This window comes from Eleginops maclovinus, chromosome 1, assembly GCF_036324505.1.
Source record: "Eleginops maclovinus isolate JMC-PN-2008 ecotype Puerto Natales chromosome 1, JC_Emac_rtc_rv5, whole genome shotgun sequence".
NCBI lineage: Eukaryota > Metazoa > Chordata > Actinopteri > Perciformes > Eleginopidae > Eleginops > Eleginops maclovinus.
Window position 1 is genome coordinate 20,374,420 of NC_086349.1, and position 288,358 is coordinate 20,662,777.

At 40.2% G+C, this 288,358-nt stretch overlaps 14 protein-coding genes across 18 annotated transcripts; 8 read left to right on the plus strand and 6 right to left on the minus strand.

Moving 5' to 3' along the window:
• Positions 1–4,759: 4,759 nt before the first annotated feature.
• On the plus strand, positions 4,760–12,646 carry ddx23 (DEAD (Asp-Glu-Ala-Asp) box polypeptide 23). Its single transcript, XM_063883844.1, has 17 exons — positions 4,760–4,860; positions 5,847–5,977; positions 6,166–6,297; positions 6,407–6,497; positions 6,585–6,650; positions 6,743–6,881; positions 6,967–7,100; positions 7,318–7,430; positions 7,536–7,679; positions 7,817–8,042; positions 8,369–8,514; positions 8,616–8,793; positions 8,950–9,192; positions 9,476–9,627; positions 9,727–9,835; positions 10,812–10,986; positions 11,398–12,646. The coding sequence occupies exons 2-17, from the start codon at positions 5,847–5,849 to the stop codon at positions 11,619–11,621; spliced, it is 2,403 nt and encodes an 800-aa protein (XP_063739914.1). The 5' UTR covers positions 4,760–4,860; the 3' UTR covers positions 11,622–12,646.
• Positions 12,647–13,495: 849 nt separating this feature from the next.
• On the minus strand, positions 13,496–30,441 carry cacnb3a (calcium channel, voltage-dependent, beta 3a). 2 transcript variants are annotated; one of them, XM_063883865.1, is made up of 15 exons: positions 30,146–30,441; positions 29,283–29,375; positions 21,911–22,030; positions 21,123–21,245; positions 20,912–21,027; positions 20,751–20,830; positions 20,621–20,640; positions 20,064–20,141; positions 19,534–19,592; positions 19,316–19,416; positions 19,085–19,236; positions 18,899–18,994; positions 17,397–17,567; positions 17,156–17,201; positions 15,693–15,871 (listed from the first exon to the last, which is right to left on the minus strand). In XM_063883865.1, exons 1-14 carry the CDS (start codon positions 30,224–30,226, stop codon positions 17,172–17,174), a joined length of 1,320 nt encoding a protein of 439 aa, XP_063739935.1. In that variant the 5' UTR covers positions 30,227–30,441; the 3' UTR covers positions 15,693–15,871; positions 17,156–17,171. The 2 variants fall into 2 exon arrangements, with proteins under 2 accessions (XP_063739926.1, XP_063739935.1); XM_063883856.1 differs by lacking the exon at positions 17,156–17,201 and having other exon boundaries at positions 13,496–15,871.
• Positions 30,442–34,678: 4,237 nt separating this feature from the next.
• LOC134864347 (adenylate cyclase type 6-like) lies at positions 34,679–75,511 on the plus strand. Its single transcript, XM_063883256.1, is given in 25 exon segments — positions 34,679–34,867; positions 38,782–39,042; positions 39,732–40,671; positions 63,846–63,995; positions 64,419–64,540; positions 65,484–65,595; positions 65,722–65,849; positions 65,963–66,121; positions 66,365–66,396; positions 66,399–66,505; positions 67,290–67,418; positions 67,507–67,535; positions 67,799–67,946; positions 68,068–68,165; positions 68,518–68,605; positions 68,702–68,818; positions 69,698–69,856; positions 70,003–70,178; positions 70,677–70,703; positions 70,816–70,845; positions 70,938–71,070; positions 71,738–72,001; positions 72,092–72,296; positions 72,386–72,510; positions 72,766–75,511. Coding segments are annotated over 24 exon segments (3,627 nt in total). The 5' UTR covers positions 34,679–34,867; positions 38,782–39,022; the 3' UTR covers positions 72,895–75,511.
• LOC134864355 (E3 SUMO-protein ligase ZBED1-like) lies at positions 43,825–47,186 on the plus strand. The gene is made up of 2 exons (XM_063883267.1): positions 43,825–44,318; positions 45,062–47,186. The coding sequence occupies exons 1-2, from the start codon at positions 43,953–43,955 to the stop codon at positions 46,736–46,738; spliced, it is 2,043 nt and encodes a 680-aa protein (XP_063739337.1). The 5' UTR covers positions 43,825–43,952; the 3' UTR covers positions 46,739–47,186.
• A 3,565-nt stretch (positions 75,512–79,076) lies between the features above and the next one.
• Positions 79,077–84,594, plus strand: LOC134864359 (polypeptide N-acetylgalactosaminyltransferase 6-like). 2 transcript variants are annotated; one of them, XM_063883279.1, is made up of 11 exons: positions 79,077–79,196; positions 79,749–80,177; positions 80,327–80,577; positions 81,295–81,444; positions 81,614–81,839; positions 82,030–82,147; positions 82,244–82,444; positions 82,540–82,671; positions 82,772–82,864; positions 83,215–83,379; positions 83,537–84,594. In XM_063883279.1, the coding sequence occupies exons 1-11, from the start codon at positions 79,129–79,131 to the stop codon at positions 83,651–83,653; spliced, it is 1,950 nt and encodes a 649-aa protein (XP_063739349.1). In that variant the 5' UTR covers positions 79,077–79,128; the 3' UTR covers positions 83,654–84,594. The 2 variants fall into 2 exon arrangements, with proteins under 2 accessions (XP_063739349.1, XP_063739357.1); XM_063883287.1 differs by having other exon boundaries at positions 80,405–80,577.
• Positions 84,595–84,724: 130 nt separating this feature from the next.
• LOC134864373 (glucose-6-phosphate 1-dehydrogenase-like) lies at positions 84,725–96,111 on the plus strand. The gene is made up of 14 exons (XM_063883299.1): positions 84,725–84,785; positions 86,244–86,309; positions 86,760–86,881; positions 88,769–88,806; positions 88,916–89,024; positions 89,523–89,740; positions 90,219–90,377; positions 91,326–91,451; positions 93,141–93,234; positions 93,348–93,534; positions 93,615–93,850; positions 94,007–94,083; positions 94,911–95,003; positions 95,086–96,111. The coding sequence occupies exons 1-14, from the start codon at positions 84,740–84,742 to the stop codon at positions 95,174–95,176; spliced, it is 1,662 nt and encodes a 553-aa protein (XP_063739369.1). The 5' UTR covers positions 84,725–84,739; the 3' UTR covers positions 95,177–96,111.
• Positions 96,112–97,088: 977 nt separating this feature from the next.
• On the minus strand, positions 97,089–102,731 carry LOC134871352 (glycerol-3-phosphate dehydrogenase [NAD(+)], cytoplasmic). The gene is made up of 8 exons (XM_063894101.1): positions 102,501–102,731; positions 101,032–101,209; positions 100,564–100,704; positions 99,852–99,990; positions 99,248–99,360; positions 98,826–99,062; positions 98,235–98,341; positions 97,089–98,135 (listed from the first exon to the last, which is right to left on the minus strand). Exons 1-8 carry the CDS (start codon positions 102,695–102,697, stop codon positions 98,039–98,041), a joined length of 1,209 nt encoding a protein of 402 aa, XP_063750171.1. The 5' UTR covers positions 102,698–102,731; the 3' UTR covers positions 97,089–98,038.
• Positions 102,732–103,881: 1,150 nt separating this feature from the next.
• LOC134871344 (acid-sensing ion channel 1-like) lies at positions 103,882–147,589 on the minus strand. The gene is made up of 10 exons (XM_063894089.1): positions 146,574–147,589; positions 141,957–142,152; positions 110,025–110,175; positions 109,304–109,431; positions 108,856–109,006; positions 108,724–108,780; positions 108,014–108,167; positions 107,842–107,933; positions 107,676–107,755; positions 103,882–106,964 (listed from the first exon to the last, which is right to left on the minus strand). The coding sequence occupies exons 1-10, from the start codon at positions 146,933–146,935 to the stop codon at positions 106,842–106,844; spliced, it is 1,494 nt and encodes a 497-aa protein (XP_063750159.1). The 5' UTR covers positions 146,936–147,589; the 3' UTR covers positions 103,882–106,841.
• Positions 147,590–150,161: 2,572 nt separating this feature from the next.
• spryd4 (SPRY domain containing 4) lies at positions 150,162–152,687 on the plus strand. Its single transcript, XM_063894114.1, has 2 exons — positions 150,162–150,365; positions 151,796–152,687. The coding sequence occupies exons 1-2, from the start codon at positions 150,239–150,241 to the stop codon at positions 152,335–152,337; spliced, it is 669 nt and encodes a 222-aa protein (XP_063750184.1). The 5' UTR covers positions 150,162–150,238; the 3' UTR covers positions 152,338–152,687.
• A 1-nt stretch (position 152,688) lies between these two features.
• Positions 152,689–165,113, minus strand: LOC134871337 (glutaminase liver isoform, mitochondrial-like). Its single transcript, XM_063894076.1, has 18 exons — positions 164,805–165,113; positions 163,142–163,229; positions 161,066–161,187; positions 158,397–158,526; positions 158,241–158,320; positions 157,955–158,118; positions 157,651–157,709; positions 155,948–155,980; positions 155,789–155,847; positions 155,638–155,704; positions 155,475–155,525; positions 155,004–155,180; positions 154,754–154,885; positions 154,367–154,459; positions 154,172–154,233; positions 153,997–154,073; positions 153,845–153,908; positions 152,689–153,719 (listed from the first exon to the last, which is right to left on the minus strand). Exons 1-18 carry the CDS (start codon positions 165,011–165,013, stop codon positions 153,563–153,565), a joined length of 1,824 nt encoding a protein of 607 aa, XP_063750146.1. The 5' UTR covers positions 165,014–165,113; the 3' UTR covers positions 152,689–153,562.
• A 7,699-nt stretch (positions 165,114–172,812) lies between these two features.
• On the plus strand, positions 172,813–195,003 carry col2a1a (collagen, type II, alpha 1a). The gene is made up of 54 exons (XM_063880968.1): positions 172,813–173,031; positions 174,717–174,923; positions 176,075–176,091; positions 176,246–176,278; positions 177,020–177,052; positions 177,177–177,230; positions 177,451–177,543; positions 178,161–178,238; positions 178,563–178,607; positions 178,723–178,776; positions 179,205–179,258; positions 179,649–179,702; positions 179,806–179,859; positions 179,971–180,024; positions 180,628–180,672; positions 180,825–180,878; positions 180,994–181,038; positions 181,155–181,208; positions 181,743–181,841; positions 181,946–181,990; positions 182,177–182,275; positions 182,376–182,429; positions 182,540–182,647; positions 182,742–182,795; positions 182,906–183,004; positions 183,128–183,181; positions 184,015–184,113; positions 184,230–184,283; positions 184,397–184,450; positions 184,542–184,595; positions 185,447–185,500; positions 185,993–186,037; positions 186,293–186,391; positions 186,661–186,768; positions 186,907–186,960; positions 187,047–187,100; positions 187,201–187,254; positions 188,196–188,249; positions 188,340–188,447; positions 188,569–188,622; positions 189,034–189,087; positions 189,213–189,374; positions 189,586–189,693; positions 189,797–189,904; positions 190,070–190,123; positions 190,230–190,337; positions 190,779–190,832; positions 190,950–191,057; positions 191,143–191,196; positions 191,771–191,878; positions 191,979–192,267; positions 192,447–192,634; positions 192,742–192,984; positions 193,189–195,003. The coding sequence occupies exons 1-54, from the start codon at positions 172,938–172,940 to the stop codon at positions 193,333–193,335; spliced, it is 4,464 nt and encodes a 1,487-aa protein (XP_063737038.1). The 5' UTR covers positions 172,813–172,937; the 3' UTR covers positions 193,336–195,003.
• Positions 195,004–196,423: 1,420 nt separating this feature from the next.
• Positions 196,424–202,211, minus strand: aaas (achalasia, adrenocortical insufficiency, alacrimia). 2 transcript variants are annotated; one of them, XM_063906569.1, is made up of 17 exons: positions 202,065–202,211; positions 201,717–201,849; positions 201,248–201,375; positions 200,924–200,979; positions 200,731–200,822; positions 200,577–200,623; positions 200,151–200,249; positions 199,385–199,528; positions 198,734–198,854; positions 198,508–198,632; positions 198,177–198,237; positions 197,780–197,870; positions 197,504–197,597; positions 197,223–197,290; positions 197,057–197,138; positions 196,847–196,931; positions 196,424–196,660 (listed from the first exon to the last, which is right to left on the minus strand). In XM_063906569.1, the coding sequence occupies exons 2-17, from the start codon at positions 201,828–201,830 to the stop codon at positions 196,508–196,510; spliced, it is 1,560 nt and encodes a 519-aa protein (XP_063762639.1). In that variant the 5' UTR covers positions 201,831–201,849; positions 202,065–202,211; the 3' UTR covers positions 196,424–196,507. The 2 variants fall into 2 exon arrangements, with proteins under 2 accessions (XP_063762639.1, XP_063762723.1); XM_063906653.1 differs by having other exon boundaries at positions 197,504–197,600.
• Positions 202,212–205,070: 2,859 nt separating this feature from the next.
• Positions 205,071–212,979, plus strand: map3k12 (mitogen-activated protein kinase kinase kinase 12). The gene is given in 14 exon segments (XM_063897239.1): positions 205,071–205,533; positions 206,918–206,964; positions 206,966–207,102; positions 207,201–207,392; positions 207,563–207,721; positions 208,354–208,512; positions 208,730–208,838; positions 209,032–209,141; positions 209,379–209,495; positions 209,592–209,726; positions 209,834–210,551; positions 210,639–210,706; positions 211,142–211,421; positions 212,177–212,979. Coding segments are annotated over 14 exon segments (2,850 nt in total). The 3' UTR covers positions 212,333–212,979.
• Positions 212,980–214,948: 1,969 nt separating this feature from the next.
• pcbp2 (poly(rC) binding protein 2) lies at positions 214,949–220,757 on the minus strand. Of its 2 annotated transcripts, none has more exons than XM_063884161.1 (13): positions 220,572–220,757; positions 219,652–219,783; positions 219,528–219,551; positions 219,403–219,435; positions 219,169–219,285; positions 218,936–219,067; positions 218,727–218,855; positions 217,870–217,944; positions 217,559–217,600; positions 217,142–217,214; positions 216,990–217,045; positions 216,709–216,878; positions 214,949–216,179 (listed from the first exon to the last, which is right to left on the minus strand). In XM_063884161.1, exons 2-13 carry the CDS (start codon positions 219,718–219,720, stop codon positions 216,143–216,145), a joined length of 957 nt encoding a protein of 318 aa, XP_063740231.1. In that variant the 5' UTR covers positions 219,721–219,783; positions 220,572–220,757; the 3' UTR covers positions 214,949–216,142. The 2 variants fall into 2 exon arrangements, with proteins under 2 accessions (XP_063740231.1, XP_063740222.1); XM_063884152.1 differs by having other exon boundaries at positions 217,541–217,600.
• Between the last annotated feature and the right edge of the window lie 67,601 nt (positions 220,758–288,358).

Below are 288,358 nucleotides of genomic sequence, written 5' to 3' on the forward strand. Positions count from 1 at the left end.
AAGATTAGAAACCAGGAAAGCAAGCAAGGCTCTGTCCAAAGGAGAAACCTACCAGCACTTTTAAACCTCACAAATTAACAATTTATATGGTTTTTTTTATTCGATAGAAGATATGAAATATAAAAGACAAGTTGTGGTTGAACAGGGAATTATGTGCCGGACTATTTCTCAGCTTGGTGAGCTTTAGAGGTGGATTTTATGATGACAGTTTTTGTAAATAATTTGTAATTGTATTCACATATTAATGCATTTGTACAGCTCTCATCTTTAGGCAAGGAGAGCTACCTTTTGTGAGATCTCTCTAAAGTGTATAGGTCAGCTGTAGAAACGTAGCTTTTTCAACTTGCACTGATGCAAACCACAACCCGATATCTAATGCAATGTGTCCATCCTATTTTACATGGAGATATTGTCTGTATAACCTAGATTTTTCTTTTGATGAAATTGATTTTCTAATTGGATTTTTAGACAACATGTGAATCTGCATCTCTTTATGCAAAAAGTAATCCAGGGCACTCCAACTCATGGTTGAGCTCACCGGTGTATTACCCCCTATTTGTTTGAGGAGCTGTTTTGTCCCTAGATACCCTGAGGAATACTGTCATTTTTTTGCTTCCTGGCTACAAATGGGCGACTGTTTTGAGGTGTTTTTCCTTTGTCAAGCATGCTATTGCCCTCCTGCTTCCAATCTGTGTTCAAAGTAAACCAGCTGCTGAAACTTAGAAGAGTGGTATTCATCTTCTCATCTTACTCTTGGTGAAATAATTAAGCACATTTCTCAAAATGTATAACTAACCCTTTAGATGACCTCAGGAAATACAAGCTGTCTTAGTATATTCTATTCTATGTTTTCCTCCCTAAATAATTTCTTACATGTGTCTGAATTTCACAGCAATCCAGAACAGCCATAAAAATACCCAAAATCCCAGCTGGATTTATCTGATTGTCCCGGACTTACTGTAGTTCCTTTCAATCAATCTGTCCCTTTTGGTCTGATTGCTCATATCAAAGCTGCTGTGATGGGGCGAGTTCAGGCAGCAGTCTGTGAGCTGTGGGCGACTCACTGAGGCTCACAGACATCAGCAGACAGCAGAGGCTACAGCCTTTCTGTAGCCCTGAGCCCTGAGGATCGACTTACATTAATATTAACCATGTTAAGCTGTATTAACATTTGCATAGTGTGCATAATGTCCTGAAAATCAAATCAAAAATTAAACAAGTATAGGGTTTAATGTGGTTCTTTAAAATTAAATCTATTTATCACTGCTGTACACACACTCAACCAGGTTTTTACAAATCCAGTCTTATTATCTGTTCATGTGTGTGTGTCTGTGAGTACTGTATTTGCAGCTAAGGGCATCCATGCATGACCATGTACATGTGTATTGGTGTATGAATGTGTGTCAGTGTGTGTTGTGTATACTAAGCAGTTTATCTCGTCTGCTCTGCATATCTTACATACAAGTGCAGGGGCTGAGCCAGGTTCAACACACACTGCAGGAATTATAAGACCCCTTCTGTCCATGCTGAAGGTAAATAGACTCCCTTGGTACATCTAACTCTCCTCCCTTCCCCCTTTCCACCATATTATGACACACCCCAGACACACTTATTTACCCATACAGGTTCACCTTCACCAGATCAACCCCCCCCCCCCACCCCTTCATGCCCACGTGCCCCGTGTGGCACACCCTGAGGGCATGTCAGAAGTCAGCGCTCTGCAAGTGGTTTAATTAGGCAACCCCGCCTGGCATTGGGGGAAATTGGGGGGAAGGGAAGAAAAAGCATGGGCACATGAGGTGCTTGGGATGGGGGTCGACTGTAGGAGTTGGAGGGGAAGAGGGCTATAGTTGGAGATGTGATGTGCACATCTGGATAACAGCTAAACACAGTCATATCTGGGCCATCCAATCATGAGACCCCTGAGGAAGTGCGTTTCTAGGGCTTCAAAACTGTTAAATATTTGCTGTTCAGCACAGACGTTTCCTTGTTTTATCTTAAAATCGAAAGTCTTTTGGTGCAATATTTGCCCTTAAACAATAGGATGTGTCCGTCCTCCATTATTGATCCATAAAGACTTACTTAAACTGTTATCAAGTCAGCTGGTAGTGACCAGAATTAGGTAATCATCATCAATACACAATGCAGCGCAGCTTCCTTAACCAAGAATCGTTAACTGACTGTGACACAAACAAAACATGTAGTCATACAATGTAAGCACATGTTGACGGTTAAACTGCATTAAAACGTTTGCATGTTAAATGAGTTTTGTTAAACAGTTGTTTTTACATTCACTTAAATCACACTTTGTAATCTGCTGTCTTTTTGTCTTGTTTCATTGTCTATGTTCCCATGTTAAACTGTATTTTTGTAGAGCTTGCTTAGCTACATCTGTTGTATAAAAGGCTCAGTACATACAATTATTACTTGGATACTTTAACCATTAAATGTCTTCTCAAGAACATCAAACATGCATAATTAATATGAAGATGAATAACAAAGTAGTTGAATAGACTAAGCCTGCATGAGTTGGACAAAATGATGAGTTATGCTAATAAGTATATTTTTCAGAGTCAATAATTCTCCCTCTATGCATAACTATGGCTAGGGGCAACAGCAGACATATTGTATAAGACAAGCTCCTCATGGCAAACGTGGAGTAGTCATGGCAACGGTGAAGCACATGTTTTTGAAGACAGCATGAAGACTTGTGACTTATGTCTGCCAAATGTCATGGGCGTTAAATAATACATTGATATTTTGCAGTGCAATTTCACTTACACAATCAGTGAACAAGTGTCATGCTTTCATCCTATCATCTACATCTGATTCTTCTTCTTACAATGTTTAAAAACATCTCAAGTGAATCCATAGCTGCCATTCTGGCCCTGAACACATGTTGTCCGCAGAGCGCCGCCATCTACCCATGAAGTGACTTTAGGTTTTTGTGCATTTCAATGGTCTGCAAAGTAATCCCAAAGTTCTCACCCGAGGGAGTTTCTCCTTTTCCTGACTGAATAATGAAATAGCAATAAAAGCACATGTGTAAAAAATATTAATCATGGCTGCATGACATTTAAGTATTCAAGTTTTAAGGGCCATGGTATTCTGCATGCTTTGCTTGTTCACTGACAAGGCTTACTTGGATAACTTATTACAAAATAACTATTGTTAAAGTGATCATTAGTTACACCTCTGCTGAAGAATTTCCCTAAAATATATTCTCTGCATTGAGGAACCTAATAGCTCACACGTTAGTATTTATTGTGTGAGGCACAGGGAATCCATTATTCATTTCATGTGCAGCTTTCATCCTCACTCTTTTATCCAAACTTGGTAATCAGGGAAAACAGGAAAGAACCACGGCTCAGCATACAAACTACAAATCTGACTTTTACAGTCTAACCAGTGTATTGTTTTCTTCCCCTTGTATCTTCTCCCTTTGTGTTTTATTTTTATCTTTCATACCATTAACTTTGATCTATTCTCCTGAAACTGTTTCACCTTCTGAAGGGCTTCATAAATCTCTCTTGATCTCCCTGTGGATGAAAACGGCTGGTCCAGAATATAAATCAGCATTGGGCCAATCCGGACCGCAGTCAAGCATAGCAGCATCTTAAATATGTCTTTTATCTACATATATACACACACAAGGATGGTTTATGTTAAAGGAAAAACATAGTATGATTTCTGCACTCACAACACTTCTTGAATGTAAATATGCTGCAGAGGATAGTGATTTTAAACAATACTAAGGAGCATTTCAGGGAATAATTTAGTAATCCTTTACCTCAGTAAAACAACTAAATGCAAAAATACTCTACTACAAGTAAAAAATCATGCATAGAAACCCTTACTTCAGTTAAAGTGTTAAAGTGTTATCAGAATATCTATTTAAAACGATCAAGTAGACCGTTTGCTGTAAAATGATACCTGACATTGTTATAACATTAAGTGCTTCTGGATTATCATTACTGCTGCATTAATCTGTATGTTGCATTTACCTGCTCTAAATGTTTAATGCTGTGCTAATTTTAAAGTATTTATAGAATGTTGGGTAGTTTAATCAAAAGCAGTTCATCATGTTCTATAGAATTGTTAAGATGGATTTTTTAGTTTTGGAAGTCATTCATATTTAGCTGAAGAAGAATCCATAAAAGAATACGTTATCCTTTATTTCATTGCAAACATTTAAAATCAACACATTTGGTAATATATTGTTCCCACTCTACAGGAAGGGAATTAAACATCTAATCTTAGAAGTAAATACATCCGAAAGAAAATGTGTAGTGCATCCATTTCCTCTAACAGGTAGTGAATTTCATGTATAGTATGAAGGGGCTTTGAAAATGTAGGCTACTCAATTTATTTATTTGAATGCATATTTCCTCTGGCTTTGTAGATGTCTTTTGTCCCCTTACTTTCTGGTTTGAGTTTATAACATTCTGATATGTTGATATCCCTTGAACGTATTCTGTATTTTTAAAACTACATTAACGGTTGTTCTGTTTAAGTTATAGAGCGTACACCTAGTAATATAGTATGAAACTCTCTAATAAAAAAGGAGTATTGTGTTAGTACTTGTAACACGGTTGCCACCTTGTGCCTGAAAAAGGTCTTAAAGTGTTTTATAGTCAGGCACTACATGTGTTGCTTTGCCAAACAATCGGGGACCTGAGAAAATCACATCCACTTTGCTGGGAAATGTAGTTCAAACAGTCGAGCGGCTTCATCCTGTATGGAGCGCTCAGAACTACGACTCCCACAATCCCTTGCTGGCTTTCGCTCGTGTCCAAGCGCGATATGGCGTCTTCTTGAAGCGTACATACATCGCAAGTGTATTGTTGACAAGTGATTAAGGTACGTTTTAAATGTTGTAAACCACCAATTACACTGTGATGTTGTGTACAATATAAACATTTGACTCGAGTGATGTTCAAGCGTTGCATTTGTGTCAGTTTACTGAAGAAAATTAGCATCTTTGCTAAGTTGTTAGCTAGCGTCAGGAGCTAGCCTCTTCACACTATCTACATTTATTTGAAACAAACATGTAACACTGAGTTTCATTGTTTACGTCCTTCATGACACGTTACATTTTGTTACTGTTGCTATTCAAGTTTGATGTGGAACTATAACAGGCCTGAAACTTTTACCGTCCGACTTAAAGTGCATGTTACCTTCAGGTACTTGCTGCAGAAACGTATAATTGAATGCTAAATAATAAAAGCGATCATCCCTGTGTTCCCTGGGTCTTCATTTACGGTTCGAATAGTCTCGTTTAGAAGAAGGAAATGCTTTGTTTTAATAGTCATGTTGTAGTATAGCATTATCGATGCTTTCTGTTCTTTGACACTGTCTTGTCAATGTTAAGATTAATCCCTGATGATAACTTGCTCCGAAGCATCAATTAATCATGATCTACACAAACAGGCAAGTTTGATATAAACAACTTGTTAATAAATAAAGCGATAATATATTTACTGATTGATGTTGGTATGAAATTAAAACGAAACCACATGTTTGGCAAATGCTTTTATAGTAACTGCCCACCTGATCATTTGGAGGCTATAAGTGGTTACCCTAACCCTAACCCAAGATAACTGACACAGAAAACACTGAACATTTGAGGGAAACAATGTCCAGGAAAAATAAGATTGACTTAACCTGTAAAGAAAAACTGTAAAAGCAAAAAAAAGAAGAAGCTAAGTGCCTTAACAGCATGACTGTAGGCTGCTGATTCCTGTATGTCCTGAAACGTAATGGAGCACTTTTCCTTATCAAAAACCTAACCAAGGGAATGTTAAATAACTGCACATTTTTCCGTAACATGCTCTTTGTGTGTGCAGATGGCAGCCGACTCCGACAAGAAGGAGGCTGAAACCTCAGTGTCCAAAGACAGGGAGAGGAAACGCAGCCATTCACGAGAACGTAAACGCAACCGTTCTCGTGATAGGAATCGCTCTAAATCTGCAGAGAGGTAACGCAAATGCAGCAGATATGTCTTTAACACTTGACTAAATGAGTAATGTTTTAAAAAAGAATATCTACATAATGCATAGCATTTGTCCTAGTTTTGTTTAATTTAGTTTTTGCATATCTAAGCCCTTGTTACCTGATGAGGAAATTATACTAAACATTGTATTTGGTTTTGAATTATAATGACAGAGAACGACGAATGAAAGACAAAGAAAGAGACAAGGAGCGTGACAAAGATAAGAACAGAGATAAGGACAGAGAAAGAGGTCGCAAGGACAGAGACGTCCATCGACGTGATAAAGATCGCGGCAGGAGGTCCAGGTATGTGAATGCTGAAATACACTTTATTCGACTCGACATTGAGACACTTTCATTGAGTCACAGCAGAACCATTTGATTACATCTGTTTTAAATTCCTGCTCCTTCGTAGAAGTCTGTCACCCAAGTCAAAGGATGCCAAATTAAAGAGAGACAAGGAAATAAAAACAGAAGAGGAAGATGAAAAAAAGAAGAAGGAAAAGGTACAAAGGGATTTCATGAACATTGTTTCTTTGGTTGTTATTCTGAAGTTGTTATTTGAAATGTTTGACCCATCTCCCTCTCTTCAGGTCCAACCTTTATCTTTGGAAGAGCTCCTCGCCAAGAAGAAGGCCGAAGAGGAAGCAGAGGCAAAGGTGGGAAGTCTCTCGGGGTTCACATTTGTCTTCTTTTGAAATCCTAAGAACATTTTTTCCTCACCTCTTATTTGTTTTTTTGCCCTTTTCAGCCCAAGTTCCTCTCAAAGGCAGAGCGTGAAGCCGAGGCTCTGAAACGAAGGGAGCAACAGACCGAGGAAAGGAGGAAGTTGATGGAAGATGAGAGGAAGAAGAGAAGGATGTTCCAGGACATGGGGAGAAAAATGATGGGTGTGTATCAGCCTCTGGTTCATTCAGTTTTCTGCATTATGTCTATGTCAGCATATTGATAGTAACTGGTAGTGTGGGTTAACAGAGGATCCCCAGGAAAGAGAGAGGCGAGAGCGAAGAGAACGAATGGAGCGAGAAAACAACGGGAATGAAGACGACGATGGACGACAAAAGCTCAGAGAGGAGAAAGACAAAACCAAAGAACTCCACGCCATCAAGGTCGGTCTAGAAACGGCATAGAGCTGATAACATGACTTACCTTTTTAGAGAAATGATCTTCACATCTGCAAGCATTTTAAAACCGTTATTTGTAGTTAACTTCTGTATTCCATCATCACAAACTTTAACAAAACCTGCTGTGGATTCCTAAACAGGATCAGACTAGATGACAATTCCACATGTGTGACTTACTGAATTAAATATCTGATATTTACAGGAGCGTTACCTGGGAGGGCTCAAGAAACGCCGGAGAACTCGTCACCTGAACGACAGGAAGTTTGTGTTTGAGTGGGACGCTTCCGAAGATACCTCAGTCGACTACAACCCGATGTGAGGAAACATGAACACAGTAATCGTGTCTCTCTTATTGAATTCTTTTGTCTTGTTTTGAATGTGTGCCGGTCTGAACGACATGATGTTCCCACTGTCTCCCAGTTATAAAGAGAAGCACAGCGTGCAGCTGTACGGACGAGGCTTCATTGCCGGCATCGACCTGAAGCAGCAGAAAAGAGATCAGTCACATTTCTATGGTGACCTGATGGAGAAGAGACGCACACTGGAAGAGAAGGAGCAGGAAGAGTGAGTAAAAACATCCACATGATCGACTCTGTGGCTTTGAGGAGCGTACTGATGTTTGCCTTCAAGAGCAACTTGAAAGTTTTAAATGTAGTGAAGTGTCATTAGTGTCTCATATCTTTACTCTCTCCTCCTCTCAGGGTGAGGCTGAAGAAGATGCGTAAGAAGGAGGCGAAACAGCGCTGGGATGACAGACACTGGTCTCAGAAGAAGCTGGAGGAGATGACGGACAGAGACTGGCGTATCTTCAGAGAGGACTACAGCATCACCACCAAGGGAGGAAAGATCCCCAACCCCATCAGGAACTGGAAGGAGTACTCGATGCCTGCACACATCATCGAGGTCATCGACAAGTGCGGCTACAAGGTTGGTGCAATGAGACTCCATGTTCAAGTTTTATATAAGGGTTCCCCTTATTTGTTGCATATGTCAAAGGACAGAGGGTGTTGTTGGCTGTACAGATTGTAAATCCCTTGTGGCATATTTTTTACTTGTGGGCTTTCAAAAAAATGGATTGATAAGAGCATTATTAGTCTGAGAAGCAAATAAGATTGCTAATTTAGGTTTACACGAGCACCAAATGAAGTAAATTAATATATTTATTTGACCTTTTTTGTATTTTCACTGATATATCCACTGTTCTTCACTAGTTTAAGTTGATCTAAAAATGACTTTCCTCTCTTAAAATCCAGGATCCGACACCTATCCAGAGGCAGGCCATTCCTATTGGCTTACAGAACCGTGACATCATCGGTGTGGCTGAGACTGGTAGCGGTAAAACGGCCGCTTTCCTGATTCCTCTGCTCGTATGGATCACCACCCTGCCAAAGATCGACAGGTAACGAAGCAGATTCTCCAATAATCTCATGTAAACGCACTAATTCATACCTGCATTTATTGTTTACTCATCCGCCTTCAACACTTCTCTACTTGGTGCAGGATTGAAGACTCGGATCAGGGTCCTTATGCCGTGATCCTGGCTCCGACCCGTGAGTTGGCGCAGCAGATCGAAGAGGAGACCATAAAGTTCGGTAAACCTCTCGGCATCAGAACAGTGGCTGTGATTGGAGGAATCTCCAGAGAGGACCAGGGCTTCCGTCTCAGGATGGGCTGCGAGGTAAAACATCAGGAAACGTACACTTGTGATTCTTTAGGGTAGAAAAGCCACTGGTACACTAACCTGAAAAGTGTCTAAAGATAACATCTGCTAGGTAACGGTGCTTCTTCCACAACACACACTCATTCCTCCGCCGTGTGTTCCCTTCTCTGACAGATTGTGATCGCCACCCCCGGTCGTTTGATCGACGTGCTGGAGAACCGGTACCTGGTGCTCGGCCGCTGCACGTACGTCGTCCTGGATGAGGCCGATCGTATGATTGACATGGGCTTCGAGCCCGACGTCCAGAAGATCCTGGAGTACATCCCGGTGACCAATCAGAAACCAGACACCGACGAAGCAGAAGACCCGGAGAAAATGATGGCCAACTTTGAATCTGGAAAACATAAATACAGACAGGTAGGTTCAGCCCTCACACATCATTTATAATCTGAAGTATTAGATAAGGCACATATATTCAGCACATTTCAATGGCTAGGCAATTCAAAAAACATTGACAGCATTCAGACTTCGTGAAAGATAAACACATTATCGAAAAGGCGCGTGCGTTTTTGTTTTTTGTGATCCAGATTATAGAAGCAAAGTCCCTTTTTTGTAGATGTCCTAATGAACCTGGAAATGAGTTTTGTAAGTGCTGGGTGCCCTCTTTGTGTATTTAAGTTGTATTCTTGTGCTCTTTCAGACGGTCATGTTCACAGCCACTATGCCTCCGGCTGTGGAGAGACTGGCCCGCAGCTACCTGAGGCGTCCCGCTGTGGTTTACATCGGCTCCGCGGGCAAACCTCACGAGAGAGTGGAGCAGAAGGTGCTGCTCATGTCCGAGGGCGAGAAGAGGTGAGTGGACACAAACATGTAACTTTAAACATCATGCATACTGTTCATTTCTCTGCGTTAAAGTGTCTGACTGAGGGGTTTTTGTTTTCCGTGGTGCAGGAAGAAGCTGCTGGAGGTATTGTCGCACGGCTTCGAACCTCCCATCATCATTTTCGTCAACCAGAAGAAGGGTTGTGACGTGCTGGCCAAGTCTCTGGAGAAGATGGGGGTAAGTCACTGTGGACTGGACTTATTCATGTTTTACTATAACATTCTGAAAAACGCCGTTATTTATCTTTGTTATTAGAATTGTATTGCCTTTTTCTAAATCCAAATTCCCATATTAGTTGAGAAATTAAATCCTCCCTTTAAATAAATATTAGAGCTGTAAAAAGAAAGAGAATTCAATGAAGTATTCAAACATCAAACTTTCTTAGATATATTTGTTCATTAGGATTTGATATTTATTTTATTTACCATGACATTTAGTACAAACATGCATGTTGTCTTTACTGCTAATAAGCAAATGATGCTAAACATGTAGTAAAGATGTAAGCCAGGGGTGTCCAAACTGCGGCCCGGGGGCCAAACGCGGCCCGCAGGCCATTTTGAATCGCCCTCAGCAAATTCTAAAAGTATAATGGAATATGGCCCACAAATTAAACTTTTGCTTGTCTTATATTGTGCTTCTCAAATATATATGTTAACATATATGAATGAGCCCAATTTCAAATAAATTCAGTCATTTAGAATTTCAAACATTTTCTAACAAATCTTAGTTGATAAAAAAAAAGCCCAATAATTATTTCTATAACAAGCTTCAAATTGAACCTTCATATTTACTCTTATCAGCAATCTGATGCTTCTGTTTTAAGGAATGAGCTGCCAACAAAATAAATGAAACCCAAAAGACAGACGGGATGTAGGCTGTTTTCTCCTTAAACCATTTGAAAGTATTGCGTATTTATTTGATTTTTTTTGCTAACTTGTAACTTAACCTATGAGGCAATATTCACCTCTATAAGGGGCCCAGCTCTCCGTGTATTTTTCTGTATGTGGCCCTCGGTGAAATAAGTTTGGACACCCCTGATGTAAGTCAATACGAACTGCACCCACAGGACAACTTAGATACCGGTCAGTAAACCGGATTGTCTCTTAAAAATATTAAATGAAACCTAACCTCGGTTTCCTTCTTCTTCACGCAGTACAATGCTTGCACGCTGCACGGCGGCAAAGGCCAGGAACAGCGAGAGTTTGCTCTCTCCAACCTCAAAGCCGGAGCCAAAGACATCCTGGTGGCTACAGACGTGGCTGGTCGAGGTATCGACATCCATGACGTCTCCATGGTGCTCAACTACGACATGGCCAAGAACATTGAAGGTAAGAAGCTAACCCTCACTGTTTATTTCTTATCCTGTGTATAGTTTTGTATCAAAATGTTCTTTAAAATGCTACTAGAGGATTTATTGTCTGGGTTGGTCTAATATTTATGAGGTTATGCATTTTTCCTCAAATAAGTTTGTTATAATTGTTTCTAACTTCAGGAAATATGACTCTGATTAATTTTGAATGCTTCATATTCAACATGTTTCTATATATTTAATATTATACAGTTAGTTTGATGTTCAGTTCCAGATGTATTCATTTATTGAGGTTTCTTTCACTTTGACTTACATGTTCAGCTCAACAGTTTTCCAGTCTGTAATAAAGTCCACGTGTAAATAACATGGGATGCACATGAAGAATAAGAAGTGTTCACTAAACCCTCTTCACTTCTCCCCCCCCCTGCAGATTACATCCATCGTATCGGTCGTACTGGTCGTGCGGGTAAGAGCGGTACGGCGCTGACTTTCCTCACCAAAGAGGACTGTGCCGTGTTCTACGACCTGAAGCAGGCCTTCCTGGAGAGCCCGGTCTCCACCTGCCCGCCGGAGCTGACCAACCACCCCGACGCTCAGCACAAACCTGGAACCATCCTGACCAAGAAGAGGCGCGAGGAGACCATCTTCGCCTGATTCATCACGCCTGTTATAGTTGGACTTAATCAGCTGAACATTCACACACATCAGGGTCTCAATCTGTTTCATCGTGTTGCTTCTGCAAATCATTTCTCTGTTTGGCATTCAGGATGGAGGATTGGTCTCCAGTTCATTTACGCCCATTTATTCTTCCTTCACCTCTCATGTTTTCGGTCTGTTTTTGTCTTTCCTACCGCACTGCTTTTAGTGTGTGTAAACTTGGACTCCTGGTTAGATGTTTTCTGATTTGCTTCTACTAGCAAGAAGTGATGTAATGATTTGCACTGTATAAATGCTTCTCCTTGCTTATCAAACATGATAAGTACCATCCAGGATGTGAGGCTAAGTGCTGTTGAACCTTTGATTCTTTTAAGAGACCATTGCCAGAAGTGACAGCCATTTTCTTTTACTTCAGGAGCCTCCTCTGACTAAACTGTAATTCATCATTTTTAATATAAACATTTGTATGAAGTGAATACAGTACATTTGAGTGACGTCTGTTCTTAATTATATGAGAAAAACATCTTTTGACAAGTTTAAATCTTGCGCAAACTTCAAGCGCTCGAAGTAAGAGGCTCAGGAGTGATGTTGAGTTTTGATAATAAAAACCTATTGGTTACATGGCTCGTTCACGACTCCATTCAAAAAATTAAAAAGGACTTTTTCTGTGGATAAAACGTAATGAATAGTACCTACGACTTATTCTGTTCAAACTTTAACAAAGCTTAGAACCAGGATTTCAGGGGCTTTAAATCAGTAGTAGATAGACAGTGCTGGAAGTCAGGAACGCCGAAGTCATTGTGATTAATCCTAAAGGGAACATGCGTATGTGTTCACAGAATTTTGTGGTTATCTGTCCAATGTTGTTAACTGAGAACCTCACATGTCCACCTCAGAGTCAGTTTATGGAATATGACTTTCTGTGCAGAGGTTCATGGCACTGCTGTGAAGTGGATTTACACCTGAGTGTATTATAGTGAAACAAAAAAAGGACCCAAACCATTAAAAGTACATAAAATCCGTCATGTTTTTATTTTGTTTTAAGTCATATTTTTACTTAGCATTGTAAATCTATTTTCAAATAGAAAGCATTCTATACAGCATCAGGCAGGAAATGTCTCACTTTTTACACATTTGCTGTCTCTTTTGATAAATAGAGGGAAGAGGCGTGTTGGGTCACGCTAGCACGCTGTGGTAGTCTGGTGGATACACGGTTATATTTAGTGCAGTTATTGCATCACAAAGCAACCATCCCAAAAAAAAGTAGTGCAATTTTTTTCTTTAAATCTACTCACACAGAAAGAGGAAGTCCAGATGGTCTAAGGCGTTTAAAGTTGTTCAATGTTAGGCTTAGTATTGCATACAGAATAAGACAGAGGAAACTAAATTATAACCCTTGTAAAAATTGTGCTTCGTAAATTGAAAAACTTCAACTGCTTTTGTCAGTCGCTAAATTGGTCCGCTTTGAAAAACATACTCTGCCAAAATATAATGAAAATAGCTAATTGGTGAAATACGGCATGCAGGGTTTTAATAATAATTCACTCGTTCATTTTTTATCAATAAAGAAATGAAATCCTGGGCCTGATCTGGGACGATTTTTTTTAAGTGAGTGACTTTTAAAAGTGCGTCAACAAGTGTCCACCCAAATACTGTGAGAGAAAAAATGTCCCCACTATTAATGTCTGTGGATAAATAAAGTGATGCATTCTGATTATTATTTTTTAGTAATAGTGTTGTTAGTGGTGTGAGGAGTGAGTAGCCCCAAAGACAAGACTATCACTACAAGACAACGAGGAGAATCAGAATCAATGCATTACTGAAATACTTAACTGTAAAAAGAAACAATCAGATTTCATGCAACACTTGCATAGGTTTTTTTTTTTTTCAATCATGCTGATTTTTTTTTGTCTTCAAAATATACAGAACACTAGATAGAGATACCTGTGAGACATGGAAGCAGTAAACCAGTAACTCCTAAAGCCGGCTGATAACATCGGCTGGTGGACTCAATAATAATAATAATAACGATGCAGGAACAGAATGACATCATGTCACGCGTGCTACGAGTCCCTCACGAGCACGACACATTCGTGGAGTTGAGCGCGATGAGTGTGTAGGACTTACACCTGAGGATCTGCTTTGATGAAAACCCGAATAAAACTGCAGTACGTAACGCAACGAATGGCAAAGACACACAGGAGGGGTGGAGGGGGGGGGGTGGAGTGAGATTAAGTGTAGAAACTGTGGATGCTACAATCAATAACGTGCTACAATCGAATTACAGGGCGATCGGTTGGGTTTTGGAAACACCCGGTGGTGCTGGAGGTGCAAAAAAGGCATGCAAGCTTACATTCTCTGAAGATCTGAAGCTGCAGCGCGTGTGCAGCGTGCGCTTGATAATATGTGAATGATCATGTAAACAAGCAAGTTCGGCAAGTAATTCGCCCTTTAAAAAGATAACATTCCCTTTTTCTTAGTTGTGTTTACATTCTCTGTGCTCGTTTTGAGATTTTTTTTTTGTCTTCTCTAAGAGGTGTGAAGAGTGATTGTACAACAGCAAAAGACGAGTGATGCCCAGAAAGAAGCACTGTAATGTACTGCAGCTTCATACCACTAACTTACATTGAGAACCAGTCTGTGTGTGTGTGTGTGTGTGTGTGTGTGTGTGTGTCTCCATCACCATCTTCAGAGTAAAAACACATGGGTGGCAACATTTCTCCAAAAACAACAAACAAGTCCATATAAACAAAATCTAACAAATATAGTAGCAATGAAACAAAACCAGGTGCCCATTCAGTATATACATTGTAATCAAATGCATTCCTATTTCCCATAAGAAGACATTCCTACATTAGGGTCTATCCGTAAAGATCATTCAGTTCCTGTTCTGACGTCAATGTGCAAATAGTCTTAAAATAATTATACTCAAACATGCAATAGTAAAGATAGTTAAAAGTCTTAGGAATTTTAAGGCCAGTGTATGAGACATCCTACAATAGAGAAACTTTAGGCCGAGCAGCTAAAGTTTGAGTTTGCGTACAGCTGGTAGCCTGAAACCTTTCCATTGCAGAGGGGAGTAGCCCTGTTGACTTTAAAGGGAAAATCGACCAGCTTTTTTGTGGAGGTCCATACAGCTTTGATGGTAAAAGTAGTCGATTGAAGCGATATATTCCTCAGTGTGTGCTATAATGATAGAAGGATGAGGTCTCCTGCTGCGTAATCTGTTCTTCCTGCATCCAGCACTGTCATTTTGAAGTGACTGATGTATTTTAGATGCAAGGAAGAACTACAAGCAAACTTATCTTAGATTTGTATTACCCCCCTCTGGTGGCTAGGGGGCTTGCATGCTCTAAATGCCACTCCAAAAAATATTTAACCAGTCTATAAAACCAGAAGATGGCATGGGCAGAGATACAGCTTACAGAGTTTCATCTCACTCCTATATAATGCAGCAGATAGAGCATAAGCTTACCAACCATCTATAGCTGAAAGTGCACACACAATGCCTCCTGGTAAATGTAGGCAGGAGAAAGCAGCTTCCTTGAACACTAAAGCATGCACAGAGGGATTATTTGCTTCAATTAACCAAAGAAACCGATTGGATATCCATTTAAAAAGGTGGAGAATTGTCCCTTTAATCTAAAAGACTTGACCCTGAAGAGGTCAGTGCGACCCTTAAAGATAAATTCAGTCTGGGAATCTGGAATAGAGTGACTGTCAATTCTTAAAAAAGAGACCTAAAGTTGTCTACCAAATAAACTGGGAATCTGTTTCTGATTTGGGGCCAATTTGGGGACAGTCAGACGGCTGATCTGGAGGCCGGGGGGTTGGGGGGTTCCTCAGTAGGTGTCTCGGGGCCAGGGGCGGCTGCGCTGGCGGTTGTTCCTCTGGTTGTGACCCTGCTGGGCTTCTCGTTGCAGCAGCCTGTCCTCTGACTCGTGCCCGTTGGCACTGTGGACGCTACCGCTGTGCCCACGGTGAGGGGGGTACATGTCCCTGTAAGTGCGAGCATGGCAGGGGGAGGCAAACTCATCCTCCTCCTCCTCCTCCTCTTCTTCTTCCTCCTCTTCGTCCTCAACACCCCCCCTTTGGCACAGGCTCCCCCTCCGGCCGCGAGACAGGGAGTCGCTGGCCTCGTCAGACGGCATAAGACTGTCCTGCTCCAGGGGGGAGTGGACCTCCTCACCCGCCTCCTCCTCACCCTCCAATCCCACCGCCTCACGAGGCTGCGGCTGGTTCTTGTTCTGGAGGATTCATACCGTCAATGAGGGGAAGGAAAGAAGGAAAGACAGTCAACAGGAAGCTCTGAGAACAGGGTGACATTTTTAAGCAAACTCACATTTTTTTATGGTAACAGAAGACAGCAGACTCACAGAGGGTCGACAAAAAAACACTACATCCTGAAGGACTTTGAAGGAAATCTATCTTAAAACAACAGTGCATATTTATATTGAAAAATGTATTGCTTGCTGCATTGTTCCTGTAGTCCTCACTGAGTGCAAACACATGCCATACTTTTTTAATGCAGTCTAAAATCCTTGTTTTTCTCAAATCATTTTGAATGACCAACGGCCTCATGATCCTGTTATTATTTTACTTTTCATTTAATCTTTTTTTTCCCCTTTATCTCCATTATTTTAGTGTTTTAAATTGTGTTGTTTTTCTGTGCAGTACCCTGAACCTACCTCTGTATAAACCATGCTTTGGAAATAAAACTGCCTAACCATAAAGAAGAGTTAACTGATGATGATGGCTCAAATTCAAAATCGATTGATTCCAAAACCTTCAAATGTAAAAGAAAATGACATTCTGAACCTGAATTTGATAAAATATCAAGCAACAGGTAAAACAAAACAGTACTTTTTATAAAAGGGGAAAAGTTCATATTTGGCATGCAGCAGTTTTGGTAAAGTCTCTTCAAAGTCCTTTTTAGTTTACAGTGTCTTGTCTGCTTCAGACAGATTATTACTACCAAAACAAAGATGGCAGTGAAACCATTTGTATGGATGGTCAGGAGGTTAATCCAGAACATAACAGTGCTAATGTTATGGTCTCAGTTTATGTTTATATACATTATGCATTTAGTGCTGTTGAATACATTGTTTAAGCGTAAATCTGTAACTAGCCTTGTCATTCAATATAGCACCATGTGTTCCAGTGAGTGGGGGCACCATTCACAAAGCATGCTGGGAAAAGGATGAGCGGCGAATGAAAAATTGAGAATAAGGGTCAGATTTTGACATTTCATTCAAACGTTTTATCATTTTACAAACGTTTGTTTATTAAATTGACACTGCTTTGTGAATTTTCCTCCCGAAAAGCGTGTGGAGCAGTGATTCACCTGAGACCATCGAGTAAAGGAAAGGATGCAATGAAGAAAAAGGTGGTCATATTTTCTGTGGTGAGATCTGAATGAATAAAATGCTGTTCATTCACTTTCTCAGCCGCTGCGTCGTGTCAAAGGGAATTGCCGGGGTTGAGAGTGCAAATATAAATAAGTATATATACATATAAACCCTACTACTCACCCCATTTTGTAAGCGTTCATTCAATTAATTCCTGTGTTTCAGAAAACTGCAAAAATGTTAAGCATGGATGAGTGAGAGGACAAACAAGACAACTGGAGACAATCAAAACAAAACGAAGGAGTGAGAATCTGAGATGAGAGCTGGTAAAGACAGTGACAACAAACAACGTGTTCAAAACAGGATTTCTAGACTTACATCAGTATTTAAACAGTGCTTTTTACACAGGTAAAGACACACTCACCTGGAGGCTGGAGATGGCAGAAGGCGGGGTCATCAGAGTTTGCTCCAGGAGCGGATTGAGAGGCGTGTTGCCCGGGAGGTGAGTCGCACGCCAGTAAATCTCCAGGTACTCAGCCAAGTGCTCACATGCATCCTCCAGCTGGTTCTCATCCAAAATGACATCAAACATATCCTTCAAGTGAACGGAAAAGAAAATGAGCAAATACATCGTTTGGTCTTCAATGGCTAATAGAATGTGTGGCAAAAATACTTCATTAAGAAGGCTGAAAGGAATGCTGTTTCACTTAAAGATGGTTAAAATACATAATATAACCTGCAAGCAAGTAAGCCAAAAATCCAGGAGCTTTAGGGACTTTTTTATAAATGATTTTGATAACTTAAGAGATGTAAAGGACTTGGGTGACTAAACCTAGAAAATAGGTTACACCTCGGGATAAGTATAGTTCTATTTGTCTGTAATAGGATTATAATTGTAAGTGTATCCCTCTTCTAATAAGGTACAGTTTAATGTGTGTCTATTTGCTAAATTGTTTAAAAAAAACCTTTGTTGGAACCACAAGAGGACGTTAACAAAGGTGTTAAAATCCGGTAGAGATATGATGACTGTAAAAGCCAAAGCATTTGTTTCAATAATCTAAGGATTAAGGGACCTTTTCTCTAGTTATGTTAGTTTTCCTTTATGTGTTACCATGTCACGTGCTCAAAAGTATCATTTAAACTATGGTTACCATCTTAACTAAGGCTGTCATTTGAAAATAAGCCCTTAAAAAAGTACAGCTGATGGTGATTGATGAGTAACATTGAACACATTTACTTTTCCAGCTGTCCATTGTTAATCTCTACCTGTCCACCAGATGCCCTCAGACTTTTCTCCTCTCTTTATTTGACCTGCAGTAACCTCTTTCCCTCCAGTCACCTGAGCTTCCCCGCCCACCTGTGCACCTGTTTCCATTTCCCTAATCAGCCTGTGCTATTTAACTCGCCCGTTTCCTCGCTTTCACTTTTGTTCTGTCAATGACCCCTTGTGTCATTGTATCTAAATTTCTGTTACATGGATTCAATGCTGCTTCTCTTTGGATTATTCTACACATGCCAGTAAGCTCATATACTTTAGTTTTTGCAATAAAACCCTGAACTGTTTTGCTTCCCAGTCTAAATGTAGGCCCTTCCCTTGCTGCTTCCCACTTACCCCCATGTCATTTGTGAACCAAATGTCCATTCAATAGTGATTGATACATTTCAAGAAGTCAAACAATTTGAACCGGTTAAAGACAAAGCCGAGGGAACACCAAAGTCAATAGGTTTTATCCTCTGAGCACCAGTAATGGCTCTTTAGTTGCATCAAATACTTATTGAGATATCTCAGTTTGGACAAAAGTGGTAAACAAATACATATTCTTTTTCTTATCTTGTAAACATGCCGTGTTCATATAATATAGTAAGATTGTAGAGGTATTAGGAATAACTAAACATTAAAGCACTAAAAAGAAAGCCTCCACTCACAGGGGGGCACTGAGAGAGTTTGTCTGCAGCCATCATCTGCACATTCAGGTGCTTGCTCTGAGACTTCCCCCTGGATTTGACAAGTCTCTGGAGCACCTGAGAGACAAAACAGGGGGGGAAAAAAGACCATGTCAAAGGTGGGAAAGTTAAGGCAGTCTGAGTTCCTGAGTGAAGTAACTACTGTACCTTTGGTGAGGAAACTTTGACGTAGACGATGATGGGAGCGAGGGAGGTTTTGGCTAGCTGTGCAGGATGGTTGATGGTGTCAGCGTCCAGAATCACCAGCTGCAGGGTTTTGGCGAGTTCAAATATCCTCTCGATCTCACTCTGAACCTCCGCTGCACGGATACAAGATTCTAGTTACTACTTTTTGCTTCTTTATACTAATAGATTTCATAATGACAATGTCAGGCTCACCTAGACTGGAGCGAGTGTTGGACCTCTCCATGATGGGTCTTTTATTGAGGACAGATCTCTTGGCTAAAGACAGGTCGGCAGTTACGCGTGTGATTGAGATTCTGCCGCAAATATAAAGAGGAAAAGAAAAGATGCGAGACTTTCAAATCTGATTTGATTTAAACGCCTGACCCAACACATCTACGGAGAATATTCAGTTATGTCTTCATTATACTGACCTTCCATCAAATCTGTGTTTCAGGAAGTCAAAGAGAGCTTTCTGCATCATGTCCGTTACCTAGGTGGAAAAATAAAAGGTAAGAAATATATATATATTTCAAAGACAAACTGCCACAAGAAATAATGTTTTTCTGTGGTTTTCCGTCAGTTGTAGAAGTATAATTTTATTCCCCAAAATGTCTCTGTGTGTGTGTGTTTTGGTACATGGAGGCACTGCCTGCACTACTCAACAAACGAGAGGAATCCGCTTTCTTGATCAATACAGAACGCACTGAGGAACACATTGCTTCTTTGGACTACATTCCCTCTCTGCACAGATTTGAACCTCCGCAAAAAAAGGTGACAAATTGCTTCATCTTAAATTAAACATCGAGCAAAATATAATTTGTCTTTTAAATTTCAAATATTGAAATCCCAGCCTTACTATTAATACCTTTATTCTCGTTTGAACAAAAAGTAGCAGTGAACAAACATTTTAACAGAGGACAGAGTGAAGCAGCTGCTGGAGGTGAAATGGGGAGAGACTGACCTCATAGCCCTTCAGCGATGGTCCCACGAGGACCACCGGCCTCATAGAGGGCACCACATCGTAAGGAGGGACGTGTTCCTGCCAGAAATAGGGGACGATGAGGGGAAAGGGGGATGAAGAACAGAGACAGCAGGGGTAAGATAAAGGGGCAGTGGGTTTGTTTTTTGTGAAAAGCAACAAAGATATTATTATCAAGTTTCCTGCAGAGTTCAGGAAAACACATGGAGGACTTTTGACACCACTGAGCTAAATAGAGATGCAGAAAACTGACTATGACTACACATAATGTCACAAAAGACTTCTCTTTCATGAGTAATCCTCTGTATCACTTTTAATTTAAAAAGCAATGTTGTTTGTTAAAGTTATCTAAAGGTATGACTTCTCCTGATAGCTGGTTTATAAAATATATAACAGAAGAAGACTGGAAGAGAGTATATTCAAGACTATTTTTTAGACTCTCAAAGACCTGCAGATAACCTTTAACTCCCCGGAAGATAAACGACAAAAAACACGTATTTTAACAAATGCTGTTTCATCATAGAAAGATCAAAACCTACCTGTTTTTGCTTCTGTTTGGCTTGTGAAAACAAGAAAATAACAATCAATTAAAGTAAAAGAAAGAAAGAAGACAGCAGAGGGAAAAGTCGTTTTTGTTCCAGGGTAAATGAGATGATCTGTGGTACTTACATTCACCTGCAGATGGCGGTGTGGTCCTCCAATTCCCTGTCACCATGTCCCCTAAACTAGAGGAGTTACCCCCTGTTTTCCTGCAACAGCAACACTCAAAAATGATTAAACTAATATTGACGAAAATAGGATCTCTGAGATGTTTGATAGTGTTAACTTACCTCTGTTTCTGCTCCTGCTTGAGTCTCATGGCCTCTAGTCGTAGAGGGCTGGGGATGAAGGTGATGTCCGCTCCCTCTTTCACCAGCCGGCCGATCCACCAGTCATTGTTATACTTCTGTAAAGTTCCGAACAACAACAGCACCGCGTCACATATCTTCTTTTTAGTGTAATAGAGGGGCTCATCATTATTAGCAACAGGTATTTACTCACTTCTTTGATGTGCAAGAAGTCTTTGGCATCGAAATTGACTGCAGCTCCTTGGACAGGACAGTCCTCATCCAGAGCCCCACAGTAACTCACATTCGTCTTTACTGCAAAAGCTACAGGTTTGGACTGTAGAAACAATAAGAATTCACTTGTTAGTGATGTAAACACAATCTTTTAACACTGAGTATTGACCTCTAGTCATGAATCTTGCAACCTTAATTTGACTCAAAGCTACAGTAAGACATAAGCTAAGGTTAGCTAACAACTAATGTCCATCATGTAGCAGAGGGTTTGCATTAAAGATAGCAGTTTGGCTGTTGATGTACTGTGGATTTAAAAGCTTATGAATGCTCAAGTATATCTTATGGTTTTAATTACTGACACAAAGTAATGTTATAGTAGTGGTCAGTTCACAGCAACAGTTTGGTGACATGTTTTAATCAGGCTTTAGTCTGTTTCAGTGACAAACACCCTACTAGATGTAAACATTAAGCAGTAACAGGTTGATGCATAACATGATTCAGAGACGCCGTGCTTTGAATAGACTGAATTTTACTTTCGTGAACATGCAAGTTGAACATAAACATGAAGAAGGAAGATGTGAGTGTACAGTCCAAATCCATCACATTTTATATACATTTGTTTTCTTTGTGTTTTTGGATGATATTTTGTTCATCAGGGAATATATTAAAATTCTTCTGGATCAGTGGAGCTCAAACACGCATCTCCCCTCTTATAAAGCAGTTCAAATACTGATGTTGGAAGCAGTGTAAATCAGTGTATAAAGGTACCTTAGCTCTGTCGAGCTGCAGCTGTGCCTGGCGCTCGGCTTCACGCCGATACGCCTCGCGGTCCTCCTCTGCTGACAGGTCTGAATCCGACGGTCTACTGGTGTACGAATCAGCCGACCCCTGTCAGGAGAGAGTTTACATTTGAAATGAATATACATTTTTAATTTAGACCATCTATGATGCAAATTTTACAGTGGGGTTATTACTATGAGGTTACACAGATGTTCTGTTTCTGTTCATGCTTTCATCTGTCTTTCTGTTCTGCAGTCTTTGTGTGCAGGTGTGCATGCAAATATCTGTCTGCATTCATGAACACATTCATGTATCTACAACACAATGCGTTGCTCTCCCACACCAGCCATCCTCTGGTAGACCAAATATAGCACAAAGGAGGCAACTGCTTCCTCTTCTCTCCTGCTTGGCCCCAATCCACTCCATCATCCCCCACAGTGCAGCACATATATACATCGTCTGTTCCCCATGTTTATTCTCCAAGGACATCTCCTCATTAGCAAAATATATGCTGGTTATCATTTTTATTGCAGGAGGTTTAAGGACAAATCCCAGTGATGGCTCGCTCACTATGCTGAAAGTGACAGATAAAGCGTACTAATAGGCATTTTACACAAGGTACAAATGGCTTGAAAAGTGCAGCTGACTTTGATTCCAAACCTGTAAGGCAGTTTACTGTTCATATTTTCTTAAATCAGTCTCATAATATGTAGAGCTAAAGCGATTATTTATTGAAATTGGTTCAGATAATCATTTAAAATAGACAAAAAAAGATTCAAACTTAAAATGTGAGGTTTATATAATAGTAACTTCAATATGTCTGGGTTTTTCACTGTTGACAGGAAAAAACAAGACTTTTGAAAACAACACCAGGGACTCTGGAAATTTAGAATGGGCATTTTCGTCCATTTTACAGACAGTTTTTCAGCCCCAAAATGGCTCAAACTGAAAATAGACAGTAAACATGCTGTTTATGTCCAAAGATTAAAACATAAGAAGAGGTGTGTGTGTGTGTGTGTGTGTGTGTGTGTGTGTGTGTGTGTGTGTGTGTGTGTGTGTGTGTGTGTGTGTGTGTGTGTGTGTGTGTGTGTGTGTGTGTGTGTGTGTGTGTGTGTGTGTGTGTGTGTGTGTGTGTGTGTGTGTGTGCTCCTATACTCCTATATTTGGCATTTATTTAGATTCTCTGAAGGAACTCAGTCCTGAATCTGTCAGTAAAGAGAACCGCTGCAGCAAAAACACATCCAAGTCGGGCAACAGAGAGAAAAAATGAAGGGGGGGGGGGGAGACTGGAGGCGAACGGAAATAAAAAAAGAATAAAAGAAGTGATGAATGAGGCAGACAAAGTTAAACCTCGCACAAATAACTCCAATATGCATACTAACATTCACATATGAAGAGACTATCCAAGCATAATGGCAAAGATGTAAATAAACTAGAACACAGCCCTTAGCACAGTTTCCTCTCTTTTTCTTCTGCTCCAGAGTGCAGTGACTTAGTCCTGGTCATCAATCTTGCCCAACATATACAAACGAACCCTCTGGAGGACCAATTAGCAGCAGCACAACAAAAGGAAATTCAGGCACAAAATGCAAAATGAAGTGCCAAGACATGAAGAACAACCACCACCTTTCTGCACTTGAGAATACATACATATATATATATATATATATATAATCCAAAATCGTGTTTTACCACCTCTAGCCCCAGAGAAACGGCAAAGCGGACACCTCTCCTCGTTTATTTTTTAGTGTGTGTCTATGTTAGATAACTAGATCTGATTTCTAGCACTCACAAGCTCTGCAAGACAACACTGCACCAGTGCCAGAGCAGCACCGAGAGAGAGAAAACGAAGGGTGAGCAGAAAGAACGGGATAGAAAGAGAGACAGAGATGGGGAGGAGGAGGAGGGGGGGGGGGTTGAATATCGTTGACAAGACATACTGAAAAGAGAAGGATGTTTACGAGGACGGAGAGTGACTGAAGGACGGTTGGAGAAACGAGAGTGTGTATAAACGATTTATACGACAAGATAAAGCGAGGCTATCTCGAGGGGAAGATGAGATTAGAACATAATAAAATGCTATGAAGGAGTGGAGTGAGACCTAGATATCTATCCTCATCACAGATAGAAGAAAAGAGGGGAAACAGCAGGGGGGGGGGGGGCAGAAAAAAGACCATGAGAAGACAGAGACACACAGATAGAGGCGGTCACGGAGAGTTTCATACCTGGCTGATCAGGAGGACGGCGCTAGAGCCTGTTACAGACATGAATCTGAATTGTTCTCACTGTAACAGCGTCCCTGTCTTCACTCGCTCAAACACACACAGACATTAAAGTGGAATAAATATGGTGGTGGGCGCAAGGGAAAGGCGTTATGTCAGAGAGCTGTTTAATGATGTTGGATCACACAGAGCTGCCTGGGCTGTGATTGCTGCTCATTATTAATGTTTGGACATGAGGCTGTGGACCTCTGCTGCACACAGGCTACCTGTCAAATCCTCAAACAAAACAACCATTGTGAGTGAACAGAAACTGTGTGTTTTGCAGGTGAAGCTGAGCTGCAATGCAGAGTGTTATGATGAGTGCATCTTTTATCGCCTGGTCTAGAGGATCTCTTGTTTTTCTGCTGTTTTATTTTTTTTACTGTTAATGTCCCCGTCTGGAGGCTAAATTTAACTCTGTTCCTTCCTATTCTGCTTCTGTGATTATTCTTCACACTGCAACACTGATGGCCTCAGCTCCACAGGGAGGGGCCGACAAGGAAGTGTGTCATCCAGATAGTCGAGTCCCCCAGAGGGCCAAGTCATCCTACAAGCTAGAGACAGAACAGCAGGGGACTTCTACATTAATTTTAAACATTATCACTTGAAACATTGTTCATTGGATTAACAATTTCTTTTTGCATGGTTTGGAGAAATGATTTCAACATTTGCTCTGTTCCTAATTTGTAGTTTAACTAACTATCCACAGTAAAGTATGTCAAGTATATTTGGTCTCCATCAACTCGAAATATCTGGCTTTAAAGTTGCTTAATGCTCCAGTATGTTCACCAAATAGTTGGTAACTTTATCTGTGTACTGTTTGGAGTAGGTAGTGTTCAGTGGGTTTATCTAGGCGTTTTGGATGTTCTCATTAGAGGCTGCCTGTTGTGGTGTGTTTTTCCAGGTTGAGATCCGTGACAGTGAACACTAACAGTCAAATGAGGTAGTGGAGACAAACAGTGAGCAAACATGGGTGGTGATTCTCTGTGGCTTCATCATAAAGTGACTTCCTTTTCATGACACTTAGTTATTTGATCCATTTTTGATGTGATTTTTCTTTTAAATTAGACTCGTAAAGTCACAGTAGCTTTCATAAGTTGTAGGTTTTTTGTTAATAACTCAAACTCATACTGTTACTGTATGTATGCAAGCAACTCCAATTGTTCTAGTCACATTACTATAGTGCTCAAAGGAAGGCTAACTGAACCAAACCAGCTGATACTGACAGGTTTGGGTCGCTGACTTTGGTTTGAGGTCACAGACAGACTCTGCATTTCATGGAGATTCATGTTGTAAGTCTTTTACTTTTGTTCAGCAGTACGTCTTTCATTACTTCGACTTCAAGATAATTCAAAAGCTTCTTTATAAAGTCAAACTCTAAATGAATTGATGCTTACGATGGTAGTGCTAACATTCTGATGTTCATCTTCAAGACATTAAGTACAACTGAGGCAGATGTCAGGTTTTTGGTTATATCATTATAGAACGGTTGACAGACTGATTATGGCACTGAATAAAGAGTTACATTATTACCAAAGTTACTACAATTCAACCTCTAAGAGTCATAAATGTCTGGACAAACTTTAATGGTGATCCATCAAATAGTTGTTGCGATATTTCAGCCTGAACCAAGGGATGGACTTACACACAGATCTATTGTGTCATCACAAGATCCATTATACTAGCATCACCAGAAGGAAAAACACCAACAAATAAACTGCACGCCTTAAAGATGACTGGTTGAAAATATATGATTTTAGATAAATGTACAAAAATGCCAAAAGCAGTATGTTATTTAAATCCCAAAACAATAGCCAGGGAGTGCATGCTATTAATACAATCAAATTCCTCAGGCTGTTTTTGCAGGAACGAAAATCTGCACAACAGCAGAATATAATATTCAGGACGCTGAAACACCACAAAAAACTGCAAGCTCTAGTGATTTGGAAATCCAGTAGCCAAATATCCAATTTCAGAAAGTGTTCGATTAACTGTGCGGTCGTACTTCAATGTCAGCAAGTTACACATGCACGGAGCTCTCTGACACACAACGCAATAAATCACTCAGTGGTTACATCAATATCAAAGTAAACATCAGGCATACTGTGTGTCAAATTGATCAATCACGAGAGTCACAGAGGAACTGTGAAGAGCACAAACACAGGGATGATGGCAATCAAAAAGTAAAGCAGGGGAAGAAATGAGAGAAAGAAAAGCATTGCTGAAGAAGGAGAGGCAAAGAGGGGAAGACAAAGGAAAACAGAAAGAGAGGAGCGGGAACAATGTAAATGCTACAAAGAGATAAAGATGAGAAGAGGAAGAGTGTCGATAATCATTTGTACTTACTCAGTTAATGTGGTGATGCTGCTGCTGCCGGTCCCTCCCTCGCTCTCTACACACTACATGCTGTAAAATGCAGACTGTACTGTGTCCCGTCCCCTAACCAGGGACGACCTGCACTGGAGCCGGCAACACCTTCTTTTCTATTCTTACCCCACCTCATCCCATCCAAACACACACACGCACGACAACGTGAAGAACCAACGCAGCTTTTGCGTCACTTGATCGAACTACGTCTCCAAATTTACATCCCCATACTTGGTTATTAAAGTCCACTTCAACATGCAGGGGTAGAGAGGAAAGAGAGAGGCTGCAGCTCGACATTTCTCCTCCTGTTTCAAACCCCTTCATGTCCTACATGTGTAACACGTATATATCCACACTTATGGCAGCATACTGCTTATTGTATCCTGCTGCAGAAATGAGTCATACTCCACTGCTCCTCCATAGACACCCCACCCCTATCACAGACAAGAAACTATCTGCCTTGTTTGTGAAATCTACTCCCTCTGCATGAAACACTTTATCACATCACCTTTGGTTTGGTGGTGTTGGTAGGGGGAGGGGGGGGGGCTGTTGTGCATGCAGAGGGGAGGTATAATGATTGAAAAGAAACTAAAAGGGGCTCATGTGAACAATGAACCCACACATCACATCGCCTGAGGCCTTCAAAATGAGCATCATGAATATTTTAAGCTGTGCAATATTCTCAGGGAATCTGGAGATTGTCATTAAGCCCCCCGATCAGGATAACTAATGCCCCCGCCTGCAGAAGATGTCTGCTCAGCCCTTTTTTTCCCCTCTTTCTCTCTAACGTCTCTGTTAGACTGCTACACATTCCCTCATGCATACGGTGTAGTGCAGTAATCTTTTTTCATAATGTTTGATATGAATCGTTCTGTTAAGAAAGACGAGTGAATTTCAGAGTGGAACTTTTAATTTGATGAAGTCTTCAAACTTCATCCTACTTTTTAGTTATAGCTGCAAGGAACAGTCTAATACAGAATATTAATTGACATATGATGGATAATAAATTCATTGTTTTGTTCATTTTTTATCATTAAAATTCATCATTAAGCATTTTTAAAATGTATACCATGTTTATAATTTCAAACTGCAATTTTTTCGAAATGTAACGTAATGGAAAGTTGTGATGGCTACTTTATATTCAGTACACAACGCTTCATTGACTACGTTTTTCATTGGAATAATTTTCAGATGAATCAATTAAAATAACAAAGAATTGAAGCTGCAAAATGCAATAACTATAAAGGGTTTAGTTTTCCTCACGAACAGGTTGATGTTGTTTCATTACTTATTTTGTAAAATAATTCAAATACTTCAAAAACAGTCGGTGTGTGTTTGGTGAACAATGCATTTGTTTTGGTTATTTTTCTATTGTACTCTTATCATTCCAGCTCCAGATGAGGACTAAATGTATACTTAAGGCTGAGTTCAAGCCTACAGAATTAGTCCTGTGATTCTTAAAGTGCCGACCATTGGTACATCAGTCTCCTTTTGAGAAAGGATATTTGAATCCTTCCTACTATTATATTTGTATATTAATTATAGCACTGTACTTATACACACATTTGCTTCACTGCATGTTTTTAATTAACTTTAGTTCTGTAAAAGATTCATCTTAGTAATACAAAATATAATCCACAAATAATTGAACACGTATTATCATAGGTTAAGATACAATTTTTGGATCCCATCGGGAAATGCACAGCATTGTAAATACTGTATAGTAAAAAAATCAGTTGGAGATTGAGTACTTTCATTAGTATGTTGTGATACTTTGTTTTACTTTTACTTTTAATTCCTTTTTGATTGCAGGACTTCTACTTGTGAATCTATGCGGTGGTATTGATATTCCTATTTAAGTAAAAGATCTGATTTCTTTGTTCACCACTGCTCTGGCATATAGCTGCAGTTTTGGGATTAGCTCTGAATGCACATGCCCACCTCTTGACTCCTCACAGCCTGATTTGTACAGGAATCTGTGAAAACTACTGTACAGCTCTGACACCCACATAAAATACATACTCAGAAAACATCACTTTGAGTTTAATTAAAACTGTCCTGATCTAATCAGCTGATATACATGAGATGTTATGATTTACAGCAGCCCTGCGGTAACATCAAGTGGCTCAGAAATCAGTTAGAGTTTTGTTTTAAATAACACCAAATCTCTGTCTGAGTGTGCCACATGTGCTTGACCTCAAAACATTAATTAAAAAGACTTGGCTGTGATGGGATTTGGATGTAACTCACAGCCGGAGTGAGATGCTTTCAAGCATTTTGCTGCTCTCTACTGGGCAAAACAACAACTGAACCTGATGAAGCTGCTCTAAGGTCTAAGATGCAGAACATAAACATTTATGTATTTGGTTCAAGGATGGCAAATGTAGATCTACAAATCTCTTTTGTAGTTATTTGAGAGTCAAAAAAGGGAACTTGATTCCCCTTTGATAACTTAAACCTTGGAAATATACTGGGCGGTACAGCAATGCCAACACAATAAAGCAGACACCTGTTCAGTGGAGAAATGTACTTCAACCCCTTATAGGTTTATTTAGACTGCAGAGCACAACATGGCCTACATTTTCCATAGAAGATGCAGCTCTTCCCTCCCACTGACAGTCAGTGTGATAATTGGCCTGTGACTGTGTACCAGAGAATGATGTAGTCTAAAATGCATGCATGAATAAGGAAAAAGGAAGCAAACAACTGGCTCAGAGTTTTTTCTTTTTTACCTGCCGTTTGATGAAGCTGGATGTTGTGTCAGAAGACGTGCTGCCATCTGAGCGTTTGAAGCGGCTCTTGCGTTTAGGCAACTTCCTGGGCAGCTGTGATGAAAAAGACACACACACAGGTGAAGGAATAAATATAGAACTATAGACAGATAGCATGAAACCTTTCAGCTTGCACTATGTTGATTTGTAAGGCTTTTTCATGTTAAGATAAAGGTCTAAATTAAGAGAAAACTGGTGCAAAAATAACTGCTTTGTACCAGAGCAGTGTCTATAATAGGCTGTATCTTTGTCAATATATCACATTTTCAGGGCTAACTTATCCAGCTGCACATACTGTTCTGTCTCATGCAGGAGCATATTTTCCCTAGGCCTCTTGTAACACATAATAAGAAAGCGTGGATGTTGCAGTGAGCATGCTGACAACAGGCCCTGTAGATTCAGGCTACAGGTGAGTCAGAGTGATGCATGGTCTGCCTGTTTCCTTTACGCCAATACATTCCAGCGTGTAATAATATTACTGATAGGTGCTTGATTTCCTTCTGTATAGTAAGGAAATGGAAAATAAAAATCCATTAAGATCAGATTCAAGCATGAACATTTAGGGAGATGTTATTCTTTGTGTGTGTGTGTACCATATGTGAGCCGTCTTAATGATCGCACCCACTGGCTTTTCACAGATCAAGCATCAATCTGCAGATTTAGTAAAGGCGGAGGAGGTGACATTTTTAAATAAATATATAAAAAAGTAGCTCGCTGCCAAATCGCGACGCCTCGATTTCAACAACAAGTAGCAATACATTAGAGCTAACCATTTCCTTTCTCAAACTCGTTCAATACAGGATTAAGAAAGTGTGGTGATTTACCTGAAAATAGTGCGATTGAGAGCCAGTTTCCACAGCAGACAGAGGGTCTACGGGCGATTTGGACATTTTGACTTGCACCATCTATTGAGGGCGCAGGGAGGCGGGATGCACACAGACATGGGTTAACGTTACCGGAGGAAACAAGGGGCACAAAATACATTGAAAATGCGGTAAAGAGAGCGGGGGAAGCGGCATGAAGGAGCGGAAAATTGGGCAGGAAAAAAGGCGTCTAATATCCGAGCAAAGCTGATAGAAAAAGCTAACAAAAATGGGTGTTATTATAAGCTACATCGGGGGCAAATATGTAAAGCGAGCTGCAAAAATGCCGGAGCTAAAATAAACCGTTACTGGAGCGTCATCGAGGCGAGCAACCGTTCAGGTCTGTACTAAGTGTGATGCTCTGCCGGGGGTGTCAATGGTGGCTTTCAGGGCACAAGAAAGCACAAAAAGGATCATACAGGTGTAACATTATAATCTGTTTTTGTTTTTAGAGGTGTGATACTCAATATCAACACTATGATCTCTCTCGTTTGGGCCAAATATGGAGGATTCATACAATAAACAACAGTAGAATAAATGTGGAATCTTCAAAGAATGGATCTCTGAATTCATAATATAGGGGAGATTTTTTTTTGGTAGCAGATGCACAGATAAACACAATGACATGTATTTTTGTGACCAGTGGGGAACATATTCTGGTACTTGTATCAAAGTAAGCTTGTAACACTCAGTGATGGAAAGTAAGTACATTACTTAAGTACTGTAGAACTAAATGTAGAGGTAAAAAATACTTCAACTTTACTTGCGTATTTATATGCTACTTAAGTGTGGGACGAAGTAATTAGATATCTGCACAATGTAGAAATAGGCAAGTCTTGCATTCAAACTGTGACTGAGTAACAATACTAAAGTATAAGCATCAACATACAATCAAAGTACTCATCATGCAGAACTATGCCTATTTCAGATAAAATGTATACTTTTATATCATATTTCTTGATTCTTACAAATGATGCATTATATGTTCATCAACTTAATACTGCTTTTGGTAACGGTGGAGCTAATTTGGCTATCTAGGAGACATTTAGTAAAATGGAAGGAGTTTTGAACTAATAATGATGATAAGTCATTAACAGACAGTGGTATAATGTAACTAAGTACATTTAAGTACTGTACTTAAGTAAAAGATTGAGGTATTTGTACACATTATGCTACTGTATACTTTTACTCCACTACATTTTGTAGGTAATTGTTGTACTTTATACTCCTATACTTTATTTTCTTTCTGAATAGTTATCATATTTAGGTTATAAATACTAAATATCAATCGACATTGTAATATATTATTTTAGGTTAAGCTACCCAGCAATTCAAATGAACCCCACTTTAACTTTAAGTGATGAACAAATTCATAACTTTATTAAATGTAATACAAACATTGAAAACGTATCTAGCAAACAATTGTTAAAATGGTCAAATAACTTTTGTTTTTGGTACTTAAAGCATTTAAAGCTTACACTTTTCTACTTTTACTTAAGTACAGGTTTGAATGCAGGAATTGTATTTGTAACTGAGTATTTGTACACTGTAGTATTGCTACTTTTACTTAAGGTAATAATCTGAGTACTTCCACTTCTGGTAGAAGGTGCAACAAAACTAACTAGAGAGTGATGGAGCTGTCAATCAAGCTGTACACTCCTTCAATGTCAACATACAAACAAAGCTTTTTAGAAACTTGTTTATCCTGCATTTAGTTTTAGTACAGACAGACAGCAACAAAAGAGCTGACATAATATTGTGACCATTGGCCATAACAACATTCATCAGGCGCCCAGAAACAGTGTGGGAATGATGCTACATGGATGTAAGTAACAGTTGTGCTAAAATGTTAGCATAAAAACTTTTAAGGGCTAAGATATGACGGTTAGCTCGTTGCCCTTTGCGACCGAAATGTACTACTACTGATTAATCTTTAGCCCACTCAAACAGTACATTGTAAGCAGGTAGGCTGCATATAAAGTGGTTAAAACAACTTAGAAAAGGTGTTATTTATGTCAGTTTGCTAGGAAACACAACCCCACATTTTATGGTGTAAGCTAACTAACGGCTCTTTTAACTACATCTGGTTTCAATTTCTAAACCTATACAATAAACGTCAACTGGAATGTTGTTGTCTTTTTGTTGTAGTTTTGACAATGTTAGTTTGCTCTCCGTATCTGTTTGCTAGGCTGCATAATCTTAACCTATTGGACAGTATTCATCGTTTCCAGTGGTGGAAAATAATTAAGTACATTTTACTCCAGTAGTACTGTAGCTACTAAAGTACACATTTGCTGTACTTGTAATTTACTCGAGTATTTTCATTTTATATTACTTTATACTTCTACTGTACTACACTTCAGATGTATTTACTTTATAAAGATCCTTTCTTGATGCAGTACTTTTGCTTTAAATTGAGTATTTTTAAAGTGTGATTTTTTCCCAAGTAAAGAATCTGAATATTTTGTCCACCACTGATGGCTACTGAGTTTACCTTCATATCCATTTGCCAGGTTGTTTTTGACACTTTGCTACCTCAGCATGTAAAACATGTGTCCTTCTGTCTTTCTCTTTCAAGCATACCTGTTGCTCACTTTACTTCTGCTAGCAGATTTATGAGTTGTTTGCCTGATCTGGCCTGTCCTGTTGGACAAAGCCTTCAACCTGTGTTGAGTTCTTTAGACTCAGGCATTGTTACTCTACAAGGGACGTCCTTTACAACCCTGTACATTTGGTGTAGAAAATTAGAAAGGTCATCTAGCTACCACAATGTAAATATATCAAAAGTTGTCATTCAGAAAATAAATCTGAAATTTGACAAAATGTCAGATGTTTTAGGAAAAAAGTGATATTTTTGAAGAAATAGTCGGAAATTTGAAAAAAAGTCGAAATTTGAAAAAAAATCTGATGTTTGTAAAGAAAATCCAAAGGGAAAAATAATTGAGAGACCAAAAGTGTGAATTTTTGGAAGAAGATGATTAGGGCCACATGAAGAAGGAGTTAAAATAATGAGAAAATAGAGGGACATTTTTAAAAGTCGAAATTTTGAAAAAAAAGTCAGATTTTTTGGGAAATATTGATAATAAAAAATAAATAATCTGACATTTAATAATTGAGGTTTATATACTTTAATAATACAATTGTATATAATATAATATTATATAGAATCATATTATTATTATTAAACATGTATTTGTAAGCTGAGTTTTGCCTCCTCCACTCCTCCCTTCTGAGTGTCATGTATGTTGGAGATCTCAGCTGTTTGCTCGCACTCGCTGCAGACACGGCTTCACCTCTAGAGGGCGTGCCGAGTTACTGAAAGCGGGAATGAGAGAGGAGTGTGAGCAGCGGCGCGCCTGGGCTGGGGAGAGTTGCGTCAAACCAGCCAAAGTTAAACAGCATGACACCGGGAATGACTGCAATTTCAATTCAAAATAAAAGCTTAAAAGTGAGGGTTGATTTTCGATGAACAGAACATGCATTGCATACTAAACGGGTTATCCAAAGTTTTAATAACATACTGAGAGAAAGGCCTGTTTTAAAAAAATGTTTTTTTAAAGGATGAGGATTATTTTGACTCTCAGGCAAATTCAATTTAGCTGGAAACCATTTATGTGTTAATAGTATGAAGATAAAACCCAGAAAGTTCACTGGACTGTCAATTTATTATCATTCTTGGGAAAATGTCACTTCCATAAAACCATGTCCTCATGGTTTTCGATTTAGGAGGTAAATGTTTGTTTTACTCAACAGTATGATTTAACAGTAATTTCACTTACTTGCCTAGCTTTTGTGTAAAGTTAATATTTGATCATGTTGTGTTTTTAACTTTTTTCTCTTTTATTCATAACAGTTATGTTATGATCTGCTAGCAGCCGATAGAGAGTAGAGTAATGCCTGTCATTTTTTTCAGTTTTACCTTAATGTCACATGTTGTAAATGTTGATATCCACAACAAATAGAGTTGAAAGAATACTTTGAGCTACTATTATTTGGTTTCATTGAATTCAGCCAATTTATTTGATGTATATATTTTAGGTTGGGAATAATGATCTCGATATTCCCTTACAATTGTACGCTAAAGGAAAGCAATGTTTACAAATGTACAAATGTATTTATTTTAGATCAAATATCTATCTTAATGTTTTTCTCCTTTTTTATTTATCTTATTTGAAAGCTTGTGCTTATTTATATATATTTATTTATATATTTACAAAAACATATACAGGATAATTGATGAGAAAGGCTTTTTAAATACACTCAATATTAAAACAGAAGTGGCCTTATGATGATTATATTCAAGTCATTGCCTTTTTTTGTTTTTAATCATATAACAGTTACCATATAAATGTCCTGCTATCAATTTATGGTTGGCTACTTCCGCCAACACTGCTGGTTGTAAGTGCTTTAATGTGGAAAACCATAACCGGAAGTGTGGTGTTTGTATTTCCCCCTTCTTAACAGTGGTGCTTGGAGCGGAGAGGGTCAGGGGGAGGAGAGGAAAGGGAGTGGAGCGAGAAGACGACAGGAGGAGATCCACCACAGGGTGACCAATTTCACCGGACCATCCTTGGACAACTATCCTCTACAAATGGTCCTCCAGCCGGCTGTCTGCTCCGACCCACACCGAAACAGGTTGTTTGCTGCGGTCCTGCCGGGGAACAGAAACAGAAGATGATCACGGTGAGTCCGTCTCTCTCACTCTAACTGCTGCTGCACACTGCAGGCCGACATATATTATATATGTTGTCCTGTCACACACACGTCTCAAACGCAGTTGCACCGCTGCCACTTCTCTGTCAATACACCATGTCGGCCTGAGTGAATGACATAGCTTTCAACAGTTGCTGCAAGGCCCTCCGCTTCAGACTGGTGCTGGTGGCAAAGGATACATGGACAGTACATGTTTTTGCTCTGGCGACAAATAACAACATATCTGTGTGTGGAGGGAAAAGGGATGAGCTGCATCATTCTGTTTCTTATTACAGCTGACAGTCCCGAGGGGCGTTAATAATAGGCTGCATGTAGAGGCTCGCATCCGATCTGATCATAATGATTCAGCTGCAGATCATTTTTCTTAACACAACTTTAAACTTAACCACCTCCATGTCTAACCTACCAATACGAGCACACAGGGTTCGTAAATGAGGGGCTTTTAGAGTATAATTCACCGCTATATTCTTCCATCAACAGACTGATGCTGAGGAATGTGCGGCAGCAATAACATGTTTATATCAGTTTATTTACTCAAGACCAACGTTAGTCAATACCCTTATCTTGCGATATATTGCGTTTCGATGCAGGCTGAAGGACATTGTGCATAAACATTAATCGCTGCAGAGGCGTGTGTGTGTGTCTTAACTTGGACTACCGGACAAAACTGAATGGTTTATTGGTCCCCGCTATGGTTGTCACATAGGCCACGGTGTTATGTAACACGAAGCCTACGCTGTTTGAATGCGGGCCCTCTCACACACGGCCTGGCTGTGCATGGCTTTTCTACACCGGATCGTAAACATAGCCTATAATCTGCACATTTTCACAAATGATTAAACAAGACAAATCAACGCGTTGCACACTTTTAGATTTTCACCAATTGATTGATCAGTTGTCACCCGGATGACAACTGAGCCATTCAGGGATAGATGCATGCACAGCTTTTCTTCCTGAAACAAGCCCACAATGAATGACTTTAAGCTGGCTGATTGTGGCTGTAACGTCAGAGCAGCGGCTGTCCGGTTAAAAATGTCCCCTAGAAATAGTCAGTCACCCCCGCCTTCCCTTCTCCGCTCCTCCTCCCCTATCCTCTCTTAACGCTTGTGGGGGGAAACTGGAGAGAACAGCCAGGCAACGTGCAAACACACACCGTGCAAACACACACACCGATCGGCTGGCCACACCGCGACGTTTGCAAATGGGCACAGGCTGGTCGACCTTGTGGAGGGGGGAGGTGGAGTTGGGAGGGGATGAGAGAAGAGGGGAGGTGTGTGTGTGTGTGTGTGAAAGAGGGGGGGGGGGGGTCTGGTTCTCCTTGAATCTTGTCGATCCGCTGCCAGGGAGGAGGGAAACAGCGTGGACGGATACGTGCCAGAGAAGGCGCATGCAGGCAAGCTATAGCGAGGAAATGCTATTTTTGCTTCAACAACACAGCATGCCTCTCCGGTGAAAATGCCGGTCTGGGAGGCGGCTGCTGCGTTGCGTTTGCGTGTCTCTCTGCACTGTGTGGAGCTCCGAGTGTCTGTAGGCCTGGTAAGACCAGCTGGTAGCAGTTTCTGAGGCATATGTTGACGTTTAATTCAAACACAACGAGAATGACAGCAATACTATACTTTTATATTATGAGTGCTGTAGGCTATTTAAATAATAATATTGTAGATACATATAATAGAGGTGCATACTATATAAATGTAACCAGGTCAGCATTAACCTACAATTAAATTACCCAAAAAAGCCCACTTTCAGTCCCTAGAGACCTATAGCGGAAAGGTAGTATATATGTTCTGCCAGGACTATAATCACAACAACAATGCAGTCTCAAAAAGTGGGATGCACCATTTTAATTCCCCCCGCCCTAGCTTACTGTAATAATTGGAGGCATTACTGATTGGTCCTGCTGCTCATAGGCCCAAGGGCCCAACATGTCATGGGCCCCCCTTTGCCTTTACCCACAATATAACACTTTTCCAGACACATACCACCTAAAAGAAAGTCATGAGAAAGAAACGTAAGAAAGATCAAACATAAAATACAGATGCAAAAAACTACAAAGACACACACCTAGCCTTTTCCGACTTGAAAAAAACAAAAACTTTTTACACTGGGCACTGTCGTACTGCCAGTAGGGATGTGTACATTGATAACAGGGGACTTGAGCACGTAAATACATTATTCTTTCTCTGAAAAAAAAGTCCAGGAGTTTTTTTCCAGTGCTCCCCTGCAGCACTATATGGAAACGCAAGCGCTCCCAGCACAATGTGTCACATGGCCTTCTTAATTTATCTTAACTCATAATATAAACAAAGATATCTGTACTTAGCGAGTACAAACCAAACATTGGAATTAGTGCTGTCGCCTGTCAGTGTGCAACTTAAAAGATAATGTTGAAGTAAAAAGAAAACATCCATGCAACAGTCCACGCCCGCCGTCAGCTTCCCTGGACTACTGGCCGTTCTGTGATTCTCCGGAACTCACAGATGGCCCCAATCCGCCACCCTGCTAACAATCGGCTCACAACCACAACACAAAGAGGTTAACAACTATAAAGATTGGGTTTATTGCTGCAATGTAGAAGCGGCGGCGGGGCCTTGTGCTTGTCTGTCCCCGGTGGCCCATTGTCTCATAATCTGCCCATGTCATTACAGATTCCTAATCTGATACCAGTGCTCTCTTTTCCCCAACTTTGCACACTGTATAACTCGCCGTGGTGTCACTCTCTTGTCAGGTAACATGAAGCTTGGCGTTGCTATGGCTCTAAAAACAAAGTCAGCAGCCTACCATGACTGAATATATGTAGCTAATGATAGTAAGACAGAACAGCTTTTAAATTAAGATCAGGTTGTCTTTTTCAGGGCTGTATCAGCTTAGTCCATCTCTACTCTTACAAAATGAACTTCATACATTTAAGGTCACACATCAAGGCAAGAGGTAACCAGAAACTTCCATAAAGCATAGTATATCTAACGTTCATACATTGATGCATTTTACATAAACTGAAGTTAAACATTGTATATATAAACCAACTATAATATCTGTCGAATCCAAATGACAGTGATGTCCAGAGTCTTTCGTATATATTTTATCCAGCAACAGCATGGATACACGTATCTCGTATGTGATGCATTATATAAACTAAACGGGAAGTCACTTTATTTTCTAATCATTTCTAAACAATTTTTGGTTCAACGCTGCAGGGCCCACAGATCCTGTCATGCTGTGTTTCCTGATACTGTCTTGATATTTGTCTTGACAGTGTTCTGCTGTCCGGTGGCATTTATCTGTATTTATTACTTGCCTTTTATCATTGATTGTTATTGTAAACAGAGCTTGAAAGTGTCACTCTTCCTTTTCAGTCCAACTGACTCTAAAGTAATGTGTATTTTGTGTTTATACCAGAGGGTTTGTTTTTGTACTGGGGTCAAATCAAGCAAGTTGTGGTTCACCTTTAAAAAAAAAACAACGCTCTAGCTATTTTGGGTCCTTTCCTCCCCCATCGTGTCGAAAGAAGCTTGTCTTTCTCCTATGAATCTGTCTGTTTTTATCTCAAGTGCGTCCGGTTATGCAGGAAATGGGAATCATGTGAATTTAGCTGACACTCATGTCTTTTATATCCTGTCACATCTGGACAAAAGTGACCTTAAATGCTACAACTAAAGATTATTTTCCATATTGATTTAACCTGCTTATAATTTTCTGGTTTAATCAATGTTTCAATATTTTCTGACATTTTATAGACCATACAATGGTATGGTCTATAAAATGTCAGAAAATATTGAAACATGTCAAAGTCCAATATATGTTTGAGCCACAACATCATGACGAATTGTTTCATGCATTGGCTTTTATATAATCTTCTGTATGTGTTTTGATTCTTCCTGTAGTCCCAGCAGGAGCCGTGGAGATAGGCCTAGCTGCAGAGGTTGGACTTCTCATTCACCTCGGTCTCTGATCACGGGCCCTGGCACAAACATCTGGAGGTTCGTGAAGCGCCTGGTTGACCTCATCCAGTCAATCCCATTCTGCGGCCCTGCAGTGTGGCCTCTACAAACCCCTCCTCACTACTTCTAAATATTGTCCACGGGGATAAATGAGTGAACCGGAAGCAAAGGAAAGGGCTGGGACATGTACCAGAACCCCAACAGGTAAATGTACTACGCCAACACATGTATAGAGGAGGAAATGCTTCTCCCACATGGTAATCAGTTTGGGTAGGAGTGCTTCCTGGACTGAATATGAGTTTGTTTGAGGGGCTCTTTGGTGAAGGATACATGTGTAGGCAAAATCACATAAAGGACTCAAAGGCAGTCTCCATCCAAAAAGAGTGCCTTGGATTGTTCTTGTGATTTTTAATGGTATAAGTATCCCCATTAGCTGGAGTACTGCAGAAGCTATTCTTCCTCGGGTTCACAAAAAAGACAATACAACCATTACAACTTGAATCATCATCATCATCATCATCATCATCATCATACAGAATAAACAGGACACAAAACAAAACAAGCTCCTGACATTTCAATAATCAGAACATTTGAAGTAGTCCATTTCACTCCAGTACCCAACTCATGACAAATAGCCTGTATTACCCTAGTATTCACATTTGTCAGATTCAGACAGACCCTTCACTTCACAAAAAGTTACTTGTGAAAACATTCTGTTTAATTAACATTTTGAATGAATTTCCGATAAATACAAGCAATGAATAATCTGTAGTTAACCAGTAACCCCTCTGGAAAGTTATGCACTGCAACTACCTTTATTCTGTCTTCACAACTGAGCTCTGCAGTTGTTATCCGTCTTTGACCCGTCCTTGTACTTGTTGCACCTCTCACAGAATGTCCTGGTTCAGTGGTTTCCTAGTCGCAAGAGTGGACGACCGCAAGACTGCGTGGGGGGAGCGCAATGGCAAGAAGTCAAAACGGAAGGGAGGCTCATCTCTCTGCAACCCGCGTTACATGAGCTGTCTGCGGGACCCAGATGCTATGGAGCCCCCCTCTGGAGCCCCCCTCCATCAGCACCACCGTGGAGGGGTGGCGGGGGCCGTGGGAGGCGGGGGCAACTTCGGCGTCCGTTGTGGATGGCAGGAGGACCACTACGGCAAAAGGGGAGGGGCTCCCGGGGAAGGGGTGGGGCTGAAATCGGTCGCCTTGGGCTTTGAGGACGGCGAGCTGAAAGGGAGGAAAGGGGGGTGTAACGGAGGGAGCGGGGACATGGGGGACGACGGTCCTAACGGCGCAGCAGGAGTGGTGACGGCCGCGGACTGCTGGCTCAGGGTGGTGCAGGTGTTCCAGTCGAAAAAATTCCAGTCCCGCAAACTGGAGCGCCTCTACCAGCGGTACTTCTTCAGGCTGAACCAGAGCTCCTTGACAATGCTCATGGGAGTGCTCGTGATCGTGTGCGGCATTATGCTGACCTTCCACTGTGTCCACGCCGCCCCTCACGTGGCCTACTCCTCAGCACTATCGGTGGCGATGGCGCTCTTCATGGCTCTAATGGTGGTGTGCAATCGCAACGGCTTCCACCAGGATTATATGTGGATGGTCAGTTACCTGGTGATCGGAGTCTTACTGTCCGTACAGGTTTTCGGGGTCCTCATGGTGGCCCCTAGGAGCGCCTCTGAAGGGATCTGGTGGTCCGTGTTCTTCATCTACATCATCTACACTCTGCTGCCTGTGAGGATGAGAGCAGCGGTGCTGAGTGGAGCAGTGCTGTCCATCATTCACGTGGTCACCACCTGGCAGATCAATCAGGAAGACCACTTCCTCTGGAAACAGGTAGGACTGTTGACCTCATCTGACAAATGGCTGGTTTGAATGAACAGTGAACTGTCTATTTTGACAGTTATAGATCACTTTCTGCCCTCTATCTCTCAGACAGTTTGCTGGCATTTTATCAGACAGTTTTTCTGATAAACGAATTTCAGTTTTCTCTGATAAAATTATAAATTTCACATTAACTCAAAGACCCTTTGGTTGGCCCACCCCAGTCCAAAGGCACAATGTAATAGCTGAACTTTTTTTGATGGCCTTAGCGCTGAATATCAATTACTTGCTCGGATCCATTTGATTTTTTTATCTGGCACTTCACTTTTTTTTTTTCCAAATGTGACTAATATCAGAATTCTGTGTGATCTGCACTGGACTGAGCCGCATTTGCAAAATATGGAAGCCAAATGTTAACAGTCATGCTTTCTTCAGATAAAGATAGGTTAGGGGAGACGTGTGAACAGCCTGCGTCAGATGTAAAGATTTGTTACTCTGTCGGACGAAACATTTGTCATTTGAAGACTTAAGAAGTTAAATAATGAGATAAGGGGGGAAGGCCTAACATTTTTGTCAACATTTGGAAACATGGAAACATTGAGGTTAAAGTAATTAAATATATCGAAGTAAAAATTGTGGTTCATATGGATGAATTATGACTGATTGAACTGGACACATTGTAACGCCTCTGTATCTCCGGGGGCATTTAAAATGTCTCCTCTGTCACACTGTTTATGACAGCTGGTGTTTTACCGTGTGAACTTGCAACCCAGCGATACGTTTATATATTGCTCTCCTGTGTTTAGTCACCACGTTGTATCTGCATATTTAAATGTATTCTGGAGCTTATGGGTCTTTCTGTATAGTTTGTTGTTTGTGCGTCATGCCAAGGACTTCGGCGCTCGCTGAAGGTCAGCAGGCTGAAACGTCTGTACGCGTGTGAGTGTGTGACAGTGGGAGAATACCATGATATAAAGCAGTATCACTCAGGTCTCTGTGCTCTCACACAAGGGACGCTTTGTACTTTCCTCCAAGGGTGGGGTGACGAGGGTGAGGCCGACGGTTGCGGGGGGCGGACGCAGTGTTCGCTTTCTGTAGCTGTTTCACCACTGTCGTCTCCTTGGGGAAAAGTTAGGAGAACATAATGGGAAGACCATCACATGAAAACAATAGGGGGATACAGGACTTAATTATGAATCGGTAATCGTCACTGTAATGCCATTACTGTAAGGTATGTGCTCACTATCCTCTCAGCTGGACAACAACAACCCAACCAAGTCACTTATACAATTTCTGCTGCTAGGGGATTCTCAATCAAATAAGAACAAAAGACGGACTTTAATGAAGTCGTAAAGTGTGCTCATGGGAGTTTTTGTCAACCATTGCAGAAGAAAATACATGCCATGACTCACACTGAAAATGTTTTTTATAGTTCATAATAAGTTCTGCAGCCTACGGATGCTCCATAGTATACACCAAGATGGCAATGTAGCATTGTTGTCAGCAGCAGCAGCAGCAGCAGCAGCAGCAGCAGCAGCAGCAGCAGCAGCAGCAGCAGCAGCAGCAGCAGCAGCAGCGGAGCAACAGCTTCAATCTTTCAATTCTTACCTTTCACAATAAAAAAAAATGTATACACTGCTAAAAAAGTTACTTCAATTCACTTGAAGCATTTCACTTAAACTGAATTCAACTAAATGATTGTCGTTTTGTGTATTCATGTCATTTAGTTCTGATGAAAAAGCTGCCAGAAATGATAGTTAATATTACGTTAACGTGCTAACATTGGATGAGCTGACTACCCATACAGCCACCTGTTTGTCAGAAATGAATGCTTTATTACTCTTACTGAGATTAAGTCTTTGACATTGAAGGACTTGCTCCTACTTTAGGGCATTTTATTAGTCATTTTATTGCAGAAATATTTAATATAATACCCTTTTAAAGACATTTCAAACATTTCTGATGAAAGTAATGTCATAAGTTCTAGGTTCGTGGGAACTCGGTAACCACTGTGTGCTCTGTAACATCATGCATGATATACGGTTGTACAATCCATCACCGGCTGCAGCACTGTTTGCCGTCATTAAGTGAATGGATGTCATGAGATAGCTGCGGTGCTGCTTACTCCTCAGGTCGCCTGTGTACATATGTGACCGAGTAAAACGGTACCATCCATCACTGCTTCACCCTGTGTGCAAGTATTTCCTCTTTCTCCAATAACTCATTAACCTCACTGAGTTTCTGCTGCTGTCCATATGTACAGATAATGATGAAGTTGTGTATGAAGAATGATGGGAATGCAGACCCTCGGACATGTTCGGACTTTTCGTTGTGCTGGCGCTGCAGATTGAAACAGGAAACCGAGAAGGAATATGTGGAGTTGTGTTGAGCAGTAACTTTTGATGTGCAAACTGGAAAGTGAATACATTTTGGATGCCTGATTTCCCTCCATCATGAGTGAAAGTATTGGCATTCAAATCTTAAATCAATACTTTTTATGGACCAATGTTTATTCTTTCTGTATTAAGCCAGTATTTCTGTACAGTAGCAGATTTTTTAGCATTTTTTAAGCATTTTCTAGAATTGGATTCCAGCAGCATTCTTATGTTTTCTGACATGTTTTATACAGAGACATTTCAAACAACTCCAGAACGTTGTGAAGCTCAGAACTCAAAATCTATTTTTAACGATTGTTTTGTCTGAAAAAAGTCAGAATTGAGTTGACTATGAATTTGAGCAAAGAAGAAAATGCCAACTCAATTCAAGACATCCACAGCGAATATAAGAAGAAAACAAAACATTAAAAACAAGTTTAACTTACAACTATCATTTTTTCTTGGCCAAAATCACCAGAGTATAATCACTGAAATCCCTCACACCTTCTACGTTTACACACATGTTCGTCTCTTGAAATGTCTGGCCCTTAATCCCTTCAAACCTTTAAAACATTCACATTGATCTGGTAGTTTTCTAAGCTGGATTGCGCTTAGTGTTGCTCTGTGGTTTTTACAGTAGAATCTGGTGTCTGTTCAAAACTTCACTTTGAGTGTCTTATTGTTCATGCACACCATACACCACGGTTTATATTGGAATTTGAACCATATTGAACTGCTTTCAAAACAAAACCCAATCCATCAAAACTTTAAAGGTATAGTTCAGATTAGTGTTGCACGATGTACCGATACTTCAAAAGCACCGCGATTCTTGGAAATTAAAAATGTCACGATTCCTAAATTTATTAGTATCGATACTTCTAGAATGTCCGTGTTCCATATTTGTAAGAGACATATTTCATGTTGGTGTGTGCAACGCACGCTCGAGTGCCTCCCTATGGACGTCCGTGTTTTTTCTCCTCACGCACGCAGCAAGAGGCTGCACTGCTGCTGTCATTTAACAAACACTACAGAGAGATGGCTGCATGTGCGAGTGATACTGTGGCCGCCGGTCCACGGCTGGTTGATAAAGATGACGCGAGGAGTGAGATATGGAGGTACTTTGCCTACCTTGCTGACAGTGAGGGCAAAGCTACCGATATGTCGAGACCTGTTTGTCGTAAGTGCTACAAACAATTGCAAACTAAGGGAGCCAACACCTCGAACCTGGCGAAACACTTGGCCGACAAGCACGCCGAGTTGCACAAGGAGTTTAAAGACCGACAGGTTAGTATGTGAAATATAACATGTATCATCACGTTCATGAACTTCATGCCCTTAAAACAAGTCAAATGAGAAGGCTATAGTTTATTTTGTGACAAGTCACTGTTTTGCACCACCGTAGTTTGACCAGGCTATCTACAGAAATAGCAGGCTAACTATGGGCATTATCCTCATGGCTAACCACAATAGCCTGCCTAACGCTAGTTCAGCATCTTTCTTTGAAAACGCAACTTTCATAGATGACGTAAATAATTCGCAAGCTGCTAAAATAAAGCATACAAAACATCAGCTAAAATGATCTATAGCCTTTATTAGCCTATATGATAAAAATCACAGCATGTGCATGTTTGTCAGTGATTTATTTAGCCTGTATTGGGTTACAGCATTTAAAGAGCATGAACCTGCTGTACGCAAAGGAGGTGTAGGCCTATATGAAACCTTTGCCTTGTAAGAAATTATGGACTCAAATATAAAGTTAACCATCAAAGAAATCAGACATTGAAGTACAGGAAACGCCTATATTAATCCATGTCACAGTTTAAACAACATTAGGTTAACTCATTATATCCTATGAATAATGGTAATGTTATGGTTAAGTGAATGTTAGCAATTATCACTACCACTGCATAGAGATGTTAAGTTAGTCACAAGTTATTGTTACTATCACACATAAACTATTTAGGTCCTCCGTTATGACACATTTATCACCATCATATTTTAAATATTTCCATTTTCTTCTGCTACAGCGGTCTGCAGCTATGGGCTCTGGAAGAGCAACTCCTCAAAGGCAGCAGCCAACCCAGCAGCCAACCCTCCAAGCTATGTTTGAGCAGCACAACAAGTACCCCAGGGAGTCCAAGGAGGTAAAACGGCTTAACAGGGCAGTAGCAGAATTCATCTGTCTGGATCAAGTGCCAGTTTATATAGTGGAAAAAGCTGGGTTTAGAAACCTTATGCAAAATCTCGACAAAAGGTATGACGTCCCATCCAGGAATTTTTTCATGTACAATGAAATTCCCAAGATGTACAATGAAACAAGAGCGATAATCAGTGCCCAACTTAGTCACACACCGAATACATTTTTCTCCTGCACCACTGATCTCTGGACCAGCAGAACTGTGGACACTTACATGGCAGTAACACTCCAGTTCATTACACAGTCCTGGGAGATGCAGTCCTGGTGTTTAGGGTGCTCTGCATTGTATTCTGATCACACAGCCGACACTCTAAAGGAAACCCTGGAGGAAATTATCACAGATTCCTGGGGGCTAGACATGGCCAATATGGCTGGAATGACAACAGATAATGCGTCAAACAACCGCAAAGCTTTCAGTGAATACACCTGGATACCCTGTTTCGGGCACAATCTGCATTTGGCAGTGAACAAAGCCATAGATATTGATCGTGTGGCAAGCTGTCTGTCCAGGCTCCGTAAGACTGTGTCAGGCTTCTCCAGATCAAACAAGATGTCTAGACTGTTCAAAGACAAACAAAAGTCTTTAAAACTGCCACAACATACATTAATCCATGATGAGCCCACCCGATGGGGTTCCACCTATGACATGGTGGAACGATTTTGTGAGCAGCAGCAAGCTGTCTCTGCGGTTCTGGCTGAGGACCGGAAGAAGTGGCACCTGATGCCCAGAGACACAGACATGACCACTATAGAAATAGTGAGGGATGTCTTGGCTCCACTCAGTGACTTCACTGATGCCCTGAGTGGAGAGAAAGAAACCACCATATCATCAGTCCTGCCACTGATGTGGAAAATCAAAGCCTGCCTAATAGAAGAGGAAGGCGACCGCCCCTTGGCCATAGAAATGAAGAACAAAATTAGAGGAGATTTTGAGAAAAGGTACGATGACCACAACCTGCAGATGACCCTAAACACCTCTACGTTCCTTGATCCGAGATTTAAAGATACTTTTGTAACAATGGAGGAGGATATCAAGAGGGAGCTGCTCCTTAAATCTGAGGCCGTTCAGCTTCCACCCCACAGTCCAGTGGACCCTAGAGGAACAGGTGCTGCACCAAAGAGGAATAAGAGAGACTTAAAAAGTTTGCTCTGCACCATAACCACAGAGAAGAAAGGGGCAGATAATTCTGAAACGAGGCACCATTCTCCCACACCTGCAACACCCACAGATAGACGACTAAATGTTGAGTTTCTTGAATACAAACAATTGAGAGAAATCAGCCCTGCAGAGGATCCCCTGGCCTGGTGGAGTCAACATGAGGCACAACTGCCCATCCTGGCACACTTTGCAAAGAACTATCTTTGCATTGCAGCATCAAGTTGTGCTTCAGAGCGAGTCTTCAGCACATCTGGAAATATCTGTAGCCCAAGACGTTCCAGGCTGACTGAAGAACATTTAGACATGCTAGTGTTCTTGGCCAAGAACTTAAATAAGTGTAAGAAATGAATATCTGCTGGCCATTCTAGGGCTAATGCTCTTAAGAGACTCAGTTTTGAGTATAAGAGATGCTGCAGCTAAATTGTATTTGTTTTTTTAAACTCAGTTGTGAGTATAAGAGATGATGCAGCTAAATTTTATTTGTTTTTTTAAACTCAGTTGTGAGTATAAGAGATAATGCAGCTACATTTTATTTGTTTTTTTAAATTGAATGCCATTGCTTTAATTTGTTATTTATGTTTATTACTGGTAACGCTTGTGTTTCTTATGACTGAGATAATGCTGCTAAATTTATTTATTTTTTTACCTTGAGTGTCATTGCTCTAATTTATTTTTTATATTTTGATATTTCATATTTTGTTCAAATGTTTAATATATCTGCTGTTCATATGTTCATTTATTAGTGTGTTATGATAAGAATGTTGCCCCAGTTTTAAAATAAAGCACATCAATGATATTTGAGAGTGTTTCTCCCTTTTCAGGAAAAGTATCGAAAAAGTATCGGAATCGCAATTCTTGACTTGGTATCGGTATCGAAACAATAATTTTGGTATCGTGACAACACTAGTTCAGATGTTTTGAAGTGGGCTTGTTTGACGATGGCAGTGGGTATGCCTCAGTTTGGAAAACAAAAACCAAGAGGAAGCTAAGCGATGTTCTGCTGTAGACAGGTGCAGAACATATTAAAGCTAAAAGCTTCAGGACTTCCTGCCTAAAAGGGTTTTTATTTAACCCAACCCATAGATCTTTCCCGAACATACCAAGCACTTTTGTTGCCTTTAACCAAAGCTCTGAATGCTGACTTCCATGTGCAGTTTGTGTCGTGATGTTTATGATCCTCAGACTCCTCAGCTGAAATCAATTATCCATAGCAGTACAGTACACACACATGTGGATGTCCCACGCATTAGTACACACACGCACCCGTCCCATGCTTTGTTCTGGTTGTCACCTTCCCTTCAAGTCTGAATGTTGAATGGTTTCTGTTTGTTTTTCTTTGGGAAAGCAACATCACAAAACTATTGTCCTGCCTGTGTGTGTGTGGGTGTGTGTTTGAGTGTGAATGCTGACATGTACAGAGCGTGCTTCTATCTCAGGATTCAATCAAAAGAAAATGCAGCAGTAAAACTCCAGCATCACTGTACTGCTGCTTCTCACATTCACAGATCACGGCTGATGTGTTTGTCGATTTCATTTCAGATGTCACTGAATCGCCTCCAAGTTAAGTTTCCCCCCCCTGCCTGATTTGCTTTGTGGTCCCCGACAAAGGCTAGCATTGTTGATTGGATGTTGTTGACACAAGTACTGTGAGAGGTCAAAGACTAGCTCCTAAAAATACTCAGCCCTTGGAGTTTCTGCTCACTGTTGCGTCATATGGTCCAGTCTTATCAGAGCCTGCGTCAGTACAGCAGGCATGTCCCTCTCACCCCCTTCTTCTGCAAACACGTACCCTCAAGGCTCATACTGTACATTCACAGATACTACAACCATTCTTTCAATAATGAAGCAAAAGCTAAATCATTCTGGGATAGATCTTTGATTTTCAGCCACTTAAGAGCCCCCAAAAGCCTCATTAAACAGCACAGAGGGCTAATGCTTCACAGGTCGCCGTGTCGCGGTCCTAAGTGTTTGAAGTGTGTGTTTTTAATTCAGTAAATAAGATAAGACTTTTAATAATAATGTGCTGCTTCTGTGGTTATGCGCTTAGTACACTCATCTCACGTCAAACTTTCCAAATGGCTGTTGACTCAATTTTCTAATTTCAAGGATGTAAAAAAAAAGCGTTTTAATCAGAGCAGATCTCACACCATATCAGCTGTTCACAGTTTCACAGCAGCTCCCGTTGATGCTGGGATCACCTAGTGTGCTTACAGATGGGAGCACTTGGATGCCAGTGGAGGAAGTGTCAGCCAGTGTGTGACGATCACCTGTAGAAAAGCTGCAGCTATAGAATAAGACACCCAGTACAAGTGGAGGAGGAGGAGGAGGTGTGATTGGAGGCAAATCCGATATTCTCCCCACGCAGCCCTTTTCCACAGCCTCCCTGATAAATAATTTGTGTTTAACGCGGCAGCAGCATTTTAACGAGGATACCTGTCACATGAACACTTTGCTCACTAGATGGATGAAGGATGGCTGCTGCTGAATGATGGGCACACACACACACACACACACACACACACACACACACACACACACACACACACACACACACACACACACACGCACACACAGGGGGGTTGTTAGCTTGGCCGCTACAATTGATACTTAATGATGTTCACCAATGTGGTAGGATTTCAGTACAATTCAGTAGTCTGTGAATTCCTGTATTTCAGAGAACTCCAAATAAGAATTGATTTTCTAATAAATATTAGATGAATCGACAATTTCTTCAGTGGATTAATCCAGATTGAGTAATTTCTATAGAAAACAAAAGTATAAACTCTCAGATTTTTAGCTTATTTGTCAACATTTTCTTCTTTTCTGTTTCTGTTTCTGTTCTCCTCTATGAAAGTAAACTGGGTATCTTTTGAGTTGACTAAAAGAAGAAACGTCATCAATCTTTTGGGAACATTGATGGACATTTTTCACCATGTTACGACACCTTAAGACTCAAACAGCTAATCAATTAATGGAGTAAACAAACAACAGATTAATCCACAATCTAATTAGTTACACCGCCTATTATTTAAATGAGGATTTCATATAAACAGATTTAAACACACTCAGAGACCAAAGTCATCCATACCACCAACAGCAACTCTGTGGACCAATCAGAGCGCTGGGAAACGAGTTATCGGTTTAGCATCACTTCTGAGAATGAAGGGGAATAAACAGCATCGCTAAGTGTCTCCCTCAGTGCTTGTGTTCAGCTGGTCCAGTGGTTGCCATGGAAACAACTACGACTCAAGCAGCCAGCAGACCCAGAATCAGGCTGCTGGTGTACAGCTTTGCTTCAAGTAAGAAAAAGCCCCCTCAAAAATCTGGTCAAAATTGATTTCTGCCGTTCTCTTTCTCCTTCTGAGAATCTCACAGCTCCAGCGTCTTCATGTTGGAGGGCTCCAAGGCTTTCGAGGTACACAGACTGTTTGGTTTCTCGTCAAAGATTTGTGCTTTCTCGCCCTCCACCTCCCCCACCCCCCCCTCCTGCTGTTGAAGTGAGACGGTCCATAATTAAACATGACGATGACCGAGGAGAGGTCATATGAGTGGAGGCAGGGATGCACAGGATGTTGTTTGGCAGTTGTGAAGTTCAGGGAAGCTTATCTCTATCAGCGTGCTATGACTTTGCATGTCTGTACCCACAATGCCGCAGGTTTGTAGACCTCAAAGCATTAAGAGAAAGCACTCGGTCTTGAATATTTGTATAACCTTGTATGGTTTGGCTTTCTTTCTCTGAGACAGATAAGTATTTTTATTGCTAAATAAAACTATTTACATTCTTCTAATGTTGACATATTCCCTCCAAGAGGCTTTTTGTTCAAACCATTAAAAGGAACTTAGATTTTGTTTTGCTTTAAGCATTTGTGTTTCCATGAGCACCGCCGCCTCTTAGGTCTTGATCTAGCAATTGTGTGCATTTATTTTGAAAGCGAGCTAAATATTTAATTCAAACACATTTTTCCTACTAAATTTTCATAGCAATGATGTAATGAATCCGTTTGTGATTATGAAAGATTACTTATGTCATACAATGTATTTCCTAAATACAATTGGTATATAATATAAGAGTTTAGGAGGAAGAAGGCAACATCAGGATCTGTTTTAATCCTTTAAAATCACTACATTTTCTCCACCTGTTGAATCACTCTCGCTCCATCACTGTCCCTTAATAGCTTTTTTTGTTCTTCAATTAGCTATTTTTTTTAATCTTTCTTTGTCTAAACTGCCCCTGTCTAAGCCATAACCACAATATTTAACGTGACATGAAACTCTCCAAAGAAAAATCTCGCCATGCTTCCTTTTACGTAATACTTGCCCCTTCAATGTAAAATGTCTGCATACATTCCTTCGTTCTGCGGGATGTAAAATACAAATAAACTCCGGGACAGACAATAACAATAACGATTTCGAATGACCAATGTTATCACTGATTGTCTTTTAAGCTACTTCATGAAGAGGCATCAGCATTAAATGCAGACTGTTAAGCAGATAAAAACCTCCTGAGAAGCTTTAATCACAGCCGTTATCCCTGAACCTGTTGTCCATCCACAGCATGTATGGGCCAGTGTCCCTGCAGGGGTCCCGTGCGCGCCACAAAAACTTGATGATAATGTGAAAAAAAGGTTTGAATTATTCCCGAGCTTTCTTCTTTTTCATGCAGATTTTTGTAATTGCAAGACCAAAATACTTTCATAGCCACTCTCTCTCTCCACAGAAATCACACCACCTGCTTGCCAGTAAAAGTGTTAGGTGTATTTTTTTTCAGGTTTAGGGCCCCTAGCATGCCTTTATTTACAGAAAAGGAGCTTGGATGAGGATAACTGGCTTTACATTACAAGAATTTGTTTCCAGAAAAGGCTTTACATTAATAAAGTGGTCTCGTGTGTCGGTGCACAGCCATCAAAATGTCTTAAACGGGAATCGCAGAAAAGCCCACCAACAGAACTATTGAGGGAAATTCTTCTGTTTTTTTGTTGATAGAAGATTAGCATAAAAGCTTGATAAAATATATTGTGACTGGCTCCTAAAACAACACACAGGGAGCAGAAACAATCGCCTTATATTTGCACCATTTTCAGTTATAAAAGAACATAGATATAATATCAGCTCTCCACTTCCTGCTTTTGTGGAATTCATATTTTGACTCACACATTTGTTTAGGCAAAGATTGAATAAACAAAACAAAAAAATACACTACTTCCTCCAGAGATTGCAAGAGAAGTACATTTTAACCAGGTACTATTTTTGCAGTTGCAGATAAAAAATTATGCTATGCAACTATGATCAACTATTTGTAGTAGTATATCGTAGTAGTGGCTGTTTAGGTTTGTTCCAGACTTGTCTGATCAGCACATTTTCATTTACTACAAAACATCACAAAATCCAAACATAAACACTTACGACTAAAGTTGCATGCTTTTGTGTCGTGATTTATTCTGCTTCAATCCATAATTCTTTTCTGTTTAGCCATTAAAAAACAATCTTAATTTACTTAAAAAATGGTTTGCTCTTCCCCGATATTAAAACATAGGCAGCCAATGCATTAAAAAGTGGTAATAATAATAAATAATTATCAATATTATTTACAAGTGCACTTTTCATTTGAATGAACAACATAGTATTACTATTTACAATGTATCTACTTTTCTGCGTTTTCTTGTGTTTCTGTGTTTTTAAATGTATTTTAATTACTTATTTTTCATCTGTAAAGTGTCTTTGAGGGATTGAAAAGCGCTTACAAATAAAATGTATTATTATATTATTATTATTATTAAAAAGGTGGACCTTGTTAAACAAAGACAAACTAATTTAATTTAATTACATTTCATTCAAATTTAGAAGTTTTATTTGAGGATTTTGTTTCCTTTTTTAGGGGGAAGCTCTCAATTTAGAAAAGGTGACTTTTTTGCAGCCAAAGTAAATAGGATTTACAAAAAAAGACTTTCTTATCAAAGGAAACATACAAATAATGAAAATGAAGAGCTAATGTTTCTAAAAGTAATTACATCTCATGCCCTGACATCAGAATGCTCCAGATCTGTTTTGTTTAAATAACACTGCTTCATGTCCGTCCCAATAACGGTCGATTTTAGGAACAAAAGAAACCCAATAAACAGTGTGATTGATGTCGTCCTGGGAAATGATTTCCTGAGAAAGGAAAAAACTGTTCCCTGCTGTTCATCACAAGTTGCAGAAATGACAGGACAGGAAATCGTCATTCATCAGCTGCTTAGAATAGTTTTTATGTGAAGTTTTATTCCACTGTACAGATACAAGTGTTTTATTGTTTTGTGTCTTGGCTAGCAGCAGCCGCTCGACGCTCACCTCCAGACCGCCCTGCAGAGGGAGCGGGCGTGGCTTCACCCTTTATCTGTCAATGTGGTTCTGGTCATTTCAGATAAGGGCAGTGCGAGCTGTGTGTAGACATGAGGCTCAGGCTGAGTACACAAACCCAGCAGCTGCCTGGCACACACACACACACACACACACACACACACACACACACACAGACACACACACACAGACACACACACACACACACACACACACACACACACACACACACACACACACACACACACACACACACACACACACACACACACACACACACAGACTCTTTCACAAAGGCTCAAAGTGGCTATAAGCACATGTCAGAGTGGGAACAGGCAGGAAAAAATTAATGGAAGGAAAGAAAATGGAACTAAATAACCAGTGCTCTAAAGGAGACATAAGAGGGAACCTACGTGGGAGACTCTTGTGTTTTGTCACGAGTTAAGCAGTTACTCTGTGTTTTACAGAGCCTGATCCAACACAGATGTTCTAAGAAGTTCCAGATGCTCCTCAAAGGCCGATGAGCTCTGACTCGCACTCTCGTTGGCAACGTTTCAACAACAATATCCCATCAGTCATTGCTCCCACTGGGAATAGGTCTTATAAATTCAGTGTCTTGATCCCCAGTTTTCTGAGCAATGATTTTTTTTCATGTAAGCATGAAATATTGTATACTCCAGGACGACTTCGGAGCTTTTGAAGTTTGACAGTGCTTAAAGGACGAGTGGATTCATTGACAGAACAAAGATAGTCCAATCACAGCTTAGCAGCCCTGTCCAGACAGCACGACTGTCAAGCTTTTCATTTCTCCTCATGTTGAAGCCTTTTGCATTGGGCCTAAATATTTGTGATATTGGACATATTGGGTCTCTTTCACACCCATGAGAAGATGTGCCCTTTGTTTTTGGTTAAGTTGTTTGTAGTGTGAACATTTTTCGTTTTAGATGGTTTGGACCTCGGCATGTAAGTGTGAAGTTATAAGAGTAGCGTAGCTGCTTTAAAGAGTAGCTTAAAGCAGTGGTTCTCAACTGGTGGGTCGTGGCGGGTAATAGTAGATGTATTTCTTTTCTTTTCAGAGTTACCAGAATGCGTAGTTTACATGCTAGCATTTCAAAAAATCTCAGGGGTTGGATTTTTAACGTGTCACATTTTTCACTTGTGGTGAGTTTCCAGGATTGGTGCCGAGTCTGTCTTATTATTTAACACAAAAAAAGATGTGCCTTTTTTTTCATAAAGTTCAATTATGATCTAGAAAATGTAATGACCATCACCAGTTGAAACTTGTTTAAAAAGAATACTTTTGTTCTGTTAAGGGATATAATCTGCCTTGCATGGCACTAACAATATTGAGGATGTGGGTAGGTCCCCCGCGACCCTGACGGAAAAGCGGGAGAAGATGGATGGATGGAGGGATGGGTAGGTCCCCATGGACTCCATATACTGAAAATGTATGCACTATACTTCACTTGCTGAGACGCATATATATATATATATTACTGCAGTGGTTCAAAACTTTGGGTGGTGATTTATTGGCGAAGGAAAAAGTGGGTCCTGAGGCTTAACCAGTTGAGAACCACTGGCTTAAAGCATAGTGGTTTGAAGCTGGTTTCTTCTCTCTCCTCATTCCAAAAGCGGAAACACATTAAGAACTACTTGGTTACTTAAAGTTACTTGAAATTGCGAGACAAATATTTAATAAAAAATATAATAAAAACACATTAGTTGGTAATCTTACATTTTTCCGTGTCCTACCTCAATTAAACCAGGACTAGCCTGCATTTTTAAGACTTGTTATTCTATGTTACTGTCTTAAAATGATTTGAGCTGGATACTGAAAAAAGTCAGCCAGAGATTATATTTTCAAATGTGTCTTGGGAGATCATTTTAGTTTGATTGGGTAACTAGCTGCAGCTGATCAAATCTGCAGGTGACAGTGGTTAGAAATGAAAGAAAATCCGCATTTGTCTGAAATCTGTGGGGTCAGATCAGTATCATAATACACAAATGCACACAGAAGGGCTAACACTTGTATTTCAGGATCCACACAAATGTTTTTCAATGCACACACAAATGTGTTCCGTTTAATAAACATGTAAATAAAATCCAAATACTGAAAAAAGTTTTACATATGTATATTTGATCCACACACGTTTTCCACTCCAGCTGCTGAACCTGCAAACACACACCACTTTCTGTGCATGGATCGTTGTGCATTTGTGTGTGGGTTTTTGAGACTCCCTAGCCTAGAAATCTAGACGCCCCTAGCGACCGCAAATTGAATTTGCTGCTGGGGCCCGTACAGCTTTTTGCTGTAGGGGTTTAGCTTGCTAGGCTAGAGACTCCCCTGACGGTCACCCGATTCCTAATGTTTTCTATTCATAGCCAATCAGATGTCTCCTCCATTCTAAGCCAATCACATGAGCGCACCCCGACGTAGCGCTTCATGTACGCATTTTGCGCTGTCCGGAGCTGACAGGGCAACTTCAACATGGCGTCTAGCACAAGTGTGAGTGATAAGTGTCTCTGCGTGAATGATTCAATATGCTTTAGGTATGAATTCTTGTGACGTTAGTGAAGTGTTACTGTTAGCATGGAATGAATATCGGTGGCAAGTTAGCTATATAATGCTAATAGACTACCTAGGATCTTAACCGGTTAATCCTATTTAACGTCAGCTCTAAATGTTCAATTCCACTCCATCATTAAACACAATAGAAGGAAACTTCTTGCTAAGCTGTCCGTAAAAAAGAAAACAAGAGAATGAAAGAAGTTAAAGACATTTATGGCTAATATTAGCTATTTAAGGTAATAATCCATGTAGTCTATTAGCATTATAGCTAACTTGCCTGCAAACTCTAGCATTACATGCCACCCATAGTACTTCCATGCTAACAGTAACACATCACTAACATCACAAGAATTCATACCTAAAGCATATTGAATAATTCACGCAGAGACACTTATCACTACACTTGTGCTAGACGCCATGTTGAAGTTGCCCTGTCAGCTCCGGACAGCGCAAAATGCGTATATGAAGCGCTTCGTCGGGGCGCGCTCATGTGATTGGCTTAGAATGGAGGAGACATCTGATTGGCTATAGATAGAAAACGTTACGAATCGGGTGAGCGTCAGGGGAGTCTCAAAAAACCCACACACAAATGCACAACGATCCATGCACAGAAAGCGGTTTGTGTTTGCAGGTTCAGCAGTTCGAAGTGGAAAACAAATGTGTGGATCAAAAATACATATGTAAAACTTTTTTCAGTATTTGGATTTTACTTACATGTATATTAAACGGAACACATTTGTGTGTGCATTGAAAAACATTTGTGTGGATCCTGAAATACAAGTGTGAATCCTTCTGTGTGCATTTGTGTATTATGAGACTGATCTGACCCCATAGAAATCAACCACAGATTGATTTTAAAATAAAAGTCTTCTAAATCTTCCCTCAGTATCATTGTATTTTCAGAAACCGAATACTTTATTTATTTAACATTTATATCACAAAAACTACATTATTTAAAAAAATGTTAGTGTAAATTAAACATTTATTTATTATTAGTGAACAAAATGTGTGAGTAGGGATTAACCTGCTTCAGAACATTCTGATAATACTCCACGTTCTGACTGTGGTATTATCAGTATTACCTGCAACCACTACTCCCCCCCCCACCCCCCCCTATAGCTGGTGCACACACTGCACCCTCCCTGAACCTAGGTGGTGGGGGGGGGCTGCAGGTCTTTGGAGGGAGCTGAGGAATGTGGGTGATGGTTGCTAAATGAAAGCTGCGCTGCCATCTCTGATAATTCACAGTCTCCGTGGGTGTGAGTCTCGGGCCAACACTAAGCAGAACCTTTTACAAGACTGAGAAAAAAGCACAAAGTGAGAGAGGGAGGGAAGAGAGCGAGAGAGACTCTTCAACAACATAGAGTTACACACAAAATCAACTCCATCATCACATCTCCATCTTCCGCGCTTGTGAAGACCGTAATGACAGCTGGCTTTGAAATGAGCAATATTAACTCCGAAAGTGAACATTACACCTAAAGCTGAGCTTGTCAAGTATCTTTGAGACTATATCTGTGGATAATACTTCCAGAAACTGCACAGCTGTTCCATTGTTAAGATGTAATAGAAAGATGATTTTTAGCGTACCTTATTTACAGTAATACGTTTTTATATGAACGTTTGTTTTTTTGCTTGCTTTTGTTTAACACTGTGTTACCTGCTACACTACACCTAGTCAAATGCCTTGTATTTGAAAAAATACTTTTAAACCAGATTATTTTTCACATCAACAACTGATTTATATTCTGATTGAATAGACAAGTTATGTATCTGTGTAAAGAAATAGCTGATTAAAGGGATTCAAAAGCTTGAATTGCATGTCCTAAAAGAGCTTTTGAGCTTTAAATTCATTTAAGGTTTGGCCTCTGAACCTTCTTCTGATTGACTTGTAAGTTATACCGGGTGTCTGGTGAACATTTGTTGAGTCCCTTTCTCACCTGCTTATATTGTGCTTTTGCATGTATGAATGTCACACATGTACACACCCCTTCCTGTGATCAGTGCTGGGTGTTGGCTGGGTATTGTTAAGTCGCATAGAGAGCAGGATGGGGGGATTAAAGGAGGGGGCAGGTCACCTACTGCTGCGTGAACATGCTGAGAGAGGAGAAAAAAGAAACTCTGCTGACATTCTGCAAGGAGCCCTGTGCACTGTCCGGAAAGCTCCGGCAGTCTGATTTACATTGTTTGGTTTGAAATTGGATTGGCTTTTGAGTGCTGACTATTAATCACATCTTACTGTCTGTTTGGGAGAGGCTTTGGTTAATTACTCCATCGCGCAGACAGACTATATTTGTTTTTCCTGTTGATCAGTCAAGTTGTTCATTAATCTTGCAACAGATTTATTCAGGGTCACTTCAGGACAGCAGGAGCATGTGATCAATTTCAGTTAAATCACAAGAGACAAGTGAGTATAGTAAAGATAACTGTATATTATGCATGATTTTATGTAGGTATAAAGTATTGACGGAACATTTGTGCTGTTGGGACTCTATAGGGAGATTTGTTATGATGACATGGCTGATAAAATGAAGAATCTGCAGGACTGGGAGGAAGGGCTGTGCAAAATCTGATACGTGTGATGATACAGGGGTTATAATTCAATATATAGCAAGATGATAGGCTGACAATGTAGGTGCTGCTGACTATTGGATAAAATGACAAGAGCAAGGATTGACAGCTCCAGAAAGGACATCATAAATGGGCCTGTGTGAGAGGAGTAAATGCAGGATGTATGAGGAACAAACCATATGCATGAGCATGCAAAGTAATAATCCCCCATGCTGACATTACAGTTACGAAGAAACATTAGACTGCTGTTTGTTTTTCTGTCCAGTCTTAAATTTGTTCTCTTTTAGCTCTGTTTGTGGTCTCCATTAACTACAGAGAAAAAACCTCTGGCTCTTTGACATTTTAAATGCTTCAGTGTGTTCATCCAGTACAGTGGAAAAAAGAGTTTGAGGTGTATATTCTATTAAACATCGCGTCCGTGTTCTCTCGCTTTGCTCTTTCCGTAAAAGACCACTCTATCAAACTCTGAAAAGGGGCCTGATGGCCTTAAAAGTCAATGTTTATAGACCCACTGTTGGGACCAGAGACTTCCTGCTAAAGTAAATGCCTGCCATGCTAAATCCATCGTAAAGGGGGAGGAGAGAAATTATAAATAAAAGTTTCTGAATGTTCCATTAGTGCTCCTCTCATGCTTGCATGCTTGTCTAACTCTGGACCAGGACATTTCAGATAGTGATGAGTTTGGATGTGGAGGGAAGGGGCAATGATGCTGCGGGGGTTTAAAGGGTGGGTGGATATGTTGTGTTTTATTTTTTTTTAGATATCTTTATTAACTTGTTATACCATCACTAGGCTCTAAGGATCCAACGTTAGTCGGTCAATCTGTCCACCACTTTGGTTATTAGGACTGAAAATAAATCAGCTAATGGGTAAATTACCTTGAAGATGTTGTACAGACATCATGGTCCCCAGAGGATGAACTGTACCGATACTTCCTCCTGAATATTTCTCTAATACCACCATGTTGCTGTACTCTGTTCAAGGATGAATTGCAATAACTTTCCGACTTTCCTCCAGCAGCATCAAATCTGACCCTCATAATTTATGACCAAATAACTACAGTAGCAAGTGTTAGCATGCTAACTAACATTATGAACCGGATCAACCGGATTTAGCTCAAATCACTATTAATATATTAAACTTAGAGGTCCCCTATTATGCAAAATGCACATCTTGATGTCTTTTATACATAAAGACGTGTCCCCGGTGTGTAAGGAGACTCTCAAAGTGTCAGAAAATACAACCCTCTCTCTTTTCCTTCTTACCCACATCTCTAAAAACAGGGGTACAAACGAGCTGTTCCAGATTTGCTGCGGATTTGACGTCATATCGTAAATGTGGGCTGACTTTACATTCAACTCCTGGCAACGTCCCAACCTATCATCCGCAATATACAGTCGCGAGCTGAATCCCCTCCCGCAGCTCTGTCTGTGTATTCAGCAGGATGTCTGAAGGAGGGAGTAACAGTGAAGTTGTTATATATATATATAATACAGGTAATGTCTCTGTTCTAGTGGTAAACTCTGAGAAGTGTTTCAGAAATAATGCTTGATGTGGTTTGGAACATAATATGGCGTTTACTCACGGCAGCGTTTATGCTGAGTATCTCCGTTAGAAACTTCTCTCTTCAGACAGAGAGCTGCATGCGCTCCAAAGGGGCGTGGCCAGTTTCAGCTCAAATTTAAAGCGACAACTGTTTTATTGAAATTATAACCTCACACGACAAGATTGAATAATACAAACATTTTTAACATACCCCTCCCTCCCCCCTCCCCTTTCGGTCTAGTGTCTTACAATTCTTCTGGGTGCCTTTATTCTGAACTGAGCAGGCTCGCTATAGCCGAAGCGGCTCTCCTCCATGAGTCCAGTGTAGAACTTTTGGCTTTGTTCACCCGTGCTGTAGACACTTCTAGCATGACCACATCCGGAAAGTATTCCAGCCATTTTCTAGCATACAGTTTGTGAGGGGGTAACCAGCGTTGTACTATCAGTTTTTTGGCAGCCGTCAAGCCAGCCAACCAAACCTTGCGTTGTTTCTCATTCAGCCCCGAATGTGAATCGTCATTGAGCAGGAGGAGAGTTGGCTCCAGAGGTACAGGTTTGTCAATCATATTAGATAAAGTCACTGTTACCTTCCTCCAAAAGCCATAAACCTCTGGGCAGTCCCATACCATATGCTTAAATGTTCCCGGTGTGTTCAAGGAACACAAGTCACAGTTCATCTGTTTGGTATTTTGAGCAAAACACTTCACATATGTATGCATTGTATAGATATTGCCCTACAATATATTGTTCAAATATAGCATAATAGGAGACCTTTAACTTCAGTAAGTTGTTAACAGCTCCTCAACTTCTAATATATTGTTGAGCTTCTTTTAAAAACATTTTCCAAACAGGTATTTGCTGGCAGGTATAAATGTCTCGGATTATGTCTGACAGTGTGACAGTAAAATAAAGAGCTCAGTAAGTGTTATATAAATGATCAATACTAAGAACATAGTTTTGCTGTTTTCGTCAGTCTGGAGGTATTTCAGGTACTCTCCATTATTCAGTCATGCTGATCATTTATTGATTAAGCCTGCGTATCCACCCTAAACTGGTGGGGGCTTTTTGTTCAAATACATTTTAATCTATGTTTTTTGTACCAGTGTTTTGCCCGTCCTGTCTACATCAGAGCGGCTCTTACATAATGCCATTTTGATATCCCGGGATTAGTCTGAGTTCCTCTCCTGCCCCCGTTGATGACGTCTGCTTTTACGGCAAAAAAAAAAGAAGAAGAAACTGTGTGATGTTCCAACGACGTGATGTTCAATCCCTGGTTTATTTTAGTTGCCACAAACCTTTTAGTCGGCAGTAATCATATTGGTCCTGAACTCTAGGGAGAGAGCAAAGAACATCACAATGCATGCGGGGGGTGGGGGGGATTGATTATGGTGAACTAGAACAGGAGAGGAATAAGTGACGGTGGGGTGGGGGGGGGGGGGGGGGGGCAAACTATTTGATTGTCGGCCATAACCAAACATTTCAGGAGCCAAATACTAAGTTTAATAATAGTTAAGACAGTTTTCAACTAGTTAAGTGCCCATTACATTCTCACGGGTAAATCTGTAAATAAGTGAGTTAAGTCTTTGCCCACTTACAGGATTACAAATGGGGATGTTAATCCTTAAATGTTATATTAACATGTGAAAAATATTTGAAAGAAAATGGAAATATCTCTTGATTTTCTCAGTTTTCTTTTTTTTTACAAAAGCAAGTGATACAGAGCATGTCCATTCAGTTCCAATTCATGTAACGATATATACACACATGTTAACCAATCAAAATCTCCATTTCAATCCCACCACTCTCCCACCCACCAACCCACCTACCACCCATTAGCCCCCTGAGTTACAGGATACACAGTACTTTAACAGTAAATACAGTATTTTTCATTGTTAAATTAGTGCAAGGGGCTAAGAAAACAAAAGGGAAAAACATACGTATATAAAAAAAAGAGAATACTAAAAAATATACCAATATATATATATTAAATGCGCACTGCTGTAACAACATACCCAGGACTCCAATCTTAGTCTTTATCAAGTGGATCACGTAAGGAGTCATAGTAGTCCAGAAAGGGTTTCCATGTAAAGGTTTGAGAGGAGCCTTTGAGTGTGAACTTAAATTTCTCTAATTGTAAGAAGTACATAACATCTTTGAACCATTGAGAAAAGGGTGGAGGGGAATGTGGCTTCCATTTTAAAATAATCAAACGTCTCCCAAGAAGCGTAGAAAAGGCTATAACCACATGGGCGCTGTTTGGTAGGGATGCACTCGTTACCTTTGGTGTTAAACCCAAAAGGGCACAGACCGGGTCAGGCTCAACACGAGTTTTAAACATTTCACTAAAAGATTTAAAAATGTAAAAAGCTAGTAAAACAGTTTTACCTTACTTAATCTAGGATGTGCAATGTAAAGTGCAAGTTATAAGAAATGTTTTCAAGCTATGTATCTTGAAGAAGTCGACTCAGGCCTCTTAAAGATGTGCCATGGGCCGTCTGGCTGTAGTTTGGCTATAACAGTTTAGATAAATGAGTGTGTTGTTGAACAGAGAGGAGCAGGTGCAGTAACGGCGTGCGCAGGTAGAAGGTAAACGCTGCCACGCAGAGCTCCTGGAGAGGCGGAGTGCTGCTGCGTAAACACAGGACCTCACTGTGTACTCTGCAAACCCACTCGCCCTTGCCCTCTTGAGGAAAGCAAGCAATTAGTTTGAGCCCGTGAGCGCAGACACATGGAGGTGAATCTCAACAGATAAATACTTAAAGTAGCTGCATTGCATTTTAAATACACATCTGACTGCACACACACATGCACAGTAGACTGATGGAAGGCATTCACCTGCACACACACACATCCGGCTGCACGTTTCACTTTTGTCTCATGGCTGTTTTTGCTTGATCAGTGAGAGTAATGTAAACAGAGCTGAGCGCTGTGAGCCATCTGCCTAATGTCACTGTGGCCCATATCTGTCCTGCTCTCTGTCTGCACACACACACACACACACACACACACACACACACACACACACACACACACACACACACACACACACACACACACACACACACACACACACACTTCTCACATTGTCTCTTTTTTGTCCTCATCCTGCTCCTTTCCACTTATTTCCTTCCTACCCTCAACATCTGTCAGTCTTCTCCTCTGTCTTTGTTGTCTGTTATGCTGCTGGTTTATTTCCTCCCCTGTGCCTTGTTTACTTTCTTCTTGAGCTCATCTTTCCATTACACATCAGTTTCTATTCTTGTGTCTGCGATACTTTGTAGACTGTCACCGCCAGTCACCTTTATCCCCATTGCTGTTCTCCTTCTTTTTATAGTCTCCCTATCTATATTTCAGTTAGTTTATGCTCTTGTGTTTACATGCAAGTTCCCCTGGAACACGTTTCTTATGATATACTATCAGGGGAAAGAAACGCTCTCTTCATGGGCATTTATTAGTTTGCACCCTGTTTTATAGTTAGTATTTTAAAGGTATTATCTTGAATTTTTTAATGGGACATTTAAACTAAGATTAATTGAAGTTTAACTAATTGAAACTGCCTTGTCTACAGCACATTTTGAAAATGTAGAGAAATATGGGGATCAAAAGACTTAAAAACCTGAAAACATTTGTGAGAAACAATAAACAATAAAATGTAGTTAAATAATCTAAAGTGATCTGGATGGCGTTTTTAATTTGGTGTTAAATGCGTGTTTTTTAAATAAAGTTAAGGTATTGAATTTAAATAAAACCACAAAACCCTTGACCTTTTGTGTATTTCCATTTTTACCCAGAAGATGTCAGTGTGTAAAAGATTCAGATCATTAATACTTCAGAGATTCAAAAGTGGAGTTTCTTTGCAAACACATATTATGGGCTGTATTGGTGTGAAGAATACCTATTTCACACATATCTTGAGGGTTTTTTTGAGAGTGAAAAGGCACATAAATGTTAGATAAAATGTAAACCGGGTAATGAAATGTATTGCTACCACTATCTTAAAGTAACCATGACAGAGGGAGCAATAACAGTCAGTCAGCGGTTCCTTTTCCACCTGTTTTTCCGGGAAAGTGAAGTATTCGGGATGTACTGCACATCTCTATCTATTGTTGAAACTCTCAGCATCTCTGTTACAATTTACTATGATTTAATATTAAATCTAAATATGAAGGAATATGTTTTCATCACATTTGAAAAGTGTAGATCCTGTTTACTTTTCTCTGTCAGTAATGACTACGGGTTTGATTCATGAAACTATTCTGTCCCTGAAGCAAGAACAACATCTCTGGAGAAATGGATAGTTTGTCTATGATGAGAAGTGACTTTATTTTACACCTGATTCCTTCTGTTACCTCACAGGATGAGCAGGATCCTCCTTTCCTTCCTTGTATCTTAAACTTGACGACCTCTCCCCCCCCTTCTCCCTCTTCTCCCCAGGTGAGCGCTAATGTCCTGATCTTCCTGTGCACAAACATCATTGGTATCTGCACCCACTACCCCGCTGAGGTTTCCCAGAGACAAGCCTTCCAGGAGACCAGAGGATACATCCAGGCCAGACTGCACCTGCAGAGGGAGAACCAGCAGCAGGTGCGGGCCCACACACACACATACACAATGTATATGGTGGTGCATTCAAGTGCTCCTCGGATTTTCCCAATTCCAAAGTTGGGACATTTTTCATGAAACTTTGGTGCGTTTACAAGCCTTAAGTAAGATGTGGAAAAACAAACATGTTGTAAAGATGTTTTTTATAAACATTTCTGCTTACCACGTTTTTTAAAAATCTTTAGGATATTTTTTGATATTATTGTATGTTGCTTTGTTATTATAACTGTTCCGGTCTGTCGTTCTTAATATGGCTCTAAATAAATAAAATAATGTTTTAATTCATTTTACTCAAACCCCTACTTGTTGCCTTGATTAAAATAAAAACCCTTGCCATGTTGCTCACAGTCAATAATATTGTGAATGACATAATCTACATTTTGTTTCTTTTTTTTGTTTTTCCAGGAACGTCTGTTGCTTTCAGTGTTGCCAAGGCACGTTGCCATGGAGATGAAGGCTGACATCAATGCCAAGAAGGAAGACATGATGTTTCATAAAATCTACATCCAGAAACACGACAACGTCAGGTCAGCCGGGACACTCACCGCTTTAGTGGTTCACCCGTGAACTTACATCAGACTCACTTCATCCACTTCTCTGTTTGAGTGGAAGATGAGAACATGTTTACATGCTTTATTGTTTACAACACTTTTCTCATACTGTCCGCCTCAATGTACCTACATGTTTTATTTCAATTTGTGGACTGGTAGCCACTCAAAATGCCAAAATGTGTTCAAAATCAATGAAAAGGATTTGTTTCATGTCTCCTTAAAATACAATTTATACGCTTTAAAATCAAACACAAACCCTTTCACTTAATCTTTCTGTGACAGACTCACAGCACAGTTTTTCCACTGAAACACAAACATGCACATATAGGCGTTTGCATGCAGTCATCAGAGGGTAGAGTGGTTTGGCAGAGTGGAGGCTAATTAACACTAGTGAGGGAATACTTAATCACCAGCAGCCAAGATAAGATAATCCCCAAAGATGGAGAGCTTCGGCACACATTCAATTACAGCATTGAGCAAACACTCCACATATTCTATCTGTCCCTCACACACACACACACACACACACACACACACACACACACACACACACACACACACACACACACACACACACACACACACACACACACACACACACACACACACACACACACACACACACACTGTCACAGATCTCCTTCAGAAGATTTTAAGGTCAAACTTCTCTCTCAAGGTCAGCAGCCCTGTCAGTAACAAACTGTAATATAGTTCTGTTTTTTGCTGCGTAGGGATGGAAATATAATCAGGTTCCCTAGAAACTGCATGATTGCTAAACTAGGGAAGCACTGATGATATCAAATAAGACACATTTCTGCATTTTATTATGCAAACAGTACACAGAGTATTTACTCTTCTAGTCTGTTGAAATATTTATTGTGTTTTTTTTCTCTTTCCATCTCCTTCATGTTGCCCTCAGTATTCTGTTTGCAGACATCGAGGGTTTCACCAGCCTCGCCTCCCAGTGCACGGCTCAGGAGCTGGTCATGACACTCAATGAACTCTTTGCACGTTTTGACAAGCTGGCATCGGTGAGTTCTGGGGTGTACTGGCCCTTTGAAAGACAGATATGACAGTTAACAAAAAAGTCCAACTTTAGCTTTTTTTTGGGTCCTCAGTTACGTTTTTTGACACCTTTCTTTTGCTCTGTTTCTCAGGAGAATCACTGTCTACGTATTAAAATTTTGGGAGATTGTTACTACTGTGTGTCGGGGCTGCCTGAGCCCCGGGCGGATCACGCCCACTGCTGTGTGGAGATGGGTGTCGACATGATTGAGGCGATCTCGTGAGTAAAAACAGTGTTTGCATAAGTGTGTGTGTGTTTTGGAGTCAGTTTGTTTGATGTCTTTTGCAAAGTTTTCCTCCTGGAGGAGATGCTGATCAGCTGTGTGTCTGCAGGCTGGTGCGGGAGGTGACGGGAGTAAACGTCAACATGCGTGTGGGGATTCACAGTGGGCGTGTGCACTGCGGTGTGCTGGGACTCAGGAAGTGGCAGTTTGACGTGTGGTCGAATGACGTCACGCTGGCCAATCACATGGAGGCGGGAGGCAAAGCAGGGTGAGGGAAGCAAACACAAAGTTTTTATATTAAAAGGAAACTGCCAACACGTTTAATTCATGATGTTTAGTTATTTAATGACATGTTTGTGCTCTTTTAAAAAAACAAACGTGTAGGTTTTCTACTTTTTACAGGTTTAATTTATTTTACTGAAAGAGAAATACATTCTAAAACCATTTGCACACTCAAACAAAGATGCACAGCACATGCACATTTAACCTAAAACTCCTTGTCTTCATGCAGGCGTATCCACATCACTAAAGCCACGCTGCAGTATCTAACGGAGACTATGAGGTGGAGCCAGGTTTTGGAGGCGAGAGGAACGCGTATCTGAAGGAGAACAGCATCGAGACCTTCCTGGTCCTCGGCTGCAGCCAGAAACGGGTCAGTGCACAAACACAGCTCAGTGAAACTGTAACAACACAGACAGTGACAACATCTCCGACATGTGCTTTCTCCTACTGAATGGTCAGAAAATGACTGCTGGTGGTTATTATCAATTCATTGGGTGTCACAACTTTGAACCCTTAACTCTTGTCTTTTGTCGGTTTAAATCTTATTGAAAAGCTCCATTTTAAAACCATTTTTTATTAGTTATAGTGGTTTAAGGGCAAATCAGCTCATACATAACTATTCATGACATTAGCACGATCAGGATAGAAAAACAAAACCGTAAATACACATTTTTGAAATTTGATATCTTTGCAAAATTGTTTTATTCTATATCTGTCGAATTTGATTCAGTATTTTAAAGTTACCTGATATATTATAAGAATTTTGTTCAATTATTTTGTGTTATCCATTCAGTTTTCTCAAGAAGAAATGATTGTGCATCATGTTTGAGTTTAAAATTGTTGTTGCTATGAAACTTTGATCAAATTGTCTGACCACTGAGTAACTAAGCAACTTTAAGGAGCTTCAACCTGGTGCTGTTGAGGTGCAGGTCAACGTTGACTTATGAAATAATAATAATTAGCATTATCTTAAAAGACGAGTGGACAGATTTTTGAATGAAGTAATCTTTCTAGATCCTGAACACAGCGTCTGCTTCCCCGTGTGGGCGTTATAAAATAATGAACGATCTCTCCACGTGGATTTAGCCACTTATTGTCACTGACTGTTGAATGGGAACAGTTGGTCGAGCCTTCATGTTGTTCCCTCTGAGCAGAAGGAGGAGAAGGCGGTGATGGCGAAGATGCAGCGGACGAGAGCCAACTCTAACGAGGGTCTGATGCCCCGCTGGGTCCCCGACAGAACCTTCTCCAGGACCAAAGACTCTAAAGTCTTCAGACAAATGGTGAGAATTAAAAGCAACACACACTCCTCCATGGAGCCGGCTGCCGCTTCTCTCCGAGTCAAACGTTGTTTCTGTTTTTCTTTCTCAGGGGATTGACGAGAGCTCCAGTAAAGACAAGTGAGTACTGATGATTACACACAGGGCTGGGAAGGTTACAATGTTTAGAAAGCTATTCCAATACAATTACTCGTAATTACCTGCTGTAATTTAATGTTTCACAATCAAGTATGCCGTTATTTAAGTATTGTAACTGTCATTTAATTACTTTTAGATAATTGAAAACTGAATAAGGTCTTTTTTCTGTAACTGAACAGCTTACACATATGAATACCGTTGCAGAGCTCCGCTGGATTTTGTTAACAACATTTCTCTCTTTGCAGCCGTGGTGTTCAGGAGGCCATGAACCCGGAGGACGAGGTGGATGAGTTTCTGGGTCGAGCCATTGACGCTCGCAGCATCGATCAGCTGAGAAAAGATCACGTTAAGAAGTTCCTGCTCACCTTCCAGACATCCAGCCTGGAGAAAAAGGTTCAAACTAATCTCCTTGTTAATAATGATCATCTGTTCTTCTTCAACTTTAGTATAATTCATATATCGAGGAGGCTGCTGCTTATGTCTGTCTGTGTTCTTCTGCTGTTTCCTGTCGCAGTATTCCAAGAAGGTGGACGATCGTTTTGGAGGTTATGTTGCGTGTTCTCTACTAGTATTCTGCTTCATATCCTTCATACAGATCGTCATCTTTCCACAGTGAGTATTTTAAACGTTTCCATACTGTATATCTTTCAGTACTTACTGTACTGGGGTTGCTTTAACACCTGTAGTTAGGTCCGTTCTATCTGGATTTGTATGTTTTCTCATTTTTTGGAAAATGACAGTTCAATCCTTATGTAGAAAACTCCCGATATGAAAACATGTTCCAATAGGTAGATGAATAAATATAATTGTAGCTTTTAAATTCATGCTAAAAAAAAATAGATATGGTCTCCAACACAGTCATGTCGCATGCAGATGAGTTTGATTGACATCTTACACTGAACAGGTTTGATTTGGAAGTGTCCTGTACATTTATATATAACAGTTTATGTTATCTGTCTTGCAGCACCCCGGTCATGCTGGGAATCTACATCAGTATCTTCGTCATACTCGCCAACATCCTGTTCATCTGTGCCATATATTCGTGCATCAAGGTAGCCGAGCTTCCAAAACACACAGATATTTTCATATGAATCATTCCCTGGTTAATGTGTACCTAATTTTATTTCTCCTTTGCCCTTGTCCTTTAGCTCTTTCCAGCTGCAATGCAGACCGTTTCCAAGAAGATTGTTCAGTCTCGCACCAACAGCACCCTGGTTGGAGTATTCACCATTATCCTTGTGTTCATCTCTGCCTTTGTTAATATGGTAAGACCAAACAGACGGCATGTGAGGGCTGTACAGAATAGCACAAAGATTCTTTCATAGTATAGATATTTGAATCCGAAATCAACTGTCAAATTACGCGTCTGTTTAAACCTGGTATTTCTTGTATAAATATTATATTATACTTATAATATTATTATTTAATTGATAGAATTATATTCCAGGCGTGGCTACGTAGGATTGTCTCTGACTTGTGTGATCCAAAATGTCCAATAACTCCGTAGTATTGTAAGACCAAAACTAAAAGTTTATTTAAAAATGATGGAAGCAGTTCCCAACTTTACAACATACCTGACGAAATAATGTGCTTTAATCCAGAACTTTAGTGTAAAGCCTTTCAGAAATAACACTTTGCTCTCCTGTTTGCTGCACTAAAGGGGAGGCACACACCTGAATTAACAGGGCGATCAAGCAAAAAATAAGTTTCATGTATATGACCCCAATTAAAAAATATATATATATTCTGAATTGCCTAGAGTAATTACGTCATAAACTATGACTACCGACAGTCAAAGTTTAATTTCAAATCCTCAACAGAAGCTACGAATGTGAGAATAACAGACTTTATGTACAGTCCTACAGCAGACTGTGTCCAAACGCCTCTGGTACTTCCAGTATGGCAATCTTTTTCCGGTGCTCAACTGCAAAAAGAGGTCTTTTCAAGGTGCTTTTCAAATCACCATAAAGATAACTTATTACCTCTGTTTCTTATTCATTTCGTAATGTCATTATATGGTAAGATACACGTCCCCAAACCTTAGTAACAGGCAGCGAAGGCCCCGACGGATCCAGCAAAGTCGGACCTGATAAATTCATGCTTAATACGTGTGTGTGTGTGTGTGTGTGTTTGGCTTCCCGCAGTTTGCCTGTGACACCAGGAGCTTGGCACAATGCGTCGCCGAGAAGCTGAACACCTCAGCGGCGCTGGTGACGCCCTGTTTGATCCGCAGCTTGAATGTGTCCATTGAAGGGGGTCTGGAGATCTGTCCGAGCGAAGGCCCCTCCTGCCCCTTTCCTGAGGTGAGCTCATTGTTGTTTCTCCTCTTCACTGTTTGGGTTCACTATGCTACTGTTTGAAACCTTTTCACAAAAGAGAAGGTCACATTTGCATTTGTGTTTTTCTGAGATCTGCTGTTGATAACGGCTCTTTGTGACACTGCTCTCAGTATTTCAGCTACAGTGTGCTGCTGACGCTGCTGGCCTGCTCGGTGTTCCTGCAGATCAGCAGCATAGGGAAGCTCGCCCTCATGCTGCTCATCCAGCTCACCTTCCTGCTGCTGGTGGAGTGGCCACAAGTAGCACTGTTCGACAACGCAGACCTCTTCGTCACCTCCAATGCCATGTAAGTGCAGCAGGATGGAAATGTCAATGCAGAGAGCGTCACCGGATGATGTTGTTTGAAACCTGGACAGCTTATATCATCTCTTAAAGTGAAGCTGGTTATTAAACCAGACTTGATGAAAGTTGCCTTTAAACACCTGGTCAGTGTTCTTCATCTCTTGATCTGAATCAGTAAACGTTTAATAAAATAATTAAAGGCTGACCCCCAATGTTTTGAAATGTACCTTGATACAAAAGGGATTAATATTAAGGGATTTGGTTAAACATTAAAAGAAAAAACTAGGGTCTAGAGAATATAGATTTTAAATCAGAATTGAAAACTGAGGTATCTGATTGGCACCAACATAAAATGTTTTGAAACCATATGAATATTTTGTTTCCCGTTTTTTGCCACGAGTTAAAGCAAGTATGACTTTGAATCACATTTTCATTTTTACTTGAGTTAAATGTAAGTGTAATGTTTTATTATTTGTTCTAATGTATTTGTTTTCCTTTTCAGTGATTTAAATGAAACTAGTGCTCAATGGTAAGATTTTTTCTTTGTATTAAGACTCTAAATAAAATGTTTTTAATAAAATAATATCAAAAGGATTATATTTAATCACCAGCATATTGTGTTTTTGTATTTGCACGTTTAGGTCCAGTTTCAATGAAACTACAAACCAGTGGTAAGAATACACTGTGTCACCTTTCAAGGTTTTAATCTCTAATTTCAAAGATGTTTCTCCGTTAATGTAACGCTGTGTCCGTCACTTTGCAGCCCATTTGTTGTGACCAAAGTTTCCCTGAGAGTCATGACTCCAGTGATCCTCACAGTCTTTGTCCTGGCGCTGTACCTGCACGCCCAGCAGGTCGAATCCACCGCACGCCTCGACTTCCTGTGGAAACTACAGGTATGTGCGCCGTCCACTAGAGGGCGCCATCTCACCATGTGAACTGCAAACCCATTAGCTTCACGTTTCTGCAGATAAAAGTGATCAAGCTCTTTCAGTTCATGAATTTCTTATTATAGGATATCTGCAGGGTTGTGTAGACCTTCACCCTACCTGACCTTTAATAATTCATTAATTCAACTTTTATGCTACAGAAAAAAGCTATACGAATTGTAAACAGACAACAAGAGTATATGTATTTTCTAAATTCACATACTCTCAAATACTTTGTGGACTTTAAGGGTAAGGCTGAAGAGGAATTTGCATGTTTTAAAGAACAAAAATGAGAGCAGATGCATGACAGTTAAAGAAAGTAAATGTGTCATAGAAACACTTAAATTAAAAATAATAATAAATAAAAATGAGTGTGCATATACATTTTTGGGGAGGATTTTTTAGGTATTTATAAAATACATACTTATATATATATATATATATATATATATATTTAGTTATTAGTTATTTAATGAGAATTGTTTAAAATAATGAACAATCTAAGGGTTCAGTATAAACTAACATTGGTTTGGCAGTACTTCAAAATGAAGGAATCACTTTTTAAATGTTTGTTATATTAAAACAACTGAATAAACTTTAGATATAATTAATAAAACTGTTCCCCCAACTCCAGGCCACAGAGGAGAAGGAGGAGATGGAGGAACTGCAAGCTTACAATCGTCGCCTCCTCCATAATATTCTGCCCAAGGACGTAGCCGCTCACTTTTTGGCGCGCGAGCGGCGTAACGACGAGCTCTACTACCAGTCCTGTGAGTGTGTGGCCGTCATGTTCGCCTCCATCAGCAATTTCTCTGAGTTCTACGTGGAGCTGGAGGCCAACAACGAGGGGGTGGAGTGTCTCCGGCTGCTCAACGAGATCATCGCTGACTTTGATGAGGTACGCACATAAGGTAAGTTTGTTGAGGCATGTTTTAAAGGTCAGTGTTAACATTCACCCCTAAATACAAATTACACTCTCTGTTCTCAGATCATCAGTGAAGACAAGTACAGGCAGCTAGAGAAAATCAAGACCATCGGCTCCACCTACATGGCGGCCTCCGGTCTCAACGACTCCACCTATGACAAGGAGGGCCGATCACACATCATTGCACTGGCCGACTACGCCATGAGACTGAGGGAGCAGATGAAGTACATCAACGAGCATTCCTTCAACAACTTCCAGATGAAGATAGGTCCGCGAGATTCAAATGTTTTGAAATCACATACATTTATAGTTTCTAATGTGATGAACAGGTAACAGTTAGCTGCTTTGTTTTTCCAGGTCTGAACATCGGGCCGGTGGTGGCGGGGGTTATTGGAGCGCGGAAACCTCAATATGATATCTGGGGAAACACAGTCAATGTGGCCAGTCGTATGGACAGCACAGGTGTACCTGACTGCATACAGGTAGGTGTATTTTACAACTATTAAAACGTAGTCCACACATATTAACAGTTTCTAGCAATCAGTGTTAAAAACCTTCAGTCAGACCCTGGATTCTAGATATTTTGTGAAATTAAAGTTAACCTCAAATGACTCCCTGGCTTGAAGGTTCACCTAATAAGATGCAATGTAACGTCTGTCGTCATGGTATGATCATGCACTGTGTCCCTTCATTTCAAACAGACTCTCATTAATCTATGTTTTCCGTTGCGCTCTCAGGTGACTACAGACCTCTACCAGGTGCTTGCAAACAAAGGGTACGTGCTGGAGTATCGCGGGGTGGTAAAGGTCAAAGGTAAAGGCGAAATGACGACCTACTTCCTGAACGAAGGGCCGCCCAACAGTTAGCAGCCGTGGCAGCAGCAGGTGTCGGGATGATCCCCACTGCAAGGACACAGCACCACTGAGCGAGGACTCTAAAAAACTAGAGACGCCATCACTTGAATCGCAAGTAAAGAGGAAAACAAACTCTAAAGACATCAAATGGAAAGGGTTCTTGATGAGAGGAAAATGTTCTCGTTTAGCAGCCATTTTGGCTCGAGAAATGATGAAGGACGCGTGTTTTTCTCATGTCTAGCCTCTCTCTCAGGCTTCTTGAAAGATGCAAAGTCTGTTTATTTGAAACAACGCCTTTTAGCCTGTGTCAAAAGAATATTACCGCTGTACATAAGGCTACTTTTTATTTTACTTTGAGTTTTGTTTTTCAGATTTGTTTTTATTTCACATGACCTTTGAAGAACAGGTACTCATTTTCTGTTTCTGGATTAATTATTTATTTTAATCTTGATGTTCTGTGCAAAAGGTCCTTTATGAAAAAGTGTGAATACATACGTGCACAAATATCCAGTTTATTACACGTTTATAAGTGTGTATGTACATGCATATTTGTGTGTGTATGAATATGTGTATAAACCGAGGAGAAATATATTGACCAAAGACTAAAGTATTTACTAAAAGCAAGGCAACACATGTTTGATATGTTCTCGCAAAAGTCAGCAATGATCACCGCCTCTGTTTTTTGGGCAGGAGGCCTGAACCCTGTCTTTTTGGCAGCGACGGCTGCTACATTGTTTTCATAAAGTATATCAAATTTATTTATTTTGTCATTCAGGCAGCAGATCAATTTAACTCTAAATTATAATGTTGCCCTCACAACCTCTCAACAAAATGACTAAAGACGACTAAGGATGTGAGTAGAAGGTGATATCTGAAATCTATATTTTTATCTCTGAGGAGTAAAAGTAGGATCCTCTTCATCCTCATTTCATGTCGGATTGGTTTCTTAGAGCTTGAGCAGCCAGTGTGCCGCTGGTTTCAGCCGTTACAGTATATATCGTCATCGACTGCTCCTTCCCTTTCAGAGAAGTATTTTTTTGGTGCAAATGGAAATGAAGGAATTTAGATCCAGAGCCATCAGAGGGGGAAGCCTCAGGTTTCAATGCAGTGGTACCACACAGACTGATTCTTCCATGAAGAAGAAATAAATGAAGGAAAGAAATATATATTGATTTTGACTGAATACTGTGCTTTGTAATCCTGAAGGGGCATAACTATTTTCACTGTGAGGTTTTTATGATACGACAAAAACTGCTTTCTTGCCAAACATAACCGCTTTGAAGCATGTCTGATTGTGGTATCTTGTTTTCATTTTGGTTTGTTTTAAATGTAGGGTATTTTGTATCACTTCTGTATCCATCATTTGTATATTCTTCTTATTATTCTTCTTCTTATGATGATTATGATTATGATTAGTATGCTTATAATGATGATTCCATTCCAATGAAAAGGATCAAAGACCAGCACGCTTTCTTGTAAAATGCCAGTTGTTAAAGCTCAAGCTCACTGGTACCAACTGATCAACTGCAGCCAATGAATTCTGCTTTTCAACCCTAAATGTACAATACAGTATTTCATGTATAGTAAGTAATAACCATTAGCTGCCTTTGCAGCAGAACCCGAGGGGTGTATGCTCACATAAGCATAGCAGTAAACACACATATACAGATGATTCACTGTGCTTTTTTAATTTATTTATGCCACTACTGCAGTATTGTAAATCTCAGTCAGGCTTTAGGTGACCTCTCCCTCCCACACATTCACTTCTCAGTAACATATGATATCCCTGGTGTTAGACTGTGTGAAGAGGACAGCAGCATTAATAAACCTAAACATATATTTCTGTATCCTGCCCACAATCTGTAGAAGTACTAATAGCTGAGTTTGATTGCCTTAAGTTAATGTAAAACAAATCATAGAATAACTCTGAAAGGGAACAGTGCCTGCCTGGACTGCTGATGATTGGACGGAGAGATGGATAAAGGGCTTGTTGAGAATAATTTCCGGTAAACTTTCTCATCAATAAAAACGATCTTGGTTTCTCCAACTTCAGCTTTTTGTAATTGGGAGAATCGGACCTGATTTAGCTCTTCCGCCACACTCAACACTGGCAACCAACAGTTGATCATGTTTGTACCAAAGCCAGCTCACGCAGCCTTGTGCTATCAGTCCCCTCCTGTGCAATGATATTTGGCCTCGGTGCCGTGGTGGGAGCACCAGAGGACGAAATGTAATGGCGATCACCAACGATCAAGTGAACTGTGACCAATGAAGAGTGATTCATACAAGCAGAGATTATAGAACGGACATGAGTTTTCAAAATGTGCATTGTATGTATTCTATTTCTATTGGCTGTCCATAGACTTGTGTTGATTGTTAACTCTTGGGATGTTTTTGGGGGGGGACAGGGGAGGAAGGTTGTCCCCCATACTACTGAAACAGTGTTTTTGCTCAGGCCTGATGAATCCTTCCGTATGTTTTTGTTTTTATTTGTATTTTCCCTGAGTTGGAGGAGTTGAAAGGGGAGTGTTTTTGCAAAACTGAAGGACAAGAGGAGTTGAGGACTATGACAAAGAGAAAAATTAACATTTCCCCTTGAAGAAAAAACAATTAAAAAAAATCAATGGCTGTTTTGCGTCTTCGTATATTTACTAATGTTGTTAAATGTGCTTCAGAGCAAATATCTACTAACTGTGACCCTTAAGAAACATGTATTTTTACAGCACTAATAAGGGGTTAACCACAGCCAGATCCTTCTAAATTTGGAAAGCCGTGCTGACTTCTAAACTTTAACAGCACCATTATAACTAATACTATACAGCAATCCTGCAACAAGGCTGTGGTTGTTGAAAGTTAATGAAAGAAGTATAAACAAAATGTGGTTACCTTCATGTGAAATGAACAGACTGCTTAAGAATACTTGAGGGTTTTTTGCAGAAGGACCACGCATGGAGGATCAGACCACCAAATTAAGGAAAGTGTCACTGATGGAGAGCACCGGTTAACAAACTTATCCATCTGCAGGATCAACCCATACCACTTTGCACCATCAACAGGCGAGTCATGGTAAGTAACAGCTTTTAATTCTGACACGCCAACTTTGTAGAACTGAAAAGAGTCCAATAGGTACTTGGACATTATTGTTGGTAAGTAATGAGCTTTACATGGCCCGGGAACTAAACTCTGCTTTACAATTTAATACTATTATCTTCCAAAATTAAGAATAGTTATTTTCATTTCCTATAGAGGGAGGTACAGTCTCTCTGTATGAATCACTCCAGTAGTGCATTTGAATCTGGGCTCCTAGGTCAGTGGCAAGATGACTTATAGAATATGAATGTTGTGATTCATTTTTTATTTAATTGGGAAAAAAATTCAAACATGACTTGCTTATCATTTGCTTTTTTCTCCCAATAAGCTGCCTTTAAAAGAAAAGTGTGAACGCTTTAGTAGCATCCAGCGATGAGGTTGCAAATTGCAACTCACCTCTCAGTTAAAACATGACAGTTTTGAGTTGTTCTGTTTTGAGCTGCAGTAGAAACATGGTGGTCTAACATGGCAGAGTCTGTGGGAGAGGATTTGCTCTTGAATTCTAAGGTAAATAAAACTCAACTGTATTTAGTTCCAGGCGTACTAATGAAAACCTAATTATGAAATAATATCCCACTATTGCCGAAAGAGTATCTTTAACCTCACACACCACTCATTTACCAGAATATATTTGTGTATATTTATTTACGTCTTCTTTAGTAAAGGTTGTGAGCTACACAAAAAGAGTCATGATTAAAATACATTAACAAAAACAAAATGTTTGAAGCATGAACAATCTGAAAATAGATGCTTTGTTCTCAATTTAATCTCAGAAATTCACATCAAAGCCACGTGTGTGTATGTATTAATAACTGAAGATAAAGGCTGTCAGAACATGAGGAACTCCCGGTCTTTTGCTGACATTTCTTTAACAAACCTGTGAAAGCAATAAGTGGATTATACTCACAGAGATCTAGCTTATGTTCTAAAAATGTAATTCATTAGATCTTGAAATTAAACGTACTTTGTCATCTCACTGTTCTTTCGGGGAAAGCGTTGGACTTTGGTCCATGGTGCAGGAGTCTTTGACACCAACCATCCATACTGCTGGCTGTCCGTCAGGGGCCTTATGTACAGCTGGTTAGGGGCTGGGGTAGAGAGGACAAAAAGACGGACACATTTTTCACATGGAATATAGCTGTGATTCAGACTCCTAATGTGCAAGCTTTCTATCTCTACTCACATCTGGGTGTTTTAACCTTTTTGACCATCTCTCTGTATCGCTCATAGCTCCCATGGTGTATGTCAGTGCTGTAGGGGGAGGCTGGTGGGAAACGTTGCATGTTTCTGTACATTGGAGGGTTCTCGGTTGTTCTTGAAGAGATGGAGGTAGTCCATCTGTAAGGAGATGTCAGTACAGTATTAAATATATTTATGATAATAAACCTGCAGCTGCTTTTCAAAAGAAACAAGGATCTAATTTGTACTTGTGTATTGTTTGATATAACATTGCTCTAATAAAGCATGTATTATACAGCATCAAGGGCCCTAAATCAGATGCATTCAAGCAACAAGTATTTGTATATGACTTGGTAATACCACACAAAAAACACTCTGTTAAAGTCCTGAAATTGAAAATATGACTTAACTATGAAAGTTAAAAATGTATGTGTAGTATTAAACATACAACATTCTAAATGGAAAAACAGAATATAAACATTTATATTTAATTTTCCACAAAAAAATATCCTAAACAATGAGAAACACAGTTGTTTCTTGTGTGCAATAACCTTCATTTGTAAAGTAAATACAGCTGTCAAATAATTGTAGGGAAGTAAAACATTAAATATTTCCATTGAATGTTGTGTATTAGATGTAGAAAGTTGCATGGAAAGAGGCATAACTCAAATTATTAAAAGAAGGCTACTGAGTAAACGTAAATGTAGGCTACTAAACGCATACATCCCACCAATTAGCTAGTATCTAACGTTAGCTCTACATTTAGCATGCTATTTAAGCCTGAGGACTTTAAAGGTGTTATTGTTAGATATCAGCATGTTTCCCCTGTAAGTGTAGCTTCAGTTAACGTTGTGTTAGCTAGAATAAATAACTTTAAAACCTAGAATCGACTAGCAGCTAAGGTGAAGTGCAGCTCCTCTTACCCCGAAAATGAGACGCTCCTCTGGGATTCACTATCATGTTATCGCCTATGGGGTTTTGATCACCCAGGAGCGTTAAACCGAAGAAGGCCATGGTGTGACAAAGGTAACCCTGAACCGATAAACAAGCCTCTAACCGATCCACAGAGCCACAGAGACACGATGAAGGAAACACAGCTTGTAAATAAATCACTACTTTTGGTTTAGGCGTAACCATGGTGATTATACCCGTTTCTAGGGAAACATCGAAAACTCAACTAAGCTAGGAATAATAAATGAAAAAACAAACAAATAAAGGGAATTTAAAAAACAACAATACAAATAAACTGAAGAATAAACCTTAAAAAAAAATCAGTGACCTTTCAAAACGGCTGTGTCCAAAAAAGAATCAATAAAATCAAACAATAATAATGATCAAATCAATTATAGTAGCTACAAAACGCATACACGATTAAATAAATAAATATCTCGTATAAATGACCTTCAATAAGTTGATTTAAAAGTGGTCTTAAACCCATTCAGGGATTTGTAAATAATACTATGGTTGAATACTAAAAGGCATTGAAAAAGAGTGAGTTTTTAACAAATCTTGCTCTGCGTTACCTTTGTAATATTTTGCCTTTTTTTTTAAATTGTGTTCTATCTTCAGGGTAAGTTTCTCTCTCTTAAGCAGACCATACATTATATTTAGGTTCATTTGACTTCAGTTTGACAATACATTATGTTGTGTGAAATCTTTCTAATATAGTTTGACAGGAAAATAAAATATGCTCTGTGGATTTAATATCTGTAGTATGGCAAAAGGGACGGACAGTCATTTTCTTTTCCTTTTTTGATGAATTTGTTTCCCTGTTCTCCTTTCGTGTGGTCAAATGCATTTCATGAGGGGAAAAAGGCTTTTCCTGCCACTTTAAAATCTTACCATCATTGGGAATAACTAATGTGTTAAGTGATCATGGTATTTGAGACCGGTTTGGGCAGTTATGGCTCATGATTGTTGACTGTTCACACTTTAGGAATTACATGTGTAAATATAAACAGGAACACATTTATCCTCATGACTGAATCTGTACGACACACAAGAAAGGAAAGCACACACGGAGGATTTCTCACAGTCACACTAAAGTAAGTACTGGTTCCAAAATCATTTAAAGTGTTGCTATCTAGCACGGAACTTGGTTGGTCTACAAAGGTTTGATAGGACAATGTGTAATTGATCTTGTCTACTGGCCATTTTGCCTCAAAATATTGTTAAAGTGTATATTTGTGTTAAATTAAAAAGACCCTAACTTACTAATGATTTTTTAGCCACTGTCATTCAGATTTCATTTAAATGATACACACACTAAGATTTAGCCTACGCATAGCATGGTAAAAAATGTGTCATGGCTCTTCAAAAGGGCCAGTAAAAAAACAATTTATAGACAATTGAACTCGGTATCAAAGTACACAATAACATAAAGCAATCCAATCATCATAGGTCTTTTATACCTTATTCAACAACTGTCTTTAAAAGGAACAGTCTATTATGATGAAATGACAGATGTGATTTACCAGATAACCTTAGAATCGAGTAGTCAAAAAAGCTGTCTTATAAAAAAGTCTTCAGAATGCAGGTCAGTTGCTTTATAAAGATATTAATGCTTTGTAAATAATGTATTCAATATGTCTTTTCAGCTTTTCTCTCACCTTCCAACCGCACATAATGCCTTTATTCTTCCATCGACTCACCATTCAAGAAATGGTTTCAGTTTCCTGCTTGCTGGTTCTTTTAGTTGTATGGATGAACAACGATGGCACTGCATTCCCAAAACAACAGAAGCACATACCTGTGGCAGATGCAGCGAGACACCCTGTTGTCCTGACGCCAGCTCCTCACTGTCTACCAGGATATTACACCAAAGATGAGCTCAAGCCTCACCTTCAGAGACCTCTCCAAGATCCCAGAGCACCAGGCGTAAATGGCAAACCCTTTGTGTCTCATCAAATGACTCGTGACGAACTCAAAGAGAAAGCAAGAGGGTTTGAGAAGAACCAATTCAACCAGTTTGCCAGTGATCATATTTCCCTTCACCGTGACCTGGGTGAAGACACACGGCACCCAGAGTAAGCTCCCAATTGTTCATTGTTATGACAGTACATGCATGTAGAGTATATATAGGCCTACTGTCATTTCAGATGTTGGCATTCTCCTTCCTACAATAATGTATATTCTCTTAGCCATTTGACTGTTGCTAATCAACCTTTTTTGGCAGGTATTCCAGACTTTTAACCTGTATTGTACGTCTTGGTTTAAATCTGATCCCTGGTAACTCTCAGTTTGGCTCTGACAGTTGTTTGGAGCAGAAGTTTCTGCGTTGTCCTGGCCTGCCCTCTACCAGCGTGATAATCGTGTTTCACAACGAGGCGTGGTCCACTCTGCTGAGGACGGTCTACAGCGTGCTTCACACGGCCCCTGCTGCACTGCTCACAGAGATCCTGCTGGTGGATGATGCCAGCACAGATGGTGAGTGTCTCATGGTGCTGTCAAGATGGATCCAAATGATTAATTTATGTTCATTTTGTACATTTTTGATCTCTAAAACCACCTTCAAATATTTCCGTTATGTATATACACACACGTCCATACCTATAACAGATAACAATATCACACATCTGTAATTTTTATTATAGTTACATCTAACAACTTAAGTTGATCAAGATGTTGCTTTTTTAATATATTAATTTCCTCTTTTTTGCTTTTATTAGACATTGCCTATTCATTATTCAAAGAATATTTCCTAATCTCTTCCATTTTTGAAGATGCTTCCTCATTTTAAGGTAGTTTATGTGTACCTCCTTTTGTCATATTTGGTAAAATGATCACATTTGGTGATACAAAAATTATGTTTTCTAAAATCCTAACACATTACTACTTTAAGTAAAGTAAAGACGTTTTCAAGGAGCAACAAGTACAACATTTTCCTCTGAAAGGAAGCGGATTAGGAGTAGAAAATGTAAAGTGTAGTACATGTTTTTGTACTTTGTTAATATTTAAATATTAGCATGGATCGCACAAACACTTGAATGTAAAATGTGTAAATTAGCAATGAACAAACATAAAGTTATTCCCTGACGCTGCAGGAGCTTTAAAGGGTATTTCAGCAAAATAAAAACCCACTTTACACTACCTGATTGACCTGTGTTTCTCTTCCTCTAATGTACTTTTGATTCCTCTCTTTAGATCACCTTAAGTCTCGTCTGGATAACTATGTGCAACAGCTACGTATCGTACGTGTTTTACGTCAGAAGGAGTGGAAAGGCTTGATCACGGCCAGACTATTGGGAGCGCAAGCTGCACAAGCAGAGGTCCTCACCTTCCTCGATTCTCACTGTATGTGTCCCATAAAGCAATGCTTGCCATCATTTTCATGCATGATTCAGTTGGTTGTTTTGAACAGGTGCCTGGTGATCAAAATGATGGCTGTATTTATTGAAATTAGTATCTGGGGGTGTGTTTTTCTGAATGTGTAGCACCTATGCTATCTTCTGTATTCCTGCAGGTGAATGCTTCCCTGGATGGCTTGAGCCTCTTCTAGCTCGTATAGCAGAGCAGCCTACTGCTGTGGTCAGCCCCAAAATCTCCAAGATTGATTTATACAACTTTAAATTCAGTAAGCCAATCCCTCAGCAACATTACCACTTCAGAGGGAGATTTAAATGGGGGCTCAATTTTGGAATGGAGGAAACACCCACAGTGCAAAGGACGAATGAGACACATCCAATCAGGTAAATATAATACATGCACGATGTTTAACGTGCATCTGTATCAGATCTGCATCAAATAGCCAACACTTGGTGTATTAACCCTCATGCTGACTGAATTGGATACCATAATCACAACTAGGAATATTTTGGGTTTATGCAGTATTTTCGTGAACTAATATTGATAGAGACAGATGTCTGTCTGATTTTTTAGAACTCCTGCTTTTGCGGGTGGCCTGTTTTCTGTCTCTAAATCATACTTTGAGCATATCGGGACATATGATGAACAGATGGAGTTCTGGGGAGGGGAGAATTTGGAAATGTCCTTCAGGGTAAGAGGTTTCCAATGTTTTTTTTTCCTGTTAAATAATAATAATTTAAAACGTTAACAGTTTAAGTCTTAACTTATTCTGTCCTCTCTTCTGCAGGTCTGGCAATGTGGAGGTCAGGTGGAGATTATTCCTTGTTCTGTTGTGGGGCACGTTTCCCGCACAAAAAGCCCCCACGCTTTCCCTAACGCCAGCTCTGTGATCACACGCAACCTGGTCCGCCTGGCTGAGGTCTGGATGGATGACTACAAATGGGTGTTCTATCGTATAAACAAGAATGCTGCCTCCATTTTTAATAAGGTTTGTACAAATGTATAGTACGAATGGGGAAATCAGTCACATTGTATTTATGCTGATGCAAGTCCTGCCTCACCAACTTTATTTCCCCTCTCTAGAATTTATACGGAGATGTTTCTGAACGTCGTAAACTCAGAGAGAAATTAAATTGTAGGAACTTCTCGTGGTACCTAAATAATGTTTATCCCGAGGCCTATGTGCCTGACATCTGGCCAGTCATGAATGGGCAGGTAAACCCTTTTTGTTTTCATATATCAACATTTGAACATCTTCAATGGTTTTTTACAAGTTGTACATCTAAAACGGTATTATTTGTGTTTGTGTTTTCAGTTAAAAAACATTGGTTGGCAGTGCTTCCTGGTTGGGAACAGGCAACGGAATCCTGTTCAAAATGTCAAATGTAGCAAAAACAGTGGAGCCACGGTACTTTTTTATTTTATTTTATGTTGTATTGGTTTCTAACTTAAAGGGACTGATATCCTATTGTGTTACACATGTTTATCTCTCAGTTTTGCACCTGTATTATTAAAATAGAGAATGCTTCAGCTATTCAGGCCCCCTCAAATTGGTCAAGTGCAACAATGTAAAAAATAATAATTCTGGTTTAAATTGTCCCACACGGTAATGGCTGTTGACAAGTGTAATTTATTTTAAAATCACTGTTGATGATTACAGTCAACTCCAATACAGTTTCAAATGTATTAATAGTAATGTGATAAGGGATTATTTTCACCCATCTTAAAAAATACCATTTATTCTTTGTGCATTTGTAGTATTTTGATTTTGAATACACATCCAAGCAAGAGGTCCGGCTCAGCTCCACCATGAGATCGTGTTTGCATGTAACCCCCGGAAGAACTCGTGTGTCTCTTGGGCTTTGTCAAAGGAAAGGAAAACTAACAATAGCAGCGCCTGAGCAAGTGTGGATCTACACAAAGGTATGTACATGTATTTCTACTTCAACTCAAACTCTGAAGCAACTCCTGTTACAACACTGTCTCAGGCTGCAAAGGGAAATATTGCATTTCCTCATTCTTGTCACCATACCCTTCTTTTACATAATATACCCTACAGTTTACATTGCCATGTTTTCAGAAAAAACAGCTGCAAAACCTGTCATCTGGGAAGTGTTTGACAGTATTCGAAGAAAAGGTGATTTTGTCTGCATGCAGTGAGTCACCACATCGCAGCCAAACATGGTTGTTCATCTGACTTTATGGATTTCTATATGTGGATATGTAGCTTTTCTAAGTACAATTCCCAAATGCCCTTATGTGTATTCAAAGCGTTGTTGGAATCTTTATAAGTTCAACCAATCAGTACAATCAAATGTAAAAGGGAATAAATCCTCAGTTTTCTTTCTGTACAAAAATGCCTGTTAAAGTTCAGCCAAAGCTAATAAGATCCTTCCGCTGTCAGATCAGGTGATTACAACACTCTTATAAGCACAGAGTTCTCTCTTTGTGTTTATATCTCTCTGCTGCAACAAAAGGAAACTCTGTCTATCTAAACCCTTAAGCCATCTAGCATAGCCTAAATACAAGGAGGGAATTTTTGTATCTCCATTTTATGCTGCTTTATACTTCTATGCCATCTAAAGAAGAAAGTTTGACCTTTCAATACATTTGTCGGACAGCTTCAATTACTTTCTTACAGTTTGCTGATGATAATTGAATTATTTAACTTGATTCAAGTTTTAATAGTAGTACTTTAAATTGTAGTGGATTATTTACATTTTGTTGAGCTTTTAATGCAGTAAATTATTTGAATATTTCATCCAACTCTGGATATAAGTCGGACTACAAAATTGTATTAAACGTTATTTATATGTTTATTTGTTGTATTTCTTCCTCTTAGAAATTCTGTTGTTCTTATAATACATTCTTAACCTTTTTTGTTATTCATGTGATTGCTAGGTGTTATTGTGTTTGGACCTGTTTTAATAGACCTATTTGAATGTATTCTGGAAATGTTATAATTATTATGTTTGCTGAATTATAATGTGTATTGCTATTATTAATGTGATAATTATTATTATTGTTGTTATTTTAAATTATTATGATTATTGTTATTGTTATTATTATGATCATTATTTGTATTATTGTTATCATTGGTAATACTGTAAATGAACACAATAAAACAACTTAAATGTTTGACTTTCTTCCTCATTTCTGACGTCGTGTCGTCATATTCATCCATAAAATAGAACTGTATTTCCTCCTGACTTGATCTCATAATGGGGCTATGTGAGCGTGAGGAAGGCGTGTCCTGTTAAAGCCGCGCCCACCGGCAGTGTCGATGACGTCACTGGACAGGACAGTGATGGGAACTCGAGCGAGCGCTGGTGAGTTTCACACAAACCAATAAAAATCTTCAGTTTCGTCTTTGTCACTCTAACAGGGAAGTAGGCAGGACAAGAGCGCTGCACTAAACACAGCCTCGACTGTTGTCCGCCCTGATTGTGCGAGCGTATAAAACCCTCCCTATCGTAGGGTTTGGTCCATGGTCTTAACGGCCAGGTTATCATCTCGTTAACGGACTTGTGAGTAGCAGCGTTTTAAATTCTGTTAAGCTAACTTAGCTTAACCGTTGCATGTGTTGTAAGCTAGGCGCTGTTTGCTAGCTGCAGTTCTGGATCACTTGTGAAGGCATGTTGGCAGCATGTGAAGCTAAGGGCTGATGACAGGGCTGTTTTAAGAGTATTGGTTAGCCCGGCAGCATGCAGACGGCGATATAAAGCTATTACTTTAAAAAGCAGAATATTCTGAGCTCTTTTAGTTGCTAACTGCCTGCAATGTCAGCCCCTGTTATCTTGATGTGTTAGCCGAAAATATCCAGCTTTATCACGGTGTGTTGCTGCATCATTTAGTCCTCTACATACGGGATTTGGTGGAGGATTTGACTAATATCATTATAGTTTGTTGTGTGTCAGGTCAAAGCTAAGAGCTAGTGACCATCTGACAGAAATACACGTGCTGTCCTTCTGATGTTGTTGTTTTATGTACGATCATATGCATCTTTTATTACATACGTTCAAGACTGATGTTAATTTAACTTCTTTGAAATGCGTTGCAGAGTTGTATGGAAGCCTATTTCTGCTAGTAGGAGAAATACTTAATTGAAATTTGATCTTTGCAATGAAAAGACATATAATGTAGTCATTACAATAACAACATTTTGAAATACTGGCACATGATTTTGTATCGTAAAATAATGAAAAACTCCGTAATGAACTATCTTTTTAAATAATGAACTCGTATCTTGACATAATGATTGAGTAAAACAAAAACAAAAAACCTTGATATATGACATAGCATATAAAATAACGAGAAGCTTATTCAGAGGTGCAGAGTCATTCTTTTGATATTCTCATAATGACTTGCACTTTTTTTTCATTGGCTGAAATTGGATTCCATATTTTTGTAATCATCGCTGCAGCCTGCAGGTGTAGATAAGGGTGAGTGGGGAAATTACTGAAAAAAATACTGTCTAATTTGACTCATTAATAACTTAAAATCAGTCAAAAGTTCTTCAACATTTGTTATCTCTATATAGTTAAGAAAGTAAAGGCAGTTTCTCTATTTGAATACATCCAATGAATTTGACATCACAGCTGACCATTTTCAAAACATACATCATTTGTTTTCTGCGGTTTTTAGGAGCTTAATCTTTTTATTATTCCTGCGTCGGTTTGGGGGTTGGTTTTCACAGTTTTATTTGGTTTGGTTCCTGACTTTTTTAAGGCCAATTTTATTTGTTGAATGTGTGTTTAACAACCTTTTTTTTTTTTTATTATCCACAGAAGCTGCAGGAAATCAAGACTGCCTGACAAGCCAAACAATGAGCAAGACAACAAGTCAACAAAACGGTGAGTAAAGCAAATGACTTGAACGATAAAGCATTGGAAATGTCTGTATGCAAGGTATTCAAATAGGTTAATACAGCAGAAAGAGAAATAAGCTGTGACAGTAGGGCCAATTATTGTTCTATTGATTAGTCCGCCAATTTATTTCTTCAAATATTGCTTGCTTATTCTATAAAATGTTGGAAAATATAAAAAACATGTCATTTCTCCTGAGCCAACGAATATGTATTCAGTTGTTTTCCTACCAAACCCAAATTGTTGGAGTTTAAAGGAAAGGAATTGTTCCAGCACGATTTTGATTGCAACACAGTCCAAATGGTTGGTCGTTTTTTGATGAATAAAAAAGAGGCTCTGTACAAACTCTATTTTTTGCATGCCTTGATGCACTGGTAGATAAGTAGAAGTCATTGGTACATTTTTATTTATCGGATTTTATCTTTGTCTACTTTCTAGAGAAAATGACAAACCTCCCCCTCTCTCGCTCCGAGGTGTTTGGGGAGCTGAGGAAGGAGCTGCATGAAGATGAAGAGTTCCACCAGTCTGATGCTCACATCTTCATCATCATGGGAGCATCGGTGAGAGAGCGCGCCGGGCGGCGGGGGGGGGTTCATAATCAAGTCAGTGGTTGTATAAATAGCGTGCCAGATGGGGAATGATGATGCTAAGTACACTCGGGAATGATATGGAATGAATAGTCAGGATCACACAAAACTCAGGCTACTGCGTGATTCAGAAAAAAATAATTCAAAGTGTTGGCAAGAATTTCCGACCATGATTACAACAAAGTGTGTTGAAATTTAAAATACTGCAATAATTGCATATGTGTGATTATGGAAATGTTGAAAGTGATTTCCCCAAGCTTATGCAAACATGACCACTGGCTTTTAACAGCCTGACATTGAGACACTTGAACTCAAGGTTCCTCTTATCATTTAAAACACACTTTAAAAGCTTACTTTGCTAAGCATAAACCTAGATCTTTTTGTTTCATTCAATTAGTTCATTTAATACCTTATCAAAATAAGCAAAGTTACTTTTACTACTTAAAAAAACGCAATAAGTCGGTTTCAGGGTTTTCATTCTTCCTCATACTGGTCAGTTCTGAAACCTGTTTCCTCATTTCTTCACTGTTAAAACAATATTTTTTGTTGGATATCTTTTATTAACAGTCATTTCTTTGTTGCAGAATCACTGTTTGTTCAGTTTCCTTTAAAACATAGTCAGGTTACAGTGGTTCATTGTCTGGAGGGTGGCGCTGTTGCAGATTTTTGCATTGTCACCGACTGTCAGCGGTTTTCTTTCAATGTGAATCACAGGCAGGTCAGGGGAGGGGCTGTGTGCACTCTCACTCTGGTTGTTCCTGTTTAACTGATGTGTTTGTTGTGTTTCTGCAACTGTTCAAGTAGCTTTACTGCAGGCAACCTTTTCATGTTTGTCACTGTAAGTGATAACATACAGTCACACCACATTTGTAAATGTGATACCCATTCGGTATTTGAGGACATGGAAGATTTTTTAAACAGGTTTGTCCATTCCTTGTCTTAAAACAAACGATATGTATTAGTTCAGAAAATTCTTAGCCTGTGTGTGACATTAAAGACACATTTCATCTTATCTACAGTATTTCTAAACAAAGTAGCAGTGTTGCAAGATAAGTTGATTTTCCGGATGAGGATTTGAGTGTCTTCAAAAGAAGAAGTCAGATTGTAATCCAAGCCAGCAGTAGACTGTTATGCGAATAACTTACAATAATTAAGTTGACTCATAATGTCCTGTCCAGTCTTGTCCTTGTGTTGTTGTTCACTTTAGGACATCTCTGATTTATAATCTCCTCTCGTCAGTGTTTGCACATTGGCATACACGTTCTCTATTTAGTAAAGAGTACCGGGCTAAGCGTTCAAAATCCGTTAGCTTTTATAGTTAAGCCGGTAAGCAACAGGTTTTTCAGCATGATTTCAATCAGAAGCAGGACATTCGTTACCTTTTTTTTATTATATATTTTTTGCTAAACATAAGCAAAACCATATTGATAAGAAACATGTCATCAGAGAGGTGGAGTTAACAGGCTTGTACATTGGCCCTTCCTTTAACTAATGGACAAAAAACAAAGAAATGCATAAAACAACACTTGGTAAAAAGGTATAATATAATCATGTCACATTATACCGTGCATTAAAGCCGCCTCCACACTGTCTGCTGGCAGTTGGAACTTGCTCTCTATGGGATTACTAAAGTTGCGCAATTCCTAAATAATCCAAAGCAGCCTACTTACCTGTCGCCAGATGGAGTAAGCTGTTGTGCTGCAGCATCTTGAGACTTTTGTGTCATGGAAAATAATTACAGCTCTGGCAAAGTGCACTGCTTCAATAAGCTGCATGCCAACTCCGGAGCACAGCATTACCACTTAATGATTGTGTTAGTGACCTACAGTCCTATTCCTGACAGTTTGTTTGCACCTGCAGGGGGATCTGGCTAAGAAGAAAATCTACCCAACTCTATGGTGAGTGAACCTCTGACCCCAGGGAACAGCAGCAACGTCTAAGGAAAGATGCTCTTATTATCTGGACTGGAGCTTCTGACGCTGTAAGCATATGTCTGCTCTCTCCCAGGTGGTTGTTCAGAGACGGCCTCCTCCCTGAGCAGACGTATTTCGTGGGCTTTGCTCGCTCGGACTTGACCGTTGATGCCATTCGTGCTTCATGCCTGCAATACCTGAAGGTAAACGACCTGAGATGCCACTCTTTAAAGTCTCTTAATAGTTAACTGCAGACCGTAACACAAACACTAGGTATCTAAAAACCTTTTTCAAGGAAAGCAAATATTGTGTCAGTCTTCTATCCCTGTCTCCCCTCTGTTCCTCTGTCTTCCTCATTTGGCTTAGTCGTTAAAGCGATAATGAACCTGCAGAGAATTATCAACTTAATCAGCAGCTCCACTCGGCTTTACAGAGATTTATAGGGAGTTTCAGCTCATTGTTTAGCTGCCCGGATCAACACTTCACTGATTTGGTCTGCTTCCAGTTGTGCAATATGAACAGTCCAGATAAAAAGCGTTTTTATTGTATGTTTTGTTTGCTTTTTTTAGTTAAAACCATTCTCCATAAACAGGTTTGAAGAATTCAGTGTTACACAGGATGAGTTACAGATATACATGTGGTCATTCTGTGAGTATTTCTTTGTATCCACTCATGAGTAAATGTTCCCGCTCTCCTCCCAGGTGACTGATAAAGACGCAGAGCGGTTGTCCACCTTCTTCAGCAGGAACACATACATCAGTGGGAAATATACTGATGAGGGCTCCTTCTCCAAACTCGACACACACATCCAGTCTCTGCCCGGAGGAGCCGAGGCGAACCGGCTGTTCTACCTGGCGCTGCCTCCCACCGTCTACCACGACGTGACCAAGAACATCAGGCACTGCTGTATGAGCAAGAAGTCAGTATGCTCCCACTGCTCACTGCTTTCACATACGGATGTACAACGGGCCAAACCGTTGTCATGTCTTGTAAAGTGGTTTTACTGCATTTAAGATTTCCCTCCAATAAAATGGGATTATAGATTTGACATCACATGAGCAGCACAAGAAACATAGTCCAAAGATCTGTCTGCAAGATTAACAACATCTTTTGAATTGCTGGGTGTTACATGTGTCCAGTTAAATGGCCCCATCCTCCAGAAAATGTGTATCTAAGTGTATGTGAAGCCTGAGGAAATGATGTTTCTGGTTCCTTCAGTAGCTGCTCTGATAGAGGAGAAGTGATTCTAAACAGCTCCTATCATTAATTCTTTTTGCCTCACTTACTTTAGTTTAGATGTTAAGTGGAGACCCAGTTTGAACCTAATTGTGCCTGACTAATCTATCACTTTGTATTAATTAAAGTGTTTGTTTTCTCTGTGTGTGTTTGTGGTGTAGAGGCTGGAACAGGGTGATCGTGGAGAAGCCGTTTGGACACGACCTTCAGAGCTCTGAGGAGCTGTCCACCCACCTCTCCTCCCTCTTCACTGAAGATCAGATCTACCGCATCGATCACTACCTGGGCAAGGAGATGGTGCAGAACCTCATGGTGCTCAGGTGACAATCTTTAGACTGAGTAGCTTTGAGGTGCATCTATTTGTTTAATGGGACATTGTCAAATCTTGTGAAATGGAATAAGGTTTACTGGTGTACACTATATTTAAAATAATTCACCATGCAGTCAGACCACGCTTTCCAACAAGGAATGACTGTTTATGTCAATGGAGTCTGGTCTCTTTAAAGAGAGCAAAGATACAGCTTCAGTTATTAAGGAAGATATACCGAAGCCAATATCCACCTGTTAGTAATGTTTAATTATTAATAATAATAATAATAATAATAATAATAATAATACAATTCATTTTTTACCCTAAAGTGTTTGGATGGATTTAGTTTTTGTGATTTTTAAAAATGTCTTGGGAAATAGTACTACATTAACCTTTATATAAACAAATATATCCCTGGGGGCCTATTGCTTTCAATCATTTCAAACTCAAAATCTACATTTCTACCAGTGTGTCTTTCTTCTTGAGTTGTAGAAATGTGTCGCTGAGCTTTGTGCTTCTTTGTGTGGAGAAAGAGTGTTTTCTTTTTTGATTGTAAGGGAACTCGAATTATCCAACACTTCATTTTCAGCTGGCTTGTAGTTATGAAAAGCCTCTGTGATAATCAAAGAAAACATCAATTTGGCACCAGACAAGAACAACACTCAAGAAAATTGTTTATCCATACTGTCACAAACAGTCGCCTCCCGCTGTGTGTGTGTGTGTGTGTGTGTGTGTGTGTGTGTGTGTGTGTGTGTGTGTGTGTGTGTGTGTGTGTGTGTGTGTGTGTGTGTGTGTGTGTGTGTGTGTGTGTGTGTGTGTGTGTGTGTGTGTGTGTGTGTGTGTGTGTGTGTGTGTGTGTGTGTGTGTGTGTGTGTGTGTGTGTGTGTGTGTGTGTGTGTGTGTGTGTGTGTGTGTGTGTGTGGCTGAGCAGAGGATGATAATGTGATGCTCGTTGCAGGTTTGGAAACCGAATCTTCGGGCCGATCTGGAACAGAGACAGCGTGGCCTGTGTGGTTCTCTCCTTTAAAGAACCGTTTGGCACTCAGGGACGCGGAGGGTACTTTGATGATTTTGGCATTATCCGGTGAGTAGAGTGGCACAAGTTATAAATCCTTAAAGTTTGTCTTTGCTTTATAATGTTAAGGTGAGACGTTTTGTTCAAAGGCTAAAGCAGCTCCTATAGACGAACACATGAACTAGGGCTTTGACCTCGAACTTCGTTGTTCGAATATAATTCGATTGTTTAAAAAAATAAAGAAATTCGAACGAATTTTAGGGAGCCCTTAATATTCGAACCTATATGGGAATTATTTTTTATTAGTGTTGTTTTCAATTCAGATTCCAAGGTTTTTTTCACGCCTGGTGAAGTAAAACCGCGAGCTCATTATCAAGGCTATTATTGGTCATCTGGGCTCCTGTAGACCTATGACGTTGGCATCCTCCTGGTTCGCGCAATCGCGCTTATTTTAAAACAATATTCTAAAACAATGGCCGCGCCAACGACAACTACGCCTGATGAGGAGTAAGCCTTAACCTACTTAGCCTGACTGGCTTATTTTTTTATTTATTTTTGATGAGAACAGTGGATAAAACTGTTTGTGTTTAATCCAGAGTCTGATAATAATACAATTAAAAAAACCAAAACAAGTGACTGTGTTTTTCTTCCGAAAGCATCATTGACTGACTAGGTGCACGTCACGAAAGGTTCCTGTAAGCTCGCGTATTTCCGATGGAGCGTTAACTGTGGGACCCACACTAATGTTGTACATATTACGGACACCCGCCATTGACTGATACACTGCCCTCTGGTGGACAGAACATCGAACTGAAGTGTGATACTAATATTGGTCTTACTGAAGACATTTAATGGTCAAAATATTATTAATAAATATTCGAATACATTCGAACTTTAATATTAATAAACAAACGAACTTCGAATATGATTTTTGGGCAAAAGTCAAAGCCCTAACATGAACACACACACGTGCATGTTTAGTACTTTCTTAGCGAACACTTTAGCATAATGCTTTTACTCTGAATGGGGAAGATATTACAGAAAGCTGTATTGAAGAAGATTCGATTAAGATCGTAGATTCATTCGGAAAATCTTTGCTGAGTTAATGGATTTTCTTCAGGTTTCTGGTGTTTGTTTCAGCCCCTGCTGGATAATAGAGGGAACTCCAGTTTAAGGCACATCCACACTGGTTCCACTTCACTGACAAAAAGTGAGAGGAACGTCCGTTGTCCAGATAATCCTTTGCAGTGTATCTAGTTTTCAATTCCAGCAAGCATCGACGTTTCTTTCATAACCAGCATGTAGAGAATGCTCAGCTCCTGGTTTGCCGAAAACAGGAAACAGGAAATCCAATGTGAAATATCCTGCAGTTTGTCACTGTTAAGTTAATGACACTGCTAGAACAGACTGTTGCATCAGCAGACCAACTTCTCAGTCAATGTGCCAAGCAGTGAGGGATGTATTGCTTCAATCAACACATTTACCATCACCAATAATTGGACATCCACCTAAAAGAGAACTTCTTCCCTTTTTAAGAACCACTTAAAAATGTCCTAGCAGTGTACCACTACAAAAGAGTGTTTCTAAAACCGTTTTTAATAGTTCATCAATGCTATGTTAGGGGTTTTAAAGTACGCCTTATGCCTGTTGCGTCAGTAGATAGGCTCACTGTGAGGCAGATGACCCTTTCGATGAACGATCACTCCTCTCACTCTCCTTCCTCTCTTTGTGACCTCCTGTTTCCTGTGGGCTGATCAGCGATGTGATGCAGAACCATTTGCTCCAGATGCTCTGCCTGGTGGCCATGGAGAAACCAGCCTCCACCAGCTCTGATGATGTCAGGGATGAAAAGGTAACGAGCTGTCTCCCAGGGACCCGGCTCTCAGCAACTCCTCCTCAAACACTTCAGATATGGGATACTGTATGGTGGTGTGTTGCTAACGGAGGCTCTGTGTTGTCTTGCAGGTGAAGGTGCTGAAGTGCATCACTCCAGTGACCCTGTCGGATGTGGTGCTGGGTCAGTATGTGGGGGATCCAGAGGGGGAGGGAGACAGCAAACTGGGTTACCTTGACGATCCAACTGTCCCCAAAGGATCAACTCAGGCCACCTTCACCACCGCCGTGCTGTACGTGCACAACGAACGCTGGGATGGTAAACGCACCGAGCGCTTTACAGAACCAGTCCCGCTGATAGCACATCCTCCCTCTCATAAAGCATTTTTCCCTCGTCAGGTGTTCCTTTCATCTTGCGCTGCGGAAAAGCTCTGAATGAGAGGAAAGCTGAGGTGCGGCTGCAGTTCACAGATGTCCCGGGGGATATTTTTGGAAATCAGTGCCGCAGGAATGAGCTTGTGGTGCGAGTGCAGCCCAACGAGGCCATCTACGCCAAGATGATGAGCAAGAAACCCGGCGTCTACTTCAGCCCTGAGGAAACTGAGCTGGACCTCACCTACAAGAGTAGATTCAAGGCAGGTTGTACACAGAGAAACATGGAAACACAGGAAGAGAAATAGATTCTAACTAGAGCCAGACATGTTAAAGTTAACAGAGCAATCAGATCTTTCATTTCTTAGGCCCATCGGCCTCATTTCAAAAAGTAACCGTCAGTTTTGTCTTGTTTTCAGGATGTGAAGCTTCCAGACGCTTACGAGCGGCTCATCCTGGACGTCTTCTGTGGGAGTCAGATGCACTTCGTACGCAGGTCAGTCCCCGTTTTTCACTGCTGTTGTCTTGTGTTACATTATGTAACCCTAACTCATCAGTAAACCTACCACTTCTTCACACTAGATGTCGACAAAGTGCATCACTTCCTTGCCCAGCATGAAGGAAACATCGTTAAACTTTATATACAGCTGTTCCCTTGCCCCTGATTAGGCTCGCTTATACGTCTGATTATTTCAAATCCACGGCTATGGATTTTGGTATCAGATTTGTTTGGTATATGACTTTTGACCATCATGTTACTAGGCTCGTGCCGTCCTTAGGATTGTGTCTATACTCAGAGTATTGTAATTTCTTCTAAAAATAACTGTCAAGCGCCTCTCAATTGTTAACAGTTGGTTTGAAATGCTGCCAGGTTATTTACTAGAGCTACCTGTCGTTCCCACATTACACGTTCTTGCTTCCCTCCGTTGTCCTCCTGTAAAATTCAGATTAAACTGATTACTTAACATGCACTGAACAACCTTGACCCCAGTTAGTCCTGATCTACCTCATTTTATTTCCCAACCGCTGCTCCAATCTCTGCCTTAATCTCTGCCTTTTATCAGTTCCCTGCTCCTAGAACATACGCTTAATGTGCCTTAGCTGTTTTAGCCCAAGCCCTCTTCAATCATCTTCCCTAATCTCTCAGATTTGATGAATCTTTGGACTGTTTTAAAACATCTGTTAAAAAGCCATCCTCACAGGTCAGCCTTGTTTAGATTGCCATCCCTGTCGTGGTTGCTTATGTTGTTTATATTTTTAATTTGTGTGTGAACCCTTCAGAAAATGTGCTATAAATAAAGGTTGAATTGTTTGTCTCTCCAGTGATGAACTAAGGGAAGCATGGAGGATCTTCACACCTCTTCTTCATCAGATAGACAACGAGAAGCCCAAACCTATTCCTTACAAATACGGAAGGTAAGGAAATGTCCTCACTCTGCCCTCTGGGAGAAGAGGAGTTGAATACAGAGTGATGATTGTTTCTCTCTTCTCTCTTCAGCCGGGGCCCGACGGAAGCAGACGACCTCGCAAAGAAAGTTGGATTTCGTTATGAAGGCACCTACAAATGGGTCAACCCCCACAGACTGTGAGCTGAGCTGAGGGTGAGAGTAGAAGTAGGGTAGTGGGAGGGGTGCAGCAGGGGTAGGGGAGTTGGTCGAGTGCTGGAGTCTGTTGAGGAGAGAGGCGTGATGTGATCCTTCACAGCAGCAGGAAGGAGCTTTTATTTCTCAGGTATGGCAACTGTTCCTTGGAGTGAGATGTATGAATGTAAGCTGTATACCACATTTGGTGGTAGAGTTCTTATTTTTGTCATACACAACTTTCCATATTTTATTTAAGATGTGGGACCATGTGAGCTGGAGAGAGAGCAAATAAACTGTTAAATTGGTGAAGAAAATAACAGTCTGATGAACTAGCTCCATGTCCCCGTCTCCATTAATCAGGTCTTATTTGTCAGGATGGTAATTGGAATAACTGAGCCGAACAACAACAGAACAATCAGAGTCATGCTCCCTCAGATTAAAGCCCTGTACCAAAGAAGGTAACTGAGCAGCGCAGAGACGCACCAACGATTGTTCACCAGCTGCCGCTCCTAATCATCGTGATTGTAATACCGTTATGCTTCCACTGCAGTTAATAATCACTCTTACTGGAATTTCTTTTCACCACCTGCATACTCTCTCTCTTTGCCTCCTCTTTGAGATGAATAGAGTGTGGTTTACTAAAGCTAATGTAGGCCGTTTCTGTTCAAAGCACTCATTTTGGAATAGTCTTAAATGTCCGTATGGACAAACAAAAAATGCTCTGTCTGGGCTTCATTCCCTTTTGTTTACATTTTGTTCAGTTTTATTTAAGTCGCTGATGATCATTCCATTTTTCAAAAAGTTCTGACAGCAGCGGTGTCCACCACAGATCAACAGTGAATGTCTTTGTAATGACGTACTGAATACTGCTGTCACACCGGCACACAAGCATAATGCTAGCTACATTTTCACTATTTGTAATAAACTTGCTTCTTTGTTCACCTCTGTCTCGTGATATGACTTCATTATGTTATGATTGGTGTATCTGAAAAAAAAGGATCAATTTAAGAACCATTAAAGACATGCAATTTGTGGAATGTATGCATGTTGAAAAAAACCCTTGTATTGTATTATTTGAAAAAAAAAATCATGACGTTTTTGAAAGGTCGTACAGTATGTGGGGAAAAAATCTCATAAAAAAGGCATAGTCCTGTAGGTGGAAATAAGTCATGTTTTAGAATGTAGAGAATTGTGGTGGTAATGCACCATTAATCTGGATGCCGACCACCACCAGAAAAATAAGAAGTATGTTGATAAAATCCAAGGTATGTATTATTCAACAAAACAACATTTTGAAAATGGGCCGTAGTATAAGATTGAAAAAGTCCTGTGAAATGAATCCTAAAAAAGGTATAGTATTGTATGTCAAGTCATGTTTTAGTATGTCAAGTATGCTGAAATCATAAAATGTCAAACGTTTTAAAAACACGGAGTAAGTTGAAAAAAGTCATGCCGTGTTGAAATGTACAAAAACGTATAGTATTTGGGAAAAAGTTATGGTGTATGTGGGAAAAAAGGTCCATGTTTAAACATTTGAAAAAGGTCTCAGTACAGCATTCTGAAAAAATGTCATGCAAAAGAATACGAACCACCTTCACCCTGGACCTTTCAAGGCGAGGGCCGGCCAGCCTTGGGGAGGGGCCCCTGAAGGAAACATCCCACAGCAAGCCGCCGTCCTCGACCTGCGGAGTTGAATTTATTTCGCTGAACAGCCTCCCACATATTTTCTTTTCAAGAAAATGAACTTTTCTGGGTCTCTGGTGTCAAACATCTCGTCAATTCCACTTTCACGTTTTTTTAAATGTTCGGCTTCTCAGTGGGATCCGTCTGTCAGTGCACTCTAGTTGTTTTAACTGAATTGAAATAACTAGGTCAATGATTGCCTTCCTAATGAGAGCATGAAAAATGATTGCAGCGATGATTTGACAACACAATTAGTTTATTCACAGACAAATGTTGCCATTTTGCAACACACAGTAGCTGTAACTGATCGAAAACCGGGTTACAGGCAGGTTACAATAACAAACGGAATCCTGGATGGACGTTAAGTAGTTAAGTCTTTGGTTTGACAAAAAAAAAAGACAACAATGGCCTAGACTTAGCAACCTTGCATTCTAAGGCACTTTTATGTTAAAAACAGTTGCTGTGCGATCGACAGTATGTACAGTACAAGACAGGAGACATCATAGTGATTTACGTAAGACACGTTAGAGCAAACAAAGACGTAACAGCGAGGAATTCCATCTAGAATTAGATAACTTGAGATGATTGACAGGCATTCACAGATCAGCAAAATCACATAAACATATCCCTCTGCAGAAGGCGGTCAGTAGCTCTTTTCCCCGAGTGTCAGCCTTGCCAAAATCTGAATGCATGATGTCGTGCCTTATAAACATTGTACCAAAATGTTTATAACTGTATGGCAGTGGATGGTTCCCTAAACAGGAGTCATTGAATTATGATCATTTTGATATCCAGTAATGTCTGCATGTTCTTAATTACTGTTTTAAATTCGGCTGCTGTCTAGGAGAGTGACTCCATGCATTCTGATTTCTGGCTCGGCGGAAGAAAGATAAACAACCTCAGGAAAAAAGAGCTATCTGACGTCAACGTGAGGGAATAAAACAATGATCCTTCAAGTTTCACATAAAAGTCAGGGAAGGAAAGAAAGCACTTCATGAAAACTGAGTGTTAAGGACAGAATGGTTAAACTAAAGTACACAAATGTTACGCAACCTCTGAAAACACAGTGGTTTGCACTCACTGGCCGGAGCCGATTGGTTGCATGACAGCTGTGGAGTGACGGGTCACCAGATAACAAATGGTAATGTTCTCCGTTTAGAAGGCACTTGGTCAGTTTGTTGCTTTCTACATGTGCTCGGGGTGGTTCTGCAAACAGCTTATGAACTCTGTGACGGGGTGGCCCTGATAGCAGATCTGATACACGGCATTGAACAGGGGGAACCTGGGAGGAAGGAGGAGTAACGATGAATTCAAACATAGTGCTGGACTGAGTGTTTTCTACCCAGCGGTGAGATTGTGCGTGTGCCGCAGCTTCACTTACTTGTCAATGAGGTCTTTGTGCTTGAGGATGAGGTAAACCTCGGCTGCCGTCGCCGGTCCCTGCAGCTTCTGACCGTTCAGCATCTCTTTCTCCAGCTCCTCGACGGACTGACGGAAACATGGAGAGCATGCGGTGTGAAGTTTTTCAAATGGAATACTGTAAAGTGTTTTCAACTTCACCACCATTTGTTTATAGCACAAACATCTGTTTATAATCCACATATTATTATAATAAGTATTGTGTCACTTGCACAGTTTTCTTTCCTTTTTATCTCTTATGTCTTAAGTATATGGCGTGCTACACTGGTGGAGTGCCTGGGACTTAAGATTCTCTAAATCCAGCTGTAAATATTGTGCATATGACCTTTTAATCTTTACATTTTGAATGCAATTATTTATATACACATTTTCTGTAAGTGGCAGACTGTCAATCACCTTCATATTGTACAAATAACAACGTATTTACATAGTTTTACTGAGCTTACTATTCTGCATTGTTTGTCTAAGCTCATATTTCGAACTGCCAAAATAAGTTATACATAATTCCCTTCCTCAATAAATGTAGCAGTATTTTTGAAATCAGAGCTCCTACCTTCCCAGTCCTCACAAAAGCCTCAGCCACTTTGCGGTTGCGTCCTCCGTAGCAGGTCGTGATGAGGTCGGCCACGCCGCAGCTCTCCAGGAAGGTGGCGGAGGATACGGGGCCGGCGGTGCAGAAGATACGGGCGAAGGCGATCATCTCCATCAGACCCAACCGGATCACTGCTGCCTTCGTGTTGTCTCCAAAGCCCAGACCGTCACAGAACCCGGCTCCGACCGCAACGATGTTCTGAGGACGGAGGAGAGAAAGTGTTAGCAAGAGCAGGGGACACACCAGGATCTAGACTACCTGGAGGACTGTAAAAGCGTTCACTATTGTTTAAATCAATTTAACTTTCATATGGTCTCCTGAGCATTAACCATCATTCCCTATAAGCGTCTTAGAAATGGTTTTGTTTCGTAATAAAAGCTCACCTTCAGGGCTCCGCATATCTCCACCACGTCAGACTCCTCCACCACAGTGACTCTGAAGTTGCTGGTCTGCATGAGCTCCTTCAGGAGGGCCCCGTGGTTTTTATTCTTACATCCTGCAAGCAGGAAAAAAAAGAACATGCTTATCTTTTGGCATTTCTCCAAGACGACTTGTCACACCCATTAAAATTAAGGGCTTTTATTAGCCGTCATCATTTAAACAGTGAGTCTGCATCGTTCAGAGTACAGGTGTAATGCTCCGAGGGCTCAAACAAGTTACATTACACTGATCCAATATTAATCCTTTCACACACACACTTAAAGGAAATCCCATTAAGCATGGTCTCATGCGGGGCCTTCAAAGGCTTGTGGGAAAGAAATGTGAATCTGAACCAGCCCTCTGTCATTCACACAGCAACTACACAGCAGATTAAACCCTCACCCTCATGCTGAGGGCGCAGAAACACAGAGCACTTCCAGCCTCATTATTAAAATCTAAATCTTGATCAAAGTGCAACTTTGTCCCAATGAAACAATAATACTTTCTTTCAAACAACAACAACAAATAGGTCAGAGTAAGAAATGAAGGCCATGTGATTACACTCACCGATGGTGGTCTCACAGAACTTCTCATCAGCCACCTCATTAGCAATGTTGGCACCCATCAGCACGCTCATGTTGATACCCAGCTTCTCCTGGATCACATCAGAGATGAGTTTAAGTCCATCAGGCCCCTCGTCTACACCCTGGAGGGACAAAACACACAAGCAGCGTATTTACATTGAGCCATAGCACACTTATCCGGGTCAAAGGTCGCGCTGCACAACAGGTTAAGGGCAGTCTTACAGAAAGTTGGTTGCAAAAGTTTGGTACGTTTAACTTTTGAAAGGGCAATACATCCACACATTAAACAGCAATACTAGATCCGGTGGCATGTCCTGCTCTAAAGTACGCACATTTAATTGAAACCATACACTTTACTCCTTCAACACATTACTGTAGCCAGCGCTCCATTGAATTTGCGTATTGAGGCGTTTAAATGACTCTTTTCCCAATCATTTCTTAGAAATCATTTTCCCTTTAAACTGTACATTTGCATACAGTCCACATTGTCGACTATCATTTTCAAAAGTGACCTTTCCCCATTAGTTATCACAGTTAATCATTTATGCTTATTATTATTATTATTATTATCATCATCATCATTATCATATGCTAAAAGGTTAGGTCCTACCTGCAACCCTAATCACACAATATGAAGAACCATTACATCAACATTCAGAGACAAAAGGATAGGAATTCAAAGAGCAAAGTCAAACCTTGATAAGCGACATGCCCAGAGCATCGGTTTTTATCTTGCCCTTTATGGAGTCACACACTTTCGCGACAAACTGGTGCGGGATCACAAACACCAAAATGTCTGCATCAGTGGACGCCTCTACCAGGTCCGGGACGGCCAGCTGAGGAGGAAGAGGAACTTGAGGATGATGTGGCAAGAGATGTTCAAATGAGGTGCACCCTACATTAGAGCTGGTGCAACAAAGCACTTAAGGAGCACATTCAGATATGTAACCTACAATTACAATCCATTATGCAGGCTGCGATGGGGAAGGCCTTTTTAAAACAACCACAACAAACGCAGATACAAAGCACGTGTACACAGTATGCCTCAAGGACCTCAGATAAGAAACATTTCACTGAAGTACATGCATGTAACAAACAGATGGCAAAGCAACAGGCTGGAGGAAGAATATATGTTGTAATGGTGATAAACAAACTGTCCTTACCACATTTGCTGGCAGCTTGTGACCAGGAAGGTACTTCACATTTTCATGGTCAGTGTTGATTATTTCAGTCAGTTTGCGCCCATTCACCGTCTCCTCAAACACCCACATTTTCACTGTGGCGTCGAAATTTGAATTCTGAGCAGCATTGGCACCCACTATCTTGGCAATGGCAGAACCCCTGTATTGTTAGGAGGGACAGGTTAGTAGTTCCTCTACATAGGAATTAAGTCACATTACATTTAAAAATCATTGTTAATGAACATAACAAGGAAACAGCCAGTGTGGTATCCAACATCCAGTGACTTAGCATTTGAAGGCTTAATGTCAAAGAGTTCAAAGACTTGTTAATATCATGGGATTGCTGGTGTGAGCATTAGGTCAATGATAATCATGGATTCTGTGTATTTCCTACTGATTTACATAAGAGTTGGTGCCCTTTGATCCCCAGCAGAATGACCTGGCAGGCTGAAGATAAGCTGAAATAGGTGACCATCTACCCTGGGTTCATGTGTGGACAAAACCGAGCGCCTAACTTATTTTGAGAAATCTGTTGATGTTATATTAGTTTAAATCAACACTTATTTGTTAAGGTATGCTTCTATTAATGTTGGACCAACATTTAAATTCAGCAAGACAACAACAGCACATAAAGCAACATGATCGTTGAAGTCAGATTGCTTTCCAACAATAGCTTTAATTGTGCTGCTGAATTATTTCTTAATGCTCTTTGTGACTTTTATTTTTGTACAGCACTTTGAATTGCTTTGTGTTGAAAGGTGTTATATAAATAAACTGAGCACTGAGTATAAATGAGCAATCTCAGCCTATTAAAAATTAATGTTGTATTGATAATGTAAAGCTATATGACAGATTTAGTAAAAGACTAATAGAAATGGTATTTTTCGAAGATGTTTTACTAGTCTGGTTTTTTAAAGTCTACATGTTAATGTTAAGTTAACACTAATAAATAGGGTTGGGTGTTACCCAGAGAACATCATCTATTGTAGTAGTTTGGCACATGTAGACAGCTGATTATATAATGACTGTAAAATAACATTAACATGTCTGCTGTAGGTAGTAAGAGCAGTGAGCTAAAATAAAAAAGGTGACGTGTATGTTGCTGCAACGGTAACGTAATTGCTAACATGACCGCATAAACCAATAATCGTGACTCACATGTGGTCAGTTTTATGAACACTCAGCGGCTTTCACAGCAACCGAACCAAAGCTACAGTCAGCGTTTGTTAAAGCGAACTGTCACATAGCCGTTAATGGTATACATTCAAACTCCCGTACCATAGTAAATGTTGCTAACGGCTAGTTAACGTTAGCTGGGTGGTTGCCCAATGATGCTAAGTTGGCTAGCAACGGTTCAAAGGGTTATCAATCAATGTGTGATATGCAAAGATGGCAACGCACTCTCATGTTAGCATTACAACACATTATCCGATATTAACACAGCAACTTACCAGTTTCCAGAGCCAATGATGCAGACTTTCTTCGGAGCTGCCATTGTGAAGAGGTAAAGCGATGAATGGGGGTTGAGTCGACACAGACTGTGGACCTGCAGTGTGGTTATGCAACACGCCGAGCAGCATCTTATTGGCCTGCTGGGGGGGAGACTCTGCACCGCCCTTTTAAACCAGGGCCAAGTCCGGTCGATCATCCACAGTCCTGCAGGTTAGTGGGCTCAAAGTAAAGCGGGCAAAAGTGAAGTACAAAAATATTACACGTTTTATGACCCCAAGACCTGTGGTTAATGAAGTGATAAGAGTGTGTGCAAACAGTCTTTACAACACAGTGGTGGACTGTAAGTATTTCCATTCTGTCCTACTTGATATATCTAGTACACATCAATTCAGATACAAATATTTTATTGCATTATATGATAGCTATAGTTTTGCAACATAATAATAAATAATATATCAATTTGAAGTACTTTTACTTTAGATACTTACTAGTGTTTTTATTTGTTAAAGTTAAACTGTGATTGCATCGCTTTTACTTAAACTTTTAAGTATTTTCTACACTGTGGTATTACTACTTTTACTTGAGTAAAAGGTCCAAGCATTTTTTCAACCACTGTTTGGCAGACACATAAAGGTACATCCTGTGATGGACAGTACTCTGGGCTACATGGTACTATTTTGTTGGACTTTTCGCCTTCATTTTACAGCTATACTTCAGCTACATTTATTGTCATTTTGTAACTCGACATATTTAATGACACCTGTAGAAACTTAAATAAAAAACTCTAGTGGTAAAGTAGGTTGGTGAAACAGCTGAAATAATCAAATATATAACAGACCATTCTGTATTTTGAATACTTATTTTACTTACTAAATTGTTATACATACTTTTTGATCGTTCATTTTAAGCTTGATATTACTTAAGTAGATTTTGAGTATTTTACATGGAAGTATTGATACTTTATTTGGAATAACATAAAACTATTGCAAAACATTTGTCATGATCAAACAATGATTAACTGCCAAGTGATTGTATGAAACAGGACACATTGCTCTACATTATATCACATGTCTTTTCTCTGCTTCCTCCAGTACACTCACAGGATGTAGCTTCTGTCAAATGTTTCCTTTGCAAAATATAGCCGACACATTAAAAGTCATGAGAGCGATCACAGAAAGTGCACTGTGTGAGAAATTATTTGGTCTACGGGACTCAAACAAAAGGGGAACTTGTTGCATAAGAGTTGGAAGAAACAGACAACCAAGGAGAAGCAAAACCCCACATTCAGCGGTCTGGTTTCCACAAGCAACATCCAGCAGTTTTTAATCAGGGTTTACAGCCAGAGTGTTAATGATGATGTCTCCTACAATGCAATTATACTATCATAAACTCAAATATTTGAGTTCATGAAGTAATTCACAATAAGGCTACAGTCACTGTGCCATCTAGCCATATCTTAACATTTTAAGTATCTTGAGGTGATATTGCAATCCTTAAAAATGTTGTTGAGACATTTTACTCAAATCCACAAACGTCAACCTCTTTGTGGCACTAGAGGAAAAGGACCACCATAGCAATTCAGGGATATTTTCTAGAAAACATGAATTTGTTTGAATAAATTATTGGAAATTTGGAAGTTTTTAAGATGTCTCAGTTGGGACATTGGATTTCCCAGAACCACAACGCTAGCAATGCCGAAAATGATATACGTGGAAATCTGAAATCAAGTCCATTATTTATTTTTACAACACCAGACTGAAATAATCAATTCATATCTCAAGATAAAAAATAAAAATTGGAGGCAAAATATAAAACACAACCTGAAAGAAGGACACCCTGTGGACTTGACCTACTGAGATGCATGACCTCATGCAGCAGACGCTAGAAAAACAACCATCCAACACAGAAGAAGCCGCTCTTACTGTAGCAACACACACAAAAAAAGAGTCATACTTATATATTTGATATACTTTGATAAATGAACCTACAATCATATGTAAAGAAAAAGAGACACAGAGCTAGTTCATATTAAATAAATTCAACAAGTACAATATTTCCTACATCAGACTAATACAATGATAATATTATCCAGTATTTATAATATAGTTAATGGCATGGTTGTGCTTAATAATGACATTATATCGCTATACAATTCCAATTTCCTGTTAAGAATAACATTGAGCTCAATGGGAATGAGTGTATCTCGATAAACGGCGACAAAATGTTGTCTGATCTTTGTAAACAGAGTCAGAATAAAGACAGATTTAAACATGCAATGACATGTTTACAGCCCAACTGATTACATATACAGTGGTTTGAATACAAGGGTAGCAATTCCTATTTTTCCACTTCTGAATCAGGCAACTTTGTTAACAAACACATACACACACACACACACACATACACACAGACAGATGAAAACCATTAATTTGTCAGTTTAAGACCCATACTGTACAATGCTTCGTGCAATGTAGGGCCCTAAACGATAGCAAAACACATTCAACATATTTATACTAAGTACTTTTATCTTACCATGTTAACGAACACTGAAGGTTAATTGTGATAAACAGCATCTATGTGTAAAAATCATAGACTGTATATAGAAAGACGTCCGACACTCCCTAAAATTAATGTCCCTTTTGCACTTTAGCCAGGAAATATTCTTACAGTGATTGTCATTTAATGGAAATTTGAAGGCAAATCTTTCCGTTTGTAGCACCACATGGAGAAGAACTCTTTAGACATTTGTTCATAATATGGTTTGTTTACTTTTATTTTTGTTTCTGTGTAAACACCCATCTCTTTTTCATGTTCAATAACTTGTTTTAGCTCAATTGTTGTCACATTTTGGGAATTATGCACCTGTTGGATGAAAAGATTGATTCCACTCTCACAGTCAGTTGCCAGTTAGCTTAGCTTAGCAAAAACACTGACCATAGAGGGAAACAGCAAGCTTGGCTCTACATTTTTATTAAAGGGTAAAAAGAAACAAAACTTTGTGGTTGTTGTTTTACTAAATTTGTAAAAAAATGAGTTAAAACCTATTAATTTGTGAGCTTTAGCTTTTTGTTGCTTAAAGTGGTTTTCTCTCTTTGTGCTAAGCTAGCCAGGTAGTGGTACACAAGTCGTATCAATCTTCTTATCAAACTCTAAGCAAGAAAGAAATTAAGTGTATTTCCCAAATATCCCTTATCTAGTTTAGAACACTATGACATGGGTTTTGTTGCTTTACTTTACTTGGCCAGGTATAACCATTAACCACTTATGGTGGCTAAGTTAGCAAACGAAGAAACCGCTGCATCACACTACATTCAAGCATTTTCTTTTATCTTGTAATGGTCCCTTCATTTTGTCACAACAGACATTTTGACTTGTCATTGCAGGAACAACAGAGGTGTTATTATTATAAAAATATTACTAATGGCTCTGTTCTGTTCAAATGTCACATTTAGCTATGACAGTTTGCTAGCGAGCCGACATGCACATAACAGGACGCTGAAACTGAAGCAGCTTAACGGAAATCACCCATCATCAATTTCATTAATTAGACCTTTTATTTTCTTACTGTGACATGTCAAAATGTCTTTTGATAAAAAGACCTATGAGTGCTGCTCAGCTATTGTTACGTGGGCTCACTTTAAGGCCAGATTTATAGTTTTTTCAACCAGTTGTGCTCATTTCTAAAGATGAAACAACCTTTTTTTATTATTAATTTGCTCGGCTTGTAAATTCTTAAGGGCGCTGTCACAACCCTGCAAGATGAGGTAGTATAGTATACTGGCAAAATGCTAACGAGGGAAGACGTCTGACAATAAGAGGAGGTTGGGTGAAATCAATATAAGAATGGAAAGTTGGTGGAAAAGTCTGGAACAAAAGCGATAAATGCTCATTTGAAGGTAAAAAGTGAAAAGAATGTGAAGCACTGTCATGCAAATACCTTAAAATCTAACTTAAACATCTTTTGTGTGAGAAAACAAACCTGTCACATCAATTATTTCACAACAACTCCTTCAAATCCACAAACAGCGCAACACAGCTTCAAATGATTCACTGAACACATATGAGCTCAGTTCATGCCCCCATGTACTGTATCTGTTACTATGTCTTGAGAAGCTGTTTACAGATGACCATGCAACATGTTCGATCTCTGCTTTATGCTGCCCTGATGTCTCTGTGGCTTCTCCTATCTTCAACCAGATTAAGCCTTTATTCCCCTCATCACAAACCTCAGCCAGGCACAGATAAGACACTTCCCTCTGTTTGATCCTGCAGTCTGGAAAAACTGCAACAAACAAAGTCCAACAAAACCAATCCGAGACGAGAGAGTGCAGCAGCTCCGCCTAATGAAAGTTACTGACGTGACACTTGACGTCGTCTAAGCTCAGCACCGTCCCCTGGTCGTTGTTGTTGTTGTTGTGCTTGTGCTTTTTATCAGAGCAGCGACACAGCTTGTACTTTATCACCTGAAAGGGTCAAAAACAGAGCAGGTCACCTAATTATGGGCTTAACGAAGGTTGTAGGAAAAGAGAGATAGCATGCATTGTTTCTCATCAGAAATGCTGAGGTAATTTATCAACAATGCCATTTAAAAGGATCTTTTTATGTTTTGTTAACCTTTCAATCATATATTTTAAATAACGTTTTGAATTCTAGTTTCAAAACTAAATTATGAACAAGCCATTTTCCACTTTTATTGAGTATTTCATGTTATATTTGTTCATTTTCAGAATTGAAACACTTTAAACGTGAATTTCTTTCATATTATCACTGTTGTTTTTATGAAAGATAACACACACAAATATTACGTATAGGCCAACAAGTTTAATATAGCCTTATTATCGAAGCAGAGGTTAAACTTCAACATTCATTAACCCCCCAAAACTGACATCTTTGCCAAAACTTATGCCATATGGTTAAACACAGTCAAAATTATGAAAACATTTTAATAACAAAGCCTTAAAAACATAAGGCACCTGATTTTAAGCTTTCATTTCTAGTAGAATCTGCTCATAAAATACAACCATGCATACATGTATGAGCTCCCTGAAAGATGCTATAACACAGATCAAATTCTACATGACCTTTGTGTCCAGTAGCTACAGCCCTGCATATAGTAAATACTTACATGCAGCAGGATATTCTTATATTTAATCAATCTCTACATAAAGCCTCACCTCATAAAGGTAGTCAAATATCTCCAGAATAGTGAGTATGCTTGCTCCGATGAAAAGTCCCATCTGACCGCCAATATCACCTGGAATTACAGGATGCAAGCAGATGAAAAACGTCCTCTACATCATAAAGATCCTCTGTATTCAGTACATAATGAAACAAAAGTACCTAAAAGTCCGGCCACTTCATAAGCTTTTTTCTGTTCAATAGTTTCATAGTTGAGGGCTTCAAAAAAGATGTCCAAAACCATAATATTCTCTCTGTGAAGAAATACGAAAAAAGGGTTATACTTAAGAGCATTGTTTAGATTTCAAACAAAATGCTGGGGGTTGATGCTCACTTAATGTACTGCTCAGATTTGTTGTATTTCTTTGCCAGATATTTAGCGGAGGCCTTGCTGGGAATCTTGACGAAGGACAGCTCTTTGCTGTATCTGGTCATGTTGCACGGCGTCTCACACACACAGAAGTCGTTGTCTCTCTCCACCAGGAAGTCTGCAGAGAAAAAAAAAACCAGAGTTCAGTTTGACCTTTTGAACTGACTTCCCTATTTAATAAGCACTTAGTTTATCAGATGTACTTTTGGTTAGAATGACATCACCAGTAAAATATGTCTAACCAGGGATAGGGGTTAGAAATTAGCCCTGGCTAGAAACCTTACACATTATGTTGAGTTTGTTATTGTAAAATGCAAGATGTCATGGGATGCGTAGAGTGGACTAGCAAAGTAAGATTTTCCTTGTACGGTGTAAGTGTCTGTTTTACTGTGCATATGACAATTGAATCTGAATCTTGAATCTTGATCAGTGTTACTCAAAGAGAAATACATTGGAGGAAGTGAGGATAAAGCCAGAGGTCCAGTGGAGCCTTTGTGTGTGTGTGTGTGTGTGTGTGTGTGTGTGTGTGTGTGTGTGTGTGTGTGTGTGTGTGTGTGTGTGTGTGTGTGTGTGTGTGTGTGTGTGTGTGTGTGCGTGTGTGCGTGTGCGAGTGTGGTTTTTGTATTGGCCCCTAAAAAGAATCACACTAAACGTAGACAAAGCCTTTTTGTTACCGAGAGCTGGGTCAGCACATTCTTTGTACAGCTCGGGGGTGCAGTAAGGAGCGTCGCCTGCGGCCAAAGATAAAAACACATCAGTGAAATTTCCCTTCAGTATTTTTTTATTATTATAAGGAAGGTTCCTACCAGGCATGTGCACCATGCGGCAGTTGCAGTTGTCCACCAGGTATCGAGTTTCACAGTCGATGCGACAGGCTGTGATGCTGTAACTGTCGAAGAAGTCTGAATCCATCGCAGACACTTTACAGTCTCCCCAGGGAGGGGGGAGATATATCAGCTGCAACACACACACATCATACATATTACCACCCTAATTATACACATACAGCATTTTCTTCACTCAATATTTAAATAAATAATGTTAATGATACTTTTTTATGTATATCTGTTGTTTTAAAAAATAGTTTAAAGGATAATTCTGGTTCATCACATGTCTTTTTTATGATAACATTCTATGCACCTGAGATCAACAAATAAAGCTATACTGGAAGATCATACTGGTTTTCACACAAACCTTGGGTTGGGCAAGATATTAAACAAATCCCACATTTATAAAGAAGATTACAGTTTGTACCCTTTGTTCCTGGCAGGAAACAAACGTCTGAAACCCGGGCGCGACCCCAAACCCCAGCTGGTCGATGAAGGACGGCTCGTCCTGACTGTGGATCTGAACTTTGATCCCAGCTTCAAATGAAGTCTCATCTGCAGGAAATCAAACAACGTTTGGGCAGACTTAGTCACTGATGAATCCAGACACTTAGCAGAGTTTTGACTCCAAGTTGCTGTGGAGAAATGTAATTACATGTATTAACTTACTGTACATCAAGTGTAATATTCTTATCCTCTGCTACATTTACATTAACAGCGTAAGTTTCTTTTCATGTTACCACTGTTTATAGTCTTTCTTCTCTGGTGATAAACACTTATCTCTAAATTTGATGTTTGAATTTAAAATGTCCTCAGTCTGTTCAAGGATAAGCAACTGTTTCATTATGTGTAAGAAAAATGCTCCTTGTTCCTAGCATTATACCATTTATATGAGTAACTTTACGGAGATGATGGATCGCTGTAGATTTAACAACCCAATATATTACAAAAGTAGTTCATATTTGCTCAACAGTAAACAAATAAAATAAAAACTGTTGTTTTTTACTTTTACTTTAATAAGGGATCTGAATACTTCATCCACCACTGCTAAGTTTCTCACTCAGTGCTATAAACTAAAGCGAAAACACTTTGGGACAGATCTACCAGCCACTAAAGAAGTCAATGATCCCCCCCTCCCTCCTCCTCACCTGTTTCTGCCCAGATAGGCAGGTATTCATCCTGCTGGATGTCCAGCATGAGCTCGAGTCCATTACCCATACCCCCCTTGGTGGTGAAGAGGGGAGTGCGTCCATCACCGCCGGCATTAAAGGTGTAACACTTCCCGTAACGAGTGAAAACCTGAGAGACAAGAGAGAGATTATTTTCATTAGCTCGGCCAAATGTTTCTTAGCCAGGCTTTTCCACTGGGTGTCAGTATTTGACTCTATTTCTGATATGTGTGTGAACATGCGTGTGTAGGAGAGAGATAGTGTAAGAGGAATAGAGGATGTGTGACAGGAGTGAGAGAAGGAGAGTGTGACCAAAAAAAAGAAGAGGGAAAGAGGAGGTCTTCCTGTGAGGTTTGTGAGTTACACAATGTACCCTGTGAGGTGATGGAGACTGTCAGCCCGGTGATTTAACAATCCCTCGCATGCTCTTTATGGCACTTTAAAATGGACCTTGATGTTACCATGGAGACTTCGCATCCCAATCGGGAAGAATGTAGCCTTAATTTTTAAGGAAAGCCAGGACGTGAATGTTATATTGAAAGCTGTGTGAGGTATCAGCAAAAGCAGGACATGTTTGAACAGCATTTAAAACATGATGCTGAGTGACTGTAAATAGACCGATGCATGCACTGCTTTCTTTAGTGATGAGTAAATCTTGCATTAAAAGCGTTTACTGTCGTGTGAGTCACATAACCAATGCAGGGAGAATAAGGGAGAGAGTGGGAGAGCAGGGAGCTCCAGAGAGCAGGGACGTAAAGCGAGAGAGACAGAAAGAGAGAGAGAGAGAGGGAGAGAAAAATGGAGAGTTTAGTTGCCATCGCTTGAAGCAGGCTATTGTTCAGCGTCATGGCACAGAATGACATATCTATGATTAGAAAAAACAAACCAACCAAGTAATTGTTGAGAAAGAGTTTGGTCCTGCCAGGGGAAATTTCAACATTTCGGCCATTTATCATGTAAAGTCAGCGAGAGACTGCTAGTTGTAAAAGCAACACATCAATCGTAAGAGGAGGGGAGAAAAAACATTCAGTGCCATCAAGAAGGGCAAACAAAATGCACGGCAAGCTGGAAGCAATATGTGTTCACACATTTAGACTCATTCCGACAGACCTGTAGGTGTTTGTCAGTCTTTCGTTGAGAGGAAATGCTTGTCTCATGTGAACAAGAGTTGTAAGGCTGTACCCTGAGGAACCAGTATACTAAACCCCCTTCTCCTTTGTAACAGAGTCAGGGAGCAGGGGGGTTGTGTCTGACCATTTCTCTAGCTTTCCCATCAACAATCACACTTTCACACCCACTTCACACTGTGATTAGCCAGCTGTGTGGCTGTGACAAAGCCTTGGCACTGCTCTCTCAAGATCTCCTTTTTTCATTTGTAAAGGAAACCATTTCTGTTATTTTCCTGTGAACAAGGGAGCACAACACTATGAATTCCCTCCAGGAGAGATTGTCTGAAAATGTTAATGTCACCAACTTTTTTACAGAAAATCACATCTTCTATCTCTTATGATGTTCGGCTCATCACCCTGTCTGAGAGATTTGTTGAACAGAAAGGAACTACATGGAAAACAGCTTGTGGTGCTCAAAGGACACAAATAAAAATATCTCAATATTTGTCAAGATACATTATGGTTGAGTTTTTCAAATGTATGTTTTTGGGTACTTTGAGCAACTCAGTCCACGTCCCATCTATTTTTATTATATCTTAAGGCAGACATTTCCACATTCAATATCTCCAACTCGCATCACAACTAATTTAGATAAATCCATTGGAGTAAAATCTGGTGTTTGAGTGTTGGACAAATTCAGATGATGGCCTGATTCCGCTACAACATGCCAGCCAGGAGTCATTAGGAGTTATCCTCTGAGGACAACAGATGTCGGCGCAAAATGCCACGGCAATCCATTTCAGTCATTGAGATGTTTCAGTCTTGGCCAAAGCAGTGCCTCTGCTGTCATAGAAGCAGACCAGTATTTTTTCTTATCTTCTCTCTTCCACCAGCTGCAGATGGCCCGCACGGCTCATTCATTCACTTATTGATCTGCGAACCCGTTAAACATCTGTAAGAACTAACCAGCAGAGAGGCTCCGTCTTCACCCACAAATGAAAGCATAAATGTGTCAGATCATACGGTGGCTGCACTCACTTTACTTCATAAATAAATCCATCATGACATACATGTAAAACCCATGTGTGTGACGGGAGCATGATGTTCACCGGCATCTTGATCGATACACAGAAGTGAGGCCATGTCAGGTGGCACTTGTTCTCTGCCTCTGGTTCAAGAGTGGATGTGACAGAGGTGGTAAGAATGAAAACACAAGACAAACTTCACTTAGCATACTGGGGCTGCTTGTTCTGCGTGTTATGAGGAATTAATAAATGATTGTCCATGTATGAAGAAGCTTTTGTGCGGCAGGCATTATATGGAACATGAGAAAAAAACACGAGTTACAACAAAGAGAAAATCTGACTTCTGTTATTTACTTGTTAATGGTGACATTTGTACGCTTTAAAAATCTCTTACTAATAATAAATGTGTTTTAAAAAATCTATCCTTTATTTCAACAGGATTTAGTAGTTTACACACAGGCTTTAATCTTCAAAAGGTCTGCAATCAATAAAGTTGTCACTCATACACAATTTCCCATGTATTGAAAAGCACTCACCAAAGCTCTGCAGAATTTAATCATATGCACATAATTATACATATGTGTTTTAAGAGCCAAATCAGATTTTAAAAGAACCTCTTAATCAAAAAATCCATGCACTTCCCCATCCATTTGGTGACGTCTGCAATCTCTGAGGTGGTAAAGGATGCCTCAGCAGGTTAAATCCAATCCATTAGAGCTCTGTTGTTTTATGGGAATGTTTTTCAAGACTTTAAAGCTGTCTCCGTTAAGTGCCAACACTTTCACTGTTATTATGCTGTACGCTTAAACAGCTATCACCGGGAAAATGTGATTTAAATGCAACAGCTAGCAGACAGCAGCCCAAGGTGAGCGGCACTAAAAACGTCCCCTTTTATTGCACCCCGCTGTGCAGTTTGTCTAATTTAAGACCCGTAATCTGACAAGGATTTCAGGTGACCCGGAAAAACTGTACTGTGGGCCTTCAGACATTAATTAACTTTATGAAAATAAATAGAGATATTCATTTTAGTAACGCAAATAGTCTAGGGCAATGTCAGGAGACATGTGGGACTGTACTAAGAAAAGAGAAACATCACCAGGCTAACAAAAGATATTTTTGAATATCGTTAACAAGTTTTAAGACAATCCAGAAGTATTTCACTTTTTGCTTTAAAATGTCAGTCTAATGATGCTACTACAAGTCAAGGGGGATCACCAAAGTAAGGGTGACATATGGCATAGTGACACAGCACCTGGGAACCACTAACATTTGTACAAATTCATAGCAATCCAGCCGACACAATACCAAAGTGTAGGGCGGATTATCGACAGGACAGAGACTTCTCGGCCAGAGGCCGCATTTATTGTGGCCGGGGATTTTAACAGAGCCAACATGAAGAAAGTCCTGCCGAAATACTATCAGCACGTCAGCTGCCCCACGCGCGGTGGAAATACACTGGACCATGTTTACACTCCTTTCCGGCATGGATATAAAGCCCTCCCCCGCCCCCCCTTCGGCAAGTCAGACCACATATCTCTTCTTCTGCTCCCCGTTTACCGGCAGAGACTGAAGAGGGACCGACCTGTGACAAGGACAGTGCAGCGTTGGTCCGAGCAGTCTGACTCTGCTCTCCGCCACTGCTTTGGCATCACGGAGTGGAGTGTGTTTGAGGAGGACGATATAAACACACACACTGACGCGGTCATTTGCTACATCGGCAAATGCATCGATGACGTCGTGCCGCGGATTACTGTACGGACATTCCCAAATGAGAAGCCCTGGATAAACGGCGAGGTCCGAGCTAAACTTAAAGCACGGGCCATCGCGCACAGCGGCGGTGATTTGGATGAGTACAGGAATTCCAGGTATGCACTCCGGAGAGCTATTAGCAGTGCGAAAAGACAATACAGGGACAAGGTGGAGTCGAACTACAAGGGCTCCAACGCCAGAAATATGTGGTCTGGACTAAAAACAATAACAGACTACAAAAGGACAACGAGTGGTGCTGAGGAAGTGTCTGCATCTCTCCCAGATGAACTGAACACATTTTATGCACGCTTTGAGAAGCCCCCGGCTGTGGAGGCACCAAAGGCCCAGGATCCCTGCTCACTGGTTTTAACCAGTGCAGATGTGTGTAGATCTCTGAAAAGGATCAACGCACACAGGGCTCCGGGACCTGATGGCATCCCTGGCCGTGCTCTCAAGGTGTGTGCAGTTCAGCTGGCAGATGTGTTCACAGACATTTTCAATAGGTCACTGCTCCAGTCTGTAGTCCCCACATGCTTTAAAGAGTCCATCATTGTCCCTGTCCCCAAAAAGACAAAACCCATCTGCCTCAATGACTACCGCCCAGTTGCACTCACCTCCATCATCATGAAGTGCTTTGAGCGGTTAGTCAAAACTTTTATCACCTCCTCCCTCCCTGACTCACTGGACCCCCTGCAGTTTGCCTACAGAGCAAACAGGTCCACGGATGATGCCATCTCCCTCACCCTCCACACTGCCCTCTCCCACCTGGACCAGAGGAACACTTATGTGAGAATGCTGTTCATTGACTACAGTTCAGCATTCAACACCATTGTGCCCTCCAAGCTCATCATTAAGCTCAGGGACCTTGGGCTCAACAGCGCCCTCTGTGACTGGATCATGAGCTTCCTGACGGGCAGATCCCAGGCAGTGCGGATGGGGAACATCACATCCTCCACCTTGACCCTCAACACCGGAGCCCCTCAGGGTTGTGTGCTCAGCCCTCTCCTCTACTCCCTGTTCACGCACGACTGCGTGGCCACACACAGCTCCAACACCATCATCAAGTTTGCTGACGACACGACCGTCATCGGCCTGATCACAGACGGCGACGAGACGGCGTACAGAGAGGAGGTCAGAGCCCTGACATCTTGGTGCCAGGACAACAACCTCCATCTCAACGTCAGCAAAACAAAGGAGCTGATTGTGGACTACAGGAAGAGGCAGAGAGAGGCACACACACCCATCACCATCGACGGGAATCCTGTGGAGAGAGTCAGCAGCTTCAGGTTCCTCGGGGTAAACATCAGTGAGGACCTGACATGGACACATCACACCAGGGTCATATCCAAGACGGCTCGACAGCGGCTCTTCTTCCTCCGCAGGCTGCGGAAGTTCAACATGGACTCCAGGATACTCTGCAACTTCTACAGGTGCACCATCGAGAGTATCCTGACTGGCTGCATCACCGCCTGGTATGGCAGTTGCACCGCCCTCAACCGTAAGACTCTACAGAGGGTGGTGAAAACTGCTCAGCACATCACCAGGACGGAGCTGCCATCCATGGAGGACCTCTACACCCAGCGGTGTAGGAAGAAGGCCGGTAGGATATTAAAGGACCCCCATCACCCCAGCAACAATCTGTTCTGTCTGCTGCCGTCTGGCAGACGGTACCGCAGCATCCGGACCAAGACCACCAGACTCAGAGACAGTTTTATACCACAGGCTATAAGACTACTGAACTCCTGAGCTGTGTGAATGTCTACTCACATCTTTTTATAGTACACACATACATATATATATATATATTATACACATCTGCCATACATATCTGTTTATAGTACACATATCTATATATTATACATATCTGCCATATATATCTGCTATACATAATATATGCATCTGTCCATACCTCCTCATTCAACAGTGTAAAGTGTTTAAATACTTTCAATGTATTCCACATATGTATATATTTCACATCCTCAAATCTTTATTGCTGTTACTGTAAATATTCTTCTCTCTTTTTGCACTATTTTATTTATGTTATTTGCACCATGTATGTTGAGTTGTTGGAGGAGCACGCGACATAAGATTTTCATTGCCAACATATACGCTGTATCTGCTGTGCATATGACAAATAAAGCCTTGAACTTGAACTTGGATGATTATTCAGACAGGCTGCTGTGTGTGTTTACAGCCCAATGAAAGCTACAATTCAACAAAGCTATGGTGGACTCAGCGGGACTGAGTTATTTAAGATTACAGTTTTTGTAATGGATGATCTTGGAGTCAAATCACCAACGTTCGCAACCAAAGGATAAAAAGATTCAAGGAATAAAAGCATCAGAGCCAAACCAACCCCTCCTCTGTTTATTTCTGATTGAATTGCTGACTCACCACGCTAATGATCAGTGTTACTCAAAGAGAAACACATTGGAGGAAGTGAGGATAAAGCCAGAAGTCCAGTGGAGCCTTTGTGTGTGTGTGTGTGTGTGTGTGTGTGTGTGTGTGTGTGTGTGTGTGTGTGTGTGTGTGTGTGTGTGTGTGTGTGTGTGTGTGTGTGTGTGTATAATAATGATGCCCTGAGTCACTGGTTGTCAAAATAAAGGATTCAAGACGAAAGGGAAACAAGAATAGGTAGAGGCAAACCACCCGGCTCGGTGGGAGAACGGATAACTAGAATCTTTAATACAGAAACTTTCTCTTAATGAGCGAAGGAAGAGCAAAGGTCTACTGCAGGGACAAAACACAACAGGGATAAAAAGCTGCCAGATATATCTGCCATCATGCCTTCAAAATGGACAGAAAATGGAAAACAAGCGACTACTTTGCATTTATGTTTACATGTTTTTGCATTTTTGGCTTTCTTGTGGTCAGTCCATCGCTTTCTAAACAGATATTCTTGGTTCCCAGAGGATAAAGCTCAGTGGCGTCTGTGACCTCCATCCTTTCTCTGGGCAGAGTTTTACATTTTAGCTTTATATTGAAATTTCTCAACAACTATTAGATGGATTGCTCTGACCTTTGGAACATACATTCACGCTCCCCTCAGGATGGATATAATGACACTGTGTATTCTTTTATTTTAACGTCTATTTATTGAGACATCTAAGCAAAATCCTCCAAGTCAACCTCATTGTAGATACAGGAAATTATGGTGGTTAGGTACCTCCTCTGGCGAACATGAATCTCTGTAAAAAAAAACATGGCACGTCCCTCTGAATAACTGAAGTCAACTTTAACCGCTTGGACTACACTGTTGGTTATTAGTTTCAGGAGCGAGCTGTATCTTGGCTTTGTCTACAAAAACTATTTGTCCCTTGATTATGTAACCAGTATTCTGCAGAACTGTAAAGAGGCTGAACCATTGTTTCTTTTGGAGGTCAAAGCTAGAATAACGATTGGGAATTGATCATGCAAATCGAGGCCGTCTTGTCCAGAGCATTGACTGCTGGACGACACCTCGGAGTGGGTCAGGCTGCAGGGCAGGGCCGTCTTATGATCACCTAATCGCTTCGGACGGTCGCTCCTCCTGAAGTTATTGACAACAGAGGAGAAAACAGGGACATGAGCTGTTTGCTAAACCTTTCCAGTGCTTCAGGGGTCAGAAATCTTTCGGAATTCAATATTTCCAGAAAAACTATCATCAGTCTGTATCTGATTTAACCTGCTGCTTTAAGATGAAATGTTATTAAAACCTCCTCTTTTGTTTGAGGGGATATTTTACCTGTCATATTTTGGATTTTAACCACCAGCGCCCACACATTGGAAATACTTCTTTCCCTCCTACATCTCCTCCCTCCTTTCCTCCCGGGCCTGCATCGCTCTTCCCTCCCTTGTGTCTCCTGGACTATGATGTTCTTTCCCCCTGTGGACTCCTCTCCATCTCCTGCCGCACTTCCCCACCCGCCCCTGCTTCATTTGATGAATATTTCACAGGCCAGTGGAGACAGTCCTCCTCCTCGCTCATCCTATTCTCAGACACTGTCCGGGCTCTCAGTACCTATCACCTTCAGAGACGATAGCATCATAACGCCAGGTTAGGGGCACCTCAGGAGACCGCAGGAGAGCGGGGAGCATATCATATGAGGAAGATTAGAAGTGTGTATCCACTTCAGTCTTATATACCTCTATAAAAAAAAATGACTGTACTGACCTGCACTATCCCCACAAGATAGCAACAGCGGATCTGGGTTAAATCAGGCAGGTGTTAAAATAAAAGACTGTAAAATACCTTTTCCTCCAAGAGTTTTTAAACAATTTACCAACAAAGTTAATAGTTACAACTTAAGCCTAGTTAAACCAGTCAGTAATTATTCTCTTCAATCCATTTTTAGGTAATTTTTACAAGCAAACCCTCCAGTTCCAGCCACTAAAATGTTCTATGATAGACAATTCACCATACACGTATTTACTATTTAGACTGATTGGGAATTTCAAACCCCAAATGATTAATTAATAAATCCATTAAAAGTTATAGCAGATTAATCAGCGAACTATAATTAGCTCCTTGGTTTAATATCATCAAGATGGATGTGGTGCACTTGGATCCAAATCAGCAGGGAATTATAAAAGACCTTTCCTGAGGAAAACAGAGAAAATTGACAACATAAAAGCAGACGAAGAGGAGGCAGCGGAGCCTGAAGGGCAACAATCTGTCCCTGAGGAAAACTAATTGTTGTTTTAATGCAATTCCTGGTCTCTACAGCGGATGGACTTGCAGTGACATCACACACTGTGAGGAAATAACACCCTGAGGGGAGTTTCTATGTCACTCCTCCTGCTATTTACCAAAATGAAAAAAGAGAACACTCTAAAAAATAACTACTGAAAAATGACACTTTCATATTCCTGTAGTGCAGGAGCCTCTTGGTGAATAATGGAAATGGTCTTGTGAATTTGGATGGGGGATATAAATGTCTTAGAATTGTCAGTTCACATTCATTCAGAGCTGTTCAATTTTCTATAGAGGCTCTTGAAAGTTAGAAGCCCCCCCCCCAAGTGACAGTAGTAGAGGAGCGTGAGATGGTAAATGGCTGCATTGGAGGGGCAGAGACATTCATTATCAGCCCGTTATGTGATGTGGTTTTACAGTACAAATTTAATGATGTAATTATATAAAATTAAATAGCTTAGTTTAAAAGAGCTTGCAAATTGTGACATGTAATATTAATGTCAGCATCCTCGCCCCCTCCTCTTCCTCTCTCTGTCCCTTGTGCTAAACCTTGATGTGCCGCAGATCCATATGGGATGTTAAAACCTCCTCTGCATGTCTCAATCACCACCGTCGCCAAGAAATCTGCCTGCTTGTGGCATGAAAAAAACCCACACTCTGCAGGCAGGCAGATAGAGAGGCCATCAGAGCAGCGGCTACGGTAGCTGCCCTGTAACTCCAGCGTTCACCGCCTTCATGCCCGGCACGGCTGAGTAAACATCGAGGGATCAACTGCCTGGGGGACCATCAGAGGGACAGAGGCTCTACTACAGCTGAGGGCACTTTAAGTAGCAGACAGCAGGGTTAACTCGGATTAAACCTCATGTGTCTACTAATGTGTCAGTAGTGGTGTACAATACAAACTAAATAAACAGATTGATATACAGTAGGAAAATAGGGGCTTGGATTGCAGAAGCACAAATGAAGAATGAATATGGGAAATGATAAACAAGGATCTGAACCTGATAAGGATGGACCTTTAAATTGTGATATTGTGAGCATACAGTCTCTAAGAAAGTCCCATTTTAAGGTGGCTGATATTCTGCCTTCAGGTCCTGCCGGGTGCTGCTCCCAACCTAATGTCAGGATGTTCTCACTGGCAGTGCTGATGAAAATATGATGACAAATCTTGGTTGATTTATTTTTCATGATGAGACGGGGAATACTGTACATTCAGACAAAAAGTCATAAAAATAGGTTTGGCTGAAGAAATGATCGATAAAGTCTTATTTATAACCTGAATGCATCTGCAATCACACACCTTAAATGGACTGTATTTATAGTGCTTTAGCCAGTGTTTATGACTCCTAAAAGTGCTTTTTTTGCCCCCATTCACACGTCATTCATACAGAGCAAGGTGCCACCTGCTCATCGAAGCTGACACTCACACACACTCACGCCGTTAGCCATGCCATCGGAAGCAATTAGGGGTTAAGCATTTTGCCCAGGGATATATCGACATGTTGACTGCAGGGGCTGGGATCCAACCCACAACCTTCAGATTGGAAGCACCACCAGCACTACCTCACAGTCACAGTAGTATATTTTCATATCATATATATATTCTTAATAAGTAAAACAATAGCTGCTAGAAGCGAGCTATGGGCCAACCATCAAGTTGCCTAGGACATGGCCTATTTTCAGGTAAAAAGCCAAAAATTCCAATTATTATCAGTGTTTGTGAAGAATGCAAATGATGTTAAAAACCTGCTCCCACTGATAGGTCAGTGTCAGTGCTCTTAACATGTTTCACCATAGTGTAAACTGGAATTCACCAAGTGCTGTAAGCTAGTTTAAGCAGAATAGTCTTTCACCATTTATCATTTTTTTGTCAGGTCATAAGACCTCAAATATGTTGACGTTTGTTTCCAACTATGATTAATGCAGGAAGTGTGAACGGATCAGGGGCAAGACTTTTGGATTGCATTTACAGTATTAGCTGGATTTTCAGAGACAAAACCGACGAAAAAAATGTCAATTAAACAACAAAATCTGTTACCATTGTAAAATATAATAACAACAAATATCAAACAGTGTATATTGCATCTTGTCATTAGGCATCTGTTGTTTAGTCTAAGCAAACTAAGTGTGCTCCACAATCCAGATGGATCTCTATGAGTCTGATAACGACGGGTTATCTCAGGTGGGTTTAAATTAATCTCCAGTCCCGGATGATTGCGTGTCTGTCTGTCTGCCGAGACTGAGAAGAAAGGTTATAAATATTGTCAGCTGTTTTTGGTGGTTGATGATATGTTTCTGATGGGTTATGTTTGTATGTGTGTTCATTTGTCAGTCAGTCAGTCCGTCTCTGTATTTGTGATCATTTCAGTATTTAAATTTGTCTTGGGTGTCTCCTCGTGCATGTCTAATAATATGCCTTATGTATAATAATGAGCCGAAATCGCCTTCCAGCAGGATGGAGGGAAATTCATTTTAGGTAAGCTAAAAGGCTGCCACCGAGCATTTCACCTGACACTGACACGAACCCTCTAATGGCACCTGAAGGCTCATGAAATTGCATGTTTCACTTTGCACATTCATCCTGACTTTTCTCATAATATACACTGACTTAAATCGATACCATCTTCACCTGCTTAATTAAATTGTGTACCATGCTTAAAGTTTCTTTTAAATGACTTTTTTCTAGGTCGACTGAAGCAGACAAAATCATTTAAGCCAAAACCTGCTTTACACCTGGTCCACAAGCGCTCTCCAGATGCCATTGTGCTCCCAATGCAGGCTGTGAGAGCCTGACAAAATGGATACCTCCCTTTAGAGAAATGCTATACAAGTCAGACGGTTTCCCAGGAAAAAGCCACATGAATTAGTAAAACCCAGTATGTTCCATTCTGAGATATAGACTGTAGATGAAAATATGGACATATGGTTACGTGTCAGAGGGTAACAGTACACATACATGCAGAAATGTACAACAGGGATACGCTGATGGATGATGCATGACATCTTCATTCCCTCTGTACACTGCTTGTTTAAAAACACATAACTTAAGTTGCACAATGGGGTACTCATGGATTTATTTTAGGAACAGCTCCGTGATTCAACATCTGAGTGGTTATAATAAAATAGTTGAGCTCCTCAGAGGGACGAGCTGGGACCGGCTCGTACAGTAGGTCTGCCACGAGGTGAAACTGAACAACAGGAGTCACTGCAGCCCCGAGCTTTTATATAACGGACAATATTATCACCAGGGACTGCCTCCCACCAGACGAGAAGTAGGAAGCCATCACCCTCATTAGTTAGAAAAACATCAAAAGACAGATAGAGGTGCTGCTGGAGAGGAGCACCTTTCTGCTTCTCTGCAGCTAACAACCCCCTCCTTCATCACCTGTCTTTCATTTAGTTATTCTCAAAGTACCACCCAGCAAAGGTGGGTTGAACCTCAATTAATAAATGCATTCATTACGGGATTCCTGTCAGTTTTTAATGCAGTTTAGAGGGTTTGATACTGTCAGGAGGGAAAAAAGGCCCCAAGGCTCTTTCCCCTGGAGTGAACCTCCTCCATGTGACAAATTTCACACTCTGCTGAGAGAAATCCGCTGAGGCTTTAGATTCCTCAGCTTGTCACATGCCGTTGCTGTATACCAAGAGATTAATTCATTTCGCAGATGGTGCATGTAAGCAAATCAGACTGCCAAACAAGCAGCGTTCACGCCATCACTACCTGCATCTCAAACACAAACAAGGAAAGATTCAAGCTGGGAGGCCAGATAACAAATAGCCCACACAAAGGTCAGCCTGCCGAACAGAATCCAATAAGTGCTGTATGATTTACAGGAGACCACATCGCCATAATGTGCTCGTCAAACAACATTAACAACTTCAGGGTTATAGATAAATGAATTAAAATGCTTTGAAGCGGCTACAATCAATAATATTATAATTATGTATCAATGATGACGTGAAATAATGTGACAATGGGAAAGGGGTCGCCTACAGACATGACCTTATAGAGTTGTATCATCACACTCTGCAGCTCCCTCTGGCTTTAGAGGCTTATAGCAGGAAGGACACAGAGATGGTGAACATAGAGGAGCATTTAGCAGCTAAAGAGACGGATATTTCCCTCAGGATGTGACGGAGACCAAAAACAGAACTATAAAGAAAATGAATATTTAGGGAAGGATTTAAGAATTAAGTATATGCCACTTAATTAAACAGTTAAATTGAAACATAACTCCATAGTATTCACAAGGTTGCTCCCTAATTGCTGGATTTTTAAATAAGTAGCAGTTTGCTAACAAGTTTGCCATAACCACTTAAGAGGTCACGACTTATTCCAGCTGCCTTCAAGTGGAAATCAAACCATTTTTAATATTTATTGCAGTTACAGTGCCAATTAAGCAGAATAAAACTGTTTAACGTTGAGTCTTCTATTGAATAGCAGAGCCTTGGAGAGTTTAATTAAAAGACATCATTAGGCTTTTCACAGAAGCAGAGAGGGTATTATTAGAAGACTTTGATCCACATTTTTTAAAGAATAACATCTAGTCTTAGTGTCCAAGCCCTCTGGCTAGATAACTTACTATTTCAGAGGTACTGAAACAAAAACATGTTTCACTTTCAGGAGGAATGAGCACCACTTCTGCCTCTCCATTCTTTCTGTTGTGCACAGAGTTTCATATAATCAATCTTTTTTTATTTGTGACACGCTGTTTTTTCTTTGGCTGGTTAGATGGATGTGCGTCTGTTTGCTTACAAACAAACACTTGGAGAGGTGGAACAGGACACCCTACTGTGTCGGCTCGGACAGTAAAGGACAGCAGGCAATGGCACAGCGGTAAACATACACACTTTCAGTCCAACTAAAAGCCCATCCATACACACCTTTTAAAATTGAAATACAATGCGGCCATGTTGTTTTATGGTATGGTAAATAGCTGTTTATTATTTAAAATCAGTTTAAAAAAAAGATTCTCAGTTGAATATGTGCAAAATTCCTTTTTTCTCCATTGTTTTGAGGGGCGTGTCTGTGTTTGATTGACAGCAGCTGGCAGGGGAGAAACAGAAACAGAAAAGAAACTTTTGATTTAAGAATAAGAATGACAACAGGATCTACGTGGACCAAAGTGATCCTTTGCGATCATGTGATTGTCTGTTTAACTGACAGTTGAATTAATGCAAATTTATTAATGAATTGAGCCATCATAAAACCAAATCTTTCTCAAGGTAAAACACAGGACAAGTGATTTACAGAGCAGTTATGAATGCTAAATGAAAATCATGCTTTTTAATGTGGCTTAAAAAAGCACATCCAGTTCTTGTAAGATGCAATCAGTCCCGCAATCATAAAGTTACTGTCTAATGGATTAAAGCTGCAAATGAACCAGGGTGAAAGCCCATGTCAGGACAGGGAGCTATAAAAGAAATGGAAATACTGCTGATTTGATTGCGGGTGTATAAGATGAAGTGCAAACCTTGATGACAGAACTATTTGAGGCCATTTGCAATGAAAGTTGAAAGTAAAAAATGAGGAAAACAACTTCAAACTATATTTCACTCAACCAGTAAATGATGAGGAACGTTATAAACAGAGACACACCAAACTGAGACAAATGGATGCGAGATTGATTTGCATCTGCACATGATTGTCTCTTATAAATAATTTGTTCCTGGATTGGCCATTATGGATTTCAATTATTTTTCTTATCAGTTAAATGGTGGATGGAGAAATGCTTTCAGCTGCACTGACTTTATTTTTCATTTCAGCTGGGAACTGGATCATTTTAGAGATCCAACTGAGTTTACATGGAGTGAGTATAGTGTCGGGGAAAGTTAAGGGTCAGGTCTCTTAACAGGCTGAGGTTGCCATGGTGACCTTAAAAATTGGAGGCTTAGCACTCGTTTAGACCGAGCTCGACTGTATTCACAAACACCGATCCTACAACAACAGGTGATTATTGTAAGAGTGTGTGTTCATTTCATGTGAGTAAAAGGTATTTTCAAGGTATTCTGCGGGGGAAAACAATAAAGTTATTACTGCAGTCATCTTCCTCGTCTGGAGGAGCAGCACAGGTCTGAGGCGCAGCTAATGAGAGGCATCATTCAAGGCGATGGCATGTTTTTTTTTAATGGAAATACACGATGCAATCAAATGATGACTTGATGAGCGCCTCGCTGCCGCACAAATGAAAGAGGACGCAGGAACACACAGCTCTCTCTCTGGAGCCACATCTACATATTGACAATTTGTGACTGCGTGTAAAACTGAGGCATGTTTGAACTAGAGGGGAAGTTTGAATTCAACTCTTACTGACAACATCATGCCAGCAGCCTGATTACTAGCTGAGGATTGGAGAAAACTTGTGGGGAAAAAAGGAGAAAGAAACGACAAACGTGGCAACGTATTAGTGGTTTTCCATTAGGGATTTTATAGGCCCGGCTGCATATCAAATACAAACTTCAGCTAAAGCCACATCTGGCACCATCGGATGGTTAACTGTTTTTCCTTTCCCACACTGAAATGTTAGGAGCTTTCTAAAACAAGAGGAAAAGTCCTGCTTTTTACATGCTAAGATGTTTCTTTGAAGCCCCACTGTATGTTTTTGTGCAGTATGGTGGCCCACAGCAAGAAGGTCCTGAGGGTTTTTCCAATGCATGCTGGGATAAAAGTGCTGTCCCTTTTGTAACCATGAACGAGATATTATTCAGGGATTAAAAAAGGCACATACAGGATTTTACAGGTGTTGTTAATCTTCAATTTAATCCTCTTTTCTATTTTAATTTAGACAACCTGAACACCTACACCCCGACTGTGATAAGAGCAACAGAGTCCATGTTGGTGTTGCTAAGCAGGATATTTTTGGTGCCTCCGGTTCTGCAAGTCCCCTTCAATTCCTTTATAAACAGCGATTGGTGAGTCACAGATAGGGAATCATAAATACAGAAGATGAACCAGAACAGTACATATTTATCCGTACCAAAAAATGTAAGGTTACGACTGCCAAGGTGCTTTTTGATAAGAAACATACGATGACTGGGCAATGTGTGACAAACCTCTTTAGGTTCCCCTGTGTGGAAACCAAAGATAAATACTGGAGCTATGGCGCAATTCATAAAGAACATATAACTGCAAGAGAAAAATCAGACTGAGAATAGAGTTAAAGGGGCTCTACTGTATATTGCTCATTTTCAGGTTCATATTTGCAATTTGTGCCTCTACTAATACATGTTGGGAGTCTAGCCTTTTGCAGACCATTTACAAGCATAAAAAACAATACAACACACTACAGGAAGGTAAAACCCCCAAAAGCTTTATAGGGCTGAGTAACGTCAAGCACTTCTGCAACCACACTCAATAATGGTGCAATCAGTTCTGATATTCCCTTTTCATTAACTGATATGTGGGAAGTGGAGAGATGAATCCACATCCTGTCACTCATTTACTTCTCTTCTTTCGCTTCATGCACAGCTTTATTTGATTCTTCCATGACCTGTGAAATCATAGGGCTCACAGATGTCCAGTTTGGTAGAAAGGGTGTGGATTTAGTGTGATGAACAGCTGTGTGGTGATACAATATAAAATCAGCAGAAAGGAAACATGCTGCTTTGTTGCAAAGTCTCGGAAGTTTTGATAAGAAGCAGTTAAATGTCATGTTGTGAATTGTATGCCTGCTAGCCATGTGAGCCCTTGCATTTCATGTCAAAAGCTCTAAATGTACCAGTGTGTTCTTTAAAATGTCCTATTGTTTAAATCATCATAAAGGAAAAACTGCATTTTACAGAAAAGGACCACTGGACCTTTTCCCTCCTTTCACTTTTCTCTTCTTTCCTACTCTTCCAAAGTCATCCTCTGCTATTTATATGCAATACTTCCTCCCTCCTGCTATCTGAACCTGCGCGTTCACAGAGTGGAACTCATTTGTCTTCAAATGCTAATAGAACACATAATGAACGCCACTCAAAATTATCTCCACTCGCTGATATCAGTGTATAATTAAAACAACAGTGTCCTTAATAAGGTGTCAGAGGTGATAACGTAGGGCACTGATGACTCTTAGAAGACACAGTCAGAGACACACACGCACGCATCCAATCACTCCCCAGTTTGCGAGCAACAATAGAGTTTTAATGAGAGAGACCATCAGCCCAAAATTAATTTCCAAGTGTCAGGACTAATGCTCTGATTGCTCAGTGGCCTTCCGTAAGTAGGTTATTATTGTCTTTAGTTATTTACTGTTTTAATTAACCTTTACCCCCCCCCCCACACACACACACTCATCTTCTCTTAAGCATACTTTACACTTTGCAATGGTTAAATTAAAATAATGATAATCTTTAAGCTATTTCCTAAGCTTTGCATAAAGCCCTATAATCAATATTCTTATATTAATTGAAGGATCTTTTGATAACTTGTGTGTGAGAGGTTGCTCACAGACACATTATCACCGACCCTGCAACTTCTAGTGACTTTCAGCTAATTTTTCTTGGCCAACAACTTTTTTGTGTTTTGGTTTGCTCCTAATACACTCGTAACATTGCAGCTTTTTTCAGCAAAAAGCCTAAAAACCAACTGTAGCCCTTCTGCTCAGCACCATGCAGCTTGTGATGACTTACTAAATGATCTCCATGTGAACAGAAACATTAATTAAAATACATGCTGATTAACCGCTTGATATGTAAACGGACACGTGTATACTATTTACTGAATGTTGTATCTTTTTCCAGAAGTAGGAAAACTTTATATTACCTTATAATCAAAATCCTAGTGAAATTTGTGATAACATTCATACCTACAAATGCAGGCTTAGAGCAGGACAAATGTCAGTGTGTTATTATTGATTCCTTTCTCTTTAGCTAAAGTTTTCTATTCTATCTAATTGTGTCTTTTATGCAATGAATTCAGTTTTTTTTGTGGCCTTTATTGAGCAGCATTTCCCATAAACCCTAGATCTAAACATAACAGCTCAAGAGAATAGACAAATAAGCAAGAGGAAAGAAAGGTCTGAATGCTGTAGAAGAACAGAGATTACAGTAAAAAATCTGGAGGAATTGGCTTTAGAAGTAAGGGTGGGTACATTTCATGGATATAGGCACAACACAGTTACAATGGCCGAAGTACTCGCACTGCAAACCAGTGAAACAGTATTTAACAAAGGTGTTATTTTTCATAGCAACTGCTTTGATGGACAACAATTTCTCTTAGAATATTGAACGCTTATGAACTATCTTGAAACCCTTCGCTGACAAACAATGACGGTGCTTTGAAGGCTTCTCACAAGATTTAAAAAGGCAGAAGCTCTGTCAGCGGTTAAAGACAAAATTACAACCTCAGGCTGTCTAAGAAGTGAAACGCTCCGCTCCATCAACTTGTTTTCTGCTGCTCTGACTCAAAACATTTTGCCTGATCCCTTAATTATGTCCTGAAGTGTCATTGAGGTGTAAAGGACTTAGGATCTGGACCGGAGGGGTCCTGCAGGGCGGACGGCAGCATCTGCCCCCAGCGAGGACTGAGGACTGCAGGAGCATAACAAGTTTCAGCTTCTAATTTAAACAGGTGTGTCCCTGTCAGGCAGAGGACAAAGAGAAGGAAAGAGAAGGACAGACAGCACGCCTGACAACACCAACCTCCACTTCAACTTAAGCTCCGCTTCACTTATCAGAGCAGCAGAGAAATAATGACCAGCAGAGAATAAACAACAAACCCGAAGCCAATTTGCCTTTTTTGCAGATATACCTGTCATTCCTGCAGAGCGCAGCGGAGTGACTGATGTCGTCTATTCTGAGTGGTTTATCTGAACATCACTCCCCAATGGGTAATGCCTGTTTTGTCTACTGACAATGCAGTGAGACATGATAAATGTGTCCAATTTAATTGTATTGTACAAAGAGAACAGATGTATCATATTTACTGTGAGTGTGTGGGAGGTACACGGGAAAAAAATATCCTTTGGTCTGAATGAATTGTTTGGTGTTCAGAGATAAATGGAGCAAATTATTTCTTCACTGTGTTTGTGTTTCACCTTGATGGAAGAAGCTCTCTGATGAGGACTTGCAATGATCAGTAATCAATAATAAACCAATAGGAGCTTTTTTTGCAGAAGTACTCACAGCATCGTCACAAGTTCTCTTTTTGGGGGCTTTACAATCACCATATGGCATTTATTTTTTCGTTATATATACCTGAAATGAATAATACACAAGCTATAAAAAAGAAACCGACATTTCAACACGAAGAAAAAGTGTTTTTTCGCCTACAGTCTTTACACATCCAGACACATAGCAACATTAGCATTCATTTGCAATCCTTTATGTGTCCAATATTCACTCTTTTTGTATCCTGAGGGAAATATCTGGCTCTTTAGCTGCTAAATGCTCCATTACGCTCACAAGCTCTCTAACTCTGTCTGTGTGCTGTGGATGCTGGACATGTAGTCTACAGTCAGGGGGGAAAAAATCACAAAGAGTACTGCAAACACCTATAGCTCCATGCATTGCAAATCATTTCATACATCAAATTGAGTATTATGGCTAATCATAATCACAATCAATTCACAATGAAAGGCACAATTAAAAAAATGCAATAGCTGCATTAAGAATGCAAACATGTGTTATTTTGCCTATTCTCAAAAGGGTATTTTTAGATATCACTGCCTATGTCCCTAAACATTCTTGAAATTGCTTTATTTGGGTATGACTGGAAATGAGACTCTTGTGAGCACGATTGCTTTTTATGTGTGACGAGGCGAGTCCCCAAAAGCCATTTCATCATAGTGAAACCATTTTTGAAACCTGACCTTATACTGTATAAGATGATCCGTTGTCACTTATCAAATTAAGATAAAATACTGCAGTCATCTTCCTCGTCTGGAGGCGCATCCCAGGTCTGAGGCACAGCTAATGAGAGGCATCATTGAAGACGATGGCATCTTTTTTTATCGAAATAAAACGATGCAATCAAATGATGACTTGATGAGCGCCTCGCTGTTGCACAAATCAAGAGCAGAACGCGAAACTCTTTCTCGAGAAATAATTACATATTGACAATTTGTGTGTAACACTGAGGCATGTTTGAAATAGATGGAAAGTTAAAATTCAGGTCATGCCAAACTAGCTCAGAACTGCTGAGGATTGGATGAGTTCTCTTGAGGGGAAAGGTTGAAGGAAGAAGAGGAACATGGAAAGCGTATTAGTTATCCAGCAGTGATTTTATAGGACTGGCTGCATAGAAACTACTCACTTCAGCTGAAGTCCCATCTGGCACAACTGGCTTGTTCGCATCCTTATTTTAATTTTACCAAACTGACATTCTGAGCATCAGAGAGCAGCCGTACACAGTAAGTGTACATCACAAACTTTCTGTCAAGTTTGTAATTTCCTAGTCTTTTTTCATACTACTGTAAGGCGTCTGGAAGCTATACATTAACACATTTGTAATACATTAATGTGCTGTGCAGTATGGTCGCTCACAGCACGAAGGTCCTGAGGCTGCTCCAATGCATGCTGGGATATAAGTCGTATTCTATTTGGGACCCTGTCAAGTGGGTAATAACATACAGTGCACAGACATGCCTACTTTATGATCATATCATGCAGATTTTGCATGCAGTATAAATGTGTTTTTCCGCCTATTGTTACAAATGGTGTATTTAAATATGTATGCATAGGTATCTGAACAGACTAGGAGTTGCACAAATTGGGCTTGACTGTAAAACGGAAACTGTTGTGGATCCAATTGTATTCATGTGTGTGATGATATAAGTCCCAAAGTAGCAGCTTTAGTGTAGAGAGACCATTTTATATTTAGACCTGACTATAAATTAAGAGTTTGTGACTTCCTCGTGAAACTTCATAACCACAAACAATAGACTGAGGGATTTGAGGACTGTGTGGCTCTCCTTGTTGTTTTTGTGGGGGTTTCCAGATTTATTTGAAGTGAAGAACAGTATTTACTGTTAGTTTAATGACTATCTTAAGCTGTCCATCATGCTGAAAAGGTTGCTTGTTTTTCTGCTCGGATACCCCCTTGTTGTCAATATAACTACAACATTGATGCGAGCAGGTGAGAGTGAATAATAGGCCATACAATCAAATAAATGAGCTGAAAGATGTTAAAGCGCTCCTGAAGCTGAAGGGAAATGCTGAATTTAATGCCAACACACTGTGGTTAATCAGTAGCTGCCCCTTTTACATAATACATAGTTATTTGGTCCAAAATGGAAGTAGAAATCCTGCAGCTTCAAGCTAAATAAAGTTTCATTAAATTACAAATAAGATACGGCCAAGAGCGCAGCACTAGAACAACAATAAATCCAATATACACCGAGACAAATGTTACACACAACAAAATAAAATCCCTTCTCAAATGGCCTCCGTTAATATAATATGTCAGGGACTTTGAGTTAGAAATGCAGCACTTTATGAAAAAGCAAAGTAATTTTTCTTGGGAGATACATTTTAATTAAGCCAATATGTGAACTTCAGACATTATTAATAGTTATTGAGCAGTCTTCCTGGCCATTTTGTCCTTTCTCTTTACATTTCCTGCTCCCGGTCAGACTGTAAAAGCCTTTCTATCAGTCTCTCAACCCTCCTAACACTTTGCATTTATTCTGTGCGACAATCACAAATGTCAAAATGATACTCTTTCAGGGAGGTGCAGTATCCTGAGCAGCCAAGGTCTCAATCAATCAACTACATTCACGTTCAGAAACACACAAACAAACACACACCTGCCCTACAACTCTGGCTTTTACCCAAGTGCCGTTATTTTCCGCGGACACATTTAAAAAGGAGGAACAACGGAAGAAGTGTTGCCCAAACTCAGGCTGCAGGCAGGCGCTGGTTAACTGATTAGCTCAGTAATAGCGGTGGAAATGCCAGTCTGAGGTTGATATAAAGGTGCAAAAGCACATCCAGGAAATACTAATCAGTCTCCCGGCTGTTCTCCCTGGAGAGTGCTGTTGTTGTAAATGCCACTGCCTCCTGCAACAGACCTTTATCTGTGTGTGTGTGTGTGTGTGTGTGTGTGTGTGTGTGTGTGTGTGTGTGTGTGTGTGTGTGTGTGTGTGTGTGTGTGTGTTTGTTTGTTTGTTAGTTGCATGTTTAACCTTGTGTCTGATTTTACTAGCAAAGAAATGAATATCTCCTCTTTTCCCTCAAACAATAATAAAAACTTTTAATATGAGCAGTGTAAATTTGGGCAGGATATTTGCTGCACCTTAAAATAAATGACTCATTATAGCAGTGTCAGGGTAAGACACGCAGAGAGAGAAGCCCTGCTGTACTTGTCCCCATCTCCCGTTGCTTTCTCCTTCCATTCAAAAACCTCCTCATTATAACACTCGTTTTTTTGTTCCGTAATCACAAGCCTCTAGCCCACTTTCCTTTCCCCCCCTCCCCTTTCTTTCGTTCATGTGTCCTTGGATCGTTCAGTTAATTTAGTTTCTGCCTGTGTTTCACAACTACAGTGACTACAGTCTACTTCCTCACCTGTCACTACAACTGCTCCCATCTGTCTTTTCTCATTCGTTCTGCCCTGCGTCCGTTTCCGCGACCTCCTCACACACTGAGCTCCCGTCTGTCTACACACATTTTCTGGTGCCGTTAACACACACACGTAAAAAGGACATAAAAGCAGGTTTATTCTGCAGCTGCCTCTCATCGTCTGTGTGTATGTCTCTGTCAGAGCTGTTTGTACTGTAGCAGGATTATTGAATTGTTTACACGTTTACTGCTGTCTGCTATCATTCTGCTGTTTACAGTGCAAGCACCCCGAAATAACAAACTTATTGGAAACGGCTGTGTGTGGTGCATTCCTGTGCTTCCGACCGGATAATAGATATATCATTAGATCTGCATCTGCATGTTAATGCTCTTCATTAATGCAGTATCCCATTCATACTGTAGGAAATACCAAAATCCACGATATCATATGTTCATCGCAGCGTCGTTAAATCAAATTGAAAGTCTTGATGGAGATTTAGTCTGACAGTCTTAAATTTAATATAAAACTCAGTGTGTTTAAACAATAAATTCCTGTACATCATGACGCATCATGTCAGAAATGTTACCTTACTGATCCACCTACATGTAAACACAGTGTACAATGACCCAATACATTAAAAGTGCTGCATTCAGATTCTATAATAAGTCCTGTATAGTAATTAAGTAGCAAAAGTAAAAAGAAAATGTTTTAACTAGAACATTATAATACGGTATTACACTATTAAATCAGGTGCATCAATTCAAAAGAGGTAGGTTTCTGATGTGGATCACTTTTCAACCTTTTTACCGTTACCTAGTTTAACCTCTTTGCGACTTCAAAAACTATTCAAATGAAATCCTCTGAGAATTGTAGGTAGTTTGTCTTTGGTTGAACTGACCCTTTGAAATCTGTTCAGGAGTCAAAAATAAACCTTTTATGGAGAGCAAAAACGATGAGAAAGCAAAGGTTTGATCTTTAGCAAGGACTTTTATTTTATAAGCTTATGTCTATTTGAATGTAATGTAAAAACTAGTCACAAAATATGTCAAATAAATTGAGTGGATTTGAAAAGATGATAATTTCCATCTGAAATGAAGCTGAATAGATACCATAGGGGAATGTATTTAGTTTCTTTCCAGATCTGACCATCCCTCCTCTCTGTCACATCTATCAGAGGTCTTTGTGTCTGGCAGCTAGCCTCTGGAAACACAGTAATGGCCTGATTTAGGGTCAGGCGAGTACAGAGGAGCTCAGCGTCTGAATTGTGTCATCCTTCCTCCCCTGTCTCCTCCTCCTTCATGCAGGTCCAGGAGTCTGACTCACAGCTAGCCCTTTGCAGGCCTGTCTTCAGAGCCCAGCCCTCAAGTCCCCTGCACTAATCCTCAGGATAAATAAACCATGCGCAGAGCAGTGCAGTCCACCCGGTCTATTTTCAGACCTGCTGTGCTTTTTTCCCTTATCTCCTTCCTCCTTGGTCCGAAATGTCTCCACAAAAAATTGTTTCCCCCTCTCTGGCTTGGGCAAATAGAGCGTGCTTGAGCAGCATAAGTAATCCGTCTAGAAACCAGCTGGAGTCATGGAGACTCTGGGCGGTTATCCACCCTTTGAAAACACAGGATGAGATATCTTAGGGGTTTAAGATGAGCACATTTATAAGGGGTTATTTAAGTGGGAGGTACAGTTAAGGATGTTTGGGCTATGCTAAAACAACTGGTGTTGATTATGAAGTTCAGTGAATGCAGATTAATCTGGCATCCCTCTCCAAGTGAAAGCTGATTTTGCCTTTTGGGACAAAGCTGCACACCTCCTGTGTTTAAGCATCCTTTCTCCATCTTTTACCGGCACTAAATGGTACTCTAAGTTCCCCTTACTAGTCCTTAAATCCTCAGTTTCTCTAAGAGGCTAGCATTCCCTAATGACATAAAACAAAACTGTTTTTTGTAATACAGGGAAACAAAGTAACTGAATAACAGCAGATAGACGGAGAAAAAAAAGTCTAAAGATACAATATATCTGAAAAAAGAAGCAGTAATACTTCTGATTTTACACATGGCTGAGGTGAAAAGTTAGTTTATAATATAAATTGAGACATATCTAAAGCATATGACGTAATCGTATATCATCAGATATCCAAAAACATCTGCGAGGGCCAGTGAGACTGTAACTGAATATGCAAATCAAACTGAAAATGCTGTGGTAATCCACCGTTGAAAGTAGGCTCTCTTTTGATAACGCATTTCTTTACATACTCTTTGTTATGTCTTCTTCTTCAGCAATTGTTTAATTGAAACCCAAACATCTAACTCCTACTATTGGCTATAACGATGGTGAAAGAAAATCGAATAAATGGAATATTTTGGGGGAAACGAGTATAAAATTTCAGCTGCCTTTGGATGGAAATTGAATACTGAGTTTGGGTTTTCACATAATAACTGAAGTGACACGAGAGAATCAGGCGGATCGTTTTTGGACATGCCTTTAAAAGGTTTATGGATGATTGGTTTTATCAGCGGGGACGTAGGGGAGGTGAATGTTTATTAAAGTTGCTGTTTTGAAATACGCTCGATAAAGTTGCACCTGAGCTCTCCTGCTGCTTTTGGCAGTCTTACTGCTGACAGTCAGCTTTGGTGAATAGGATTACACTCCGTTATGAGCACTGAGTATTCGCCTGCTGATGTGGATAATGTGGTTACTCTGCCCCTAAATCAGTCTTTGGAGGTGGTCAGCACTTAATACCCCTCGTTCAGCACTGTTGGGTGAATATTCATTTAATCCTCTAAGTGTGTTCATATTATCACAATGGGAATACACTTAAGAGGCTTGTTAAGGGATTCCTGTGCACTTAGTATCTCCACATAGCCTCTCTTCATCAAGATTCCTTGTTTTTCAAAGCTCAGAGCAAGTTGAAGAGTGAAAGGGGGATGCCATGGGAGCATGGAGAACAAAGCAAAGGGCATAAGAGTGAGGGAGTGGGTTAGAGAGAGAGGAAAGAGCACGACATGAAAACATAATGAGGATTTTCATGCCCATGGGAGCTGATGTGAGGGATGTACTGCACAGTGTTTGAGACAAAGGAAGAATGCAGAAAAAAGGAAGGAGGGAGAGTGATGAAATGATGATAAACACTGTGACCGAGAGATGCCATAACTTTGCTGGCTCAGCGCATGAGGCTGCGACAGGTTCAGGATGTGGAGCACAGCTGTGCTGACCCACACGCCGCTGGGCAGTGTGGGTGGCGGCTGGGCTTCACATCTGTCGCTTCAGGCTACAAAACCCAGAGGAAATGCAAGCCTGAGTTTATTCCTGCCAAAGGAATTAAAGGCTGTTCCTCCCCCTCAGGAGGGTGGTTATTTTCCAGCTTCCAACACGGTAAGAGATGTAAGAGGAAAATGAGCTCATCATTTCAGAGACTTCAGGTTGAGCATAAAGACCATCAAGCTGTACAGAAAAAACACTACACTGTGCAGTCATGCAGCTCCAATCACAACATCACTGTGCAGAAATTAAACTGTACTTGGAAGCAAAGTGTTTTTTTTTTAATGTTTTGGTTCCATCCCTATAGGACAATATTTTACATTACTGCTGACTGTTTTTCCCAAGCAAACCATACATTTCACTAATTTGATCTTATTACAGTTTGAAAAACGACTCAATGATACTACAGGAAAGTCTTCCGCATGTTTACTCAACTTAATCTTTGTATTGCTTTATTTATTGTTCAATTAAGAACCTCTGAGAGGAAATTCTTAGGGAAATTGATCTTAGTAATGTAATTATGCACTGGATTTATAGGAATCTAGACGATGCAGAATTATTTTAAGAATTATAAATCTATTTCCTAAAGAACATTTACAGCTGCACAGCTTGCAAATAACAAAAAGTATACATGCAGTGATTCTCAAACCACTGCAATGTCTTGTCTCTGCTCCCAGGTACAGCAGGCCTCCCATTTTGACAACAAAATCTACAAATGCATGTTGCCTTTTTGAGACATGACAGCAGCGAAAGTGTGTCCCGACAACAGTCTGCTGGGAGCTCCAAACACACATGATCTATTCCCGGGGTGAAGCTGTCAAAGCCTGAGTTTGATAAACAAAAAAGGGGCAGGCATCAGACCAAGGGAAGCGCTCCTCATCTTCTACTTTAGTGCAGTTCACTGGTGAGTGGGTTTTTAAAGAAGCACAGTGAGCCGTGTACTTCGGAAATACCTCAGAGTCCAATTAGCAGCGATGATTCTCTGCAACAGTTGAGGAGCAGAAGGGGAGCGCCGGGCGACTTCCATAACTTCGTAATGACTGCCGGAGCCATTTAACCGTTCCTCAAAGTGCCTCTCTGAGTGAAGGAACACAATAACTATTCACATTAGTCTGTTTTTCGTTTCACTGTCTTATGAAATTAAATCAATCAAAAGAGTTTTATCATGGGACCAAATGGAAAAAAAACATCAACAAGTAGGGCAAAACCACTCTGCCTTTCTTGCTTTGAAGCTGAAACGGGTCTTTAACATTTTAGGGATTTTATTTCTGAGTAAGAGGACATAGCACCCTCATATCTTAGAAAGAAAATGTTCTTCATCTAACTCTCCGACCCATAGACAGCTCTGGAAAAAAGTTAAGAGACCACTTGGAATGGCTGCCATACATGTAGAGATTGAGAGTTAAGAAAAAATTTGGATAAGTCTCTTAATTTCTTCGGGTTTGTATATTCAGTATATAGCGGGGGAACCAGAGCTCCTGGTGTAAAGCCCATATAAGTAGGTCACAGGAAGCAGTTTCAGGCCTCGTTCAGCTCCTTGTGCAGGTGTTACTTCTCCACAGTCTCTAAGTTGTTCACCCTCTCCTTGACAGACATGCTTTCTTCAAATCTGTGGAGATCTTTTCCAACCTTTTGAAGCTTCATGTTTTCGTAGTGTGAATCCATACGTTTGAGTGAATCCTCTTCATGTTATTGTATTTTCTTCACCTGCTCTTTGACAGACACGTTTTCAAACCTTTTGCTGTTGTTTAGCAAACAGTGGCTACATTTAATTTGGACTTTACATTTCTGCACAGTGAATATATGCCAGAAAAATCCTAAAGGCGTGCAAGTATCTCTATCCCTAGTATCCTCAAACAAACATTATGTGAATATCAAACATTACTGCAAAAACTCCCTTTTTGGGGCCACTGCTGATCACGCTGGTATATTATTAAATACTACCTCAGCAGAGAAGGAAATATTAGCTGTGAAGATGCAAAAACTGGCACATTTGTCGTACTGTGACAGGAGATGAGAAGCTGTTGTCAACTTTCCTTTGTCGTCATTTTGAAAAGTCTCCCCTGGAGGCCTCTTACAGGTGCACAATCACTTTTTTGTTTCTTCCAAATTATATTAAACTATTCTGATCAAGCTGAATCTGTATTCCTATCACAAGTGCCTGGAAACAGTTACTTATCTTCTTTTCCCCTTTTGATCTTTTCACAAAGAACAGTCAATTGGGACATACCTCTTTCCTTATTCATCAAGCACTTTGCAATGAAACAATGAAAAGATTAACAATGCAATGCATCAAAGACGGTCTTCAAAGGAAGTGCATTTTATCTGCAGCTGTGCGGTGATGTAGATAACAAAGGGAAGTTGAGAGGAGTGAAATAAAGGCCTTAAAACTCTCCAGGGGGAACACCTCTCTGCTGCCACTGTGCCCTGGCCAGATGCAATTTCCTGAACACTCTTCAAAGAGGAGAGAAATTGCTCCATCACTGTGGAGAGATGCGGGGGAGGAGTGAGAAGGGGAGGGGGGGGCGGTTTCACAAACAGTTTTGGACTCGAGCTACATAAATTAATGACCACATAAATTATCCATCCCAGTCTAAGTAGACAAAAACACTGAAAGGTCAATAAGATGCTTGAGTGAGTGTAAGGTCACACACTCTCTAACACGCACACACACACACACACACACAACACACAACTATTTACATGCTTAATATGTGTGCATTTCATACTCCACTGCTGAAATGAATTATTGAGGCAGCACTAACCGGATGTTTGGGAGCATGTGCTCAGGACCAGAAGGCTGTTCCAATCCTATCAGGGAAAAGTCATGATGTAATGTTTGGGCTTAGGAGAAGACCACAACCAACAGCTACTGCATCATTAAAGGGACAGTTCAGGTTTTTTTTAAAGTGGGGTTGTATGAGGCACATAACCATTGTCAGTGGGGAACTGAGGGTGTTATACCCATCTACGCGCTCTTCAAAGACACTAGAATCTGGATCTGCCAAAATGAGCCGAAACGGTGTTTGATTAATCCTTTTTAAATAAACATATTACTATTCAAATGTCCTTTTTTGGTGATTATGTCCATACAGTAAGATCTAAACCAATACACAGATATGTTTTGTTGCATAGGATGCTCCTTTCAGATGTCAGTAGTGACAGACAGTTAAAGGACTCAGATGCTGTGCTGGAAGCCTTCAGATCACACACAGCTTGTACATGTCAGCTATTTCAGAAAGAGAGTCACCTTTGATCCCTTTTGCAGGTTTTTACAATTCTCAACAGGGACCTGTGGCTGAGACGTTTCAGTGCAGGCTGTTTGTGAAGAAGCTCTTGAGGATGCCTCTGTAATTGTGAGTGAACGCATCGCAGCTCATACCGCCTTCTCGTGCAGTGCTACACATACAGATGCATTCAGTTCAGCACCAAGACTAGAGGCATATATCTGAAATAACCACAATGTGAGGTGTGTCACCACGAGGCTTTTTGATCATTTTTAAAAGGGAGGGGAGATATTTTGGTTCTTTATTCTCTTATTGCACCACCGAATACCCCCAACCTTCAAGACAAACATGGGGGTGGCTATGACTCAGGGTGTTGGCTCATGGGCTCAGTTGATGGACAACATTTTGGCGGTTTCTCCTTTGGAAAGACACCTTATCCCAGAATTGCTAATCCGTATAGCCCATGTACTGTGGCTTAGTCCGCAAACGGAGGGACCAGTGTTTGAAACCGGCCTGGGACTACTTGACTCGCGTCGTCCTCTCTGTTTCCCCCTTCAAACACCCTCACTTCAACAAAGGCACTGGTTGCCCAACAAATCTTTAAATGTAAATAATAAATAACTGCTTCTGTAAGTTGTTTTGGATACAAGCAAAAGCTGAATAAGATAGAATGCAATTTAAAGTATAAAACTAACAGCAGGACGGGCCCCAAAGAAAAAGACACAAATACAAATCTGTCTACTTCAGAACACGCATTGGATATATCAATGCACACCACAGGAAGCTATACTGATATTTCAGAGCCATGTTTGGGGTCATAGATTCTAACAAACACAAACCTCCGTCAGATTATGGATCAGTAAGTGGAGTCAACCTTTCTGCCCATTCACTTTTTCTACTGTTAGAGAATGGAGGGGAAGGGTGGGCAGGTTAATAAGCAGCATGCATTTTGGGGATCTTGCTAACAGTTTTCAACAAACTTCACAATTAACTTTCCTGGTCTTTCAAAAAGCTTTAAATGAGGAAGTAGCCCACTGTAAATCACAGCTGAGCTGACAACTGCTAAAAGCTGCTGATTCTTCAGTGACAACAATGATTCAGTGTAGTAATCTCACTTTGAAGTTCACACTGTACACCTCACATGCACTAAGCAGCTCAACTTTGCAGAGCATTTTGAGGTGGAACTGTGACTCATTAAGAGCCAAACTGAAGTTGGACTTATACAAGTTAACACTAAACTGTGCCTACACATACATATGTGTTAAACCTGCATTCAAATAATTAAGAAAGTAACGTTTATTTATTTAGTATTCTAGCAGTAAGCTCTAAAAGGATTTTGAAAGAATCTCTGCACACCTGACTTTGTGACAGATGTGTTTCAGGAAGCTAAACTCATAAAAACAATGAGATTTGAGTGTATGCTCTTGAATCCACTTTTAGTTTTTGACCTTTGGAGAGATTTGAGGTTATTTGAATACAACCTAAGCTTCAATGGTATCCTTTGATTGTCATAATCTTGTTCCTGCTATTTCCCGACTCATAGAGCCATATTCTTTTTTAATATAGCCATGTGTCTGACCATGCAAAGCTCTTCAAGAGGTGTTGACAATAAATCAAAAAGACATCAGTTGTGTCTTGCAACCAGATAAATTGAAGTTTATCCACACTAACAACATTACTTCAAACTACATACAGAGACATAAAAAAAAGGCTTCCAGTATTTTTCCCTTTCACTGTGTTACTGAGAAAAATAGTGCAATTGCCCATGAGCAGAAAATATCACTTCAAAGCTACTTCACTGCAGCTGATACCGCAAGTGGAAGCGGGAAGAGCTCCTCTTTGGTGTCATTGTGTATGAATTAATGTTCGCCAGACAAAAATAAATCTCTGAGGCCAGCCTTCTCTAAGTCTGCTCTGCTGGTTGAATAAAGGTAACAACCATTTGGTGCTATAATATATTTGGGAGGATCTAAAACCAAAGGAGTCTACTGCATATAAACGTGAATCTTCTTGGGGGAACGATAAACTACCATTTAACGTAATCCAATCTATTCAGTGGGCCTGCTGTGAGGAATGATCGATGAACAGCTCCAAATTAAAAACCACGTCTGATGCCAGTGTCCATTGGCAACAGAGTCGGGGTGCGCCAGCAGCAGAAGGCTTTTATGGCCAGACATTACAGCCCCTACTTTTTGCTGCAGGGAAAACTTATGAGCATCAGTCACTCTCACATATATAATGTCAGTGATTCTTTGATCAGCTCCACTGCATGAATCCACATCTCTTTCCCACACGGGTTTAATTTCAAAGGGCATTACTGTGCGGTGCTAAACCTTGCCTTGTTTTGAAAAAGAAAATGATGAGTAAAAGATGAAAAGGTAGACTTAAACCTTGACTCAGAGCAGTGGGGATACAAATAAATAATTAAAAAGCTGAACAAATGTTTGATCATAAATTTTAACAAGGACTTGTCGGCACAGATTCAAAACATATTTTCTTACGCAGACTGATATGAACACACCCCAACGTAATCATGCTAGTACAAGAAAAAAGAAGCCTAAATCCTCAAAGTGCATTTCTGCTATTGTATTATAAATGGTCTGGGAATAAGAGACATACATGTTCAAAGACAACATGAACAGTGACCGCAGGAGTCCGGTCAGAAAAACAACATGTCTGGTGTTTGCTGTTTCTTTTGCTGTGGGGGGTTTATCATTCTTTAACCCACATAGATAATCCTATATGTAGTACATATTGTGTTTGTAGTTGCAGTCTACTAAACAAAAAGAATATTCGAACAAGGCTGGTGATAATTTATATTTTTCTGCACAATGAAAAGATCAACAATGTGTTAGTCCACCTCACAATACTTTTGGACGTGCCGTTCTGTAGCGCTCTACTCTAAGCTAATTTGTTCCTACTGAGGACATACATCTTTTACCCTAACCCTAACCCTAACCAAGCCTCAATATGCTTTCTTTTTAGAGTCAAATGGGATTTAAACCCTGCAAAATGCTAAATGTTCCATCTCCAATAGAATTTGAATATCCAAAACTTTCATACAAAGGATATTTTTATGTTAATTTGCTGTATGAATTTCGAGTGCTGCGCTAAAATACTAAAAATGAAGATTTTTCGGTCTGAAAAATGTACACAACGTCTCCACTGTCATTAAAGTTTATATTTCTTTCACAAAACTTTGTAGTAAGAACATATTCATTTGACTTTAATTGGAATAAGAGAAACAAGCTTCATCAGGCTTTGGCTACACAGTTAATAATTGTTAGCATTATGAACTCATTGTTGGTTTTTAACAGGATTTGCAGATAATCACCAGACTCATCCCTTTTAATTATGATTGGATAAAAATCTGTTTGGGATAAAAACTCACCACTTTGAAGTCCGCCGCTCTGCACACAGTGCCATGAAAGTGGCAGGCGAGCAGCATGTCGTTGATATCATGGCCGGTGCGGTCGTAGAATTCACGCATGTTGAAGGGTCGTGGCTTAAAATTATGGAAATTGGCTTTGACCTTCAGGCTCTCAAGGACACTCTCCTCCACGAGATTCACGTCCCTGATCTCATACCTGGAAAAATAGATAGAAAGAGAGGTCAAAGAAGTATTTCATACATTTCAAGTGCACATTTTATGCCCCGTAGGTTGGTATAGATTAATGAATTTCCTTGAACGGGACGTCTTCACTATGAATAATCACTGCCTGGTGATAAAGTAGACTTAATATAAAGTCCATTTCAGCCTTGAAACATTTGCCGACTTCCAGAAGGTTTATGAGTCTTTATCTGTGAACTTTTGTTCCTCTCAACCAAAGCTAAAAGTAATAGAACCCAGAATGAATCACAGGAGACAGAAAACTGACAGTTCAATTCTATAAGTGGGTTTTTCTCTGGCCTTTTTCAGGCTCTGAACTAATGGCACTAGCAGAGTGTAACACTTTATTGTACAGTACATAAAAATGTTAAGACAAGAGCTATAAGGGCCCATAAAGCTAGTCGTCCATTCACCGTCGATGCAGCAGCAGCAGTAGCGGTGGTGGTGGCGGCGGCAGCACCAGCAGCAGCAGCTTTAGGCTACACTTCAACTCCAATTTCAACTCCAGCCTCACGCAATGGACTTCGAGAAAAATGTGTTTGTTGGATTTAAAAGCAAGTCTGAATACACTATTCAAAAGGTACGGCAAGAAGAAAGATAATCTTATGTCTTTTTTAAGGGAATCGTGTTACTTTTGACTTTAAGTAAATTCCCTCACAAGAATCTCTTCTCATTATTTCTGTCACTCTTTTCAAAAACAAGTTATTCACATTTAGTTTGATCAAAATGTCAAGTACTAAATAAGTACAAGCAGCTGTAGATGTTTTAAATGCTGATTTTTGTGCATCAGCAGAAATCATTTGCATTGGCTGGCAAATATATACAGGCAACTACCTGGTGGATAGACAATGAGGATGAACCCTAGAGACTGGAGCTCTCCCAGCTTTTCTTCCATTGCCACTAGCAGGTCAAAGTCTTTTAACTTATCCAGTGGTAAACCAATAATGTATTACAACAAACTTTTGTAAAGAAATTAATGTTTCCCAGACGATGTTTTTTTATTAGTTTCATGGTGCTTTGACTTTACCTCCAGTGCCGCCATTATTGGATCGTTTGTCCTGAACTTTGGTTCAGATGCTCGTGCCCCCCTCAGGATAGGTTGTAATCACTTTGGTGATCCCGAATGTTTTCCTCTAGTGCAATAACGTCCAATTCTTTGGTTCAACCTCTGCTGTATTCTGTTTCAAAACTGCAATAATCATTACTTTGTTTGACAAAGGAAGAACTCCTCAGTTGTTTAGGTTAATAAGGTGAATTTGTTAGCAACCAGGTTCCTTTCGATTAAAAGTTAAGAGCAACAATTTCATGAATTTGGAATCATGTTTCTGATCGGCTGGTAAATGAAGTATATTGACTTTCTTCTAGCTTTAATTTTCTGGAGATTTTCCGATTCTACCAACACCGGAGGGAAATATATATCTCTTTAGCTGCTAAATGATCCACTAAGGTTACCAGCTAGTCTCTTAATGCATCTGCAGTTTGGTGCAGAACAGGTAGTGTCCAGTGAAGCAATGTCAAAAGGTTTGTTTTTGAAAATATACTTTTAATGAACATCTATTGTAATATTGAAAACACTTGGTGAGTTGATTCTGGATTACAGGGAACTGATTGTTTTGAATATAGTATATTATTAAATAAATGGAAAAGGACCGTCTCCTCGCTTCATCATATATTCATCCCTAATAATAAGCTCTCAATGGTTTTCTGTAACAGCTAAGTCTCAAATATCATTACATTATTGATATCATGGTATTCAGTTCCACTGCTGTGATTCTTCATTATGTCCAGACGTGGCCTTTTCTTTTCTTTTTACTACATTAAGGATAAAAGGCCTGTGAGCATGTGAGCGGGGAGCCAGGCAACCCACATATCACCCAGCATTATCAGTGGCACTGGAAAATTTTCTTTTCAGTTAATGGAGCTCACAAAAATCTGACCACGCTGCCTCGTATCAAAAGAGAACAGAATAGCCGTAAATGTACCCAGCCTCTACCCTCGCTGTGATCTCCCTCTGTGCTATTATTAAAAATGTCACCATTTTAATGGACTTACCAAAGAACAAATTGGGGGAGGTTTTTTCACAGAACACAGCCTCAAATGAAAATGTCTCATATGAATGAGGCCACTCTTGTGGGAATATAGTCTTTTATTGATCTGTTGTGAAACACACTATTCCTGCAACCTGTGTGTCTATGTGCAATAAAGCCATAAGAATGACATTAACTTGTATGTAAACAATAGTGTGTTGTATAAAGTTGTAGTTATACTATTACATCTGTTGCAAAACATATAAGTAACCCTTATGTTTTTCATTTTCACAAGGGCAAAGGGACATTTAACACTAAATGAAATATTTTAAGCATTAAATCAACGCTGCTAGCCTCATTTAAGTTTAGAAATTAGTCCATAGATTATTTGTGTGACATTAACATTAAGCTTACCCTCCTTTTTGCAGAGGCAGAGAAGGTTTTGGTTTGATTGAAAGAGAAATTAATTGAGGAAAGGGACTTCTCCCCTTTGTTTGTGTAATGGACCAAACCTGCCAAGAAAGCAAATCCCATAAGAACGAACCGACGGGATCGGCAAAGGCTGACACTTTGGGATGTGTATGGCTTAATTATCATGCCACAAGACATTTCCCAGACCACTGACTTTAAACATGGGAAGTGGGTGGAGAACAGTCTTAAATGGATTTCATGCCACAAGCACTTTCATTTGTAGCTGGGGGTATAACAGCTAAGTGTGCCGTTGCATTGCCTCTCCACCTTGCCAAGGGAGGCAGGATAATGAGCACTAAACCTATTTCGGCGTGTGAGAGTTGAGATGAGTACACGGAGAAGGAAACTCAGCCCTATCTATTGCTTTGGTCTCCAACTTTGAAAAGTCTTCCTTGTGAACCGCTGCCTGGAAATGGGAGTTTAGGAGATGTATTCATAAAAGAAATGAAAGAATCCAGATGGCAAATGTTGATTATAAGTCACACCAACACCACAGTAAAAAAGGCTAATTTTAGTGTTCAGTCTGGGATCTTCATTAAAGATTTAGGATAGAAGTTGGCTCATAAAAGGGCCACCAGAGAACTTGGTCAGTGTGTGCTGAGCGCTGTCCTTCATCTCTTTAACTGGCAGCTTGTCAGAGGTTTACATCATTTTAGAAGATTTGTTGAACTCTCAGATGACAGGCACTGGTCTGAATGCAACAAGAAACTGCAGCTTGATGATTGGTTTGATTGTAGCTGCCTCTGTTGACATTTAGAGCGATTCTTCAACCAACACCGGGGGAGCAACAGGTTAATTAAACAACTTTTTTAAAACCAGGTTTAGTAATAACCTCTTTCTATATCCTTCAGTTCTTTCTCCCGTCTCCTTTGCCTCTTTGACAGCCATCTGTATTATTTCAACTTTAACCAGGGAGGTCAAATCTTTGACAGCTCAGAGGATTCTACATGCATTTGGCGAGTTTTTCTGCAGCTCTGTTAAAGTTACAGACAACAGACAAAACCCTAACTGACAAAGATACCCAGAGCACCTGCCATTTCAGTTACAGTCAAAAGGAAGCATACTCTCTGCATCTTTTTCCTCCTGAGCATACAGTACATGCCAGCTCTGGCATCCAGAGCCCTCAGCTGCACCCACGATGGCTGCCATTCTCCGATTATAATGCCTCAGTTAGTTCATGACAAGTCTGCTCTCCTAGCCCTGAATGACTCAATGAGGTAAAACCTATTGGAGCTTGTTGAAAAAGTGAGACACAGCTGCCAGTGGATTAAGTATTCAGATCAGAGATGAAAGTAGAAATACAACACTGTGAAAACACTCCATTAAAGTAAATTCCCCGCATTGAAAATATTATTCAAAAGTATGTATTATGGGTAAGATGTTCTATGATCAAAATGCATACAATTGGCCACTGTGAGCTATATAATATTATTATAATATCAATGATACAGTAATCTGTAAGGAGCATTTTTATGGTTATATCTGGTCGACGTGTTGCTTATTTCAACATTTACATTTTGGTTCAACAGTTCATTCTTTACCATAATACACATTTACAGATTTTGGGTCAACTCTTAATATTATCTGTAAGTAGTTGTCAAATAAATATAAAACCTATAAATATTTCCCTGTTAAGTATTATGAATTGGAAGTATAAAGTGGCATAAAATGGAAATGCTAAACAATAGTACATGTAACTGAAGTTTGTACTACAGCACAGTATTGATTACACTTATTTACAATAAACCACTGATCTTGGCAATATTAAACTTTTTCATTTGGCCCATCTGTGGAAGCAGAAAGGTTGGCGAGTTTAGGAGGACTAAGGGAGAATGCATGATTTTAAAAAAGGCTTTGCAAATCAATTACGGTGTTAATTTTTGCAAGTGTTTTGTGTTACCTCTGATCGAGCAGGGCCAGCAGCTCCCCCGCGTGGTACAGGTCATTTCGCGTCACGCGGCTGAAGCGGAACGCGTTCAGGTTGCAGAAGGTGACCGCCGGGAACGTCATGATCGGGGTCGTGACTTCATCCAGTTTGGTGACATGTGGGTACTCTAGGTAAAAGTGGATCCGGTCCACGCACACGAACAGCAGGAAGGTCAGGGACCCCAAGAAACACACGACCCACAGGCATCGTTTGATGCAGAACCGCTCATATGTGAAAATGTGAGATATTCCATGCAGGGTCGAGCTGTTCGCAAAAACTTCTATGGGTGGAGGTTGATTTGTGTCCATTTCTTCGGTTTCTACTTTGAGATCCATTATCACTGAGCAACAAGCTCGTTCTGAGTCAGAAAGCAGCTTCAAAATGCTCGCTGTCAGGAGAAACTGTGCCGATATTCATTCACCTGTAGCATAAACTGTCATTATCCATCCGAACAGGTGTGAACGTGTAGATACACACTCTTGGACTTGGCGCAGTTTGGTCGCCATGCCTCATTCAGACAGATGGGGAAACATTGTGAGCATCCACCGCTCTTTATAAAGTCAGGAGTGAAGCATTCACAGAAGCAGGCATGCAAAAGCTTGCATAACCCAAATGTCGAAGGTCCATCACCACTGCACTATACTGAGATGTTCTGCAGGTTTCACACTGGGTTGCAGTAAAGCAAATAAAAAGGAGTGACAAAATGTTTCATCAGCCTGCGAATATGCTGTTCGAGTCCAGTGAAGCACGCGACATTACTGCACGTCAACAAGAAGAAACCCGGAGACCGAAAAGAGAAAGAAATCCTTTTGACACTTCAGCTCATTTATTAAGAGTTCCTCTGTAGCTGGGCAAGTCCTTTTTAAATCCGCTGATGTTCAGGTCAAGAATTTTTTTGTCTGCTCATGAATCAGAAAACGTCTTTGGGATCAGACGGTTGGTTATTCTGGTCGGTGGTGAGGAGTCGTGAGCCTTTTTCTCTGCTCGCGTTTGTGTCTGCCTGGCAGCGTCGGCAGTGGACAGGAGGGTATAGGAGCGGAGAGGAGGGTGGACTGACGCCCTGCTGTGACTTACTGTAGTTTCACAGCTTCACTATACACAAAACCGCAGCCCGAGTGAAAACACAGAGTGGGAGAGAAAGACAGAGAAACAGAAACAGACAGAGTATGCCATGTGGTGGACAGTACTATCATTTGTGTCCGATTTTTAGGAACGCACCACACAATATTTTTTCATGAAAGGGAGAACAATTGATTGAAGAAATTGCCACATTATAGCCAGAAGGAGGAAAAAAACACCACTAGAAAAAACACAAATAGGCTACCATATGGATCTTACCAGACAATATCAAGAGAAATAAATTGAGCAATACATTCAAAAGGATAAAACAGCAATTTAGAATTGCACTTCCATAAAGCTGGGGTCTCATGAGAGATGAATTTAAGAAGGAAGGTCAAAACTCATTAGCGGAGGCCAAGATATCTTGGTTTTAGTCCTCCTAACGGCACTCGCATCTGCTCCATTAGCCTCTTAAACTCAATGCATTTCTCCTCTAGCAATTATTTTATCCTTGCTACTCAGAAAAGTAAGCTTGCACCTGAATTTCTTTTGTTTGTTGAAAAAAATTCTACAACTGGTTCAAAGGTCATAGTGATCCTGTAGACGAGTAATACTGACTTCAAGTGCAAAAATGAGTGGAGAATTTATCCCTTTACCAAAATACACACAGAGTCACTGCTGAGACCGGTGGACTGCAGACAGATCTGGCAACTCAGAGTAAACAGACTGTGTCAACATATGCCAACAATAAGGCAGAGAGCAGCACTTCCTGCAGACAAAATAATACTCCACCAAGAATTCAACTGACTGGCAGACCATTTAAAACAATCAGTATTTACTTTGGAAAAAAATGCCATTTGAATATTTCAGAGAATGTCACAGCCCGAGTGAGAAACAACTCATGAACCTATACGGAGCACATTCCGAATTTGCCTATTCAATTTTATTGTATCAGTCTTCTGAACGGTTCTCATCATTAGCATTTAGTTATTAAACCATATCTCTTATTTGAATGTTTCATCACAATTCATCTGAATATCTTTCCAGTTCATGGTTTAATTTCCCGTCTATAAAATGGCTTAATAAAACCTATGAAATGTGTTCCATGAAATGTCTATAAAGTTAATAGAGTGGAAGCCAAGAGCCAAAGTTAACAAATGTAAATGGTTTGCATTGGTTTCGTGCAACCAACAGTCAAAAACTCAAAGATGACCCGTCACAAATTTTAAAACAAACAAGACAGATGTTCCTATTTGAGAAGTTGAATGTTTGGGTAAAAAAACAACATGTAATTGAATTGTTTTTCTTTACTCGTAGTATATCACACAAAATAGTAAAGGATAGGATTTTACCTTTTACAGAAGTGTGTAAAGGTGAGTGTCTGAACAGCTACTCTCCAAAACAAAGTCATCATCAGGCACAGCAAAGAAAAATAACATGTGCCACAGTTAGATTGGACCATGAATAAACAATGAAATTCATTCCCCAGCTGGATACTGGCAAGAAAATGGATCTGGCTGTGCAACAAGGCTGAATCAAGCGTTGTTAATAAAACAAAATGTATTTACTTCATGTCATGAAAGATGCAACAACAATCTTTATTGCATCAGCATGAAACAAAATGTATTACCTAAGAAATGAACACAATTTGAGCTGTGTTCCAATACAGCATTAACACCTGTAGATGTAACTGTAACCAAATCATTTACTCAAGTTAAGTTTATTTACTTGAAAACGTGGGGTACACTGCTGAAGAACGACAAACTGCTTTAATTATATTGCAGAGACTAAAAAATACTTGTTCAGTGCTTGCAATTCTAAACCATCTAAATAGATATCAGAGTAGCAGACAAAAAAAAAAAGTGGTTGGAGGAAGTGTTCAGTGACAGGATAAGGAATAAACTTAATATCAAACCCCGTCATAATCGATTAAAAAAGGAAACATATTTTGCACATCCCTATGAACGTCTCAGGCCCCCCAGTCTAGAAGAGATCATTACATACTCCCGGCCGTTTGCATGTCATCCTACATTTGGCAGCTCCTCTGGAATTTAGAATTAAGTTGTATGGGTATGTGCAAGGTTTAGCCTGATTCAATGGGGTTTAAGAAGATGACTAAATAAGGTGGCAATTTTGCAGATTCTGTATGCTGTCCTTGGTGCTGATGTGTCTCATTGGTCTGGGTCTGGATGTCAGAAAAATAAATAAGTAAAAATGCTCATTGACATGATAAGGAATATACTTAATTTAAATCCCTGTCATAATCTACTAAAAACATATTTTGAACATCCCTGTGAATGTTAATCTATGAGATAACATACATACTCCCAATCATGTTGCATACAGTTGTATGGGTTGGAGCAGAGTTTAGCTTTAATTCAATAGGGGTTAAGGTTGCAATTTTTCTGTTTTGACAGGCTATCTGCTGTCCTTGGTGCTGATGTGTCTCATTAGCCTGGGTCTGGATGTTCCTCTCCAGGCCTGCAGGAGGCGGAAGAGCGCCATGCTGACACATATTGATAACCACAAAGAACCAAAACATGTGAGCAGCAGCAGCAGCAGCAGCAGCAGAGAAAAACATGGCGATGCCCCTTAAAGCAGCCCGTCTCTGTCGCTTGGCAGGACGTTCTGTCACCGCTCTCTCAGCATCACACAATGTCAGCTTGCCAGAGAGGAGATGCTACGTCTCCACCTCGACGGGGAATAGTGAGTGAATGTTTTGTAAAAAATAAGCAAAATGGAGCTTCTCAGATGCAGCTCAGAGGTCAATGTCCTATCGGGTGCTGCTAATGACAGCTAATGACTCAGGTTTGTTATTGGCTTGAACCAATTTGTTAAAACCTTCTCTTGTTGCCACGACAATAAACTCGTTAAATGTGCAGTATCTATGGGAACGTAGTACACGTTAACACATCGTCCTGGCAAAACAAACAATACAACAAAAGTTGAGAAGAGTCGAAAAAAGGTTCAGAAAGTTTCATAGGATGGACCTACTTCTGTCATATACTTATACAGTGACCCTTAGCAGGCTTGTACTTTTGAATGTCAATGTTTCTTCGCTGAAACTTGAAACGAGGAAGTTGCATGTGGAAACATGGTGGTGCTACAACAGTTTTGGATACAAACATTACACTATTTGACTTAAAAACATTTGAAGGCATAAACACATTCCCCCCCAAAGTTGAACAAAGGTCACAATCCTCCAATGCGCACATACCTGTTAGCTTTTCATATGGAGCACCTTCTTGCTGTGTTTGATCAATTTCAGTGTTTTCCTGCTGCTTTCATGTTTAATACTCCTCAGAAAATATGCATTCAGTCTGAAAGTCTATTGACCAGGCAGGTACCATCTCAAGGGACACAAATAACACTGATTCTCCAAAAAGCTAACTTAGCCAATTTGTTCCTAGATAGCATGTTAGATAGTAGATAGTATGTAAACTATGAATGTATCCAGGCGCTCGGTTTTTCCAAGTTTCTCTCAAAAGGACAGCTGTTGGTTAAAGTTAATCCACGTTGTTCACGGTGAGAGCAGTTAAACGTTACTGATACGAACTTCTACGAAACTACGAGCCAAAGATGACAGCCAATCAAATTACAGAGGGGCAACAGGTAAATCACCTTGGCGCATGCGCATTGTTGTCTTCGCTCAGTCGTAGCGCGTGACATTGCTAGAGCCTCGCCAAACACCATGTTATATAATATAATAATTAAATACAACACAAGTGATGTTATTTTAAATGCCGTGCATTAATCCAAAATGATATTAATTTCCGAACTACTTAATACCACTAAAACCACACTTCTTTTGGCCACCAGCAGGTGGCTCTTTACCTCATGTTTACACACTGTGATGAGTGTTTGGTCTTCTTTTACATTTTTATCTAATATGCTGAGATTATTATTTAGCTTGCCAAAAAGTGTTGGTTTACATCATTTTATGACGGGTTTCATCTATTATAAGTACAGTACAACGATCATATCTATGTCATTAAGTGCCTTCAAGAGCCAAATTGTTAAAGCACATGCCTCATCATCTTATAGAAATTGGTACTAATGGAAACCTCAATTACTTTTCCATTGTCAACTATTGAACAAAGTCCACATGTAAAAATGTTTCCTTTTTTTCTCTCTAGATATACAGTTCAGGCTTAATGAGCTAACGGCTCACAGCAGTCTGGACCTCTTCAAGAAAGACACTGGCATCATCTATCGCATGCTGGGTCTGGACCCCAGCCGCGTGCCAGACAACCCAGAGCGTTTCCAAGACTGGGCCGTCGTGTTTGGTGATGAGAAGGTCAGCAGTGGACGACACTACTTTGAGGTGACGGTCAAAAAGTCTCAAGAGTTTCGTGTGGGTGTTGCTGAGGCACAGATGTCCAGAGAAGATTGTGTGGGAACGAACAGCTCCTCCTGGGTGTTCGGCTATGCCCAGCGCAAGTGGTTTGCTATGACCAACAATAAGGTAGTTCCTGTGACGCTAGTGGGCAAGCCAGACCGAATTGGCATCCTGCTAGACTACGAAGCTGGCGTTCTGGGGCTGGTAGACGTTAAACAACCCACAGTCATTCACACTATCAGAGCCCAGTTCAAGGCTCCACTCTGCCCTGCGTTTGGACTCTGGGACGGGGAGCTGCTCACACACTCTGGTCTGGAGGAGCCTGAAGGCCTGAAGTGAAGCACTTTGAACTGTTATGGCTGTGGGAAATCCTCAGATCATTTCATGCTTAAATGCAGATGCTGGTTAATTTTCGACGGTCAAGTTGGTCTATTACAATGACTCTTTTCAAAGCAGGTTCATACTTTGTGTATGCCATCCAGCCTCAGGCAACCATATCACAGAAGCTATTTTGTATGTACCTCATGTATTACCTCACATACTATTTGATGTGAACATAGTGTGTTTTTGAGAAAGGCAATTCTTTTTGTTGTTGTTTTTTTTACTCTGTATTACTGTCACAGTTACAAAGCTGAAGTCACCCCGAAACCCTTTTCAGTCTCATGTTCAATAAAAAAACTTAACTGAAACTGCTTTTACATTTCTTTTATTTACAGCAGGATGATACATATTTACAGCGACGCACTGAAGCTTTAAGGGCCAGTGTGTAGTATTAAAGGGGATCTATTGCTCTAAACGGAATATCATTTTCATTAGCATATAATCACCTCTATTTATACTTTCAATCACATGTCTAGTTTGAAAGTCATTTGCATTTAATTATAAACGTTCTGTTAGAATAACGCAAATGTGCACAGCTCAAGGCATCAGCAGTGAAAAAACTGACTATGATCCTTGATAAACTGGCATAAACAATAAATAAAACAGTCTTTCCAGCGTTTCAGGCATAAATGCAACTTAATAACCTGTTGAGTTAGAATAATTAATGAAGCAGATTTAGTTAGTTAGTATTTATACAGTTCACCACATGGAGCATAAAACCCCCTGATTAATGACATGCTAAAAAAGCAAAAATAAATTTCAATATTTGAACAATAAATAGGCATAATATATTAGATATTTACATCACAGTGGCATTTTCCATTAGAAGCAGAGCACAAAAACGGTTCATTAATATTGCAGCACAAGCCAAATCATGGCTTGAATGAGTGAATTTTCCCAAAAAGCCTGAATACTGTATGTAGTGCTTTGTTCATTCCTTACACTGTTGAACAATTGCTCCAGTCTGCAGAAATACATTACAGACTTTATTCTGTTATCATATATAGGATAAACTCCTTCATTCATCACATCTCTCAATGATATCCTTTCAGTCCTCTCATAATACAATTCATTAATTTCCATAACTAAACCCTTGAGATCCATTGTGGATTAGAGCAGCGGCTCCTTTATAAATTGAAGCCTCCCCCCCCTTAATATCGGTGTGCAATTCTGTTTGGCTTCACTAGACGATGCCCTTCAACGTATCCGGTGTGATCTTCTGCTCCTCTGTGTCACAGGGTGCGTTGCCGTCGCTGTACCCGCGCTGGTACTCTTGCAGGACTGAAACAACGACGTCATGGCTAAACTGCATGGCGTCATCTATAGGCGTGTTTCCCCATCTAAAAGATAGATAACAGAGTGTCATATGGAGATGGGTGAATTGTTACGATGGAGATGGAAAACTTATTGTAAGGTTTTAAATTGAATATGAAGATGAATACCCTATATATATTAAAATCCTTACCTGTCTTTCATGTGGGGATTCACTTTACATACTTCAATTAGGAAGACAACTGCTTCCACATGACCTGAAAGACAAGTGACCAAGCCCCATGTTTCATCTACTCTCTTTTGAATATCAAAGGGATTATTAAATATGTGCTAATAGAGCGTCACCTTCTGCAGCAGCAATGTGGAGCGCTGTGCGAGAGTCGTAGTCTCTCTGCTCCATGTTCACAGCTGAAAGGGCAAACCTGGAGGATCACATGCAGAAAGGATGACACGTGTGGCAAAACGTCAGAAACTGAGTAGTTAGGGTAGTATGAAAGGCAATGCTTCTGATTTTACGTACCTCCTGAGAGCCGTGAGGTCTCCACTGTAGGCTGCGAACATGAGGTTTACCACTGACTTGTTCTAATGGATCAAAAGGATAACATTACTGTATGATAACAGACTTTTTCTTAAACATTTCATATAAAAACTATATCTATGGTTTTTATTAGCCTCATAGAAAATTGCAGAACTACACTTGTTAGCCTGAACTTACTGGATCTTCATCTGATCTTCTCCGGGGGTCGTGTTTCTTGGTGAAGTGTCTCAGGTTGTCGTAATTGTGGAAGTTGAAATGAGACAACAGCTCCTAGTGAATCAAGAGTTGATTAATATTTCACAGCCCAATATGAGAAGGGATGACAAGGCCAGCCCCTCCCAACTGGTCTGAGAGCGTATAAATATTAGTATAAACACTAATAATGTACCTGTCATCAGTTAATAAAAATATACATGGAGGGTCATCACTTTCTTCACTTGTTTCCCTCTAATTTATTGATTATTTTCTACAAGTTTCAACTGTATTTTATGTCGTTGTGTATGCTCTGTAACAATAATATATTTTCATAATGACAAAACAAAAAATAGGGACATGGCTCCATACCTGACAGAAGTGGATGCCACGAACACTGTTCCCGAGCCGATCCAAAGGTGGGGACCAACACATCATACCCATGACGTTGGGGACAACCAGCAGAACAGCACCTGAAACCCCAGATTTAGCAGGCAAGCCCACCTGAAAATGAGAAGAAAACAAAAACTGTGTCAACCTGGATTCAACATCTCGTGTTAACATTTTCAGCAAAAAAAGTAGCAATGTTTTTTAACAGATGCTTAATTTCCAGGTGACTCACATGGAAGGCAAACTGTCCGGAAAAGTCGTACATGCCACAGGAATGCATGAGGCTCAGGGTGTTGCGAACGGCTTCAGCGCTCAGCACACGCTCGCCTGTGATTGGACAAATACCCCCGTTGGCCAGTGTGGCCGCCATAACACTTCCTGAGTCACAGTTCACCTCAATAGAGCACAACTGGAAAAACAGTCAGAGGAATGATTTGAAAACTTTGGAAATACACTTTATTGCTGAGGGTATAGGCCGATGCTAAAAGCAGTAGCTTCATTGTTATCCAGTGGTGGAATGTTAGCAAATGCATTCACTACTTAAGTACGGTACTTTATATATTTTATGCTAGTTATTACTTTTACTGCACTACATTTATTTATCATATAGAGAGTGGGATCAAACTTCTTATTTAAATCACAACAAAAAAGACTATACACTTATTCTCAAAATAAATCCACAGTGTACTTCAACATTGCTGACCTGAAAGTAGAAGTCAAGTGCAGCCATCATATCTGCATTTTCAGGAAAGCACTGCAACGGTTAAAATCAGAGTCAGTACGTACTGAACACATTCAATGTTTTAAGCACTATTCAAGCATTGAGGTGATTGCAAGTTCAATAATGAAAAACCACCAAAACTCACTCTTTTCTCCTTGAGGTAGTAACCAATTGCATAATTCCTATCACCGGTCTCCCTCTCCGACTGGAAACTTTAGAAGATAACAGCTATTTAGAAAGTTGCTTTGTCTGGATACAGGCCAAGGAGGTTGCATTTCCTGAAGCACAGTACTCACGTTGCATTGCTGAAGCCCACATACTCTGTACCAGCCAAGCTTTTCAAGAAGTCCATCACCTGCATGGAAATCGGGTTACACATGGTTCAGTAGGAAGACCAAATATATACACATGTGGGATCAAGAAAAGGTTTTTAAAAGTGACGAGCATTTACTCACATAGTCGAACCTCTCTGCCTTATTTGAATGAGGCTGTCAACAGAGGGAGAAACAAGTCACTTTCTGATGCCAACAGTCAGTGAATCCCTATAGATGGCAGTGTTTGAGTACTTTAACACCCAAGCATATATTTGTTTCCAGTTCTGGGTGGGCGTCGAGCTGTGACGTGGACATGATGTCTCTGAGCCTCTCCGTCCATGTGGCAATGAGCACACGGTGACCTGGTGGCTTTTACGGCTGTGCTTAAATTTCACGGACCGGTAAGGGAGCATTACCAAGTTGTAAAATTAACAAATACGGACCGTAAGCACATTCATATTTAATTACTCTACCTATAAAGGTTAAGGATGGTATCAAATATAACTGTGAGTTGGAGGGCAGACTGGAGAATTAACCTCATGGCCAATAAAGGAGTTTATTTTATCTCTTTCCAGGTGACTTCTCTCCGGTGCTCTGACAAGTTTAATATATATTTCAGGCATTTAAACTTTTTGTGACCAACCTTTTATACATTTTTCAAGCCATCTTCACAAGATGGCACTAACATACAGATACAAATCAAACAAATGTAAAACCAGAAAAAAATTGTCCAATTAAAATGTTGAAGGCATAATTGTTCCCATTGGTGTATATAAAGAAAGCTATTTTTTCTCGCCTGAGTGTAAACTACTTTTAAGTGTATGACCTCCTCAGTATGTATATCCGAACAATGTCCACTCAACACACACAGAAGCGAGGTTTGCTAACACACCTTCTGTTCTGGGGGCTGTTATTGGTCAGAAGTCCACACACTCCCCTGCTGTCAGGCCCACACACACACACTACCTCTCTCGTTGCTGAACCTGACCTACATATGATCAAAAAGTCCAGAGTATGTCCTCATTCACCTACAAAACGTCAGGGGAAAAATACACAACCATATAGGGCTAAACACCACCTCTACATGTGTTACAATAAGGCCAAGGCTCACAGATAAGTGTGATGGTCAGTCGGATGGTGATGACCAGAGTCCAGCTGCTGCAGGACCCAAGTGACCAAACATTACATTAGTGAGTGCAACATCACTAATAGCTTCAGCGTAAAACACAGCATTTTTTGGCTTTTCATCGTTGGACCCAATCACTCAGGCCTTCAAAATCCAGTAAATGTACTATATAATTTTCAGAACCAGACCGATAATGTTTCATAGCACATTAGCGACATTTGCAAACACTTCTTTGACACAGATTGTAAAAATCCTCACACTGCACACTGATTTCTGTATGCATATTTCTAATATACTTGTGAGTGGCTCAGGAATCACATGGGCCCATGCATGGACTAAAAGAACAGCATATGTTCCTAAGTGAAAGTGTGTAAAGGTTAAAACAAGAGGACAAGATTTCATGTTGCATACTACACCCTTCATTTTGCAGATTGTTCTGTCCCTGCTGAGGATGTAGCTGAGAGGAGAGTTAAAAAAAAACCTGACTAGTTTGTGAACCCCTTTTATTGGTGAAACATAGAAAAATGTCTAATTATCCAGTTTAGTTTCTTGTTTTCCTCATTACTTTTGAAGTCCTGAGGTCTGGGCCTATTTTTGGGCATGAATGGATTCAGGCCATCCAACTGTGGGATGTGTTTGTGGGTATATTCTACATTAAAAAGCTTCTGCATCTACTTACAAACAATTCATTCATTGCAGACAATCCTTTTGATTTTACCTTAATTAAAGAACTGATGACGATAGCTCCGGCGTTTACCATTGGGTTGTGTGGTTTATCTGCACAAGAAACAAGAGTGTGTTTTTACTTATTAGCCCCTAACCATGAGAGCAATACACTGCTGACATTAGAGGAGATATTTCATCTGGGGAACGGAGAGTAACATCAGCTAAGAAACTCAAAACATAATATACAATTCTCTTTTCTACAGAGGGGAGTCGAACATGAAAAATTGCTTCAAAACCTCTGTTTTTTTTGTAAAGAGGTAAACCGGAGCAACATTTTGATGTCGCTTATCACTAACCTTCGTCATTTAGTGACAGTTTGTTGAACTTGAATCCACTTGGCTCTTTTCCCACAAAGCGGTGAACATGCTCGGTGCCGAACTCGTGCACAGCGATGGCGTACTCCAGAGGCTTCACGCACGACTGTAGACAAAAGGGAACCTTGGTGTCACCCACAGAGTGTCTGCATGACATGAGGATGTGATGGAGAAGAATGGAAATAAAATGGAGGAGTGTTAGTGAGGGTATACACACGGTGGAGGTTTTCAGAATGGAGCACACATTAAAGTGAAGAGGTTATTGTACCTCTGTCCATCGATTGTGCACAGAGATACGCCCCAGAGATCGGGACTGAACTTAGCCAGCTGAGGAATGTAATCAGCTACCTACATGAAGACACACATGAGTGTTACTGTAGTGATTGAGCTGATAATGAATCAATATTGAGAGTTAGTAACTTACTTGTCCTGCCTCCTGCTGTTGTGCACTGTCATACATCCTGTCAATCTGCTGGGTCAACTCATCAAAGTTCGGTATGATGAATTTCTTTCTGAAAGCCTTGGTCAGCAGCATGATGTTGTTTCCCACACACCTACAGGACCACTCATCATTAAACAGATATCAAGGGAAAATGCGAATACATTTCTAAAACCCAATCTTGCAAAAAGACAACAAACAAAGCTAAAATAAACACCTTGTGGCTTTAGACCTCCGCCAACAACAAACAAAGTTGCAGTTTATATCAATTTCTGTCCAAACAGCTTAAAGGCCTTTCAGAGGAACAGGATAGAAGAACATTTGTAGCCATGACAGTGGACAAGACTTCCTATATACATGTTTGTGCAAAGGTTAAAACATGGATGCTTTAGATATGTCTTTAACCTAGCAGCACCAAAAGATTATCAATAAGATGGACACCAAAGTGTAATGTCCCTACTTTAAACTAAATGTGAATATAGACACTCAAACACAATCTCTGAGTTATGATGTTGAAGAAAAATGTGGTATGACGTCATAGTACATTTCACTTTTGCCCTTTTGATGGCAATTTATACCTTTTAGACATTTTTGATGAAATGTTGTCATTATTGGTGCAGTGATTCTTGAGTTGGGGCAACACTTCACTTTCTTTTCTTTGGGTTATTATCCAAACATTTGTCAAAACAAGTAGAGTTTATTGGACTGAAACACTGAAGCCTTAATCACTGAGATTGGCTCTGGCTGAGAAATGATTGTATAACTGAAACTCCAATCAATTTGTATCTAATTGAAATGCTCCACTCCTTGCTGCGCTTCCATTATTTTCTTTTTCATCACAATGGATCCAAAGTGACCTGCTTTAGACCCACAGATACCCAGTTAAGAGTCAACAACCACTCCTGCGTATATAAGCAGAGCCTTATAGTTATTATAGATTTTCATACCTATACATTGTCAGCAATTTTGTGCGCTTTCAAGGAAAGGCATGTACATTCTGTCACAACTGGTTTGAGCCAAAATATCTGACCTGCTGGACTCACTAATCAAGGGTGATGTTTGCGTGAGGCCACCGGGAGAGGAGACTAGAGAGAGCTTGCATTATTCACATTGGTCAATTCCCCCCAAAAAAGAACATAGCTCCCTCTCTATCTCTATCTAGTAGCATATTTTTATACTGAGATTTTGAGAAGAGGATAACCTTACAAATCAAAGAAAACAAGCAGAGAAAGAAAGACACGGCCATTTAAGTTTGACAAAGACTACCAGGCTGTGTTTCCCTTTGCTTTTCCTAGCCAGAGGATGAGATAGTGTGTATTACACTTACAAATGATACCACTTGGCAACAGACTGCACGGAGCTTACAGATCTGTTAAGTGTACTAATGAAATAGCCACAGTATGGGGCTCAACCAGAATGATGCCCTATCACTAACTGCCCCAGAGACTCCTCTGTCTTCTTTCTGCTCCCTTTACTTCTTTGGCTGCCCAGTGTGTGCAAGAATTTGGTTAGTAGCAGCTGTCAGCCGTAAAACGCCTGTCTCTGTCAGTCTCTTGGACTCAAATAGCGCTGACCACTGAATACTCCTCCTATTACTCTTGTACTTTAAGGACCAGGGTGTAGGATTTAGGGGGATTTATAGGTATAAATAAAATATACTATGCAAAACTATGTTTTCATTAATGCATTATCACCTCAAAATAAAATTTGCTGTGTTTTTGTTAACTTAGTATACGATGATTCCTTCATTTCTACATGAGCGGCTTCACTTCCATGGAGCCAAACTGACATAGTGGCATAACCGTGAATTTACAACTTCCATGTCTGTCACATAATGCCATTAGGCCCAAAAAAACCTGTTCCCATGGACCTGCAGGACATTGGCGAAGAGATGTCTGTTAATAGGCAATTTTTTTGAGTAAATGAACTTCCCAGCGTGAACACTTGCATTATTATTTCCTTAAAGTCATTAAATGCACTAATAACCAAATATATAATTAAACTGTTATTTTCCTTCCTCTGCTCATGTGAATGAGCCTGAGGCCAAGCAGCTGAAAGACGGTTTTTAATAACACTAGTTTGATCTCTTTTTAGGTATTTGACAAATATCACCTGGCAATCTAGGGAATTTCATACTTGGGTTTCATGTGCCACTGTGCCATTTTCCTATTTATGAATCTCGCACTCTGTATGCAGTTCTCTTTATACTTCCATGAAGCCTTTTCTGCACTTAGTTGTTTCTACAGAGCTGAACCACACATTGGCTCTAGAAACGGTCTTTCACATTTTGTGGGTTACCTGAAGGAGAGGTAATCAGTTTCATATTCAATTCCTAGCTAGATGCACAATGCTCCTTTAATCACAAAAAAGTACCCTTTATCTTACCCAAATTTGCACGGTGTCTTCATTTTTTTGTGCACATTCTCAGATTCATTTGCAGGTTTGATAAACCAATTTAAAATCTCTGACAAACAGCATTAGAATATAATACATTGACTTGGTTATGCAGCAGTGATAGAAACCAAGTTTTTAAAAAAAAAGCATATATAGAGACTGCTCTGTGTACTTTTGAATGGAGGTTAAAGTTCTTCACTCCCCCTGCGAATAACCGTGTGCATAACTGCGTTTCCATAAATAAACAAAACTTTTCTCACCTTCTGAAGAGCTTCTTGTCCATCATGACCGGCCCGACAGAGTCACGTGAGGATTGCCGCAGCTGACTGACACAGTCACGTAGGCGAGGGTCAGAGGTCAACAAACCTGTTTTTCTTAAAGCCTGGAGAAGAGGGACAAGAGATGGTTTTGAGCAACTAGGGATTAAAACATGGGAATCATAGACACATTCCTCGAACACTTTGGATCAAGCACAATAGTGATAATTGACTGTCTATTAGCAGGGTGTTGAACATGAGTACATCGACATAGTGAAGGGATTTCAAATGATTGTCGGTGCCCACCTGGGAATAAGAAGTAAATACAGACGTAAACTGAATCACTTGAAACCCGCTCGTAGGTCACACGTCAGGCTGACTGGCACAGTCTGAACCATGTGGATCTATTTTGGGGACGCCATGTGCACGACCCTCGGCTGATTCAGTGAGCTAACGGCCGACAAACACATGGCTGCAAGCTCGTTTGCTGTTATTGAATGTCTGTGTGTTATTTTTAGCAAAAGGACAGGAAATTCTAAAGTAAGTGCTGTCCTCATAGTTATTTATGCATACATTCATCCTTCGCCTGAGCGTGTAAGAACATTTTCTGTAAGGACATGCATTCAGTTTTAATTTAACCACAAGTAACAGACAGACAGACCTTTCCAAGGACAGCTTGAATGGCATGATGAAATAACTAAGTACCTCATATGCCTGAATCTGTACAATAATAACTCTTCATACACAGTCAATAAATAAATGAGTCACTAGACAGAAGTTTCATCAGATACAAGGTATTAATCAATTAATTATAAAATAATAATAATACCAATTTAAGAAATATGTTAAAGTTGTTGGTCCTGGATTGTTGAATTTTCTTCAATATAGGCAGGATTGGAAAATAAATGTTGTCTTGCTGTCTAAGTTTGAAAAGATATTAATTGAGGATAAACAATTGAGCTATTTCATTATAAATCAGCTTGTTTGCTAAATGTTCTGATATTCTGAATCCTTCTCTTGTTACCACACCGATGATTTCCAGTACTATATTTCCATGTCTACATCACTGGAAAGAAGAACAAGTATTGGATATTGAATATTAAGTGATAGTATAATATATAGTATCTGTTTTAAAAAGACACATATAAACGTTCAAGGCAGACTATGAGTCAGAGTGACTTGTAAGTGGTTTTGCAGTTATCTTCCACCATTTATGTTGACTCACACTTTCACCAGTAAGTCCTCTCCCAGTCACCTCTACAAACACATCAGGTCATCCGTTGCACGAAAACACGCCACTTGTGTTGACACACCTCTCTTCTCCTACATGCATGCTCCATTTTAAAATTCCTGAGTTGTCATAACACCCAGGTCAGCAGATGTCCATGTGTGCCTTTTTTAATGTGACGATCTTAAAGGTCATGCCACATGAAACTAAATGAGGTATTCATTAGCACGTTATCAGAGCTCACAAAAACCCCTTCAGTCTATGTCTGAGTTATCTTCCGAAATATGTTTGTATATGAGACATAGGAAAGAATGAACTGTGAAATGGGTTCACAAAGCATTAAATCACTTCAATACATTGTGTGTACAGGAAATACTGGCACCAAAAGCAGGGTTAATGAACAGTGAAAATGTTATGGTGGTGTTTCATTTTCTAATGTTAGTGGGTAATTTTGTTTATCTGTTCAGTTGGAAAGCCTTTACTAGGCTCTTTGGTTCTGTTGTTTAAGGAAAATGCCATTAATGCAATGAGCTTTCAAGATATTGTTGTAATGACCCCTCATTATAAAAAGATAAAAAATGCATGTTGTTCTCTAATGGACGCCACCTATAATTAGTCCTATTACATGAAAAAAGTCCCTGAACACCTTCTTAACTTGAACATGCATTCATATGGAGATGCTCTGGATTCCTGTTTCCGGCTTCTATATCACTCCCCAAGGTCGATTTAACCAAAGTCATAGGTGCTTTTTTGGAAATACAATACTGTGGCAGCACAGAGTGTGTATGGCCACATATGTCATGGAAAGTCCATGCCGTGATTGAGAAAGTGTGAGTGTGTTGTTGACTCACAGAGATGAAATGCGGCAGGGGGATTGTCTCCTTTCCTTCAGTGATGGCGTAGAAAAGCAGGTCCTCCATACTGGACATGAACCTAATTCTGCCAACACAAACAACGCTTGTAACATGTATGCACGTTGCTCCAATGTTTAAAGACAAAACCCTCTGAAGCGTGTCAACGTTTATGCCAATAACATGGCCAGTAATGAAGATATTGGCAAACATCCACACTAAGTATTGTTTGACAGTGGCTGTGGCCTCTATGACATTTCTAAAATATGTATACAAAATACAATCATAGGCAAAACAAGTCATTAGTGCAGTATATAATATGCAGGCTTCCTTATTGCTTGGGTCTAATATACTATAAACATGTAGCCTACTTTGAAATAGTATTCACAGTTTGTATGTTAATAATTGTTATTATTATAACAAAAGCTGGAGGAAAAAAACAAGAATAACACAGTAACAAAAGTAAAATGGTAGCATGCGCACCTAAATGCTCACTTAATAACTGCAAATAGCATAACAATCCTATGTGTGTACTTTATTTAATTACCATAGTGATAATCACATCTATGAATATCATTTTTAATGGTTGAAGGTTTAAAGATTATAGAGAGAAATGGTTGTTTGTTTTCTTACAAAGAATAGATAATACATTTGATGACACACTCTTGTGTCTGAGTAATGTAACTTTAGCTAGAGACAACATGTTGTTAGCTTAGCATAAAGCCTGGAAGCCTTTGGGAATAGTTACCCTTCCTCTGGCTAAATATGTATTAAATTTAGCCAGCTATATCAAACTCAATAAACCAAACACAGCATTGTTTTTACCCATGTTTTTTTAAACTTTAGTTTCTGAATAAATTATCAAAACTATAGAAGGCTAATTTGAGAGCTTCAAAAGTGCAGTGCGCGTTTTTTTTTTCATACCATTGGATAGAACCATGCTATCGGTTTTGGCCTTGTTGCTAAGCTAAGCTAAGCTAAGCTAAATGTCGTCTGACTGTATCTTCATGTTCAGAAACGAGTGGAATCGATCTTCTACAATCCTAGCAAGAAAGTGAATATTGGTAAGAGATTTCACACAATATATCTTAAACTAAACGTGTGTCTTATAATTAATGCTGCACAATTTATAATGATTAATAATAATAATAATTTTGCAATATTTCAGTCTACAAATTCGTTATAAGTGTGATGCTTTGGTAGAAGTTACTATGAGTTTGAATTAAGTCAGTAGGGCTTCACAGTTCAATCATGAATATTTGATCGTTCACGGATTTATTGTTTGATTGTTTGGATGCACATTGCTACAGTTTCTTCAATACTAGGTCATATTCATGGTAATATTACACTCCCAATAACAATCATACTTACAATATGACTTAATACATAACATAACCACTAAGTAACGTAACAACCAACACTTATTCAGAGCATGTATCATACATACAATAACATAAATGAGAATAGAAATCACTTAACTCTGAAAAATAATTCATCCACATCACATCACAACAGAACAAACACAGAACAGGAAGTCATATGTAATGATCTTAGCTAAAACAAGTTTTATTTCAATATGTAAATGTTGTGTGGAATTATTAATTATATTATTTGGCTAATTATTGGTGATTTATTCATTTAGACACAGCATTATGTGACCTACTTGGGGTGTCCTGGGTCAGCATCAGGGCCCTTCTGGTGGAAGGCTCTGTGGGTGTGGTGTGATGCTGCAGCCCAGGAGGGGAGAGGAACTGGTTGCTGGGTCCAGGACAAAACATTGTTGTCAGCTCCACCTCTGCTGGAGATCCCTGCATTTTTAAATAGCTGCAAGATTCCCGGGTTAGCTGTCCTCAGACTTTTCAGGCAGTGCATTGTGTGATAAGTAGGGCTTAGTCTTTAATAATTCAGAGGATGTGTTTTTTTCTCGTCCCAGTAGCTTATCCAGAGAGATATTTGTGACCAATGGTCCTCGGTGTTTTGCTTTAATAGCAGCTGCTGTCCTACACACTGGTTCAAGTACAGGCTGTGACTCGGGGGCGTGGCTTTGACACATGTGCAGCATGGTGGGGTCAATAACCTGCAGCTTCTGAAGCCAAACCGGTGTTTGATTATAATAAGAGACAGTTTAGAAAGTTATGGAGCATATTTGACTTAGGAAAGACTCATTACTTTAGCTTAAGAAGGGAAAACATAAGTATTTACACGATTTATATTTCTACTTGGATTTAGTCGGGTCTTTGGTTTAGGCCTAGGGGTACACAGCTTTCTTTCACTTTAAAAAACTTGCTGTGTATTATGTTCCAAATTCAAAGCGAAAGGACAGATGAATAATGTCACTCCTAGCAGTTTCAACAAAAACATTTTTGGTAATTGTGGCCAACATTCAAATGTACACTGAGTTTAAATGAGGTAAAAGAGGAGGGGAAGAGTTCAAATGTCCACATCAAGGTTTATTTTCCAAGCATTGCAGCATTCAACATAAACTGGCCTTGAGAAAGTGGACGTATGCCAGCAAACACGTTTATGTAACTCCTATCAAACGAAAAAGGTCTTTCAAAGCCTGGACTTGTGTTGATGTGTACTGTTATTTATTTTTCTCATATTTCATTGAATATTTTTCCTGCTGCAACTTTTTGTGCTTCTGATTATGTAGCTTTGCAGCATATATCACCAAAAACCAAAAATAATTTATGTGACATGAATTATATTTGCCAATATGACATTCACTCTGTGAGTCAGTGGTTGGTGTCACGTCTTTTTCTTTTATTGTGAAATCCTTATGATAAAGTGTCAGTTTAATCTGCCATTAACTAAATGCAATGTTATTTATACTTCAACAATGACTGGGAAAATATGCATTGTTGTCTTGTAAATAATGTAAATAGGTAAAAGCCATGTTTATACTAGGTAGTCATTTCTACTGCTGTTATGTGGCGACACCCCATGGTGAGTATCCCAAACTGACACACTGAAACTTTTCTATTTTGTCCTCAAGGTGGCGTACTCACTCCAGCAGGACCCAATGCTCAGGTCTTCTCTATTGCCTGACTGCTGTTTTATCGAGAGGACACATTACAGTCCTGTCTGAGATCCTTCTTCTCCACAGAGGTTTTTGGCAGGTTTCCTGGTTCTTCAAACACAATTGTTTGTATCATATGATATCTCTTGAGACTGAGGCCTCACTTCCTGTCTTTGATGTCAGTCCACTGCTGTGTGACAAGTAAGGCAGTGACTGACTGGGATGGAGCATTTTTAACACAAGATAAACAGGTTGTAGGATATCACATCCCAAAACAGTGGATCAAAAAATGTAAACTAAAGGCAAGAATCCGACAAAAGATCAGCACTCTATATTAAAGCTCCTAGCCATTTGAATTGTGCCTTGTTCCGATCTAAAAGAGATATTTGTCAGGCATTGCCAAATACTGTTTTGCACTTAAGAATAGTGGATCTCAACCTCAGGGTCAACCAGGTGAATGGCTTCAATTTAGGGCTTACTGTAATCATATATTGAAGCACTAACAATCTATCCATGTATGTGCACAGAAATTGTTTTCACAAACATCAGCCAGATTATTCTTCAGGGTCTCGACTCTAAAAGATAGAGAGCCACTACTTTACATCCTAAATACTTTTTCCCCCTATTTCTACTTTGAAACTATTTTAATTTCCCCCCTACTGTTTTCAAGGCAGTTCTAATGAAGGCAATTTAAATCTATCCCCAGATGAAGGATCCTGGTGATAGCCAGAATGCTTGTGTTTAGTTTTAAAGCACACCTGCTAAACATTCACATTCTACCTTTAAAATTCCTGCTGACTGTGCAGGATTAGTTTCCAATCAGCCTTTAGAGGCCGATGGTGTTATCTCCATTACCAAATAAACGAGGCCTCGTAGGCTTTGGTGGTCCCTCTGCATTTCTAGGCGTGTGACTCCTCCAAAGGGGTGCATGCTAACCCATGGCCTCTCTGCACTACCTCTGCCGGTTGTAGCTTCTCTGTTTTCAGACGAAAATGTTTTCCATTCCTGGGCCAATGAATGCCACCTTTGTCCCTTCATCCTCCATCTTGTGTGAGAAAGCCCCCCTCGCTGCACTCACCAAGCCTGCACAAACTTAACCTCTTCCCCCCTCCACCTCACACAGGAAAAGAAACATACCGGGTCTAGCGCTTTGATTCAGGCTCAGTAATCTGGAGGTCTGGATAAAGCGCTGGCTTAGAGATCACTTTGGACAGTCAGTGTTGGGGAAAGAATAGCTGTTGAAATGTGAGTGAAACAGCATTTGTTTTACTCGGATAACAATCTGCTGAATTCATGTCAAAAAATTAAAAACACAGACTGGTAAACAGCCTTCAAAAGAGATGGCGAACGATGCAGGCTGTCGCTCGTTATTCTAAGTTCATTGTGGAAATAAACATTGTAAGAGATATTTATTAGTTCTAAAGCAACCCAAACCACTTGGACCTTTTTCATATCCACATTGCACCAATTACGCTGCCATTTTCATAGGATTGTTGCTTATTTCTTCAACTTCCCAAAGCCCCTCTGGGCCTTGAAACCCCACTCGGGCTACCACACACATCTCATGTTGGACTGAATGGTTTGAACCCACATAGGCAGTAGACAGTTAGTGCATAAAACACCAAATCCATTTCCATTTCCAGTCCAACCTAGTTTCTGCCCCACTGTCCTGTGTAAGACTTCCTGCCTGAAAATAATTTAATACCAATTAGAGTACATGGTGAAACTAAGCTCCTTATGAGAAACAGTTAAATGCTTGTAGAGATTAAATGCACCGTTTAATATATCTTTCAAATGAAAGAGTAAGGGCCATTATCCCTGCGCCACCCAGAGAGAAAGGAATTCCAATCTCTTCTCTACAGTGAACCTCACCCCCCCCCCCCCCCCACACACACACACACACAGGAGAGGAGAGCAAGGGACATAGCAAGCGTAGCTATCTATGCATTAATCTATGATGCCATTATGTCCGATACAGGGGTCTTCTTATATTTAGTTATTTTAGCCACACTAACGCTCAGTCACTCCAGAGTGTTGGCTAGGCACTTTGCACTTTGGCACATTTCCTTATCTGAGGAATACTATAACCCTAAGATGATTAAATCTTCTTTTATAGTTAATGAATAAGTTCCACAATCACCAAAAAGGAGTTACACCACTATTTTTGTATAGCTTCTCATTTATAGCTTCTCACTTGCTTTGGTTCATTTCTCGAATCATCCGTACAGACAGGAACTCACATCTAATGTATCATGACAGTGTGAACTTTTTTCATCTCTGAAGCTAGCTGCAGATTCTTAGGATTTTGGAGTTTTAAAGTAAGTTTAATCTCAAGCTGCAAACGGACAGCAAAACTACTGTTTGGGTTCACTGTCACCGCTCTCATAGAAGCAGACAGCTGTTCCCTGTGAAAAGCTCTAAAACCCCACTATACTCTACCTGCTCAGCAAATAGCAGGCAGACAAGCTGCTGAACATAGTGGAGCATTTAGCAGCTGAATGGACAGATATTTCCTTCAGGAGTTGAGCTGAGATGTCCTAAAATGGCAGAAACTCTTTTTATATACAGTTGGAAATAACCATCGACGTATTGCAATGCCCACAGGCCACCCTTTACATTTTGTGCCCCAGTAATAAGACAAGAATAGAGAATTTGCTAATATATTTAAACATCATTGCATTGATTTACTATGGATTTTAGGGTTGAATCACTGAATGGTGTGGCACAACCGTATCTCTCAGACTGGCGTTTAAGATGTACCTAGCAGGACCCTCTGCTGCTGGCCCCTAGTATCCTCAAGGAGCTTAACAAAAAGGTGGAGAGATTTCAACCACTCTGGCCCTTATCCCTGAAACAGTCTGCCTTCTGATTTAAGGTACTCCACCTCCAACTCTGTGGACATTTCTAAAATAAAACTTGTTTCTGTCTGTGTGTGGACCGGTAGCATTGCAACCGTGCAAGATTCAAACATGAAACTTAGGTGTGTAGTTGAAACAAAATCCAAGTTCTTAGATGGGTGTGGTCCAGAAAAGGAAAGGGGCCACTGACCAGCCCCACTTTATATCCCTGACCGGATTTGTGTCACCAAATCTTACAGGTGTCAAGTTAAGATCAAAAAGGAGGCTGTATTCAATATGGTTATGATCCTAATGCAAAACGATCTTTGGTTTGCTTTTCTTCTTCAAGTGTGGCTTATTGGCTCTAGCCATTGAAGGACGTGTGCTAAATAAAGATTCATTCAATGATTTGCATTTTATTTATACAAGAAGCAGTTTCCTTTCAGCTGTGTAATGAGCACTAGAGCCTCATGGGGGTGCTGACTCAACTAATTAGCCTTGTTGCATTGGTAATGAAATCACAGTATTTAAATGTTGTTTATTTTCCTGTTTGTTCTCATTTTCATCAAAAGTTGGTTTAATAATTTTACAGAAGCTTTTGTCCTCCAGTCATAACAGCAATGATGTTAATACAGCATCAAGGCTCTTATGGCCTCCTGTTGGCATCTTATCTCTCTGATGATTAATTACAGCCTGAATATTTAGACACAGACAGTTTTAACAAGAGTTAGACTACAATGAGAGTTGCTGTCAGTCCTCAAGGCCCTTCTGTCCTCTCCTCTCCCCCAGGTGGGGCTGACCCCCCTCCCTTCACCAGTTTGTGTGTCCACCAGCCACCCCTCTGCTGCGGTCACTGTGCTGAAACCTAGACACCCTCTAGACCCCTGGAGCCTCTGTGCACCCGTACAGTGGAGAAAGGTCAGTCTCTCCCCGCCCCCCATCACCACCCTTCTTCCGTCACCACCATCTCTTCCCCTTCCCCTACCCTCAAACCCACCCCTCCTCCTTCATCCTCTGGGCTTCCACACCCTTCCTCACCCACCAACCCCCATCCTCACCATGCAGCTATCCCACTGCCCTGCCATCTCGCAGCATTCCGCGGCCCGTGCACACAGAGGCCTATTGTGTGAGCCGGGAGACGGCAGAAGGCAGCAGCGGAGAAAAGGGATGTGTAGAGCTGAAATGAACTCAGTATTCCTGCTGTACCTTGATACAGATCTGTAGTCCCACTAGTTGACACAGTTTTAGAGAAAGCAGCGGCAGATGAATGTTCTATGATTGCTGCACAGCTCTGAACTGAGCGCTTGTTACCACATCATTAAATCTCTCTCTACTTGTAGGAAGTTGGCATATTTAAAAACATCCAGGTGGAGAACAGGTTGTGTGAATTATGCGATTAGGAAAGTTGAGAATGATTCCCTTTTGTTTCTCCAGTATTTCCTTCGTTTGATGAGCTAAGAATATCAATATTGGATCCCCAAATATTTTGGTCCACTGACAATAATTGGACTTTCTTTAATTCAGAAGCTTAAAAAACGTCAGAATGGTTTATTTGTTTACTATTATTTGAAATTCATGTTGCTTCTCTGGTTTATGGTCTATTTTCCAAATATTGGTGTAATCTGGTTTGGGCTGGCCATATTATTTAGACATAATGCAATAATTAGGATGTGTGTATAAATGGTGGCAGTATTTTCTTAGCATCTCTAGGTTTACTTTACTTTTTTCCTTCAGAGGATTTATTAACAGACATAATCAACTGATTTATAGTCGGCTTTTACATTATTGCATATTTAGGCTTTGTTTTCTTAGCTATTTTTACTATTTCTAAAGTCTTGCCTTTTTTCCCAAGAGGAACAGTTAAAGCTTACCAATGTCAACATCTGTATTATAACAGTCTCTCAGTCTATCCCAAGTTAGAACCACTTACAGCAGAACTTCTACTTCACTTTTATTTTTGTGACACAGCAACAGTGACCTGACCTGAGACAGCAGACTAGACTCAGTGTGGCACTGTATACTCCCGCTATTGTCTAAAGAGTGCCCATTATTTATTCAGCTGGGTAACTGGCTGTTTAAATTCCTGAAATGTTTTCGTTGCTGGACCCATCAGGATAATCACTATTTGTCTAACTTTATAGTCCTAAACCCAGAAAATCCTGACCTGAGCTTTAATGACTCTTAATAGTCAAAGATAAAAAGGAAAGCAAGAAAATCCAAGAAGAGGAGATGTCAGTGGGTCTTACATTGAATTAGAGCTTATTTTAGATCAGTTTTCCATCTTCTTCCAAATATAAATCACAAATACCAAACAGTTCTGGCAAACAAGAGCTAAGATCGTGGTTCAAATCTTTCTTTCCTGTATGTGGAATGAGGGGGGCTCTCCCGAAGGTCATGACCCTGGAATTACTGTGCCTCTCCTCATCACAAAGACCCCCTTTCAAGCACTCTCACCTGCGCTATCTGGAGAGAGGTACATGATAAAGATCACACGCACGTTTCATCACCCTTCTGGCTCAGCTTCACAATAGATAACTCTTGCATATATGTGCTATTTTGCCAGGAATGTTTCTATGAAGGTGAATAGCGAATTAGACTTTCTGGTTGTTTAAAAGTTATATGAAGGCATGAATATTATATTTAAATGCTGAATTCAGAGGATGTTGCTTTTATCTTCAGGGGAATTTCCTTCAATTTGAGCCACAGTTGGATTGTTCTTTTAAGTGGATCTCACATCCTCCTGTAAATGGTCCAAACAGACAAGGCTCTCAGAAAGTTTGACTGCCATGTGAATATGACATAACTGCACTGTTGATTGGTCAGCTCAACACTTTAAGGTTGTTTAAAGTCTTTGGATTAATCTGTAATCCAAGAGACTAGACCGAAACAAACAACCCCGCTGACCCATTGTGGAGTTCGCATAACCTAACTGAGAGTTTAACCCAACACGGCACCTCATTATAAAAAAAAAAACATGGCTTTGTTAAGTATTCAAGAACGTTTGTTTCGATGTGATTTGGGAGAGAAGATTTCTAACTGAAACTTGAAAGCCATAATGTTCAGTTTATGAACAGTTTTATTACTCAGCAGTTTGAAGAAAACTCTCTTTAATCACACAATACCAGGTCTGACAGTGGAAGAAAGACCAGGTTTAAACTTCTAGGTTTAAAGAAGTCGATTTTTCTTTAAAGTATTATGGATTTCAATATATCTAAACTGAAGAAAAATGTGTCTCTAATCAGATGGTCAAGCAGAATAACATATTTTCTCTAAAAATCAAGTGTTTTCATGAATGTGTACACCATAATACATAGGATTTTCCGATAGATATAATGCTGTGTACTTTAGTTTTTAACAAGAAAGCAAACTCTTTTATCATTATAGGGTGATTGTAACACATCAGATTTGCTCTAAAACTCACAATTTATTCACTCAGCTTTAGGTTTTTTAATTCTCTGTCACCGTGGCATGCAGTAGGGCTTGACCTGTGCTGCCTGTCGCTCCCTGTCTGCTGAGAAAGTGAAGGTGCATCTGTCGGCTATACACCAGGCCAAGCAGGTCAGCAGAGGAAGGCTTGAGTTAAAAAAAACAAAAAGAAGGACTACCCTGGGAGTGTAGATGCTGCTGGATTGAGGGGAGGGAGATGAGGTTCAGGTTTCAGCCTTACAGGGGGTCTGGGGGAAGGACTGATATTTTGGAATATACGAAGATCCATACAAGGCACAGTGGACATAAAACCGCGTTGCTTGCACTGACGCGCCGGGTGCAGAGTGCCAGCTGGGGCCCCGCGTTGGATTCCACTTAGTTTTTTGGAAGGTTTGACTGCATTTTGCCATAAGTCTTTGGGAGCACACACTTTACACACCACTGACTGAAAACCCCGGGTCGTCGACCATCCCTTCACTTCTTACCCTAGCTACTGCATGTCTGATATTTAGACATGTTTGGCTTTGTGGATTCAAGGACTGTTCTGCTACTTGTAGCATCCCAAGTTGTTTTACTAGCCGTCGTCAGATGTCAGGAGGAAGCTGACCGTAAGTTGCACTGCTTTTCTTTCTGTTCATCTTTTCGTTTTATTTGCAAATTGTATCTCTGATGACTTTTCTGACTTGTTGTTGCCTTCCTGATCTTCCCTACCTGATGTCTCAGAAGAATAGTGCAAAGTAAATCCAATGTCAGTAGTGTGATGTCTAATGAAGAGCAAAACGAGCACAAGTGTTTTGTTTTCATTGCTGAGGCCATCATTACATGCTCTTCACAGTTACTTAGTTATAATTGTGTCTGATGATGTGAAGGCAAACAGGCCATCACTCGTCTTTCTAAGTAAGTAAGTCTCTCTCTGTAGGAAAGGTGAGGCTGTCAAGGCACATCAGTGTGTGATGGAGGACCAGGAGAACAAGTGTCTGTTTGTCCACACCTGAGTCCTGCTGTTCAGCCTCTCCTGCTGTGTTTGCTCATTAAGTAGTCAAAGTTTTGAGCAGCACATACTGCAAAGTTAAACTTATTGATGCCTCAAAGCCTTTGGATCACTATTTTCTACCATTATGATTATGAAGCAGAAACACTTGTCTGTAAATTCAATTTAGGATTTTCCTTGAAATTTGTTGTAAGTTCAACTGTTTTTAAGACATGTAGAAATGAGTAAACCTCACCCACAGGGGCTGGCTGGAGCAGATTCAAGGGGATTTCTTGATGTGAAGTGACAGGGTCAGACAGCCTGACCCCAGGCTAGCAGGCTCAAAGGGGAGCAGGATGGGAGGACAGGGTTCACAGCAGGGAGTCAACAGATGATGGACATTTAGTTGTATTTATAGCAACATGGTCCTGCTCCTAATTACATCTTTTACAGCATTAATCAGCATTACCTTCACCTACACCTAAAAGTGGTGGTAAGGTAAAAAGCGAATTATTATAGTTACAAGTAGCCAAACTCATTTCTGACCTCCAAGCAACATGAGTGAGAGCAGTAAGCAGGCCCAGCCCTAAGCTGTGCACACCAAACAAATCACCCATTCTTAATTCCCCAAAGTGTTTGCACTGGTGCTTGGCACAGCTATGTGATCCAGATGGAGAAACTTAGAAGGACCCAGTGTTTACTTAAGGCAGAAGCTTGTGAATTGGGCACAGTATCCCTGTAAGAGAGGTTCATTCATAGCAGCAGGCCTGCAGGTTAAATATACTCAGCCAGTGACGCGATATACCTCAACTAGGGCTTCAGGCACAACTGTTAACTGTAGCTCTTGTTGACATTACTGTGTATGCTGCTATGAAAAGTTCTCAAGTGACAACTTGGAAGTGTTTTCTTGCACTTTTTTTTGGAAATTATAGCACACAGCTACTGATTGGTGTATTTAAACCAGCACCTGTTCATCAGCATCCCAAGAAACAAAGCCAATTACTTCCTGTTCATTAACACCATGCAATCACATTCAGATGTTTTGAATGTCTCTTTTTGTGTAATAGTTTATGAAGAGCTTTTGTTTGATACAGGATATACATTTTCTTCCTCCGCTGACCACCATCCTCCAGGCTGCCTTTACTCCTCCTACTTCCTTTCCGTGCCCCTTGACCCCCTTTCAATTACTTCTCCACCTTTTTTTAATAACATCTTTACCAACACAGTATCTCCCAAAACATTTCCCTTTCTTATTCTCTTTTTAACCTTCCTCTCTGTTCCCCGTGTGTTTACCTGCCATGCTGCCCCCTGCTGGCCACACAGAGGAGGCAGGTGGCTGCATCCAGGACGGCCAGCAGTATAATGATAAGGATGTGTGGAAGCCCGAGCCGTGTCGTATCTGTGTGTGCGACAGCGGAGCGGTTCTGTGTGATGAGATAATCTGCGAGGAGATCAAAGAATGTGCCAACCCTCTCATCCCATCTGGAGAGTGCTGTCCCATCTGCCCTGCTGATGCCAGTGCCCCCATTGGTTGTAATTTATTTATTCACATACCCATAAATAAATTACTCTTTAAGCTTGCATTTATCTCACACTTGCCTGGCCAAAGCTTTTCAATGGGGAACAGCCACAGAGTCCAAATACTCTGAGCAATGCTAAGCATCCAAATATCATTTTACTAGTGTGGGCTGCTCTAAAGCAATTCACTTTTATAATTTGGCATTAGCAGTAACGATGTTCCCTTTTCAAAAGCTGCCCTCTACATGCTCGGTTTGGATGGAGACCAGATGAGCAACATTATCAGGATCCTCTCGTTCCTGATGAAAGTCTTTTTCATGTGGAACAGGGTGAATCCTGAGATGTGCTGTCTGCTTCTCACCTGAACCAGTAGAGATGCTTCTGCTCATTTTAACTCATGACTAAGATGAAGTCTTTATTCACATTTAGCTTGATTATTTTTTTGAATCTCTTCTACAATAGGATGATGTCTTCAGAGAGGAACCAATGTTTGTATTACCTTTTATGTTTGATGCCTCATGTCCTGACTTTCCAGGTGAACCTGTCGAAGGTTCAAGGCCTCTGCATCCCTCTGGTGGCCTGAGAGCAGACATGACTGACATATTTAACCAGATATACACTTAGCAGCTAAAGAGACATATACATGTGCAGGTCTTCTGTAGACATCTGAGTTCTTGCTGAGTAATTGATTGAACCTTGAACCTTGAAACCTTGAAACAGGCCATTAGAAGTAGAATTGAACTTAAGATCACTTAGGCATACATTCATCTCAAATTTGGTATCAGTAAACATGATATACACCTTTGGAGAATAAGCTTACTGGCAGCGGCTGCCATGCTTTGTCCGATAAGCTAAGCTTTGCTTGCTTATGATTTGCTTTAATGATACAAATACTAAATACTCTCCTAGTCCATGCTTGCTTTTGCTTCATTCCTTTCCAAATTTTATTTTGCCAATCATATAATCCGGATGGGTTCTTTGCCTTTGGGTTTGGTGAATTGACTTTGATCCCTTAGCATCACTAGATTTCCTTTCAGGTCCCCTTTACTAAGATTCACAACCTAGGTCTTTAATCGGTGACATGTCTGAATCTTTACTTACTTGTACATTTTTAATGTTTTGTTCTTCCTTCCTCTCCTTCAAACATTCATCTGCAACATCAGAGACACTCGGTGCAAAGGTGAGGCAATGGGTGATGGGAAAATACAGATATTAATTAATTCACAGGGAACATTATAAAAGCATCCAAATAATATCATTGTATTAACTTTCAGTAAAGTTTCTTTGTAAAGTGTGTCAGTCCACTGATGTTACTCCTTTCTGTTATCTTTCAGGGCCAAAAAGGAGAACCAGGAGATATTGCAGATGTAAGTATGAATCCTCTGCAGTTCATTATTCTATCGTTATATTTCTTTACACATAACGTCCACTCTAAACTGCTTTATACCGAAAACTATATTAGGGTTAATTTACTAAGAGAAACGATGATCTAACTAAGTCTTCTTTGCAATAATTCCATACACTTGTTTTCCTTATTTGGCCCTTTAAATGTTCCCACTGGGCCAAATCATGTCCTCAATAATCACCTAAACAAAGCACATAGTTCTTAAGAATTGGACATTTTTCTCCTGACTAACAGAGTTATTATCAGTGCATTTAAAAGTGAAGTAATTCTTTGGATTATCCCACTTTTTTCTGGAGTTTCAAACATTTTTGATCATTAGCGGGGCAATTAATTGCTGATAAGAGGCTAACTGAAATGTCCAACAATCCCTCATTGAACTTTGTATTACACGAGGAAAAACCCTGCATTCCTTGGACTCAATGAACCCAATCAAATCCTCTTAAGATCCTCTCAGCAACTTCGCTGCCAGTGCACATGTCAGGTGGACAAAGTTGTCCAAATTAGAGGTTAAAAGGAGGTGATGTCTTTTTTCTTTTGTCCTGTCAAACGAAATCCTCGTCAGATTAAGTCTTAATGTCCACCTCCTACAAAGCTGGAATGTTCTTTTCTAATTTTAGCTGTTCACAAACACCAAATACACAACATAAAAGAAAGGTCTTGTAATAAAGTGTCACTGACAAAAGCTTTTCATCTTTGTCTGCAGGTTGTAGGACCAAAAGGACCACCAGGCCCAATGGTAAATATCACTTCATTAATTGCATAATCTAAGGAGACTTTCCTGTTTATTATATTCTTTTGTGTCTTGCTGTGGATTCATCCATCCTGGGAATCTTACTAAGACAAATATCTTTGATTTGCAGGGCCCCTCAGGTGAGCAGGGATCACGCGGAGAAGCTGGCGCTAAGGGTGATAAGGTAAGAGACAACACACTCACTGCTTAACATTGGTACAAGCAGCAATAATGGACCCGTCAGAGTTCTGTGTAGATTGACATTGAAGTGTTATTACTACTCATTTTCTCAGAACATCCTAATCTGACCCTCATGCAACAGTCAAAGGGATTTTCTCACCTGGAATCCCCTTTAGTTCTCCTGATGAACTTGAGAGAAAATGACCCTCTCTCTTTTTCCCTAGGGAAATGCAGGACCTCGTGGAAGAGATGGCGAGCCCGGCATCCCCGGAAACCCCGGACCCGCCGGTGCACCTGGACAACCAGGACTTGGAGGGGTGAGTCAACTTCTGTAACATATGGCATTAAACAAAAAGTTAGCAAAACCCCAAAACCACCCCCATATCCTGCTTCAAAATAACTGGAATGATTGGCTAAACATTTCAAACAGTGGAACCATAAAAAATAAGAGATGACCTAAATCCAAATTTGAGATATAAATGACATTATCAGTGTCCATCTTAACCATTACTACACCCATTGTTTTCTTTATTTACAAAGCACCAGGTGGATTGAACTGACTGTCTATACTTTGACACTCTCTCTTTAAATTGATAAAGACATGGATACAGGCCCAAATTAGTCCATCAATTATTTATCCTTTCTCTCAGTAACAGAAAGAGTCAGGAATGTGAAGGCACACTACATTCATAATGTCCTAAATGGACTGCAGTATTCCTGTACAGTGTGCAGAAATATAAAGGCTGAAATGGTGCTTTTCTTAACAGGAACTGACCAATGAATTCTATGTTCATGGCTACTGAACCCCCCATATAAGTGATTAATTCAGATAATATCTTTAAGTTGCTGCAGTGTGTAATGGCCCACTTTGTTGAGGCAGCTCAGGCAGGATAAACAACATTAACTGACTCTATCTGTTTGTGTTGTTCTACAGAACTTTGCTGCTCAGATGGCTGGAGGTTTTGATGAGAAGGCTGGAGGCGCTCAGATGGGTGTGATGCAGGGACCAATGGTAAGCAGACTGTGTGCAGTTAATATATGTCTAACAGAGGAGTGTAAGTATGTGTTTTTGTATGAGAATAACTAATACACTCAGACTGACATCCAAAGGCTGGAATAATACAAGCCTAATGCGTTGCACTGGTTCATACACTAATTTCTTAAAATGAGTATAGATTACACTTAGTCTTGTCTAGCAGAAGCAGTAAATGATTGCAATGCTGCCACCTTGTGGTTCAGTCGGTTCTAGCAAGAGATGTTAAACTACCTTTTTGGTTGATTTGTTCCTCTTAGTGGTGAATAACCTTTCTCTGTATGTCTTGTGTTTGTCCCTCAGGGTCCTATGGGTCCCCGTGGTCCCCCCGGACCAAGTGGAGCTCCTGTAAGTAGATTGATTACAGCAGTACATCATTATGTGATCGATCGTTAGCATCAAACAGATACTGTTGTTGAATGAATAAATCCCTAATGCTTTGCTTTGTCATTTGCACATATAGGGCCCACAAGGTTTCCAAGGTTCCCCTGGAGAGGCTGGAGAGCCCGGCCCAGCTGTAAGTATCCACACATATCCCAGAATGCATCTGCCCAACAGACTGATTTCGTACTGAATGGCCTACATTTGCTGTAATTAAAACGTATCATTCTTTATTGTATTATCAGTAGATATGATGTTGTTATCTAAAGAATACCAGAGCCCCAATCACGTGTGAATACTCTTTACAGTTTACTGATTTCACTATCTATTTACCATTACTTTTACCGACTTCAAATGGTGATTGTGCAATGGAAACAGATGTCAAATGTCATACCAATAAAGCAAATATATTCTATTGAAAATCACCTAAATTTGTTCTGTAATTCCACTTTAGTTTGGACAGTATGAAGACAGTTTTTGCATTTTGCAGCACAAAAATCTGTCTAGTATTCTTTGTAAGAATTCAACAAGCGTCACTAATGATTCATATTTACTGTTCAACAGGGAGCATTGGGACCACGTGGACCACCTGGACCTTCTGGAAAACCTGGAAGCGATGTAAGGTTTCATTTTAAACCAAATGTGTAATTTAAAATGAATCGCAAAACCTACACTATGCCTAGGTCAAAGGTCAAAGCCAAAAAGTGTTGAGTGAAACCTTTCTTAAGAGAAAGTTAAATCATATTTTCTAATCCCATAAAAAACAATGCAAGTATTTCACTATATTGCCTTAGTTTAGTTTCCCAAAGATGTTTGAGTCAATCACAACTACACTTTTAACCAAGCACACCACAAGGGGGCACTCTCTCCCTCCTCATAATACTGGGGAGAACGATGACTTCACAAAACACAGACTGCATATCTCTCCTCCACAGTAAAGTGCAGAGCAGCTATACTTTATAAGCAGCTTCTTTACAAATCATAATTCCACTTCCTGTTTGTTTCTAGGGTGATGCTGGCAAACCTGGCAAAGCTGGTGAGCGTGGACCTGCAGGGCCTCAGGTGACTAACTCCACGATTACACCACACGTCCAAGTCAAGAGAAGAAAATAGAGATGCGGTTAAGTTTTCCTCAAGTTAATATTTTGTGTTTTTAATCTTTCAGGGAGCTCGTGGATTCCCTGGAACTCCTGGACTTCCCGGAATCAAAGGACACAGAGTGAGTGTTTCCACCTTACTGATGCATTGAGAAACACCTTTCTAATTATAACACCAGAGGACTGAGAGATGTAGTGCGAGTCCTGATGAGTCCTTTTGTGTTCCTCTGCAGGGTCATCCTGGTCTGGATGGAGCTAAGGGAGAAACTGGTGCCGCAGGAGCCAAGGTAAGACAACACATGTGTCTTTTAGTCAAAATACAACTAGTGATGGAATCTAACCAGGTGCATCTACTCACTTACTTAGGTACAAACACAAGGTACTTCACTACATTTCAGAATCAAATTGTACTTCTTACTTCACATTAATTGGTAAAACCGAGAGACTACTTACTTTTGCAGATAAATATTACAACATATAAATCTACCAATATATTATGATGTGTTATTATAGTTTAAGCTACCAATCAGTTTATAAAGTAATTGAAAGTAAGTTGACTTTTAGCATCTGCAACATTAAAGTGCTGCATCACTAATAGCCAGTAATATTATGTAAAGCATATGATTCTAAATTTGGACACTTAGCCTTATAACTATTTTTAGTTTTGGTATTATACATTTATTTTGATGCTTATACTTACTTTTACTGTTTTGATCCTATAAAAGCCAGACTTGTACTTTGTTCTTTACACTGTTTCACTACTTTTACTTAAGCAAAAGATCTGAGGGCTTCTAACTCTAAAGCATATAATGCAAATCAAATTGGTTAGCAGTTCCTATCATTGTTGTCCCATCACTTGTTCTAATTTTCTTATCTCTTTTCCCCATCAGGGAGAGTCTGGTTCTGCTGGAGAGAACGGCGCCCCCGGACCCATGGTGAGTCTCCACTGCTTTATCTGCCCTGTCATATTATTTTAGACATTAAAGAAGAACAGAATAGGATGCTAGGGAAGTAATAGGTTTATAAATTGAAGCTATATGTTCCATGATCATAAAGATGAACTGACCGACCTTATCTTCCTCTGCAGGGACCACGAGGTCTGCCTGGTGAGAGAGGTCGCTCCGGAGCTGCTGGGTCTGCTGTGAGTCACAAACTGCCTGAATTCACTGAGAATCAATATGTTTATATACAACAATTGCTTCAAGGTTTCTTCATGTGAAGTACTCATCTGATTATGCTGTCTCTTCACTCTACAGGGTGCCCGTGGTAATGATGGTCTGCCTGGTCCTGCTGGTCCACCTGTGAGTATCAGAGTTCCTGCTTTGCATCCATTTGATTAATATTCTAGCCTTCAATTACACAGCAATACAGTGGTGAGACTTGAATCCTAACCTGCATATTTTTGCTTTGTCTACAGGGGCCTCTTGGTCCTGCTGGAGCTCCCGGTTTCCCAGGATCCCCAGGATCTAAGGTTGGTGCAGATCCCATTAAAATAAATAATTATTTTCCGATAGCAGACCGTGTGAAGTAAAAGAAATCAGCACAGCCTGGTGAGGGTCGCTTGTTCACATCTCTATTCAGTCTGGTTACATGAATTAATACAAATCCATGACCCCTGTTGCATGGTTCTGTTTTCATCCACAAATGATCAACTTCTTCACTATCAAGAAAGAAAAAGATGGTTTCATACACATATCATTATTACTACTATTCAGTCTTTATTAAACAAGGACCATACATAGAAGATACATTAATCTCACAAAGACAACATTTCATAAATTGTAGATTGAGTTCTTATCTAATTTCCCTGGTCAAGTACACATAATACTCAACAGGGAGCAAAAACATTACAGTTGTATTCAGTTGACTTGAATGGAGACACAGGTGCAAACACTCCTTTATCTGCTGCTATGCCTAAATGAGCTACACGATTCATATCTAAATAAAATGTATAACAAATAGCTTTTTTCTACCTGTTATTGATTAACTTATTGTGTCCTGTCAGGGAGAAGCTGGTCCTACTGGAGTCCGTGGATCTGAAGGAGCACAGGGACCTCGCGGAGAGGCCGGTACCCCCGGATCTCCAGGACCCTCCGGAGCATCTGTAAGTTTGATTTTTATTCACTCAGTTCAGCAGTATCATTCATACACAGTGTTTTTCATTAATGATTTTAGTGTTGACACATTGCTTCTTCTCTGTCTCTGTAGGGTAACCCTGGTACTGATGGTATTCCTGGAGCTAAAGGATCTTTTGTAAGTCCACTCTCATACTTAATCAGGGAAGCTCCGTCATAAAAGAAAGGTTGTGATACAATCTCCCTTCTTAAGGATCATATAAGGATCTGATAGAGATTTTCTTTGCAGCGATAAATATCCTAATTTATACATCTCCCTGCTCTTGATGAATTGGAATTTATTTTATTTATTTCTACTTTGAAGGGTGCTGCTGGTATTGCTGGTGCTCCTGGTTTCCCTGGACCCCGTGGCCCACCCGGACCTCAGGGAGCTACAGGATCTCTTGGACCAAAGGGACAGTCTGTAAGTCACTCAGAAATCAAGCTGAAGATCTTTAATACCTCAAAACATCTTTGCGTTGTGGTTATTTACAGTTCTTTGTTTTCTTTCTTGCCATGTTTAGGGAGACCCTGGTCTTCCTGGATTCAAAGGAGAAGCTGGACCCAAAGGAGAGCTTGTGAGTTGCTCTACTTCATTTCAGTGATTTATTTTGACCATAACCCCAGTGAAGCATCTTTAAGGATTGGAATACAGAGAAGATTTACTTACATATCTTAATTTTCCCAGGGCCCTGTTGGTCCCCAAGGTGGCCCCGGACCCTCTGGTGAAGAAGGAAAGAGAGGAGCCAGAGGAGAGCCTGGAACAGCCGGACCCCTCGGACCTCCAGGAGAGAGAGTAAGTCATCAGGATGAATAACAACATTGGTAAAAGATGACGTTCTGATTATTTTATTCCCAATCTAATCAAATGTATCTCTGATTGTTTCCAGGGAGCTCCCGGTAACCGTGGTTTCCCAGGTCAGGATGGTCTTGCTGGTGCTAAGGTGGGTCCTGAGTCTGAGAGCTGCAGCACCAGAAGGATGCTATCAAGGTCATACAACTAGCTGATATACTTCCACCTGACTGTTACTGACTTGACTATTTCCTTCTTCAGGGCGCCCTTGGTGAGCGTGGTGTTCCTGGTGCTGCTGGGCCCAAAGGTAGCGGTGGAGACCCCGGACGCACAGGAGAGTCCGGTCTGCCCGGAGCTAGAGTGAGTCAGAACAGTCAGAGAGTGTTGATTGCATGCTATATTATTCACAGTAGGTTTGATATGACTTAGCTGAGATTTGTCCCTCCTGCTGCATGATGCTAAAGATCTCTGTACCTTTCACAGGGTCTTACTGGTCGCCCCGGAGATGCTGGTCCTCAAGGCAAAGTTGGAGCCCCTGTGAGTACATCATTCACCCCACATTGATCCGGTCATGTCTATTGAAGGTGTTTCATTTAACAGGATCACAGAAAAAACAGTAACACATGCTTGCATTATGATTTATACATATTTGGGAAATGAACTTTAAAGTGAGAAGGTTGTTTACTTCCATGACTACAGACTATTAAGAATGAGATATTATTAGATGTATTAAATATATATCATCTGACACTTAAAAGGGCTTTTCCAGAAAAATGTAACAAGACAGCCATTTTAAATATGAAAACACCCCAATATTAGCAGACTCTGTATGATGCAACCTTTCTTGATGAGAAGGGTACAAAATGTTAGCTCCCTTGGATACACAGCTGTCTTTTTATTGAATGAAGAACGGAAACATTTAAGAACATTTAACATAGAACTGCTGAATGATTGAAGTAGAAGCTCATATAGGTGTGTAACCTGTATAGTGGGTATAAAGGGAATAAAGATGAATAAATGTTACACTTGTGTGAGAAGAACAATATAAAAGTGTATATTCTTCTGGATTTAAAGATGGAGGACTAAAAGGTTTCCTAAAAATGTAGTTTGGCCCAAAAACTGTGGCTTTTAAAGGCCTATGTCTGTGCATATGACTTTAAACGTAACAACATTGAAAAGCTTTTGTACTGTTTGGCATTGCCAACACATGTGCTTGTAAACAAAGGAAAGTAAACCCCAACCCCCACATGTTCTGAAAGTAAAGTCTAGTATTGAGCCCTTTATTGTGCACCCTACCATAACAATTATCATTATTAATATCTGCTATGTCTGGGTTTCAGTACTGATTTCTTACCTTGTTTCTCTCACAGGGAGCTAATGGTGAGGATGGTCGCCCCGGACCCCCCGGCCCTCTGGGAGCCCGTGGACAGCCAGGAGTGATGGGATTCCCCGGACCAAAGGGAGCCAATGTGAGTTTTTTAAGAGCAGAACAGGAGTAATAATAAAAATGAAAAGTACTCCTACCCATGCTGTTGACCTCGTAGCATAAACTTACAGCTGATTAACATTGATTTCTCTTCATCAGGGTGAAGCTGGAAAGACAGGAGAGAAGGGTCTTGTTGGTCGTCCTGGACTAAGAGTGAGTACATATTCACCGTCAAAACTTTACCTTCTTTCAAATCCTCCCAAATGGATTCATCATTTTCTATCTCCGGATCGCTTTTCATAAATGAAATACCTCTCTCTGAACAGGGTCTTTCTGGAAAAGATGGTGAGACTGGTGCTGCTGGACCTTCCGGCCCTGCTGTGAGTATTTCAGTGTTATCATGTGATGTGACTGACATAAGTTATAACTGTCCCTTCTTTGACTGATCACCTGGGTTTGGGTTTATTATAGGGACCTGCTGGAGAGAGAGGAGAGCAAGGACAGCCTGGACCCAACGGCTTCCAGGTGAGCAAATTATCCAATTGCACCTCCAGTCTGGAAAACAAACAAAAACAATATAATATTCTTGTGATTTATTTTCAATATGACTTCTAACTTTGGACATTATAAAGTGCTGTACAGACAGTGGTTCAGGAAGAACAGCAGTTTCATACTTATACTGCACTACATCTCAGAGGCAGAGATTATACTTTGGCTCCATTTGTCCGACAGCTTTTAGTTGCTTTCACATATTTGTATACACTTCCTTTCCAGTGAAAGCCATGTGTCTCCAGATTTGGTCACTTTAAATCCATTTGTTTCTCATAGATAACTATAATAATAATAATAATAATAATAATAATTCTTTATAAGTTGAGGAACATTTCAGAAAAAAGCCTCTTGGATCGGCTGAAAAAATGCATTGTTACAAAGCTGAAAACAAGAAATACAAAGCTGAATTAATGGAAAATTTACACCTTAGAGATAAATGATTCTCCCAGGATAGCAATGCTACAAATATATGATGATTTTCTCAAATATGAGGCAGTTTAAATGAGCACAGCCATAAACAATTACAGCAGCAAAAGTAATTATATTAATATTAAAACTGGAATATCATATATAATGGTGAAACACTGTTTGGTATAATGACTACTTGTACTTTTCATACTTTGGGTTAATTCTCCTGATAATAAATACATATATTTACTTAAATCAGGTTTCAGGTGCAGAACTTTAAATTGTATTATTTTGACAGTGTCCCTGTTCTGCTTTTGAGGAAGTGAAGTATCTGATTACTTTTTCCAGCACTGGATCGTGACCCAGTCTATATGTACAGATATCATATAATTAATGTCTTTGCTGTTGTTCTGCAGGGTCTGCCCGGACCCACTGGAGCCCCAGGAGAGGGTGGAAAGCCCGGAGACATGGTGAGTGACATTTAAGAAAGAAAAAGGTTACTTGAGATTAGTTTCATCTGAAGGTCTAACAAACTCATCGATCTCATCAACCCTGCAACACTTCCTTTGTGAATCTTCTTCTAGTGGTTTAACGTTACAGCTTAGTTCAACTTTTTTAGACTTTTAATGTTATTTCTTTGAACCTGTCTCATTTACTTTAGTGGTTCTTGTGAAGGGGATGCTGTAAAAATGCATTTCCCCCTTAAAATATTCTGTCTATGCTGAAAAAAGTTTCCCACATCTTCATAACCTTAAATCTAATCCAACCGTATTAATACTCAAAACTGAATTTCCACACAGGTGTTCCAGTTAATCAATAACTAAGATACTCTGTTGGTATAAGATTATGGTCTCGGCTATTCATACCAACAATAACAATGAAAGTTCAGCATCATTTCATGATAAAGTAGTGTAAATGTTTCGATTATTTCTGAAATTAAAGCTGTTTCTTTCTGTTTGCAGGGAGTTCCTGGAGAGGCTGGAGCTAATGGTGCTGTTGGACCCAGAGTGAGTTTCCATGTTAAAGCTTCATTCACATACATTTTAAAGTAAAGAGTAACACACACATCGCCAATAACCACCTTTACTTTCACAAACACTTTATACATGAGCACATTTATATTCCTGGTTTCATAATTTGATTTGATTTGATCATCATTATCTTGGTACAACTGATACTCCAACAAGCACTCCTCATACCTGGGCAACTGCTGCCATTTATTGATTCTCCTGTTGATTGAGTTTCTTTTTGTCTCCTGACAGGGTGAGCGTGGTTTCCCAGGAGAGAGAGGAGGTGCTGGAGCTCAGGGTCTGCAGGGACCTCGTGGACTTCCTGGTACACCTGGAAGTGATGGACCCAAGGTCAGTAGAGACTTTGATACAGTTATTTAGATTCAAATAGTTTTACCAGCTGTGTTTCTTTCAGGTAGAGCAACATCTTACCAGTTTAAACTAGAGCAGCTCTTCCATGGCTATTTGAATGATTCACTATGGTCAATGGGACTGTTTTTCTGAATTCAATTTTCGCCAGGACAAGGAGGGACAGTTATGTCCACACTTTATTAGCTTATAGGCAAGTTTTAAACATGAAGTTATTTGACTGACACTGTATCTCCTATTTTCTTCTTCAGGGAGCCATTGGACCGTCTGGTTCTGCTGGATCTCAGGGACCCCCCGGCCTGCAGGGTATGCCCGGAGAGAGAGGAACTGGTGGCATCAGTGGAGCCAAGGGAGACAGAGTGAGTAGCAGATCATTGTCACAATGGTCTCATCTTATAACGACGTATTATTTATTATGACTTAATTAAATGGTGCATTTAATGGAGCACATGTTAACCGAGTCAGATTCAAACACAGCTTTCTTCTTTGTCCAACAGGGTGACAACGGACAGAAGGGACCTGAAGGAGCTCCTGGAAAGGACGGTGGTAGAGTGAGTACAAAGTCAATCTTGATCTCAAAGTGAAGCTTCTTTTAAACCCTCTATTCTCTTTTATTAATGCTCTTATCTTCCCTCAGGGTTTGACCGGTCCCATTGGTCCTCCTGGCCCATCCGGACCCAATGGCGCCAAGGTAAGAATAACAGTTTTACCTTTGGATATTTAAAGGGAAATAATATCAATTGATTTGACCTATTTTGTTTGGGTTGACTGACTGGTTCTCTTCTCTCCAGGGTGAGACTGGAGCTTCAGGACCTACTGGTGCTGGCGGTGCTCGTGGTGCTCCTGTAAGTACCTCTTTCTGCGTCTGAAACTGAGCTTTTACTTGAAATATTTAAGAATCTTCTACAAATCTACTTTGCTCCATAGTGTTGGAGAAACACTGGTGAAAAGAACATACATTTAAAGCGGTCCTTAACATATGTAATACGATATTGGCAGATTAAGACTAAAAGCGAAGATCAAAAATACATAAATAATTAGACAATACCTCAGTGATTAACAAAAACACTCACACACAAAACCAAATCATACTCCAAGCAGAGCAAACAGTAGATAAATAATTTAAGTATTACAGAAAATGATGAATGTCAGAGATAGAATTGAGTAATAAAGTTAGAAAACATAATAACAGGTGTCATTATGAACATACACAACTGATCCCAGAAGAAGAAGATAGGAAATGTTTCGAAAAAGAAGATTTGTGGGTTATTTTTCCAATCTGAAGGACCTTTAAACAAAAAGGCTTTCTTAGCTATTACTTTAGAGACTACATGAACAAAATAAAGAGCTGTTAAAAGTCTCTCAATTGAACAGAAACATGACATAATCTCTTTTTATCGTGAGGGGAATTAAAATGATTACATTTAGTAATAAACTGCAGCTGATTTGTTTGGTCTTTTCTAATCAAGTCTCAAATTGAATAGCATCTGAGCATCATGCTGCTGCTCTTGAGGGGGATGCAAAGGACTGAGGCTTTGCTTTCAATCTAAAAAGACACTACCATACATAGTTTACAACAATAAAAGAGATGAAGTTGAGGACATTTAATGTGAAGGGAACATAAGACCAAGAGTAAAAAAGATCAAAAGATCCATTTTTATCATATTTATCTAGCTTAGTTTGCCATTTCATTTTTCCATCTATATCTTCTCGTATTAAATACAATAGTATAGCATTAAAATATTACCCCATGCTGGCCCTGACCGTCTCTTCTGTCCTCCTGCAGGGTGACCGTGGTGAGGGCGGTCCTCCTGGCCCTGCTGGTTTTGCTGGACCTCCTGTAAGTAAAGTCACCACAGCTTTGATTGTTCCAAAAGATAATTGAATTACTGACATTTTTTAATACAACTGTTCTATTTAAAATATCCAGGGTTCAGATGGTCAGCCTGGTGCCAAGGGAGAGCTCGGAGAGTCTGGACAGAAAGGAGATGGTGGAGCTCCCGGACCTCAGGGACCATCTGGAGCTCCTGGACCTGTGGTGCGTACTTCTAGTCTTAATAAATAAGTCCTGGAAGATCTAAATGTCTTTACCTCACATTTCTGGATCTGGGTCTTCACTGTAGTGAAACATCAATATTAATGTTGTTCCTCTGTTTCAGGGACCTACTGGTGTATCTGGACCCAAAGGAGCGCGTGGTGCTCAGGGAGCTGCTGTGAGTAACTGAAACTGAAACTGAAACAATTAGGATATTAATTGAAAAGCCAATATTCCAAAATGAATGAATTCTAATAATTAATAATCTATCCAGTTTATTTACATCAACTACAAGTATCATTGTCTGTGACACGTTTGAATGCCTTTTGTGGTATTATTTTAAATTGTAAAGCTTAAATCTTTCACAAAATCATAACGGTTAATAGTTTTTACTCGAATACGGTGACATAAGGCCTTAAACTAGACCACAGTGGATTTAAACGTATGATTTATGTTTGTAGAATCCTTCCTGGTTATCCGATACATCCAACAAACCTTAAGAATTGATGATGATGGTGACAGGTGTATTTCACAGGTGTACAGGTTGGCTGTGTTTACTGAACTCTTTTCCTCTTTTCCTCTTTTCCAGGGTGCTACTGGTTTCCCCGGTGCTGCTGGTAGAGTTGGAACTCCTGGCCCTAATGTGAGTGTTCATCAATAACAAACTTGAGGAAAAAGACGTTTTACTGATCAATCTAAAAGGACTTGTTTTGAATCTTGGAGTGTATTTCCGATCTCACCCACTGAAATTCTCTCTGTCCATCTTAGGGTAACCCTGGTGCTGCTGGTCCTTCTGGCCCTGCTGGTAAAGACGGACCTAAGGGTGCTCGTGGTGATGCCGGACTCCCAGGAAGACAGGGAGACGCTGGACTTCGTGGAGCTCCAGGCTCACAGGGAGAGAAGGGAGAAGCAGGAGAGGATGGACCTCTTGTGAGTTTGAATTAAACCCAAAAATATCTGTGACTAGAGTTTGAGAGAACATGCTATTCATGATATATATGTTGTTATTTTACATGACCTATATTGTGATCAAGGATTTCAGCCATATTGCCTAGCCATACATCACAGCTGATAAGCAGACCCTGAGTACAGTTAAATAAAGGCATTTAATGACTCACATCTTCTCTTTCCTGACTGTTAGGGTCCCGATGGGCCTTCAGGACCTCAGGGTCTGGGTGGATCTCGTGGTATTGTTGGTTTGCCTGGTCAACGTGGAGAGAGAGGTTTCGCTGGTCTCCCTGGACCTTCAGTAAGTGCTTTAAGCAACATGTGATTCCTTATCGAATCTATTCGACATGTTGTTGCTCCTTCATATTTTGAAAGTACTTCTAATAATCTTACTCTGTGTTTAGGGAGAGCCTGGTAAACAAGGATCTACTGGTTCTGGTGGCGACCGCGGACCCCCTGGACCTGTGGGACCCCCAGGACTGACTGGACCTTCTGGAGAGACTGGACGAGAGGTGAGCACTACACAATAACAACAGAGAAGTGTTACACACTGTCAGGATATCGGTTATGCATCCCATGGCTGTAGAAACAGTGTTTACAATTTACTCGGAAAATAATGCCGTATTTATTGAATCACATTCCTGCCATGTCATTAAAAACATGTTTCTGTATCTCAGGGTACTCCTGGATCCGATGGACCCCCTGGTAGAGATGGATCTACTGGAGTCAAGGTGAGAGCCTCACATACACATCTGAAAACAAACACACAGTCTGACAATTTTTTTTTTAGATCTGCTGGTTTGCAGAAACAAGTCCTAACCTTGTGTCCTCCTGTAGGGAGAGAGAGGAAACACCGGACCCGCTGGTGCACCTGGAGCTCCTGGAGCCCCCGGATCCACTGGACCCGTCGGACCCCTCGGAAAGCAGGGAGACAGAGGAGAGGGTGTAAGTAACACAACATACTACACAGGCACTGATTCATTTTCACTTTTTGGAGAATTTGTCCCATGAATATCATTGAATATGAGGTGTCACAGGATCCCAACTCGTAATATTTAGCAAAAACGATATACAAATGCAATTGTTTAAATTCTGAAGACTTAATAATAGGTTATAATACAAAATATGCATTTGAAACCATTTTGGACGGTTATTATAACCATATATTTTGTACAAAAGTTGGAAAAACTAGAGCAATACAACCATTAGATTTGGTCAGATAAATATGCTATTTGTGTCACGTATTTAGCTTAGGTGGTCACCATTGACTTGCAACAATACCTTGAAACAAAGATAATAAAGTACACAGATTCAAGAGACTACACTATGTGTGTGTACAGTAGGTCCTCTTACCTGATTTAACCACACTGTTGTCTCTTTCTTAAGGGTGCTCAAGGACCTGCAGGACCATCTGGACCCGCTGGAGCCAGAGGAATGGCTGTAAGTATCTTCACCTCTAACTGCAATACCATTATGTGACTTTATATTGGATTCAGGTCATTCAAAGTGCTACACGTGCAGCCATGCATTTAAATACTTGTTCAACCTTTACTCCAGGGACCCCAAGGACCCCGTGGAGACAAGGGAGAGGCTGGTGAGACTGGAGAGAGAGGACAGAAGGGTCACCGTGGATTCACTGGTCTGCAGGGTCTTCCTGGACCTCCTGTAAGTATAATCCAAATCTCTTTTCATCTCACTTCCCTTCCTCTGTCTGTTCTCCCATCTCATCTCATTGTTCCCGTCCTAACAGGGCTCCGCTGGAGACGCTGGATCTGCTGGACCTGCCGGACCAAACGGAGCTAAGGTAAGAAAACTGAGTAAAGCACAGAGCAATAGAGGAGGGAAACTATTTTTCCATTTCTATCCTGCAGCTTTAACACCCAAGATATGTGATGGTAATGAAGGGCACAGGTTAGTCTTCTTGTAATTCTCAAATCACCTAAAGAAGATGGGGACAGGAAAGGCCACTTGCTTTAATTATCCAGCGCTATGATAAGATGGGCCGCCGAGGCATTTTGTAATTACTCTCGGCAAGGAGAGAGGCGGACGGGCAGAAGGGACGATGATTTGTGAAAGCACTACTGCTGAGATCTGAAATGGACTTCAATATCTATCCTCGATTAGCTAAGCACTGCGCCTGATAAGGAAAAGGAAGAGAAATGTCACCATACAAATTATCTTCCTGCATAATAAGGCAAAGGGTCTGGGGGTGATTGGGGTAATAGAGAGGAACTGCTGGCACATTTGAATTGCTTGATCAGATCCTCTTATTCAGACCGCAAATGAATCTGAAATATACTGCAGTTTAGAAAATAGAGTAATATTTCAGACATGCTAGCCTCTACTGGCTTTGACTTAAACACCTCCTGTTTCTATAGGGACCTGGTGGACCATCTGGACCTGCTGGCAAAGATGGATCAAATGGAACACCCGGCCCAATCGGACCCCCTGGACCTCGTGGACGTTCTGGAGAAAGTGGCCCAGCTGTATGTCCACAAAATAATATAAAATCCATTATCACAACAAGCCCTGCTACACCTGTCTATAACTGAGTCCTTGATCCATTTCCTGCTTTCCATCTTTCAGGGTCCTCCCGGAAACGCTGGACCCCCAGGCCCTCCCGGTCCTCCTGGCCCCGGCATCGACATGTCTGCCTTCGCCGGTCTGGGTCAGACTGAGAAGTCCCCTGATCCTCTGAGGTACATGAGGGCCGATGAGGCCTCCAGCTCCCTGAGGCAGCACGACGTTGAGGTCGATTCCTCTCTGAAGTCCCTCAACAACCAGATCGAGAACCTGCGCAGCCCTGACGGCTCCCAGAAGAACCCCGCCCGCACCTGCAGAGACCTGAAGCTGTGCCACCCTGAGTGGAAGAGCGGTAAGTAGGCGGGGGAGTGAAAATCATAAAGAAATAAAAGATAGTCTGCTGCTGTGGTACATGAATTACTTGGTACCAAGGACAGGCATTCCTTCTGGATGCACATGTGATTTTGTCCAAGGGTATAAACCATTCAAAAAGCTTCAGCTCCTTATGAACCCTTGTTTTCCTCTTTTCAGGCACCTACTGGGTTGACCCCAACATTGGCTGCACTGCTGATGCCATCAAGGTGTTCTGTAACATGGAGACTGGAGAGACCTGTGTGACCCCAAGCATTGCCGAGGTGCCAAAGAAGAACTGGTGGACTACCAAGAGCAAGGACCGCAAACACGTCTGGTTCGGAGAGACCATGAATGGAGGATTCCACGTGAGTACACTTTTACTGTGCAACTCCTTAGAAAAGCTCTATAAAAGGTAAAAAACAAGCCTAAACATAAAAGCTGCTAATGATTTCCCTAAACCTTCATCTTACAGTTCAGCTATGCTGATGATGGCCCTATTGCCAACACTGGCAATGTTCAGCTGACCTTCCTGAGGCTCCTGTCCAATGAGGCATCCCAGAACGTTACTTACCACTGCAAGAACAGCGTGGCCTACATGGACCAGGCCACTGGCAACCTGAAGAAGGCTCTGAAGCTGCAGGGATCCAACGATGTGGAGATCCGCGCTGAGGGCACCAGTCGCTTCACATACACCGTGATGGAGGATGGCTGCAAGGTGAGCCCAGACTACTTTAACATAGAGCCAGATATACATTTAACTTAAAGCTGGGGTAGGCAGTTTGGGGAAAGTCCATAATAAAGTTTTGTTATGTTGTCGATGAAGTGGTCTGAGGACCTTACTAGCTAGCTTTTACATTTAAATGATTTTTGTTGTACCATAAGACTTTTCTTAACACATTTTTCTATTTTCCCCCAACAGAAACACACAGACCGATGGGGCAAGACCGTCTTTGAGTACAAAACACAGAAAACCTCCCGTCTGCCATTCGTGGACATTGCTCCCATGGACATCGGAGGAGCGGATCAGGAGTTCGGAGTGGAAGTAGGCGCAGTCTGCTTCTTGTAAAGTGGAATATCACAATGGCCCCCCAAAAAGAACACAGGAAATAAATAAACTCAAACCATGAACATTAACACACACACTTCCACAATAAAGAAGACTGGAAATTTATAAAAGAAAATTGATACTTTTTCTCTCACAACGAACAAAGTGCTCTCCAAGTTGTACTCCCTGGATGTTAGCACTGAAGGGCACCGGCAATATCCGTACACCACACCAGCATTCTCCATCAACCCGCTTCCTGAGATCCAGTCATGTTTCCCATGGCCCACTGTTGACGGGAACGAGTCAGAGCCAGGAGGAAGAGGGACCAAGCGAACAAGTTATGGAGAACAAAAACATGACTTGATGTCACTTATTTATTGTCTAACCTGAATGGGCAGAGTTGAGGTAGGACTGGACGGGTTTACTTTGTAAGTAAGAGAAGCCCCCTTTCCACTACAGAACAGCCGCACAGCCTCTGTCCCAGTCCTACTCCACCTCCCTCCCTGTTTCCCTCCTGACACACAAATACGGCATTTTGAATCAGTGTAGACCAAAAATAAAATCAGTAAAATCAAATCCAGGTGCTCCACGCCTCTCCATCGTGAGCAGGAGTAAAACCTTTACTGTGTATTATAAATCCTTGGTTCTATTGTTGTAAAAGTCTGTGTTTATAAACAACCAGATGGTTTTATATATATTTCCACATTATGTGTGTACATGTGTCTATATGCACACCAACACTTTTTGGAAAGTGAGGTCACATTTGGGATGTATGTCTCCATGATACCCCTTGACTGCCCATCAGAGGAAGGCCCAGTTATCATCCCCCCCAAAAAATTTGAAAGACGTTGAGGGAAATTAGTTTTGCTTTTTTTTTTTTTTTTTTTATTGTAGCCATCCGGATTGTTTAAAGCTACCTCACTCTGAAAAACCAAGTGAAAATGTTTAAATCTGAGCTGACAAATAAATAGCTTTCAGGTGGATCTGGGGCTAACAGGCCATTTTTGCTTTGGGTTGCTCTCTCTTCAGAAGGTGCTATGAGTTCTTTAATTCAGTCTCCGCCCAACGTCCCCCCTCACAAACCCTTATTCCCACTAGCCTCACACCACACACTCACACTCCACCCTGCAGGAGGGGTGCAGTCGGGCAAAGAAGGGGAGACAGGGGCTACTTTGGAAAGCCTCCTCTGGTAAGCCTCAACGCGGGGGCTCCGAGGTGGGTTGCTCTAAAACAAACAGGGTGGGTTGTCTCTGTGTGTGTGTGAGGGCGTGTACATTTTTTAAATTAATTTTATTATGATCATTTTTGTTTTTGTTTTGTTACACTTCTAATTGATGTAAATTGGAAAATAAAAGGAAAACCGAATTAAGAATGCAGTTGATTTTTAATTGTGTTTTGAATAAAAACAGAAATAGCGTGGGGACGTATTTCTTCTTTCAACAGAACCCTTCATGTGTGCTTAGATGTTTTTTTCTGTTATACTTCATGAGGTCAGTTACTCTTGACTGTGAGTGCAGAGTGTGTGTGTGAGTGTGTGAAAGTTTAAGACTGTGTGTTTTTCTTATGAGAGAGTCTAATAACAACAGGAACAGAAGTACTGTATTTGTTCTGCGGTGTCAGGGTGGGGATGGGCGCAGATGGCTCCTGTTTGTCTGAACTAATAGGCATAAATAAAGATAATTTTGTTGACTGGAATCAAGTATTTTGTAGAGTAATGATGCATCTGAATAACTACGTCTTATACTGTGGCCAGCTTCTTCTCTGGTCTGTTTTGAATAATAAAAGCTTGACTTAAATCTTAACAGCGACATATACTTATTCAAAAATATAATCAGCAATTATCTATTCAAACGTACAATTTAATACATATGCCGATAAAAATCATGCCTGTCAAAAAAGATGCTAGATGGTGATGACACCAAAATCATAAACAATGTTTAGGACAGGGAAAAAACAAGAATAAAGGACAACTCAACGGATGAGATAGAAGTTGGCCTCCCAGACGTCAATAGCTCCTCACCTCTGCTGGAGGCACATTAGCTGCTGCTACACCAAGCTGTTGGTAGTAGAATTGCATTGTGGGTAATCGTGTAGGCGCCAGGTGATGACTGGTAAGAAGAATGCCTGAAGTAAAAAAGGTGTACCAAATCCATATCATAATTCTAAACGGTATGAACTTCCTATTTAATGGTCAAAGTATATCGTCTTAGCAATTAGTATACAACATTAAAAACACTTCAGCATTCCCAAGAAAAAAAGAATACATGTCTTAAATTAATTCAAACTACTCTTATCTGTCCTTGAAGTTGCTCCTACATACACTATATAGACAAAAGTATTGGGACACCGACACATTACACCTACAAGAGCTTATATGACACCCCATTCCAAGTTCTTAGGCATTAATATGAAGTTCGTCCCCTTTTTGCAGTTATAACAGCTTCCACTCTTCTGGGAAGGCTTTCTACAAGATTTTGGAGTGGGTCTGTGGGACTTTTTGCTCATTCATCCAGAAGAGCATTTGTGAGGTCAGACACTGATGTTGGACGAGAGGGCCTGGCTCGCAATCTCAGTTCTAGTTCAACCCAAAGGTGTTCGATGGGGTCGAGGTCAGGGCTCTGTGTGGGCCAGTCAAGTTCTTCCACACCAAACTCATCCAACCATGCCTTTATGGTCCTTGCTTTGTGCACTGGGGCACAGTCATGCTGGAACAGGTCTTGTTTTCACAAAGTCGGAAGCATAGAATTGTCCAGAATGAGTCGGTAAGATGAAGCATTAAGAATCCCCTTCACTGGAACTAAAGGGCCTAGGGCCCTAGGCCAACCACAGAAAAAACAACCCCCTTTCTACGATTAAGAAGAGTGTCCCAATGCTTTTGTTGTATCTTATCTGCATTGCAATGAGGGAGAGATGACCAGATTAGTTTATTTTCCATCTGCTCTGAGAATACTTTGTCACGTGTCTTGCGTACACACACTAGAGACAAAACAAAAAAACTACAATCAATTTAGACTTGGACACTGTGGATACGTTAGGCTTTATGCTCTTCCCAACTGTTAAAAATGCTGGTTCAAATGTTTTGAGAAAAAAAGGAAGCAAAAATAGTCAGTTCAGCAAGAAATGTACATGTTTATTAACAATCCATGATAACAAAAATGACTTGAGTGAGTGTGTGACTGACAGTGAGGGTCAGTTAAGAGGCGAGCTCAGTGAAGAGCGACTGGTTGAAATCTGCAGGCCTTTCCTGAGGCCGGGGCAGAGACGGGCTGCCACCCAGGCCAAAATGTGGGACACTAGTGCTCAGGAAGTAGAAAGGAACATGGGTAATTCTTCCACTGGACCAACACTGAGAACAGACAGACAAAGTGTTACTTTGGAGAAGCTAATATCACTCATTTACCTGTGTTTCTGCAAGGTTAACCAAGTCACATTTTAGACCTTTTAATAGGATGCTATTTAATACCCTATAGGACCAAAATCACCACGTTATTAAACTTTATCAAATGTATGAAAAGGTAATGTTAAGACCTACCACAGTGAGCAGAGCTCCGTGCTGGAAGTTTGGATGGAACTGAATCAGTCTGGCCTCAGCGCCAGCCTCCCCTTGAACAAAACCACTAAAATAGAGAAACGTTGGAAGCTTCAGTACAGCTCTTGTAGTTGGGCATGCAGGAGTACTAGTCATATGTAGTACTTTAGTGCTCCATAAATATGAAATGCAACCACACATGAAGGTACAAACCAAGGCAGAAGCTCAAAGACGGGGGTGGTTCTCGTCTTGAACATGGCTATGACTGCAGGCCGGTCTGCTGCTTGTGAATCGCCTGAGAGAAAAAATAAAATGTGTAAAATACAACACTCATATTATACTGATAGAGTTCATCAAGATGAATCAAAGTGAGACAGACCCTTGAGAAGCACCGCCAGCCTCTCTCCTGTTGGGTCCCACGCTAAGGACTGGATCTCTCCTCCAACCCTGGCAGATAAATGAGACAGAGGTGAGCGACTCTTCACTGTTAGTGAGTGTTGTGTAACATGCAGATAGGAAGTCAAGATGTTCTGAATAACGCCTGCTGATTTCTGCTCATCAAACGCTTTGTTCAATTCATTTCTCGTACTTATGGTCTTGCTGTTTTCCCTCTTTGATTTTACAAGCCCTGCTCATCCATTTTTAATGAAAAGCTCTTACATGATGTCTCCGTCTGGTGTGTTAAAGGTCGTCTCTGATAGGTCAGCCACCACTGCTGCTGCCTGCGGACCTTTGGTCGTGCACGTCGGAACGCCTGCTGAATAACAATGACATCATACCGGTCAACTTCAGTCAACTTATCACATTTCTTTGGGGTTTCTTAGATCACTTTTCATCCAACTTGAGTCGCAAACTATTTGAGCTGCTCATAATTTATTGACCAGGGTGTTTATTCTACAAAACATCTGTATATTCAGTAGCAGACAGACAGTTGACCTGGAGAATCAGTGAAGGTCAGAGCGTAGATGACCATCTCTCCCTGAACGGTGAAGAGAAGTCGACTTCCATCGGGACTCCAACAGCCGGACTAACCCAACAAACAGACAAACAACAAACAAACAGACTCATGATCATCAAATAAATATATTCTATATAAAAAAAGATGATCTAATATTATTCTCAGTCTTTTTAAGACATCGTAAACAATCATTTTTGTAAGTTAAAATACATTTAAAAAATAAAATAATAATAAATACATAAAATCCAAAAAATACATCAAGTTACACAACCTTTGTTTTAAAGGATGTTCCTTAATGTTTTATTTTGAACTTTCTTTGCTCTTTTTTTTACATTACATAATCCATCGAGACAATGTTTAAAAACAGTATTTTACCTGGCAGCGTCCTTTCACACACGGCCAACGCTCACAGGTCCACATCCTGGTTTCCCAAACCCTAAAGAAAGAAACTATAATTATCTATGTGTAAAAACTCTAATTCTGTCCACTTATTATCTTATAACAACCTGTTAAACTCAGACTATTCCCCTAATCCCTTCAAAATATTCATGAGAGTCGGCCTCTATTATAATACACAAGGAATTTCACATATTCATTGGCAGCTTTACATATCTTCCAAATTAAATGTGCTTTTAAAGCTCTATAAATGAAGGTGAGATTAGAAAATATTATGAAACGTTTGAATCTCTGGAGGGCTGTCTCTGACCTGAACAGGGCTGAGGGGGTGGAGGCCAGAACATGGCTGCCATCAGGGGACCAGGACAGGAAGGTGACCCCGCCTCCTCCGACACGCTGAAGAGGCACACAGCTTTCTGCGGCCACGTCCCAAACCTGAAAGATACACAACAGCACACACACACACACACACACTTTTTAAGCCAATATCTTTCAAAATGAATTAAGAGTTAAGAATAATAGGGATCGCCTCGTACCATCATGGCGGTGTCCATAGGGGAGGCGGACACGAGCAGAGAACCGCTTGGAGACCAGGCGATGGACGTGACGGGAGAGTGACCGGGCTGAGACAGAACCTGAGCGCAGCCAGAGGAAGGCCTGGAGAGGAAGAGGAGCACACAGAGAGGTTCAACAGTTAAATTGAAGAAAATTCTGTATAATATCTTCTTTTTTTGTCTGTACTGGTGTTCAATAACCAGCATACACAATAAAAACAATTCATTATTCATTAGATATTTCCCCCATAATCATAATTTGTCTATCAATTATTCACTCCATGTTAACTTGAATTAGCTTTTTTTCAAAAAGAGTCAATTCTTGATGAAGGAAACATTATTCACATTATCGTTAGAAAGACATTAAAAAAAGACAGTGTTGTAGGAGGATCAGTACCTGCACTGTTCATAGGCTGGAACTTCTCTGAAGCTCCACAATAATTCACTCTGGAGGATATCTTCACATATTTTGCCTTTACCAACGAATCCAAATTGCAATTCTGATAACATTTTATTTAATTGTGCTGCCCTTAATTTCATAAATCTATTTAAAGACTCTCATAAAACTTGTGCAGTATAATCCAAGTGTCCTTTAACCAGTCAACCTATACGTAACATCTTTAATTCACGTACCTGGTTGACAGTGAGCAGGGGTCTACGTGCCACACCAGTAAGCAGTTCTGACAGGCGACAGCGAGGGCAGACGCACACAGAGGCTTCCACTGAACCGCTGCCACACTCTTCTGCAGACGGTGCTTCAGTGTGGGGGTGGTGGCACTGAGAGACATGAGCACAAAAGAGTGTAAGGAAAATAGTGTCACACAATGACAGAGCAACATAAGAACGATGCTGTTCGAGGAGGCCGAAGATCAGATTTTGTGTTTGTAGATGTCCTGAAGACACAGCTTTATTAACCATGCCAAGGAGGTTATGATTCTGGCTGTTTGTTTGCAGAATTACAATAAAACTGCTGGCCTGATTTTCATAAAACTTGCTGACAGAGTGTAGCATCGGTCAAGGAAGAACCCATTCATTTATAGAGAGGATCTGAATCATGGGGGGAGATAACTTTCTAATCTTCCTACTGGGACATGACGAAATGGCTTCGCTTTAAGGCCAGATATATTTTTTCAACCTTTTCTTCTCATTTCGAGATATGGAAATGACCTTCATTATTATTTATCTGCTTGGCTAGTAAACTCTTAAGGGCGCTACCTGTTGCCCTGCATGTTTATAGAGTATACTAATGCTCTACCATTTTTGGACTATTAAAGCTGGATTCTTGTGTCATGTTTATTGTTGCTTTTTAAAGCTTTGATCAGCAAATAAGTCTACACCACATATATCTATAATCACAGATATGCAGCGTAGACTTATTCCCATTAGCTGTAGACACTACCTTTTGGGGTTGTAGATCTTAATGGAGTCGTCCAGGAGGGCTAGAGCAAACTTATCTGCATGAGGGTGCCAGGCGAAGGCTCGCACCACACAGTCCGACCTGGTGAAGCAAGAAGGCAACTTGTTTTAGTCAAGCAACAGTTAAAAATCAAAGATCTCTAGTTAACTTTCATGTTGCTCAAGCAGATTTTCACATGTATAAACCTAAGACCATCACTTAAAACCAAGAATGGATTGTAGCAGTTGTGGTAGATAAACATTATTATGATTGAAAACAATATGAAACAACTCATTTCCAGTGACAGTTATGGTAAGAATAAAACATGTCCCCAGTTCGTCTGCTCACTACCTGTTCATAATAAATAGAATCCTTCATCTGACCTTTGAGAGCCAAACTAAGCTATAGATAATAAAAATGAGCACTTACCAGTTGAGCACTTGTGAAAACTCAGCCAGCATGTCCTCACTGCTCATCTACACACCAAACAACAGGTAAAAACACATTTAATAAAAGCATCACAATAACTATCTGGTAATTATGTGTACTGTTGTTAGGAACACATATATCCACTTAATCTTACTGTGAGATGAGGAAACAGGGAGCCATGGAAGGAAGAGAACCATCGGATCAACGCCAGAGTGAAGCCAGAACTCACTGACAGCCATTTAGGCACTGCAAGAACCCAAGATACAGGAGAGGGGATGCATAGCAATCATTTGGATAAAGGATCAGTTCATTTTATGTTAAAAAAAAAGAAGAACATGTTGGCGTACCTTCTGTATTTGAGTTGGTAATTTCATCCAGTAGCCCTGTTAAACCACCATCCCGCCTGAAATGGACAGATAACATGAATTAAAAATCTAAGTCTGTAAAAGATGTGACAAAATGTTACTATAACAGCATACAGTGTAATATGATTGCATGCAAAATGTTGTTGTAATACTGTTTCAGATATTTTTGTAAGTGTTAAGAAAGCAGTTTGATTGAATTTGACTTCTGTGAGTAGTTGTTGTTTATTCAAATTTGCTGTACTTTCTTGGCACACATATTATTGTAGGGTTTGTAGTGTGTTTGAGCTTGTGTGTGTGTGTGTATACCATGCTGCTGCACTCCTCATCCACAGTGTTTCAGAGTGGTCCAGGAAAGCTGCCTTGCTGCTGCTTTCTGTGCGACAGTGAAGCTTCAGAGACTCTCGGGGGAAATACAAACTCAGAGGACTCGACTCCTGCAGAAGACACACAACGATTCAACGTTCACTATACAAGGGCATAAACACAAGCAGTGATAGGTGTGAGAATATCATCACATGCATGCAGCTCTTCAATGTGTTTCTATAGCTATTATAAATGTGCCCAATGTTGTAAGGAAAAGGCAATGTAATGATGGTCCCTCAGTGAAAGCGTTTGGTTAGGAGAAAGGGCTCAGATGAACGAACCTTCCTACACCACATTTAGTGAATGTCCTGATGCATTTAAAAGGTATGTGAAGTAACCACAACAGCTTTGAATCAGACCACATAATGTCTTTTAATATTGTTAATAAGTATTCATAGGCTCTGAATCGGACCTGTTTGAGTCGGTCTTCAGTGGAGCCTCCTCCTGACAGCAGCTCGTTGTTGGACTCGCACAGAGTGGTCTGTCCGGCAGGCAGGGGAGCGGGGAACAACGCCAGAGAGCACATCTTCAACACGGGGAAACCACTGGAAACACACAATGGGTCAGTCAGGTATACAGATAAGTGGAAACAATGTTAAATCCTCTACAGCAAACTGTGGTGAACAGATGGCTAGTTAGCTTACACTAACGGTGAGAGTTAGCTAGCTGGCTCAAGCTAACCTAACTCCAGTAGTTTAGTATCAGCATGGTTATGACAACAGAACCCGTCGCTCTTCATTTTATACGTGCTAGAAGTTACCTTGTATTGTGTCCTGCGTAGTGTGGTCAATTATAGGCAGTTGTGTTTCCAAACAACAGCAACATAAAAGTGCATGCTGAGTTGTTGTGTTTTTTTCAGTTAATCGCGCCGTGTGGACGACAGCAAGCGAGAGGGACAAACAGCACGGAGTTCGGCGACAGAGCGATGCTATGCTGCCCTCTTCAGGACACAGAGCGACATGACATCCGCACTATCCCGAAACACACAACAAATGTTTTTGTTAAAGAGTTGAGATCTAAAATACACACTCATTTTGAAATCACACACATTACCAACACTTAAGTAAAATGTTAAATGTCTGTTCTGTAAGTTGTTAAGTATACAAATAGTGCAAAGAAAATCTGCAAGGATATACCTGGACGTAGAGAAGCTAGCCTTATTACATGTATGTATGTCTTAGCAAGTAGGGTTTATATTGACTGTGAAGGGTGATCAATATGAATATGTGTGCATTTATAAACTGTAAAAATATAACCAGGATTTGAGCAAGGGATGTTTCTGTGTTACAGCGTTATTAATGGGCATTTCCCTACTCATCACCAGAGAAGGGCAAAGCAAATGGGCAGTTACACCCCAGCCTCCCTGGAGTGATCCGGCAGGGATCCAGTGTGTCTTGCTCAAGGACACATCAACAGCAACAGCAGGGTAGATGCTGGCTGACACATGGTAAGATAAGAGATAAGATCAGATAAGTGACTGTATTATCATCCATCTGTACAAAGTGCAGTACAGTAAATAGAGGGAAACAATTGTGTTTCCCTGGTCTTGTTGCAAAAAAAGAACAAATCAGCTGCAAACTACAACATCCTAAAACAGGTACAGAATAAGATACAACACAAGGTTCAATAACTATTGTAGAACAATAGCCTATAGGTCAATATGAATAAAGGTAGTGTTATTAAGTGTAAACCAATATCATAATCCTGGTTAACGCTCGAACTAAAATAAAGGATGTGATGATGGAAAACTGAAGCCGCGTGCGTGTGTGTTAATGTTTGTGTTTGTGCGCGCACGTGTGTTTGCAGAAGGTGGTGGGAGCGCCCCCTCGCGGTGCAACTCGCATTTCCGTGACGTCAATTCAGCACTGGGAAGGAGAAAGCTCCCTCCCCCCAAAACCCAGCGCGCCTCACGTTGCATGGGTCCCCGGTTATTGATAACACAATTTGCCTGGTGGGATCCATCCCGGTAGCGTGAAACTCGTGGATACAGGGACTGGAGATACAACAGTCAGCCCGCGCCGAAGGAAAACAACGATCTGCTCATTCACACCGACAAATAGAAAGCCGAGCCCACCCCTTCACTTGACAACGCGACATCAAGCAGGCAGAAAGGTATGGGAATGTCATACTATACGGTTAAATGCTGGTGGGATAAGAAATCGGGGATCACAGGACGTTAAGGTATGATGCTTGGTGCGGTAGCGTTCACGCCGCTCACACTGCACCACTGAACCGATACTGCCAAGAAAGGGAACATCGTCGATGGTTGCTAGAAAATCGTATTTGTGCAGCGAGAAAGCCCACATTGCAAATATTTGTGTTGGTGCCAACGTTGAGTAAACGCTGTAGACGCTGCGGCAGTTTCACTTGGCATGGACTATAGTAAGCATCGGGCTTGCAATTCATGCACGTCGGTTATGATGCTGCTGAGTGTCATCATCACATCCTCGGTTATTTAAAGATTGATCTTCTTGCATTTGTGTGTGTGTGTGTGTGTGTGTGTGTGTGTGTGTGTGTGTGTGTGTGTGTGTGTGTGTGTGTGTGTGTGTGTGTGTGTGTGTGTGTGTGTGTGTGTGTGTGTGTGTGAAAGCATTGCTCCTTCGCACAGGCCTGTTGGTTGTTTATTGCCCATTTTTTCCACGCTTTCATTTCACAGTCGTCATGGCTCTTCTCATGCAGTGGTGCATTACCAGAAATGGAGCTGGTGTGAATTTGGTACATGTGCTCTGTCTCTCTCTCTCTCCTTGTCGCTATCTCACACACTTGCAGGCACTCACGCGCGGACGTACGTACACACTGAGGTGGTTATGCAATTCGTCATATTCTTCAGATGCACACAATGTACTTGATGCACGACATATGGAGCTGCAGAGCAGCTTTGCTCAGACGTTGTCTGACACTGGTGCCCCTCAGAGGGACAGTTAAAGCACAGGTGATGGACTGTGAACTGCACAACCCTCCTCTGGTAGATTCATTCATAAACCTCCATGCACCTCCACTCTGGGTAATGTGCTCCACTGGGCATGATGGATTTTCCATTCACAGACACAGAGATGAGGTTTTACTGCAGGATTCAGGCAGAATCTGGATGTGGTTAAACTGGGGGACTGGCTGGATGCCTAACTCACAGCACGACTCCACTGTTTGGTTGCTGTGCATGGTTTGAATAAGAGAAAAGTTAGTGCAAACGCCAGTCATTTCTTAAAAGATCAAAGGAGACATTAGAAGGGAAGGCAGCAGCAGCACTGGACAGCTCCAGTTGCAGTGTGGAGCTGTCCAGTGCTGAAGATAAACACTGTTTTAAACCTGAACAAATGAAGGTCAATTTAAATATTACATATTGTTGAGTAAAAGTAAAACGCCCTTTAATACTAATAGCAAAAATCATACTCTGGCCTATTTCAGAATAATATATACTTCATTTCATTGTTTTTTTACAAATAAATCTGGGTAGCTTGAGAATGTCACCAAGGGATCAAAAAGTTTTATCTTGACCTAAAATAATGCATTAAAGTTTATTTGTTGCCAACATTTTGTATTGTTGATCTGAATCTTCAAGTAACTTATAATGTCAAATGAAGTGGTGGAGTATAAAGTACAATGTTTGCCTCTGAGATGTAATGGAGTAGAAGTATAAAGTTGCATGGAAAAGTAAAATATACTTTATACTACAAGTCATTCTAATGTTATCATATATCTTCTCCTCCAGGCGAGTGTCTCATCCTTCCATCATCCACCCTAACCTGCCGTGTTGGGGAAACCCCTAATGAGTGGGACCTGTATCCATGAGCCCCGTGCCCCTTCCCCCTCCCTGTCAGGCTTCAGCACCCCCATCTCAGAGCCCCCCTATCGAAGATTCGATGGAGACACCCCTGCCTGCACCCCCGAAACGGACCTGACGCCCACACAGTGTGTCATCCGCAACGTGCTGTCCATCGACACCGGTGGACCAGGGGCGCCGGGCGGCAGCAGCCCCACTCCAAGCGATGGACCCTCAGCCCACTTTGACAACAGCGTGCTAAAACTACATGAACATGAGGCCTGCCAGTGTGGCGGGGGGGCAGAGGCCGGCCACAGTCCAGAGGCTGGTGCTGTACGGAGCCAGTCGGATAACATTCGACTACAATCAGGAAGTGGAGGTTTTTTGGAGGGACTGTTTGGCTGCCTTAAGCCGGTCTGGACCATGATTGGAAAGGCCTACTCCACTGAACACAAACATAGCCATGAAGGTATGTGACAGCAAGTGATACACGTCTTTGCTCTCTGACCCTTATGCCATGCAGCAAAGATAATTTACATTTACATTTTATTTGGTAGGGATGATGCAAATTAACATAGTTCCAATACAGAGCATGAAACTGATGTGCTGCTGAGTTTGTAGCTGTCATTGTGCTGTTTCCATACCCATAGAGATACACCCTAGAAAATGATGATCTCATTTCTACATGAAGTTTGGACTCCACAGTCGTGGGGAAACTATTAAGTTATGCTATTTAAGAAAAAGTACCAAAATATCAATAAAAAAATATTACAGTACTTGTGAAAATTCTTCATTTGTAATCCTGCCAGACAGATGTAATGCTAGTCAAATCTACTTAAAGTATTGAAAGTAAAAGGACTCCGGGATAGGTGTATTATTATATTATAAGATTGGAGTTGGTGCATCCATGCATTAGTAGCTGGTACAGGTGGACATCATTTAGCTACTTTATTAACATTTAGTTTCATCTAGTGTGTTCCAACGTAAGGAGTTGGGGGAAAAAAGGTCCAGGGGTTGTGAGAAAATGAATGGGAGCCTTCTCTGATATTTCCTTTTCTGTTTTGTTTAATATTGCATGGTCTGACATTGGATTGTGTGTGGTAGAACAACCTGTGGACACAAGCTTAAGAGTTTAGGAGTCATTTGTTTAATCTTAAACAATATTGTGTAAGCTCATCAGATGTTTTTAAAATATAAATCTCAAAGAAACCATCAATCAATATATTTTATTTTCACTGGAAGAGTGGGGGTCATTCACAGTAACAGCTACAGTGAGTTTTCACAGCTGGCTGGGAGGGGGGGAGGGTGCTTCCTGTGCATCTGCCCCCGCTGTAGCTGCTCTCCAGAGATCTGGACACTTCAGTGGACTTCATGAAGAATTGATCTGCTTGTCATCTTTATTCTGCCCATCTCGTCTCTCTTCAGCGACTGTACTCTCACAGTCGTTTAAGTCACGTCAGTATGACAGAGGACAGAAAGATTAAACTATAAGTTGATTGTTTTTCCCTTAAATCTTCCCTGTTCTCTGGACAGAAATGCAATATTCTACTGGAGAAGTTATCAGTGTATCATTTGTTTGAACATGGCAGGCATTTCATATGACGTTATTGTGTCCTGCCAGCCCATTCTTATGTGTAGCATGGAGCTAACATTTGCTCAGCAAGCCCCCTCTCTGCCAGGAGTGCATATTGACATTTACACAGCTTTGTAATGTCTGCTGGATATAAATTAGGTAATTTCCTCAAAGGATGCTGCTAAAAAATGATCTCTTGCAATGCCTGTGATAATACTGTATAACATGCTTTCTTCATGTATTCATTGCATTTTTTGTGGACTTATTGGTCTGAGTTTAGAGTCCTGGGAAGTTCCCTTTGAGGAAATCTCTGACCTGCAGTGGGTAGGGCAGTGGTGCACAGGGGGCCGTCTTCCTCGGCAAGTTCCATGGAGATGACGTGGCTGTAAAAAAAGTGCGGGACATCAAAGAGACCGAGATCAAACACCTCCGCAAACTCAAGCACCCTAACATCATCACTTTCAAGTGAGGAAGAAGCACATGATATCGTACAGTTTAAACTGCATACATATCTTTTTCTGTTCAACTGTGTCATGTTATCTGACTGCCATATTTTTCTCCAGGGGCGTGTGCACCCAGGCTCCTTGTTACTGTATCTTGATGGAGTACTGTGCCCAAGGCCAACTATACGAGGTGCTGAGGGCGGGCCGTAAAATCACCCCCTCTCTCCTGGTGGACTGGTCCATGGGCATTGCAGGGGGCATGAATTACCTGCACCTCCACAAAATCATCCACCGAGACCTCAAGTCCCCCAAGTAAGTGGACTCAACCTGAAAAATCAGCCAACACACGACCATAGTTCCTATATCGACTGTTTGTCACCGTAAGACCAACCGCATATAGATTTACAAGAGGCGCAGCAAAAGGGGATCGCACCGGCCTGCCTATTTCCATGTAAATTAACATGTATTCCCCCCCTTTGCAGCATGCTGATCACACATGATGACCTGGTGAAGATCTCTGACTTCGGCACTTCGAAGGAGCTCAGTGACAAAAGCACCAAGATGTCGTTCGCCGGCACCGTAGCTTGGATGGCGCCTGAAGTCATTCGGAATGAGCCGGTGTCGGAGAAGGTGGACATCTGGTAAGGCTGATTAACAGTGACTTTGTTTCTGTCTTACAAAGACATCAGCACTTTTCTCTTCAACGGATGCAGCAATTTAGCAATTACCTATACTATACTGCACTACAGCACGAGAGCAGTTCCTGTGTCAATATCGGGTTCAGGTTTTTTAGTGCTGTTTTGAATTTGTATCTACGTATTTGTGATTACTGTCAATGACACCTATGTCTATGCATTATAAACATACCTCATCTCTTTAACACTTAGAGTAATGTATTATCACATAATAATGCATTGGAAAGAAGATAAAAATGTATTACACCAGGTGTGAATAGTAATGATACTGGATCTTATAAGTAATTATAAAATGCTGTAGGTTTGTTATGATCAGTGTTGAAAGCATTATTAATATTTGATTGCTTGGACTATGATTAGACATTGCTATGAGTACATTATAATGCATTATTTAGGTTGTTTGAGACTTTCCGAATGAAGCTTTAACAGACTTTTAAAAGGGAACACATTATGCCTTTTCCTATAGTGAGTTATATAAGATTGTGTGCATGTAAATTGTTTGGAAAGGCTAAAACACAAGTACACTCCCCCCCTGTCTGAAATGAACCTGAAAATGAGCACAACATGTCCTCTTAAAGGTCCTTTGGAGTGGTACTGTGGGAGATGCTGACTGGAGAGGTACCTTACAGAGATGTGGACTCATCTGCCATCATCTGGGGAGTGGGGAACAACAGCCTGCAGCTGCCCGTACCTGAGAGCTGCCCCGACGGCTTCAAGATCCTCCTCAGACAGTGCTGGTGAGTAACGCCTAGAAGTGGAGGACGAGGAAAGAAAAATAATGAGCACAGCAGAGAAGAGAGGACAAGAGAGGCTGAATTTGGGGATATTAGAGAGGTAAAAGCAAAGGTTGAGAGTAGCAGCACAGGGAAGTGTTAGTCTGTGGTTTAAGGACTTTATTGATTTTGCAGAGCATTGTAGATGTACACAGCTGTCTTTCCTGTCTGGGATTTGCAGGAACTGTAAGCCAAGGAACAGGCCCTCTTTCCGTCAGATCCTTCTTCATCTTGATATAGCATCAGCGGATGTGCTGTCCACTCCACAAGAGACGTACTTCAAGTCTCAGGTACGGTTGCTTCTTTCAAGCCTCAACACAAAAAACACAGCTATAATTTTAATGAACAGATGTACCCAAATATACACATGGCCCCAGACAGGCTTAAGCATTAATCAGACTTTGACAACGTGCAGAAGAGAAGAGGTTTTAATGCCCGTTATGATGAAACGAGGCAAGGTTAACAGAAATGTGTTCCCATCAGGCTGAATGGCGAGAAGAGGTGAAACAGCACTTTGAGAAGATTAAATCTGAGGGGACTTGTATACACCGACTCGATGAGGAACTGATCAACCGACGCAGAGAGGAGCTCAGGTCTGCTTTTATTCCTCTCAAATCTTACATAAATGTAGTTGCAACCAGTGGATGATGGTACATTTTGCTATGTGAGCTCACATGCATAAGGCCACCTTAACTGTCCCATTTCTCAGTGTCATTCCTTTTGTCTGCCCACGTGGATGAAATAATTGCCTTGAGTGCATGCCTATTGTGGAGCATTTGGAGTCTCTCATGCGGATGCACAATGACAGCAGCAGCGTCTTGTCTTCTCAGGCATGCTCTGGACATTCGTGAGCACTATGAGAGAAAACTGGAGAGGGCTAACAACCTTTACATGGAGCTGAGCGCCGTCATGCTGCAGCTGGAGCTGAAAGAGAAGGAGCTGCAGAGGTACAAATAAACCCATGAACACAGAGTATGCATTAGTTAGAAATTAATGAGCTACGGTGAGTAAAGAGTTTGTTGTCTTTTGGTATTTATTTCCAGGAGAGAGCAGTCTTTGGATAAAAAGTACCCAGGTTTGTTTAAGCATCACAGCTCCAGGCAGAGCAGCTCCTCCAACACCATGGACAAACTCATCAAGAAGCGAAACGTCCCGCAGAAACTGCCCTCGGGAAAGAGGTGTGTGATCTTGTTCCAGTCCGTATTTAATAAAACATTAAAGCTGACATGAATATTCATCAGGCTTGTGGATTGTAGCTGTTGACTAATCCCTCGTACTCTTTCAGGCCAGACATTCTCAAGTCTGAGGTAATCATTCCCAAAATGGACTCCTCTGTGATGCAAGTCACCATCCCGGCCTGCCCCAACAGAAGCTCCACTTCTCCCAGCCGTTCTCGGAGGGTAAAGACCCGCCATCGCAAGCCCGGGAAGGGCAGCAGCGGGGACCTGGCTGGACTCAAGGCAAATCAGTCCTCGTCTAATAGGGACACAACTACCCAGGTTAACAGTAGTAGCACCAACACCTCCAAGCAGCTGCTGGAGCCGTCTGCAGCGCTGCGGAGCCTCAGCCACGAGCAGCAGCAGAGGCAGCTCTCATCCTCCAGCCCCGACCTCATCTGCACCACGCTCGAGGCAGAGGGGCAGGGGAAAGGGGAACCTTCTGTGGGTGGGCTGGAGAGAGGGGGGAGCCTCAGTGCCTCTGCAGGGTTAGGGGGGTCTGAGGCGGGGGCAGCCGGTCTGGATGATCTCACAGAAACGCCACCACGCAGCGACACGCCGAGCGAAGACGCAGCATCTTTCCCGTTCTCCAGCAGCCCAGACTCACCGTGTGGGAGGGGGGCGACGGCAGGGAGGGGGTCGCTGGGATCTCCACGTCATGATGGGGAGGATAAGGAGGAGGGGGCTGGGGCTGTGAGGCTGCCCCGTGGAGCATCAGGAGGAATAGGGAGTCAGCACCTCACTCCTTCAGCCATTCTGTACAGGGCAGCTATCTCACGCAAACAGGTACAGCGCCACTCAGCTGATCCTACTCCTCAGTGTTCCTTTGGTTATACTTTGGTCATTTTCACTTGTGCATCTTTCCCTCTATAGAGGCGTGGAGTTTCATCAGAGGAGGAGGAGGGTGAAGTTGACAGTGAAGTTGAGTTACCACGGAGACGGTGAGTAACTTGCTTTCCTTCGTCACTGGAAAATGTCCTCAAGCAATCTTTCTTCTCTGAAAGAGTTTCTGATTTATTCCAAGGACAAGAGTACTTCTTTTTGTTTGCGTCATTCTTACACATCATCATTTTTCTTTTTAAAGATAGTTGAATTAATTTTCTTGTCCAACACAAAATTTCCACAGATGGGCAGACACAATATTACAAGTTGTTGTGCTAACATCTAGCAAAAAGTAAAGACATTGTATAGAAAATAAAAACATCACCAGCAGCAAAGTCTTGTCAACGAAATCGGTCATTTTGAAATCAGTTTTTTGTTAACAAAATTCTGATAACAACCAATAAACACCACAAAGGAAATGTATAAACCTGACAAGGATTAGCTCGCAGCTGGCGATGTGAATAACCGCCATCTGTTTTCCTTTGTATCTCCAGACGTCCGACTAGCATCACCAAGTGCCAGTCGGTGTCCACCTTCAGCTCAGAGAACCTGTCGGTGTCGGACGGCGAGGAAGGCCACACTACCGACCACTCTCACAGTGGCACCCCCGACGTGGTTAGCACCAACACGGACGACAGGTTGGACGACCGCAGCGACGACCTCCTCTCCCAGGGGTCGGAGATCCCGGCGGACAACACCGACGGCCTGTCGGAGAGAGACGGAGCGCTGGGACCGGCCAAAGCTCCGCTGGACGCCGGGGGGAATCCTAATGAGGTAAAGAAGCTCCACCATAGAGAGTTGCATGTTTCTGTTTGTGCCATCTTCTGAGACCGGTGTAAAAGAACATATCGTACTCCAAAAGCCAGTGGTCGGAAGTAATTAAGTGTTCAGAAACTCTGCTAAATTTGAACATAAGGGCCAATGTGTTCTTCGTAGTGTTTAAATACAAGACTAAAACAGTGCTGTTCAACCTTTTTGGCCTTTGACACCTTACAAAAAATGTACTGGTTTCTGGTTGGGACGCTTTCCCCGATTTCAGATTACTAGAAATTCTCTGAAAGTTACATTCAAATTAAAGTTTGAGACATAAAGATATACCTTATTAAGGCTGCCCATTCTTTGTAGATCAGTCGACTAAAAGGTTGTTTTGGTCTTAATCAAATAAGATTTCTTTAATCAATTAGTCTTTCTTTTTAAAGGATTGATTCATGCTAAATTACTTTTTCAAATACAATAATCGCACTTCGCTTTGTAAACACAAGTTTTCTTTTTTTGTTTTATAAACCATTCATTATTTTACAACCCAAGATTTATCGTGCGACCCTTTAGTTGGGAACCTCATGACCAAACTACCTGACTGTCTTTAGTGGATAAATAAGATAACCCTCAACTAGCTCAACAGAAAAAAGCTTCTAAATGTATGACCTGTTCTTTTAATTTAGCATTGTTAAGTTGATGCTTCTACACAAGTAGATGGTTTAAATTCTGCTTTATACATCTACTGCATGACATGCCCTCTCTCTCTTCAGAGCCGGGCCCTGTGTGATGACTCTGACTGCGACAGTGCAGAGCTGGATCAGTCGGGTAGCGGAGAGCCCAGTTGTCCTCCCAGTGCTGGAGCGTGGGTGCAGCCCTCTCTACCCTACCAGGGGTCTCCACAGGCGCCACACACAGCACCTCCATAGAAAGCTGGATGCTAGCAAAGACCTACAGCTCCTAATGCAGTACATTACTGTTGTCATGAGGAATCACACCTACTTCACCACTCAGACTATGACAAGTTGACTTATGGTGTCTCATAAGTTAGTTGGATGGCATAGGACATTTGTCATAACCTGACATCTGATATTTTGGCAGCTTGTGACATCTGGTAAATGTCATTTAAGTTCAGTAGGGTTTTTGTTTTAGGCAAAATAACCTAAGCCACAGCTCCGGTTCAGCAAAAACCCTACTACTGACGCACACGCACGCACAAGAAACCACACTCGTTGTCCTTTAAACACTCTAATCCTCACTCTGGGAGCATCCTCCATGATACTCCACACACTAATGCATCAAATATTAAAGAATAATAATGTAAATATCCATTACATACCACATGAGAAATATCTAACTTTATTTTATTTGTAAGATACAAATGTAAGACTAAATGGTATGCAGCCCTGTGAACAAATGCATGACTACATGTTTATCATTTATGGTTTGAATGTGTCAGTTTTATATTTTGTGAAAGTTTACACTTTTTTAATCCTGAAAGTATTACTTCAGTTATTTTCTTTTGTTAATAAATGTCAGCACTCGAGAAAAAAAAAAAAAAAAAAGGGAATGAAAATCTCACCAAGATGTCCATCACGATGATTAGGATGCTCAGTAGGTAATATATTATTTTTTTTAACCCTTCTACTACTGAATTATAAGTACGTAAAACACATCATTGAGGTTTTTTTATTAAGCTTATCTTAGTGATGGGATGGAGAACATTTGTGTCACAAAAAAATGCACTTTTGCCATTACCGGTGTTGCTTCACCGGTTTCTCAAATTGTCGGCTATTTGATTGTGTTTCTTAGTAGGACGTAGTGTGTTCATGTAATGACATACACTAGCATTGGTAACGAAGGTACTATCTAAGCAACAAACACTGGTGCTAGTGCTTCAGTAAAGGACTTCTCCAGTTTAGTATTGCACTCCTGTAACATTGTCAGCCTAACGAAGAACAGTTCAAGAGAAAAAGCGATCAAGAGGTCAAAATCGGTGTGGTACAACCAGAGATATTGTCTGCTTTAATCCTCCCATTATTATTTCTTGTCAAAAACCTGGAGTCTACATTACCCACGATGCATCTCGGCCAAGAGCAGTTGTTTCGGGACTCCCTAATAAATTGGTATAAACCTTCTTTGCCTGTTCTGAGTTGGCATTAATGAATTTTCGGCAAAACACGTGAATAATGCCCACATACACTCTGAGAGCAGGTCCTATTTAGTTACTATAGTTGTTATATTTGGTCTCCCACCTATGTATATGGAAATTGACAGTCACTTTAAATCCCATTAGGGCCTCTAATGATTCAAGATACTACATTTATCTCACTACAGACGCCCCTCTTAAAAGATGCATCTTGTTGGACATAAATTAAAGCCATTGCTGATATATATTAAAGCACTATGTAGTAGTGCATACTTTCCAATATAACTCAATGTTGTTCAATTTGAGAAATTTACATCAAAAACGTTTAGCCATTGAAAAATCTGCAGGAAAGTTTAGCCTTGCCAGCTGTACAAGGAAGAAAAAAAATCAGTGTATCTTCGTAAATCGATGATAAAAATAATGAAGAATATCATCCATGTTGGACGTTACGATTAGGCAAGAGATCTAAAGGTTTTGTAGGTTTAATCCTGTTCAGGCAAATATCAGACTCATTAAAAACTCTTAAGGTACTGTTTTGCTAGCTTATCCAAAAAGATGTTTTTTTTTTTAAACAATGCAAGCCTAAGAAAATGGAATCAGGAACAAGGAGTCCCATTGTGCCACAGTCTTGATTTGTGTTTGGCAAGTAGCAGCTAAGGTCGCCTCCCGTAGAGATGAAGCGCTGGCTACAGAGCTCTAATAAAGTCCCTCATTTCTGACTCCACAGCTCCAGAATACTTTTCATTTTCGAAATGGTAGTCTCCAGAGTTGTATAAAAGAAAAAGCTTTATACAACTTTAAATGTGTAACATCTGTGGAGTTCCCCTTTAAGTAAAGAACCAAAAGGACTCCTGTAGTTCATGATATTCATACGCTTCATAAGAACCTCAAATGTTCCTGTTACCCTTTAAGATAACTGCGGAGGTAGCCAGATAAGGAATAGAGCACTTCTCTGTGGTGGTTACTAGTAGAACAGTAAGTATCCTTTGGGTTTAAATAGAAATGTTTTGTTTTTATACAGCATTGCACATTGTACCTGTAAAAAAGGAATTATATCAAAGGCAAAATATAATGAGCAACAATAAATAATGTATTGGTTAAACAAAAAAAAAAGTTGTGTGATGTTTATCTACAGTATATACTACAGTCTGTGCTGTTGCATCACATGAGACAGCTGAATGAGAAATAAAACGATATTTTCAATGATTTTAAGCATGTCCAAAAGGTTCCTGTGTCTTTTCTTAACCTGTCTTTAACACTGGTTTGTTTATAGAAAGTAAAATCCCCGTACTGGAAGAAGCCATGTTGGATTATTAATAAATCTTGAGCTCGATAATCAAGTGGTCAGTCTTCTTTATAAGTAAGTAAACATCCCAACATAAGAATAAAAAACTGATTAAGCATTTCACATCTTTTTTTATTTCTGTATTTCATTTCTTCAACAATTTAATTGCACCCAGATCTACAATAGTTTGAAAACGTGCACAAAAACGTGAGTTTCTTCATCCTGCAAAGAATAATAAAAAATAAAATCTGACCCAGGCAAAAAAGGATAGCAGGAAACTAGTGTTAATTCTATAATTCTCCTTCTAGTTAATCATAATTTAATACCTCAGCATAATATACGTATAAAGACAAATATGTCTTGTAGTTTTGCCCCTTGCAGCATTCCCCAGCCCTGCAGTTAAAAAAAATATTTTCTCTATTTAAAACAAACATTTCAATGTTATTATCATCATCATCATCACCATCATCATTACTATGGTCTTAGTAATTTCAGAGAAAAGAAAATATTTTCCTCTCATTCAGGCCCACACCTGGTGACCAAGGCCCACCCACCCTTATCAGAATCCAATACACAACAATGCTCAAAAGTCCTGATCGAGAAATAAAACGGATGGAAACACAGGAATGACACAAAACAATTACTCAGCAAATTAGAGGAGAGACAAAACGTAGCTTATTATTCTCGTTTGAACCCGCACTCAACGAGGGATAAATTACTTCTACGTTTTTCCTGCATACATCTTCACCTGGAGATCATTCACACCCACTGAAACCCGTTAAACCCACAATGCCTCATCAGGAAGTACAGCTTCAAATAGAAGATGGCAAATATCAATGAATTCTACTCTTACACGGAGCTGTGTATTAAATAAAAATAAATAGATATTTAAAAAGGGAGAGAACAGTCCATCTATAATGTTATTGTGTCTTTTTTTCTTCATTTTTTGTACATTTTCTAAGAAAAATCTGACATAAGAAAAACATTATTTATGCCTTTTCAGATTTTTCCAAAACGTTTTACCTATATCAAGAAGTTCATACAGATAAACAGTAAAATAAGAGGGAAAAAAAATACAACAGAAGTCTTTAAAAACTATATGCAAAGGGAATTTAAAAACATAATAAATAAATAAAATACCAATATCATGATGATGCTGTAATTACAACTGAGTAGGTGTCTAACCAAAAAAGAGGAGAAAACAGTGAGTTTATAGTACTTGGTTTTTGCATTAAGTTCAATAAGGGACCTCTTGGTAAAAAGTAGGGGGAGGGGTTACGTTAGGTGCTGATGAAGATCCTCAGGTCAGTTGGCTGCGAGTCCAGTAGCTTCAGAAGAGAGCCTGAGGAGCACAACAAAAACAAGGAAGTGTTAAATACCTTCATATTTGATTCTAAATACTCATTTATCTGAATTTCCTGCAGAATATCAGAAGCTACACGTTGCAATTTGGCAATAACATAAATGGCGCCCCAAAATGATGAAGTGAGAGAAATTACGAGCATGGAAAATATTTGATTATTCACTTCCTCCAGACATTTTTATCCTGTCCAAATGGGACTTTCCGTCTGTGCTCGGCATTGCTCTGGCAATAGCATACACATTACATATTTCCACACTAATCCCGTGATTAGGCGATAACACTTCATTTTTAAAGCCCCATTCATACAGATTAGTGCATTTTGGAGAGCTGGGAAAAAAAACAAGTAAAACAAAACAGTGTGTAAACAAAAGTAAATCTCAGTTTCGTGTTTTTTATTTTACTTTCCAGTAGAAATGAGTGATGATTAGAGTTTTAAAGTTTCTGTTACAAAGTAAGCAGTCGGCCCTGCTCTGTAGTGGAGGTGTTGCAGTAGCATAAAGCTTCTTACCTGGCATTGATCAGGTACTCAGCCAGGCTGATGCTGGCATGGGAGCCAGTGATGGTGACCTGCCTGTCAGTGGAGCCCTCCACAGGGTTGGCAATCTTGATCTGAGCCCCTGACATCTGACGGATCTCATTGATCTTTGCGCCCTGACGGCCAATAATGCAGCCAATGAGCTGAGGGAGAAGAAGAAGAACATAGGAACCATAAGCACTTTAAACAAAAGACGAAAGATAAAAAAACAAGCTACTTAAAAAACAGTACATGATGAGATAAATGCGACTTACATCGTTTGGAATGGTCAGCTCATGAGAGCCAGTTTGTGCAGAGGCGTCCATCCCAGCTGAAGAAATGCAAAGAAAGCCCATGAAAGTGTTGACTGGGTGGATTGTTACCAATTTACATTAAGCCGATTTCCTCTTTCAATATGTCTACCTACCCTGGAAGCCCTGGTTGCTATGTGCAATGGGGAAGGGGCTCTGCTGCATGGCCAGCTGGTGAAGTTTGGTGAGCTGAGGCAACAAAGGAGGAGAGGACACGGAGAGCAAACAGAAACATGAGCGAACATCTAGAAGAGATTACAAAGTAGAAATCTTGAAATTAAGTGGTTATAGTGAGGATGAGAAGAAATATGAAATGGAACATGAAACTCATGATTTAGCCTTAAAAAGGGTAAAAAAAAGAGGAATCATTTTTAAAATGTTAAATAAGTATAATGTTTGAAATTGTTAAATGGATATCAGGCAGTGGGGGTTGGAAAATTAATAGTCAGTGGGATGAAGTAAGAAGGTGGCATGGCTCCTGAGGACCGAAGATTCAAATATATTGGATCACTTACAGAGGGCCCTTCACTTACATCAGGCTGAGGAATGGCGTGCTGCCCTTGGACAGCGTATGCCTGCAAGGAGAGAACAACACTTAGGAGGGTGTGGCAGTGTGACAGTGGACTCCAATATCCATCAGTCCCCTGTCCTTGGTGTGCTACAATAACAAAGCCGAGCACGAGTGCATAAAAAACTTTGGTGATAGCCCAAGGACAATCAAATTCCTCTGACCAGAAGTGCTTCAGTAAAAAGTGAGAACATTTTCCCCAAAACAGCGGACACTACAGGGAAAAATCGCACACACACAGCAGATGTAGAGCACAAACAAAGAAGTGTTGTTTACCTGACCACCTGCAAAGATGACAGGAGAGCCTGAGGGTTTGGGTCTGTACGGGATGGTCACTCCCTTTGGGGGAGACTAAGAACACAGAAATAGCACCATTAACTATTGAAGTGACATCAAAGGTATCACAGAATATAATAAACCATCAGAAGGATCAGTACCAGGATTCACACCGCTTTGTACGAAACTCAAGCACTTTCAAGGTACCTAAAAAACAAAACAACAAAGACCTAAGAAGCTCAAATCTAAATTGTAGCTACATATGCAACGGGGACAATCTGGCTTACAGTATTTCTTCACCAACATCAGTCACTGTACATTTTCAGTTATTCATAACAACTGATTGAAGGGTTCGATAATGATTATTTAAGGATTAGCTAGCTCTGTGTCAAGTGTGAGACGTGAGGAGATTTGAACTATTAAAGAGTCACTAATATAAGTGGTTGCGTATACGAAACACAAGATTATGTGGAAACTCAAGCGTTGGTTCCAAGTGGGACATTTGATTAGCAGGGAAATTCATTTTACTCTCATGTTAGGGAGGAATTAAGTTTTCTTGCATTTTGGCTGCTTTCTTTAAACAGATATATTGAAATGTGGTTGGCATGCAGCAAAAGGACCACAGGTTGGATTCGAACTGAGATCAATGCAGTAAGAACTCATCGTGGTTCTATAAAAAGCTGAGCTGCCATGATGCCCAGGTTTCAATAAAGTTCATATTTTACGTAATTCCTTATTTCAAATTAAATGAAATGAAATTAAGCATTTCCAAACGTTGTATGTACCCTGAATAAATGTATATCAAATAACAACATTCAAACAGATCGATAGCAGCTTTATATAAATAGTGTCTGTACCTCAAGCATGACAACGCAGATCTGCTTGACACACTCGATAATGGACTGTGGGGTCCCTGCAACTGTGATGGCACGCTCTGTTGAGTTGGGCAACATGTCCCCTGCTACTTGTACCTGAGCTCCTGCAGACTGCAAAGACACACACAACAGTTAGAACAAATCAGGGATTAGACACAGACTTTAAAAAACAATGAAATGTCATGACAAACCTCTCTGATTTCCTTGATCTTGCAGCCACCCTTGCCAATGAGAGAGCCACACTGGCTTGCAGGCACGACGAGGCGCATGGTGACCGGTGGTTTGCTGGTGGCCGTACTGTTAGTCATTGAGGTGCTGATGTCCTGGAATAAACAGTGACACAACAACAAGAGTAAGAAAACCTGAAAGTGTCAATCCAGTTGCTTTAACGTGTCTGAAATCAGAACCAGCGGGTGATTCTTACCTCCTCCAGTTTCTCAATGATCATGGAGAAGGCTTTAAAAATGGAGGTGGTGGGACCCGCAAGAGTTATGATCCTCTCTGGACAGTTCCCCTCTGAGATGTTGATGCGAGCACCACTCTGCGTGGAAAGGGGAACAAAACGGGAATATCTTATGATGCATGAGTCAAAGTCACTTAAAGTATGGACATGCTTGTTCTCGTTCACCAACATAGTACAATACAAAAAATATCTTACCTCCTCCCTCATCTTCTTAACAGACTCTCCTTTCTGTGAAGAAAGCACAAATACACAATATTTACAAAACACAGAGGGCCAAGATCTACTAGATAGTAATCATTCTGGCAGTAAAAACAACTTACCTTGCCAATGATGCTACCAACCTCCTACAAAAGAGAACACAAATGTGTGTTAAAGCCGCTGTCCCTGGCAGATGGAAAGCAATGTTTGTGCTCATTTTCAAACACTGCATGTAGTCACACTCACCTTCCCATGCATGAGTAGCCTGATGGTTAAGGTGACATTAAGTCCTCCTTCAACCAGGCTTGAGTCCATTTCTGCTGCTGAATCCACGATTAAACTGGCCACGAAGCGGGTCTTAGGTCACTGGTTGAATGTCTGCAATAGAGCGGAAAATGTGACTATCAGGGACAAATGTAGTGACAGGAAACTATGAGGACATCAGACCAGAAAAGCCTTGTTTACTAAAAAAGCTGCTGTCAGTGCAGATCAATGTACAGATGAATGCAGATAACATCGTGTTGATTTGATCTAGTGCTGTATTTTAATAACGTTTTCTATTCATGTTAAAAGAATGAGGCTTTTCAGTCCAGTAATTCACATTAGACTGGCCCGGGTCCACTCATTCACATTAGCACAATGACCCACTGTCTCCATGAGGCAGTGACTACTTCCTGGCGTAAAAACAGCGTTAGCGACATAGCTTATAGGTAGATTTTAAGAGAGAAATGCAAGACCATAACATCCTCTTTATGTTATGGCAACTTTGTGTCGAGTGCGCAATGTCAACAAAAAGAAAGCTCATAGCATGGCATAAGCTATTTTAGAAAGAGCATCACAGCTAGTCGCGCAAGCATTGAATGCTACGTTAGCATTTCTACCGCAACTACCAAAATACACAAGAAATAGCTGTGGGGATATCTGGCCACCACATCTATAATAATACACTACAAAATACAGTGCTTAGCAATTAACTCATTGTCGTCTATACAGCGGAACACAAATCTGTTATTTTCCATTAAGGTAGCTATCGTTAGCGACGCTTGATCCAGGAACTAGTCTGATCCCGCGGCCTACGGAGCGCACCAAGGCAACACGCCGAGTTATCCCCGTCCTTCACTCCGAGAGCAAACCGCCACAAAGCCGTGTATTTCTGCAGGACTTACCCGAGCCGTCCCTTGAAGAGTGTTCAGGGGGTGGGTAGGGTGGCAAGGGTGGAAGGGGAGAGGTTCGGGAGGGAGTTTTAAAAGGATCCGGGGAAGAGGGAAGAGACGCCGCTGTTCGATCAGACTCCACTCTTCTGCTTGGCACAAAAGACAAAATTAATTCAACTTTGACCTCTCAACTGCCCCGCCCCTCTACCCGGGTCAACCCCGCCCCCCGGAGCACTGTCCCCATGGAGGTAAATTGAACCTCCACTACACCGTGACTGCGTAAATGTTTGAAAATATAAAATAGGTACGTTTTCAAAATAATTTTGTCCTGCTGTTTATACTATAGACCAGAGGTCTTCAACAGGGGGGTCGCGACCCCCAGGGGGTCCGCGGAGGTACTGCAGGGGGGTCGCGAAATCTTTGGTTGATTAGACAATTTTTTATATATATTTTTTTTTTACAAACCGTTTTTTCCCACAAATTGCAATGTCTTTAAATGCCCGACACAAATCCAAAATATTATAGCGAACGGAAAAATGGAGGCAGATGTGCCAATCACGAGGCCGTGTGACACACGCTGGCTCATAGACATAATATTATGTCTATGCGCTGGCTCTGTCAGGTTCCCCGTGATTGGACGAGATTCTATTCAGGCCCCAGTTTACTGAAGACCCAGACACAGGGATGCACGCAGCGACATTATTGAGAAGACCATACATATAAAATGGATCGTTTTGTAACTCGAGCGAAAAAATCAACAAGCACAAGCGAGATACCATCCACCACGTAACATGCAAGTGACGAGGCAGAACCTGCTGCGCCTGCAGATGTGCAGATGTTGCAGCTAATAAGGGTAAGCGCAAAAGGGAGAAGACACGAAAATATTCAGATCATTATCTGAAGTTCGGGTTTACCTTTAAGGAGACAGATGGCATTGAGTTTCTAATGTGTGTCATTTGCTCTACTGTTCTTTCAAATGAATCTATGAAGCCATCAAAGCTGCAGCGTCACTTGGAGACAACACACAGCCACTTAAAAGACAAACCTGTTGAATACTTCCAAGCTAGCCTCAAATCCCTCCAAGGTCAACAGACATTGATCAGAAAATCAGCCAAAGTTGGGGAGCTAGCTTTGAAATGCTCTTATCAAATTGCTCTTCGGATTGCCCAGAAGAAACAGCCATACACACTTGCAGAGGATTTAATATTGCCTTCAGCAACCGATATGTGTAAAACCATGTATGGAAATGATATTGACATTAATAAACTGAAAACCATTCCAGTGTCGGACACAACCATAGCTCGCCGTATAGACGAGATGGCATCTGATGTGAGGATGCAACTGATAGAGAAGCTGAGGTTGGCAGATGCATTTGTGTTACAATTAGACGAGTCAACAGATGTGTCGAAGGACGCCCAGCTTCTGGCGTTTGTGCGCTTTGTCGATGATAAGGAAATGCAGGAGGAATTTTTGTTTTGTAAGTGCCTCCCTCAACGCACAACTAGTTCTGAAATCTTCAAAGTGATCGATGTTTTTTTCAGAGAGAATGACATTCCGTGGACAAAATGTATTGCGCTGTGCACTGACGGTGCAAGAGCCATGGCTGGTTTAAAAAGTGGACTAATCGCGCTTGTAAGGGATGTGTCTCCGCAAGTGATTTGGACGCACTGCATGCTACACAGGGAGTCACTTGTTGCCAAAGATATGAGCGCTGAATTGGCAGATGTCATGGACTCGGTAGTGAAAGTAGTCAACCTAGTCAAGAAGAGCGCATTGCAAACACGTCTCTTCTCGAATCTCTGTGCTGCTGAGGGAGAAGAACACACTGCGCTACTCTACCATTCCGAGGTTCGGTGGCTTTCACGTGGAACAGTGTTGTCACGTGTGCTGGAATTGCGCAAGTCTATTCGGGAGTTTTTACTTCTCCAAAAGCGCACAGAGCTGGCTGCACTTTTCAGTGACAATGTTTGGGTCACCAAACTTGCCTATCTTGCTGATGTTTTCGCTGAGCTGAACAAACTGAACAGTTCAATGCAAGGCCGCAATACCCATGCCATTCAACTGTATGACAAAATGGAAGGCTTTCTAAAAAAAATCAAAAGGTGGAGGGAGCGCATCGGAGAGGAAATATTTTCCATGTTTCCATCAGTGGATGAGCTGGGAGATTCTGCTGTGCTCTCGCCCCCCATTACACGCGCAATTCTTGCGCATTTGGAGGCGCTCGAGGGACAATTTGGGCACTACTTTTCTGAGGCTGACTCCTGGCGCAGGGACAAGACATGGATACTGTTTCCATTCACAGACAACGCAGCAGACGGCACACACCTGACAGTGACGGAGGAGGATCAGCTAATCGAACTATCCACTGACAGTACGTTCAGACACATATATGACACAAAACCACTCACCCAGTTCTGGATCTCTTGCCAGAAAGACTTTCCGCAATTGGCAGGAAAAGCCATGATGAGCCTTTTGCCCTTTGCCACAACCTATCTTTGCGAAAGTGGATTTTCCTCACTGACTTACTTGAAAAACAAATACAGGTCAAGGCTGCAGCCTGAGGCTGATATGACCCTCTGCCTGACAACCTCCATCCGTCCAAGGCTGGATCAGCTGTGTGCTGCTCATCAGGGTCAGACATCTCACTGATGTGAGAGTACGTGTGCCATCCACAGATGGTTTGAGGATTCATTGTCCCATCTACATGCATGTTTAGTGTTAAAATCTCATAGCTCAGTGTTTGTTTATAAATGACAGTGGCACAGCCACTCTGCACCTTGCACTTGTTTAAAGTTCAAACTTTTATTGTGATTTATTTTAATAGCCCTGTGTTGTGTGCAAGATATATGTTCATAAATGGCAGTGGTACGGCCACACTGTACCTTGCACTTGTTTAAAATAAAAACATGAATATATTAACCTGTGTATTATTTGAATAGCTTAGTATTGAATGTACAATAACAGTATCTATGTTTACACACTGCACTAGGCCCCGTTTAATATAAAACACAATTGTATGCCATATTAATAGTAGGGGGTCCCTGCTCCAACTCTCCATCAGTTTGGGGGTCCCTGGCCTGAAAAACGTTGAAGACCCCTGCTATAGACCAATACCATATAACAGTATATGCTATACTGCTGAACTATACGACAATACCGTACACAATTTCACATATTAATGACAGTTATTATTAGTATAATAATGCTACTTCATTCATATTAAACCCAAAAGGTCTTATACCTCTTATACTGCACTTGAGTAGTCTGTATTAGTATTGTTAGTCTTACCACATCATTAAGCTTTCTGTATTACATTATTTTTGCTGTATTAAAACAGCAATATAGAATAACTTTAGACAGTTTTTTAAAAATCTCATACGATTAGTGCAATTCCTTTTCATGCTTCAATATTCTTTAACGAGGGTAAATAAAGACATTTTCTTAGGTTGTGTCCTATGTGAAGCCCTCTCCCCACTAATAACACACTGCTGCAGTTATTTGTAAATCCAACAGATGGCACAATAACTCTGTGAGTGCCAGGAATCCAAAAGCCGGTTGCAGTCCCCTTTTAATCCTCCATCCTTTCTGGTGTTTGTTAAACAAGTAGCACTATCCATAAACCTGTCTTACAATAAAAAGTATTGTTTGACTCAGAAAAAAGATCTTAATGAAATAGCTATTGTGAAAAGTCCTCCCTACTCCCAGTGATGTTTCAGATGAGTCAGAACTCTGCATTTACATTTTACAAAGCAGTGCAACTATAATAATAGTATTAATCATCCTTTTGTAGTTAATCTCTCGGACTGAGTCAGGCCACGGAAGCTTATTATATGTAGGCTTCAGCATTTCTACAAAGGTCTGACGATAAAAGTAGACTGCCTTTGCTGTAAATGGTATGTTGAATTCAATCAAATCCAGAGAGTATTTTGTATAAAAATTGGTCCACTGTTTTCACCTTCAGGCTTGTACACCCTGATGGTACTTGGAAACTGCTGATACAGTATCAATGTAGCCGAAAGGATGACTTCAGGAAATCACCTCTTGACCTGAAAATAATGAGCTTCAGCTTAGTTTGTTTTTTTTTTCCAAACGAAGGAAATGATTGATGACTTTCTGCTTCATGATGGATTGCCCTGTTTTCTGTGTACGCTGTTGTTGTTTTGCCACATGATTTATGGGATAAATGAGGATTTAAATTGTCGGCTGTTGTTTATTTTAAATTAGAAGAATAGAATCCAAGCACAGTTAAAACCTCAAAAACCTGGTGTTACCATAATTAGACTAGGCTACTTAACAAAAGCAGAAGAGATAGATTTAGTGGAACAGTATAGCCCTACAACCATGTGTTCATGGTCTGGTTGACAGCGTATTCTGCCTGAGCTAACTCAGCACATGTTCATTAATCTGGTGCACATCAGAGCACCCACAATACAATTACTCAATGGTCAGAATAGCTCGTTATTGTCTGTAACTAATATTATATTCTCCTGAATCGTTAATCCTTTTTAAATCCAATTCTCTAGCAGAACTGATGTCCCACACATGGTTTACACACTGCTGTTTACGCGTGTGACTCATGAATCACGTCAGGGTCTTTTTCATGGGTTTAAATTCACTCTGCGTTGGTTAGATTGCCACCACGAAGGGAGAAATTGGGCTCAGCTACTCGCAATTTGTCTTAGTATTTCCTGTTTTTTTTTTTTTTTAAATCTCGAACATGAATCCAGGCAGTAGATGTTGGAGCTTGATTCACAAAGCCATCTGCAGTGCTGCCCGAATGGTGCCAGGCCTACAAGGCTTTTGGTGGGGGTTTTTTTTCCTCACCAGATTTGCCCCAATAAGCCAGCATGCTCTAGTAATAGGTAAAAAAATCACTCATGCGTACATCATGAACAGTGTTGGTTTTTAGTTTTTCATAAAAGAACATTGACATGTTAATAAATAAATAAAAAAACACATCATGTAAAAGACAAGAACATCTTTTTTGTCATAACAAAAGATATTTAATTAGGGTAGGAAATGCCTGTTACTTTGATCATCTGAAGAGCGATCACAGAGAGATGGATTATACAGCCGAGAGGAGGTGCAAGCTCTTCAGCTTTTTCAATCAGCACATCTCCCTGGCCTTTTATGTGTGTCTCCCCCTGTCAAGTAATTGCTTACATAATCACCTGCTTACTTTAATCTCAAAATCTTTCCCACAGTTTGTAGTTTTTCAGACGTCCCCACTTTTCTCCATTGTACCCCCAGCTAGATTCAATGCAACCTACTCCGGTTCCCTGTTTTTCTCCTTCAGGGCTTTTATCTGACATGCCCACTGGCACTCTCATTCTCTCTCCTGGCCCTCTTCCCTTCACCGGTGAGTGGTCATTGATTACTGTACATGAATTGTATGATGAAATGCCACTCGCCCACCTAACATCCTCTTGTCAGCTGCCCCTGACATCCCACTGCCTCTGTGCATCGCAGACTGTCTTTGGTAGCCTCTGCACACAGTGTTACATTACCTATGTGTGAAGTGGATTCACTTTTTTATATTGAGAGTGTTGTAACAGTAAGCCTCTAACTATAGCACATAGCACAAATTTGCTGCACATGTATATTATGCACTGTATATTATACTATTTAGCTGTATATTGTCTGCTCATATTAAAGTAAATAATCTGTATTGCAGTGTGAAAGCTGATGACACACAAAGCCACAGAGAGGGTTGTCCAATTTGTCACCTATTAGCAAGTTAATATTGTTAAAAGAAATGTAAGAGATTGAAAACAAAAGGATATCCCAGAGACAATGCAGTACAGACATTTTATTCCCATGATCTTTACAATATAACTAGTTCATCTTATTCAATTTACAGAGATAATGAAAGTCTCGAGATTACAAAGATTGAAATCAAGATCACCAAAACGCTCAGTGCTTCATAAGTTGGAAGTAATTGCCCTTATAGACAATATCCTGTATTCTTTGGGAAAAAACGTTTTTGTAATTCAGGCTAATGGCATTAAAAACATTGTGATCTTGGGTAAACAACTAAAATGAACTTGTCAAAATGTGTAAATGGAGGAAATAAATGTTTGAATCATTGCTCTTATCGCATTATCTGTGGAAAACAATATTTGTAATTTAAAAGAAATGACAAGAATGAAAGTCATTATCTAGTTATCAGGGGAAAACAGGTGATAAAATGTTCAAACTATGGCTGTGTAGGGCTTCCGTATAAAATTCAGAGCGTATTATAATCATGGTTTAATGATACAATGAGAATAGAATAGTTGTGATTTGTGGCATGCATACAGTAACAGAAAATTACAATTGTGTGTGAGTGTGTGTGTGCGTGTGTGTGTGTGTGTGTGTGTGTGTGTGTGTGTGTGTGTGTGTGTGTGTGTGTGTGTGTGTGTGTGTGTGTGTGTGTGTGTGTGTGTCGGTGTGTGTGTGTTTGTGTGTGTGTGTCGGTGTATTCGTGACAGAAGAAATGTCGGGATGCATGTGAGACAGAGCCGTGGGCAGTTTGTAAAGATCTGTTAACTCTGTAAAATGAAGATGCAGAGCTGCACAGTGGGACTGAATTCTCTCTGCAGGGGTGTGAACAAAACCAAAAGCCTGTTCTTGTACAGTTGCTGCCACGTCACTACCTTTCCACAGCCATAGTTAGATGGGCCTGCGGGGTCACAGTGAGAGGTGACATGTGCCCACATAAACTGTCCAGTCAGGAAACAGAAAGGATGCAGAGCGGCTGTGACTCCCCAATCTTATTTTAAGAAGGTCTTCCACAAATAGTTTGCTCCCACAGAGACAAATAATTGGCGTGATATCTTGGGGGCATGAGCATGAGGAGCAGTCTGCATTTGAATGCCAGTCCTCCACAGGAAGAATCCAGTTATTCATGCCAGTGGGCAAGCTCCCTGGACTCGATGTGTTTAGGGAAACACATGCTATGGAAACAAAGCTTAAGACTGGGTTTGGAGTTTAACAATACACCACCTACATTGGGTTTAATACTAATGTATTTACATTGATCTCTGTGGAGCGAAATTAATGTGGTACTTCTCTAAAAAATCAGGGCATACTGATTATATTTACTGACTACATTTTACATGAAATTCATTGTGTTAAATCTGCTGTTCACTTAGATCAATCAGTTGTTTTTAGATATTTTTTGTGATCTACTGAGTTTTTCATTGTATCGTTTTATTACCAAGTAAAGACAGACTCAGAAGAATGTGGAAGTAAAGATCTCATCCTCAGACGAAATTAGAACTATCTCAACAATTATTGAATATATTGCAGGTCACTTTGGTCTAATGTATCTTCTGCTTATTAGCAAATTGAAGCATACTAGCATACACAAATAGAGATGTTAACATGTTAGTGTTGTCACTGTTAGCAAGTAAGAAGGATGGCATCACCATTTAGATCTGGATTAATTGTCATACCATTTCTCAACCTCCATTCTTTGTCCGTGTAAAACATATCATATCATATTATAGATATACAATTATCAAAGATCGGAAATGGTTATCTTAACCCTCTGTAATGATCAGAAATATGGAAGGTGAATGCAACACATGCTCAAACACCTGGCAATAATGCTTTCTGATTAATCTTAGAAACAGTTTGAGAGTCCAGGAACACTGAAATGTGAATTGTTACATGAAACAGATTGTCCATGATGGAAGGGACTGATCTGATAAAGCTTGGCAGTGGATGGTGGAACAGCTTTCTCCCTCCTCCGAAACACTCACTACTGTATTTTATACACTACTCACAGGGAGGCCAGAGACAAAGCAACAACTATCTCACTATTTTCCCTCTCTCTGCCAACAATGTGTCACGATTTTGTAAGGGCTACAATGCTGAAAAGAAGCAGTTATAAACCTCATTTTGTTACATATTTATTTCAAAGCAGAATAAAGCTACTCACTTTGCTTTCATTTGAAATTCCTGCCTGCAGACCAAATTAACTAAAGCCCACTTACAATGATAAATTGTGAAAGCAATTCCTATCCTTTTCCTCCTCTGTAAGATAAAATACAGAAGAGGAAAAATACATTTAATGGCAGTTTGCGGAAGGGCTGTATTAAATATTTAAACACAATGTTGTATTGATACTGTTTACACTTGTTTGTTTTGCATATACCTGACTACATTCATATTGATTTACAGTATACAGGCTGTTGGTGCTAAGCTGATGACATGGTCTCATCTCATACGCATTTAAGGAAAGCCTTATTGAAAGGAATTTCTGTAACACATTGAAACTAATAAATAATATTCAACTTGTTATTCTTATTCTTATTCTTTATTAGGATCCCCAGTAGCACTAGCATAAGCGTTGGCTATTCTTCCTGGGGTCCTCACACACACACACAAAACAAACATTAAACAAAACTAAAAGCAAAATAGAACAACTCATTTCATCATATGAACAATGGTATATGAAGTGAAACAAAAATGGTCATCACATTTTAGCCATCATCACAAGGCCAAACCTACAGGCACATTTACATTTTACTCTGTAATGCTCATATAATGTTTTAGCAACCTTTTAAAATGTACTTGAGAATTTTCCTGAATTATGTGGACTGGTAAAGAGTTCCAGCTGACCATGGCTCTGTACATGACTGTTTTCTGTCTGATATTTGATTTAGATGTGGGTAATACGAACCTTCTTTCTATTGCATGTCTTGTTTGATAGTTATGTTGAGTGTACTGCGATATAAACCTTTGTGATAATATATGTGGTAAGTGTGTCACTGTAATATTCCTAACAAAATTTAACAAAGTATAAGTGGACCTCTGTCTGACACTCAACCATTTAAGGGTCTCCAACATTTCAGTCACTCTGGTTCTGTAGGAGCACTGCAGTGCACATCGTGCTGCCTTATTTTGAGCGACTTGTAGTTTGTCTAGATCTTTTTCTGCAGCACTAGACCAAATAACAAAACAGTAATCAAGCTGTGACAGAACCAAAGCATCTAGAACTTGTCTACTGACATCTTTTGGCAAATATTTTACAATTCTTTTAACAAGTGACACACCCCTTCCCATTTTACATACAACATTATCAATTTGTTTAGACCAAGATCATTTTTGATCCAGAGTTATACCTAACAATTTTGTTTCCTTGACCTGTTCAATTTCAATATGGTTTAAATGTAATAGCAATTTAGGTTCACCTTTTAACTGATGATTTGATCCTATTATTAAAGATTTAGTTTTTCCAGCATTAAGTACTAACTTATTATTTATGACCCACTCTGAGATCTGTTCTAGATCGTTGTTCATACAGTGACTCAGCTCACTTGTAGATGAAGCTGCTCCATATATTGTCGAGTCATCTGCATACATTACAATTTTGGATTCTTGTAGCACTAATGGTAGATCATTTGTAAAAATAGAAAATAAAAATGGCCCCAAACAACTACCCTGAGGAACTCCACAAGTGACTGACTTAATCTTTGACAAACTTCCATTAAAAAAAACAGTTTGACATCGATTGGTCAAGTAACTTTCTACCCACCTCAGCGCATTCAGATTAAAACCATATTGTTTTAGCTTGTGCAACAACAATGGATGATCAATGACATCAAAGGCAGAACTAAAATCAAGTAGTACTGTACCCACTAACTTCCTATCATCTACTTCCACCTTCCAGTCATCGGTCATTTGTGTTAAAGCAGTACATGGTGAATGGCCCGGCCGGTAAGCATGTTGATAGTCAGTGTTAAGATTGTTACCTTCAAAGTATTTTTGTATTTGGTTAAAAATTATTCTCTCCATTATCTTTCCTAATGCTGGTCACAAACTTATTGGGCGGCTATTTGTACCAGAAAATGGTCCAGCTGGATTTTTTGCAAGTGGAATAATTTTTGCTATTTTCCATGCCTGTGGGCAAATACATTTTTCAATACTCAAATTGATGATATAGCAGATAGGCTCTGCAACTAAATTAGCAACATATCTAAGAAATGTACCATCTAAATGATCCACTCCTGGCGGTTTATCATTACATTTACCTAGTAGACATTCAACATCTGCAATTGTCACTTTCTCTATTTTAAATTTACAATTCTTATTTTCCATAATTAAATCATTTATTAGAAAAGTGGAGTTCCTATTTATAGGTTGCTTCATATTTCTCCTGAGATCATTCACTTTATCAAGAAAATAATCATTCAAATAATTAGCAATTTGTACTGGTTTAGTCAAGAATTTCTCTTCTACCTCAAGATATGTTGAGGTGGATTTCGGCTTACGGCCCATCATGCCATTTACTAAACTCCACAGCTGTTTCTTATCATCCTTAATATCTTTAATTTTATTTCCGTAATACAATTGTTTTTTCTTTTTATTTAATGCTGTAACATAATTTCCTAACCTTCTATAAATTTGCCCATCTGACTCATAACTTGATGAGAAAGCTACAATTTTGGCATCACCTCTTTGTTTCATTAGATCTCTTAATTCATCATCTAACCAGGGTGCTCTAAAGTTCCTTACTGTTAGTTTTCTAAGTGGTGCATGTTTATCAATCACTTGCATGAATAACAAATTAAATACTGCAAGAGCATCATCTGGATTTAGTTTTTCAAAAATATTTTTCCAACATATCTTTTGAACATCCTTTATAAATGACTCTTCACAAAAACATTTCATTGATCTCCTCACAATAACTTTCGGTCCTGCTTTTGGCACCTTTGTCTTTCTCACGATAATTATTAAATTATGATCAGTACACCCTACTGGAATTGATATTGCCTGTGAACATAAATGGCTAACATTTGTAAATATATGATCAATACAAGTTGCACTTGTTGCTCCACCTTTCTTTATGCATATCCTAGTTGGTTTAGTCACCATTTGTACCAAGTTACATGTATTAGCTATTGTCTGCAACTTGTTTTTTAAGGCACAGTGGGACATATTCCAGTCAATGTTTAAATCACCGATAAAATAAATCTCTCTATCAAGATCACAAACTTTATCTAACATTTGACATACTTTTTCTAAATAATTTAGGTTTGAATTAGGAGGTCTGTAACAACATCCCACCAACAAAGGTTTCAAATGAGGTAAATGAATTTGCAACCAAAGTACTTCAATATCAGCAGACATCAAATCATATCTGACTTTAGCTGGTATTTCCTTTTGAATGTATACTGCCACCCCACCTCCATATGCATTCCTGTCTTTTCTAAATATACTATATCCCTGAGTGTCCACTGCAGCCTCATTAAAGGTGTCATCTAAGTGAGTTTCTGATATTGCTAACAAATGAATACCACATGATAATATTTCCTCTATCTCAGACACTTTATTTCTTAGGCTACAAATATTGATATGAGCCAATTGAAACCCTTTATTTGGTAACTTATTTGACATTAAGATGGCAATTTAAATGGTTTTTCTTTTTCACTTCTTTTCAAATTGAGAGCTGAACCAAAACATACAAGCAACACAACTTCAACCACACACACCATCACACACACAACCCCACACCTCACTGCCCATAGATTGCTATCCATGTGCATGCTCACTCACCTAAACGAGCAGCACGGTAGCTCCCTAACATTTTAGATAATAACCTTTGTGTTAAATACATTCATGGTAATGTCTTGCAACGCAAGATCAAATTTATAAATCAATAAATCAAAATGACATTTTTAGGAGGAATGAACAACAATAGAGACCAGTTAAAATAAGGTAGTAGATAACTCATAGGCCAGTGAATATTGGCCTACAATGAATACATTTGCAATACACCAAAACTGCAACAATTCCCTTTGCATAATATAATTCATTTCATCTCCTAATATGCATAAACATACCATCTAATTATGTCATGTCCATCAGTCATTTCCCACCTCTATTTCAGCTTTGAGCTGAAACCGGTTTTATCACTGTTTTATAGAAATGCTCAGCTTCACTACAGTCCCGATACAGTTTTGTTTGTCCATTGAAGGTTAAGATGAGTGTTGCAGGGAACAGTAGTCCATGCCTCACCTCAGCCTTACGCAGCTTCATCCTGACGTCATTGAAAAGTGCTCTCTTCCTGGCAATATCCGCAGTAATATCAGGAAATATCTTCACTCGCATGCCTCGGAAAATGATCTCTCCCTTGCTTCTTGCCAGCTTCAAGATAGCTTCCTTTGCTTGGTATCTCTGCATAGTGACAATCATAGGTCTGGGTCTCATATCAGTCCCATGCCCAATCCTGTATGCCATCTCGACTGCCGGGTCACATGAGAGCTCACTTCCGAATACCTCCTTTAAAAAGTTTGTCACAAAGGCAATGGGATCGCTCTTCTCTATATCCTTTTTCAGTCCAAACACACGTAGATTCAACTTTCTGTTTTGAATCTCCATCCTCTCAATTTTGTCTTTAAACTCTTTGTTTTCCTTCATTAGATTTCCATTTGCGGTTTCGAGTATAGCAACCCTACAATCCATATCGGTCAGTCCCTCCTCCATATCACCGAGCCTCTGACAACATGAGTCGAGTTCTCCCTTTAAAGCATCCAGCTGCGGCTGGAATCTCTCGAAAGCAGCCCCTATCTCCTCTCTTATTATTGAGCATATTAGTGCCGACAGCTCCGAGTGGCTCACCTGCGAGGACTCGCTCTCCATGGCGTTCTCCTCAGCTGCTCGTGTGTCATTCACTCCCGACAGGCCGCTGCTCTCGTTTAACTGCACTTTAGCCTTTTTGTGTGCTTTCTTTGATGCCATTATATTCCCCACATTATATTTCACTATGGACTTTGACTGAACAACTTGATCATCCGTTCATAACCTGATTTTTCAAAAGTTTGAAACGGGAGCTACACGCTCCTAAGTTTTACACACCACTTCCGCGCATGAGCAGCTATTTTGGAAGGAATAGGTATTTTAATGCAAAGCATACACAACTCAGACAGGGTGTGTTGGCATGCCTAGTGACATACTCCTCTCTATAAAGTAATTGTGGGGCACACAGACATGCAGCCAAATTGTTGAGACATGAATTGACTTTTGAATGGGCTTCAGTCACCTGGACCAAAAGGCTTCTAATGTAACAGCCAGCTAATGAGGTGAAATCTCACTATGTAGGTAGTCAAAGTCCACTGCAGCTGAACTAACTGTCTGGCGTGTTGAGAGACAATATGTGTAGGGATTATTTTTCAAATAACTTAGTTCAACCCTATGGAATAGTCCAGATGAACTAACTAAAATATTCAGTTTACAACACAACACCCCTTTGGATATCCACCCTTGGAGCACATGCAGAGTTATTAGTCATAGTTTTATCCAATCAGCCATCCTTAATGCTCGTGCTACTGGGCATTACTCTGGAGAGGACAGATTGTCTTTTATTGTCAGTTTGATTTCCAACTAGAGATTAGTCATACTCATGTGGCACAGACCTCTCTTTGTGTGTGTGTGTGTGTGTGTGTGTGTGTGTGTGTGTGTGTGTGTGTGTGTGTGTGTGTGTGTGTGTGTGTGTGTGTGTGTGTGTGTGTGTGTGTGTGTGTGTGTGTGTGTGTGTGGATATAATGTTCAATTTGTGCCTCCAAACATCTGCAGGGCCATAATTCATTAAAACATTTTATGAGTAGCCATTATTGTATAGAGTAAGAGAAAACCCACTCTAAAATGGCCTTCACATACTGAGTTTATGTAATTAAGACTAACTATCTGCACATCGAAACCGTGATTGGTGATGTAATCCATGAACTAAAAAATATCAAGTATAATTGGGTGACTGCGAGCATTCATAGTTAGTGTGTATGGACTAACAGAGATGTAAACAATAATAAAAAGGCCTTGTTTTATTTTAGGGAATTTGGGAGGCTAACATGACAGATATCTCGTATTACTAGTATCTGAATTTGACTCATTTTAGACTGATATAAATTAACTTTGGGACATAAACATAACATTACATGTAACTCACTGAATTAATAAAGTATGAAAAATAAATTAGCAATCCAATTTAAAAAAAAACAAAACAACAATAATCCAAAAATACACAAATAAAATTCACGACAGTTATTTTACATAGTTTTAATATTAAATGATTTGGAACTGAGATGTTTGGATTCAACTTCATGATAATTTTGTGGGATGTAGTTTGTAGGATTCACTATTTTGCAAAAGCCTGTTAATGAAAACCATGCATTATTTATTCGACCACCTGGGGGCAGTATGAGTATTTATGAGAACTTTTTGGGAAGCAGTCTCATAAATTGTTTGTTTTCAAGCCCAGCGAATGTGAAGCAAGATAATCATGCATTTGGATTGTTGTTAATGGCCATCTGAGGAGTGTGACTACAAAACGTACCCTTTTCTGTTGTGGTCTACAACACTACTGAGGAAAAAACAGCTGCTAGCTTTAGTTCACAACTTCACGTGTTGTGGGTTGTGTCTCTGTACCGCTCTGGTGTTAGGTAGTCCCTGTCAGCTGTCGCTCTAGCGGCGCGTAGATAGCTAGCTAGCCGCTGCAATCTAGTTAGCCAGACGCTGTTAGCTAGCCGCCTAACCGCCGTTAGCTAGCCGCCTAACCGCCGTTAGCTAGCCGCCAACTTTGCCTGTCTGCAGTTTGGTGGTTTACACGTTAACATTAAAGTCTGGTTAACTCCCGTTCTTATTTTAAGCTTATTTACTGAAAACAGCTGCCTGCTGCAGCTCCCAAAAGAGTACTATCAACATATGGAATAATAACACATCAACTCCAAGTGAACTTAAACAAATACTTGAGATATTTGTATGTATTTTACATTTTCTTCTACTTTCTACTTTTTAGAGGAACATATTTCTTTACAGTTCATACTTTTTACTGCTTTTTGACAACAAGTGAAGCGTAGGGAGAGTGGGGTAAGTAGTGCCAATTTCTACTTAAAGTGCCTTTAAAGCAAGGGGATTACAGTAATGCCTCCAACTAAAATATGTATGTAGTTTAGGATGTTGTGCATCCCTGGGAACTATCACTTCAGATCTTAAATAAACTGTTTGAGAAATATAGCTTTAGAGAAAAAAGTGGTTTTGTGGCACAACTTGCCCCCGGTGCGGGGTAAGTTGTGCCATTAGAGAAAATTCACTGGGGTAAATTGTGCCATTGATAATTGAAGTAAAACAGATCATTTTAATCTCACAAACAATAATGCTATATAAAAGCAAGACAAATTCAATACAATATTATTTATTTAATGTTTATTTAAAGTTTTAACAACATCAAAGGCCACTTTTCTATAACAAGGCCTATGAACACCTAACATCCTACTTGTCCAATGCTGCAGGGAAATATGAACTTCTGTTCCCTTCTGGCTGTACCACCAAGTTTTGTGGTGTGGCCAATTTGCTTAAACAAGGCCTAGCGCCACATGAACACATACTCAGAACAAAATTAAAATTCCAAAATGAGCACCTAATCCTCTGCAAATCATCTGCATCTGAATCTCTTCACAGATTCGGCCTACTACTGAACATCCCACTTGTCAATGTTGCAGGGGAATGTGAACTTATACTCCCTTCTGGCTGTCCCACCAAGTTTTTGTGGTGTGGGTAGTTTCTTGAGCACATCACCTCTAGGGATGACTCCTTCATCATTCTCTCTAAATGTGAAGATGGGCTTTCCATCAACAGACCTCTTACAACTTTGCTTCAGAAACTTTGCACTGATCTCGTCACCTTCAACATTCTCCACCAATCCAACATAGTTATAGGATTTGGATTTTTTACCTGCAAACTTCACAATGACAAAGTCACCAGCAGATAGATCCTTGTCACCATCATCATCATCACTCTGGACATCTGAACTCTCATAATGAGTGGCATCGCTAAGTGGAATCGGAAAGTCACTCTCTTCTGAGCTACTGGAGAGCACTTTCTTTTTGGGCTTGGTTGGTTTTGACCCTTTCAGAGCCCCCTTCTTATTTCCACTCCTTTTCAGCCCGTTCCTTTTCTCTGCTGTGTGTCTTCTCCAGGCCATCTTCTGCCTCATCATTGGTGGTGGAGCTTTCTTCTGAGCTACTGTACACAGCCGTTTTCTTCTTGGTTTTGGTTTGATTTGCAGCTTTCAGACAGTTTCATGACACTTATGCCATGAAACATTGCTGCTAGTGTCTTAATATGGTCAGCCAGCTCTTTCTCCATGTTCTCATTGAAGACTCGTTTGGCGACTGCTGTTCTTTCATAGCCTGGCTTTGTTACTTCTCCTATTTTTTTCTTATCCATATATCTTTTTATTGTCATCCTGCAGATCTTCATCTCCTTTCCAACCTGACGTATGGTCTTCCCCTGTTGCACCTCTTTCACTGCTCTTTCCAACTCCTCAAGAGGAGTTGAAACCCTGTCTGTCTTCTGTTTGTATTTGCATGGCATGATGGATTTTGGTCTAAAATTAAGAATGCCACATAGTTTTAGTGATCAAATGTAAGAATACAATGTACAATAACAATAAAATACAATAAAGTAATATATAGTAAATAATCATAAGTTGGGGTAAGTTGTGCCACTGGCACAACTTAACCCAGGCCCTTTGGCACAAATTACCCCAAGCCCACCATTTTGAAAAAAATGCATCCCCCAGCTGTTTTGAGCTAGCATCATGCTAACTGTATAGACTCATGGTGTAGCTTACTAAAGCACTAAAACATGTGTGAACTGTTTTCAAAGTTGTCTAAAATTGTTCAAACACAGCAATCAAAAAACCTTGATCATAGAAATGTTACTTTGGAGGGCAAAAAATTGTTTTTTGAACTTAAATGTGCTTACCTCTCAAGCGATGTGTCTCCCTTCTTTGCAGGATGATTGATATGGATGCCTCTTCAAAAATATGTGGTCACATGACCAACTTCTTCTATGGTTTTCTAGATAACAGGGGTGGCACTACTTGCCCCTTGGCACAAATTACCCCACTCTCCCCTACTTGTTACTTTGCAGGTTCAGATTAGTTATATTAAATACAACCAGTAAATGCTTGCTGATGTAGCCTAATATGATTTTTTTTGTTTTTTTTATACCAATGAGCAACCCAGCAGATAAAATATGGCTTATAAATTGTTAAATGGAAATGGCTTCAACATTAAAACCTAAATTATGTTCAAACAAGCCTATATTTTTCTTAAAAGGTGCCATTCTGCATAACTTCTATTTGGTGGATTTTGTATTGGACGAAGCTTCTCGTCTCCATGAGTTTTGAACAGATTACAAGTTACAAACTTGCCTGTGAACCTATATATATATATATATATATATATATATATATATATATATATATATACAAGCATTCATTAAGTGTCTAAACAAGTAACAAATGCTTTTTGAGAGAATAAAATCATCATTGACAAATACATCAGTTAACAAAAACATACCTGCTTTTGTTGAACTATTTATTAATGCTTAGATATATGACTAGTGCTTACAAATGACGATTTGAAGTGATACCATACTGAAATCTTGACGTCATTTTTTAAAATCCTGTCTGCAGCCCTGTGGGGGCTTTTTTTCTGACTCATATTCACATAAAGTCGTTTGACAAAAAAAAAAAAAAAAAAAGCTGGAGTCAATGAGTCAGTCTCTGATGTGTTGGACTGAAACTGCTAGATGATTCCATCACAGAGTATGTGTTTGGATAATCAACCATTCGAGTCAAGCTAAAATGCTGGGTGATGATTACATTTTTTGTCTTGTATTAGTTACCTGGCTATTTTTGGGGTTTTGAAGATTTTTCGGACAATAAAACAATTTCAATATGACACCTCAGTTTTGTATGAATATATTTTAATAGTGACTTATTGATTTATGTCAACTGTCTGATTGAACTGAAATCCCAAAGAGTACACTACAACATTATTTTGTTTTAAGGACTTTTCCCTTTAACTCTCTTCTTGACTCATCACAGAGCATCACTCCTCAGACAATCGCGACAGAATAAAAAACACGCGCATGTTGCCTTTAGTGTGCGCATAATGATTCATCAACCACCGTTTGCTCAGGAGACCGAGATTTCGGGTTAATATTTTGGAGCTGAGTGTTTTGTCGTGGGCCCTCAGATGCCCCCACCCCCACCTCTCTCATCCCGCGTCTCGACGGACTCAACGCTGCAGCAGCAGCATCACCGGCAGCCTCCAAACTGCGTTTTCCTGCCGTGATGGATCCGCTGTGAGCCGGCGAGCTGCCACAGAAGACCGGCTGAACTACAGGGGAAGGACCGACAAGCGAGGACCGCGGAGAAGATGTGTTATTCATCTGAAGGATAACAAAAGAAAAGATATGTTTCTAGCAATGTTTTAGGAGCGTCTTGTTTACCTTCCCGACAGACAGTGGCATTACGGCCGACATGTAAGAGCTGGATAACTATTGCCGTGTGACCGACACCCATCTGCAGCTGATCACAATAACATGAAAAAGGTAAGCTTGTTGACACGTTCAGGTTTTACATCGGGCGTTGCAGGGTTTCAGTCAAAAATACTGACGGCTGTAATCGGAGCTCATCAGCAGGCTGCATTGTGGCATCGTCAATCCTCAAAGCATTTGAGTCAAAATGGACAATTTGCTTGTTTTAAATAGGTCACTCCTCACCTGTCGACTCATGCCTGTGTCTGTAGCTGCAACATGCCGATATACGATTTGTGAATGTCATGTCAACAGCCTGGTTGTATCATGAATTTGACTCTGGACTTGAGCTGGCTTCACGCTGTCAGAGCCAAAGTCAGTTTAACAGTCGAACGATAAACATATGTGCATTTTCAGTGTTTGACATAGTTATTAAATTCTTGCTTTTAAGATTTCCTCTAGGGAAAAATAGTAACTGGATTTAATGTTGAAAAAGTGGAAAACGTGTCTCTTTTGAGAACAATTAGGCGCATCTCTGTCAGCTTTTAATGCGATGCAGATTTTGAATTAATCTGCCCTTAAATGACCATATACTTGAACTTGTTTTCATGAGTTTTTTCCGGCTTTTGATGGGTAAAAAAAATCACACAGCAGAATACTCTATTTCTTCCTTTTAAAGTGTCATCACAGGCACTGATGAAATAATTAGGAGTTAAATTAGGTTTCTTGTTTCTAAAATGTTGGTAGTATATCAGAAACATGTATCTGGGCACCTCTGCCAATGTGATCCCTGTGTGGATAATAACCTGAGGCTGAAGGGTGGGGGGGGGGGTCGATACTATGTTTGTATTGAGGCCTGTCTTTCAGTTGCAGTTGTCAAACATGAGACCCTACAATTAAAAGACCATTTTGTCAGTGGAAGTGGATGACTGATTAATAATTCAGCTGCAGCCCAATGGAAGCACAAATCTTTGGATGGCACACTGAACAATGTCAATATGGCAGTGTACAAGCAGAGGAGTGCTTGGGCATCCGGAAGGGCTTACACAACTCAATAGAGGCTAAATTGCAAATGCACCTTTTTACTGTTTTCTGAACCTGTTCACACTTTTAAATATGTACTGGATTGTTTGCACCTCTGATAAACAGCTGGAGACTACAAGCATGCAAACTCTGCAGAGAGCGGTACAAACTGAGAAAAAACTCAGGATGTCCTACAGTATAACACAGCTCTGTTGGTGCTGTAGGCTCTCACCAAGGTGTCAATGTCAAATCTGCTGCCAAGGAGCCAACAGCCGTGATGATACTGTAGCAGAGAGTTTGAAGAAAAACCCAGCTGGCTGTAATCCAGGATGGTGGGTGTTAAAGAAAACGGCTTAGTCAGGGCTACTGCAGGGAGTGATTAGACAAGATGCTGTACAGTATCACAAACATCCGTATGACGTCAAAGGGCACAAAGCTTTAAAAGTCTTTTCATACGAGACCCTGTGGAGTCATCCAATAACTGAAGCAGTACTGCGCAAACACTGAGACAGGAATATATTACTATTTGGATTACTGTCATGCAAATTGTGAGCATGAATGTTTGAAAAATGTCTCAAATGGTTGCAGTCGGTGGATTGTGTACCCTGAAAGCTTGTTACAGTTTACATAGTAACTTGTGGAGGATTGTAAGTACTGTCCCCGGTACAATATTGAGTTACTGGTACTCCACTTGAGTGCTTTAAATTGTTTTCATTTATACTTCTAATCCACTACATTACAGGGGGAATATTGCATACTCATGTACTCAGTGGTGTAGGAAGTACTCAAACTGTTCACTTGAGTAAACGTAGCAGTATCACAGGGTATTAAAGTGATGGTCATGCATTCAACTTATCTTAAAGTACAAAAAGTGATGCAGTGATGAGGTTTTTTTGTAAGTTGAGTAAGCATCTCCCACGTCCCTCGAGAAAAACATGTTTTTGGAATTTACACATTTTGTTGTTCACTTTTATAATAGTTGAAGCGTAAATGCAGACGGCAGATGTAAATAGTTAATGTAATGTTAAATACGAGCATTATCACAGTCACATGACTTCACATCACCATTGCTAAACTGAAGGTGGACTGTTGTTCGGTGTGATGAAGTTTAGTAGTTTCATTTAGTCACTTGTTAGCAACATGCCGATTGACTTCATTGGGAACCTAGAAGTGCCAAAATTCCAGGTTTAGGACTCATTCCTGCAACAATGTATTAGCATCAAAAGTATAGCTGGCAATTTAGAATGTAGAAAGGTCCATTTGAGAGTGATATATCATTGGATTTGAATTAATTATGAAATAATGTGTGTGTACATAACTTAGCCACCTGGTTAAAGTATTACATCATAATTTACATTATTATTTTATATTTTGTCATGACCATAATCTACACATTGACTTTTTAAATTTGTAATTAAAATCAATTAATTTAATCAGCCAAATAAATATGGTAGAGTCAAAAGTAAAGTATTTCCCGCCCCTTACATGTTGTAGAGTAGAAGTATAAATGTAGCATTAAATGGAAAAACTCAAGTTGAGTAAATGTACTTAGTTACTTTCCACTAATGCATTTATTGACAGCTGTTGTTCAAAAGGACTTCATGTTTATTTGTTTATCAACATGACACCCAGCTGTATATAGCATGGCTAAAATTAGCTCCAGTTTGAGCAGCTGCATCAGTAAAACGCTCTCCTACATTAATTCATCGGTAAGATCATCCATTAATATAATGAACAACAATTACCCGAGCAGTTAAACGATACATTTAAATGCTTAAAAGAAAAGCTAGATGTTCCAGGGTAAAACGTGTGGGTGCATAAATAAAATCAGTACAGAAAAAAACTAAACTAAATACAGTTACAGTTTATCATCTTTTTATTAATAAGATTGACTTTATTTACTTAAATATGTACAATGATGGACGAAACGTAGTACTAACCAAATATGATGCAGCTTACAGTTGATCTATTTAGGACTTGTACCTGTAGTGGAGCATTTATACAATGTTGTATTGTTACTTTCACTTTCAAGAAAACACTGATAACCACCTCTGGTAGAAACAGCAAATACTTGAAGATTTGTCCATGATGTGTTTGAGAAGTGGCAGCAAAGACCGCAGACGTGTTAATCTGCTGTGTGTCTGCCTTACTGTGTTAGAGCTTCTGCATTACACGGCTTCCTGAAGTATGACTGCCCATGCTGGGCCGCATTAGCTGTATCAAGAAAAGAGAAAGAGCAGAAATGTCACAAGGTATTGGCCTAATTAGCATTTCAATGAATATGCACTCTGAAGCCCAGCCCTTCACCTTTAAATATACAAAGTTTTATCTGTAACAAGGTGTCACTTTGATAAAGTTAGTATGTGTTTATACAAAGAATCGTTGTGTCATTTTGAACAACAGCTGTCAATCTAGGGTTAGGGTTATCTATCCATACTTCAGTACAAATCTAATTGACTTCTACTACTTTATTATTTACATGTAGTGCTATACTTTTACTCCACTATGTTAAAAAAAATTGTAAGATAAGATAAACCTTTAGTGATCCTTGTGGTGAAATTCAGGTGTTATTGCAGCAACATCAATAAGAAACTAAGCAAATAGAGGATGGGCAAGAAAAGTATACATTAAAATAACAATAAATTGATGTTTAACTGGTAACATACCTATATACAGATGTAAATAATTATTAATATACTACCTACTATACAACTGTAATGTCCTTTCTAGCCTGTTACATTTATTTGGCAGATTTATTCCCTGTTTACTTTGCAGATTCAGAAAGAAAACAAGCCCAGTCGCTTTTATTTTCTTCTTCTCGTGCTGGTTTTCCTCTGGCAGTTTTTTCTATCAGCCGTACAGTATGTAGTGGGTGTGAGGTCAGGTGACAAACACAACAAGGTAATTACAATATAGCAGAATGGCCAGCCTTTCATGTCACTCGTCACGCTGTGTTTTATTGAATGATGCAGTCCTATAGCCAAGCAGTATGGATTATGTAGCTCGCTGTGTTATTATGTCTACTGCGGTATACAACTCATGGTATCACTATGGAGGTTTGAAAGGAGACAATACTTTTGGGTTTCCTGCCTGTGTGACTACATCTGACTCGTCTAAATACTGCAGATATATATTTTCAAGCTGTTGTTTATCTATATTTACCATAGCAACAAGCCTTCGGTGTAACTTTCATGCAGAAGAATGGCGCTCTGAGCTCAGCCTTGTGTACTCTTCCTCCTTACCATCGCCGAAGTGTCTTAGTGCTCCATCTGATCAGCTACTGTTTCAGCGACGCCTTCTCACATTTGTGGATAAAGAGGGCTCAAATGGAGAGTAAAATGGTGCAATTTTGTCCCTTAGGAGAGCGACTCATCCCGCCCCTCTATATTACTTGAGCAGAGAGCCTTTATGACCTTGGTAATGCAGCTCTGAGTCGGCCTCATGCAGGAGCTGATGAAGTGTTGGGAGGTGATTAAAGTCGGCCTCCTCTGATGCTCATAGCTGCTGAGTCAATGACCTTTACTGCCATCAGGTCACTGAGCTCAGCAATCTCCTCCCCTCTTCTTCTTTTGTCTCCCCTCTCCTCCTCACATTTCCCTCCCTCTCATTCTTTTTTGTATGTATTTTCCCACCCCTGTTTCCTTCTTTCCCCCTCTCTCATTTTCCCCTTTTGTCTCCTCTCCCAACTTTTCCTTACCTCTTCCATCCCTTTCATTTCTCGCCTCTCCTTTCCTTCCTTCTTTCTCCTTTCCTCTCCTCTTCTCCCTTCACTTCTCATCAACTTTCCTCTGCTTTTTCTGCTCTTTTGTCCTTTCCTCTCCCATTTCCTCTTTTCTGCTCTCCTCTCCTGTCCTCTGGCATGTTCTCTCCTCTGCTCTCCTTTTATATCCTCTTATCTTTTTGTTTTTTGCTTAACTTTTCCCCTCTTTGCCATGCCTCTATTCTCTCTCGATCTGCTCTTCTTCTTCTCTCCTCACTCCTCTCATCTTCATGATTTGTTGGTATAATGAACTAAATAGCAAGGACAAATCCATTCGATTGATAAACAGCTCCCCACGTCACACTTAACAGCTCTCGTTCCTCGTTTGCATTGCAGCATTTCTCAAATCGGAGTTGTACCATCTCACAATTTCCACTTCTTGTATAAGAGCTCAAAATAGAAAACAACTGTTTTACAGTGGGCCCCTGACAAGCGTCTTGTTATCTCCCTGCATGTGTCATTTTACAATAAATCCCTGCCTGGGCTGCGTTCGCTGAATGGATCTTCTGACACAAATTTGCATGTTAAGCTGAACGTTCCTCACCAGAGACAATTAATCAGCACACAGCGATTAATGAGTCTGTGTCCCTTGGTGATTAATGCTGTCTTATGTGTCCAATGTGGGGGAGATCCCATTAACAGCTGTTTGTACATGTCAATGTTTTGATGGTAGTCCATATATTGTATTCAATGGCTGAAGAATAGCAGTTGAAAACCTTGAAATTGGGTTTAAATGATATTGACATAAATGGATGAATATTTGGTTTGTTTGTAGTACGAACAACAAATAAATCAGCCTTGATGGAGAAGCTGCCTGACATAGGCACTTGTTGTGTGAAAAGACACAGAACACAAGGGAGACAACGGAAATAATGCAGTGATTGAAGCTCAGGGATATTTTGTTTTGCCACTACAAAGAATTCTTGGTGATTGTGTCTGTTGGTGGTTGATATATATATATATATATATATATATACATAGAAATAATTTGTGGACAGGGACAGCCACCCAGAAATCACAAGTTAGCTTTAATTTCTTTAGTGTAAATACAAGAAAAACTGGTGTTGAAAACTGATTTTTCTTTTTTCATTTTGGAAACCTGCTTTCATCTTGCAGGTCCAAAACAAATGCAAGAAATAATAAACACAGAACTGCAGGTTGGCAGAAAAAAATATTGACTTTACTGTGTTGATGTCCAAGCATGTGTCAACATTGTTAAACAAACGCAAGTGTGCAGCCAGACATGTAAATTGAAATCCTACTTTATTGGTAATTATTATCAAGCTCTCTCTGCATTATGCAAGGAAAAAGATCAATTCCTGCCTCAAACTGCCTGCAGCTAGACTCCTTCTACTTAACGGCAAGTTAAATAGATTTTGTCACAATTAATTTTTATAAAATTTACTTACTGACTAGATATTGATTGCCTTGGCTGAAATGTTCATGTGTCGCTTCACTGCGAGGGTGTGCGCTGACAGCGGGCTTGATAGAGAGTCAGAGAGCAGATCTGAGCCCTCTGAAGATTAACACCATGGGATGGCTGCCTTCTGGCTTCTGCCTCCGATTGCATCTCATACCCAGATCTGACCCCGGGTGTGCCTGTGTCACAGCCCCGGCCTCGAGCACCATATGGACACAACATCTCGTGTTATCACGCCTGATGCCATCGCTGCTTCTCACTCACCTCTCCAGAAGATTGATTTAACCCCTTGACTTGCATGACTCCACATTATTTTATGCACAGATATCAGGGTCCCATGTGTCAATAGCGAAGATTTACTCATCTAACCAACACTAATGAAGATTTGTAATTGTGCCCGTGGTTGGATTTTTAATGATAAAGTGAACATAGATTCCTATTCAACACGATATGAGCTCAAAGCTATAAACCTCTTAAGCTCACTTGCATCAACTCTTTTGTTTGTCATTGATCAAAAGTGATGATTTTGTTGAACTTATTTACCTACAAGAAAATCTTTATTTGAGTATTCTGTGCCAACTAACTAACTCTTTATAAAAAATACTACCATTGATAGAATCAAATATGTGGTTTAATTTCATTAAAGATTTAAGGAATATCACTTTTAAATGCTTGCTTGCAATATTTGCGAACTGCAATTACAATATGGGACGATCAGGAAAAAACGAAAACCAAAAATACATTTGATTAAGTCGAGGCACTTAACACACTTAGTAAAGTTTAGAGAAATGTCCTGTTTATGGTAAAGAATTGCAGGTCTTTGATGATGCAGATGATTGGTCTCCTGCATGAAAATCACATGTGCTACATACAGTAGTACTTTCTGCATAGATACTGAAGTCACAGGATATATGTTTGTGGAAGAATCATCCAATATTTACATAATGCCAAGGATTACTGTCCTTTGTAAAGCATAGATTAACATAGATATAGAAGAAAACTACTCTTAACCCACAAACTAAACAAATTAGCAGACTAAATACAGTGAGCAGGAGCGCTTTATTAGAGTGATAATTAATGTTAAACTTGAACTGCTTTTTCCATTAACTGTACATGGCATCCAAAACATAACATCTGGACTGTGAGCGTTCCTCACGACTTTGTGATCTAGCTGTTTCTACCCACATTAACATGGAAGAGATTGTCAGAGGGGAAAAAATAACATCTAGGTCTTCATGTGCTCAAAAATGTTCCCCTGTCATTATTAGGCTTTTAATTTGATAGAATCTCTTATTTCTCAAGGAGGGCACCGACCTTTAATATGTAAATGTGTCTCTACTGCAACAGCAGTAACTCTGCAGTCAGTATCCTACTCCCATTAAATTATTAACTAAAAAAACATTCACATGAAAATGTTGTAAGTGGAGGGTATACACAATTTTCAGCTGTCATGCCATGAGAGTGCAGGAAGCATCAAACTTAACAACTGAAAGAAAAAGCCTTTAATCACTTCAACTAGCATTTACTGTCTGTGTTAACTGGTAGTGTACTGACTCAAGGTTGACGTGCACTTTCACTGACACTTACACACACACACACACACACACACACACACACACACACACACACACACACACACACACACACACACACACACACACACACACACACATTTAAGTGAAGGATTCAGGAAGGAATACTGTAGCCCTTTGTGAACTGGAGATTAAACTAAGCTTGAGCTGGAGACGGGAAATCACACCACGGCTTGGCTTTAACTTAATCCTGCCTGTGCGCAGCGTCAAGATCTTGCATAATAATAACGTAAAGTCGCTGCCATAGCTTGAGATAACAGAAAAGTTAGAAAACTGAACTCAGAACTTTCTTTTGTAGCGTGCATTACAGCCAAACCATCAACGATGCATGTTTGTGAGCAAAGCCTACCACTCATTTATTTATTAGAGACATCTTTGTGTAACGTTAATGCAGACTGGATTATGTTCAGTGACAATGTTTTCTTTAATGGAGGATATTCTATGTTTTTTACACCACACATGAGTCATAGTTGCATGACTTTGATTTTAGAGACTATTGTTTTTATCCAAAGTCCCTGGTGTAGTTCAGTTACAAAATGAAATCCACAATTGTTAAGGTTTTGATATTGCTTAATTGAAACATAAATTAGGAAAACGTGCGTAATGTAAACATATTTAACCAAGACCATGATCTTTGCATGAGTCTTAGAAGTTGGACTGCCTAATCATAACCAATAAATAAACATAGATCAATCTTCCTCAAGTCTCTACAGGTGGATATTGTATTGGAAGCAAAGACAAATTGAAGTTGACAGTTTGTTTAGTACTATGAACTATTTGTGAGTTGCCTAATATGTTAAATGAATTAGTTTGAAAACATATTCTTTGTTGCAAATGAGTCTAATATAAGTTATTTCTTGAAGACAGGGGTTGTTTGTGAACACAGAAAAACACTTTTACTGTACAAGCTTGTAGGAATGCTAATTAGTGGTTCAGCAGTGATGGTTTCATGCTAGTTGGTTTTCCTTTGTTTTATTATTTGCTCCCAACATGTTTTGCTGCCTCCGTGCCTTGTGCAACTACTTTAGTAACTAGTTCCATGTTTGGTCGGGAGAGACTTTTTAAGCGTACCCACACAGCCCCCTGTCACTGTCGGGGTTAAAAGAGTTGAGGACGAAAACCTTTGGACCATTACACACTCGCATCTCCTCATCCCACACACACACACACACACACACACACACACACACACACACACACACACACACACACACACACACACACACACACACACACACACACACACACACACACACACACAGAAACGTTGACTGTTGCTCGAAGGAGTGATAGGGCACTGTGTCATCCTCAGCGGTGAAGCAATTTGAAGCCTGTCTCCTTTTTCACCGATAGATGCAACACGTCCCCAAGGATTGCTAAACACAAACACTCTCATGATCACTCACCCTCACTATAACCTTGAAGCTAAATAGAACAGTTTGCCACATGACACAAGGTGGGCTACTATATTTTTTCTTTATTAGACTTTTGATTCTCAGTGAACCCTGTCTTTCAGCCTTGATGCTGTCAGTGAATTACCTTCGCCATATATCACAGGTCATACCTTTGCCAACACCAGGCGCTTATATACACAGACAACTGTAATGTTTCTTAACGGCACATACTGTCAGACTAAGGGTGTTTCAATTTGCTAAACATTGTGTTTCATTCTTTGGTAATCCCTGAAGAATAAATCCTCCCAAAATAAGTTAATACAGTCTGCAGTGCTCTCTGTTTTATCTTAGCGATTACCATTGCAAGAGATTTGCATAACAATGAGGTCCCATCTTTTCACTCTTCAACATAACGACATTAGCACATATGACATCTGCCCATGTGTGTTTCATCAATATATATTATGCATTAGTGCATTCGTTCGTTACCCAAAGTGGAGCCAGTTCTGTTTCAGTAGCACTCCAAGTCACATGAATAATTGCTTATACGCAGTAACATGAGCTCTTGTCATATAAGCACCATATTTTCATTATCCTATGACTGTCCCCTTGTATGTTCTGTACAGTCCAACACAATACATATTTAATAAACAAGATAGTATCTAGTAATCAACCACAGTGCTCAATAGATTGATTAGTTCCCAGTTCATTAACACAGGCTAATGGACCTCAATGCCGTGTTTTCACTGGATTTAGAAGTGTGATGTAATCGAGAAACTTGTGTTGCTCTGCCACTGCGGCAGGATTAGAAACACAGCAGAAGAACTGACTTCTGCAATTCCTCAGCTGTCTTGTTTTTGTGTGTACCTAAACCTCTCAGTCGTTGCAGCAGCCTGTCTGATACCCTTAGATTCCTTTATCTTGACTCGACCTCCGGTCTCACTGTCATCCTTCTGCGTGGAGCGTCAGTCGACAAGCAGGTCACCCTGAGCTGTATATTCCTTTCGTGAAAACTGTAAGACAGCAGCCTCCATCCTAACCCTACAGAGGGTACACATCCTTGTTTGTGTTTCTGCAGGCAGTGCGGCTCCATTGTTAACACCACTGTTGCATAATTCACAGCAGGAGGAAGGCAGCTGTTCCTGGAGACTGGCAGGTAATGTGGCAGCAAGATGCTCCTGAGCCTCACAGGACGCTGGAGGGCAAATCCAGTCTGACTCGGAGATGTAATGCAGTTCCAGCTTTTCCCAACGGAATCCTGTCTGGAAGCCTCACTGTAGGTCATTCATAAAAGAAGCTGCCTTAGATATCCTCTCGTATGCTATACATTTCAAGAGGTATCGTAACAGAAACGTGCAGTCGAGCATTACGAGCTGAGTAATGACAGAACTGTTAACCCTCAGATTTGCCACCTACATGGAGAGCATCTGTCCGTCATCACAAGGCAATCTCACCCTTTATTAATGTGTTGGTGGTGCTGATGAATTTCATCTGGAGAATTGCAATGGCTCCCAAAGGTCAATGTTTGCACTCTGCTTCTTCTGCTCTCCATCTAGTCCTCCTTCTCAGGCTTTAATTTGTATGGTGCATATACAATAAATACCATCAGGTTCTGTTGTCGGTTCATTTATTAAAGCTGGGAAATCCTTATATCTAAGCCTATTTCGACTGCTTGCATTTGAGTGATCCGTTTTACTTTAAATCTTTGCATCATGAGAAAAAAACCCCCACATAATTCATTACCACTATACAGTATAATATGTATTTCAATACAAGGTGTAGAAGGAGTATACTTATTTTAGGCCAATGCAGTAGCACTTAAAATGTTTTGGCTTATTGAAAGCTGATGTACAGTACTTTCAGGATTCTTGCTGTTTTGAGTTTGTATTTTCATTTCATTCACTTATTGTAAACCACTTTGGATAAAAGCATCAGCTAAATGAAATGTAATGCAATAATATACATGAATTCAGTGCAAGATTATTAAATCCATCCAGCTCAGAAAACATTACTCAAAAAGATTTGGACTTCCTTTGAATATGGTTCATTTGATTAAAATGGGGTCATGGGTTGTAGCTTTTATAATATGATTTTATCAATCTTTTTGGACATCACTTCAGAGCCCAGGTGCGTTTATCTGTATTTCCCTTCTTGCCAACACACCAGATAAATATCTGAATGCTTAAACACTGTAGTAGCTTTGACAAACCATTGTGTTTGGCCTGTAATTCCTCTCTTATTGATAATACTGAATGAAATGTGGTGTTTATGTGTTGTTGTTGTCATGCATGATAGGGATTATCTCATGGGCACACATGCTGAGTAAACAATTTTATAAAGATGGATTTCTTTGTCTCCAACCAAAGAAAGCTTGTTAGTCCTCTAAGAGAGAAAAAACAACAACACTGCAGTGGGTTCATTTCATTTCAATAATTTGTCATTTTAAACTAGACGGCGTGTGCTCAGCCTGCAGTGGATTTGCCAACTAACTGACCAACGGTGGTTGTTGTTCCTGCAGTAACGAGATCGATGTGTGGCCACTGTCGGGATGTGTTGTTGTGAATGCTTAGTGTGCAATGGATTTGTCAAAATGTTTCAAAGGTTGAGAGGATTGAGATGGAAAGAAAAGAGAGCAAATAACTTTTTTTCTCTGAATGGCGGTGAGAGGAGGGTTTCCATGAGGCAATATGCTCTCTGTGTGATTGTTTCTGCCTGATCCTCTTGCATACGCTTGGTCACTGCGCTGCGTAGTCTCATTAGTATGGGTGTCAGTGCCTCTCCTTCAGCTGAACCTGCCATGCCACTACTGTAGTAGCTGCTCGCCTGCCTGCCTGCCGCATTGTCCCTGGATGGCCGATGTGAGGCTGCCAACTCTGTCTCCTCCCAAGGATTACTAAAATGTGGCCGAGCGTCAGAAGCTAAATGTCATGATTCAAGCAAAGAAGATGTGTGTGTTGAGGAAGCACAGCAAAGCATCTTTTCTATGGATGTATAAACAAAAGGGAACATGAAAGGGGCCTAAATCACTGTCACAGCTAACAAATGCTATCATAAGGCCTGCGTGAGAGTGAATGGTGACGTCTGAGGTGCTGTAAGAACAGTTTAAACGCATTTTATGGGGAGGAGACTCATCCTTTGTTCACAATTGTTCAATGTTCAGTATACTGTACATTGCAAGCATACTGTGCATTACAATGCCGTATGGGAGGTTTAAAATACACAGTTCACTAAGGAGGAGCTAATTGCAATGTCCATCTCATATCCTTTTCTCTCTTTCTGCTCTCATCTCTTTCTAGACCGTCAAATCAAGGCAAAATGCCTAACAATGTAATATGTTAAATGCAAAAAATAAATGCTGACCTGTGCTTTTGAACGATGGCTTAAACTCTAGATGTAACTCTGGTGTGTTTTCCCTATTTTTGTAGCTATTTCCGATATGATCTTCATTGGAAAGCGTTTTACTTCTCTCAGATCTACGAAACTGACAGCCAAGCGTATTTGTTTGTTTATCCTGACAGTTTGGGCTGTAGCTCCATTGCCTTTTTGAAGCATCACAGGTGGGGCTGCGCAGTACAATCCAAGGACAAAACTGACAGTGCGAAGCAAAGTTACGTCATTTACAAGATTCAGTACTTGTTTTCGAACAGCAAATATTTTATCAGACTAGCAAAGCTTTTGGTAAAAGGAAAAGAGTGTGAAAGAAGATATCTGGAGTATATGCATAACATCAGAGAATGAAAAGCTGAAGTTGTTCATCAGATTACTTACAGAGAACCACATCACATTGTACGGGGAACAGAACAGACTTCATAAAATAACAAACTTACTACTGGGGGATCTCTGGAAGCTGTCCAAAAGGACATAAAAGAAAGACCAACGGGGGCTTTCACTTACATAGTCTTTGGGATACTGTCTTTAAAAAACTGCCAGGCAACACTGGAAATCCCAGGGAGGGATGCCTAGGGCTAAAGGGCCTTTAAAGGGGGCACTATGTCGGCACAGAAAAATGAAATCACAAAACTGGTGGTTTAATTAGACTGTGGCAGGCTTCCTGAGTCTAGGCTAAAATGGTTATAATTATAACAATGTTCAAATGTCATTTAATAGTCAGCATTCAGTGAGATTAAAAATGTCTACCATGATAACACTTGGACTTACACTTCCTTAAATAACTTTGACTCAAGCAGATGGACAAACAAACTGCATCAAGAACTTCATTGGGACCTCAAATTCAGGGTTTCAAGCTCCTTATCTCACCGGGCGAAGCATTAAAGTAAAGCAAGGTTTACACTGGCAATAAATGGAAGATGGGATGATTGTATAAGCATGAAAAAGAGCTGAGTGGAGCGATGTTTATATATTCTTTATCTGTGCACTCAGAGCCATTGTCCTTTGTCGCTCCTCGAGGCCAGAGGATAAACTCTCCTCTCACTCCCCTCTGCGATGTCATCACTCTCGGCCTTCATTCAATCTGTGTGACAGTAAGATGAAACTGCACCGCCTTTGCAAAGTCACCTGATTATGCAATGTTCTGTTTTTAGCCTTCACAGCCCCGGCTCGTTTATTCATGTATGGCCATGCTTCAAAAACTGCCAAGCAACACAAGAAATCACAGATAAAAACGTGTTATTATTAGTGTTCCCTTTGAGGTTCATTGATGTAATATTACATAAATTGGTAGACAATGCTTGGCTTTGTTGTGCTGTGATCACACCAAGGCCCTGCTGTGTGGTTTGCCAATTTCTCACTAAATCTAACTTTTTAGAGATCACATTTCAGTCGTCATGGTTTCTTCGACCTACTCCCACCTGCTCCATGAAACGCACGCCACAGGAGTGTGAGCTTTTCTAGGCATGTCTCTGAGACAAGGACAAACACCCGTTTTGTTCTCAAGAACATATTGGCATGTCGTTTCAGTGTTTGTTATAATGCACTTGGTTCTGGTAAAAAGAAGCCCATTCATCAAGCTGGACAGATCTTTCAGGCAACAGTCTCACCTCATCACTTATGTATTTACTCATACACCCTGTACAATCATTTTTCTCCATGGTACTCCTACGCATTCTTGTTTACATACTTTTATTCTTTACTCTGCTGGCTTTCTTTTCTAAATACTCCCTCTTCCTTTAAGTGTTTCTCCTTGTCGCTGTCCTTCCTAATGTCTGTTCCTTCTTTTTAATGTTCTTACCATCCTGGCACCGATTCTATCGCACTGAGACTCGTCTCAAATTTCAGTTTGACTTTTCATCTCCTCCTTTCTCATTGCATTGAGGCTTTGATTAATGTCGTTTCTGAATAACAATGAGCAATGTTTCCCTCTTTCTCATCTTGCTGGTGGCAGCAAACTGGACTAAATGGAAAAAGTAAACACCTGATGGAAAATGTATTTAAAAATTAGGTGGGTCTGAAATCAGCGGTGTTAGCGACTCTGAGGAGTAAACAGGGCACGACAGGCTCATTTATCACAAGCTGAAGCCTTAAAGGCAGAGTGGACTCGGGCCAACAGGTGTTTACCATAGAGGAAATGTCGGCTGAAGTAATGGCAGTAGTGGGGACCAGGTTGTGATTCATTTCTGTTGACATCTTGAATGACATATGTTGATTTTAATCATGCTGTTGTTCATGGTGTGATGAAGATGAATATGGTAGTGAAATGCATCTTTCCAGCTTTAATGTTAGCTTAAACTGTCACCCTATCAGCAATCATAGCAAAGCAGCATGTCAAGCTTTCGGTTTATTCCCTCATTGATGTGCTTTATATGAGATACTATAGCAATTCTCTGCTATCACAGAGTTACCTACGTGGTATTTGTTTAGGCTCTCCATAAAAAGAAACAAAGAGAAAAGTTACGAATGTTAGGAAACAGTGTCTTTGAAACTATGAGGTAGATTGCAATCATTAGTATTTCCTATAATCCTATAGTAATAAACCAGCCTTATAACCATGCCCAGAGTAAGTACCTCTTTAACTAACTAAAATAAGTTGTTGGGTTTGAAATAAAAATCCCAGTTAGAGACTACCAAATTCGATGAGTGGAAGTTTTAGGTTCGTAGTAGCATCCTGCTCTTGTGGGAAAATGTACACTCCAGGAACCCCAACAGTGTCAGCTGAGATAGCGTCACATTTTCCAAACACATGGTGGTGTTTTCATGTTTTAAACACGGACCATGCCAGGATTGGTGTTTTTATATCCAACTCATAGCTAATGTAAGAATGATTCAGCGAGCTACAGCTCATAAAACCCATCATCGTGTGAAGTTATTCTGCACAGTCATTATTGAAAGCTGCATGTGTGCTGTGCAACAATGAAACACTTGCAACCCTAACAGGGGAAAGTAGGGCTGTGGGGACTAGACTGATTTTTTTTATTATAGTAAAGGGTGAAGAGCCATACCTTAAGGAAAATGCTCCTAGAAATCGATTCCCCAAAACTCATCAGCGTCAGTTCTGGCCCGGATTTGATTCATGGGACACCTCCTGCATCGATTGAGCCCACTTTGTTCTGAGATCAAGGCCTCCCCCCTGGCTCAGCATGGATCATGGATTTGCATTCAGCATTTTATTATCAAACACTATTCAGCACGTTGGCACCCAAAATGCTGATCCCTGGTTCTGAGTGATGTATCCTTGAACAAGGAAACTGTAACTTTTGCATTATTTATGTGCTCGCTGTTTGGTATGCTAATAGTGAGCATTATTTTTTCCCCATGACATATGGCTGCTCTCACACCAGCTGACCCAGACCATCAGTGACAATAAAAAAGTTTTAATAAGTGCTTTTTAAATGAAGTATCTAGAAGTCACCTTGTAAAAACAGTGGAACTCCAGTTCTGTTCGATTCATTTAAAAGGTTTTTCTTTTTGTTTCTCCCCACTTCAATAATTTGCTGTGAAAACAGCTTAAATTGGTAACCCCTTTATCTTATCAGCACCCACTCACAGATTACAGACAACATACAAATCCCTCTTATTTTGTAACCAGCAGTTTATCAGTTAATGTATCATCCTCTGGTTCCAGTGCATCTGCTCATCAGCAGAAACCCCTGCCGGATATACATGCATGTTAAGTTTACTTGTTAAAGTAAATCTGAATCATTACCCTCCAACTATCTATCCAGCCGGCTAGCTGACGCACGGTGTGTTGTTTGATGTCATCAACCGGTAGAGCTGATGTCCGGAATTATGCCTTGCAGCTTCTGCAGACACTGAATCACAAAGCACTGATTGTGAACAGTTTTTCTTACAGCTAAAATGTTTATTTGTTTCAAACAAATTAAGAAAAAATATGTTTCTTGAATTAAGCACACAAGTTAAACCCTAGTAAATGCATTATACTGTACTGAATGTAAATATATGTGATAATAGAATGCCGGTTAACACATTAAACGGTCCTTATATTATCAGCTAAAATGCTGAATAGTTCATTTGAATACATACAGCCCCATTTATATTTCATTTGCTCAGAACGTTTGTTTCCAAATCTTATTCCTCTACATGACAAAAGACATGCAAAAATAGACATTAATTAATAATCAAAAAGAAGCACATTCAGCCACTGGAAACCATTGGCCTGTTCTCTTTATTCTGTACAAGAGGGATGTAAACATGGCTGCAGCCTATGTTTGGAAGTACTGCTGAGACAATAGCTGTCAGATTATCATTTTAGGCAAATGCCACTTTCCATAATTCAGCACACAGCTATTTCCAATTTTTTGATTGTGGTGTTTGAGCAATAGAAATGGGTTCTGGTTATTTTTCAGTTCCTAATCCCCTTAATATCTAATCTTATTTTAGGCTCATGAAAGGCCAATGGTGGCCCTGTGAGCTCTTATTGTCAGCGGAGAATGCCACATCTTACAAAAAGGGATACACTGATTTAATTCCTCTATTATAACCTTTCCTTGTTGGCCTTTCTTTAAAAAAATGGATGTTAACAGGCAATTAATAAAAATCACTTTTCAATCATTACATCCACGTTAAAACAAGTACATTAAGAAAAATATAGTAAACTTTGATTGAGTTTTTCTTCATGAAATGACCTTAAAATCCTCAAATACAATAATAAGCTTTGAAAACCAAGAATCCACAGCTATTAGAGATCTTTATTTAAAATATTTCATGATTAGTATAACAGTAAATTATTCATCCAATGAGAGCAAACTAATTACAACACCTGTAATAAATACTTCCGTACAATATTTGCAATCCTGCCCGTAATGTGCAGATGATTTGTATTGACATCAGCATCGGTCACTCTCCAGTCAGTGTTTACTATTCCTTCATATAGCTGTAACTCAGAGGTGCAGACAGCAATCCAGTGAGGGCAGCGGCTACGCATCAATTTAGCGATTAAGAATTCTCTCATGACGTTTGTGAGCGTCACTGATGCAGTCATTCGTGGTTTTTGACAGTAGCTCTTGGGGTGAAGGGCTTGGTGATAAGCTGTGTGACTGGATGCTCCACGTGTGTGTGTGTGTGTGTGTGTGTGTGTGTGTGTGTGTGTGTGTGTGTGTGTGTGTGTGTGTGTGTGTGTGTGTGTGTGTGTGTGTGTGTGTGTGTGTGTGTGTGTGTGTGTGTGTGTGTGTGTGTGTGTGTGTGTGTGTGTACGCGCGAGTGTGTTTTGGTGCAGCTGGCCTGACAGCAGCATGATGGCTGTGTGTGATGGAGTGCTCACAGCAGACTGACCAGGGTAATGAGAAGTGCATTGCTTCAGCTGATACACCACGGCTTGGCTCACCTGAAATGGATACACAAATACACACACACACACACACACACACACACACACACACACACACACACACACACACACACACACACACACACACACACACACACACACACACACACACACACACACACACACACTGCCACAACCTTGCCTTAATACAATAAACTTAAAGCGTTTTAGAGGACACACATATCACTTCATTTATCAAGCTTTTTTGACCACCTTGCCACGATGGGAGAGATTTATGTGTGATGCTATCCAGGCTTTAATGGCATAAGCCCTTCTTCACTTTGTCAGCTATATTGACCGATGTTTCACAAATATTGCTGTGGAAAATGGACCAGTTTAAGAGGATTGCACCCCAAGGAGATGAATTCTCCTTTATTTATCACGTCTGTTGCTGTGTCCAAGCTCGCATGTAGTTCCTGTGGTCACGGATGAAGTGACTTACACTTCAGGCTGGTCACTCAGGCTTGATCTCACTGTCAGATCAATAAGATGTTTGAAGCTGTCTCCTAGGTTTTGTCCTCTAGAAGCCCATTGGCAAACACTTGATCAGTGTTAGTGTTGCCAAGTTGCAAAGCTGTTTTTGAGTGATGAGCGATCACAAGCTTAACAGTAGAAATGCAGCACTCAAAAAGTGATCTACCAAGAAGTGTGATTATTATTCATTAGAATCACAATGAGATGTCCAGGCAATACAGCCTATTTCTTTCCCTGATAACGCTACATTGTGAACAGCAGATCAGTGTGGAAATCAGTAGGATAGCTAGTCGACGTTAGCTGTAAGCTGCTGGTATTCAAATCACCACTTGTATGCAGATGCATTCAAGCTCTATTTGGTAAACAATTGCTACTAAGCCAAGGTAAACTACAACTTGAGCATGATGTGTTCAACTGCTTTTTTTCACCAAAGCTTAAATTTGCCTGAACCAAGCCTTGGAAACTATGGACATGCTCATAATGACTTCACACATGAAACAGCCGAGATTGATGGGAGTGTCGTTAGTTTTGCAAGTTTTTAGTCATAAACCGAAATATTAGACAACGTATTGGACTCAATGAGTGATAAAATTATCATCTGATAGTTGTGAAGTTATTGCAGTTTAGACCAACCAACATTACCATCCTGAGGGCCATGTTGCTTGTGTGGCTAAAAACCTTTCACACTCTCATAATTTATCCTTGATACATCTTGTACACTTATTATTATAATAATTCTCCTTGTGAAGTCCAAAACCGACAAGTAATTTATCTTCCCAAGAGGTAATATCCTGATAACTTATGTCTGTGTGCCATTGTATTAACTTAACACATGACAAAAACAACACATAAAAGAGCTTAAAGAGCTTAAAGAGCTTAAAGAGCTGTACAATCAGACTGATATTCCGTGTAAGATTTTAGTCTTTTCAGAGGAAGTGATGTGAACATAAAAAGAAAACATAATGCCCATATACCCTTTGCATGCAATGCATGGATGAATGGATGATGGAGAGATCACATTGTTTTAAAATTTGATCTTATTGAGTAGCTCTGCCAAATGGTAGCTCTCTCTCTGCATTTTTGCAAGAATAGGGTCTGGTTCAGCTAATAGGCAGTAAACTATATGTTACAGTTCAGCCAACATAAGGCCTATGAACAACATTTTCAGGCAAAAAGACTAAGAGACAGCTCAGATAATAGTCAAGTGACTTGGCATAAGTAATAAAGCCTGTCTATATTATTCAGATGCAGCTAAGCTAGCCTAGAGATGAGCAGCGCTTTGCAGCACATTCAGCCTGCCGCTTGCTGCAGGGTGAAATCATCCGGTTTGTAAGATTTTGTCTCTCCTGCAGACGACAACAGCGCCTTTTCTGTCTGTACATGTACTGATGCATGGCATAATGTGACACACCAATGCCGTTATTCTGCTATAATGTGCTTAGATGATGGCTTTCATATCAGGTGCAGACCCCAAGGGGCTCATGCTGGAATTAGATTGAAGCAAATGCAAGTCCCTTTTTTGTGCATCAGTGATCACTTTCCTCAGCCAGAGTGGATATGACAACATTTTTCACAATTCAACAAACCCACTGAATTCTTGTGACCAAAAGAAAACGTTCTAATTGGCTAAAGTGTGAAAACACCCAAATAAAGCATGAAACATAATGATGACCTGGAAGCCTTTTAGCAGCCTAATTGGAGTCCACCCCAGTTTTAAGTTTCATAAGTTATTTAGTTTTGAAAGAATCTGACGTTCTACCCATTCGAAGCATTTGCCGAATCGGCCTCCACAATTCCCTAAAGGCATCCTCTTTCCTGCAAATAAGTTACACTGTGTATATCCAAGTGTGGGGAACAAGTTTCAAGGCATTTTTGTGGCATAAAGTTAATAAGCCTTTAGTAGGATGGCTGTTTCATGGTAAAATTCTCACAATGAAGATGGGTGGTTTGTGCTGGTTGCAAAAATAAAATATATTGACTGTTGGTATGAAAGAGAAAACTTTGCAACAAACAAACATCCTCCCTCTGCAGACTTTGTACGCTCTTGTGGCATCAGCTTACTTCCTCCTTTGCTCCTCTCACGAGCACTACGGCCACTTGAGGGCTGTGTCAAGTAAATATAAAGTTTTAGGGTACTTGCTGTAACAACTGGAAAAACTGACATACAGTAAACGTGTAAAAATAAAATAAAAATGTTGAAGCTTCTATATTTTCTTCACAAACTGATAACCTCTCTCTCACTATTTCTCACTGTGTGTTTCTTTCCATCACACACTCAATGAAAAACGCATCCAAAAGTGAAAAATATATATACACTATGTCAGAGCACCTTCGTAGAGCTGCCGCTGGTTTCCCTGACAACATTAGAGGTAAATCGATTGTGCTCAGCTCTTCCGAGTGTGAGGATCATACTCGGTTCAATCACCAATGCACCTGCTGTACAGTATCTGTTAGTGATTTTGCTGCATGTAGAAGTTCTTCCCCTGCCAAGCACGACCGGCAGGAAATCATTAAAGCTTGTTTTGCAGGCCGTAAATGTCTACCAGCTTCACACACTGTGGGCAAAACAGTGAGAACGTGCTGCATCGTTTGAGAGCGCTGCCATTTCACCACCGCGTCCTCTTCTTCTCCTTCTTCTTCTTCCTCTGAGTGATCTATGAGGTGGTTCATGCTGTTACACTCAGAGCAATTACGCTTGTATTCTTTTTTACAAACGGAAAATGTGCTGAAAGTTGTTTTGCTGAAAACAAAGCGCAATGTTCTTCCATTTCTGCTTGTAACCTCCCGCAGTGCCTGGCTCATTGGTTTGAGTTGCTGCTTCCTGTTGCTGGTGCACCACAGAAGTTGGTGCCATGTATTTGTGTTCATGATGTAACTGATCAGCATGGTGCCTGTGCAGCGCCTTGATGTTGCTAAGCTGTTTGCAGTCTGCTGTCATGTCCTCCAATGTCATGTGAATTGTCATTGCAGTCTCTCCCTCAGATCCTGGCTCACTGAGTCTGCTGTCAGTGACATCATGGCAGCCCTGCTTATAGATGGCAGCGATAATGAAAGAGACTCAGGCCAGATGGTTAAGCAATTGCTTTGTACCCGTTTGGTTTTATAGTTTTCTTGTTTGTGAAATGCAGGATTTATTGATGGCAATAAATGAAAAGTACACCGGGACAATCTCTTCGAGTAACATGCATCATACTGACGATGATCAGTGGAGCCATTCTTTAGACTGAAATTGATTTTTTCAAATGAAATCCCTCAAACTATCTTATTAACATTAGTTAAAATTCCATTCTCCATTGCCACTTGACAGTCCAAGGAGAATTACCACCAATCAAACTGAGAAATATCCATATTATCTTTTAAAAGGTTGTTATTGCTGTACACTGAATTAACTACATGTGGGGTCATGGTGGTTACGTGTTGCTATGCTTTATATTCTCTATTCTTACAATGGCTGGCAACTCTTCAGGTTTCTTAGACTTTTAACATTAGTTTTATCCATGTTTCATATCAGATTATGACATCGTTAATGTTTGTTCAGCAGAGGGAATAAGAATGTATATTTTTCAAACTTACCCTGAAATCAAAGTATCAATCAAAGTATCAGCAGATTTAATGTTCTCAAAATAAAACTGAAGTGAACTTTGGATGTCACGTCTTGTGAAAATGCATATTTTACGGAAAAAAACGTTATATTTTCACTCATATCCAAATTACTGGGTGGGTAGCACATTTGGCCTTGGCAGGGGTGTGCGCCGAGAGAACACTTTTAGCCCTAACGGAGTTTCCGTTTCAGTTTCCCGTAAAACAATAACCATCTTGAAAGGTTTGTGCTCTTTCCCTGAGGCTTACCAATAAGTCGTATCAGTTGCATTACGCCAACAGTCTTATTATGTAGAAAAAAAGACCTGGAAGAGACTCTTTGGTAAATTGTAATTGATAGATTTTCACCTTTGAATCCAATTATCTATTTTCTGATGTTGATCTTTAAAGCTCACGTGTCTCACTGGCTGTTTTATCTGTTATCCCTCAAGCACCTTTGCACTCCAGCTCTATTTGCTCTCTTTAACCCTTGACAAAGTGGGAGGTGGTTGAAATGTATCCTGGTGCTCATACCTACACGTCAGACTCTGGATTTGGGAGGCTGTTTAAAAACTCTGTCGCGCAGAGAAGATAAAAATAGAACGTCTTTATTATGCTGACAGGGTTAACGTATTTAAATTATAATGAAGAGCCTCTGAGTGGAATTACTGCACACACATGCATGCTCTTCTTTGCCAAACAAATTCTGCCTGGCACGCTGTACCTATTTTTCTACAGAGATAAAGTCTCTGGAGGATTGGGCCTATTAGTGTATGATTGACATCGGTGGAATTTCTTATGTAAACCGTGGAGCGACAAGGACATTGTTATTTCTCACTTTCACTGTCATCTGAGTTTAGCGGCGGCTGTGAGTTTTTTCCCCTTTTGGTTCAGCTCCCAGGGCCAAATGATTCAGAAATGAATCTGTCACATGACACAAGATAATGAGTAGACCGCACTACTGCAGCATGACAGCAAGGAGGTCTGCTCAAATACATTGCGGCAAAGTGCGCCTGAGCATCCAAGGACAAGGCTTTGTCATTTAAAATGCCTGTTTGCATTAAGTGTCATTGTGTGTGTGAGGGGAGGATTTGCTTTCATATGTTTGTAGGAATGTATACAGGCTATGTGCTTGTGTATGTACGTGTAAGTCTGAGGAAGTGTGTACTAAGAAAGTATATCTTGGCGTTAATACAAAATGTACTGCCAAGGAGAGCTGTCAGTGAGGCTCCGTGTCCTAAATCCATATGAAATGCAAGTTTTGGTTTGTTTGATCCAAACACTCTAGACATTGTTAGAATTGGAAGTGAATGCAATTGCATGCTTGGATAATTATCTCCCTGAACTGAATCCAAAATGAAGACCAAGATTTGGCAGATGTACACAACGTGCTCTTTAGAACGTCTCATTTTGCCTTAGTGAGCTGCGAGATGTGTTGTTTTTGAAATTCAGAGTTTTTTTTCTCTGACAGACACAAGGGAGACGTGAGGCATCAAAGTTCATATTGTGGATTATCAACTTGCTTTAACAGATTGCAGTAGTTTAACCTTTCTCTGAAGTTAAAAATTGAGGTTTTCTTTCTAGGAAAGGCATTGTATGACTCCTTACTACCACTAAATGACACGTTCAATTTAATAAGGCTGTCAGGGCTTTTATTTTTCAAACAGAAGAACTAAGAAGAAGAAGAACGCTTGCTTTATTGCAGAGGTTGATTGGTTAGACAGAGAACAGAGAGCAGCTGATTCTTAAAGAAATTCTTTCAAATGTAGCCCTCATATACATTTGAAAACAATGATGTATCTATCATTAACCTATTGTTTATTTAATTATTCATTTTAATATGTTTTGTTTACAATTTCTTACAACACACACACACACACACACACACACACACACACACACACACTCACACTCACACTCACACTCACTCACACCACACTCACTCACTCACTCACACACTCACTCACTCACACACACACCAACAAGTTTCCATTAATCGTTTTATTATTTTAACATGCATACTTCTTATAGAGCCACAGAGGATACAGGCGGAGCATTTTCCACGATTTGTCTTTGTCGTGAAATACCAATGGAGTACTTTTTTCTTGAGCTGTTTACAAGGATTTAAAAAAACCCTGACGTTGTTTCCATCTAATTTGATGCAACTCAAGTTATAGAGTATTACGCAACAACCTTTTTAATCTTTTAGTAATGGCCTAAATATATCAACAAACATAATCATAACAGGTATCTTAAACAGAGAAGAACATCTTCAGTAAAGTACCGGCTCAGCAGTAAAAGGCCCCCCTCGTCACCGTGTTTTTCCTGCATCTGCTAACGCTCCATTGAACCTTCAGACAGAGTTTTGGCCCATGTTCTCTTAAATGTACTATACATGTCTGTGTTCAGCATCTTAGTCTTTTTCAGCGCAGAAAGAGCAGGGGAAAGATCAGTCTAGCCACTCATGTGAATTCAGGCAGAAGGAACAACAGCCTGGTGCATTTTGTAGTGACTATAGCGACTATCTTCCCCATTTAGAAAGACCATGCAGAATTAACCTGCCGGCTCCAGAGTCGAGCAAATCGTCTGTTTTTACATTCCTGTGCAAGCCCCAGCGCTCACATATACAAACCCTATACACTGCATGAGCACAACACATGCACAAGCACTCTGCATAAGTCCCTATCATGAATATAGATAGTAATGAGCTTTTTCTCTTTATCTGAGTTCATGCTGCTTAGAAGGGGGTTTGTGCCTTATGGCGGCGGTGGCACTGTCACCAAATGAAGATATGCAGTTCATCTAAAATTGAATATCACCCTGGCTCGGATCCATAATTCATTATCTAAGTGAAGACGTGACTCTCATGAAGTGGATGAGATTTAAAGGCTCAGTGGGAGGGGTTGATAGAACAATGGCCCACACCAGGTGCCCTCATTCAGACGGCAGCTGAGATGACTCCCTCTGTCTCTCCCATATCCCTTTAAGAGGTGAAGTTCAAGGCTTGTCATTTCGGGAGGTTATCTCTGTCTTCTAAAGAGCTGCCACAGTCCCTGCCATTCAGTACTTATGCTAATGAGCACGAGGAAGCGCTTAAAAGCTTTTAATTTGCGCTGTTTGACACCATGCCATAGGTGATATGTCTAATATTTAAGCATTGCGGTAGTAAGCAAAAGAAACATGCAGGAGTGTCATAGTTTGCTTTTATTTGCATTTATTAAGGCAAGGAAAAAAACTGAGGTGGCTTTTCATTTTTTTCCTAATACTTGGAGGTATAATACGAGTAGATGTATTCTGCCACATTATGTAACACGGGTCTTCAGCCATGCTGGTGGTTCTGTGAGGCTGTACTTGGACACGGTGGTGCTTTATGCCTCAGCATGCTGACACACTCACAAAGACAATGCTAGAATGCTAATATATATCAGGTCAGCCTTCCTAGTTGTGCATGGTCTATCTAATCTTCACCCAAAAGAGTAGAATTGAGGCTGATGGGACTTTTATTAGTCTTAGGTGTCTTTTATAGTGGCGGGTGTTATTTATTTGAAACCTGAAAATCATTATCCACATGCATTGTGGATAATGATTTTCCAGTCTGTTATAATCTGTTAAGTGTACTTTGGTGGGGTTGTTTGCATATTAACAGTTATTGAAGTATGTCATTAATTGTGGAGTGCTGTTGTGTGCTAAATAATAAACCTGATTTAATCCAGGTCTCTGAATAGTTAGGACCATAGAACATTAGCTATAATTTAACACGTTAGCAGGTTAAATGGAGTCATTTAAGCGACTGTAACTATCTCAGAGGTTTTCTCTCGCGCTGTAGTAGCAGCTGCATCCAGTTTACCATTATGAATAATTCAAACGATACACAAGGCCACTTTTAATTTAGATATTCAGAGCAGCTATGTTTACTGCGTCATCCCTTTCACAGTCAGCACTTTTTCTTTCTCATTTTGTGTTATGCCCTCAGTGTGGGGAGGGATGAGAGGTAGACAATGGGATGAAAGAGGTGGAGAACATGAGGAAGCATTTATGCAGCAGCAAAGATAAGAGTGTGTGCGAGTGAATGCATGCGCGCTTACAGCTCTCAGGTAGATTGTTGTGGAGATGTGTTGCCTGAACATCTGCTCTCTGATGTCACCGTGACCTAATGAAACAAACAGAGAAACAGCCAGGGTGTCAGCTTCCACACTGCTCATGTGTACACAGCATCATCAGGCTTTCACTGTTGGACTCCTAATTGATAGGTCTGCCCCCAATTACAAATGTAATTATACCTGCTGTGCGGTTTGATCCATCTAACTCTGGGGGGTGAGAGGCGATGTTTTGTCTTACAAAGGACCCTACAAATTACCATTTACTGTACTGTACAATTAAATAAATACACATGAATGTAGGCTCATGACATACAAAGAAAATACGTAGATTTAGGGGTCAAGTTATCTGTAATTATTCATCAGTTTCTTAGGTTATCCTCAAGTAACATTAGACTGTCTGAGTAAAGGAGGTAGGAGGTGAGGTTGTATACAGAAGGACTTCTGCCTCTGTGAGCATTCACCTCTCACCACAGGGCATGTCCGTCTGCCGTCACAGCTTTAATTATCCAGATAGATGGCTTTTCTGCCCATCAGGCTTTAACAGGAGATAGGTGATGGACGTACAGGCTAAACGCAGGCGATCCAGAAAACATGCAAGGCTTACCCACCACTCAACATGGATCCAGTGTCAAAAGGATCAGTCAGTGAGGGATGATGGGAACACTGCAATGCTTTTTTTTTAATTTCCTTGTGTCCTTGTGAACTTTGCACATGTAAAAACTGTCCAGTTTCGTTTTCAGCAGGACTAAAGAAAGCCAAGATGACTCATGTGGAGAGTGTTTGCACTTAGACTAAAACTGTAATGGTCTGAGGAAGTGCACTGTGACGTCCTTCACCTATTCTGAATCAGCCCTTTTATAGGGGAATATTTTGGACTGTCATATTTTGGGGCGCATAAAGAAAAGGCCTGTCCTGTAAATAATAAATAACTAACCAGAGATGGTTCCAAGTCTTTAGTTTGTTTAAAAAGTATCTTGGTGAATGTCTAAACAGGGAAGTGTTGTGCAAATAGGCATGTTTTCTTTCAAGTGTCCAGGACAGTTTATGCAGTAGAAAAGACAAGATTATGACATCTTGTATGGGGGAGAGCTTGAAAGATTCTCATTTTCTTTCCTCTTTGTGGGCGATCATACATTTCCAAACTGTGTCCACTGCCTGCCAGAGCTATCATTATGACAAATGGTCTTGGCAAAGCCTTTGGCCCCATATTTAACACCAGTCCAATGAGGAGCCATCTCTGCCTACGACCTGACAGGCCTGTGCCCACATTGGCCTCACACATCAGGGCCAGTGTGTCAGAGCAGATCTCCATTCACACAAATTTCTGCCTTTACAACTCGTCTCTCCGCTCTACCTGCGTAAGCTCCCCCGGGTGTTGTCAGACGAATGGGCTCCACCACGTATCATGAACTATTCAGTACGGTGACTATCATTATCACTCACGCTTCCTTATAATTTGTTGACATTATAACATGTATTTATTGCCACTATATCCATTTTCCAATGTATCTTTTGCTGAGCCAGTTTTTTATATTAAAAACCACCGTGTTGCTGTTAAATCAGCCATAAACTCCACCAGTGCACTCTTGTGACAGAGTACCTCTTTAGTATGGAGGTGGGAATGGACAAAGGGGACTTGGGAACTGAGGGCTCAGCAAGATTTGTCACATTTTGACACTCGTTTTGCTCCAGTAACCCGTGTCACACTAGGTCAACGTAATCCACACCATTTCTACAGAGAGATTTTCCCCAGAGGAGATAGGACGAAGCAGGTGGACGTGCAGCTGGTGTCTTTATGTGTGAACTAAAGCTGCACAGGTAGCAAGATCTGGCATTCTGGTGAAATCACACATTGTGGATGACGCTCTCACGTGTTAGAAAGAGCGAAGGAGATGGGTTTGATTTATGCATCGGATTCTATTTAGCACTATGACTTGTTGTTTCTAATTCTTTCTCCTCTCGGTTATAAACTCTCATTACCCAGAAAAGCCTTTCAGTCCATGTGTTAACTCATTATTCACTTTAACTCAACCCTTAGCAGCACCTATTCCTCACTTTGCTCTTCACCAGCTAACATGTCCACACCTGGACCACATACAGTAAGCTGCAAAAGAAACTTTGAGAAGCCGTCTCAACTGCACACAGCATTATCACCTTCCCTTCGGGATGCTCTGATTAACTATTCCTAACCAGAGAGATTTATGTGCTTCTTCTTTTACATAATTCCTTATCTCTGCTTATATGAATAATTCATGACAAACTGGATGAGTGAGAAGACATTGAGCCGGAGAAGGCTGGGGGATGAGCACGACATGTTTCTTGTAATTTTGTAACCCTAAGTAAATACTGGGTTTATAATTAGTCCAATTTTCAACTGAAAAAAAAAAGTCTGGTTAGGTCTTGATATTTGAAAGTTGCAACTGTTTGTTAATTAATAATTAACTCAAAGAAATCATTATATACAGATAAGTTTAAATTAACAAGTTGCATAATCATGCTTTAAATAATGGGTAAGGGTATTAGCACATGGGCACCAGGTCACAGTCACGTGTCATCTTTGACCTCCCTTCCCAGCATGCACGGATACACTTTAATTAAACTGCATTTTATGCTTAGGAGCACTTACCGCCTGTCGTGCCCCTGAGCAAGGCACTGAACTCTCAGGGGCTCAAAAAAAGGTCAGTGAATCCACTTTGGAACAAACATCTGAAACTATGTGTTTGTTCTGCTTCCAACTGCATCTCACGGTCTTTCTCAACCTAGTAGTGCAACAGTAATGTAACGTAAGTATAAAACATTGGTTACAAGTATATATATACAAGAAGAGAATCATATACCCCCTCTGTGTTTAAAGTTAAACTGAAACACAGTTTATACTAAAACCTGTAAGGCCAGGGTCACATTACAGATGGGAACAACAAAATGCATCTATAGGTACATTTTCTGTAACCTTGTTATCGTGTTTACTCGGACATCATAATGGTTTGTGAAGGTGTGCATTACCCAATGCTCCTTTAATAAGTTATTTTTCAGAATAAGTTTTAACTAAGTTGTAACCAGGAGAAAAATAACATAAACTTTATCTGAAATTAGTTCAACAAAACTTGTCTACTTTAAAATACCACAGTGTCCGTGTGGTCTATGAGATAACAACGTAATACAAAGCCATAATGATCAGCAAGCAGTCACAATGCTAACAGATTAGCTTAGAGCAGTGCTAGCTCGGCCATCTGTGAGACTCTACTTGCAGGCGACAGTGGATCGTTGAGAGCCTTCTGGCGTCGGATGTAGACAGACTCCTTGATCTTTCTCTGGTCGTCCTCTGCCTCCTGGTTGTTGACCTTTTGCCCTTTACACATGCGATACTGTGACCGAGATTTGGGTGTGATGTTCACAGATGGCGAGATCCTTTCTGTTTCATCATCATTGCAGATCTCACTGTGAGATGCAGTTGAAAGCACAAGAAGTCGACCTTAAGTTGAGACCATTTCATCAAACTGCTGTCTGCATGGTCAAGAAGAACTTTTTCTATAATCTGAGAATGCAACTCATAAAGTAATGGATGGGAATAAAAGCCCAGCGACAGAGCTGCTTTTGTCTCTCGGGTAAACTGGTAAAACTGTCACATCAACTTTCTTCATGTTACAGACATAAAGAGTGGTCTTGTGTCTCCTGAGCTTTTTCTCTTTCAAATATGCTTACTTACTTTGTGAAATGTATTCAAAGTAGTTTTGGTGAATGCTTCTTTCTCTTTGATATCAATTCAAAATCCTAGCTGTCAGAGAAATAGCCAAACGTTTTGGGTTGGAGCTAAGCCTGCTTTTGCCTTTATGCATTTTCAATCTCAACCTCTAAATCTTTCACACAAACTCCTTTTCTTTCTGTCGGCCTGCCTATGTCTTCTCTCCCTGCTTGCTTTATTTTCCTTTTCCAATTTCTCTCCAGCCTTGGAAGTCATTGAGTCAGCCATCTAGCAGAGAAAATGTTTCTGCAAAAAGCAGAAATTAAGGGCTGGTAGAGACCTTGAGGCCCTATTCATACATATACAATGACAGAGTGTTCGCTAAGGTCTCCTGGGTTTAATGTGTTGGTGTTTAAGCCCCTCAATTTATGCAGACCATGAATAGCTTTCAAAGTAAAGTGTTTATGGTGCCTGTTGTTCTTTGCTATTATAGATGTAAAGTGTTTGTCTAATGCCCCCCGTTCACTTCTTACACATGCCAGAAAACAGCTGGGAAGGTTTAGTTTAGTTCAGTTTAACTATTTGAAAAGGTACCAACTTGATTTTGGCATTTTGATATACGATTTGTCACAGCTAAACTCAGGGTTTATATATGTTGTCATTTTGAAATACTTATTATAGGTAAGATCAAGAAAAGAACGAGTTATTGAGATGAAAAAAACGAATTACAGTTAAAAGTCTGTAACAGAAGAAGAAGAACAATAATATATACTTTTTTAATCCCCAACAGGGAAATTACTTTTCACAGCAGGTGTATTTAGCAAGCACAGCTGCTCTTTTATAAAATCCCAGACCAGAACATAAATATATCTTATACTAAGCTTGAATTTAAACCATAAACCTTGTTAAATGAAATCAGGTTGATTTTTAGCAGCAATTATTCAGTAATAGCTCAATTAGGACATCCTTTTTGATTGGTGTACATTGATAGCCTGAAACCTTTTGTCTAAGAATCGTAGCTTAATTGAATTGGTTTTTGGTTTTCTTCTATCTATGGCAGATAGACAGCTTATTTTTCAAGCTTTTTCTTTGGCTTGGATGCATAGGAGATTTTAAAATGTCTGATGAAATGTTGGTGCTATCTGATTAGAGTCTTGCATTCTGTACTGAACTCCAAACAGATCTTTACTGCTCAAAACAAAATAGCTGTATTGGTGCAGAAAGAATCAGAGGCAGAGAATCTGTTGGGCAGTTATAATAAAACAAGATTTGTACTAGTTTTCTGCTAGATTCATGAATATTCAGGCTGTTTGAATGCATCCCAACATCCACAAGCATGTCTTGCACCAACGCCTCATTAGATACGATGGTAGGTGTTGATAGATTTGTATGATTTGATCCACTGTAGCCCTCATGAAGTAGTAATACTGTCCACATTAAATTCAAACAACTGCTTGGGGAGGAAATATGCTGAAGTTGAATTGTATGCTATCTGTTTCCTCCTGTTAAGAGTCTTTATGCTAAGCTAAGTTAGCCGTCGGCTGGCGGTAACTTCAGATTGAGCATACAGACCTGTGGTGTCAGTTCTTATCCGGGCCACCGTTTCTCCAAAGACATGGTGCTGTTGATTTTTCACTTTAAAAAGTTTGTTTTTCTGCTTTCTTTTATTTCCGCATGACTTAAAAATGAATATAGTGGAGTCCATTTCATAGAGAGATTTGGTTTTGTTGAAGTCACATTTTATACAGAATAACAGTCAACAGTCAGCTGTGATGAAAGGGTCTGAGCTCTCCACACAAATCCGGATGAGTTGCCTCTGCTGGAGGAGCATCCTTTATTTGATTATGCAAAAATCAATGAACACATGATTCTTTATTAGTGAATCTAGATAATGGACTGTTAAGTGGGCATAATCTACTTTCTTCAGTCTCATCATAAACAAATCAGGACTGCTGACTGTGTTCATTCTGCTTTTTCTCACTCAGTTAAAGTCTAGTGTGTATACAAAAGTAACGATGCAAGTGCAGGCTTTAATTCAGAAGAAATTTACCCCAGGGAGATTAAAGTGAAGGCTGATATCCCCGGATCCTAGTGTCATCCTAAGTGTGATTATGGGACAAAACAGCATGACCTTTGACCCGTCAAACCCAAAGGCACAAATGAGATACAGCTGTAACCCATGCGACTTGTGACTTGTCTGCATATAAGCTGAGTTTCAGGCTCCACAGGGGGTTAGAGATACGTACTTATTTAATGCTAAACTCCGGAGTCGACATATGGTTCTCCTTGAGCTGATTGAGAGCTGGCTGCGGCTGATGGAGCTGTCCAGGGTCCTGACCTTTGGTGCTGCTGAGGAGCGGAGCATCTCTGAGCTCTCCTCAAAGTCTCAAAGCTGAGCGGCACACAGCCATCTGAATGATTTAAATCAAGTTAAGTTGGATTTAGGCAAAATATTAATCCAATTTAAAAGAAGTTGCACAACTCTTCTCCAGATTATGTTGTTTTGTTCTCAGCTTTCTCTTTCACCATGTCTGATGGTGTGTATGGTTACCTTGTCTACAGTCCATTGTTGAGTCATGTGACTATAAAGTATTCAAAACAACTTGAATTCATTCTTGTGTTAAAGGGAAATTCCATTACATTTACATATCAAAGTCTATTGGATACATACTATTGGAATGTTTATACGTTAATTGGAATTAGCCTTGGATATAACCCAGATGAAGGCAAGCTAATATAAAATATTTAATAAAGCTTAGTGTTTTGTTGGAAAGTTGTACTACATGTCTGATGGATTTGCATTTAAGATCGATATGGTCATCTCTGTGCTTTGTGTACATTATCAGAGTCAGGAATTGTTATCCTTAATATGCTTTTGGTCTGCAGTCAGTTGTGCATTTGCATCCCTGCTTTGGGCCACAATCCTCTACACACCAGCTGCATGTTTGACTCTGCAGACAGACAACAAAGAGGGGTTTTCCTTGCAAAGCGTTAGCGCCACACATCTTGTAAGAAAAGCCTCTGTGTTGCTGCCTCCTTGGAGCATTGTTCCCATTAATCAGAAAGCCATTTGTGATGCCGCATTAAACCCTCGGATGTCTAAAATGTGACAAATGATGATTACCTGGGGGAAATCGATGATGATCACCACACTATTAATGGTCCCTCTGCAGGAACAGCATCCATCGACATACAATTCTTGCAAGATTCACCGACAGAGAAGAAGCTCTAATTTAGAACTAGCTTTGTGTCAGGTGATTCACTTAATCACCACAGAGAGAGGGGCCCTGGTAGATGGTAAAATCAAAATAGATGCATCTGCTACTTCATGCCTTTTCTGACATCAAACGGACTAAACCAAAAGAAAACAAAACCTGCATTGTCTTACGCAGCCAGTGTGAATACAGTCGCTCTGTTCTGTGAGAGCAGCCGGTGAGTCAGACTGCGTTGAATTGAATTGCAGATATGAAGAGAGAGAAAGGGGGGGGAGGGGATTGAATACTTGATAGCGTATGGATGCTGTATTATAGTTTCTTCAGGGTCAGAAAACATACCCACCCTGCACTTACTGCCCTTGGCCTCTCTCATGTCAAAGAGGTGCAATAAGCTCGGTGGCATTGACTGCCACGTCAGTGCAGCCATGTGTCACTTCTCACCAGAGGATAAAATCCATATGTCACCTGCAATTTATGGTCTGCTTCTTGCATGTTCCCACACATGAATATGTTATCATATGATTGTGACTAGCGCTCTCAGTTGGTTAGATAAGGGCTTTAATGTTTCTGTGTGTGTGTGTGTGTGTGTGTCAGCAGGGCCAGAGGGTGGCCTTTACTTATGCATGAGGCAGCGGTTTTCCAGCTGATCACTGATTTGATTTGTGATGTGAGATCATGCATGAGATCTGTGTGACTTTTAAAGTCAGGCTAGATTTTTTAAAAAGTGGAAATAAAACTTTACTTGTGTGCCTTTGTACTTTTACCTTTCTTGAAAATGTTAAGTTTGTTCATTTTGACTTTTTGTTTCTTTTCCTTTTGTTTTTATTTGTTTCAGCTGTTGTCACTGATATCTGTAAATATATTTACCTAGAGTTGCTCTTTTGTTTATGCTAGATTTGGGGATGGGTTTTGCAAAGTCTTCCCTACTTTCTTTGTTAATAATAAGCGTTGTTAAGACAATTAGTTTTAATGATCAGTGGATTGGTAGAATAATAATATGAATTAACAATTTTGGTTAGCTTTAAGTCCCCCTGAATAAATGTTCTGTCTACACTGAGCAGTGTGACAAGCCTTAAACAGGTTTATATGGCAAATATATGACTTTCCTTTGCTTTGGAAATGTTGCATTTTTGGTACAAAATCACCACCTGTAGATCAGAGTAAAACATAAATGTGTTCGAGACTAATACAACACTGCTCTGGGGCACAACTCATTGTCAAAAATGTCACAGCAGCCTACCTTTAATGAAAATCATTTCTTAGTTACGTAATTGAAATACACGTGTGTGTGATCGTTACTTTTCAGTCTAAATAGCTGAAAGCGCTTGTGTGTTCTTTCTTGCTTGTGTTTCCGTTGCTGAACACCAGTGAGGTTTTGGTAGAGGTTTATAAGAGGTTACGAGACAGTCTCATTGTCCTCCGCAAAGCAATCACAGGGCCAGAAGAAGATTGTGTTTGTGTGTGTGTTGTGTGTGTGTGTGTGTGTGTGTGTGTGTGTGTGTGTGTGTGTGTGTGTGTGTGTGTGTGTGTGTGTGTGTGTGTGTGTGTGTGTGTGTGTGTGTGTGTGTGTATGAGAATTTACAGTATGTGTGCAGAGAGAGGAGGAGATAAAGAGAGAAATAGGTATAAGAGAGAGGGAGGAGATGAGGGGATGGTGAGAAAGAAGGAAGAGAGGTGGCAGGCAATAAAGCGCCCCATCAATCTGGTAAATGAGTGTCCTTCCAGCAGAGGGTATACTCCAAGAAATGCAGCCTGCTTCGTGTTCATCAGTCACAGGGTTAGCACTCAGCCGCGCTATCACACCCTCCGCTCCAACACTTCCTTATCGAGGGAAAGTAGCCACTGAACAAATGCTTCATGTACGGGTCACTCTGCTAATTAGACCCCATTTACTTACAGTATGAACTCGTCCCTGTGCTACCTTGAAGGATGATACCAGCATTAGTGTTTGCTTCAAGTATGTCTCTATGCTAAAGACACTTTAAGTCCATCCCAGTGTCTTTATTATCATACACATGCTTTCAGACATGTCTCATATTTGTCTGTTTATATCTGTATGGATTCTTCAGTTGCCCAATTTGAAAACAATAGTATATAACTTAACATCTACTAAATTAAAAAACATAAAAACAGTGACCTCATTGAAATATAAAGATACAATATATTTTATAGTATCACCGTCAAATGGGACCAGCCGAGAAACATTTTCGGATAAAGGTCTTTTTTGGAGCATACTGATAATAATCAAGCTGCCTTAATCAATCATTTAATTAACAATTGGATGTATTACTATGTGATCATTTAAAAGCGTGTGTCGTAATAAGCCTAAAGAAAACTAGCTCTGCTAACTCTCCAGTGTTTATTGCCTTTCAGCTTATTGTTTTGGTTTTATAGTCTGAGACTTTGCTGTCTTTGTTCACTTTCACTAACATCTTTAAAGGTGCCATAGAATGGAAAACTGTATTTACCTTGGCATAGTTGAATAAGGAGAGTTCGGTTCATTGAACTGACATACCGTGAACCTCAAACACCATTGTTTCCTCCTTCACGTGCAAATCATGAATATGCATATCACAGCGGTAAAACGGGCGAACTACAACAATCCCTTGTGTGTTACGTCACACACGGTAGTCCAGCCCCAACAGTTGCATACAGCAGCTGCTGGAAACACTAACGCTAACACTTACCACTCCGTAACGTTGCTCTCCAATCTCCGACCAACTGGCTGTTCTTCAAATTCATCGGTTTCCTCCTCCGATAAAGGCTCAAACATGTAAGGTTGGATGCCAATAGCCTCCATGGTTCATCTTTCACAGTTTCGCGAACTTCACTTACTGCTGTGTGCTCTGAGGCAGCCATGGATTGCTCCTTGTAAACCAGCCAATCAGAGCAGAGCTCGTCATCATTATTTAAATGAGCCCCAAATAACGCAATTCAGCTTGTTTCATTCTAGGACCAAATCATAGAGTTGTAAATGGGCCTGTAAAACTGCATCTGGACATTTTTTGGATCAACCAAAGTTATATATATATACCTTCTTTGTAGACATTAGAGAACAGATAGATAGATAGATGCTTTCTATGGTACTTTAAACCAATGTTCAGCCATATCAGGCATCTGTTTCAGCAAATATATTTGATAATCAACTGTATGCTACCTGCTCAGCACCAGACCAGCAGAAAAATAAAGTGTGTGACAAGATGTTGGACATTTGGAAAGAGAGAGATGGTTCACTAATAAGTTGGTCGTCAAAAGAGTCAAGGGAAAAGTGAGTGAATAATGATCTTACCATGATCAGTTGGCCAGAAACAAAACTTGAAATACATAACAAGGTTCCTCTGTATCTGCTGGAGCTGTATTTTCTTTGGCTGGTTGGTTACTTTTGTTTTAGCTCTGTTTTGATCAATTCCAACTTCTGACAGCAGCTGCATTCTCTGCTACCTGTATCACATACGGTCGTTGCTGACCTTGTCCGTCTGCTGTAGATTAGCAAGCAGTGTAAAAGCAGCTGCCTATTGTGGCTGAAAACAATGAAATGAGAGCAGTGAAAGTCAAATCAAACCAGTAAAGTTGAAGGCCAGAGAAAAAACACAGCTAAAGATGTCATAAAGTTCTGCAGATCCGAGTCGGGTACTAATATATGTAATATGTAGGTTCATCAACACAAGCAACCTCTTTCAGATTAATGAAGTGTTATGTGCCATTGCAAATATCTGTTGCTGTTTTAAGTAAAATGATGATAATGGTCTAAACTTTGATTAGTCTTTGCCGTCATGATTTCGGTGGCTCTTCAGAAGCACATTTTTTAGCGGCATCTCTTGCTAAATGAAAACGCTCTGGACATTTTGAAGCTTTTGTGATTTATTTTTGTTCAGAACAAAGTAGAAGGGTCTTATCAAGGACGAGCTTTGAGGGTGGAATTGCATTGTGGTGATGCTCGGAGCGTAAAGCGAGCCAAGCATTTGTCATTGTTGTCACGAGTATTGTGACTCGACACAGAATCCCATAGCTGTTAGTGGTGGTGACAATGTGAGATTCAGTAAAACACTTCTGAGATGAATGTTAAGACTCTATTCTGCACCCACACAATGATGTGAATGTTTCATATCAGTGTCAGTCATTGAGTCAGACATAAAGAAATCGTACACAGATTAGAATTTAATGAATGGAGGATGCTGTAGTTCATGTCTGCCTGTTTTTGTGTTTTGATATCAGCTTTATGTGGATATGCAATATCTACTCTAGGTTACTGTGAAGTATTGTTTACATGCTCAGTCTTTGAAAACTGATGTAAAAGGAATGAATCAGTGCTAAAAACCTGAATGAATGTTTAAAAACATAATTTTCTGAACTCCTTACTTGAAATATGTCCCTCCGGGAAATCCAGTGAATAATGAGAGAACCATTTACTGAGCTTTTTTTTCACATACAATATATTCTTTCCAGCCAAAAAGAAGTTGGACTACTCCCAAAAAACCAAATAATGAATAGCCTATAGAGCATTAAAGGAATATATGTATTCAAATGGTTTCTTAATTTGTATGTTTAATTTAGACATTTAACAAATGGCTGTTAATAATTCATCATTGCAATCTTAACAGTTAGCAACTTGAAGGAAAAGTATAATAATAAAAATGAATAACCTGTTAATTAACACTTCATACACACACCTCCTGTAGCTCCAGGGTTCTTTTGTGGTTGATACAATGAGGATAAACCTTCTGTGGCAGTGAACCTCCACCACCACCAGCTTAAACTGTAGAGAAATGTAATAATGCAACAGCAGCAACTTAGCGACCTTCCACTGACCTATAAAGGTTGCTCTGATGGGCGTTCAATGAGGTTCAAACGGAACTTCTTCAGTCACTTAGTGACGTCAGCGCATGCAGATGTCTGGGCGCATTCAAAACATTTCACTGATAACAGTAATTTACTGGATGCCGTGATTGCTTTTAACAATTGCTGTGATCTTGTGGCCCACACACCTATCACAGCCCGCAGTGTGTGTGTGTCAGTGCAGTGCAGCAGGCTCAGGGAGACAATAGTCCCCAGGAGACGGGCCCGGCTCAACACTCTGTCCTGCAGAGTTAAACAGTCCCCCAGGGATGGGCTTCGACTTCCCCTCTGATTTTCTTTTTAGAGCTGCCATCTGGCTGCAAACAAAGCAAGACAGACCTTACCTCTGATTTCTTTTTTACTTCTGTTGTAGCTTTTTGTTCTGCTACAGAATACATATCTGTCATGTCTTTGAATCGTGTTTCTTATTTCTAATTTGAGCCAAAAACAGAAACTGAAGGATGAAATTTATATCATAATTTCTGGTTTCATGTTCAATCTCACTTTTATCAGTTAACATTCTAGTGTAGTCATTACTCATGAATTATACTGCAACACACTGTCTTCCCATGGCTTTTAAACTGCAGCAAAAGTTTGTTTACTTTACCTGTTGCTTCCCCGCCTGCACTCAGAGTGCTAGCTGCTGTCAATCAAGAACAGACACCAACAAGCCCCTCCAGCTAACTGAGATGAAAAGGAGCATTCTCGACATCTCCCAAGGACCTTGTTTCCTCTTACTTTGAATAATATGAAAGTATTTATAGTATTGCTAAGACAAAAGACTAAATATGATACAGTTGGACTTTAAATGTAAATAAACCTATTTAAAGCTGCAAATAAAATTTCATTGCATCTTTCTCAAGGCTAATCTGATTTCAGTTAGCTCCCCATCACTCTGAGCTCTTGTCCTTCATGCTGCCTTTGACCACTTCTTTGAGCTCTCCTCTGTAAACTGCTTCTCTGGTATATCATAATAATATCAGCCAGGCAACACAGTTCGATTGCCCAAGGTGGCAGGATACTGAAATTGATTGCTTGACTAGAGATTGTTTTTGACCAGAAGAATGTCGAGCCTTTGGCCGGTGCCGGTGCCGTTGTCATAGTAACAGCCTGTAGGCTTGTGGTTAATGTAGTACAAAAGCACATCACTCTTACTAAAATACAATTCCTCAGACACAGAGCTTTAGCACACCGTGTGTTTGTTTTTTTTTATAGCAGGTAGTCATAAGAAAAACATTAATTTTGTTCATTTAAAATAAAAAGATGTTGTTTTTCATTTTAGTGATCCATTATGTTTAGAAGTCTTGTCATATACAGGCTTTATATGGATTTAAGTCTGACTGTTGAGTCAAAACTTAATTATTATTTTTATTAGATTCTACTCTTAAAGCTCTGATCCTAAAGCATCATTTATTTCCCAATGAAAAAGCTCTTCCCTTCGTCACTTGGGGAGCTAAATACTGTATGTAGATGCTCTACTGTACTATAATCCCAGTAAGCACAGTGTTGGCAAGCATGATCTGTGAAAATATATTTATATATATATATAACTGAGAATGAAGAGGAGTCAAGCTGTTGTCTGACACAGTTTGAATTACATTTGCAGGCTTCTTCTGCTGGTATCACTGGTACTGGTGTTTATCCACTGAAATCTATAATGCTACAGAAAAAACAACGTTACCTGTTTTGGATAATAAAAAGGAAATGTTAAAAAGAAATCTCCTCCTGTATGAAGTTTTGAATATAGCATATAAAACCAACAGAAACATGCTCTATTTTCACTACGTGTGCTCCATAGGATTAGCCACTCATCTCAGTGGCAAGATGACAGCATAGTCAAGTATCAATTAATCTGAAACCATGCTGGCTAAACGCTGCCCATCATGCCCTGTCTCGGTAGCTGCCGTTGATCCCACATTTACTCTGCTTCATGTCCCTTGGTGTAAAGCACGCATGGGATCACAGACCAGCTGGAGAGCACTGACTGATGAGCTTTGTCAGCAGAGCGATGGCAGCTTCCCTGCAATATAAGTACTCGGAACACTCTCCCAAGATGGAGCTACAGTGCGTCATCTGTGAGACGTGCTCTGGCAGGGCAGAGTATTCAGTGTTTACATCCAGTCCATCATCACTGAACGGGCTGCCTGCTAACAGGTGTCTACAGGGAGTACTTGATAATACCTGAGAATGTCTGGAACATAAAGAAATTTGCTGTTCGATTTGATCGACAAATTCCAGGTTGCACTTTGTGTTTTATTAGGACATCAGGATATTAGATGATTCTAGAAACTTTGCACCAGGTTATGTGAGATAGTTGGGGACTAGAAAATTCATCACGTCTCTGGACACACAGCTTGTAAAGTATGTTACCCAGGTGTTTAGTATGACACAATGACAAGCTGGACCTGGATCTGGTGGCCCACAGATGAATAAATAGTTCAAGTATGCTTTTTTCCATTGACAGCTCTACAGCCCTGCTCTTAGCCATTGTATCTCTGGATATGATCAACATTCATCAAAATGACAGGGGAAATCGGAGGACATCCTACTTTCTTACCATTACATCTTACACAACATATCATTTTTAAGGAGAGGTGAAAATATCATGTTACTTTGACAGCTGCACTCTCCAAACGTGTTCTGTCTTGTGGAGAAGATAAGGCATGTTTATGCCTGACAAGTGCTGAGTACAGACTCTGTCAGTGGGGAGGGGGCGTTGCTGACTGACGGACTGACGGACCTTGCACGTTGTGTCTCTCTCTAGCCTCAAAACTGTCTCAGCTCCAGACCAGCTGGCGGAGTCAGACTGCCCTGTGACCAATGCTCCCCCGGATGAATCTCCACAGTCCTCAGTGTCCTACGGTACCACCAGCCTGCTCATACAGCTGGTGAGGGGCTGCTTCGTTCACCAGTGACAGTGACATTTTTACATTGTAATAAATGTGATAGAAGAAGTGCTCATATCTGAAGAGTACTCTCGCTCATTAATGCAACTGAGTCTGAATTGGTCCTGTGAAGAAGAGAGATTGACATATTCGTCTGATATATACTCCACTTGTCTCTGGGCTCAATTCCACTGGCATTAAAACTTTCCAGATGGGAGACTGAAAGCTGAATTCAGTATCCAAAATTAATAAAAAGTCTATTTTAGTCACTTGTTAGCATCTTCCGTTTAAGACACATGGAAGCTTGGACATTCCTGAGTGGGGTATTCATTGATGAATGTTGTATAACAAACCGTGAAAATCTCTTAAGCTTGTGTGAACTTATTTCAGGCTTCTAACCAAAAACACTTTTGAAAAAACTGTTGACTGCAAGACAAGGGCATCAGGAAGTGGTAAAATGCTAACTAATTTCTAGATTTTAGGAATCATTCCAGCAACACTCTAGGCCTCAGGAAAGATCTGGAGATTTTAATGTTGCAGGAACCTAATGATGAAATCTCACTCTATAGTCCAACAAGGATACACATTTACTTTAGTGCTTTTCAGGGCACCTTTAAAGACGCATACAGGATACATGAGTAACCTTTAGAGTAATATATAAGCTTACAAATGAACGTTAAGAGATATTGTCACACAGGAAAGCGGTTTCCCTCTAGTGACCCAGGGATGAAAGGTATTTATGTTCAGATCTTACATTTGTTTTTAGCTTTTCAGTTTCAAAGTGACGCATAGCTTGGTGTTGGAGTGCAGACCTGCTTTTGGGAGTGGGTGGAGGAAACCCGCTATTGGCTGGATAGTACCTCAACTTTAGTTTGGAAATGGAGGTATTTTAGCCTCAGGTTGGGCTGGTGGTTAACAATAGGAAGGCTTAGGGCACCTTGATTTGTTTCCATCTTTATCCATAACAGCAGCAAAATCAAATTCCTGATGTTCTTAGAGACTGTTGGAGAGAACAGTCAAATCCATCTTACCATGTTTAGACATCACACTGCTTTATATTCAGTTCTAATAGTTATAAATGTGATCCTGTGTCTTCTTCTGATCCTGTTCCTTCCACTAGTGGCTAAACAAGCTTTGATGTTCATTCTAATTAGACCTTTTTGCAGTGCTCTTTACAAAGAACAAAAAAATCTCGCATACTTAAATGACCCTGCTGTAATCCTCTGCTGCTTTTTAAATGTGTTTTTTTATGGACAGCTATGGTCCTCTTCCAGCCCTCTGCTCTGCCCTCTCTGACCGCGGCTCAGCCTGATCATGTGCGGTACACGCTCAATGCTAAACCCTGATACTATTGGATGCTATAATCCTTTCATATTACAGAGAGCAAAACATCATATTAATTTTGTTTTGTTTTGAGTGCCTGGGCCAATTTGAGCAGCTGGGGACGACTGCTGCTCGCTGATCTTGTATCCCATAGGATTTATGTGGAACTATCTCTAAGAAATCCGTTTAATATGACACCCCGGGCTATAATATGATGTAGCTGAAGCTGTTGTAGTTTATGGTAATGCAACTGCAAACCCCCAATACAGCAATATGTTGCTAATGCAGGGCATATTGTTCATGGATTCACTTTTTTTTATAACTAATGTTGTCAAGATTAGTTTGATATTAATTATTATTGTGGGTCGTGTTTATTTTCAGAAAAAGCTTAAACTAAGTGGACACAAGCAACCATTACTTTACTGTATGTGCATGTGATTTGCTGATTTGAGGTCACTGTCCTGCTGTATTCTGGTATATCTAATAAGAATCATACTCTGTGGTCAGCTACCATTTAAAGACGAGATAAACACACAATCAAACGGATAGATTTAATCCAGCCTGCAAAGAATTAACCCCAATAGTGTGAAAAAGGATTAGAAATGCAAAGCGGTTTTAAAATACAGTTGAACAGAGCATCATGCCAGACAGAAGATTAGTTTAAAACTCAAAACAATGCTCAAACAAAGCAATTGTACGGCTTCCTATGGCATAGTTCTGCCCTTTCTTTTTCCCGAGAAGACTAACGCATTTCCTATCCAAGCCTGAGCCCCTGGGACTATTAAAGCGTTGACAGCATTTTAAATAAGCACTGCTGAAGGATTCACCCTAGCAGCTACTAACCAATAGCATGCAATAATTCTCCAGGGCCCAGTAGCTGTGCTGAATGTATGAGAAGTGTGTTTAAGCACTGTAGACACTGGGCTGTGCATGTTCAGCGTGCGTGACACAACAGCACATGACTGCAGAGGTTAATGCGTAACACGCAGCTTATTGGGTGCCTTAAGTCTTGTTTCGCCTGAGACCAATACAGTGTCAAAGTCATTTTGACAGGGAGGGAAGTTCACAGCTCTCAACACCCACCCTACAGCTCCTGCTATTGTTCTGCTGTGTGAGAACAGACAAACAGACATACACACATTAAAAATCTTGTCATTTCTATTCAAACTTAAAATTAGCCTTTTGCTCTTAGCCCTGTTCTTATTAATAGTCTAATCTCAAGAGATGGCAATGATTCACACATTTATACGCTTACATTATTGCATGGCTATATGAGGCAGTAATGCAATAGTGGGATTCCATTCAGCACTGCCATGCTTTCAATCTTCAGAGTCACTGAAGTGGATCTCTGCGGTCAGGCAGAGCTGGAGAGCTGGCACAAGATGTTACCAAATGAAAACATGCAGAAGGAAACCAGCAGCAGTACAGCAAATGGTAAACGGCCCAAGGGAATAGTGCAACCTCTCTCTCTAATTACACTTCATTGCGTGCAGTGGTGAACGAGGGAGAGCCGTGCATTGGGATCACTTTAATGGGCAAAGCACTGATGAGAATCCTATGAGCACCGAATGCTCCTAGCTCTGAATATTTCAGCAGCATTCACATTTTCAGAGCAACATTCCCCATGTGAAAGAAAGATGCTTCCGATTTCAGAAGGCATGCTTGCATGCCATCGACAAGGATCCTGCAGTTCTCTAAGAAGACAGTCACTGATGAGATGAGCAGGTGTTTTGGATAGTTTATACCCACAATAAATACAGGGGGGCAGTATGAAAGCTGTCAGCTGCTCTGGCTTGTGCTGTAATGTAAAGTCCTCCATCTGCTTCACTATCTGTCTTTCCCATTGTCTGACTATGCTAACTACAGCATAATATAAACCCATGCTCGATAGGTACATTTACTAAGTATTGTACAATTTTGAGTATTTTCATTGACTACTATTTTCAACGTAACACTTGTGCTTCACTACAATTCAGAAGGAATATTGTATTTTTTACTTCTCTACATTAAGCTGAGACCTGAAGTCATTTATTTTTAAGGTCAAGTCCCAGTCCTACCATTAAAACATAAAAAATGCTGCTCATAAAATATCACAATAATGATATTCCCTTAAATATCGAATACATACTGTATATTTTTTGCACATGGAGTACTTTTACTTTTGATACTTTAAGTTAATTTGGTGCTAATACTTCTGTAATTTTACTCAAGGGGGGCATTGGATGCAGGACTTTAATAAATGAGTTTCATACTGTGGAATGACTACTTTTCTTTGAGTAAAATACCTAAATACTTTTTCCACCTCTGATCAAAATGTAAACAATTCATAAACCTGAAATAATAAAGTGTTCATACAAAAAAATCTGCAAGTCTACTGTAGACAGGAAAGGTAAATTGATATGAAGCCTTGCTACACTTGAAATTAAGAATGATAATTTCCCCGGGTGGAGTTGATTCTTCCGTCTAACTATTTGAACAACCTCTGCCTCTTCCTTTAATGCGACTGACCCACATTTGGGATCTGCTTTCCTTTAGCAGAGAAAAATGTCTTGGTGATAATGCCTCTTGGGCGTATAAATAATGTTTGAATGAGTAAATTGTGGATATATTCAGCTACACTGTCAGAATCACTTCGTTGTGTGTGAGTATCTTTAGCTTCCACCTTATTGGACACCCACTGGTACTGATAATCCTTAAAAAACAAAAAGCATTTGCAATCAAGGCCCACTAAAATAGGAACAGTCTTATTGTGTAACTCATATTTGTAGTTGTGATGTTCATCCCTCCTGGTTATTGCCTTTGCCTTTTCAGCAACACTGAAACAGGAGAGGGGCGAGATGGTGTTTTTAGTGTGTGAAATGGATTTACATTGTATTGGCCTTGCCTGTTTTTGTGATGCTAAAGGGATGGTTTTGACATTTTAAAAAATCTGCATATTATCTTTCTTAAAGGGAGTTAGATTACAATGTTGATAATACTCTGTATATGGTTTATATACGTACAGCCAAATAGCCAAGCTATAAAAAAAAAAAAAACTTTTGATGTAATTTGTCATTTAAAAGGCTTCTGGACTTCCCTTAATGGAGGTCAGAAAACTACATCTAATTCTTAACATACAAAATCATTGTTCTTATTCTCCTTAGTAATTTATCAGACAGATATAGCATTCAGAATAATCTAATTTTCCGGCTGGTTAGCCGTGTTTTCCACAGAAATGAGCCTTTTTTCTCTAGCCTTTCCCGAGGCAGTAGAGAACAACACTTGCAACACTTCAAAACAACACTTGGTTCATCCACAGGAAGCCCTGATGACATAACTCTGTGACTGAAACACGCTATTAGTAGATTGTCACAAAACAGTGGGAATAATGGACAGTGGTGTTTGCTCATCTAAAATGTTAATACTGTAAACACGGACTTGTGGTAGCTTGCAGGAAGATAAATGTATTGCATTTTATTACAAGAATCTAAAATGAGTCTTCTCAGTTTTTTTCCATTAGTGAAAGCATATTTATAAAACATAGACACAGTGTAAGTAAATAGGCTGATAAGTTGCAGAATTCAGTACCTGTGAACAATCAGTAGCTGGAGTGGAATGTTGTGAAAATGTACTTGACATATGTCTGAAAGAAAATGAAGGACCGGGAGAAGCAAAAAGGTGATTATTGAAGGAGACTGCAAAAGCCAATACCCAGCCGCTGTATATTCACCCTTAGAACAAGGAGCGGGACAAGATCAATACCTCTTTCCTCACCGTCGCTCCCCTCCCTCTGCTCATCTGATGCTGCTGTACAGCCACAGCAGACTCTTATTACAGGCCTGCTTGGTGGCTCTGCGGGATACAGCGCAACAACTCTGGGTTGTGCTTGTTAGCAGGCGTTGTGTAGGTCTAACAGGGACTGTATGTCAGCGTTGGGCATCTTGACATCACCTCCCAATGGGCCATTGATGGCGGGTTTGACAAAGTAGCAGCAATTGCATCGGCCCTGTGAGGATGATTGTTTTGTCAAAGGACATTATGTTCAGAGTTACATCCCCATTTGTTAGATTTTTCACCTCTGTGGAAAGAAATATCCTAAAATATTTCATTCTTTCATGTTTATTTTCATTTCATCTCCAGTTATTAACGAGACTATCGTAAAGAATATATATTTTTACAATTTGCCTTCCTCTCTTTGATCATACTGCTAAACTCACTGCTTGAATGGAGGCACTGGTCAACATTTCCATTAATAAAGACACTGTAAACACTGTAATGATGCTATAAAACTCAGCATTTTTTAAAACTTTGCAGTTATACAATATTTACTATTTAATATTAATGTTCTTATATTAAAGGAGCGACACCTTGATGTCAATTTTATCAACATTTTAAAGATTGACATCCAATTAATGGTTTCAAGACCAAGTAAAAGACAATGTCATGGTTGTTCATCACAACACTCTTAAACTGATGTAAGATTGCCTGGATTGTGTAATTGATTAATGCTCATGTAAAATCAATTACAGATTTTTATTTTACTACAGTATGTAGCTTGCAAATGCATACACATGACAAAACATTGTACTGAAAAAAGAAGTAGAAATACAATTCTTAATTTGATAACCCTGCACAGAAACAGACACCATTTCAAGCTTTTCCCAAATGTTTCATTACTTCACAAGAAGTGCCCTAATTTACATCTCTACCTTGACAGCTGAACATTTGATACAAGGTCTAAAGGAAACTATAAATATTTTTTTTCCCTCTGGGATTTTTTTTGCTGTCAGATTCAGTTCTAGAAAAATACATTACATAACTGCAACTTACTTGGAAAGTCTCAGACGTCTTCCAACAATAAACATTATTCAAAGCTGCAGCCTCGATAACATTTGTGCTTGTTTATTGTTAGTCATCTGGCTTTGGTTTTCCTGCACAATGAGATGCGACAGCCCTGTTGTATAGGAGCCAGGAAGTCCTATATCTCAGACATGAACCAAAGTACAAGAGTGAAGTACACTGTACAGGAATAACCATTAAACTAAAGTATAGGAGCACTTAATGTAATTATCAGGTAGATGGTTTGATCATTAAAAGAATCTCTCAATTTTTTCAAGACATTAAATCATTTTTGTGGCTGAGGTTGGAGTCAGTTAATATATTCAGACGCAAAATTGCAGAATTACCGATTTGACATTGTTCACCACTTTACATAATGGAACACGTTTTTGTGTTTTAAATTTGTTTCAATCTCTGAACACGACACCAAGCCTCTTTCATCTTTCTCCAGATGCCCCTGTGATGGAGTAAATGGGATAGACTATCATAAGAGAGTTGATAATGACTAGGTTTACCATAAAACCACAGTTTGGTAGACCAAAGCACAAATTAAGGAACAGCAAATGCCAACGCTGGCGCGTTAAATTAAGGTGCAACTCACTTGATAACTTAGGTGCATCCCCTGAGTCACATGATGGGAACAAAGAAGGTGAAATGTAAACTAAGGCTGTGATCGAAAAGGGTTTTTTTGCTAAGGAAGATCCCTAGCTGAGTGAAATGACCACGAAGTATATAAGTTGCTGCCATAATAAGAACTGGTCAAATTCTCTCACCGCTAAGGAAAGGTGCTTTAAGGCTTCTTTATTTAATATCTTTTAGCATAGGTACAGTGGACAATCCTTTACCAAATGAAAGGAAATGATGCCTGTTAATCTTTGTGGCAGCAACATTTCACATTTTCTTAGCATCGCTGTTGTCTTCGTGAACCCTCCTCCACATGTTAACCTCACGACATCTGCTATTGAGGTCCAGTAAAAGTTGTTGGTAAAAGACAGGATGTAAACACTCTTCTCTCTTCAACGCTCTTCTGTTCATAAACTCTGTCTTTACCCGCAACCATGATCTAGTGAGTCTCCAATCGGTACTGAACATGTGAAACTCTCTACAGACATGAGAGGGAAGCAAAATGGTTCAATCTTTAGCTACCTTCATCATAATCTGTGATGAATATTGCATTTTGAATATGAATGTTGAATTTGTCAGGTGGTGAGAATTAGGACTCCACATTTTTAAAACATATCTACTTGATAAAATTCAAAATTCAACTCAGTTAATGTTTGCCTTATCAAGGTAAAAATAGATAAAATGTCAACGTTGTAGTTAAAGTGCATTTTCTTCAGTACATGCATAGTAGTCATTTTTTATTGAGAATATCCGCCGTGAGTACAGCGCACTCCATCTGACCTGCTCTGGCTCTCCGTGGAAAAAGACGTGTTCCATGTTGCTCATAAATCCTGAGACATCACTATGCTCTTTCATGGCCCTAGTGGATCTACTATCTGGTTTTGTTCCTAGCACTATATCGTAGTGTAGGGAAAAGGTAATATTTCTTCCATCTTCTCTATCTAATAATAAGATATTTCTGTCCCTAAAATAACTTGGTTGTTGACAAACAATAAGGAAGAGTATAGTTTAATGTAAAAAATATGAACAACTTGAGGATATAGTTGTTAATATTAATATTGTTATTCTACAACAACAATAATACTAAAGAATATTCTCACTAAGATCTCGCTGTAGAGGAACTGAAAAGAATCTGGTCGATTCTCATTATCCCTAACGTTTAGTGATTGTGGTTTTCCAAAGACACCTTCACACACCAATCAACCAAATGCTTGCATGAGTTTTTACCCTCCAAATGACCCCTTACAAGACCAGAATACACAAACAACTGCAAGATCACACTCCACATTACATAAGTGCACTCCAACTGCAACCAATATGTATATGAGATCATTTAAGGTTGCACTTCTGATGATGGATGTGCTGCACATGTAGCTGCTGGTGAAGGAGAAAAACGCTCCTGTCACTCAGTGATGTGCAAGATTCTCTGAGATAATTCCCACGGACAGTTATTGCTTCCCTACGGTGTGTGAGAGTGAGGCAGAAACATATTTGCTCACATCACATGCAGTCCAAGGATTCATTCACCTTGTAATTATGCAAGAGGCTGCTGGCCACCCTCACACAGACAGACAGATGTACTGATAGAATTACACAAACTGTGAACATTATTTCGTTCTCATCTTGCCCCTGTGATGTTCAGCTCCTGACAGGTTTCCGTGGCTGCGTTTGGATGGATTGGTGGGTGGTTAGCACGTTTTTGCGTGTGTCAGTGTGTGTGGGTGTGTCAGTGAGTAGGTGTGTGTCAGTTTGCCAGCACTGGCGCCTACGGGACGTGAACACGTGGGGCTAAAGTCAGCTCGGGTGGATGAATTACAGCATTGTAAAACGCTTGTGTATTTGTCAGCACACCGCTGCGCCCGTCCAGGAACACTGACTCAGATAAGTGGCTGCTCTCGCTCTGTAGAGGGTGTATAGGAGGTCAGAGAGACGTAAGAAGTGGCAAACCAACACAGCGGAATGAAACTGTGTGCGGTTAACGTTGCACATTCAGCTCCCAGGCAAGATTTCATGCTTGCT

Bases quoted from the DNA above. Each gene is read 5' to 3' on its own strand.
- LOC134871344 (XM_063894089.1), bottom strand. From the start codon at position 146,935: ATGGATCTCAAAGTAGAAACCGAAGAAATGGACACAAATCAACCTCCA. The intron at 107,756-107,841 runs GTACTTTTGTTT...CTGTAATTCCAG, and splicing joins TGAAGTGGCCGGACTTTTAG to GTGATATTGGCGGTCAGATG. The intron at 106,965-107,675 runs GTGAGGCTTTAT...TGACCCTTTCAG, and splicing joins TATTTGACTACCTTTATGAG to GTGATAAAGTACAAGCTGTG.
- spryd4 (XM_063894114.1), top strand. From the start codon at position 150,239: ATGGCGATGCCCCTTAAAGCAGCCCGTCTCTGTCGCTTGGCAGGACGT. The intron at 150,366-151,795 runs GTGAGTGAATGT...TTTTCTCTCTAG, and splicing joins CTCCACCTCGACGGGGAATA to ATATACAGTTCAGGCTTAAT.
- LOC134871337 (XM_063894076.1), bottom strand. From the start codon at position 165,013: ATGCACTGCCTGAAAAGTCTGAGGACAGCTAACCCGGGAATCTTGCAG. The intron at 163,230-164,804 runs GTAGGTCACATA...TTGTGTTGGCAG, and splicing joins GCTGACCCAGGACACCCCAA to AATTAGGTTCATGTCCAGTA. The intron at 155,181-155,474 runs GTCAGCAATGTT...CTGTTTTTCCAG, and splicing joins CACTTGACTTCTACTTTCAG to TTGTGCTCTATTGAGGTGAA.
- LOC134871352 (XM_063894101.1), bottom strand. From the start codon at position 102,697: ATGATCGACCGGACTTGGCCCTGGTTTAAAAGGGCGGTGCAGAGTCTC. The intron at 101,210-102,500 runs GTAAGTTGCTGT...CTAACAATACAG, and splicing joins ATCATTGGCTCTGGAAACTG to GGGTTCTGCCATTGCCAAGA. The intron at 100,705-101,031 runs GTAAGGACAGTT...CTTCCTCCTCAG, and splicing joins ACAAGCTGCCAGCAAATGTG to CTGGCCGTCCCGGACCTGGT.
- LOC134864359 (XM_063883279.1), top strand. From the start codon at position 79,129: ATGACTGAATCTGTACGACACACAAGAAAGGAAAGCACACACGGAGGA. The intron at 81,445-81,613 runs GTATGTGTCCCA...GTATTCCTGCAG, and splicing joins CACCTTCCTCGATTCTCACT to GTGAATGCTTCCCTGGATGG. The intron at 82,672-82,771 runs GTAAACCCTTTT...TTGTGTTTTCAG, and splicing joins GGCCAGTCATGAATGGGCAG to TTAAAAAACATTGGTTGGCA.
- pcbp2 (XM_063884152.1), bottom strand. From the start codon at position 219,720: ATGGACTCAAGCCTGGTTGAAGGAGGACTTAATGTCACCTTAACCATC. The intron at 219,552-219,651 runs GTGAGTGTGACT...TCTCTTTTGTAG, and splicing joins GGCTACTCATGCATGGGAAG to GAGGTTGGTAGCATCATTGG. The intron at 217,601-217,869 runs GTAAACAACACT...CTCTCCTTGCAG, and splicing joins TCATCTTTGCAGGTGGTCAG to GCATACGCTGTCCAAGGGCA.
- LOC134864355 (XM_063883267.1), top strand. From the start codon at position 43,953: ATGTTGGTGTGTGCAACGCACGCTCGAGTGCCTCCCTATGGACGTCCG. The intron at 44,319-45,061 runs GTTAGTATGTGA...CTTCTGCTACAG, and splicing joins AGGAGTTTAAAGACCGACAG to CGGTCTGCAGCTATGGGCTC.
- LOC134864373 (XM_063883299.1), top strand. From the start codon at position 84,740: ATGACGTCACTGGACAGGACAGTGATGGGAACTCGAGCGAGCGCTG. The intron at 86,882-88,768 runs GTGAGAGAGCGC...TTGCACCTGCAG, and splicing joins TCATCATCATGGGAGCATCG to GGGGATCTGGCTAAGAAGAA. The intron at 89,741-90,218 runs GTCAGTATGCTC...TTTGTGGTGTAG, and splicing joins CACTGCTGTATGAGCAAGAA to AGGCTGGAACAGGGTGATCG.
- aaas (XM_063906653.1), bottom strand. From the start codon at position 201,830: ATGTGCTCTCTGGCGTTGTTCCCCGCTCCCCTGCCTGCCGGACAGACC. The intron at 197,139-197,222 runs GTCTGTCTCACT...TTTTTCTCTCAG, and splicing joins GCTGGCGGTGCTTCTCAAGG to GCGATTCACAAGCAGCAGAC. The intron at 196,661-196,846 runs GTAGGTCTTAAC...GTCTGTTCTCAG, and splicing joins ACGGAGCTCTGCTCACTGTG to TGTTGGTCCAGTGGAAGAAT.
- col2a1a (XM_063880968.1), top strand. From the start codon at position 172,938: ATGTTTGGCTTTGTGGATTCAAGGACTGTTCTGCTACTTGTAGCATCC. The intron at 183,005-183,127 runs GTGAGTCAGAAC...TACCTTTCACAG, and splicing joins CCGGTCTGCCCGGAGCTAGA to GGTCTTACTGGTCGCCCCGG. The intron at 189,375-189,585 runs GTGAGTTTGAAT...CCTGACTGTTAG, and splicing joins CAGGAGAGGATGGACCTCTT to GGTCCCGATGGGCCTTCAGG.
- cacnb3a (XM_063883856.1), bottom strand. From the start codon at position 30,226: ATGGTGCAAGTCAAAATGTCCAAATCGCCCGTAGACCCTCTGTCTGCT. The intron at 19,417-19,533 runs GTCAGTATAATG...TATTTGCGGCAG, and splicing joins AAACACAGATTTGATGGAAG to AATCTCAATCACACGCGTAA. The intron at 17,568-18,898 runs GTGAGTGGAGGC...GTTCACTTGAAG, and splicing joins AACTCTCTCAGTGCCCCCCT to GATATGTTTGATGTCATTTT.
- ddx23 (XM_063883844.1), top strand. From the start codon at position 5,847: ATGGCAGCCGACTCCGACAAGAAGGAGGCTGAAACCTCAGTGTCCAAA. The intron at 9,628-9,726 runs GTGAGTGGACAC...TCCGTGGTGCAG, and splicing joins ATGTCCGAGGGCGAGAAGAG to GAAGAAGCTGCTGGAGGTAT. The intron at 9,836-10,811 runs GTAAGTCACTGT...TTCTTCACGCAG, and splicing joins AGTCTCTGGAGAAGATGGGG to TACAATGCTTGCACGCTGCA.